This window comes from Juglans microcarpa x Juglans regia, chromosome 2D, assembly GCF_004785595.1.
Source record: "Juglans microcarpa x Juglans regia isolate MS1-56 chromosome 2D, Jm3101_v1.0, whole genome shotgun sequence".
Classification (NCBI taxonomy): Eukaryota; Viridiplantae; Streptophyta; class Magnoliopsida; order Fagales; family Juglandaceae; genus Juglans; species Juglans microcarpa x Juglans regia.
In genome coordinates, this window is record NC_054596.1 from 16199349 (window position 1) to 16442510 (window position 243162).

Consider the following 243162-nt stretch of genomic DNA (forward strand, 5'->3'; position numbering starts at 1 on the left):
AGCTGGTATGTGGTGAATAATCACAAAATTCATAACAGCATGAGCTAACAATGAGCCAATAATAGTGAAAATATAGTGATAACGACATAATGCAGCATGAATGATATAAGTATGTTTATTTTTTTGCTAATTCTAAATTAGTGGGGGACTTGAAAAAAATATTAATTTAATCGCAATCTCCAATATTATAGCTGTGATATTGATCAATATAGTGTACACATTGATGGCAGTTTGATTAATAAGAAAAAATACTAAAAAATATTTTGAAATAGGTTCCTAAAAGAACATGCATTTTGAATAAAAAGTTCTAGTAGGGCAGTTTGGTCACGTGCATGGTCAATAAGAACAAGAAATCTCGATTCATTTTTCATTTTTTTCAAAATTTAACCCTAACCCTGATATATATGGTCTTTCTAGTAAATTTCCCAACCCATTTCCCGCAGCTTCCAATATTATATACTTCCATGCATGTTAAATTTATTCTTGGTTCTCAGACAAATGTGCATCGAATTTCAAAACCTCCTTTCCATTCACTTTTGCTGAAGCTTCTTCTCCTCTCTCTCTCTCTCTCTCTCTTTCTTTCCTTCACTTTCCCTCTGTCTCTCTCTTCATTTTTTCTTTGTCAGTTTGTCTCCCTTCTTAGCCTTGGTGCTGGTTCATGGATTTTGAACCCTTGTGGGCTCTTGGGGGTGGTTAATTTTTCCAAATAATTGCATGGCAGTGCCTAAAACATCATCATCAATCCCTGAAATCCAAGCAAAATCTCAACCTTTTATTCTCTTCCTTGCAATTCTCTTCATTTTCTTTCTGCTCGTTAATTTATCCAACTCAGTGAATCCATCCATGACGGCGGCCTCCTCCTCCTCTTCGGTCCCTGTGAAGATCAGGCTTCTGCTGGAATATCCCTCATCAGCATCAGCTAAATCTACCACAAACGTGCACCCGAAGCAGACCAGAAACAGGCATACTTCCTCCCCAAGTTCTTCCACTACTAAAAGGGAGTTTGGAGCTGAAGCTCACGAGGTTCCCAGTGGTCCAAACCCCATATCAAACTAGGAAAAGTCTGAAGCATGCATCATCATCAGCCACATCTGTATGAAATGATGGATGGGATCGATCGATGGAGTATGTAACGGCAAATTTATAATTGTTTTCATCTTTATGGATGCTGTTGAAGTTCACATTTAATACTACTTGTCTTCAGTGACAGGGTTTGTTTCTTCTGTCGTCGTCTTCATATATAATTTTTAGTTGCCTTTTTTTATTTTTTCCTTTTATCTTATCTTTCGTCCTTTCTTTTTTGCTAGAAATGTATAGCAAGATACTCTATTTTATTATCATCATGTGTATGTTTCCTTCTATTTGTTCCATATGTTGATGAGGATTAATGTGTGATTAATATCGTTGGTATGGAAGTAATTAACATGAAACATATAAAAATATTATGTGTATTATTTGTTTGGATTGTATGATATTTTTTTTTTTTTTTGGCTTAATATATTGTGGATGTCAGAGAACTGGCCGGAAATCTAGAGACCAGGCTGAGTCCAAAAATTGCGTATGCAATTTGTTTGGAAAATTATATATTAAATGCTCTCGAATATGCATGAATAATATGATATTCAATTATATATCACAAAATGCTATATATATATTATTAAAATTGTTCATTGAAGTACTCATAAATAAAAAGTTGTCAGGTATGGAGCGTGTGGGTGAATAGTGGCTGATGCATATTTTAATACTCTAAGGCTACGTTTAGTTGCAAGACTCACATGAACTCAGCCTAATTTTAAATTGAGTCTAACATCAAAATACTTAACTCTAAAATTACTAAAATTATTTTAACTCAAAACCTCTTTACACGTGGGACCTACAACCTTTTTCAACTTAACATATCTTTATACGTGGGACTTAGAATCTTTTTTTAACTTCTTATAAAAAGTAATAAACTCATCTTAATATTCAACTGCATTTTAAATTCAGTTTAGATGGGTCCTACATAATTCCATCTACTACTCAACTCACTATTATTTATAAAAAATTAAACTCAGTTGATCTCAACCAACCATCCAAATACAGCCTAAAACAAGAAAATCCGGCCGTGTTATAATAATGTCAAAGAGAAGAAAAGAAGAAGAAGATAAATCTATTAAACGATTGAAAAGAAAGACGAAGAAGATCATCTGGCATGGGAGAGCTAGCTGCATGGGGTTCACTTCATTCCAATTTGAGTTTCAGAGCTCACGCAGGGAAAAGACGCAGATAAGAACGGAATCTGAGAGGCACAGTTAGGAGCAGACAGCAGCAGTTTTTACTCATCTCTGTGTGAGAGAGAGAGAGGACGCTTTGTTTTGTCTCAGAAATTATTTCGTGCCTTTGGACTTTGCTTTTGTCTTGTCAGACACACCATCCAATAAAGCTGAAACCAAGCAAAAGTCATGAGGGAGTACCCTCCCCTCCACCCTATGATTTCATAATAATAACAGTATCTTTTCCTGTTGTTTGAATAATCTATCTGTCTTTCTGCAACTAGCTACCAATCATATGTCATGCATATAATATAACGTCGGTGCTTTTAACGAAGGGAGAAAAAGAAAAAGGAAGAAAATATTGAAACCAAAGTGCATAGTATTCGATCGATCTTGACTTGTGTCAGGTCAGGTGATGCTGTACATATATAGTGCTAGGAGACAGCATGCATATATAAAATTGTATATGCCGATCGATGGCATGTCCATAAATGGAGCATATTGCCATGGTAAAATTACAGTGTAATTCCAATATTGGGTGGAAAACTTTCATACATTTAAACCGTGAAAATTGACCAATTCCCAAGTTCATTATTATTTTTTATTAGGCTAATTGCATGTAATATGGACAGCCTCCGTATAGTTTTTTCAGATAATGTTCTTGGGAAATTCTTGTAAACCTATTAAATATTAGGTGTTTTTGTTGTAATTACTCATTGAAAATTTTGAGTAAAAAAGAAAAAGTCTTTTATTTTAGAACTATTAATCTCCGAAAAGAAAACAACAAAGTTACTCATGCATGCACCCAAAACCCTAGCTCCCCATGCACGGTGCCTCTTTTTGTGCCGATACTTTCAACCATTGAAAGGGAGAGATGATGAGTGAAAGCAGATCAGAATTAGAAAAAGAGACATCATGTACTATATATGATATCCAAATCATTAAAGCGTTTCTTAAATAATAAATATTGCCAGCCAAACACGCAAAGACGTCAAACCAAAATAATTAAGGTGGAAAATAGTCGACAAAACACGAACTAACAGTACCCAAAAAAAAGGAAGGAAATTAGAAACTAAGAAACGATAGATATTTGAGGCATTATATTATATATATAGAGAGAGAGAGAGAGAGAGAGAGAGAGAGAGAAAGAGAGAGAGAGAGAGAGAGAGAGAGAGAGAGATTTAGGCTAATTTTGCTTTGATCATCGAAAATATATATATTGCTGGCCAATACCCTCATGAATTATTCAAAGAGACCTAAACCCCTATATATAAGGTTTAAAGAGAAAATATTTGCAAGACAGAAGGGATCCACTTATGAGGAACTTATATATATATATATATATATATATATATATATATGTATATATATATATATACCAAAACAGCGGAAACAAGGAAAGCTGAAGCTGACTGAAGAAGAAGAGAAGGAAGGGAATGGAAGAGACTGAATAAATTGCACAATAATTAAATTATGCAAGCATAAAATAAACAGGCGGTTAAACCGGCCATATGCATATATGAGTATGTAAAATTAATTGTAATAAACATATAAACTTTATTAAAATTAACAAGCTTAAAGTAATTACAGACGCAAGGTAGTGCAGATTTGCACTTACAGAAATTAGGGTAAATAAGGAGACTCAAGAATAGGGTAGAGAGGATCAGAAGTGTTTCTCTCGAGTTAGTTCTGGTTTGAGTTCTGCCTTAGCTCAGAATAAGGTTCTCCTTTCATAGCATAAGGAGTTCCTGTTTACAATTATTAAAGTAAGACAGTAAATCAATCTGTGAGTAAACAGTGAGAACTGTTTAGGCACGGGGCTCAGGGTATCATTATTGTGTCTTTCCAGCTGTCCTCGTGGGCGGCTGCTTTAGGCACAAAATGACAAAATACCATTCAGTCGTCTCTGTGTCTTCCAGCTGTCTCTGTGGGCGGCTGCTTTAAGCACAAGGTGACGAATATCTCAAAGAGGACTGTGGTCGGTCTTCTTTGAACTCAAGTAGTAGTCAATCGTCTTCCAGCTTTGGAATACCTTCTGAATCATGACCAAATATATTACTGTATGAAGCCTCTGAGGATGCTTCTGAATTCTCATCGTTTTCAGAATTATTACTCGTAGACTTAGACAGTTGTTGCTCCAATAATTTTATTAAATCTTTTTTACCAAGTCTGTTGAGGATATTATCTTTAGCAGACTTAGAAGATTTCTTTAAAGATGAGCTGGTGGCTTTTCCTCTTGATGAAGCAGTTGGTGAATTAGGGGCCCGAACTATCAGGGGGTATTCGGGGACTGGTGAACCAGTTTTGATTGCTGGAAATTCCTTCTTGTCTTGCAAATCAGGAGCAACTTGAGGGAAATCTTTAATCATCTAGTTGATCACTTTTTCAGTATATCCAAACCTATCCCACCATTTTGTGAAATAAGCTTGGTCAATTATATCAGCATTTTTCTCATAAGTCCATTTAAAAATCCACGGTAGTTTGTAGTTCTTGCAAAAATGGAGCTCATAAGGAAATATCTGTGAATGCCGGTTCAGTTTTGTACCAGCAACTTGTTGATAAAATGTAAAAGCTCTGGCGAGCTGCTCAGGAAGATTTTGTGGAATTAATTCGAATTGGTCCCACCATTGGAGAAACCAGTGGGGGAAAGTTCCTTTGAATCTTGTATCAAAATTGATGAATCATGAATGGCTCATATCAGGTACCTGAAAGAACATGAAACGTCTCCAGACAGTTATGTAATCAAAATAATTATAACTCAGTGCAGAGTCTGAGAGTCTTTTGGGAGTCCATGGGTTTGTTCCCCATTGGTCTTCTGTCATGACTCGGAGGATATAAGCACTGTGGTAAATTAATTTAGTGGAATCATTCTTATCATAAATGGGTTTTATGACAAGAGAGTTGGTGAGAATCAAGATACTGGAATAGTACTGGAGAGTTTTGGAGGAATCTTCAAGTATCCAGTGAAAATTATGGGGTAAATAGGAAGAGGCTATTTTGAACGGATCTGTTAAATTAGAACGGTTAGGTTCTATATGAAATAGATGAGTAAGAAATGGCTTCTTCAAATATTCAGATTTTCCTTTTGGGAGGAAAAACTGAGGAGTTATCAAAGTAGGACTTTTTGATGCAATTGCTTTCGCATATGGATCAAAAGGTGTAGAAACCGTAGACGCGAAGGTCGCCGATTGCACAATTTTACCAAGAGGTGTGAACCTATTGGCAATATCCAGTGCTGTTGAGGAGGCACTGGGCACAATGGAAGATCCAGACTCATTCTTGATGAGTTTTATACTGGGTATTGGAGGTGGGGGGTTCACTCTTTGTTTCTCTTTTCCTTTCTTCTTGCTTACGCTCATGGTTGGGTATCTGCAAGAACTCTCTGGTAAGAAAATCAGGGATAAAATTATCAATGCCTTTGATGTATTCAATATTAAAATCAAAAACACTTAAAATACCTTGTCATCGTGCAAAAATATGTTTTGATGCAATGTTTTCAACATCTTTTTCTAAAACAAACTTAGCACTCATGCAATCAATACGAAGTAAAAATTTCTTGTTTAACAAATCAGATTGAAATTTAGAAATACATAGTACTATAGATAAAATTTTTTGTTTAATAGTACTATATTTCTCTTGTGCAGGATTCCAGGTTCCAGAATGGAAACGAACAATTTGTTCAGAAAAATCTGGTGAAACAGATTGTTTCAGAATGCTACCATAACCAATGTTTGAGGCATCTGTTTCAACAATTTTAAATGAATTGGAAGTGGGGATACTAAGGCACAGAAGAGTCTTGACATGTGCTTTGATTTTCCTCACGATTTTAGTATAGATTTCTGTCCAAGGGGGAGGATTAGAAAGAAGTCGTTTGAACAAGGGACGACATTGTTTCCTCATATCCTTGTAGAAATCAGCAACATAATTAAGAGATCCTAAAAATCTCTGTAATTGATTTTTGTCAAGAATGACATCAGGGAATTTGTCGGCAAAATCAATGGCTCTTTGGATAGGCCTGATTTTCCTTTCAGAAATATCATAACCAAGGAATCTGATCTTGGTTTGAAATAGTTTGATCTTTTTCACAGAGACGACAAGATCATTGAGTCTAATGATGTCTAGAAACAAATTCAAGTGTTTCCAGTGTTCATCAATAGATTTCGAAAAAACAAGGACATCATCTATATAGACGATGGTAAAAGCAGAGAACGAGTTGAAAACGTCGTTCATGATATGTTGGAACTCACTAGGAGCATTTTTGAGACTGAATGGCATTACATTCCATTCGAAATGACCGAAGGGGGTTACAAAGGCTGTCTTGTACCGGTCTGACTCGGCTATCTGGATTTGCCAAAACTCAGATTTGATGTCAAATTTGGAAAAGACTATAACATCACTCAACCTATGAATTAAGTCATTTTTGTTGGGAATAGGGTACCTAATCCACTGCAAGACTTTATTCAAAGGTTTGTAATTAATGACTAGACGAGGGGTGCCTCTTTCTAGTCAGCATTTTTTCGGACATAAAAGGCTGGACAAGACCAAGGGGACTTGCTATCTCTAATTATGCCTTTTTTCAAAAGATCTGCAATTTCCTTTTTGCAGAATTCTAAAGTCTGACTAATCATCTGAATTAGTCTGGCTTTAGTGGGGATAGTGTTTTCATCCAAATTTTTTATATAGGGAAGAGAAACGATGTGTTTCTTCCTATGCCAAAAAGCATTTGGTAAATCAGAACAAACATAAAAAATAAGACGCTTGTTAAAATTATCAATTTTTGAAATTAAAATTGACGAAGATAATTGTTCAGAAATCTTTTTGTATCTGATTTCCTGCTGAAGGAAATTCAGATGTTTTTGTTTTACAAAATGTAAAGATTTCAAACTTTTATCTTGATCAATCTCTTGTCGAGATGCAAATTTGAATTTGACCTTTTGACTAAAAGGGTCGGTAGTAATACCATATTTTTCAGTCAAAAAAAGATATAAAGCAGAAATAAATGGAATGCCTAAAATCACTTTATCAGACATGTTTTTAATTAACACAGAAGGGATTTTAAAGCAAACATTATTTTGACAAACATGAGCGTTGTTAAGTTCATATGTGATCTTCATCTGAGATCCATTTACAGAAAATAATCTTTCAGATGATTTTTCAAAATATTTACTAGGAATGAGTCCTTCCTGAACGCAATTCAGGTCTGATCCGGAATTAATCATAGCAACAACAGAAAATTGAAAATCATGGGCAACCACGATGGTAACTCTTGAAAACCATTTTAGAGGAATGATATGATGGATTAAACAAATCTGGTTATCAGCAACTAACTCATGTTGGCTTGAACCATAATCATTTGTTTGCTCATTGTCAGAAGAAATATCCTGATCAAGTTGTTTATCGATTTTAAACACTAAAAATTCTTATTTTAGAATTTCATTTTTAGACTTAAGGTTGTTTACCTCAGATCTGAGTTGAACGATTTCTTTTTTAACAAGATTTATTTCGTGTTGTAAATCATTTGTAGAAATTTCCTTGGATTTTTTCTTTTGAAATCTTTCCAAGGTTTCTTGAAAACTAATCCTTTGCTTAGAAGACTCTGGTTCTTGATGAGCCATAGTCTTTCTTAATTTAAGAAGATATTCTTCCTTAAGCTCAGGATTTGTTATTTGAAAAATCAAGGTTAGCAATAGGTTTTCTTGTTCTTCAGATTTGGACAAGACATGGATTGTCTTACCATTTGTCTGGCAACAAGTATCATTACAATTGCTATATATATATATAATATATATATATATATATAACGTGAGATACGGATCGAGGTAAGCAAAAGTGAGTGGATATATGATCCGACAGTGAGGACCTCCATCGACTTTTGTAATCGTGGAGACATCTTAATATTTAATTTTATGGAGCATATATAGAGTCTCATTGGTAATATTTATTAATGTACGTGTAGCTTTTCGATCCTATCAATATTAGAACGTATATTGGAAATTAACAATATAAATAATAATATTTATTATAAGGAGAATGGAGAAGCTGTATAAGAAGATTAAGCCGCGTTTAGATGTTGAACTGAGTTGAATTGAATTGAGTTGAGTTGAGATGATAAAATATTATTAAAATATTATTTTTTAAATATTTTTATTATTTTAAGATTTAAAAAAATTAAATTATTTATTATATTTTATATTAAAATTTAAAAATATTATAATGATGAATTGATATAAATCGGTATAAGTTGAAAAATCAAACCAAATATAAGATAAGGGCTTGTAATTAAAAGTTAATGTATGTGGCCTATTAAAACCCTAGCATATATAGGCAAGGTACGTGGCTTGCTTTATTGCTTTGTACGTAATTTTCTTCTTAGGTGCGTGATTGGGGTCAAATCATGTCCCTACCTACCTAGCTAGCTATAAGTCCCATTTTTTTTTTTGAAAATTTTTATCATTTTTACTAGTTAGAGAGAAAACTCATACTATTTTATATAATTTGTATTAAAAATAATATTTATAGTTGTGAGTATATAAATATCATATAATTATTTAAAAAAAATAAATATGAGATTTATATAAATTTTTTTTTAATAATAGATCATAATTTTTTTTAAAATAATTATACAATATTTACGTACTCTACAACTATATATAATATGTATTATTTTATAAATCGAATTAATATCTTAATCAACTAACTAATTAACTGCCGTGCCTTTCATGATATGCCAAACTCGTAAGGGCAAGCTTCTACCTTTTCTTTTTTTACAAATTGCCAAAAACAGAAGAATGAAATAAAAAAAAAAAAAAAACGAAAAATTGAAGGAATGGGGAATTAGAAAGGTGGCAGATATGCATTAAGCATGGAGAAAGTGAACGAATCAGAAAATACGTATCTTTCCGTACGTACATTTTCTCAATATATACTTATTCTTTTGTTATTTAGATTGCGTTTGGATGTTGAATTGAAATGATAAAATATTGTTAAAATATTATTTTTTAATATTATTATTATTTTAAAATTTTAAAAAATTAAATTTTTTATTATCTTTATTATTAAAATTTAAAAAATTATAATAATGAGTTGAGATGAATTAAAATAAATTTAAGATCTAAAATCACCTTAGTAATCAAATGAAACTGCTCTGTTTGGGCTGGGCTGCCATGCTCACCGTGGGGTTGAGCTCCCATGTTTTAACCTATACCTTTTTAAAAGTGAGTTTGTGAAAGTGTCATGAAAGTGTTATTATTCATGCCCATGTACACAAACGCATGGGTCCCAAACTTAGCAAACACTCTCATCTGACTCAGGTCCAATCATCAAAAACTCCAACACTGATCTACCAAAATCCACTCAGGTTCCAAAAGGAAAACAGAGACCATAACGAGGGTTCGTTTTGTTTAATTTAATTTTATTGGGCATTGTTCGTGGACCATTCAACCCTCTACTACGAGCGGCCATCCAATGATGTTTATTTCTGCTTTAAAAAATAATTCTTTTAAAAAAAATAAAATAAAAGCTCTTTTATTGCGTTTGATTTGAGAAACATAGAGAGACAGAACAGGAAGCAGGGATTTTTACATACTGGGGGAAAAAAAATGAGTAGTGGGGTTTCGGCTTCAGCTTCAGCTTCCCAACCCACGTTTTCTTCTTCATCGTCTATACCACAAACTACCCATCATTACTATGCCTCCAATTCACTCTTTCCTCGTGCTCTATCTTCCTCAAATCTCAAGACCAGAGGTCTCAGATTTTCTGTAGCGAAAGAATCTCATAGAATCAGAATATGTTGCAATAGCAGCACCCGACCCGGGGGTTCTGGCTCTGGTACAATATCCTTTGCTTCTTCAATTTTTTTTTTTGGAAAAAATTAACGGTAAAAAATAAAAATGGCTATTAGTAGGTTGCTTTGGTGTGGTGAAATAAGTTAAAAGTAGTGAGTTGTTAAACCATCTGGAGGGGTTTCTTACGAAACTGTTAAGGGAGTTGTTTCTGTGATTGAGGATATGAGACAACTTGATATTTCATGTGTGTTCGATAATTATATGGTAATTGCTCTTTGATTTCAAGGATGGGATACATTACTCTGTATTCCAATTCCTAAACTTTAAGAGGTTGGTTCATTACTGCTTTCCATCTTAGATTTATTCCTTTTTCTGTATTTATCATCTGCTCACTTTGTTGTGTAATACAATGTTTTGAATACCGTACCGGTCAAGGCACTGGAACGAAATATTTCAGTACCGGTACCGTTTCGGGATAGCGTTTCGGGATAACGTTTCGGGATAGTCGATCTATAAATAAATTATATATATAAATATATATAAAAATTATATTCTAAAATAATAGTCTATATATAAATAAATTTTTATACAAATACATATATATATAAATTATAAATAGTCTAGTCTGAATTAAGGGTTAAAAAATAAGTTTGTAGTTTGAAAAAATGAAAAAAAAAAAAAAAAAACACAGGCCGAAATATCGGCCGGTACCGCGAGAGTGAGTGAATTCCAGCGGGAAGAATATTTTATTGCCAAAAAATAATTTGGCCACGGATTTGGGTTGGCTAGATTTGACCAGCTAAAATCATGGTGGTTGAAATTACTGTACACTTGCCTAGTTTGATGTAGATGTCTTTTAAGTAAACTAGCTAAAGTTTGGCCAAAATTTGACTATGCCTAATTCACTACTAGTGCTTTGTTAGCTTTGAGTAACCCGAAAGCTTAGCTTCGTATGGAGTTTGTAAATCTTGTACTTTGTGAATGATGAACTTTTAAATTTATAGACAAGCAGAGGCGGAGGGAAAGAAATTTGTAGAATTAATAAGCTGGGATGTCATTCAAGGAAGTGGATCTACAGGAGGGGGGAGGGGGAAGGATAGTAGTATAAACCTTGCAACTTCACCCATGTGGCCAGCTGTTTTGTTTTCATGAATCATGATGCAAGAAGGTTTTTTGCTTTTAGCTACCCTGGATTTAATGCCTCAGCAAATACGTTGGTGATGTTTTTGGCTTTAGATGAGTCACTTCCCTGGAAGAGAGGATGTGATAAATACGGAAACTTAAATTAATTGGAAGAATTTTTCTTTGCTCAAAAATGATTTGACTGTTTATATAACATTTCTAGTGCACGGTAATTTTTTTCTTCTGTTCTCTTGCAAACAAGTGAGTTACTGAATCCTGCAGGTGATAGTGACAGCAGGAGTGTTTTGGATGCATTTTTCTTGGGAAAAGCTCTAGCAGAAGCCCTAAATGAACGAATTGAGTCTACAGTGGGAGAGATTTTGGGTGCAATTAGTCGTCTGCAAGCCGAGCAACAAAAGCAAGTGCAGGATTTCCAGGTAGTGTGCAATTCAAGTTATGCCATAGATTCATTGCTTATTTTAAGCTACATTCTATCTTCTTTTATGTTGTTTGCTTTATAACCCTTAGGGGTTGGCTCAAGTGGTAAAGGTCTTGGGCTTGGGGGTATGCTCCCCCTTGGTCTAAGGTTCAAATCCCCTTGGTTGCAAACAATCTCTAAGGTCTATTGGACTGGGGGATTTTCCCCTTAAATTACCCGAGGTGCATTTGCGGGAAACTCCTTGCTGAGGGCCTGTGCACTCCCCGAGATTAGTTGGGACGATGTTCCTGGACACCCGGTGCCAATAAAAAAAAAAATATATATTAGTTTGCTTTATTATAGTTCAAATCTCTTGGGAAATCACATATAGCTTGTTTTCTATTGTGGACAAGTAAAAGTATGTAGTAATTAAAAAGCCGTTGTATATTTCGGAGAAGAAAGCTAACACTTTACCAGGTATTATTATTCTATTGGAAAAAGAAGGAAAAATAATTACACCTATCCCTTGGACGAACTTGAATAGCAAGGTGACCATAATAGTGGTTTTTGGCAAGGAACCGTATCTATAGCTTGGAAACAGCATGTAGAAGTGATGAAAGAATCCATTTTTAACCATCATGATGAAATTAGTTGTTATTGACATTCTTGTGCTACAGAAATGGATTTTGATTTCTGTGTTTTATGGGGGCTCTATTTTAAATCTATTAATCTGATATTATAACTCGCCAAGATGAGAAACTTTTTCCCCTCTTAGATTGATTGAGACTCAAAATGATCTTGGGGTTTAGAATTGCGAATTTGATTGCATTTATCAATCCCCTGCAGAAAGTCCGTCACAAATGTAGAACAACCAACCTTGATAAATTTGTCACTCGAGTTTCTGTTAGGAATGTTGTAATCAGTCGACTTTGTATGCCAGTCCACTTCAAACTAAAACCATTTATTTTTGAAGTTATGTAATTGGATTCTGAATGAGCAACAATAGCTATACGTGTGAAAAATACCTTAATCACTGCTCAAGAACTCCATTTTACCATATGCCTATCATTTATTTGAAAAATCCTCAGGGTTAAAGAAATCTTTGTTGGTCAATGAGAATCGTGAAGATCAACCATTTATTTGAAACAACTTCTTAAGGGCACTTTTTTTATTAGTTTTGAATAAGAAGCATAGCACCTATCCCTCAATGTTTGAAATGGCCTATTTATTCGTTTATTATTGGCAGGACGAGGTGTTGGAAAGAGCCAAAAGAGCCAAGGAGAAAGCAGCAAGGGAGGCCATGGAGGCACAAGGCCTCATTACATCGAAGTCTACTACAATAGATATAGCCCCAGCCACAGATTCAATTAGTCCAGTTACTTCACCACCGGGTCTGAATACCCCGACAGCCGAGTCGGATCCTGGTGCTTCTGATGAGGTAGAACCTGCTTTAGGGGTGTCGAATGATGATGATGTTTTATGAGTGCGTCTAATGAGTGCGTCTCTAGCTGGAATATGGTATAATGAATTTTTCCTTCTGATTTAGGCCATCTTGTTAATAAACTTGTCACCTGTCCAATGCACGGGAATAGTTAAATTTATCAAATAAAAAATATTATGTGTAACTAAATTAGTTATATACGATGTATTATTTATTATACAAAAAATAGAACTTAAAAAAATAAATTTTAGTACATTAATCTTCAAAATTCATTCAGTTCCTTGATCTTCTCTTTCTTTAATTTCTTTTGGTTCTATGTTAGTGATGTAAAACTTTGAAAACCTCACTAAAATGTAGGTTTTAGTACATTGATCTCCAAAATTTTATTGAGCATCTTCATCTTCTCTCTATAACTTCTTTGCATTCAATATCACTGATGTGAAACTCTAAAATCCTTGCTTGGGTCATCAAGAATCATAGCTTAGGGTGGCAGTTTTTACATTCTAAATCTCTATGGGCAGAGTATTTTAGGGCCAAATATAACAATGGTAAACATCCTTCTCTCATTAAGCAATCAAAACAAGATTCAAGTCTTTGGAAATCTATAATATCCCTCTTTCCTAAGGTGTTGGATGATACTAAATAATTAGTTAGAGAAGTTAATGCCTCCTTTTGGTTTGATGATTGGAGGGGCACGGGCTGGCTTGCAAATGAAGTGGAAGATACTACAATTCCAAATTTGAGACTATGTGAAGTGGTGAAGGATGATGAATGGGATTTACAGAAGCTGCAATTTCTGTTAGGAGCAGGCAAAGCAAATGAAATAGCTTCTCAAAAGTTAACTTTGAAACAAGGGAAGGGATATTCCGATTTGGGCAGCTTCAAAATCTGGGGTATTCTCTGTTAAATCAGCCTGGCAGCTGATGAGAGGGCATGTCCCAGGTGTAGAGTGGTGTAAATGGGTATGGACCTATGGTATAAACACTTGCCCATCAAAGTTTCTGTATTTACGTGGAAAGGCATTAATAAGGCCCTTCCTTTCGATCTAAGACTGCAACAAGTTCTAGATTCATTTAGCCTCAAGATGTGACTGCTGTTCCAAACCACAAGCTGAATCTCTGGATCATGTTCTCAGCTTAGGAGAGATGTCATGTCGAGTTTGGAATTTTTTTGGTGTTAACCTTAGTTTTGAGACTCTACCAGGACATACTTGGTGGACTCGTGGTTCCATAAAGCTAAGCAGACTTCCCAACTGGGCATACTCACTGGAATCTTACCCTCCATTATAAGCTGGCAACTATGGGTGCGTAGGTGCCAGGCCAGGATGGAGGAGGAGTGGTGAGAAATGAGCATGGGAATATAGAGCATTGTCTGTGGTATTTGAGAGAGTTATGTGAACAGTTTGAAGAACTAAAAAGTAGAAGAGAGGTCAATCAAGTTGCCGATAGCTTGGCAAAATCAGGATCTCAATGAGAGTTTCGTATTTTTTATAATTTGAATGAGTTACCACAAATGGTGAGGGGTGTTTTGGCAGAAGACAAAGCTGGTATGCCTTAAATGAGGTCATATTCATTTTTGTAATAAGGCTTGGTACAACGGTGCAATAGTGGAAGTTTGTAACCACGGTTTTCCTATACTTATATTAAAAAAAAAAAAAAAAAAAAAAAACTTCTAAAATTTAACAATTTATATGACTCCATTGAGTGCAAAACTCTAAACTTTTTGGTTGAGAAGATTTACCTAATCACATAGATTATTTAATTTATACTAATAAAGCATTTGTATCTATGTATTTTAATTAGAAATGTGTGACAGATTAATTTAATTTCGGATAAAGATAATTTATACCTTTTTTTTTCTTTGTTTGGAGGAAAATGATATCTTTAATTATTCCTTGCTTGAGTCTTTGTGAGCTGGCTGGAATCTTATGCTGCAAAGGTAACAACTAATATTAAACCTAGGTTAAAGTTGACGTCGCCCCAAACTCTCACCTTATGCGCGATATCGTGAAAACAACAACAAATTAAATTGGACACTTCGTACGCAGATGCCAACTCATCAACAACGGCATCATAAAAATATTGAAAGAAAAAAAAAATAAATAAATAAATATATATATATTATATTTTTTACACATCGAATTAATGACACTGTTTAATCTTCCATTATTAAAAACTGATAAACATGAGTATCTTTAAATTTGATTCTGACAATTAATAAAAAAGGTAAATTATTCATATATTCATAGTGTTTAAGTCTTGTGTACTCATTTTAAGAAAAATGGCAAATATACGATTTATATGAAAAAATTCACTTTTAATAAGAGATTTTATATTTTTTTTTAATGAGAAATTTTATTTGCAGTCTTCACTTGGGGATTGTATGTGCAGACCCTTTATTAAATGAGAAAAAATATCATTTTAGGAAGGATATTTTTGTAATTTTAAAGATAAAATTGCCTAGACTTGTATTTCAATTCTCAAATAAAGACTATACGTAGTATTGCTGTTTTTCAAAATAAGTAGCGGGTCTTGCACATCCTAGACTATCTATCTAGTATTACTTATAAAAAAAGGTATGAAGCATATATGACATGATATAATTTTGATTATCAGATCATAATAAAAGGCTCACTATAATTTGTTGATAGTTTAATTTCTTTAAGAGTGTATCAGTGTTGATGGCTTCTTGGCAATATTTAAAATCGGTACATAGACGTTAGATTAGACATAAAGACATGATTTTAGTTGTTAAATGCGAGGGAATGGACAAAGTTCAGCCTCGACTAGGTACTACAATCTTGTCCTACCTGGCTGCCAATCTGGCACCAGTTTCAGAAATCATGTGCTAGTCGTCTTACGATTGGAAAGGCTGTAAAAACAAGAACATAAGTACATGCAGAACATGTTTTATGTTTTGAATTTCTTTTATTTTATATTTTAGAAAAAGAATATCATTATCTCATTCTATATGACATCGCACGACAATGTTAATGGCCCTTAATTTTTATTTTTAGAAAAAGTTAATCTAACCAGTAAAATGAGATAATGCTAAGATAGTGACTAATTTGGATATCGAGAATATTTGAGGTATTTTCATAATTATTTATTATTATTTATTTATTATTTATTATTATTTAATATTTTATTATTATTTTTTTACTATTATTTACAGAATACTTAAAAATATTTTACTACCTAAAGGCAACCTAATTATAAGTTCTTAACATTCTCTTTTAAACAAGGTACGTGTCCTTTTAATTTATAATTTTTGTGGAAACTACAATATTTAATACTCTGAATTATAGACATTTTTCCAACCTACCTATCTTTGAAAAATAATTGTTGCTGGAAATTCCATGATCCTCGAAATGCAATATGATTGGTAGAATATCACTGTCACGCTCGTTACATTCTCGTGTAAATCTAAGCTTCACGTGAACATCCATTGGATGATTGACTTGTCAACCTTACAATGTTTTCTGAAAAATTAAATAAAAAAACCAACACACACCTAATACAATATATTTTTATAATAATTCAGCAAAAAGGCTGGAAAAAAAATAAGAAAAAAGCTACTTTCATTCAGGACGCGTACACCCCACGTACCAATTCTACCTCAGCTTTAATTAAAGAGTGCGTTTAATTAAACGGTGTGTTTTCAAATGTAAAAATCTTTCAGAAATCGAGTTCCATCCAGTTCACCAGTATTTTAGAAATCGAACTCCACCTGAGAAAATCTTCACCAGTTCATCTCATCTTCAGGATTGAACTCGCATCAAAACACCCGAGACAATCTATCAAAGTTCCTGCAGAATATTTTTTTCTTCCCACAACAATGTATCAGCTACTCAAGATTCACTCGAAACCCAACACAAATTTAGACTCTCAAAACTCAGTAACTCGAAAAAAAAAGGGGGACTAAAACCCAAATGAGATTTCTCTTAGAATTGTCAAAACCCAGTGATAAAAACTAGCCAGGACTCGTGGGTGATGAATGAATGAGCTTTATATAGATTCTAGAAGTAGAAAAAGAATAAGTAATAGGAAAGAGGAAGAGAAAGTTAGACTTGTTCTTCGGGTTGAGGAATAAGGTAGGCAAAGATGGGAGAGTTTTCAAAGAAGGAAACCAAAAGAATCCTTCACCTCAGAGTCAAAGACTTGACTTTTTTTGGAATGAGATGAATGGAAGCCAAGGGGAAAAAGAAAGAAAAAGAGGGAAAGCACACGACGGCGATGAAACGCGACGGTGGATGAGGAAAAAGCAAAATGGTCGCTTTCCTCGCGCCGTTACGTGTCTTCTCGGCACTTTCCCTCATGACGAGTTCGACGGCACGAAGACGAGATGGTTGATGCAAAATAGGGATGAGTTTGGCAAGGAATGAAGATGATTTCTTAAGATTTCTGAGATGAAAACATAGATGAGTTTGGCGCATAATAAATTTATGAAATCGTGTTTTTTTTAATTATTAAAATAATAATATAAAAGTGACCGCAACAGGTACCCAATGCCGAGTACCTGTAGCAGAATTGAAAAAATAAATGGATGGTACCCACGTTATACTGGCCCCCCAAAGCTTTTTGAATTTTACAAATATGGAAAATGACCCTCTCAAAAAATTTATAATCTTCATATCTCTCTAAATTTTTTTAAAATTTTAATATACCTAGAAATATCTCTCTCTAATTTTTTTTTTAGTTTTAAAATTTTGTTTAATTTCTATATATTATCTATTTTTAAAGATCTGGTCTCTTAAAAATTAAAATTAAAACTAAATTTATGAGAAATAATAAACTTATTAATATGAATCCCAAAATTTTTTGTTATACAATATCGAGCTTCTTAGCATGGAATCCAAAGTGAAAATACAAGAAAAATTATCTAAGGTTAATTATCTATATGAAAAATAGTTTGTAGTTATGTTTTTATGATTTTTCAATCTCTTTTTAATTTACATAAGAGAAATGATGTTTCAAGTCCTAGGATGTGTAAGCCTCGATCACTCCTTTTGAAAAAAGTAGGTAAATCTAAGATCCACATGAAAAAAATAATTTTTTAATAGTAGATCCTATTTTTTTCAAAAGAAGTGCGTAGAGCTTGCACACCCTAAGACTATATCTAGCATTACTCGTTACATAAATGTGTCACACAGTAAAAAAAGTTGGCTCTCCTTCACACAATTTCTGATTCTGTCACTGTGGTCAAGGATGGGCCCCTCAAAAGAGAGGAGTTTTTGGTTTACTCCAAATCATCTTGATTAAGATGTAATAACAAGAAGAGTAATGTTATATACAGTTGCGGAGTGCACAAACGCCACGCAATCGTTTTAAAAAAGAGCAAGATTTACTATTAAAAAATTAGTTTTTTTATGTGAGTTTCAATTTACTCGCTTTTTTTTAAAGAAATTGTATGGCACTTATGCATTCTATGACTGCAAATATCATTTTTGAGAATGCATTTTGTCTAGAAGTTGTTGGTGTAGGCATAGTGATAAAAAGCAGCTTATTCCTATATGGTTTGAGGAAAGAGAGGTCATGAACATGAGAATCATAACCATCATCCATGCCCACCAACATTGAAACGGGCAAAAATTTCCGAACTAGAAACATTGAAAATGGTCGGGTATTTTCTGTCGGATCGGAAAATTGGATCGGTCAGGGCCACAATTTTTTGTACAGCCCTGACCATCATCCCTAACCACCAACTTAGTATCACCATTTCATAATTCATATTACTGTTAGTAAAATTAAGGTCAGGTTATGACTTAAATACGAGTGGAGCCCAAAATGGATCATATGCATAAAATCTCAATTGCATAGAAATTAGAATGCTATCATTTTTTCATAAAAAATGATAAACATATATCACTTTTCACGATACTTTACATAACAATATTTTAAAAGGAGAAACATTTTTATAAAAATATCATTATTTTACTATATGTATTATGAAATATATTATAAAATATATTGTATGAGTATCATTACTGGATACGCAATATTAGGCTCATTCATCCCTCTCTCCCATCTAATTGTCTTATATATCCAAGGCTACGTTGATACAGATTATTCAGAAATATTACAATCTCATATACTGCAGCATTTCATTGCTATGGTGAAAATGTTAGGCTAATAAGAACGTCTAATAATTTTTTTGCAGAGAACAAGGGAGCTGGATTATTGTGACAATCCCAACTTTTCATTCTCTCTCTCTCTCTCTCTCTATATATATATATATATATATATTTTACATTTCTAACTGTTTAATGCTTGAGCTTAAAAATTTTGAAATGATGGTAAGTTTTTCCTGCGTGGTAACACAATTGTTTTTAAGTATTTATAGATATTTTCAGATATTTCTTAAAAGGATTGCTACATACATAAAGGAATTATACAAAAACAATCATACAAACTGACGTGGTTTCATTTGATTCGCTAGATTTACTTTATAATTAAAGTAATTTTATAATCTGACAAATTATATCAAGCAATATTAGTCTGTTGGATTGCTTTTGTGGCTAAAGATATTCTCAGATATTTCTTAAACATCACTTAAATATAAAACACTTTCAATTTTAATTTTTTAATTTTTTCATCTAATTATTAAGAAAAACGCTTGTTGCAAGCACATGGTGCAAACAACGTACAAACGTGACTGACGTGGAGACACTTGATGAGAGAGAGACCGAGCTTATGAGAGAGATGAGAGAGAGTTGAGGAGAGAGAGATCGAGCTGCTGGAGCTGATGAAAGGGAGAGACCGAGTTTATGAGAGAGAGAGCTGATGAGAGAGAAAGAAATCATTTTAAATCTGACGTGACATGGACGACTGCACACTGGTTGTATCTACCGACTGTATATAGAAGAACTGAATCATTAATACTTTCTCAAACTCTCAAACAAAACACAAAAAATAATACTATTTTTTCAAATTTTCAAATAAAAATAATATTAAAAATTTATATTCAAATAATTTTTTTAACTTTATAATATTTTTATTCAACTTTTATATCTATCATTTCTCAAAATCTAATAAAATATCTTAATTCATACTATTTCACTATTATTTATATATATATATGTAATTAACCATAATTATAATACGGGGGAAAAAAAAATACACGAGTAGCATTTTAAGCTTGCTTATTCATAAAGCAACGAAGTGTTACGTCCAAATACTTTCAATAGAAAAGGAAAGGATTTCCCCATTTATAATTAAATTAAATTAATGATCATTTTTTAGAATAAAAACACAAAGAAGTCGATAAAGACTGTTACTGTTGATAGTGTATATATCAACGAGAAAGTGCGTGGCATTTCAGTAATTTCACCTCCAATTACAGGATTGGCTAAACTAATTTGAAAAGAAACAAAACCACGCTACCATCTCTATTCTCTGCCTTCAGGAAAAAGCAAAAACCATCTCTCTCTCTCTCGATCGATTTCGACAATAAAACCATTGATTCTTCTACTCTACCTCGCTCTCCCTCTCTCTCTTTCTCTTTTCTTTCCTAGGATTAGGGTTGAGGTTATCGATTCCATGGGGCAGCAATCGTTGATCTACAGCTTCGTCGCGCGAGGGACGGTGATCCTAGCCGAATACACGGAATTCAGCGGCAACTTCACCAGCATAGCCTCCCAGTGCCTCCAGAAACTCCCCGCTTCCAACAACAGGTTCACCTACAACTGCGACGGACACACTTTCAATTACCTCGTCGACAACGGCTTCAGTATTTCCCCTCTCTTATCCCTCATTTCGATTCCTTTCCCTCCGATCTCCTACGCATTCATCTCCTTGTTTCATTTCTCTGTGGTTTCCTCTATGTGCAGACATATATATATATATAGTTTTTTTTTTTATTTAGAATTCTTTCGTGATCTCTGCGTTTCATTTGTGTGACAGACGTGGAATCTGTTTATGCTAGCTTCTGTTTTAGAGTAAGTGCGGCTGTCATTATCGTAAAATGGGGAATTTAACACTTACTCTTGGTGCTGTTTCGTTGCCGCTAGAGCTTATCAATTTTAAACTGGCCATTTCGATATCTCCAAAATGAAACTGTTCATTCGGAGTTTCTGAATGGACAAGTTTTCAGCATTAAGGCTACCAGAACAATTAGGAGAACAACTTCCCCTGTAGATCGACTTTTAAAGTACTTTTTTTAAATAGGTATTCTTTTCCTTTCAATTCATTTCTACTAAAATCGTTTAGAAAACCTGGGGTATCCTATCATGTGAACTTCTTGAATCTCAAACATTGCCATACCGGTATTTTTCACTTTTAAGATGTTATAAATATCGAGGCGGTGTACTTGGGCTATGCTTACCTTTATCATTAAACTCTTTGTTTACCAATTAAAAGATAAATAAATAGAAGAGGTGGTAAATGCTGATTTGGTGAAAATCGTAAATGCTCATAGAACGGAATCCAATCCTTCTATCTTGAAAATAATGGTTGATGCTTTATGAATTCTAAGCGTTAGGAAGATAGTAATAATTCTAAAGGATATTGATCCTTCAAAACAAATTTGGAGACTAGAACAATAAAACGGTTTCTACTTAAGTGATGCACATACACAAGTAATAAAGTCGTGCTATTGGTGTCATTATTCTTTAGAATCCAGTGACCTTTATTGGTCAATGGACAATTTGAGAGTAGGAATATAGTGGGTTGAAGTCAAATTCAGTGCTCCTTTGCATTATAATCTTTGTTTGAGACATGAAGTTTATGACAAAAAACCCATATAAATCAATATCCTCATAAATCCAGTGCATAAAAATTCCTGAGTTTGCACCTGAGTTTGGTTGCAAATTAGATGCGTGTTATAATAACATTCTATGTTTGGTACCTTTTAAGGAGGTAAATAGACAGAGTCCTCCTGCCCTATTTCTGTCCTTGATTGTGAACCTTTTAATTGTTAGTGATGCTATTCATGCGAAGACATCCCCCCCACCTCTCTCTCCATCTCTCCATACGTTCATATTATATTTGTTTTTGCTTCTTAGTGAATGCTGGTGACTTGGTAAATTCTGAATTCATCTGAATGAGGAAGTGAAATAAAAATTAATACTTGGCTGGGGAGTGTTTCTTTAATATGTACTACTATATAGTTTCTAAATGTTATGTATATATATAAATATATGTATGTATATTAATATACATATGTTTCAAGGGTTTGTAAGTTTGTTACTTTCAGAACATGTAGGTTAGCATAACTTTAAAATCATGTATCCTCACCCACCCACCCACCAGGAGAGGGAAAGAGAAATATCTGCCTTGCAGGCATGTTTGCAAGAAGGGTTCGTAGTTTCACACAACCCCACCCCCCCCCCCCCCCCCAAATCTTTTCTTACAAGTCTTCTTTTGCTTTCAATTGGCTAAATACTTGTGCCAGCTAAGAAAAATCTCAGATTTACAAAAAAAAAAAAAAAAAAAAAGAAACAAAGAAAGAAAGAAAAGTATATGTAACAATTGAAAAAGAGAAGACAGAAGAGACTTGATACTTGAATCTTAAGGAATCAGCTATGTAGTAATATCTCATTCTGTAATGTTTTCCTTTGAGGTAATGTTTTGGTGTTCAAAATAATTATTTCCCTTTTATCTCACTTCTGGACTTTAATTGTAGCCACAATAATTTTATTGGAGCTAACCTCATCTTTTGAATATTGCAGCTTACTGTGTGGTTGCAGTTGAGGCTGTTGGGAGACAAATTCCAATTGCCTTCCTCGAGCGAATCAAGGAGGATTTTACCCAAAGATATGGTGGGGGAAAGGCTGCAACTGCAGTTGCCAGTAGCCTCAACAAGGAGTTTGGGTAATCAAGTCTTCTTGTTCTCCATTCCTTTTTTCCCTTTAAATTATATCACATATGTACTGTAAAATAGGATGTTCACTTTAGATGTCATAAATTACTTTAATGCCTAATGATATAGGCCCAAATTGAAGGAGCAGATGCAGTATTGTGTAGATCACCCGGAGGAGATCAGCAAGCTGGCCAAAGTGAAAGCTCAGGTCTCAGAAGTTAAAGGAGTTATGATGGAAAATATTGAGAAGGTAAGGCAGGGTTGCTTTCTCTTCCTTTTGCCAGTTGCAAAGGTTATATGGTCTATGTCATTTTATTAACCAAGTTTCTTTATAGGTTCTTGATCGTGGAGAAAAGATCGAGCTTCTGGTGGATAAAACAGAGAACCTTCGTTCTCAGGTCAGCAACTGTGTATCATCATTTCTTCTCCCCCTTTTTTCTTGTTTTTAACCACCCTATCTTGGAATGATGGTAGTATGTGAAAAGATATACTGGAAACGACTTATCAAGAGGCTTAATTTCTAGTTTACAACGGTTCACGAACATATAATTAATGGAAAGAGCAATCCAAGTTAAGATGTCTTTGATAATGGGTATTGATCTTCTTTTGTTTTAATCTGTATATCAATGCCTTATCTATAACTGCAACAATCATTCCTGTAGTTTTGCGTTGTTAACTTTCTGTTCAGTCTCTGTATCTAAACATAAATACTTCCTTTTTTCCCACAACTTTTTTTTTTTTTTTTTTGGCTTGGGAGACAGAAACTCTCCAAAAGGGGACTTTAATTTCTGTAACGTCAGGATCTATTAATATTGAATTGACTTGATTTTTCTCCCATTTACTTCAGTTGTAATATGATTGTTGATCTATGTGGTTTTTGCAGGCACAGGATTTCAGGCAGCAAGGAACCAAGATGAGGAGAAAGATGTGGTTGCAGAACATGAAGATAAAGCTGATAGTTCTTGGTATCCTGATTGCCTTGATTCTAATCATTGTTCTCGCCGTCTGTGGTGGTTTCAATTGTGGTCACAAGTGAATTGGTGCTCTACGATTTGATTAATGCTGGTTTACCTATGGTTTTGTTTTTGGTTACATGGTCCACCTTCTGCTGTATGTTGTACGATGATGCCTGTATAGTTTGTATCCCCGAGTTTTTTTCAAGCAAGTCTGTCGCATGTCGTGTGTTAAGCTTGTTGCAGGTCATTCATGTGTTACATTACATATCTGGTTGAGGAGTATCATTTTTTAGTATTGAGGTTGAAGCAATGAAATGGAGTCAACCACTGCGTTGCATTTGATGATTGTTTCAAATGGCACTTGGAGCTTATGATCTTTGCATATATATACTGAGACTATTTATTCTCATATTTCCTTTAAAAAGAGGATAAACATTACCAAGCTCTAAAGTTGTTGATAACTCTCTTTTCCACTTCAAACATTATTTTCACATATTTTTCTGAACACCAGTCGAAAATATGAGTGATCTCTACTTTTGCTTAGCAAGTTGAATTTTAGCTTTATTCTTGGTCTACATCTGATAACATGAAGCGCACCCAATTAATACACATCATAGCTTATACGGCATAATGCTCAAATATGCAAGTGGTACGGCTGGGCTGTATTTATGATGTTGGTACCCTAGTTCTTTAAGAGTAATGATATACGTATAACTCTTTTTACGACCATGTTGTAAAATGAGAGTATTCAGGTAAAACGATGTTACTTTTATGAGTTATGTTACACAAATGCTTATAATTCAAAACATAGTTATATAAAAAGGTTGTAAAAAGAGTTGTCTCTCATTTTCCATATTTGCATAAACAACCCCTATAAAGCATGAATCAACTTTTAGAACAAGTATTCATGCCTTACATAAATTAGATCACAATATTCCCAAGTCCTTCTGTCAAAGCAACAATTAGTTTGATATGCCTTTGCCTGCAAACACCTAAATTGGGTTTCAAACTAATTAAACACACTTAGAAACCATAAAACAATAGCATGCATTCTTCTCCTTTTCTCTCTTACATATCTTTGCATAACACCGGATCTGCATATTTGAATGTTGGAACTTCTTTTTATTTTATTAGTAGAACAGCCCAAATAAACCCAAACCAAATTAAGCAGCTTGGTTTAGCAAACAACTCCTCTATTTAGACTAACATACAGATCGAGCCTTAATACTTTCTTTTGGCCCATTACTTACAACTTAACCTTATTCTATTCTACCCCCAAAGTACTATACTTTCTTCTCTCACACCCCCGGCCCCACCTTATATGAACAAAACAACCCCCCCCCTAAAAAAATAACCAAAGGAAATATTTTAACAAGCCAATTGATCTCTAAATGAAGAAATCTCTTCAAAGATGGGTAGTCTCTTTGATCTAAATGGGCCCCATTCATTCATCAACTGCTCAAGCCCCTTGACAAAATCATCATCAAGGCCCACTATTTTCTCTGATGAATCCAGTGAAGACTGCCTGGATTTTAGCTCTATTATCAATTCCTCGCCACGTTTCCTTGACTTGCAATCTGCAGAACCCGGAAGTCCACCTTGTAATACATCTTGAATCACAGCATATGCTTCATCATATCGAGCCTGTTTGATCAGGCATAGGCTCAGATTCAAGGCTTTGTTTGCATCTGGATCGATCATCTGGGCTTTCTGGTACACTACCTCTGCCATCATAAAATTCGATTTCTGCATGTAGGCCCAACCCAAATTTCCCTGTGAACACTAACTGGTTAATGATGGCCCAAACTAAAGTGATTAGATTTTTTTTTTTTAAATTAGTAAAATACCATCTCATATTCTATTGCGTTGACGTGCATGAGATTAGCCATCAAATTTTGAGATTGTTATTTGAAAAAAATAAGAACTAATCAAATGGTTGATAGACAATGCCAATGCCATGAGCAAAATGAGAGTGCAATATATAGTACATAAAATGATCAGAGTGGCTAGAGCCTGATGGCATGTGATCCAGTTCTCCAAATAGAAAACCTGGTTCGAAACCTCCCATCCGAGTCATAAAAAAAATGATCAGAGTGTATTATCTCATGTTCTGTTGCATTAATGTAACATTATCCATCAAATTTTAAATTTGTTATATAGAAAAATAAGAACTAATTTAATGATTGATGGACAATGACATTAGTATAATGCGAGGGAAGTAGAATACGAGAGTGTAATATATAACATTAACTTTAAAAAAAATCACCTCAGATATAAATACATAAGATTTGACTGAAATTTTGGTGAGAGTATTAAATAGGCATGGCTATGAAATTCTGTATGAAGATGTCGAGCACATGAACCATATACTACTACTTGATGTCTCTAACCTTATTGTCTCTTATTGGATCATGTCTTTCAGTACCATTATGTTGGAAGCTATACTACTGCACAAATGGTTTAGTCCGAAAATTAACAATTTTCTTTATATTATTATTTCATGATGTCGATCTAATTATCGAGATGCTCATACAGAACTAGCAGCCTGAGAAAATGAAAGTGATCAGGCCGTCAATGAAGGTATGATCTTGAAATTAACAAGAAATTAATAGACCCATACCAATAATCTTGAAGTTTCTTGTTTAACGGAAACTTGGAATTTCTTGCCATGAGAGCGTGCAGTCTTCGTTGGTCTTCCATTGAAGGCCTCTCCTTGATAGATCAATCTTAGCTTCCGCTTTAGCAGATCGATCTGCTCCTCTATTTTCCCACATTTCTGCATTAATCAGTGGAAACCGATGATCACTGATCATTCTAATAAAATAATTAGGGATAGCATCATATATATATATATATATATATATATATATATATATATATAGATAGATACCTTGTATAGGTCGATGAGAACGTTATCAAGGGATTCCTGGGCCTGTTTGGAGCAACGGCCTCTGAAAGACTTGATGGCTTCAACCGCTTCTTCAGTTCTGTCAAGTTGCTTCATCACCACTGCCATGTCCTTTAGGGCACTGTCGACTCTATCTCCTGCATTTATCGCTTTCCAAAACAATACTATGGCTGCTTCTGGATCTTTTTCAACCAGCTGCAAATTACGCATGCCAATTGATGTAACTAAAATAACCAATTAAATTAATTAATTAATTAATGTTGTTTTTATTAAGTGTATGACACAAACCATGACCAGAAGACATAAATTTCTCTTTTCAAATTAAAACTTGGTGAAGTTCTAGGTTTAGCATACATATTATCGATTAAGGGACACTTGTAGATAAAAACACTCATCCACCCTATAAAAGGAGAAACTTAATGTGAGTTATGATCAATTGATCCAGCTCTTGCCAAAACCTCCATGCTCCTGCAATTCGCCAAGTGGGAATGGGCTTCATCAATGCTTGCTTCAACCTAGCCCTCTACAAAGTACTACTCACTCTCTCTCACCGCTTTCTAGTCCTCTAGGGAGGCTTGTTAGGAATGATAAGAGGAAAAAAAAAAAAGTAGAATCAAACACACGACACAAGATTTACGTAGTTCATTAATGTGCCTACGTCCACGAAGTTGCAGAGAATTTTATTTCAGATGATAACCAAAAACAGTACGGCGACAGTACAAGGGTATAATACAATATACGAGTAAACCCTAATCAATGAATCAGGTCAATCAAGAGCTAAAAGCAGGCCCAAGCCTCATTGAAAATCCACCAAAAAGCCGCAATGGATCATTGTCGAATTGGGTCATAAACCGAGCCGCTACAAACAAAACCAGGCTCTACACAAAAAGGCCAACAAGACTCGGCAGTAGAAGACTCACAACATTCCATTTCTTGAATTGTTACGACAACCGCCTTAATGGCGACCCTTTCTTTGCTCTTTGGCAAATAAAACATGAGATAACTTGTTGGCACAATTCCTACTTCTTCTTTTTACCTTATAGTTGATGATTCAGGGTGTTTGTTGGGGTTTCTATCCCCACTGTTCATATCATGGCTAATCATTTAAATAAAATAGTTATCTAGCCCAAGAAAAGTGTCACCTAATGCAAATTTACCTACATAACATGCCAATAATATGAATGAAAGGAGATGCTATATTAACTTCTTGAAGTTCGCTTATTTGACCAATCATAAGCATAAAATGATGTGAAAGAAGTAAGTGTATACAAATGCAGGAGCCGGATTCATAACCAATTAGTTGTTTGTAGTCCAACAAACCATATCACATGAAAGGAACATCAACATAGACAAGCTACAATTTCTTTTTTTGAGAGGACAAGCTAGAATTTCTAAGAACTATAAGTATTGCTTAAAGGCATTTACCGGTGTGTGGCACTCAAGTTAGACACCCCACCATTGCCACAAACTAGACCGATGGGCTCCGACAACTCCTCTAAGGGCATTCCGGCTTCGGTCCCCCTCTAACGATCGGGATTTCTCAGGATCCTTTTGGTTTTGTCGATGCAGGCGGTTTTGCTCAGGTAAGATAGTTGTAGATCTCCGCCACCGCCACAAACAAGATCGACGGGCTTCGGCGACTCCTCTAAGGGCACTCTAGCATCGGTCCTCCCTCTAGCAACCAAGATTTTCTCGAGAAACCACTCATTTGGTTTCGTCAGCATAGATCTAGTGTAGTCTAGCAACAAACCTACATCAGATATGCATTTTATTCCCGTATAACATTTTTTTCTCCTTGAGATGACGAAGTGAGATGATCCTGGGTGATGATCCTGTGATTTCGGATTAGAGAATGACGACGTGTGACACTAAATCTTCTCATATGGAAGGTGAGAGGTGGTTGAAGGTGCAATCAAGAACTTTTATTTTTACAAAAGAGGGAGGAAATAACTTTCGCATCTTTGAACGTAGTAAAAGGATGGCTAAGTTCATGTGTCTATGTGGGACGACAACTTCATGGGTTGCTAAGGGGATAGAGGATTGTTTAGAACTCCTCTATCATGATGGAATCTTTAGGGAGCTAAGGATGGGCAAATGAGTACTCATCATTCAACATCATATTAACGCTGCAAGGGCCAATTTTTTGCAACTCTCAGAATTCCGAAATGGAATGAGTAAAGGTTTGTTGGTGATCCTTGAAGGAGCAAGTGACATTGAATGGAAAGGTTTTTTGCATTCCATTTGAAGTGTCACTAGGTCCAAAACCTCTATTCTGAAGCATGCAAACAGATGAGAGTTTGTTGATGGAAAGACAGTGAGAAGGCCTCGGTCAAAGGTGCCTCGTACGCCTCGGTGTTGAGGTCACCAACATGTATTCCGGTCGAGAATAGCTCCGTAAAGGAAGGAAAGGGTAAGGCACTTGTAGGAGACAGACTGTCAGGTGACACTGGGAGAAGTGGAGGGAAAGCATGCTCCTCATGTGTTGCATGGTGGAATAGGTGCCTCTGTCGGGTGTTTGAGGGTGGGAGAAGTGAAGGGGGTCTTGTGGGCTGTCAGAACTCAATTGACGGGAGTTATAGAGAATGTGAGAGATCTTATGATTAACGTAGATGAGGGCTGGATCTGGTCACAGGTTTGGGTAGTGGGTCAAAAACTGACGAAGGGGGGCGGGGGGTAGATCCTACGAGTTTGAAGATCTCAAGTTCTTCAGCAAAGGGCATTGACGTCGTCACAAATAGGGTTGTCGGACGTCGGCATCACTGTTCACGCCGATGTCACTCAGGACATCAGCAACTTGCCGTCTGATTGCCCTCAGTCACTAGGGGCAAATGGGGTTGGTACCTTTTTCCAGGGTTCACTTTTAGTTGAAGATGAGGGTCCTTCTAAGGTTTTGAGTACTTTGGAAGAAGTAAACGAGTCTCTTTCAGAAGATGAAAATGGGGTAACAGAAGGTAGTGCTTTCCTTACCTATTTTATGCCTCCTAAGGGAGCAGTAGGGTCTGACAAACTAGCACAGAAAGGGTAGTCGGGGGGTGGAGCACCTACAAGCATTGTTCTCATTGATGGAACTACAACACCTATGCTAGAGGTGAAGGAACCGTTAATGGTGACAACAACAATATAGTTGTTGAGAAGGTTTGGGATTTGAATGCAGAATATGGTGGGGAGAATATTATGGATTTGTTATTGGTGCCTTGTGATGATGAATGTTTAGGGTTGGGAGTGCAATTGGCGATTGTGTCTGGGGATAATGTTGTTCCCTTAATTTCTTTTCCTTTGATAAACAATATAGCGGGTTCACCATCGGATTGGGTTCTGCATAAGATTAATAAGATTCAACATTGTGTGAAAATTTCATATGAAGGATGTGAAGACCAATTTAAAGCACTACTCACTACGATTGAGGTGGGCCACTCACTTGAAACCAAATCAAGATTTAAGAAAAGCAGGGAGTTCAAGCGTCTTTCTTAGGCAATTAACTACGATGCTAAGGGAGGTGATTTAAGTCGAGGGAAGACTAAAGGACCCTATTATGAAGTTGTCCTTGTAGAGGGAGTTTCGGGTGGAGTATTAGTCCTATGGAAAACAAGGGGTTGAGGTTGGGTAGGTGTGTTCTATTCCCATTTGGACTTGGTGTATTTTGGATAGATTTCTAATTTTTGCAGGCTTATTGGCCGTTAGGGGCTCTCTAGTATGGATTAAGTGCTTTTTTGTATATGTCCAGTGTACTTGATTATTCTTATTGTTATTACTATATATAATATTTTTACTTAAAAAAAAAAAAGTATTGCTTCTATAAGAAAGAATACAATAATTTTATTCCCTTGCAACTTCTGGTGTCTAGTTTAATGGATCTAAAAGGTTATTTTTTCTGTTAGTGTAAAAAGTTTGAGAGTACAATTGTCATGAAAAATACGATCACCTAAAAGACAAAGTTGTTAAGTTGTCAATTAAAAAACAGTATTCTAAGAAGCTTAAAACCGAAAGAAGTTCATCAATTTTGTGTTCTACAGTAGAACAATGAACATTAAAGAAAATGAAAACAATGGATCTGATTCTCATGTTAGAAATCTGAGGATTATTTAACACGAAGATGAAAAACAATAAGCTGATGATGTCGACAATTCTACTCTGTTTGCAAAATTGTGTGCAATCTGTAATATATATGCACTTGCCATGCCGAGCAATGAGATCTTTCTATATGTTCTGGAAAAGTTTGGGAAAGGTCGGCAACTGTTCATGAAGCCAATTTTTGCTTTATTACTTGTATAATGAAGTTAACACGAAAGAGAGAAACAACGTGCAATCGACCAAATGAGCCATCAGAAATAATTCCAATTCCAACAATGAGTGCAGTTTTAAGATTTCTCTTCAAGTAAACTTAAAATACAAAGCAAATCTCAAAGAAAGAGCCAAAAAAAAAAAAAAAAACATGGGTTTCGATGGAAGACAGAAATGAAGTTGGGATCTTAGAAGTACATACCTGAGCATGTTTAGCTTTAACATAAGGACTATCGCCACAAGGAACCTTGTGTATAATATGATACAAGTCTTTCTCTTTTTTCCCTTTGGAGCTCATCTTCTTCGAGCATCCTTCCATTTTTCTGTGCTATTATCTCTGTTTTCCTTTCTCAGACACGAATTATAAAAGAGAGAGAAATGAAAGCTGGTCTTACTCCCTAGAGAGAGAGAGAGAGAGAGAGAGTGGGGAAGCCAACATGTAGATGAAATAATAGTGTAGAGGGAACGAAAATGAACCTGGACCAGTTTTGAGCCAAAGTTCCAAACCTTTACAAGGTTGTGTACCGAACTAACAGCCAATGAACTGCTCTCAGATCCGTCTGTGAGAACACGTGTCTTCCAATCATTCAATCTTCTCATAATGACGTTGAAGCTCTAGTTTCCTTCGTGTATATCTTTCCTCTTTACGTCACCACTCGCCACGCACCAATCACTTATTTGGGCTTTCTATATTTAGTCAAACTTGGATCTTGAATGATCAGTTTCTGTGATCTCATTGAAGAAATTATGTGCGAGTTTTCTAGCATTTTACACACTTCTAAAGCTTGCCTTGCCTAGCCTTGACCGGCCTTCTGATCATCAAAATACCGGCCGGCCATTTCATATTAATTTGGTGAAAGAACATCCATTATAAATACGAATGTAAAACTATTTATTTTCTTAATTTGTATAATTGGTTTGAATTCAATAATATTAATTAATGTTGAATTTAAAATTTCCGTATATATACACATTAATCGGCATCCAATAATTTATAGCAAGACGACAATTAATTAATTAATTAAAGATATGTAGAAAAATCTAAAATTAAAGTACCTGAAACAAGTTGGTCTTGTTCTTGACAGCATCTTTCTAGTATTTAATTAGGCCTTTTCTTTTTCTTTTTTTTCTTTGTTTGATAGTGATTAGGAATTCTTAAAGATTGAGCAATTACGTACGTAAGTACTTTGAATTAATGTGTTGATCACCATGAGAAGCATGCATGCAGCTTGCATGGATCGAGTATGAGAATTGTATGTGTCAAAGTCTAATAAGTTTCCGAAACGGATCATCATGCCATGCATGCATGTCGGCTATTTTGATGATCAACCTCCGCCGTCGATAGAACTGCAGCTTGATCTTGTCGATGATAATTAATATTGTCAGTAATAATAACGAGACAACATGAGCAATCGTAATTAATAATAATAATAAGAATATTAATACAACGACTTAATGTGAAAAATCATCTATCAAAGCTCAGGATAATATCCAAAGTATTTATATATAATATTTATAAGATGCATTCATCAAGATGCGTGTTGTGTTTTTAAAAATAAAAGCATATATTATTAATTCTTGAAAGTATTTAATTAGTTTCATACCACAATTAATTAATATATATATGTTCATTTTTTCATAAAATACGAGCATTATTGATACATGCATGATTGCATAAATAACTAGCTAGGTAGGAAAAAGTTGTCATTTGAAAATCAGAAAAGTGTGGCTTGGTCTTTGTGCCCCCCGTCTCTTTCTGCCTTCTGGAGGCCGGAGCAGAAATGAATCTGGACATCTTTTGTTTTAGCCAGAAGAACCTAGACATCTTTCATGGCCTTCGAGACATGCAGGCAAGACATGTGCAAATTAACCTCCTATACTTCCAAAAGTTTGATTCTCTCTCTCTCTCTCTCCACCTATTCTTAGGACTGTAAATGAACAAGTCTGTTAGATAACCCACTCAGTACTCGCTCGGTTAAACTCGAATCGAACTCGACTCGTGAAAAAAAAAAACTCATTTGTAAAAGTAGATACCCGCTCGAATTGTAAATGTCACATATCCGATAAAACTCGATTCGACTCGGCTAAGACTCGTTAAGGCTCACTCGTTTATACTCGAGTCGACTCGTTAGCTCAACTCGATTAAAATTCATTCATATATTGATAAATATATATATACACATATATACACACACACATATATACATGGTAGTAACTAATAATATAGGCATACCACTTTTATAATTAAATATATAATATGTAATCTAATTACTTATGTCTATAAAGTAAATATACTTCATAAGTATATTTTATAATTTGTATAATAATTAGTAGATAAAATTTAATAATTTCATATAATAGTATGTAGAAACCATATATGAAATAAATATATGCTATCATATTAAGTGTATGTATTAATAATATATGTATGCATATAATATATTGTTATTTTGGATAAATATCAACTAGTTAGATATTAATTATTTATAAATTTTTTAAAATTTTATCGAGCTCGAACTCGACTCGAACTCGTTTATGGGACGAGCTCAAGCTTGAGTTGAGCGTTTAGCTTATCAAGACAAGCATCGAGAACAAGCTCGAGCGAAGAATAAAAAAAAATTTCGAGCTCAGTAAACTAAAGACCGGCTCGGCTCGATTACAGCCATACCTATTATATATATTACCTGCCGATTCTATTAACTTTTGGAATGATCTGCCTATTTTCATTTTCTCTATTTTTTTAACTTTATCATGATTATTGCTAATTTTCATGGATTGATATGGACAATTTTGACAATTTTTCGCATTTTTAAGTACAAAATGTGCTAATTATAAAGATAAATAGTTTATATTAAAAAATGTAAACATTGTGGTTTTAATTTTTTTGTATATATGGACCCAAAATACACATTAGTCGTAATGATTTTGGGTTCTATGTATATTTGGCCCATTTTACAGCAGCCCGAACCAAATTAGACCTAATGGACTGATAGCTAACAGTTTGATATGATCTATAGGGGTAATCGGTTTGGCCTCGGTCTGAAAAACGGGTGGATCGAAATTTTTTATCCAATCTAAATACCCGTGATTGGATTGGATCGATTACACTCCTAGATATGATAATATTAAGCTTGTGTTTGGGTACGCCAACTGTTTTTGCACTTTTCATACAAATGATTTTGTTTCCTCTTTAATATGGTTTCTCTTGAGAGACTTTCTTTTAAAAAAAAAAAAACTACAAATTTTGAAGAATTTGCTAGAGATCTTTAAAAGGAAAAAATTTATATCCACCATCTTTTTAGTTATTATCCCTTCACTTTTTTATTTGGCATCAAATGATTGTACGAATGATAAATAATTTTATAATCATTTAATACAATATTTAAAAGGATGATGAAAACATGAACGTTTGAATAACACTAATAAAATGAAAGGGGTTCTCTAAAAGATAACATTTTTAATTAATGATTGATAATTAGCTAAAATGTTGTTTATTAAATGTGAAGGAGAGAAAGGAATAGATCAGGATCAAGCCCCGATCATCTTGACTCTAAAAAATATGAAAATGTATTTGCATAGTCTATAGCCACAGCACATTTTGCGGTAAAAAAAAAAAATTATATTGTGAGGTGTTCTGTGGCTGTAGGCTGATGCCTAAAAATGTTCAAAAAATATTACTTTGTTTATAAATAGAATCTAATTAATATTTATGATTCTATGGAACAATTTCCAAAAAAAAAAAAAAAACTTAATTATTATGATACTAAATTAAAAGATATTCATTAATCTGTATTTTTCTTTACATAGTAAGTCATCAATAATCATTGACATGACGTTATTTATTTATTGACTAGATAAGAAATAGCTAGCGACGAAGTAAGTAACTAAACTATGCTAAAATAATCAACGTCTCCAACCATAAACATCCAACCTCTTTAATTAATTAATGTACACTCCACTCCAAGCACATTCCAAAGTTGTTTATTCAAATAATATTGAGACTTCATCCACCCATTATATAATATATATATATATATATATATGATCTTAGGTTGTCCCAATTAATTTGAGCTGATCTAGGCCAGTGTGGTAATATATAATTTCATCATAATTTCTTGTGAAAAATAAGATGATTTAGATTTTTGTGTTTTAAAATAATTAGAGTGACAAGAAAATATAGATTCTATTTTGCATTTTAATTTCTTTAATTTATGATGATCTTTGATTGGTTTTCAACAAAAATGATGGTGTTTGTTGTTAATTTGTAAAATTTAAAATTTATCTTTTAAATAAAATAAAATGATGTCACGTGAATAGTATGTAATGTAAAAGTGTTAGATAGAATTATTTTTCTCTCATTTGTAAGATAATTATTATTATTTATAATATCATGTATCAATGTACGCCGTCATAAATGCAAGTTTTGGAGAGTTTTTATTTCATACAGGCCTTTAGCAATTTTTTGTTGGCGTAGCCATTGTCCTCTTTACAGAGTGGTCGAACTATAAAATTCCTTAATAGATGAAAATAAATAATGAAAAATGCTAAGTAGATTAAGAGGAGTGACCGGCAAGTGTTACCGATAAAGCATTCTTGTGATTTTTTTAAATACTAAAAAAAAAAAAAAATGAGATGTTCGATAATATTTATCTGTCACTACTCTCGAACGCTGTAGCAGCACCCATATATAATCCTTGTAGATTTATCTTAATCCTAAGCCTCATTCAACTTTTTACAACACATAAAGGTAGAGGTTGATCGCAAACCAATCCTACTAAAGGGTAGAAAGAGTCCAATATTTCGTCCTATTGAGTCAAGAATTAATTGTACTTTTATTGATTTCGATTAATGTTAGTGATTGTCATGTAAGGAGATTTTCTCCCCTCAAACCTAACGGGCCTGTGAATAACAACTAAGAGAATTAAAATCAAAGGCTTAGCCCAGAATGAACAAGGTTTCCAACCCGGCCCATGGGTAGGGTCATCTGGACGCAACCTGCAGGAGGGACTGTGTTACAGGAGATGAGACTCATCGATTTGAAAACCCATCGAGTTGTGTCCAGCTCTCGAGTGCTCGTCTGCGTAGTGAGCATAATATGCAGGAAACCCTCGATCTTCTGACAGGAAGGATATCGACAGACCACCAAGGATACTGTCTGGGAGAAGGAAATCGAAAAACCACACTGCATTAATAACACGACTACCCTAGCTACACACCACATTAATGACACCGTCGTATAGCCATGTTGTATTAAAGGACTTTGACACAGAGAACAGTTAAAGGATGCGAACTCTATGGGGCAAACACGATCTGTCCTCCCAGACTTATAGTATAAATAACAAGTCTCAAGTACGAGAAAACTCTCTCTGATCCCTAGACTCTTTTACTCATTTACAAACTTTCAAGAGAATTTACTAACTTTTACATCAGAGACTCCCCGACCCCAAGACCATCATTTCCTAGTTGCCTTTTCTCATATATTTTGCAGGCCCATTTTAAAAGATTTGAGTTGTTAGAGCCTGACTTAAAGGTATGTGAAACACGACGTTAATAGTCCCAATCTAGTTGATGTCTAGCTGTTGAAGTGGTAGTCATTTGTGAGTTTTAGTTCAAGTAGAAATTGTGTTCTCATTTACTTAAAAAGTTGAGATGTAAGCAGGGGTGTAAATCGGTCCATTTTGATTCGGGAGATGATGCATCATTTTCTTGGACCGTATTGGACCGATCACCCCTAGTGGACTAGACCAAACCGTTAGTTATCGGTTATTTTGTTTCATTTTTTTTGCAAATAAATTAATAAAAAAATTATTTAAATTACTAAAATTAAAATTATGTGAATTATTAATGTGAATTATGTAACTAACTCATTAAAAAACTATTTAACTATAATTATATTTATGATGTTAATAGTTACTACTTACTAACCTAGACTTTAGTATGCATAATTATTAATAATGTCCTACATTAAAAACTAAAACTCTCACATTTTATATATAGTTAATGAATATCAAATAATTTCATTGTATATAGATTATTCATGTTTGCTTGCAACTTAGGTATTTAAAAAAATTACTTAATTACTTTAATTAAGTATAAATAGTAGAATATGTATGAATGTATTATGTATCTTCATATATTATCATACGATTTATGAGACATTATTAATGGATATCATATATTATTTAACATTTCATATTGTTAATGATAATAGATTAGATGAAAATTACATAATTAACTTATACAACTTCTATATAAAATAATATAATATATATAAAAAATATTTTTAAAATATATATACTAATTTGGTTCGGTCCAAAAGTCATATACCCCGAGACCAGACCAAAACCCATTCGGTCCACCATCTGTGAGACTGAAACCGACCACTCATAGTTTTGGTCTGGTCCAGACCGAATCAGTCAGTTTTTTTGAACTGGAATGAGACTTTTTCACCCCTAGATGTAAGTATAAATATTATCTTACTAAATGAATAAAGGCATCTCAGAGAATTATTTGCCCTCAACGTAAGTCTCGTTAGAATTTTGAGATAGCTCTAAATATCACAACCTATATTTTTTATGGTTTTACTTTTTATGATTATTATCTTATTAAATTGATGGATTTTATGATTATTTCGATGGTTTCTCGAGGAGAGACAACTGAAGCCGCGATCAAAGGTGAGTTGAAAATTAATTAACATTAATAATAATTTTAAAAAATTCTATTCCCCACATACCATACCATACTTTTATTTTCTTTTCCTACTCTTACTAATGTATGATATATGGATGATGAGTATAGGAATTCAATTAGTTTAAGAAAAGTAAAACCAAAAAATATTTATAAAAAAAATATGATGTATGATATATAGAGATGATGAATCACAAAACTCAATAATTTTATCTGGTGTACACCACATCATGTCCAAAGGTACTCCCTCTTTTTCATCACTTAATAAAGTAGACACAAGTGGCCTAGTTTTATTGGGCTTTAGCGGACTTCATGGCACAAAGAGTACAAGGAGACCAATGGAGAAGAAAATAAATAAAGACATGGAATAAATACAAAAGGGTATTGGCAACCACATGAATTATGGCAATCATAAACCAACCATATTGATCTTCCGCTGTACGCAAAATATGAACAGAACAACCTTGCCCCTATCCATATAGTGAAAACACAGACACTGCACAATAATGCTGGACATTGTGAACCACATTTCACGCTATTAGAACTGTAACCATTATAGATTGAACCCATAGGCCAAGGCAAACATTCAGCTAAAGCAAGGAGAACAGTTCTTTTTATGCCTGGTTCCCACCACCCCGTCCACGGCCACCCATCAGTCCCCGGCCTCGCCCACCATATCCTCTGCCCCCTCCACCTCTACCTTTTTCATACCCAGTACCTATAGGAAAATCAAGGTGCATGAAATGATTAGCCATCATTTTAATTTGTATAAGCATGTAACTTATCATGATCTGATACCACAAAAAAAAAAAAGACCTGCAACAAAATAAAAAAGTGGCACATCCATGGATATATACTTGGCAGAAATTAATCTCACCAATAAGTTCATAACTGCACAAATCGATCGATATACAAGGTGCGGTAAGAAGTTATGCTTGCACATTTAAATAAAGATACGTACTGTGATAACCCCAACCTCGGACTCGCCCACCACCTCGGCCCCGGTTTGAATATCCACCATTATCTATTAATAAGAGTGCAGGTGAAAAAAGGTCACACTTCCAATAAAAAAAACAACAATATATAATCCATCCGCTTCCATAAAATAATCCAATATTCTAAATGTATACCTTGATAATTTCCATATCCACCTTGATAGTGTCCGTATCCACCTTGATAGTTTCCGTATCCACCCCTGCCCCAATTCCGTCCTCTCCCTCTCCCACGAACCTGTCCTCGGCCATATGAATCTAGAAATCAAGAGCAAGAAACATGTTATGTTTTACATCAGGAGAGATATTAAAACAAAAGGAGTCCTCACCCACAAGGGAGAAAAAATTAAAAGAAAAAGAAAAGGTTATCTCAAGAAGTAATGCAAAATATTCACTTGATGCTTGCATCACCTTCATTAACAGCATTGTATGTGGCACGTGCTTGTTTAGCTGGCTGTTGCTGCTGATAAGTAGATTGTGGCTTCGGTTGTTCAGCATAATGTGGAGCTTGGTACCTGTGGACAAAATTTAAGACATCCTCATGACACTTGATAAAAGCCAAGTTGAAAAACAAGATGAGAAATATTATACATAATATGCCTTTGAGGCAGCATGGGCTTCTGAAAAATCACATCAGGAAGTATAGGATAAAATACTAATGGTTGGTCCATGAAAAAATACATTGAGCAGAGACCCAAAGATTTATATAAACTTACCCGGGAGAATTTTTGTTTAGCTCTCTAGGAGATAAGGTGATTGCAATCATTGAGACATGGCGAGTCATCTCCACACTGCATCAGTTATTAATGCTCAGTCATTTTATATAGGTAATAAAAGAAGTTTATCGAGAGTGTGGAAACCTTAAGTACACAATTTCAGCTGACCAAAACATAGATAACACACTGTAAAGTATTAATGCTCAGTTATAGAGTACTAAGATAGAAACTACTAACCCCCCACACCCCCCCCCCCCCCCCCCAAAAAAAAAAAAAGAGAGAATTATTAATCATAAGCATGCAAATTCAAGAACGGTGAATATAAAATAAGACGACTTAAAAACTTACGGTACGAGACCCTCTTCAATGGGTTCCCATATGTCAGTTATGCTTTCTGAGCTAATGGCAATTTCTTGATGCAACCTGGGATTCTCTTCTGTTTCAGGTCATGAATAGCTAATTAGTGAGAGAGAGAGAGAGAGAGAGAGAGGTCATAGAAAGATCTTGCTAATTACACCAACCTTTAAAATCTCTGCAATGGCTACTGTCTTGCTGATTGCCTGTCCCATTGCTTTCAAAACAATCTCTCTAACACGTTTTTCCTAATTACAAAATCTCACAAATTTAATAAATACACAAGATTTTTAAGAAAAGAATAACGCACTAAGAAACCTCCACATAGATAAGGCTTAGAAAGTGTTACTTTCAAGTTGCCGAAATATAATGAACTTTTTTTTTATTACTAAAAAATATGATGACCTTAGAAGGAACAGAAGACAAAAGCTTCAACAAATAATTGATAGATCGCATCCTGTCTGTATAAACTGAAACCAACTCTTTTGCAGTGTGTATCATCTCTGTTTCTCAATCTTGCAGTTTTCAAAAGCCAGGACAAAACCATGGTTTTTGTGGGTAAAATACAGCAAATTATCAACCATCGTGACAGGTCTCATTAAGATTGGACTTCTGTTACTAGCAGTTGGAAAGTTTTTCAGTGATGGCACTGGATAAAAACTCTGCTGTAAAAGGAGAAAGGCTCTTTATTAAGTCATTCCTCCATTCCAATTCAGAGAGAGGAACTCATCAAGAGCGCATGATTATCTCAGGAAAACAGGATGGCTCTAGTAAGGTTGGCATTGCATTTAAAGGTAGAAATCCAAAGTACACATTGAGCCACTTTAAATCATATACAGCACCAGTGATTCTCGTCTAACTAAACAGAAATATCACCCTCAATGATAGAACAGACAACAATATAATCAATCCAAAAGAACAAAGATCCAAATATATAGTCAAGAGATGTTAAATATCAACAAAAGATGTATGTTAGTGTCACCTAACTTGCACAAACCATTTAATGACAGTCGACTAGGCTACAAAGTAATCTGGTATGTACTAAAATCATTTAAATCAGACTCACGCAAAAAACAAACATTCCACAATTTGATATGTATTATCAACCACAGAAACCAAATAGAGCCAGTCAAATATATAAATACACAGAAACTAAATAGGCCACCGTACCATATCTCTCACCAAACCATTAAAATTTCAGTAAAAAACCATCAAGTACGGAAACAAATATCACACCATTCCAGGAACCCCCATTCCCACAATACAATAAAAAGGACTCTGATAGTCTATCTAACAGAAAGAAACACAATCTCATACATTATCAGCAACCGCAACAGCCAATGTATAGAGGGTAGCCACATAAAACCACAACTCCAGAAATTAAACGAATAGTACAACAAAATCCTACATAGAAACAAAAAACCTCCGAAAATCAGCAAAAATCCAATCCAGAAAACGAAAAGTGAAAAATGGTACCTACCTGGAGAAGAGTGGTGGCATAGCTGATGTAGTTCCTGATGGCACCTTGGGTGGTGATTCGGATCTCATTCTCGTTTATCGGCGACTCGAGCTTGGGCTTTTGGACCCTCTGATACCTATCCATGACAGATTTCTGGACTTGCAGATTTCAAGAAGAGAAATCCTTAAAAGCCCTAAAACCCTAGAGCAGAGAGAGGTAGAGTAAAAGCTTGGGGGTTTTGCTTTTTAAATTTATCAAATCAAAACCACAGCGACAGAGATAGGTTTGTAGTAAAGCTGTGAGGGTCACTTATTTTTAGTTGTTTAGGCTTTTTCATTTCACTCCCTACGTCCCGTTTGGGTAACAGTAACTTTGGCCTGGCCAACGCGCTTTTCTAAAAGACGTGAAGTACACCAACGGTGGAAGATTCAAAAGATTGGGAAAATTTTTTTCTTTTCCGTAAATTTAATTTATAAGATTTAAATTTTAAAATTAATCAATCAAATCAAAGTATATCACGTAATTATTTTATAACTGCGGCCAGTTTGAGATATAATTTTTCGATGTAACAAAATCTTAAATCCTTACATTTTTAGAGAGAGTAATTACATTACAATTGCAATGGTAACTATAGTTATACAGAGGCCAATACAATAAAACAAAAGCACCAGTCCGAATTAGAGGTATAAATTCAAATTGAAAAACTGGAAAATTAAACCGGATCGGTTTTACTGGTTTTGAACCGGTCCGGTCCGGAACCGGTTTTTAAAATGTAAAAACCGGCCAGTTCCGATCCGGTTCCAGTTCTGGTTCCAATTTTAAGATTTTTCAGACCGGACCGGACCGGTTGATAAAAAATATATATAAAAAGTAATATTTGTATTATTGTATATATAAGTTTTATATATTATGTATAATTATAAATTTTTATATATAATATATATAATTATATATACTCATATATGAAATAATTTCTTATTATAATTTATAAATTATTACATAAAATGTTAATACTAAATCACTAAAAATTTATAACTAATACTAATAGTCTAATATAGACTAATGACTATAGTTATACTTATAATTAATACTATAAGTTTTTACTAAAAGTTTATAACTAATACTAATATTAAATATATAGTTTATAACTAATACTAATATATAATTTATAACTATATCAATAGTCTAATATTAAAACTATTATATAGTCTAATATATTAATAAAAGTATAAAACATATTTTTTTAAATTATTTTTTTTTATAAACAAATTTTTAATGACAAATTATGAAACTTACATTTAAAAAAAATTAAAAAATCGAACCGGATCGGAAACCAGTAAAACCGGAAGTATCAATTTAGGAGGGTAACTGGTGCGTAATCAAGTTTGAAAAATACAAAATCAATACATACCGATTCGGTTTTAGATTTTGTCTGAAACCGGACCGGACCGGTTACACCCCTAGTCCGAACATCTGCTTCGGTCCGATTTCCGTCTCTGCAAACGATGAGTATATATCTATTAGGAATGCTGAATGAATGAGAACAAAATGCAGGTGGTAGGCAGATAAAATGACCCAGCTCCAGCTACATTACATATTTGTTTTGACCAAGACATCATCTATCCCTCATCGACGTATTTGAATCTTGCAAATCCATTATCTGAATTGAATGTGAGAAAAGTGACAAACTAAAAGTTAGAAAGAACTCAAAATCCAACAGTGATAGAACTTCAATGCATATAAAATGTTGAAAGTAGTAATGATGGATATCAATGGTAACACAGGAGCCAATACGATCCTGTAAGTATGAGAAAAAGAAGCCAAGAAGGAATTTAAGGATGCATTCATACTAAACAAGTAAAATGAGGAATTGATCACTCAGGCATAGCATGCATGCACCTCACCGATCACTTAATTCCTCTCCAACCCGAAGCATATTACGCAGCGAGACGGTGGAACAGAAGCTAATGACCTTGTGAAACTTATTAACAGGTGAAGGCAATGGAGGCACTCTCCTCCACTTACACTTGCCAGACTGATCACTACTAATCTCACAAACACAAGCTGGGCATCTCTTATGGTTCTCTTCGTTAAAAACATAGACAAGATCACCCAACCCAACGCATTTCAAGCTCGCAAATTTATCATCCTCATCACTATCAAACAAGCTGTAAAGCAAATCCTGAGGCATGATCGCAATCTCGCTAAACTCCATGGTGTTCTCGTCAATCCTCCACAGATTAAACGACGACCCAAGTGGCGAATTACATATTCCGGCTAGAACAAGCCGGTCCCGGCACGAGAGCAAGAAGGAGAAGTTAACCCCAGGAGGACGTAGCGTCTGGACGTCGCTCCAGATATGTTTTTCCAAATCGAAGGACGAAACGAAACAAGAATAGATACCAAGCACGTAGAACTTGCCTCCGAACAAGGCCGAGGACAGGGATGAGGAGGAGTTACCCGAGCTGAAATTGGCGGGCAAAGGGGGACAAATCTCCCAGGAATCCAGATGGGGATCGTATATCTCAACGGCCAAACGGTCCTCGATGTCAACGAGGTTGCCGATGAACCTGACACCCCCGACAACAATGAATGTGGGTTTGTCGGAATTAGCGTGGAAGACGCCGAGGAGGGGGTTGTCGCGGGAGTAGTTGGGAGGGGAGGTGGTGAAGATGTCGGAGAAGCGGTGGAGGATGGGGGAGAAGGAGAAGGGGGCAGTGGTGAAGAGAAAGCCTTGGGAGCCGATTAAGGAGGAGGAGGTGGGAGAAAGGAAAGGGAAGGAGGAAGAGGAAGGGAGGCGGAACCAGAGGTTGGAAAGAGGGTCGAAGGCGAAGGACTGGTGGTTCTTAGAGGAGGTGTTGTGGAGGCCGTAGAGGAAGAACCATGGCTGGCTTAAGGCATGGGGACGTGCGGAGGGAGAGGAGAAGGCAGGGGAGGAGATGATGGAATGCCAGAGCTTGCAGACGGAGGCTGCTCTGAGAAGCGTCGGGATTGGGAGGAAGGAGAGGATATGCTCAGTGAGGTCGAAGCCCAGAATGCTAAATTCGGTCATTTTCGGGAGGCGAATAGAGTTTGAAGAGGAGGGGAGGAGGAGTAGGTGCATATATATGCATGAATAGAATATATAATGCGTGGATAGGTTTGGCTGACCCCTGCGTCGCATTCGCAGGTCCCTACTTGCATCGGTTTTCTCGGCCATAGCAGAATGCTATTTATTGAACTAGTCAACGTCTCCTCGTAATTCTTCTTCTTTTGATTGGTCCCGGTGCTTTCAAGGTGGTTTAACTAGCCATGCCAACAACATTCAACCACTCTCCATCGATTTTCAGCATGTTGCCAATATCAATCTCTCAAGCTCACAGCTGTTGAGACTCATTTTATATGCTTTTTTTTTCCTTATCTAAAGACGGCTAAATTTCAGGTAAGAATTCTGAAGGTTCATCTCCAAAAATTGATCGTGTTTACACGAGTGTTAAGCGTGATCACAACTGATTCTATCAGAGGCAGCCGACCTCCTAACAATATGGTAGAATAATGCTTATTATAGAAAGAGGGAAAGCCTGTTTAAGAGATGTGCAGACGAAATCTGAATGCAAAACATTCTTTCAATTCTGAACTCCAGTCCAAAACAGAAAGCCTGCTCATTTAGTCCACTTAACAAATATACCATAACTCATAATAAAGTTTTGGAGGGAAGCGTTCACTTGAGGCAAGTTGGTTAGCCATTCATTGGGGGATGTTCTTCTACTTTGTGATATGGATATCGAACATGCGTACTAGGATAGGTAATTGCCTACATGACACAAAGGTAACCTCATTAGTTGAATATAGATCCCTTATAATCCCCTACTCGAGTGTAGGACAAGAGTCTGTGAACCTCGCAACTCCTGAACTTAGACGAGTGACCGCCTGTCCGGGGGTTTCCTGCACCCATGCTTGCAGGAGATCTAATCTATTGCGGAGTGGGTTGCAATAAGTGCGATAGCCGACTGGGTTGTGAAGTATACGCTAAGGGTAGCGTGAGAACTGAGAAGCACATGTCATTGGTGAAAGCTTCTGGACGCCTTGGGCTTATGTCATGGCCCATGCTTGCATGACACTTGTCTTGGGTCTCCCGGCCTGTTCGCTTCATTTGGAGCATTTCTTTCTTTTTACCCATGCATGTTTCGGTCAAGAATACGGAGGAGTCGTGCGATTGGAAATTGAAAGAAGAAAAACCTTCTCTCATAAGCCATGTTTTCCAACCAAAACAAAAAGATCTGCCTTATGAGGGACAGAGTTTGTCATGGTCAGCGTTTGTCATGGTATAATGGTAGGTTAGGGGGAGATGGATTTGGGCGAGGTTGGCTCGTGTGTTGGTGAATATAGAATTTTTAAATTTATTTGTTGATGTTCGGGTGGTATATTTGCTAAGAACATCTTCGGATCACTCTCCGACGATGGTTTCTTTAGTTCGTGAGAGGAGGTTTGTGGCTAGGCCTTTTCGTTTTCAGTGCATGTAGGGCTTTCATGATAATTTTCTGGCATTGGTGAAAGAGGTATGGAGTGGGAGAGTGGAAGGTTGTCCAATGGTGCACATGAGTAAGAAATTGAAATTGTTGAAAGGAGTTTTGAGGAAGTGGAATTTAGAAGTCTTCGGGAGAGTTGATGTGGAAATTCGAAAACTTGAAGATCGAATTTTTGGGTTGGAGCAATCAGTTAGTGCGGAGTATAGTCAGTACAATGAAAATGAATTATTTCAATATAAACAAATGCATTTGCAGTGGTTGCATCGTGAGGAAATTTTGAGTTGCCAAAAACCTAAAGTGAAATGGCTTACGGAGGGCGATTCTAACACAACATTTTTTCATGCGATGATGAGAGTAAAGAAGAAAAATAAGCTGGTGGATCGCATGAGGTTGGAAAATGGACAGATATTACAGTCTGCAGAGGAGATTCATCAGGGTGCTGTGGACTTTTTCAAGAGCTATTAATGGTGACCAACATGCAGTTTGAAGAGGCTTCGTTTTCTTTACAAATGTTGTCGGTTTCTATACAGGAGAACGAGGACTTATGTGCAGGACCATTGATGGAGGAGGTTAAAGCAGCTCTTTGGTCCATTCCGGCGGATAGTAGCCCGAGGCAGGATGGCTTCTCTGCAAGTTTCTTTATACTTGAATGGGATATTGTTAAGTAGGATATTCAGGAGATGACTCAAGAATTTTTTGAGGGGAAGCCTTTTACGACTTTTTTTGGTGTGACAAATTTAGTGCTCATCCCCAAGGTAGATGAACCTGTGGGGTTTGGGCAATTTTGGCCAATTAGTTTATGTTCGATGGTCTATAAAACATAACGAAGGTTATGGTATTTCAATTGGTGCTTCTCCATTGATTTATTTCTCTTGAACAATTCGCATTCATTGGAGACAGAAGTATTTTTGATAATATGGCTCTTGCACATGAGTTGGTTTAGGGAATTAATTGAAAGGTAGGGGGAGGAAATGTTATGCTGAAAATTGATATGACCAAAGTTTATGATCGAGTGAATTGACGATTTTTATTAGAGGTTGTGATAAGATTGGGTTTTTTCGAAAAAATGGAGAAAATTTTGATTTTTAATTGTATTTCTTCTCCATTCTATTCAGTGATGTTGAGTGGTTGTGCCAGGGTTTTTTTTAAGTCTTCTCGGGGACTTCGGCAATGTGATCATTTATCACCTTATTTGTTTATTTTACCAGATGAAGTGTTGTCACAGATACTGCATAAGGAGTTTCAGTTGGGAAGGATCAAGCCATTTAATCCTAGTGAAGGAATCATGATTAGTCACTTGTTGTACGCGGATAATCTCTTATTTTTGTTAATGGTGGCAAGGCATCTTTTCAGAAGTTGATGGACGTGCTGCACAAATATGAACATATGTCTGGTCAATTGGTTAGCCCTGATAAATCTTCCTTGTTTTTCTCTAATCATATCTCGGTTGAACGAAAACAGGTTTTAAAACAATTGTCTGGCTTTGACAAAGGTGTTTGGCCGTGTACATACTTGGGGATTCCATTACTTGTGGGGCGAATGAGATTACGGATGTTTGATCCGTTGTTGGAAAAAATTCAAAAAACAATTAGTGGGTTGGAAAAGCAAATTGCTTTCTTTTTGAGGTAAAATTATTCTGATCATGTATGTTTTGAACATTATGCCCATTCATATGCTTTTAGTGTTGAATTTGCCAACAAGGCTTATGTCAACGATTAAAAGAGTTTATCAAATTTTTTATGGGATTCTTCTATGGAAAATAAAAAGAGGAAGTGGATCTCTTAGAGGAGTATTTGTTTACCGGTGGAGGAAGGTAGACTTGGAATAAGGGATCTTGTGGTGGTTCAAAATTCTTTGCTTATGAAGTTCGCCTGTAAATTAATTATGGGAGGTTCGCTGTGGTCAGATTTTTTCTCCACCAAATATGTGGGGGATTCACACATTTCATTGATTATGTCCTTGGGGAAAGGAACTCGGTTTTGGAAAGGAGTCATGCGGTTAATGCCAACTGTGTTATGTAATTCGAGTTGGAAGATCCGGAATAAGAAGGAAAATTTTTGGTATAACAACTGGTTGAGAGATGGGCCATTGGCAGGGATTATTTGGTGGTTGGGGATGGGAAATTGAAGTTGCGTAATGTGCTGGATGAAAACGGGTAGAAGTTGATGTTATTGAGATCTCTTGTTGAAGAATCTGTGGTGGAAAAGATATTGCAGGCATGCGTTAGATTAAGGGAAGGGGAAGATATGTGTGTTTGGGTGCATTCCGCAAATGAGAAATTCACAACGAAGTCGGCCTGGAATTTAATTCAAAAATAGGGGATTGTTTGTCCATGAAGGAGGTGGCTGTGGCAGGATTACGTGTCGGCAAAGATGTCTTTCATGTTTTGGAGAGCTAGAAGGAAAGCATTGCCTGTGGATGCTGTGATCCAATATCTTGGAATTCTAATTGTTTCAAAATGTTGTTGTTGTGTTGAACCCCAAGTTGAGACATTAAATCATGTTCTTTGGGAAAGTGAGGGTTTGACTAGAACCTGGTGTTATTTTGCTGCTATTTGTGAGGTGCAAGTGCCAAGAATTCGAAACTAGGAAGGAGGGATGAATTTTTGGTGGGGTCGTGTGACTAGTTCCTCTCAGGTTGGTTGGATTCAAGGGGCATTCCAATTATTATTTATTGGGCTCTTTGGAGATTTCAACATACAGTTCAGATGGAAAATATACATTATAATTGGAGGAGTATTATTCGGGTTGTGAAAGTTACATTGATAGAGATTACTAGCAGGTGGTGGCACTTCAGAAAATGGAAGTTAAAAGACTTACGAGTGATGTAGGAATTAAATTGCCCCGTTGTACCAATTCGTGCAAAAGTGCCGAGAATGATAAAGTGGAAGGCGCCAAATGTGGGAAGGTTAAAGCTAAATGTAGATGGTGGGTCTTGTGGCAATCCGGGGATGTCGGGTGGTGGAGGTGTTATTCGGGATTCACAGGGAAGAGTCTTGGCAAGATTTGCTCATTTTTATGGCCAAGCGACGAACACAATTGCGGAGTGCCATGCTTTACTTGATGGGTTACAGTTGTGTCGTTCGCTTGGATTGAGAGATTTTTTGGTGGAGTTCAATTCTAGTGTAGTGGTTGGATGACTGAATTCGAGTATTAGTAAATATTGATTTTTATGGGATTTCTGGGAGGAAGTAAAGATGCTTGTTTGTTTGCTTAAGGTTCAGTTTCGACATATTTTTAGAAAAGTTAATATGGTTACGGATTTTCTGGCTAAAGAATGGACGAAATGAATGATTATAGATTTGATGGGAGAAGATTGTGTGCAAGGAAAACTACGGGGTGTAGTTCGCTTGGATAAATTGGGGATTCCTTATATTCGAACTTGATGTAACATTTAATTTTTTGACCACATTGTATTCATGGTTGTTCCTCCGCCTTAGCGAGGGTTTTTATAATAAGAGGGATAGACCTCGTCCTTTGTTTAAAATAATAATAATAATAATAATAAAATCGGTTAAAGATTATAATGTCTAATCATTAGTAAGATGGATGGCAGACAGTCTCTAATCACAATAAGCAGCTCACCCTGTAGGCCATCTTCAATACAGTGCAGGTACACATCAGAGAATTACATTGATGTAGAATAAATTCCTATGAAATTTAGGAGAAATTAGAATGAACGAAGAATAACCTATCGATAGGTGTAATACAATGCCTAAGCAGTTTTGATTGGATTTAACCTTGGAAGTTCATCTATCTCTCTTTCTTCAAAGCTCTAGCACCACGACTGCCAATTGAAATAAACAAAGATAAGCAGTTTTCCTTCCTTTTTTTGTTCTTAAAAGAAGAAGAAAAGAGGAAATGAGTCTTACATTCAGAGTCTGTGGTGATCCAGTTTCCTTTTCTAGAATTGATATGATCTTTGTCTTGAATCAGGGTTAGTTTTGAAGAGGATGCCATAGACATCGTTGAGTAGGCAGAAGAAGTGGTAGAGCAGCTTTCCACATCCCAACAAAAACTGATCTTTGGAGAGTCATTGCTAAGTTGGTCATCATCTTTCACAACTTTCGGGGTTCCACGGTTTCGGAAGTGAAGAACCTGAAAGATGTTGACATTGTTTAGCTTTTAGTCTAGGCTTGTGACCATCCATTCCAGGAGCTAAGATTTTTTTTTTTTTGTTTTTAACCCCTAAAACGGTGTACAAGTTCAGAGATTTTATACAAATGATGTGCATAAGAAGTAATATATGTGATTTTCACATTATTCAGTTTTCAAATGAAAATACCTTGACGTTTTTAAAGTCCATATGCTTATTAAAGTCATTATAATGATTCATGATTAAAGAAATTTCCTAAATTTCTCCAAGGAATTGATTTTTGGATGTGACAAAGTGAGACCAAATCTAAAAAGTGAGCAAAGAAAAGGGCTTGTCTTGAATCATGAGGTTAGCTAACTAACCTTTCGAACAATGAATTTTCCTCCCTTCTCTGATTTTGGAACAGTAGCCCATCTCAATAGCTCTTTTATTCTTGACATGGTGTTGGCTTTGTCCCCTTTAAGCATGTCTTTCTTTTCCGCCGAGCAACATTGGTCATTTGTGTTAGTGGAGGTTGACAATGTGGTCTCACTTATAATTGGTAGAACTTTGTTTCCAACATGAGATGCAGAATCCACCTTGTGACTGATTCCTAGTCCTCGATCAACATCTTTCTTCATTTTCATCGAGTGGATCCGACACTGCCTTCTGTTAAAACTTCCAAGTATGTTTTTTCTCAAATTGAGGGTGTTATGGAAGCAATCTTTTGAAATGTTTCTTCTATATAAAATCTTAAATGGCTTGAAAATCTTGCTTGCAAATCTTCCACGCAATCGAAAATGCTTAAACGGTAGTATATGTTTCGATTTAGCTTCACGATCTGTCAGAAAAAAAAAAGTAAATTAGTAATTTGAAGCGTGCTTGATTAGTGTAAAGTATGTAAAGGATCCGAAAGTTTTAGCTCACCATTAATCGTTTCCTTCTCATTGGAAGGAATAGAAGTGCTCTGCCTTTCTAGTTTACATGTTACCTTAAAGAGCCATTGGAGAATCTGCTACAAATCACAAAGAGGGACATTAGCTTTGCGGCGTGGATGCTACACTTCAGACTATTTGGTCAAGAAAGAGCTAAGTTTACCTGCATGTCTATGTCTGATTCTTAGAAGCCTCCTTTATATAGTATTTGTGTATGTGAGTGTGGGGGAGGTTGGGGGGAGAGAAAGAGATGAGTATCTTGGTCAAAATGACAGCCCTAAGAGATCAATCTATGTTGTTTGCTTGCTACAGATTCCTTTCTACTTTATGAGGCCTTTTTGGAGATGAAGACAAAGGGAATGGACGAGAGAATCCAAGGGATGGTGAGACAAGCGGGCAGTGAGTGGACAAGGGTTGGCATGTGATTATTTGTAATATGGGGTGGTTCAGTGTTATATAAGATGACCATGTGGTGTTAGTGTTAAGGAAAAAAATCTGGTTTAAGAGAGACCCAAAATGTGCTTACTGCTTAGCCTTTGTGGCATGTTTCTTTTCCATACACTTGTATGTCCATTGTTCATTGATCTGGTTGGTCCCCATGTTATGGGTCACTATTTGAATAGGACTTAACAACCCAAGAATTACTCGAGTGTTCTATTACTTCTAGAGAATTCAAGGACTTAGGATTTAGAATGGAGCACATTTATTGAAAACTTTTGAAGCTGTAATAAGCCAAGTTACTAAAATCCTAAGCCTAGCTAGCTTTGTTTATTAGCTCTATTCAAAAGAGTCAGTCCCCTCTTAAGGAGAACTAAGTATAAATTAACATTTAATTTTCGTTATAATTCTGTTAAAGTAAAAGTCTCTTAATGTTATTAGCCACCAAGCTTGTTTCCTATTCTAGGTCAGTCAGGCAAACTCCATCTTCATCCAAAAAATAATGCTTCATTTTAATGATATTGAAGTAGAAGTTCTGTCTCTTTATCTACATATATCTATCAAAATGGTACGAATATTAATTGTAAATTAAGGTTGGGCATGTGGGGAAGGAGATATTTTAGAGCATAGAAAGACTTGTTGACCTCACATGGGGCCGAGAAAGAGACATGTTATTAAAATCATAATTCCTTGAACACTAAAAAGGAGTTTTATGAACAAAGATACCTACTTTTGTTGTGCATTATTTATGTGTGTAAGCTTATCTCTCATTTCCTCCTCTTATAGGATCTGATGAAAATATTGAAAACCAAGCAAACTGACGTGTTACTATGCCATCCATTTCTTGTTTTTTGGAGGGAGAATGTGTGTTGTGTGTCTTTGCTGTCCCCATAAAGGAATATTTCCCTTTAATGTTTATTATTTGGAGTTGGGGAATATGTCTATCTAATAAGACCAATGTTAAGGATTTAGTGGCACTAATCTTTTGGCCATTTTATTTACTCACTTTTTTTTTTTTCGTCCTGTTGTTGTAATCTAGTTTGGATCTCTTGCATGGTAGGATGGAAATCCACGTGTCATCTCTCTCTCTCTCTCTCTCTCTCTCTCTCTCTTAAAATACTATATCAAATACACAATATAAAATATGAACAGAATATTAAACAACAGTAAATATAAAAGCAAATTTTTTTTTTCTGTTGTTGTAATCTGGTTTGGATCTCTTGCATGGTACGATGGAAATCCACGTGTCATCTCTCTCTCAATATTATATCAAATACACAATATAAAATGTGAACATAATATTAAATAACAGTAAATATAAAGAACAAAAATAAGAGAGATACAAACTCAGGATTTTAACGAGGTTCAGCCTCACTGCTTACGTCCTCGCCTTAAGCTACCCCTTGAGGATTTCTAAATTCACTATTCAACCTCTTTTAGGTAGATATAGAAACCTATTACACTTTTGAGCAAAATGGCCTCAAATAATTTGTGTAAAACAACTTCTACACTTACAATCACCTTACAAGTAATGATTCAGTTATTCCCTATATAAAACTCCTATTACACTCACAAGGGTTACACACATCATTTTATTGTTTATACAAGAGCTGATAGGATATGTTATCAAAGCACACTCAATGGATAACAATACAATGCAAACTATATATCTCCCAAATTGAACCAGTATTGGGGCTCAATGTTAGAAAATAGTGATTGAGAACTTTCGATGAATGAATATTGTAAGACTTGTAGTTGTTATGTAATTTTGAAGATATCAAATGAGCATTTATAAACATATGAGACTTCCTTTTCAAATCAAAAAATATTCAAATGTAAAAAATGAGCATAATTCATTTTCAAAATTTTCAAACAAAATCTTCTATTTTTTATATATGTCAAAAAGAGTATCAATCACTTTTTAAACAAAAATTTCTACATTTTGCATACATAAAAAAGAGCATCATTCACTTTTCAAAACTTTCAACATATCATGCATATGTAAGAAGACAATCAATCATCTTACAAATTTTCAAATCTCAAATTTTGAAACATATAATGCATATGTGAAAAATACAATTTCATTTTTGATGAGTATATAAAAAAATCTTGAACCTTAAACCTTTTTCGAATTTCGAAAAAAATATACAAAAGTATTCTTAGAACTTTATTTGTAAGCCTGTTCATTTTTTTGCTCATGTTTGATTTGTTAATATCTTTGGTCTTCAAGACTCTACTGTGTGGACAACTTGACCTTTGAGAATGTGTGCTAGTATTTCAAGCAATAGATATAAGATAAATTTAACTCCAAGCATATATACATCAAGCTTAATCATTCAAGGGACATTAAATTAAATCAAGTATTAACAAATATCCTGATATCAAAAGCATAAATAATGTTAATTGTCTATTCTAAACTTCTCTCTTTTTGACATCATTAAAAATGATCACAATAAGTAGTGCACAAATGAAGGAGGCTTTTGTAGAAACTATAGAGAGCTGAATAATCGAAGTTGCTCTGGTCCAGGTAAGTGTTGCAGAGCTATGAGGTTAGCTCTGTCGACTAAATGCAACAAGAGTTTCAAATCCACTTGATATTTTTGACAAATGATATTTTGTAAAGATTATTTAAAGCTCTAGATGTTTATGTATCAATGAACGGAGGGTGCGATGACTTGAAGTCTACTGGGATGAGATGAGATATGTTCGGTTTTATGTTTGCATACATAAACACACTGGTTTATACAAAACACACTATTCTCACTTATGTTTCATCTGAGTGCCCAAATAGGGCCTTAATCTCGCTGGCTTAGTAAAATAACTTTTGATTAAATGAGTCTAATATATCTTGTAATGTTGACCAAGTAAGATACGAGAGATATGATTTTTTTCTTGTTCTCATGTTTGTCTTTAAGAAGCAGTCTCCAGCTTATCCAAGTTGCATTTAATCTTCTTCTTTGCATATCTATAATCATTCAACATTCTTATTCTGCACGTTTTATCTTTTAGCAATCACCCAACAAACTTCTTCCAACAACCATTTTGATCAATATATGAGGTTTTCTACACCTCAATTGACAATTTTCTCATCATCTACCATAAGTATTATGGTGCAGTAGGAAAGAGATTTGACTAATAAGTCAGATGACAATACCATTTATGAATTGGTGACTCTTGGTACTCGGTACTCATTATCCATTGTTGTAGTTTCTCGACAATTGCAATCTAGAATAGGTAAAGTTGAAAAACTTAATAAAAGATTTCTCTACTCTTAACGGATTGTTCAGCAGTCTAGTATAAAGATAGGGGCCTTAAAACAAAAAACAAAAAAAGGAGTTGAAGTCCTTACTGGGTTTTTCCTTTCGATTGTCTAATTCTTTAGATAAGGATATCATGATGACATTTGAAGAACAAGAGCGCTTAAAAAATAGGCTATGAACCTCAAGTTTTTGTAAGAAATTTTGAGATAATAAAAAATATTTAACAAATATTCATAACATGCATCATTCTTAATTCTCTTCTAATTATGCATAATCTATCTTCTAGCAGAGGCATTGTGTAAATATCCTCTAATTGGTTATCTGTGCTTGTGAAATCTAGTATAATATAACCATTTTGCACATGATCTCATAGAAAATGATATCTAATATGTAACTCAAATCCATAAAAATTTTCCAAAAATCTCTGTAAATAAATATTAAAGAAAATAATGCATCATGAAAAGTTCATAACCAAAGCATCCGATCCAAAAAAGGTCAAACTAAAATAGATTCAAGTAGATGATTAAGCAGAAAAAAATGAAATTCAACCAAAATTTGAGGGTGGGTATTTACAAAATAATTGAGATTTTCAGTCAACGAAATTGATGGGACTTTGTAAGGGACTTCTCGTCAGACAGATTGGGAGATTGAGAACTGAAATTTGCGCAAATAGCTCTATTATTTTATAGCCTCACGATAGAAGAGAACACAATGCAGTTTGTGTTGAAAAGACGGATGGACCCTCAAAGAAGTCCTTACAAGCCTTGAAGGGAAGATGAGAGGGTGGCTATGTGGCAGATTGATTTTTTAATTACACGTGTATGAATCAAGTGGGTTTGGGACTCTCTTCGTTAAATCTTTCACAAAAATTTAAATGAGAATTGTCAACATGGTTGGATCCACAAAAATAAATGGGCCTAGGTGGGGGCAATTGGAAATATATCATAGTGCTACAATATCATATTCATATAATTGGTCTTGCTCGCCTAGTTTTTTTAAGTCAATATAACATATGTCCTACGCATAAAATTACGTATAAATAAGGAATAATTGGCAGGTAATCAACAAATCTAGAATACGCAAATATATATATATATACGAATATATATATATATATACGAAAATATATGATTATTAATCATAATTCAAATATATATATATACACACATATAAAAGATCTAATATAGCTTTGGATCATGGTTGAGTAGCATGCTCCTCACCTACTTTATTAATCCAAACAACATTAGATGGTTAACGATGAGTGGTGGTCATTGACGATAGAGATTTTTACATACAAATTATGGTTGGTTCTATTTCAAGCTACAAATCCAATAATTTTTCAATCAAAATCTATTGTACCACAAAAACAAATGAAGAAACTGATATATATTAATCTTCACAACATTACAGTACATCCTCATTGAGTATATATACATGTTACATATGAACTAGCATTTAAGGTATGCCCATGATTAAAGGGATTACAATGGAAAGTATTCAAATATTCAATTCTCAAGAGAATCAATTATGTGATTGCAATGGATGACAGTATAAGATTGATATCCTTTGGATTGGTCTGAATTTCTTTATATGCAAGCATTCTAGTTGTGAGGCTACTCTCTAGTTGTGTATGATATTCATGACAAGATGGAATGGCATCAATCAAGCCTACATTCACGCCAGAATCTGATGTTGATATACCTCTAACATCCCCTGCAAGCTAATGGGTGAGGTGGTCATCCTGAGCTTGTCACATAGCAACAAGAATTGAGCTGAAGTAAGTCCTTTAATGAAGATGTTAGCCACTTAGTTAATGGTGGAGATGTACCGAGTGGTAATGTCTCGATTGACGATTTTTTCTCTTATGAAATGGTAGTCAACCTCTATGTTCTTAGTTCGAGCATGAAAAACTGGGTTTGTGGCCAATGATAGAGCTCTTAAAATTTCACACCGCAACGTAGGAGTCGTGGTGATGGGAATTCGAAGTTCTTGGAGGAGCATTATGATCTAGTACAACTCAACGATGGTGAGGGCAAGGGAGCGATATTCAACTTTTGTACTAGACTTGGAAACTACTGATTGTTTCTCTCTAATTAAGTAAGGCCCAATATAGATGGCATAGCCAGTGGTGGATCTTCTATCATCAGGGTTTTCAGTCCAATCTAAGTCATTGTAGGGATTGAGAGCAAGTGAACCTTGAGTAAACAAAAGACCATGGTTGAGTGAGCCTTTGAGGTAGTGCAATACTCTTTTTGATGTTGTCCAGTGGATAGTTGTGGGGTTGTGCATAAATTGACACAATTGGTTTACAGAGAAACTAATGTCTGGTCTTGTCAATGTGAGATATTGCAAGGCACCAACAAATTGCCTATACTCAATAGCATTTTCGAGGGGGCTCCATTGTGTTGGGAGAGTTAAGCTCCTGCTGGAATGGGTGTTTTTGATGGCTTAGCTTCTTTCATCTTGAACAGGGACTGAGCATGAATGCCAAGTAAAAGTTGATGGGACTAAGATCTTTCATAGCGAAGCTACTCTTGAGGCAAGTAATCAAGTTAGTCATGGTAAAGATATTGTTCCCTGTGAGGATGATATCATCTACATAGATCAAAACAAACATATGAACATTAGAGTGATGAAAAATAAAAAGGGAGTAATCCACTTTGGACTCATGGAAGCCAAGAGCAAGGAATGTCGTAGCAAGCTTATTGAACCAGGCCCGATGAGCCTATTTAAGGCCATAAATGGATTTTTTAACCTTGCAAACATGGTTGGGATAATGTGTGTCAACAAAATCAGGTGGTTGTTCAATGTAGACCTTCTCTTCAAAAATGCCATGAAGGAAAGCATTAGAAACATCAAGTTATCTCAAATGCCATTTGAAATGTACAACAATGGTCAATATGGTTATGATGGTGGAAGCTTTGACTACTAGATTGAATGTTTCAGTGTAGTATATTCCATCTTTTTGTTCATACCCCTTGGCCACAAGTCTTGCTTTAAATTTGTCAAGGGACCCCTCAGCTTTTTGCTTGATTTTGAACACCCACTTGTTGTGGATTACATTCTTGTGAGAGGGTCTCAGGCACAAAGTCCAAGCGTGGTTGGTTTGGAGAGCCTCAAACTCTTCTTTCATGGCTTGAGTCCATTAGGGAGGGAGATTTGATGACCTATGAGAAAAGGGAGGGTGTAGCTGGAAGAGTTGTGTCAGAGGCCATGGAGTGCAAGGCCATTGGAGGATGTTTAGTGGTTGAGTAAAGCTTGTAGTCTAAAATTTTTTTGGGTCAACTAGAGCCATTCATGGACCTAGTGGTCATTGGATGTCTAGTGGCTACTGCAAGGTCAGGAAAAGATGTAGTAGAGGTAGTTGGTTCCTTTGCTATGGTGGCTATTAAAGGTGGTTCTGGGTTGGAAGTAGAAGAGAAATTGTCTTGGGGTGTAGGAGAGTTAGGTGCAGTAGGTGAAAGGCTAATGGTGAGTGAAGCATCAAGGCCGTTGTTGAAGTGTGGTGTAAAGGTGAGCTGACAGCAAGTGTTTGTGAAGTACTAACCTGTAGAGGAGGCAGATCTCTTGCAGAGGACACTAGTAGATATGAATTACAATCATGAGTAGGGAATAAATGCTCATCAAATGCTACAATTAGATTGATGATAATTTTCCAGACATTGGATCAAGGCACCTATAACCTCGATAGTTGGAACAATAACCTAAGAAGATACATTTCTTGGGCCTGTACATGAGTTTATGAGTGTTGTGAGGTTTAAGAAAAGGGCAACAGATACAACCAAAGACTTTTAGTGAGGACTAGTCAAGAGCCTTGTGAAGTAGTTTGAAGTAAGGATATTCATTACTCAATACTAGACTAGGAAGACGATTTATGAGATACACAGAGGTGTTACAAACATCAACCCAGTAGGTGTTTGGAAGTTTAGATTGTGCTAGGAGAGCAAGTCTCATTTCAATAATATGTCTGTGTTTTCTCTCAGTAAGCCCATTTTGTTGAGCAGTGTGTGGGCAAGAAATACAATGAGTTATACCATTGGAAGCAAGGAAGCTTTTGAATTGAGTGAAGGTGAATTCACCTCCACCATCTGATTGAAAAGTTTTGATTTTCTTGGACAACATGTTTTCAGCTAGGCACTTGAATTTGATAAAACACTCGAATGTTTCAGATTTAGTTCTAAGAGGATAAATCCAAGTGAATCTTGAGAAATTCTCAATGAACACTACATATGATTTGAAACCAGTAGTAGCAATAACAAGAGAAATCCATAAATCAGAATGTATTATTTCCAATAGCTCCATGATTACATTATTAAAAGCTGGAAATGAGAGAGTTTTGGCCTTAGCCAATTGACAAGCCTCACAAATTGTTACATGCTTAGAAGACTCAATAATAGGAAGGTGTGCATATTTTTCAGTTTCTCTCTCTTGGAGGTGCTGGATGCCCTAACTTACAATGCCAAACATTGGCATTGGCTGATACTCCAAGAAAAGCAGTAGATTTTCTGGCTTGGAATGAAAAATAGAGTAAAGTCCATCTCTACTTTGTCCTAGGATAAGAATCTGTCCTTTAAGGTTGTCATTCACAAAAAAAAAAAAAAAAAAAGTGTCAGTTAGCTTAAACCATCAACTGTTATCAGCACAAGACTTTGGAGTGAAGAAAATGATTAAGTTTGAAAGGTTTGTGAGAGTGAAATAAGGTTAAAGAACTAGTGTTTAGAATTGATAAACCTGAACCATTTTCCACAACTACTTCTTCATCACCCTTGAATGGCTCTTGAAAGGTGAGATTCTCCAATGTAGCAGTGACATGGTTATTGGCTCCACTGTCAGCAAATCAGGGTTGTTCATCAATGTGATAACCCGGAACATGATTAGATTACATCCGTGTTTAGTTTTGTTGCCTTAGTATTATTTTAGGACCATGAGAATATGTCTAGTTGGATTTAGGCCTTGGATTTGTAGATAGCAACCCAAGCCCAAGAGAAGGCCAACTAAGCCCATATATATTTCGGCCACCATGAGAAACCCAAGCCTGAAAACCCTAGAAACATTTGCCCCACGACCAAAAGTCCTTACCACAAGTGCCATGTGTCATGCATCATAGCACCATGTACCTGGACGTGATAGTGGGGAGAGAGAAACATGTTTGGGAAGCCAAGGGAAGGCATGCACGCCAACCCTAGCTTGGATGCCACATGTTATACATGCAAGATACCTTCTAGATGAAAGGAAGAGGAAATGACCTAGAGAAGGCCAAGAGACTTTCGACGAACTCACCCACACGCCCACACCGTTCCACTTGGCATGAGTTTGAAGTTCCAAGATGGATTTGCACAGGGAAGTGGCGCCTAGGGAAGACCAATGGGATTTCCAAGAAGGCTTTGCATGAGGAAGCCCAAGGGACAAAAAGGAGGGTTCTGTTTCCACCCCACACACCCATCCAAGAGATTTTCTTCAAATATTGCCACTTGTCAAGCATGTAAGGATTTTCTAGAAGGAATATGAAGGGACAACTATACGAAATGACCAACCTACCCTTACTTTTTCGGCCACTACATCCAAAGGCACCCTTACACACGCCACTTGTCACCTTAGGGTTACTAAAGAGATTCTTGGAAAAGTGAAAAGTCACCTAGGGAAGGGGCACTAGAAGATGAAGGAACACATGTGAATTGGGAAAGGAGATGGACGGCTAGGGCAAAGCACACGCCTATGCCAAATGTCACACATGCAAAGCTTTACTTTTGCAAAATGAGACATAAAGATTTAATTACCATTTTATCTTAAGATGCATTGTATCTAGACAAAAAATGAAGGGGCATAGAAAACAAAACATTCAACTAGGTCAAGGGCCACACTCCCAAGTAATCTTTCTACCTTCCCAAGACAATCCAAGGATATGGAAGAGAAAGAGACATTCGGCTAGAGGGGAGAAAAGAGATTACACTTGTCCTTCATGTATTGGACCACAAGCAACCAATGAGAGCTTGAGAGGAATTCTATAAAAGGGGAAGAGAGACACATGCCCAAGGGTTTTTCTTCCCTTGCCATTTTCTCAATCCTCCATACTACTTCACACCAACACTTGAAGATTTCTCACATTTCTCTGACTTTCCTTCCATCCAAATAAGAGAGGCTACTTTTGTCTACATTCAAGAGAGGACCATGACACTAGCAAGAAGGAGGCTACGGTGAGGATCTCTTACTTTCTATTTTTCTTCACATCACTCACACTTAACTCAAGGAGATGACGAATTTCTAAAGAGTTCTAGATTTTCGAAAAGCAGACTTTAGTTCAAGGTTGTTTCATCTTAAAATAACCTAGGGTTTTCGAGAAAAGAAAGGGAGCCGAGACCTCGAGGACTTAGAACCTTCACACATTCGGCCATCCACATGAACCACATGCACATGTTCAAGATCTAACCAAGAGCCACGGATTTTGAAGGGTCTTCATGTCTAGAAACCTTATAACCAAATGGTCTTGGAACTTCCATGAACAAGAGACAACCCGAAACCACACATACTCATGCACATAGATTCGGATTTTTAAAACCCTTGTTCTAACGATTCGCACATCCCATTTATAGCTTGCTATTTGTTTTACGGAAAGATTTTTATAAGTATACACTCAACCTAGTTTGGCTAACATACGTATATATTTGTGTAAATATTTCATTGTTATTCTCATATTTGAATGTTAATTTGTCTTTGCTTGGTTCAATATATTGCTTCGATTTGTATAAGATCATGAAAGAATGTTATATGTTTCGGAATTATGTTGAAAATGCCATGAATCACATGTTTATGTTTCGGTTTTGCTTGAAGTTTTGGCTATGGTGATGTTGTATGTTTCGGATTTATTTGATGTTGCCATGATTTCATGTTCGATTCATCCATACCATGACTATGTCTATTATGCTTCAAGTATGGAACATGATTAAGTGAAAATTCTCTATCTTACATGCCTTTGAAGTTTCAGCCAAGACATATTTGCTCATGTTCATGAAATTATTTTGATGTTTCACATGTGCTATCATGCCATGAATTGCATACATTATGCTTAATGAGTTTCATGCACGACATCTCACGTGTCACATGTCTAGTATGACAAGGAACACATCTTAAGTCTCATGTCACATGCATTTGTGTAAATGATCTTTTTAAAAAGAACAAGAAGTGTCTAAAATGTTTTATCATGATCCCAAATGTTAGGACGGGAGAATTTCCTGATGTAACTCCTCTGTCCACTCTGGAGTACTTAAGAATAGAGTGGTAACTCCTAAGTCAACAAAGGACTATCGGCGTGTCTCAAATGGATCTTTTTGAAAATGATGCCAAAGCGAGGTAATACCTAATGCTAGTGGGTGCCATAACTAAGATAAATAACTCGATGAAGTATTGTCGTGTTATCATGATATGAATATGAATAAGACATATTCACCATGGTGTACGGACTGTTAGTGGTGTGGTAACTAGCAGGAACATGCAGTGCATAGAGGAGACGTGATGTGTCCACATGTGTTATAAGAATGAGGCAATGAGCCTACATGATACGGATCATGTGATATGATATGATACATTTTGAATCACGTGATTAACAAGATATGAAATGATGACAAAAGAATGTTTTTCTGAAAAGTCAAAGAATCTATTTCATGTCTTTTAAAAAATGTCAAGTGCATAAGTCAATTTTTGGTCACGTCATATGTCAAGTACATGTTTATGCATGCATTCCATGGTTTGCTACTTGTATGCTTATGTTAATCATTGTATGTTATGTGCTTACTTGTTCAAAATCTCATTGTGATAATTTTCAAAATCTCATTGTGATAATTTTCACTACCATTCTTCACCCGAAATGGTAGAAGTTGTGATAGGTTTAGATGACAAAATGCAAGAGGACCAAGGTACCCCCGACCAGCAAGGAGGTGTCCAAGACTAACGAGAGCTCGTCTAATCCTTCTCTTTTGGATAGGATAAAGAATGTCGACCGGCTCATTTATGAGACCTTGCAGCTCATAAAGGAGACTAAGAGGCTGAAGAATAAGGACAAGGATCACCTCCTGGAGAAGAGGAAGAAGCCAGACTAAGATGGGCTTTTGAAAAGAAAAAAGGGGACCATGGGAACTTAGAATGTTTATGGAAGAGACGTGACTGAAGGTTTAAACTTTTGTGGAAACAGTTATTTTGTTGGTCCCGTGTTTTGGAAAAAATGAACATATCCATATTTTGGGTACTCTTTGAAATGAAATCTTTTGATGATGACAATGTTTGGGTTATGCATAGTTTTATGGTACCATGTGCTAAGACAATTGCTTAAGGCGTTGCCTAGTTTCACACGAACCATATATACATTTTGATGCATTACTTATTGTATACTGTTAGTATATTTAGGAGCATTGTATATTATCTATCATGTATGAGGGGTGTGTAGCCATGTGTTATATGTCCTGACGTTTCAGTCACCATCCAATTCCAAATGGGGACTAGGGGGCCACAATCAGAGTCAACAACAATTGAGTTGGTTCTTGCATCCATTCCTACCAACTGAGAGGGAGGAGGCCTTCCTTGATAAGATAAGTTCATCCTTTAGTAGTAGTCTAAGGCTTGGTGACCTATTTTTCAATAGATTTGGCAAGGTGCTTTGTGAAGGTTGGACTAATCTGATTCACCTTTGGAAGAGTTCCTATGTCCTTCTAATTTCTTAGATTGATAGTTATTCATTTACTGTCCAAGGTTCTTTCCTCTATAATTGAAGGACTTAGACTTTTGAGGATAAAGTGCAAAGTTGTCTGACTTAGAGGGTTGTTGTTGGTGTTGGTTTCAAAGGAGAATCTCATGGCTCAATAGCTCAGCCTCGAAGTCTTCAAAGGACATCACAGAGTCTCGGGTAGCGAAATGGAAAGAGGTGATGAAAGTTGTGTAAGTTGGGTTGGGACCTCCCAAGATGTAGGAGATAAGGTCATCATCATCCACTGCCTCTCCTGCTATTGTGAGTTGGTCAGCAGAGATCTTGACTTGACCAAGATATTGACTACATGTTTGAGATCCTTGACTCAAGGACTGAAGTTGTCGCTTCAAGTAGGCCAATCTAGACCTGTATTGTGAGGAAAATTGAGTTGCCAAAGAAGTCCACACTTGCCTAGAGGTATGTAAACCATAGAGAGATGGCAAAATATTGTTGGACAAGGTGGTGTTGAACCAGCTGAAAAGGTATTGATCATTCTTCTAGCACAGTAAGAGATTGAGATTTATCTTTGTAGACAAGTTCTCTGAATCATCACGGAGGAATTTTGGTGGGCATGGCTCAATGCCATCAACTATGCCCATAAGATTATGGTTGTGCAACACAAGCAAAAACTGTGATACCCAGTTGAGATAGTTATTACTATCTAGCTTGATGGAAATAAAATGAGTAATGCTAGGCAGGTGCAAAGAGGAGGAAGAGGAAGACGAGTGAGTAGAGGAAGACATAGCAGTAGTTTGGATCAAAGGATCAAATAGGTATTAACTCCTGAGGGGATCTAATACCATGCAAAAATAAAGGAAGAAATTGATGTAAATTAATCTTCACAACATTACAGTACAACCTCATTAAGTATATATACATGTTACATATGAACTAGCATTTAAGGTATGCCCATGATTAAAGGGATTACAATGGAAAGTATTCAAATATTCAATCATCAAGATAATCAATTATGTGATTGTAGTGGATGAAAATATAAGAATGATATCCTTTGGATTGGTCTGACTTTATTAATATGCACACACTCCAGTCGTGAGGCTGCTCTCCAGCTGTGTATGATATTCATGACCAGATGTAGTGGCATCAATCAAGCCTATATTCACGCTAGAATTTGATGCTAAATGTACCTCTAATAGGTCCCAAGTTAGAAAGGTATATTGAGGAATATACAGTAATTTGGTATAAGAAATTAACAAAATTAAGGTACTTTTCAACCCTCGAGTGTGGTCTTGAAAAAGCTTGAGTTCGATAAACCTTGAAAATAACTAATAAGTTTGCTCAAGGCTTCAAGATCTTTAGTTAGGTTCAAGATTTCAAAGTCTTTCAACAATATTCAAGTAAGTCTTGACTCGAGCCAATGCTAAGGGAAATATCAAATTTTATTTTTTCAAGATAAAAAAAAGTATGATCCCTTGGGTGAATGTCACCCGAAGACCAAACGAGACTATTGTTTCTTTGGTAGAATGAGCAAACTTAATAAAAAATGGCCTACATGTTGAAAAATTAACAATATACCTATAATTATTTTATAATTTATTTAATAATTAACCAATGTAATTGTGTCACTTCATTCCATCTAAAACTTGGTGGTCTCATGAACTCAATGATCAAAGTAGAAATAAACGGAGGGAGGATGGTCTATTTGATCGATGATCAGATATTGATAAAAGATTACCACAAATATAAGGAGCCGAGATCAAATCATGGAAAATCAAGAGGGCTTGGGTACAAACTTACAAAGTGAAGGGGCCAAGCAATGTTAATTAGCTTTGATAACTTTGAACTGAAACACTTGAGGACATTGACTTTTGAAGAGAGCCGCACATCAAGGACTTGGAAGCCTTGGAGGCGATAGGTTGCAAAATTTGTGCGTAAATATTGGAAAACTCGAAGGATAGTTTGGTCAAGTAAAAGTTTCTTCCTACATATCCTAGAGTAAACCTTAATCGCTTCCTGAAGCGCTTGTTTCAAACGCTCAATGGCCGCTAACAATCCTTCGCAGCTGCTCCCGTCAGGTCTCTCTCTCTCTCTCTCTCTCTCTCTCTTTCTCTCTCCCAAGAAAGCCGAACAGAAAATTGATACTTTTCCTTTTTTGGGTTCTGTGATGGAAAACATGCAGAACTAATTGATAGGTGCATTGGGTCGAAGATATGGGTGATAATGAAGGGGGACAAGGAGCTCGTGGGTACTCTCAGGGGCTTCGACGTCTACGTCAATATGGTCCTCGAAGACGTCACAGAGTAGTATGTTCCTCACTCATTGCATGTGTATTGTATTAGGGTTTTAGTTTTATTTACTGATTTATGATAATGGGATTGTGAATATTGGTCTTATATGCTCATGTGTGTCAATTGGGTTTTCTTCATAAGATTGCGGGGAAGGAAAGCAAAGGGATTCTGGAGTTGAAAGTTAGGACTTTTATTATTGTCGGTATGGCTTTAGGCTCTTATTGTTGGTTTCGGCTTTATGCTGTTGGAAACTTCTGTTTAAGCAAGCCGGTAGTTGTATAGTGCTCCAGCTTCTGATGGTATATTCATTTGTCGGCTATCGTCAATGTGTTGCTCGAGAGTTGCGGAAAAAAAGGTCGAGGTGTGTGTTGTTTTGGGCTTTGTAAATATGAAGGGACCGCGTGACATGGACAAATTTTTGGTGCGTTTGTGTTATTGCTGAAGATGCTAGTGAAATGATCTCTTTTACATAAACCATAGAGAAGTAGGGCTTTATCCCCAGTCGTGGTAAGTCTGTTGATTCAACTAGGCTGGAGAAAGCATACATCTGCTTGGTTTTAAATTCATCTCGATCATCTTAACCTTTTTAGACGTTCTATTTTGCAAAATATCCCTTTCCACATTCTTGCATGGGCATTGTCGTTAGAATATAATGGAGGCATTCAAACCCCTGGCTCCGTGGTTCGTAGCCACACGTGCTAATCTTCTGAGCTACAGGTCTCAACTCCCGCCCCATCTCCACTGCATTTTTCCAGGGAGTACTCTGAAAAAGAACCTTTCCTCTCACTAGTTGACTTCAATTTGGGAGATCTTGCTCTGGAATGCAAGATGTTTTTTTGTTAAACTTAAATGCTGAACAGGCTGTGCCATGGTGTAATCTTGAAGATATTTTATTTTGCTACGGTTTACAATGGAAGTTTTTTTTTTTTTTTCCTAATTAGATAATCCCTTCAATCCCTATGGAAGGCAGTGATGAAGCTGCATTCAATTTTTTGTTCTTTTATTAGATGTCTATCACCCTGTCGATACTTATAGTTGGAGATACAACTTGGTTGGAGTTGAAGTTGTTTTGGTTTTGTTCTCTTAGACTGTATGGTCCGTTGAGTTATTCCACTGAGTTATGGGAATTTAGTAGTTCCGCCCTCATTTGTTCATTCTTTAGTTGTCATCTTGAAATTTGTGAACTTTGAATTTGCCAGTTTACATAGGACACGGGCCTTCTAATTTTCTAAAGGTAAGAGAGGTGATTAGTAGCTATCCAGTTCTCTATCCATTTCTCATCAGAGTTGCAGACAAAATTAAGGTCTTTTTTTTTTATTAGTACCAAGTGTCCGAGAATAGTGTTCGACTAATCCTGGGGGTGCACAAGGCCTTGGCAAGGAGTTTTCCGCAAGTGTACCTCGGGTAATTCAAGGTGAAAATCCCCCAGTCTGATGGCTCCAAGAGATTGTTGGCACTCAAGGGGATTTGAATCTTAGATTTGGAGAGGAGCATACCCCCGAGCCCAAGGCCTTTACAACTTGAGCCAACCCCTATGGGTTAGGCAAAGTTTAGGTCTCTGTTATATCCTCTATGTAAATCGCCCGACATACAATCTGTTATTTGTATGGGCAAGTGCTCATTTCCATTATAGAGGATTTCAAATCTTGTGGGAAAAAGGATGGAAAGAACACTTGATTTAAAATAAAAACACAAAACTTCATATTGGATCTCATATATTTATTTCAGAATTGTGTTAGGCTGATTCGTTGTCTAGTGATATTTTTTTTTTGGCAAATCTTTATTTGGAAGGCATTTGTTTTTCCCAATTGCTTGAGCATTTTTTCTTCTTACTTTTCTTCTTCTGGTTCTCTTTCCCATTTTTAAGCTCACTTGTATTGTTGCTTGTACAAAAGATAAAGACTTAAAAAGTTCTTCCAAAGTATCCTAACTTAGTTGTGATACCTACATACATAAATGTATGCATACATGTGAAAAGCTGGCAAATCAAATGTTACTTAATTGTTATAACTACATGCATACATGATGCCTTTGTGTGTATTCAATGTGGTCTTGTATGTGGTAACATATCTCCCAAATGGAAAATTTGAGCCTGGGCCCTACTGCAGATGCCCTCCTTTTCCGAGTTTTTGAAGGATCATGTCCTAGATGGCTTTGTAAAAATTATCAGCTTTTTTTTTTTCGGTGTGAACAATGTGCTTAGCTTTGGTGGTATTTTTTTTCCCAGTTTGAGATTCAAAATTGCGGTTTTCATTTCATTTAGCGAACAATGATGGAGGTTTGATTAATTAAACTAATAGATTAAATGGTAATTCTCACAGAAACCCCCCCCCCTTCTCTCGGCCACCCGTTATGTGTGCGCACTATGTGCCTGCTTGTTCACAATAACTATCCAGCTACTTTTTTGTATCATTAGAAATCTTAACAGTTAAAGGATTTCTGCATTATTCCTGATTTTATTTGCTTTTCTGCTTCTATGTTTGTAACAGTGAGATCACTGCTGAAGGGAGACGGATAACAAAGCTTGATCAGATTTTACTAAATGGAAACAACATTGCCATTGTAAGTGCAACGATGTCTCTCTTTTTTTTTTCATTTTTGACCATAAACTAGTCAAAAGTCATGGGCCATTTCTTCGAGTTTTTGAATTTTGTTTTTCAAGTTTCAATAATATATTCCTTCCACCTTTGATATAAAATACCTGTACTTAGCTTCAACTACCAGTTTTAGAAGTCCCAAAGCATTTAAATATTAAATACTAAATACTAAACCCTCTCATTTGAACTACTTTCTGCAAGACTGTTAACTGCTTTTTGCTTCTTGTAACCTATGCTAATGGAGCGTTATCACAAAAAGAAATATGTTTTAGATATTTATCTAAATTACCGATAAAAAAAAAAAGATATCTATCTAAATCACCGTTCTTACACGTTTGTGCCAAATGCAGCTCGTACCTGGTGGTTCGCCTGATCCAGAATGAGAGTGCCGTTAACATTTACTTGGTTCTTGATTTTTCTCCCTTTTACTGTGATTGGTGGGTCAGATTACTCCTCTGTTTTAACGAGGACTCTAACCACCAAGCTGCTCCTTTCTCCACCACTTTGTTCTCTAGTAGTGATGGTTGTAGTATAGCGCATGATGGGCTTTTCCAATGATATATCATGGAGTATGATGGATTGTTTTTAGCAGTTATCCAGACTCTTATGCATTTTTTCAGGTGCCATGAACCCTACTGTTTCTTCCATTATCTTAATCTTTGCTTTGAAATGAAGTGTGGATTTTTACCTATGCGTACTTTTAAAGTAGAAGCTCAAATCTGCAGTTTCGAGGAGTTTTCTCCACAATACTTGGCCAAGGGAGATTTTCTTCGCACATTCAATGTGTTCTAAAGTACATCTTTTGAAGCACTTGGAACACTTTCAAGACACTTCTACTATAAATAGTAGATAATAACACTTACTAGATACTAATTATTAACAATTTTGTCTCAATCAATCTCGTGCGTTCATTTAAATAGCACGATACATCCGATGGTTTAATTGGATGTAAACTAAATTCGATATGCAAAGGGTTTCAACTTTCCTAGTCCAATCAGGGATCATAAGCTTATGGTGGCAATGATATACTGACGCCGTACAGAATTTAAATTAATTCTGGTGATTAGTTTCAGCAGATGATCAATACAGAGAAGATAATAGATTCGCCCAAAAAATACAAGGAAAACGACTTTGATTTTCAATTGAAAATTATCAAGATTTAAGAATGTCAAAATCAACCCACAAGTCGGATTATAATAGTTGTAATTTGAAAATATCATGTTTTTACCAAAAATAGCTAAATCTAAATAAACACACCAAAAATAAATACTAAAGTAAATAAAGAAATAATTTGCAAAAAATTGACCAAAATCAAGTTCAAAATCACTTTCTAAATGAAAAATGAAATATTACTATAAAAGAAAAAAAAATATCTAAAAATAGAGATTCGAAAGAGAAAATAGCTGATTTTAGCCTTGAAAATGATGCACATCGAGCGTAACTGGTGTCCATAACATGTGAGTCAAAAAGAACTTTTCGAATTGGGATCATATGTGCGACTTCAATACCCATAGCCAAAGCTATGACTAAAATACTGACACGTGCTCAAAACTACCTCAAATCAAGAAATGACTATTGTTTCGTATTGTACTTGCACTGATCTTTCTTCTTAAGGTAGTTTAGCACCATCAACATACAATCTGACATCTCAGTATCATCTCACTCGGACCCTTCCCATCATATACCTTTCATCACATGGATGATGATGTACTATATGGATGATGATGTACATATTTCAAAAAAATGAATAATGATATTGTTAAGGCAATTCTTAGTAGTATCTTAGTAGTACCTGCAATGTTTCCAATAGCAACATTGTAACACGCTCAGATTAACTGGGAAATCACATTGTGAAAAGCTCTCTTCAAGGGAGTGCCTCAAGGACCGGAAAGAAAATAGAGAATTTTATTACTTTTTACAGATCGTTACAATGTTCTCTTGGGAGTATACATAGTGTCAGACTCTCTATGGCCTTAGGCCTGGGCCGAAAACAACCAAGAATCACTAAACTGACACTAAATGGCCATGGACCAGTTTACAAAAATACTTCATGTCTGCGCCTTTCAATAATGCTCCAGCCCATTAGTACTTAACTACTAAGTAACATAAGTGGCCCATCACATAATATCTAAGGAACTCATACACTTAAGCTAACTAGTTAAGCAATGAACATAAACTCACGTAATTGAAGTCTTCTCTCAGCTTGATTCTCTGTCTTCTCGAAGATACTTCTTCGCAAACCCTAGTTCCTTAATTGGTTATAGAGCCTTCCTTTTCAAAACACCTTGCCTGCAAGGTGATGAAAATATTCCTTTAACCATGAATAAGTCTCCCAAGTCGCATTGTCTACTCCTTGCCCTTGCCATCAAATCAACAGTTCTACCCTACCTTGTTCATGCGACGCCCCAACATCTCCTTCCGCTCAAGACGTAGGGTCCATTGGTCATCCACGGGCGACAAGGTGGGGATTGCGGTATGGTTAGCCCCTAACTTTTTCTTTAGTTGAGACACATGAAAGGTGGGTTGTATCCAAGACTCCTGAGGTACATCCAGCCAATATGCCACCATCCCTAGGGGGGTGGAGTTTAAGGCTGTGTCGGTGGGTCACTGAAGTCTGTCGGTAAGGTTGAAGTCACATGTACACCCACTCCCCTACTTCAAATTCCTATCTTTTCTTTTTAAATCAATATACTTTTCATTCGATCTTGAGCTTTATGCAGGTTATGGCGAAACAGTTGAAAATCTTGATCTCTAGATCTCAAGTTAGCCTCTACTGCCTCCACTCTTGTTGTGTCTGGAATATAGTCAATAAGTCATGGGGGAGGGTATCCATATAGGGCCTCGAAAGGGGTTAATTTGGTCGACATCTAAGGGTGGCATTATTCCACCACTCAGTTAAAGGAACCCATAGGGACCAGTCGTTTGGTTTGTCTCTTGTAAAACACCTCAGGTAGTTCTCTAGGCTTTGTTAACTTTCTTAGTATGTCCATCGGTTTGAGGGTGATAGACTATGCTTAGTGACATTTGGACTCCTAGTAGGGTGAATAATTCTAGCCAAAAATGGCTTGTGAAGGTTATGTCCCTATCATATACAATGGATAAGGGAAGTCCATGTAATTTGAAGATGTTTATGAGGAATAACTTAGCCACAATCTTGGTTGTGTAGGGATGTTTCAGGGAGTGAAGTGACTGTATTTGGTGATTCTATCAACAACTACCCATAGGCTGTTAAACTTAGGGGAACTAGGCGCAGTCCATCCACAAAGTCCATGTACATGGGTTTTAGTAGGCAGGGGTTGTTGTAAACCAATTGGGTTGGTACTATCCACCTTTACCCTCTAACACCAAAGTTTTAAATACTGTTTCGTACCGGTCAATACAACTGAAATTTACCTTGCCAGAACAGTACCCAACTCGGTGGAGGTGGGTGTTTTGTACCGGTCAAATACTGATCATTTCAGTCAATATCAATCAATACCGGTCAACACTGGCCGGTTTTCGAATTTTACCCGGTATAGAAAATCTAAACAACATCATCAAGATAACTAAGATAATGGACCGTGGAGGTGGGCATCGACTTGCGGCGGAGGAGCAACACTAGCAGATGGGTCTCATCCCTGCGAGTTTGCGACAGCATGAAGGACCGGCGTGGTGTCACAGTGTCCTGTTGGCAGCATAGATCTGAAGAACAAAAGCAGATCTGAAAATGGGGGCTGGGAGAAGAGAGCCGGGGGGGGGGGTGGACGCTAAGTTGCGTTTGAGAAATGGGACTCTTAAGCCATTATATATCAAGATCAAGATTTTGGAAAATGGACAAAGTTAGAAAAAATGGAGAAAAAGTAGATCTGAAAATGGAGAAAGTTGAAACTGAGAACTGAAGAAGACTTTCTTAGAAAACTGAGAGAGAGTTGGCAGAGAAGATTTAAGAATCCATTGTAATACTGAAAAAGCCCTTTGGGCTTTGGAGTTGAAAAACACCTCTGAGTTCACTCTTAATTACAAAATCGCCATTCACTTTTAATAAGCATTCCAGATCCATTTTTGTTGTAAATATTTATGCAATGTTTATTTTTTTATTTTTTGTAAATATTTATGCAGGATTGTAAATATATTGATCAGGATATGTTTGAAACACTTCGATAATTTGCCTGAATAATAATTTTTAAGACTTATATTGTTGTTATTTTGGAACATAATTTATATATATATAATTTATTCATATATAGACTATCCTGAAACGGTACTTGTTTCGAAATATTTCGTTCTAGTACCTCGATCAAAACAGTCGCCGAAATAATATTCAAAACTTTGTCTAACACACATCATACCCATGTATGAACCATTTCACATCTTTTTTTATCCCATGCTAGTAAAAACTTGTTCTCATCCTATGTATGGTCTTGTCGTAGCCAGAGTGCCCACTCCAAGGGCTGCTATGGGTTAACTTCAATAGTCTCTTCTTAAATTTCTCATGTTAAGGGATGTACAATATGTTCCTATATATAAGAGCATTCCCTTCTTCTCATCATAATCTAAGTTTAAGTTACCCTTTCTGAAAAGGGAAATGAGGTCTTGCAACTACTGGTTTAAGGCATGGGTTACTTTTAAATCATCCATCCAGTCCACAAAGGGGAAGGATATTAACATTAGAGTTTTATCCTCTCCCATCTCCTTCTTGGATAGGGTGTCAGCAACCTTATTTCAATCCCCCCTTTATACTTCACTATGAAATCATAACCCAATAGTTTAGAAACGCACATTTGCTACATTTGATCAATTAAATGTTTAAGACTTTGTTGGCCAGTTTTAACCACAAAAGTCTGTCCTAAGAGGTAAGGTCTCTACTTGAGGATTGCTGAAATAAGAGCAAACATCTCTTTTTCATATGTGGACAACATCAATTACCTCCCTTTTAAATATTGGCTAAAAAAAGTTAAAGGTTTTCGTTGTTGTGTTAACATTGCTCATACGGCAGTTTCCGAAGCATCACATTCAATGGTGAAAGATTTAGAAAAGTATGGCATCCTCAGCATAGGAGGTTGTGTAACAGCTTCCTTAAGCTTGTAAAAAGCAACTTTGGCTTCTTCACTCCAGTGGAAGCCATTCTTCTTCAACATCCTAATTAAAGGTACTGCAATCCCACCACAGCCTTTGATAAATCTGTGGTAGTAACCAGTCAAACTCAAAAAAACCCCTCAATGCTTTTAGGGATTTTGGTAAAGGTCATTCCCCCATTGCTTGTAGTTTATCTGGGTCAGTTCTCACCCCTTAAGGAGAAATGAAATGGCCGAGATAAGCAACTTCACTGCACCTAGAGTGACACTTAGAAAGTGTAGCATATAGCTGATGATGCCTTAGAGTCTCCAAAGCCACTTGTAGGTGCTTCACATGCTCCTCTTCCATCTTGTTGTATACTAAAATATCGTCAAAAAATACTAGTATAAACTTCTTTAGGTAGGGTTTGAATATCTCATTCATTAGATTTTGGAAGATTGAAGGTGCATTTGTCAATCCAAAGGGCATCACTAGGAATTCGTAGTGCCTTTCATGGGTCATAAAGGCATTTTTATGTATATCTGTAGGCTTGAACCGAAGCTAATGATACCCTGACCTTAAGTCCATAATAGAGAAAATAATGGCCTCATGTAGTTCATCCCCACCACTGGTATTGAAAATTTATCCTTACTTATGACATTATTAAGCCCTCTAATCCATACACAACATCCAAATGCCATTAGCTTTTCTAACCAAGAGGACTAGAGATGAGTAAGGCTAACCTAATGCAACAATGTGGCAGGGTATTATGAAAGGCAAAGAACTAATTTACCTTGTAAATCCAACTAGCTAGGTCTTCATCTTGGAAGGTGGGAAACTCCAAGCGCACTGTCCTAGCTTGCACTTCCCCTATGTTCTGCTAACTGACAGCTCCATCCGTTATTGGTGCGCCTGTAGAGGACTCCCATTGAGAGCAGTTCTAATTCTTTTTGTGTAACGCCACTCTTAAAGCTACTAGTTGTTGTACTATAGAGTCATTTTGCCTCTTCAACATTTCAGTTTCTAGATTTTGATATTGCGAATTTATGTATTTCTCTATGATATTCAACTCATCTTTAGTTGATTTAAACGAGTGCCTTCTGCCACATTAAGTGTTTCCTTAGCACAGATATCAATGCCTATCTGATACTAATTTTGTGACATACCCAGATTAACAAGAAAATCACAGTGTACAAAGCTCTCTTCGAGGAGAGGACCTCCAAGTGAAAAAGGGCATGAAAGGAAATTGAGAATTCTATTACTTTTTGCATATCATTATAATGTTACCTTGGTAATATACGTACTGTCAAACTCTCGTAACTGAATTCCCTTTCTATGGATCTTGGGCCTGGGCCGAAATAAACTAAGAAAAACTAAACTGACAAAATGACCATGGGCTAGTTTACAAAAATAAAAGAAAGGATAACTGACTCTTTACTTCATGTATGGGCCTTTCAGTAACGCTCCAGCCCATCAACACTTAACTACTAAGTAACATAAGTGGCAGACCACATAATATCTAAGGAACTCAATACACTTGAGCTAACTAATCAAGCAATGAACATAGACCCACGTAATTGAAGTCTTCTCTTAGCTTGGTTCTCTGTCTTTTCGAAGCTACCTCTTCTTCTCAAACCCTAGCTCCTTGGTTGGCAACACATGAGAATAAAGAAACATCTTGGGTGATTTCAACGGGGATGCCTTAGATGGTTAAGTTAGCGAAAGAAGCTAGAGTAGCTAGAGTCTTATAATCAGTCTAATAATCTTGTAGTATGTACCTAGGATGTATTTATGGGGTTCAAGGTGCCCCCACATAGTGAAGTCTTCCTCACAAATACAATACTAGAGATGATGGTGTCCTGTCGGTGATAGTATCTCTATATAAAACCTTAATAGTCGGCGTCGGCATAAACTTTTCATGAGATAAATCTCGTCTGGTAGGGCTCACTGCCAACTACGGCAACTCCTTGTATTATCTTATAATCTCTAAACTATGTGTTTTATAAGGTTCTATTTGGATGTTGAATTGAGTTGAGATGAGTTAAGTTTTTGATAAATAGTTGTGAGTTGAGATGGCGAAGTAAGTTTTGTAAGACCCACTTAAAATGAGTTTAGATGTATTTATAAAAAATTAAAAAAAATTACAAGTCCCGCGTTTAAAGAAGTATTGAGTTAAAAAAAATTATATATCTTATATATAAAAAGATTTTAAATTGAAATAAATTTAATAATTTAAAAATTCGACGTGTTTCAATCCTTAATAACTTTTATATATTATCATATATTTAACAAACATCTTCGCATTGTTTAAATGATTATAAAATGATTCATTCAAATTATATAATATTACTTTAAAAAAAATGGTCATTGATAAAGTACAATTTTTTTTCACCAATAGTTTTCTGGAGGTTTTATGCCGAAGGAAGAAAGAGAGAGAGGGGCGCAGAGAACGATGAGTTACCTAATGACGACGCTGACGAAAAAGCGAGAGGTGGACACAATCATCAGAGACACCATCGACAAGGTCCTCGTCCTCCGTTTCGGCCGCGCTTCCGACCCTGTCTGTCTCCATCTCGACGACCTCGTGCGTACCCCCTTTCCCTCTCTCTATATTTGATCTCTTCCCCGATATATATTATTCAAGTATTAAGCCAATGATTTCCTTTTTTTTTTTTTTTTCTTTTCTTCTTGACTATGCAGCTTCGTAAATCCTCTCGGGAGGTCTCTAAGTTTGCGACGGTAGCACTCGTAGATATCGATTCCGAGGAAATTCAAGTTTATGTCAACTATTTTGACATTTCTTTTATACCGTCCACGATTTTCTTCTTCAATGCTCACCACATGAAGATGGATTCTGGGTAACTTTCTGCTTTCTTCAAAGAAATTTATTCCAAGAATGATAATTTGTTCGAGGACTTTTTTTTTTGCTGAATCTCTGATATGTTGAAAAACTTTACCTTCTATTATATATATATATAACTTCTTTTGGTTTGCAGTACTGCAGATCATACTAAATGGGTAGGTGCATTTCACAAGAAGCAAGATTTCATTGATGTTGTGGAGGTAAGGGACTCGTTCCTCTCAAACTAATGAATTCGAGGCCATCTATTACATTGTCGGTCTTGCGATTGGGAAATTATTGAATCTCATTATTACTCTTGTGTGCTACCAGTCTTTTTCACTCTGAGCAATTATAAGCTTACTCCAGTCTCTATTAGCTCATGCAAAAATTTAATACATCAGAGGATTTATACTGCGATGGAGGTTGAGCACTTGATACCATGGTCATAGCTTCGGTATCTTAGGTGCTCAATCAATGTGTGGAAGAATTTGTCGCTAAATTTGAAAGAGTCAAGGGAAAAACAACTTTTAAAAAAAAGAACAGATTTTTTTTTTTTATTAGAGGTGGTATATGGGAGAAAATCGTTTTGCATGAATTGATGATGCAATTGCATCATCAGCAGTTAATCTCTCATGTGGCATTTGTATGTGGCCTAGAACATAATTGAGTCGCTTTATATGTGCTGTTATGTTCACTTTAACCTCTTTGCAAAAAACTTGATTGTGTAAGCTAAGAAATCTCCTTGGTTCTATGCTGTATAATATATAAATTACATTTTTTTGGAACGTTACTTATCAAACACAATTCTGGGGACATTGCCTGTAAGTGACTCTACAAAGGACAGATGCAAATCATTTATAAAAACAAACTCTAGTTTTTTCCCTGGATGAAGTTGAAGAACAAAAGGGATCTTTTTAATGGTCTAAAAGGACTATATGAAATAAAGAATAGAGGTCGCTTACTAGTGAGGGATTATTGAAGAAGAAAAATACTACAGTTTAGGTGAGGAAGATTATTTTGATGAAAGATAAGGGTTGGAGGCAGAATTCGAGAGCTTTCTAGTTAAGGGAGGGGAACAAAAATACGGCTTAACTCCAATAAAAAGCACAATAGGATGATTTGTCTTGTTATGAAATATGTTCATCAGCATTTTAATTATCATCATTTCATTATCTGATTTGGCATCAGGTGATTAACAAGTAAGTAAAAAAATAACAATGGCACGACTAGGTAGGGTGATGGCTGGGGCATAATCGTAATTGTACTGAACTTGAACTTGGCAGCTTTTCCTTTTAGGAGTATAATGGTTGTTGAATTTGACTCAATGAGGTGATTCGACAGGTAAATTGAAAAGAGAGATCATAAAATAGGTCAAAATCAAGAAAGGGGATTGTTCTATTATAATTTCCTTAAAAAAAAAATGAAAATTTCTTCCTTGTCCAAAGGATAATACATTTATAGCATTCGTCTTGTATATATGATAGGGTTCCTAGATATGTGTATTGCACAAGCATGCATAATAATATTTTGACATTCTTGCAGGCAATATATAGAGGGGCCATGAAAGGCAAGCTGATAGTGAGTTGCCCTCTGCCTTCAGAGCGAATACCAAAGTATCAATTGTTGTACAAGGATGTGTAGAAGGTGGATTAGCCTCAGTAAAGTCTCAGCTAAGCATTTTTATTATCCTACATGATACACCGAGCTCTTTTGTAAGGGCAGTTCCACATTAATTTGTTGGAATATGAATATTTTTACTTAGTGAGGAGGTTCTTTTGTGGGGGAGCCTTGAGTGATATTCTGCTAGCCTTTGAGATCCATAATGATTCACCCATGTAAATTAGAAATGTATTCTGAGTGGAACTTCAAAAATATTCACAAGGAAGGAGATAAAGATAATTTCAGAATCTTATTTTCATAATTTATTTTATTTATTACCGTCTCTAGATAAGACATTATGTATATCTTGCGAAATAAATATAGTGAAAATAGAAAGTAACATGCATTGTACATTGAAACAAGGCATGGCCTGATATGTAATACAAAGATACACAAAGTGCATCTATTGGGGCATCTTTCGACTATAGATTGTCAATTTTAGCTGCTCTAGCATTGCATAGCTCATCCACGCAATCACCTCTTTCAAAAACAGCTGCAGCCCCCATGCCTGAGCCTGCAGTGAGAACACACAAGAGGGTCAGAGATACATTTATTTTCCACAAAATTATTGTTTTGCCCCGCCAGTTATTATATATACGTGCAGTTTTTAACACAAAATGGGTCTTGTTTAATCACTGCAAAAGGCAACAATTATTAAATCAAGTGCTCAAACAAACCTCGGTCCAGCAATGTGGCTATAAATTCTATGGTACTTACTATGCCAACAAAGTTTTCGCATCCAAAGGAAAGCAGCCCTAGCCTAAGAAAAGGACTAGGGTCCACCATGCGATAAGGCTTTTGCTGGTTTTCTATCGGAGGTTATTGGTTTAGCTCTTGTACACTTAAAAATCTGTTCTAAATCTGTTCTTTGAACTCAACTACATAAGTTGTGGCATTTGTTGATTAGTCCAAGTTAATGGTGTTTGGACAAGCTTTTCTATCTCTCTGAACAGTTTCAGTCGCTACACATATACTAAAGCCCTACACGGTGGGCTTAACTAAGGAATTGCAATTTGCAATATCAGCCTTAGGAAGATTTGCAAATAGCCATTTGGACAAAATCTCAACAGCTTGTGTGCACAGAGAGAGAGAGAGAGAGAGACCTATGCACATGGAGATCACACCAAAGCGACAGTCCCTGCCACGACGCTTCATCTCATGTAATAGAGTACCAACACAGCGGGCACCTGACACAGCAGATAGGGTAGTTTTAGTGATATGTTAAACCGTAATGCAGCTTCCAAAAATTGAGAACGCATCACAACATTTCTCAGCGAGTTCTGCTACGTACAGTCACTTTTGTGTACTCTTTACATACTTTAATGATATAATTAGCTAAAACAGTTTTATATTAAAAAAAAAAAGTGATGCAGCCAATCACATTAGTAGAGTACGCAAAAGTGACTGTACATAGATTTTTTGTTTCTCATGGATGTGAATACATGCACACTTATTAGTTATTAAAAAAAGAATAAAAGATATATACAAACAATTGCATGTATGTTAGCTTGAGTTCTAGTTGCAAGTGGCAAGAAATCTGGGCATATATAGTGATTCTCAAATTAGAAATTGTCAATATTTAGTATTTACGATACTGCTAGTACCTGTAGCACCCAAAGGATGCCCTAGAGCAATCGCACCTCCATTGACGTTGACCTTCTCAGGATCAAGCCCCAATTTCTTTGAGCAATATACATACTGGGATGCAAATGCCTAAACAAGACAGAAATTCCTTAAGCTTAGAAGAATAAAACTCCACGAATGCTATAAACTTGCAAGCATCATAAAACCCCAGTACCTCATTTATTTCAAACAAATCCACATCATCAAGCTCAAGACCAGCAGACTTCACTGCAACTGGAATTGCAGCAGCTGGACCTACGCCCATGACAGCAGGATCCACACCAACAGCAGCAAAACTCCTGGAAGAGAAACAGAACATAGCATCCTTTAGTCTGTAAAGGAAACGTCAATTGATTCTTTCTCGATCAGAGCATTAAATTTATTTTCATAATGAACTGAGCTCTTTGGCTTCCAGTTTTCATAATCATATCATTATCAATTTCAATTAAAAAATTAAATTTTGTTGCAAGTCTTGTTGGGTCTGATGCTAGATCATTGTCAATCAGGGAAAGAAAGCTCTTTGTAGAGCAAGGAATGAGTCAATAAAGCACAAACAAGTCAACATCCTCTGGAAGAAATTAAGTGGAAATTAGGTCATGCAAGGAAGGCTTAAATTTTTTGAGTCGGGACAAAATGTTGCCACAATATAACTTCAAAGCTTTTATGAGCATTCAGAAGACATAACATTAATTCAAGAATTAAACTACAAAGTAACAGCTTAAGAAATTTTAACTTCCAGGCTTCAACCCTAGGAACAGCATATTATCAAACGCAGAATAGGTTCATTCTCCCAAAGTCTGTGATTCTGGGCTAAGATTAATAAGCACTTTCTAGTTCCTAACTAGGTGTATTCTCTTTGTATATTTCCTGTGTACTTAATGTCTATTTCAATATCAATAAAATATCTTCTTTATTATAGAAAAAAGAAAAAAAAAAAAGATTAATGCAAGCACTGCTTTTTGCCTTGAGCAAGTAGGAATGGGGTTAAACATAAGGGAGCAAAAGAATTTGGGAGGGGCAATGCCTACTATTATCATCTTACCAAGAGAAACATAAAAAATTAGAAACTATTGCTAATTTGCTAATGGATAAAATAACTTGATCTAGCCAGATTCTTTAGCATGTCATCATGAGTCCACAAGTCAACTAGAAGTGTTTCCTCACAACTCTCCCACTCTTCTATTTCTTTTTTTTTTTATTGGCACCGGGTGTCCGGGAACAGCATCCCATTTTGTTTTAATTGTTACAAGAACAAAGAGAGAGAAATAAAAAGCACACTGCACACACAATGAAGTGAAAATTGATTTCTAGTTTGAGAATGAAAACTAATTCATGCGATTACCTAAAACTAACCTAATCCCCAATTCATGGTTTATTATCAATTCCAAATTAAATAGGTGTGTATCAAAGCTCTATCATTTATTCACTTTAGATTATTACATTCCGAGGAAATTTTGTACCTGAAAACGCCAAGAATAGGAAGTCCCTTCTGCATTGCTGTGCTTCTCCTCATAAGGAGGACTGCTCCAGCACCATCACTCACCTGGCTAGCATTTCCTAAAAACATATTTGAATAAAAATATAAATTCTCAATGCATGAAATTAAATAAGGATTCTGACTAGAAAAAGTATACAAGAAGAGAATTAAAAGGTACCGGCAGTTGTGGTCCCATCCTTTTTGAATGCAGGCTTCAGCTTTGCCAAGTCTGTTGTGTTTGTGTTTGGTCGGATTCCATCATCCACAGAAATTGTAACAGGCTTCTCCCCTCCAGTTTTTGGATCAACAACCTTTGTAGACGGATAATGGGTTATAAACACAGACGGATAATGGGTTATGAACATTTGAAAACAGAATTACCCATGAGGATGTATGTTTTGCCTTTACCTTGGTATAAACAGGGATAATTTCATCTTTGAATTTACCAGATGCAGATGCAGCCGCGGCACGCCTATGAGATTCAACCTATTGACACAAATAAACGAAATTACTACTACTCAGTGCATAGTCTTGTTCTTGCCCTGTCTATCAACCTTGATAGAATTTAGGAACTCACAGCTGCATAGTCTTGCTCTTGCCGAGTCACTCCATATCGCTGTGCAACATTTTCTGAAGTTATACCCATAGGAAGAAGACAATCTCGGGCTTGTGCAAAGATGTCTACCTGTGAAGAAAACACATGAATTTAAAGAAACCATTTATTGGGTCAAATATATTTTCGAAAATAAAGCCAGAATATACTTTTGGGTTAGCTTTGTGAATCCTGTCAATCTGATCCATTGTCATGGACTCCAATCCGGCCCCAATCCCTGTTTTGAGAACCAAAAAAAGTTAGGGCCAACGATGAAGGTTGCACTATGATAGAAAAACTCGAGTCACTCTTAAGTCTTACCTATGTCATAAAATCCTGCTTTAATAGAAGCAGCTACATCAGCAACTGCCTGGAGGCCAGATGAGCATTGCCTGTTGACAGTTCTGATGGGCACCGTTTCTGGATAAAACAGGTTAAGGTCATAAATCCATATTTGCAAAATAAGCAAAATGTGACCTAAATCAGGGCCTTTGGACTTCAAATGTAAAAGAAATCATCCCCTTATATAGTTCCATATATGAGAACTACTTGTATCGGTAATTCAGAAACCGGTCTCACGCTATATAATTTTCAGTAAGACATTTTAATTTTGGTGATGTCTCCATAACAAATGGCCAAGTTGTGTGCTCCAATTTCATGACACTGGAGTGTGAACAAGTACATATCCATATGGTGTCACAATATTTACATAAAAGTAACAAAAGGGGAAACTAAAGAGAAAACTTACCTGGAAAACCAGCATAGAATGCTGCCATCCTGCACTCAGTTGCTCTTTGTGAGCCAGGTGCCAAAACTGTGCCGACAACTATATCTCCCACTTCACTTGGGTTCAACTTTGTGTTCTCTATCAATGCCTAGATAACATGTTGAGGTTTAAATATGCGTTCCTTCTAAATAACAAAAAACTCTCAGTGTGACATTAACCCTAATTTAAACAACGCATTATGACCATTGCCCAAGCAAAATGTTCTTCAGTCCTTGTCAAAACCTTAAACAACCTAATTTCCAGGGCATTTTAGTCAAAGGCATCTAACCTTTAAAACAGGGGCAAGTAGATCATCAGGAAGGGTATCCTTGAAACCTCCACGCCTTGCTTTGCAAATGGCAGTGCGGTATGCCCTATTTAACGACATTATGCAACAAAAAAAAGGGAGGGACATAGGTAAACAATAAATTATAAATTATAAAATGATATCCAAATTTACCCATCGAAGTAACTTACGCCACAATCACGACATCATCTCCAAAAGCAGCTGTTCGATGATATGCAGCACTGTCCCCAGCCGCACAAATTGAAGCCTTAAAGAAAAGAAAAATCAAAGGAAGAGGGGATAAAGAGTGCTAAATTGTTGATTGGCATTTGGCCATTATATCCATAGCTAGAAAAAAACTAAAGGACCTGGTATTTGGCAACCCAGTGAGTACAAAAAAATACAATAAATTGTAAATTGTTTCCACATTCAATGACAATATTGCATGTCACTAATTACATAATCAGATATACATAAATTCTTAAATGGAAAGAATAAGATGCATGTATCTATGTATGTTCATTGTCAGATCATTAATAAAAAGTTGATAACAGCATACAATTAAATAAGCAGTACAAACAAATTGACCAAAATACATACAGAAACATTAGAAACAAAGCCAAACACAAAAAATTCCAAAGAATCAGTTTAAAAATAAATAAATCTACCAGAAGGTGAATCTGGGAACTTGCAGCGGGATAGATCTCCCCCACTGTGCAGCAGGGGGGAGATTTCACCTTGCGCAAGGCCGCTGCGTGGGCCACGGTGGTGGGGGAGATCCCTCATGTGGCATGAGCCTTGAAGAAGATCTACCTCAACCGTGGAATGCAGAGGAGAATATCCCACTGTCACTTGAATTTTTTAAAAAAATTTCCTCCATTACAATAGTTGCCCACACTTCTAAACTGATGCTTCTGGAACGAAAAACCTTGATCACACTAGTATTTGCTGATCCATTAAAGGAATATAAACTTGCTTGTTTTAGAGTTAGAGCTGCTTTTGACATATATGCATTGGAAGATAGTTATTACGTTTTACTTATAAAATAAAATAAAAATAAAAATAAAAAGAGATAGTTATTACGTTTCCAAACAAGAGAATCCAAGCATATTGGGAAAGCAAAGAATTTTAAGAACAACTATTTTTTCAGTTTTTTCCGTTTTTAAAGATAAGAGACTTCTTTTAGCCTTATACTCTATTTTAGTTTCTCTACCATCTATTCCTTTTACAAGGATGTCACTTGTAATAAGCATCCATGTTTCTTGTGGAATGGCATTCCATTGACAACTACACTGTAGCTCCCATATCTATTAGCCCACTTTAAGCTATAATAATCAATTCCACTTTACAAATGTGGTACTTTCCATCACCCTTGGAGTATCTCTTACTTCTTAAAGAAGAATTTCAAAGGTTGATGGGCAATGCTACCTCATCATGGTGGGATAAGAGTGAGATAATGGTGTAGTATGCAGAATTTCCCATAATGTATATATCCAAGAAACTTAAAAATTTTCAAAGACAGACATATATCGTTTGTTTCCTTGATTAGGAGAAAAAAGATCATTTCTTCATTTTCTGTTTGTAGATGATAGATTTGTGCTGTTTTCACTACATTTTTCTTCTCTTTAAGATATCTAGTTCAGATCAATATGAGAATTTGTACTGTTTTCATGGTCATTGATTATTGGTCAGTAATACTTCCTTCTTCGAACTCTCATTGTGGTGTCCTAGAAATATGAAAAAATATTGATATTTTTTTTCCTTTTTTTTTTTCTCAGGATGAGGAAAATTGGTAGTTCATCTTAGAATTCCTTTTTTCTTTATTTATGAGTATTCTAAGGCAGCTAAGGATCGATTTTAAACACCAAAAGTGATGATTGGAGGATCTTAGGTGGCATAATTAGTCTGAAATTGTTGGAAGTAGCATGGATAAGATAGAACAGAATAATCACTAATGTATTAGTTTTTGTACAAGATATTATACCAGAGAATATACAGATGCATTATATATATATATATATATATATATATAAAGTCTTGAGTCTTCTTTTCAAGTAGTATTAGTGCACGTATAAATAGTATCAGTGAAACTGCTTGTTCTTGGTACAGAAATTTAGACAAAAAAAAAAAAATTATGTCGAGTCTTAGAGTCAATAGAAACAACAGTAGACAACATATATTATAATATTAGGCTATTAAGTTTCAAGATCTTAAAAGGGAAACAAAAGAAGAACCAGCAAAATTAGTTCATAACATTGAGAATATTGAACTAAATTGTATAGATGGAATAAATAGTCCCTGTGACCAGGGGCGGAACCAAAAATTGAATATAGAGGGGCAAAACTATAAAAACATTTTTTAGGGGAAATTTATTCAAGAGAAATACTTTAGCCATGATTATACAAAAATAATCTCACAGAGTGACAACACTTCATGTGGATCGTAAAGTTATTTTTATTGTATAATAGATCCCAGATTATTTTTGTGGCTTAGGAGTCCAGAGTAGATGAAGAAAACATATAAAGTATATTTTTCATTTTTTCAATTTTGGAGCGCCATAGTCCCCCAAGCTTATGCTTGATTCCGCCCCAGAGAACACATACTAAACGACCCTTGGCATCTGACTACATCAGTCTCTCCTACCAATACAAATTCAATAGCAATTGACATCAGCAAACCAAGAAATAGAAGTGTTTCGAAGAAATAAACTTACAGAGAGAGCAGCAGATTCAGGGGTTTGAAGAAGATGAGAAGAAAAAGAAGTGGGTTGTAGATGTTGAAGCAGAACTCTCTGTCTGTTGAGCGCTTTCTCCATTTTTCTCTCACCCTCTAAAACGTCTGGTTCTCTTGAATCCTAGTATGTCGAGGAAAGAAGCAGATGAAAGTGTATATATATTTCTTCCAATGGAGAGAGAAGTTCGGTTGTTGACTGAAGTAATCACACTAGACAAAGACCAATAGATCGATCCGATCCGAGGACATAAGAAAGGCGTCTTCTTGGCACTGTGAAACAAAAGCACGAAAGGTATAGAGATGAAGTGACCCAATTACACGTGTGAAACACATTGCTGTTTTCTCGGAAAGTTCGACAAAGAACGTCACACGCACGTTTTCCACGACGAATCAACAAAGAATTTTCCGGACAGCTGCTTGATAATTGCTAACTGGTCGGAGAGATGAAAACCGAACACTGATAAAAATAAAATTAATATTATATTTATGAACGACTCGTTTGATAAACAAATTGAGCCAAACACGAGTTTGACCAAACTCATCACAAGTGGATTGTCGAGTAGTCTTGCTTACTTACAACCCTATGTACTGGTGTAGTGATCTCTTGACAGTTGACAATAAAAAAAATGTTTACAAGTTTAAAGCTATATTGAAATTTATAAATTATTTTATTATTATTCATATATCATCTTAGATATTCTTAATATCTAAACATAACTTTAATCATTTAATTTCTCATCAACCCAAGATGATGATTGATGGTTTCAAACATTTAAATACATAAAAGGATATGCTTTTGACATTGACACCCGTACAGAATATTTAAATATGCACGCACAAATGGTTGTTGATGGTGTGAAAAATGCTTTCCGAGTCTTTTTGACTCTGACTAGCTACTTGACAAAAACATGGCCAGTAGCATTGATATTCAAATGGTGGACCCAATATTTCCGAGTCTTTTTTTCAATTCAATGTTCACTCCACGGAAATTTGATGGTCGGCTATGTTTGCTGTGATAGACTATATTACTATTTATAAATTATTTTTTATTTTATTTTATTATTCATTATTTTGTTACTATTTTATTAATATATATATATATAAGCAATTGTAGACCATGCATGCCATATTCAGATTGACGAGAATGAAATGAGGTGAGACATATAACATGATACTTCAACTTCCAATCAGTCTTAACAAATAGAGAAATACTTTAGTTACAAATAAATTATATAAAAGTAATCTTACAAATTAACGTGTCTTAATATAATTTGTTAGATTGTAAAATTATTTTTATTATAAAATAGATAACGGATCAAATAAAACCACGTCAGTTTGAATGATTGCTTTTATGTAATATTTTAATAGCTATAGCTGCTCTCTAATAAATATACATGCTAGCCAATCATTTTTTTTTTCTTTCCGTTGTTGTTGAAGACAATAAAATGACATGGCCCTAGCAGTTCCATAATTCCAGAGAACTAATATAGGATTTTGTCTACAATATTTCTTAACCTATTATAGGCCTACCAACCAACCATTGCTTATTTATTATTTATTTTTGCTAAACAACCCACCTAAGACCTTTGTTATTTAGAGTAAGAAGGAACATTCTTATTATTTTATTTGTTGTCAATACATTATGTAATTTGTATAATTGGACAAAATTTCTTAGAACCTTAAAAAGTAAGAAACCAAAAAAGAAAAGAAAGCAAACTCTTTTTCAAAACCAAAAAGATGTGGTTGATGTATAGGAAATCTCTTCAAAGATATTCTATAAAAATAACTATTCCATTCCATTGATCTATTCCGTGAACCCTAAAGTTTTCATTTTATCCCCAAAAAACAAAAATTGCTACATGAATAGAATACATAATGCTTCAATTTAATCACCAGTCCTCTCCAAATTACTACACTTCTTCTCATGTATTTTTTAAACGAGGAAAAATCTACTCAATTTACAATTTATTATTATCTTTAAAATAACATGGACAGCTGAGTTTAGGCCTACCACACAACAGGAATAATAAAAAATTAAATTAAAAAAAAAAAAAAAAGTGAAAACTGTGATCCCCATTTCTGTGCCACTGTTTATCAAGGTTGTCCCGCGCATATGCTGCGGGCTGTAGGCTAATGTATAGAAATGCTCTTAGGGGGAATATGAAGTATCATCTACTGAAAAAGAAATAATTCAAGAAGTGTAGAGAAAGGTTTCTGGTGGGTATCAAAATGAATCCACTAGGGATGAGAACAAGAAAAAGCTCCTGAGAAAACTTGTAAATTAGTCTTGCAGTTGTACTCCACTTACTACTTTGGTAAGTAAGGTTGCACCAAGTTTATCAGCATCAAGTTAAGTATGAAATAGAGGATCAGATAAAAGGAACATAACATTTAGGACTCAACTGTTTTACATCACAAAGCACGACTCCATGCCTTTAGTGTGCATATATACAAATGCCTTTAGTGTGCATATATACAAATGAACTCAGGATTTTGGAGAAAAAAGGGGTGAGAGTAAACTAAGCAGAGAACAGTATAATGCTCTCTTTATCATTTACTATCCGTAGTGTTTTGTTGCGAAAGAATAAAAGAATGAAGATGACTTTATCAACAAACCGAGAAGAACCAATAGATCACTGAATTGTACTCATGCTCATCCTCGATGCTTTGATCTTCTCTTATCCCAAGGGCTTATCTTGTGGCTACTAGACAATCATGGTACCGAGGAACAGAGTAGGTACATAACATATATGCTATTATTGATCATGATGAAATGTTGGCCTTTTTGCGCCTGGTCACCGGATTATTAGATCCCTTTGAATGAAGTGCATTAGACATAGATCGCAATCGGTTGGTTATGTTGGTAAATGATGGCCGGGTTTCAGGATCTGGGACCAACACTCTTCCATCAGCTTCCTCCACTCAGGATAACATCGTTCAGGAATAGGAGGCCGCAGAGTATTCTTCACAATTCCCCCTAAACTCATAACACACCAAATCATAGAATGATAATTAAAGAATGAGAGATGATGAGAATTCTTTAATAATGATTGCATGAGGAAAGAATACAAGGAAGTGGGAAGCTGGTTTTGTTTTACTTTTTCTTGAGGAATACAGGGAAATAATATTATTATTTACATTTTTTAGTTTTTCATGATTTGGATAATATTATGGGTATCCTATGCTATAAAGATTTTTACAACATTGGTTTCTCAATATTTTAGGATTAATAGTCTATGTCCATGGAGTCTCTCCTAGTTGGGGTTAGATTAGTTGGCAATATACATTGGCGTTAACTCTTTAAAGCATATAAAAGAAAATAACAAACTTTATGAGAATTTTGCAACTACTATCCTTTTTCAGGGAGCGATGCTGAGGAAGCCCAGATTTTAGGTAACTAACTAGGTGTGATGCCTAAATTTATCTTTTCCTTCCTTTTTTTCTGTAATCTCAAGCAACTTGTACCCAGACCTTAATTGTCACCCTTTAGAACCCTAAAATCAATTAAAAAAAAAAAAACACACACACACACACACACACAAATATATGGACATCCGAGTAAAAATATCAGAGCTCAACCCATAAAGCCAAGTATGGTAACGTTCCGGTTTAGAGTTCACAGGCTCAGCTCAGATCTGAGTTTTTTCCTTCTCTCACTTGTTTTGAGCTCCAGATCATACCAAATTATTAGTCCACATTTGAATCTTAATCCAACCAATTTTTTAGCCTTTTTTTTTGTTACCACCACTCCCTATCCCAGCCAACCCTAATCCCCCCCTCAATACCGGCTGCTAAATAAAATCCCGCAGTCTCTAATTTCTGGTTGCAGCCTCTTAGAAAAGCTTCAAGATTCAAACATTGTTAACATATTTTAAAAACAAACCCTATATATCTTACCATCCTTCAGGGACTCGAGCTATAATATTCTCCCACAGGAACTACCTTCATTAATTGTAAACAAAGATCATTGGGCTGCTCTCTCTAATACCCCATATGATAAGAATAAGAGTATGTGGTGTATGAGATCCTACATTGTTTGGGAATGAGAAGTTCTTGCTCTTTATAAGGTTCTCAGACAATGTAAGATCTCATACATCACCCGCTCTTATCCTTATCATATGGAGTATCACAATCTACCCCCTTAAATTCTTGACGTCCTCGTTGGACCAGTCCATTGTAAATGACATGGCTCAAGTTCCACATTTCTGGTTGAGATAGACTCTGATACTATTTGTAACGCCTAATAGAAGACCCAAACCATGGCCTATACTCCAAAAAGGGTTAGTTAATGATACAATTGGAGCCTCATTGAAACCATTTAAACAACAAAAACTTCTCATTTCTAAGCAATGTGTGATCTCATGTACCACCCACCCTTATTCTTATCATATGGAGTATCACACTCTCCGTGTCAATTTGGTACCTGAGGTTTCTTGCAGTACATCATTGTGCTAGACCACACAACTAAACAGCATATTTAAACCTCACTCCACTGTTGGCCTAACACCAAAAAACCAGCCACTACCACCACAATACATCAGCCTCAACTTTGAGTTCAACTCTTGAAACATTCAAAAACATTGGCTATATTTATATTGAAAGTAAATAAAAAGAATTTCCTTTCCTTCTTAATCTGATTCTGTTATGACCCTAAAAGTAATTTAACCAAATTAATATCTAATAGTCTTAGGACTTTTGGATTAATGGTTGGGTCTTTAACAATTGGTATCAGAGCAGAGATCACGTCAAGTGTTTAAGTCACGGAGGGGCCGACCGATATGCTAGACTAAAATGCCTTAGTATTATATATGAGCATGGTATTAGGTCATTAAATATTGATAGATGAGTGAAGCCGCTAAAAAGGAAAGGACTACCACCGAGTCCGTGTCAATAGAGTGGACTGCCATAGACGTCGGATTCGGAAGTGTGGTGGACTGTTATGATCCTGAAGGTTAAAGGTTTTACCAAATTAATATCCAACAGTCCTAGGGCTTTTGGATCAATGGTTGGGTCTTTAACAGATTTCCAAAATGCCAAATCCAAACATGGTCCTCTATTCTCTTACATCTCTACATTTCTATATTAAACAAAATACCCTTTCAACAAATGTGGAGGACTAAACTCATTCCTTTTCCCTCACTTTACCATCCACCCCTCCACCCCTGTTAATAAACATAAAGCCTATAGATCAGGATAACCAAGGCTGCAGCTTCCTAGGGATCTTGCTATCTTTAACTACTTAGCATGCTCTCTCTCCTCCCCCCCAAGCCCCAAATCCCACTTCCCCCTCCACCAATCCCCTATTCATTCTGCTTCAATTTTAACTTCTAAATTGCTAAACATGTCCTACTTTTTGCATCTCAATCTTCATTAAAATTATGAACTTTTTATTGGCGCACCTTTTCAATGATATCTTCTAGTGCAACCTCCTTCCTTCTCCCTCATCATCATTTCAAGTTGGATACTGTAAAGACATGCATCAGTTTGGATGCATGTTGAATTGTAAACGAGTTTTTAATTCCATTTTTTACTCTAGCAGTTTATTGAGCATTGCATTGTCCATTTATTTGTAACTAGTTACACCAACTGAAGTGATTCCCAAATCAAAAGAAATGGATTTGTTCCCTTTTTCTATAATCATGTCAGAGATTTTGCTAAAGACTGACTCCATGCTACTGGTTCAAAAAAATTAAAAAGAATTATTTCGTTGCTCTTTGAAACACCATAAATGCGAAGTTCCATTTCACAATCAGCACTTATTATTTGGGCTATAACATAAACTTACCAATAATTGCACCACAATGCAAATTTTCGTAAGGTTCCTCCCCAGTCAGGATCTCCCACATTGAGATGCCAAATGAGAAAACATCAACCTGTCAAAAGCAATACCATATGGTTAACTGCTTTACTGAGTGGTTTTTTTTCTTAGTTAAGGCTGACCACAAAATGATTTATTTTCTCCTTCACTCCATTACTACATATAATATGGTCCCACAACCTTCTCAGAGACCCGGCTGCTGCTACCATTCAACAATTCTGGTGCCATCCATGGAAGGGTTCCTCGCACGCCACCAGACACGAGAGTATTGCGTTTAATTCTTGATAGTCCAAAATCTGCAACCTACAAAAACAAAAACCTGAAAGTATGATCAAACAGAAAAAAATACAAGCACTAAATCTGACAACACAACTTAAATTAGGCAGAATATGCCCAAAAAATCCCACTTCCAAGTATCATTAAACTATGGCTTCTAGCAGGAGGTTTCCAGCACAATTCAATTCATCCCAATTATCTCACCATAAAACCTCTTCTAGGGAAATATCCCTAGAAACCTAGAAGCCTAATGTGATATGAAGAGTGTTTATCCTATTTTACCTTGCAGATAGGTCGTTGTGGATCCCTCAGGTTGACAAGCAAATTTTCACATTTCAAGTCAAAATGGACAATACTTTTTGAATGCAAATACTCCATACCAAAAGCTGCATCCATGGCAATTATAAGCTTCTTACGCCAATCAAGTGATCTGCACAAAGAATCCAAATATACAAGCAAATGGATAAACAACCATTGGAAGCAAATATACAGAAAATCACTGGAGGATAATTACCTATCCTTCTTAAGTAGGACATGCCTAAGTGAGCCATTCACCATACACTCAGTTACAGTTGCCAAGGTTCCTCCAGTTCCATCAGGTACGACACCATAAAATGCGACCACATTTGGATGGTGAAGATTTGAGAGAATCTGAGCCTCTCTCCAGAAGTCTCTGGTCTAATACAATGGTTAGTGCACAATTTAAAATTCTAGCCAAATAGGCATAAGAATATGACATTCCAACGTAAAATTTCAAAAATAAAATTTTCTTCTTCTTCATTGGTTTTTTTAAGCAATACACTGATGAATGTGCATATATAATGAATGCATACCAAAGACCCAAGTAACTGTGTTCATATGTAGAAAACTACACATATTCCAAAATCAGAGTCATTAATTATATGGTTTTCTTTTTTTCCTGGGCATTGATTTCTTCCTGCATAGCATCTCTCCAGCAATAATGATTTCAAAATTCCACATCACTAAGAAAAAATGATCCTTTTAACTTTTCTACACATTATCATTATTTGGGGGAGAACATTAAGAAGAAATGTATGTAGGTACCTACCAACCGTTCTTGTTCTGACGATCTCCCTGAAAAGCAAGCCTTTTTTATTCTCTTTATGGCAACATCCGTTCCTCTCCATTTTCCATGAAACACAGTCCCGTATGTACCAGATCCTAATTCCCACAGTTCTTCAAGATCAGCATTCTTTATAATCTGAATATTGAGACAAAAAAAAAATCAGTTGAAAGTAGAAATTATACTAATGAAACATAAAGGATACAAGAATGCAGAAAGCTCCCCATATATGCACAGATGACACAGCATTTCAGAACTACATATATGACCACCAACTAATAGAAGACTGTCAGCTCAGGAGGAAGAAGACACTTTCATAACTAAGATACCCCATCTTTTGGGGTATAGCCTGGTCAGAGAGGCGATTAAAAGGGGTCATCAGTAGAAGCAAAAGTTCTTATAGAGGTTTCCTTCTTCCAGAAAAGTCAAATATCCTGGATACGGCTCATGCCTTACTAAACTTTCGCCTAATAAACTACCAAAAAACTCTATTGCTAAAAGAGATAAGATATTTTCAATAAATTGCAAACATTTTAATGAATAGAATTCTCTATCTTAACGTAGAAGACCTAAAGGTCTCTCAAAACAAGTAAAATATCCCCCACTGCCTCGATAAGATAAAAGTGACAAAGCCTTAATAATCAGTAAATAAGATGATAAACTATGGCTTTCCAATAAAAATATGTTACCAAAAAAATTCATATTAAACTAGATATGAATTAAGACAGGAGCGTAAACCTGCAAGCCATATATGCTGGCTTCCATTTCAGCTATGAGTGCCTCATTAATTGAATCAGTCTTGTCTTTATCATCAGCCACGGCATCCTATAAAGAAAAGACAGGAAAAAACTCAAACTTCCAAGTATATATGCAATTTGCGGAACCACAAACTCAATCAAGTTCCAGCAATCTTACCTCATACTCAAACTCTAGAATGATGCTGCCCTCCTCTGTTTCTGTAGGAGATTCAATATCAATAACATTGCTACTGGTTTCATCCAATATGCATGGGGCAGCTGCTGATGAAGACTGTACGCAAGCATGAGTAGTCTCATGCACATCTTCCACAATAGCTGACTCCAGCAGATCGTCATCTTGACTTCTCCTCAGAGGTTTTGTTTCCGCCAATGAGCAATCTTTAACGTCTGACTTCTCACTAATAGGTCTTGCAAAGTTCTCAACCTTCTGATCAAGTTTATTAACAAAGTTATCATCTACAAGAGAGAACTCTCTCCAGATCAAATCTTCTTCAGTTGGGTTCTGAATAATTTTATGGTCATTGTTATTCAAGTTTGATCTCAAACCACATTTATCATGAACTGCAGATGGGCACAAATCCACAGAGCTCCTTAGCATGGGCCCTTGGAGACCCAAATCTTTTCCACTTGCAGCAGGTTGTAGCAGTGGAGATTCAAGGGAATTAAGGCTACTGGATGACCCAGACATAAGATCAGTCCAAGAATTTTCATTGGGAGACTGTTGTCTGACGCCTGGATTTAAGCTTGCAGCTTCAGAAATCCCAATCTCTGAAGTTCTTATTCCCTTTTCACCGCTCACTCTTGTAGACAAGGCACAATCCTCATCATGGGCAGTTCCTTGGCTCACAAGAAGGAGATCAGAAGGGGTTTTTCCCTGTGGGTAATTTTGGGGGTGCTCCATCCGGTTATCTACAAAAGGCTTGAAATTAATGGCTGAGGATGCTGGAAGCACATGGCCTGAGGCTTGTAACTCTTGTGTAGAAGTACCAACACCAAACGTATGTTGGTTGGAGTCTAAATTGGGTGATATTTTCTTACGTTCCAATCTGGTAGCAGGAGATCTGTCCTCATGAAGCTTTCTACCTTGACATGGAAAATAACTTTTTTCATCAAACCTTTCCATAGTTTCCAAAGTAGAAAAATTTTCTTGCAAGTGCTTTGGTATGCTGAAACCAGAATCAGTTAAGTCTTTTTCAGCTGTTCGGCATTTCTGATTGCTGCCAACAATACCCTCATGAATAGGTTCATTCCTGCCCAATCTTTTTAAACATGTGGAAGAATTCAGCAAATCCAGTCTACTCTGAGATCCAGTTGAGTCAACATCCACTAGCTTACATTGCACGTGAGGATAGAAGCTATCGATATTCTCATGTTGTTGCGATGGTTTTTCTCGTGAGCAGTTTGAATTTAGCAGTGGAGTCACTTGAGCCTTTGAAAAGTTCAAGGGGGACAACGGGCTCATTCCTTCTAGAGAACAGAAAGCAGAGCTCCCTCCATATTCGTGCAGCTTTGAATCAGAAAATGCATGTGGCATCCGACGATGAGAATCAGCACAGTCACTGGATCTTGAAACCAAACCCAACGGATCTTCTGGTTGAGAGATGGGCTTTTCAGAATGGAAAGTCCTTTCCTTGGGCATTGGTCTCTCACATGAGAATCCGTCAAAGTCACTATCATTTTTATCAAGATCTGGAATCACAAATTGTTCAATGGTGTTGCGGTTATGAACATGTTCTCCACCTTGGTCTGTCTGGTTGACATCAAGTTGTTTACAAGGAGGAAGATGATTCGTTAAAGGTACTGCCCCTTGCATATGGTGTTTGTAACCAGCACTGCCACTGCTTGGGCTCTCATGTGGTAGTGGAGCACTGACAAATGGAATGCTGCTCTCATTACTAACTTGGCATGAGTTATCGCCATGTAATTGCATTGAATCTCCTCCATGAAGCAGGACTGAAGAAAAAGGAGGAGGATTATCCGGAGACCTGCTCGTATTCTGGAATTGATTAAGAGACTGAGCAGAATGCAAATCTTTAAAACCGCCCTTCATCTCTAATTGAACTGGGGCACTAGGAGATTTTCGGAGAAAAGTGGGATTGCGGTCCAAATCAGCTCCAAGCTGACTTGCTTCATTTGCCTGTCCACCGGTGTTCCTCCTAGAAATAGGATTTAGGATCCCATTCACAGCAACAACATATGGGTAATCAGGACTGCTCTGTTCTATAGTCTTACCCTCATTGGAAGATTTTTCCTCAGACTCGCCCAAAGGTATCAAAAAAAGACGGAGTCTTTGAGAACCCTCATGCCTTTCAAGCCCGTTATATTCTTCTATCATGTTTTGAAGATCCTCATCGGAAGACACGGATATCAGGGCATCAAGATCCTCACCAGGAAGCTGATACTTGATTGTGTGAGGATGTTTACAAATACCTAAAGTTTTCTTCCCAAGCTCTTCCCGTGTGATATTCTTTGGGATGGAAATAATGCGTGTCTCACCGCCAACATATCTGAGTTTCCCATCGCTGGGCCGGTGAAAAATTCTCCCACCAAAACTGCAGAGAAACGTCATTTTCCTATATTGAGAACCATCTGATGCTCCTGACCCAGGAAAGTTGTTGGATTGAGGGGAGCTAGATTTACAAATTGGAGGAGCCATTGTGCCCAAACCAATCCCATCACGATTCAATTCACCAAAAGCCTTCCTTGACCCATGTCCACTATCACCATCTTCCTTGTGGTATTTGATTGATTTGTCAACATAAGCCCCATTCTCAAGTTCCTTGTCAGGCCCTCTTGCAGAGGCATACTCAGAGAGGTCAGAAGCACATTCAGAACCCATTCTCGTCAACCCAAGAATACCATTGTGATCCTCGTTGACCAGATGGCCATTCTCAATGTAATTGAATACAACCTTCTTTTCACGTTTTTGAGTCGTGTCGGCTACAGGTGGAACTCTTCTAGCAGCAACACGGTCCTGAAGAAACTCCATTGAAAACTCTTCACCTGTCCTCAAAGAGAAATTGTTTTTTACATTGTTTCCTAGATTCGGAATTACCAAGGTTGGTTGTTGCTGGATCCCTTTACCTGATGCGTCAGGAGTCTTTCCGGTCATCGCATCAAGCAACTGCTGAGACTTATTTAGATGCAAAGGAACAGTTTCTTGTCTACTTGAGATATTAATTCCTTCTCCAAACCACAAATTAAGGATAGTCTCTCCAGCAGTCCTCAGTATTGGTTAAACCTCCTCACAATTTCAACTCTTTAACATTTTCCTTCCCCTGATCATCATATTCTTCACCTTAATTTTATTTTTGAATTAAGAAACCAATTGCGCCAACAAAACTGTTGAAACTACATGGAGCGGTACTGTTACTGAAAGAATTTCTTATGCTTATTGCTAGTCCTTATGCTCAATAAAAATAAGAGCGCCAAATCACGACCCGCTTAGCACCAAAGATCCAAAATGGAAAAAATCCTGATACACCAATCATTTGAAATCTAACTTAATATCATGCCCGATCTTCCATCAACAAGTACGAGCTAAATGCATCAAAATTGACATATAAAACGACGTATCAATGACTATTGCTAGATGGGGTTGTTCCAAAACTCAAGACGGATTCAAATGAGCGCAGAATTAAAAATAAAACGAAGAGGTACCTGATTCTTGGCATGCTCTGCATCTCTCTGTTTCCATCTGTTTCTGGAGCTACCAGAGCTTGCACTCGCAGCTGGGGGAGAAAGCTATTTCCTTGTGATTAAAACGGTTAAAACGGTGTAAGATCGAATGGGGAATTGGGAATGCGAACAATTTGGTTTTGAGGAAGGCGAGGGGAAGGAAAAGAAATAGAAGCGTGGGTTACGGCAGCGGGGTGGATTCTATACAAACTTCTCTCTCGGGCGTCGGGGAGCGACATTGGCGAGAATTAAGCGGCATCGAGACACGAGGAGCGGAGAAAAGAATGCCTGTTTCAACTGTATATAACTATAAAAGTAGTTTTATTGCCCTTTCTCTCTCTCCTACGTGGACTCCCCCGTTCAAGTTTCAAACATAAATTTAACCTTAAATATCCGCATAACCTATAAATATACATAATTTGTTTTCCATAATTGGAATGCCAGAAGACATTATTCCCACTTGCCATTCTAACCTCTACTGCTTTTCTGTTATTTTCTAACAGAAACATAATAATCCACGATGGATGGTTCTTTCCAGTCTCCTAACATGCTTCATGGAAATGCAGTTAAGATTGTTGAAGAGTATTACAATGCAAGATTAAAGCCAATAGGGTCAATCACTCATAATCCTTTGTTTAGAATCCTTTGTTTGCTACTTGATGGGAAAAACCACCATTACATTGTGTGAAAGTTAATTGAGATGTGGTAGTAAGAACTCCTCTTAATAATATTAGTGTTGGTGTGGTGATAAGGGATGTCGATGGTTCTATTTTGGCAAGTTTAATGCAACCAAAATTTTATTGCACAGATCATGTGTTGGTGGAAGCAAGAGGTTTACTCTCTGCTTTGTTATTTTGTCAAGAGTTAGGACTTGATTCTATCATCTTTGAAAGAAATTCTTGTCAAGTTGTTCATGCAGTTCATAGGTTTGATTCTTCTGCTGGAAGTCTGCAGTGCATTACCTCATATATCCTTAAGCTTGTGCGTACTGCTCAATAGAAAATTCAGCATGTTAAGAGGAACTTAAATAGTGTTGCTCATCGACTTGCTCAAGTTGCAGTGACTTTAGAACATGAGTTACTAGATATTGATTGTATTGTTGAATGTATTGAACCTCTTGTATTGACTGAATGCCATATTTCAGTTCAATAAAATTAACTACTATGTTGATTTTTTTTTTTTTAAAAAAACATTTACACGAGGGGGAAAGAAATTTGAGTGAATAAATGAGAATTCATGTCTCTTAAAATTATTATCGATTTTATGGCTAGCCCTATTTGGATAGTGAAAGTATTTCATCTCATCTCATTTTATCAATACAACTTTATCAAATTCTCACACAAAATATAATAAAAAAAAAATTCAATTTTTTCAAATTTCAAAATAATAATAATATTAAAAAATAATATTATAACAATATTTTATTCAACTTGCATCTAAAATTATCTTATCTCATCTCACTATCCAAAAAGCATATTAAATTGAAAATGAGATAAATATATTAATTGATCTTATAGTATTTATATAATAAAGTAGGGGCGCCCTTAGTGGGCATGTCCTTACTACTTCCCATATTGGGATGCCAGGCATAACACATGGCATTACTCCAGGTGTAATGCTTGGAGTTATGGGTAAGTGGTGAAGGTTGGCCTTAAAAGGCCAACCAACTGTTACCATGCGAAGTCCTCATTTTTTTTAGAAAGACACAATTTTTTAGTGTTTATAAGTATTCTCTCAAAATTTTGGTTCTCTATGAAAAAGCTCTTAGGTTGTGGGCATCTTGAGTGTGTCTCTAGATTTATCTACGTAATACATGAAAAAATTTATGAGCCTAACTCATCTCATAAAACCTGTTGTCCAATAGAGAATTGTTCATTCCTTATAAACATGCCCAAGACCTTGTTCACAAGCATTGTGAGATTATTCCCCAATGCCTTCCCTCACATGCAAGTCAATATTTTTTGGTCTTTGTTACGGAGTAAGTAGTGTATGCCTCATTCGTCCTGTAGCAGGCTTTGATACCATGAAAAAATTCATGGATTTAACTCATCTCATAAAATCGATTTTTTAATAGAGAATTGATCATTCCTTATAAACATGCTCAAGACCTTGTCTATAGGTAAGATGAAATTATTCCTCAACAGCACCCTCACACATTGGGCATAGACGAACTCAGATTAAACAAAGATTTAAATGTTGGATTCACTCATAGAACAACTATACAGATTGATCTTGAGGTATTTCTTCTATTGCGAATGTTTTCATGAAATCTAACATTGGTATTAGAGCATTGATCAGTTGTTCCCAGTGATGTGTATATATATATATACTTGTTTTTTGTTCATGTAATATGCATATTTTTTTTCTTGCACTGAGTCTCTGTTTAAATAGACAAGTTTGAGACTCTGTTTGATATTCCATTATCTATTACAGGATGTGCAATATATCTTTGTTTACATTAACTTTGCAACATTGAAATATATATCTTACAATTTGAGTCTCGATTTTTGCATTGTTGGTTTGCATCTATTAATATGAGATATTGTATTGTATATTTCAGATCATCTGTTTGTTATATTGAGAGAAAGGCATATAAATAGACCCACCATGGCCATGCACACGATGGTGCACGCACTGCAAGTTCTACCCACACAATTGTAACTGTGCTCATCGCGAGTTCAGCTTGCATCGTGAGTGTAGCACATCGTAGTGGTGTTGCGAGCACTGCAGTGTTGTTGTAGGTGTTGGTGCACCATGATGATGCTGCACGTCGTGATACTGTGCACACCAGTGGTGCTGAGCATGCTAGTGAGTGCTCCTCCAACCCGAAGCAACGCCTAGATGTGACGACTTACAATGGCGATGACAGGATGCTGCTGTGTTTCATACTGTTCACATGAACAGTACCCTAATTCTAAGGAAGAAGACTTCGGTCTTATGTTCAAAACGGGCTTGGGCTTATTTTTTAGGCCCAACCCGATTTTTTTAAAACCTATTTTTGTTAATTAAAAAAAGGTGGTATGGGCTTATTTCTCGGCCCAACCCGAGAAGTCTTTTTTAATGGGCTTGATTTTTTGGGCCAACCCGAGAGGTTTTTGAACTATTGTATATAGCCCAATAAGCAAGGATTATTCTCTAATCCAACCCATGATGTGTGGTTGTGTTAAAATATGAAAAACAAGTGCCAGTAATGAGTTTTGAACCTATAACCTAGTGGGAACCAAGGGGTTGGTGCACCACTGGGCTGTTGCTTTCCTTGAAAATGGTTGAGGCACTTATTTTATTTTATTTACTAATTGAGCTGGAAAAAAAAAATTTTGGCATAATTATTTCATATATATGATTTATAAAATTATTTTATCACTGAATTTGTTAAGCTATTTATCTGTTTTGGCCTACAAATATATTTTTTTGAAAGTGATAAATAGTGAGAGTATGGTTGAAATTAAATTGGATTTTAGTCTCCCATACAATTCAAATTTGCATGAAAATCAAGTTGAAAGTTAATAATTAGGTATTGTAGCGTAAGAGATGATTAGGAAGTCTGACAAATTCTCGATCTTGCGATATGTCTAAATAATTTTTTTCTTTAACTTAGATTGACACGGAAATTTTTTTGAAGGCGTGTGTTATATCTAACTTGTGCTTTTCTTATAGTGAAATGACATCCAAAGGTAGTGTTGTCGATTTGAATAAAGAAGAGAAAATGGATGAGGAGAATTATGATATTTAGTATCACAAGATCCAATATGTCTTAAGTGATAAATAGTGGGAGTATGGTTGAAATTAAATTGGGTTTTAGTCTCCCATACAATTTAAATTTGCATGAAAATTAGATTGAAAGTTAATAATTAGGTATTGTAGCGCAAAAGATGATTAGGAAGCCTGACAAATTCTAGATCTTACGACATGTCTAAATGATTTTTTTTTCTTTAACTTAGATTGACACGGAATTTTTTTTTAAGGCGTGTGTTATATCTAATTTGTGCTTTTCTTGTAGTGAAATGGCATCCAGAGGTAGTGTTGTCGATTTGAATAAAGGGGAGAAACTGGATGGGGAGAATTATGATATTTGGCATCACAAAATCTAATATGTCTTGAATGAGTAAGAAGTCTTGGAGACCTTAACTCATTCCCTAACTAAGCCTGAGAATAGGAACTCAGAACAACACCGAAAGGGTGGCGAGGGATTTGAGAATTGGCCCAAGAAGGATTGATGTGTAAGCTTTACTATGTTAAGCAACATGCATAATGACCTTATTGATGAGTTCGAGGAGTATAACACTACTCAAAGTATGTGGCAAGTACTAAAAGTGAAGTTCAAGGGAACTTCTACCACGAGATTGCACAGATTGACTATGAGGTTTGACTCCTGCAAAATGTGCTTTAAACACACGATAAAGTAGTATCTTAGAGCGATGTCATCCATGATTCGTGAACTCAAAGTGATCGAAAATAATCTGACTGATGAGCAATAAGTCTAGACTGTGATACACTTACTACCTTGGGAAATAATGAGCCAGAATTTAATGCACAGTAAGAACATTAAATCGACTATACTGAAACTGGAACTTGAGGCCGAACACCTAGAGGCTACAAAGCCCAAATATTCATCACATGGCTGAATCTGACTTGCGTAAGGCATTTAGGTTTAAGCGCAAGAACAACAAGATTGGATTAGCTACTAGACGTGTGCAAAAAGAGTAAGAAACTTTCAAGTGTAGTAAGAGAGGCAAGAGCTGGAAGAATAAGTCTAAACTGGACTGCTTCAACTGTGGAAAGAAATATCACTTCGCTCTTGACTGTACTGAGTTGAAGAAGGTATAATCTGACTATTATCTTTATGTTTATGTAACAAGTCATGTGATAGTTGCTCACTCCATAAATCTGACTCTGTCTCTTGCTACCCTTTTATATTTGTGTACAAATTTTTTTAATAAGCCATGGTGCCATGTAAAGCGACGCTTGTTCCAACCTTTATGATTTGGCACATTCCTTGCTAAGGGTGAAAACCGACGTCGTCAGTGAGGTTTCGGTCTAAAACTGATGATGCACCAACGACATTTTGAGATGTTCCGAATCGGCCTATTAAGGGAGAGAAAATCAACAACCTCGGTGTCAGCATGAGTCGGTGTGGTTCTTCAATTTGTAGTCAATGTTGTTGTGAATGAGGAGGGGAGCAACAGGCTGTGCTGTCGGTAGTGCCGATTCTAAAAGAAGAAGCGTAGGGAAGAAGAAAAAAATGGAGATTTATTAATTTCAGATTGAAATGGCGACGTTCCACATAATTTTTTTTTAAAGTTAGAACTAAAAAGACATTGTTTCACTCACTTAAGTACAACAACGTCGTTTTATATACGTTTAATATAATATATATATATATATATATAATCAACAGGTTTGGCGGTTTGATATTGGTTCAAATCGGAACCGAACCGGCTGATGTTGGTTTTGAGTTGTTTCTACCGCCGACCGACCTGTTTTACATCGGTTTCTACCAATTTAGTATTCTAGCGGCCGGTTCACATCGGAAACGGTTGATTTCCTTGATTTTTGTACAACCTTATTCCTTGCAGCTCCAACCTTTTCTAGATTGACACCTTTATGATTTGGTTGTGGCACCATCACTTGCAGATCAGTACTACAATTCCGCGCCATCACTTGCAGATCAGTACTACAATTCCTACCAACCATTATGGTCGGACCAAAAACACTTTTATAATAATAAATAATTTTATTTGAAAGTCTTTTCACTACAAACCATCTATGTAGCATAATTTGATTTAAAGAATAAATTTTAAATTTTAAATGTTACACACCATACACCATCCATGTGTAAAGGTCTTATAACAATACGTGCGGAATATGATATTGCAATAGAATATATACATACATATATATATATATATATATATATGGATATATAACACAAACCCAATCCGTTGGATGACAGATATATATTTTTTGTGTTCTATTACAAGGGATGCATCCTATATTTAACGAGTCCAATTCAAATAATAATCAAGTTTAGACCTTATGTTAGTTATATATCACACATACACACACATATATAGGTGTAAATATAACAGGTTGGGCAATGGTTGCCTTGCACTCAATTTGGCTATTGAATTTGCCTAGATTGTAGGAAAACAAGCAAAAAATCCACCTACTAAAAAATCACTTTATATCACAAGCGTTTTCTTAATCTTTTCCTCCCATTCTTCTCCTTCTATCTCTCTCTCTCTCTCTCTCTCTCTCTCTCTCTCTCTCTCTCTCTTTTTGTTGATTTAACAAATCACTAGAGCCTAAATTAAAATTACTTATTTATATTGCACCTAGAAGGAGCGAATAAGTGTATATCACAATCATCAACCAAGCCTTTGGCTTTTAGAAAGAGAAAGTCTTCATTCTCTTTAGAAAACTCAATCCTTCTGAGTGTTTCTACTGGAGAAGAGGGTGGAGTTATGTCTTTCACCCTCCTATTCGTTCCCTTTCCGAAATCGCTTAGTGTATATGCTTTTATGGTAGTGTTTTTTTTCCTTCTTCCTTCCACCGATTCGGTTTTGGTTTGATTTTATGCAACCCTACTATCGCCAATTTACTGGAATGACAGGGAACCGCGGCAAAAATATCAACGCGTGACCTGCACATGCGACTTGCTTCTACGCGTGGCACTCCAGAACCAGTTTTGGAGGGTTATATAGATGCAGATATGGTTGGTGACCTTGATGGTAGAAAATCAACTTCAAGGTACTTGGTTACTTTTGCAGGAGGAGCTGTATCATGGCAGTCAAAACTGTAGAAGTGTGTTAATTTATCTACTACTGAGGCTGAGCATATTGCAGCAACTGAAGCAGGGAAAGTTAATTTATCTACTACTGAGGCTGAGCATATTGCAGCAACTGAAGCAGGGAAAGAAATGCTTTGGATAAAACGGTTTCTACAAGATTTATGTTTGAAGTAAGATGAGTATGTGGTTCATTGTGATAGTCAAAGTACACTAGAATAAAGCAAGAACGCCAAATATCATTCACGTACAAAGCACATTGATGTGAGATACTATTGGCTACTCCAAGTAGTTGTGGAACAAGCATTACTATTGAAAAAGATTCACATTGAGAAGAACCCAACTGATATGATGACAAAGGTTGTTACTAGGGAGAAGGTGGAACTTTATGCCGGATCAGCCAGCATGGACTCTAACTGAGATGTTAGATTATAATCTCCTCTTATAATGGGCTGGAGGGGGAGATTGTTGAGTGGGTCCAGCCCACATGTGGTAGCCCAGGCTTTAGTTAAATCCATTAGGGCTTTAACTTGCAATTATAAAAAGGAAGTGGAAGGAGTTTACGATAGAGTGAATGGAAAAACAACAAAACAAAAGAAAAAGATAGATAGGGGTACTTTACGGCGCAACAAGTGAAAAGAAAAAAGGCAAAAAGTTTTTTTTTATCTGTTGGGTGTAGATCTCACACATGTATTTCTTTACACAGTAAGAATTGAGAATTTATCTAAATGGTGGTTTTTCGTTGGGTACTCCAGAGAGCTTTAGTATTCAAAGTGCGGATCTCACAGGCATTATAAAACTGGTGGTTTGGGATGAGATTATTGTTTTCTTAGAGATTGATCATTGTTGTATCTCTCAATTTGTTGAGAACTCAAGTTTTGGGCATAAACTTGAGTATTGTAAACTCTATATTATTATAGTGGAATTGATCGGAGTTGCCCCATGATTTTTTCCCTCTACACTGGAGGGTTTTTCCACTTAAAAAATCTACTGTATTTTGTTTTGATTGTTTGCTTGTTTAATCATTTTAGTTATCTACTTGGATAATAGATTTAATTTTGTAAGTAGTTATATTGCCCAACATCATGGAGTGTAAAACTTCATAAGCAACCATAATGTTGTCAACTGTAAGCCTTCCTAGTATGAATGCATTTTGTATAGGAGATATGATAACATATAGCACTCTCTTAAGTCTATTGGGTAGAACTTTAGACATTATTTGTACAACATATTATAAAGGCTAATAGGTCTAAAGCCACTACCTAACTGTGGGGATTTTTTTTTTCTTTAGAATAAGTGCTATAAAAGGGTAATTACTAGAGGGGTTCAATACATTACCATTTAAGCAAGATAAAGCTACTTGACAAACCTCATCTCCTACAATCCTTCAATAGTTTTGATAGAAGCAAACACCAAACCCATTAAGGCCAGATGACTTCAAGGGGGCCATTTGTTTGAGAGTTGTTTCTACTTCAAATCTAGTGAAACTCTGTGTAAGTTCTTCATTCATAATAGCAATTACTCTAAGATCTACATTCTTTAAACAGGTAGCAATGTCATCAGGTGTAGGCTTTGATGAAGTAAACAGATTCTCAAAATAATGCTTAAAAACTTTCCCAATGTCCTCTAGATTTTTCCTTAATCTATTTTGCGAATTACTATTCACATATTTGTTTTATAAAAAATTTCTTCCTTCTTTGGTTGGCACAAGGTTTGAAAAATTTTGTATTTCTATCTCCATGTTGGTACCAATTCTTTTTTGCCATTTGTCCAATGTTTTAAATTTTGTACCGTACCGGCTGGTACGGCTGAAATTTTTCGTTTCGGCCGTCCGGCCGGTACAAGTACTATATATGTTCTGTACCGGTCAAAATACCGGCCATACTGGTCGTACCGGCCTGAATTTCGGCCTGTACCGACCGATATTTCGGCCTGTGTTTTTTTTTTTTTTTTTTTTTTTCGTTTTTTCAAACTACAAGCTTATTTTTTAACCCCCAATTCATATTAGACTATTTATAATTTTTATATATATGTATTTATATATAATTTATTTATATATAGACTATTATTTTAGAATATAATTTATATATATATATATTTATATATATAATTTATTTATATATCGAATATCACGAAATGTTATCCCGAAACGCTATTCCAAAACGGTACCGGTATCGAAATATTTCGTTCCAGTGCCTTGACCGGTACGGCGTCCAGTACGGTATTCAAAACATTACATTTGTCTCCATTTTAAATCCTCTTGGTCTGACAATACTCCCAAATCCTTCTGCAGCCTACATATTTCCTTTATATAATGGCTTCTTTCTTCTTCTTGCAACTTTTGTAATGACTATGTCTTTTCTTGAATTGCCTTGCCCCTATCTCGTGATATTTGTTTGCACCATTTTATCAAAGCTACTTTGCAAGAATTCATCAACTACCGCACTTTTGAAATAAGATTTCTTCTAGCAACTCTTTTTCCATTCCTTCTCTATTAGTTTCTCACACTCTTTATCAAAGGTTATTTTCTTCCATTTGACCCATTTACACTAAAATTGCGGAAGGAAAGCATTATTGGCCTATGGATAAGAATTGAGGAAGGCAACTGCTCGTTTATATAGGGTCTAGAGGTTGCAACCCTCCTCGCAAATATGTGTATATAGGGTACACACACAAATTACATATATATGTATATATATATATATATATATATATATATATATTCTCCCTGTATATGGGGTTAGCTGGCTGGGTTTTTGACTTGTATTCTATTTTAGCAAACATAATTAGCACTAGACGTGGGAAGTATATATATGGGCTGTGCTTATGTTTTAAGCTTTGCTAATACGATGGAATAAATAGGTGCTCAAAAAAATAATGGAAGGAAAGGGTACCGTCGTACTGGTAAATTGGGACACAGCACATTACATTACAGACATAAATGTACTAAGTTATTATATAGTTTTTTGTTAATAGTTCCATGTATTTTCCAAGCATACCATGAGTTAGATCAGATGTCTTCAATAGGTAATTTGATCTATATTTCCTCGATCTTGATACATTGCAATTCTGAATCAATGTTATAACAATTAGGAAAGGAAGTCAGTTTTTTTTTTCTTTTAGAAGAAGGACAGTAACTTCAATTTTATTAATATCTCTCTCTTATGACGGAAGGATAAATTTTATAGTCGGTGTAAGAGCTTTGAAGGTTACATAAATCTCAAAACCAAAGCTCTTGTAAAAACCTTTCATTCTAAGGGAAAAAAAAAAAAAAAAAACTGCTACTTACATTAACTGATCCAAAATAAATAAAGCAAATATCCAAGTGAACTATTTCCATCTAAAATTTAGTAAACCAGATTTATCAATAACAAAAATTTCATACAAATTTCTACTTAATTGTAAAATAAAAGAAAAAGACAAAGTAATACCTAAAACTCTAAAATAAGCTAATCCATCTGCCATACCATTATATTTTGATCTATATATATATATATGTTGCACATCAAAACTTATAAACTTGTTAAAGTCAAGTATATCCTCCCAAATATTCACATACCTGCAGCGGCTTTTTCCTATTTCTGTACCAATTAACTACCAGCAATGCATTAAACTTAACAATGACATCATAAAAATGAAGCTGGTAATATAAAGAAAGACCAACTTTAATTGCGAAAATCTATGCAAAAAAACTTGTACAAACACCCGAATGAATGGAGAATCTATATATAAACTGCCCACAATGATCTCGAATAATACCATCACAGCCAGCAAGCCCAGGATTGCCCTTTGAGGTCTCATCAATATTAAGTTTCATTCCACTAGTAAAATGATTAACTAGTGAATTAAGCTAAACTTTTTCAGTTTAGTTTTTATCAATAGAATTCTTAAGAAATTTAAAATAGAAACATCATCCAACCTTTTTATGCCCTTTGATGGTTTAGTCATCAGACTTAATTCATGCAACCATTTCATAATTTTCTAAATAATGTAAGAAGTAGGCTTGATTATACCTTAATATTTGTGTGAGTTTCGGGCTAGCCACAATTCTCAAAGTATTAAACAGGAAACTAATTGAGCAATTATATGAATCTGATTTGTCCCATGGAAAATTGAGCATCAAGTTAATAATTTATCTCTCCACCCCAAAGTTGGTAGATCTAAGACGCCAAAAATCTGTGAGAAGTGATGTCATATAGATATAGGAAGATCACAATCATTTAAAACATGTAAATCAGACTCTACAACCTCATAGCCACAACTACACTTAGAAGTCAAGCTTATGCCACATTTTTTAAACATTTATGTCCAAAACTGTCTCATTATTCCACAATTTCCTTCCATACAAAAACAGATTTTTCAGTGGAAGATTCTTACTCCAAATATATTTAGCAGCAGAAAATCGAGAATGTGTTCCATGATGTCTCAGTAGTGAATTTACCATCATTTGTATGCTTCCAATATCTATCATCATCACCACTTATTAGCTTTATTTGAAAACTAAAACATGATGCATCAATACAGGGTTTTGAAGAATTTCAAGCTTATCTCTCTGCCAACCAGCAACAAAACATAAATAATTTAATCTCGTATTTGGTAAAGTGATAGGAAAATCCAAGGATGTAATGGACCCATTACTCATCCAGTTATCATGCTAAAAATTGATATTGCCACTTCTAATATTCCAATGACTTTCAGATTGTATGAACGATAGATATACACATATAGATATTTAAATATGAGAATGTCATGGCCTTTCTGAAATTGATTATAACGGTACAACATTAGAAAAATACTTTTATCTTATATAAACTGTCAAAGAGAGGTTGAACTTATCAAATTCCAAGCAAGTTTGCATTGTATAGCTTTTACAACATCATATAAATTTTTTATGCCCGTACCACCATCTTCAACAGGTCTACTTATCTTTCTCCAAGAAACTTCTTTTTCTTTTTCTTTCTTAATGCCCTTGGCTTTCTCCCCAAAAGAATGATGCAAAATGATATTATTCAATCCCAATATCGCTTCCAAAATACTGTTAGGTTTTGGGTTTAAGAAAAAGATATAGTAGGCAAAAGACAATACAAAAGGACTTAAAAAATAAAAAAAAAATATTTAACAAGGAAAAGTAAAAGCATAAGTAATTAAAACAAAAAACTACAGTGCATTAGACTATCCTTTTTCTTTTGTTAAGATGTATACGAGGCGATGTTAGAGCATTCTTATTGAATTAATTAAAAGTTAAATTTAATGAATATTAGAATAAAATATGTTCACATTAGATTAGTCAAATTCTAAATATTTAAAATTTAACTATAGTATTTTTTAAAAGTTTTTTTAAATTTAAAAGTTACTGTATATACATCAAATATATATTTTATTAATTATTTCTCTCTTATTTTCTTTTTATCATATATTTTATTACAATTAATATATTAATTTAAGTTAGTGATATATTTAACAAACTTGCAACTTGGAAGTGGTAATTTACTAATTTTTCTCTCCTTTTTTTTTTTTTTTTTTTTCTTAACACTTCGGTGTGAAGTAGTAAGAAGTTTGCCGATGTTGCCATATATGATGGGAAAAAAGTACACGACGCTTTTCATGCTTTGAGTAACTTTGATCTTTAATTAAAGTGATTACATTTTTTTTTTTTATGTAAAATTAAAGTTTTGGCCCTCCCCTTATAGTAAAATAACCTTCGTTTCATTTTAGTCTAGGAAAAACCATGTAGGCACTATTTGAATATAGAAATGATTTTATCTCATCTTATTTTATTTTATTGTTATAATTTTTTTAAATTTTTATAAAAAAATAATAAATAATTTAATTTTTATAAATTTTAAAATAATAATAATATTAAAAAATAATATTTTATTTAATTTTTAATTTTAATTTTTATTTAAAATTATCTAATTTTATCTTACTATCTGAATCAACTTTTAATTTCCAATAATAAATTCTCGCTTCTCTTTCCAGCGTCCCCTCCCTTCTCTGCGTCGAGCTCAAGCTTTACACCATAAAAGTCGAGCCAACGATAAAGTGAGGAGAAAGAAGAGATAGACAGAGAAAATGAGAGAGAAACTGAGAAGGACTCTACTGCACCCAACAGAGGATTCTCAATCCTCACCGAAAGGCAAAAGCTTTTTATTTTTTGCTTTTTTTCAATCATTTTTTTAAACACTTTAAATATTTTTAAAAAAATAAAAAAAAATACAAATTCATATAAAAATATTTTCTTAATCGTTAAGTAAAAAAATTAAAAAATAAATAAGAGGTATTTCGATAGAAACTTTCTGTCCAAATAGTATTTTTCAACTGAGAATGCATATCTATTTTTTTTTCTTTAAAAAAAATTAAAACTTAGAATGGAAGGTGTAATCAAAATGACCAAAGACACAAGGCATGCTAGATGTGACATTAAAGTTTCCCTATAACATAAGCATTGATCATGCGTATAATTTGTTAGTTTGAAGCAGCATGGCGGAAGCTGCTCGATCGTCAGGCTGTCACAACAAATTTCATCATTTGATTCCATTCTCCTCCTTATTGACCATTGTAAATACAAAATGGCAGTCACCTTTTTCAATCTTTAATAGAAATGCCAGCATTTCATGGTTGGACGCATTGAAAGTATACTATATAAGCGAGTTAGGTAACAAACACTTCAACTAATCCAATTCCACGTGCAAGATCCATTCACAAAGGAAGAAACCTAAATTCTTTAATAATTCAAATTCAATGCGCACCACCTACACATATTTTGATGAACTATATAATTCAAGAAAACTGAATTATTTGTCTAATTTAAACAAATAATTCAATTCCCAATAAATATTTAGATTTCATTTGGATAGTGAGATGAGACGAGCTGAGATGATTTTAGATGAAAGTTAAAAAACATATTGTTAGAATATTATTTTTTAATATTACTATTATTTTAGAATTTGAAAAAGTGAATTGTTTATTATATTTTATGTAAAAATTTAAAAAAATTGTAATGATAGGATGAGATGAGATGAAACCGTTTTTGTATCCAAACGGAACTTGATGTTATCTCTGTATATATCCTTTGAATAATCCAACGCAAATAAAATTATATTAATTTAGGTGGGTAAGGGGTAAGGCCTTGGCTTCAATAATTATTTTGGGTATACTCTTACTTTGTTATTAGGGATTAATTTTGAGAGAAGCATTAGGCCATCAATTTGTCTCTCTTGTGGGGGCTCAATAATCATTATGGACATTAAAAAAGCCAATAAAGATTTTAAAATTTTTGAGTTAGGCAAAATAGATATGTTAAGTTGTTAACATCCCTTACATCACTCATAAAAAATGAAAACTAATATAAGTATTTATGACTTCAACATCGTTTACGACGCTGTTAATTCATTTCATGATATGAAAAAAATCAATTTTATTATAAATTTTCGTGGTATATGTTTTGTATAATCATTTTTAAAAAATAAAATAGATTAAGATATTTAAATAAACTAAGGTTTGTATGAAATTTACATACTCCTATTCATAAAGATATATTGAGCAGTGCACTATTAGACCATTTAAAACTTACCGCTAAGATGGTTTTCTTAATGTGACACCAACACATAATGCCACGTGACTTATTAAAAATGAAAAAACAGAAAAAACCTATATTCAAACACAAAAAAGGAGTCTTAAGAATATAAAAAAAAAAAAAATGAAATTTTTTTTAATTTTCTCATTTGTGTTTATGTTTTAATTTTTTGATAAAACATATAGTATCGTCACATTAAAAATACTATCTAAACAATACATTTAAAATGGCCAAATAGCATTACTCGAGATATATTATTATATTTTTAACTCAACTTAAAGAATAGAATATTTAATCACGATGCTTAATAAAATGAGTAGCAATGCTCTGTATTTTATGATATGAAAAACGACTACCCGACCGGCTTTCACAGTTGGATCGTTTTGTAGTTTACGAATTCTTCTCATTTCTCACGTGAACGGTCGCGTATGTGTCTCGTACTCAAACCCCAACTCCTGTTACGGGGCACAGACATCGCTCTTGTCACTCCTCTCGAACGTGCTCTCTCTGTCTCTCCAGTCTCTCCCTTGATCGATATCTCCCCCTCAGAGAATAAAAGATTATTTCTCTGAATAATCGTCGACTTTTTTCTTTTTCTTTTTCTTTTTTTTTTTGACTATACATAGCGTTGTCCAAACACGCTCTCTAGTAGTAGTTCGTGTCGAGGCTGGATACTTCTGCGGATCGGGATCAGGACCTGCAGGTCCGGGTCGCGCGGGCAAGCTCTCCGGATTCGATGGCGCACTCTCCGGAGAAACGTCGGAGTGATACCGAGACTTCCCTTGAGGTTTCTGTTGAGATCGAGCGTGATATTGCTGGGGGAAGTGGTAGTGATAGCGAAGAAGTGGAGAGCAAAGAGGTCGGCAATGTTGGTTACTTGAACAACGGTGGCAGTAGCTCTCCAGGTCTGTGAAAATTTCTGTTCATTTGATCCTGTGTTTGGACTCCTGGAGGCCGGGAAAATGATGTGAGGTTGCGTTTGTTTGGACTTACGAGGAAAATAGGAAAACCTATTCAGATGAAAATATTTTTTGAGAAGGATTACTGATTTTTCCACGTTTGGTTTACCCCTTGAAAAAAAAAATTATTTGGTTGTTTGATTGCATTGAAAATAATTTATAACTTCATATACTTCTAATTTTGATTCGTGATAATAATATACTGTAGAATAATAGAAAATAAATCTAATAATTTCCAATATATTTTATTCATAATAATGAAGTATTTTTTATTCCTAGTAAATGTATAATGAAGGAATGAAGAGAGCGCATGCGAGGGAAAGAAATCGTCAAATCTAATAATCTTTTACAATAATAAAACTCTTTTAGCAAAAGTTTCTTTAATTTTATTTGAACAAAAAACGATGCCTATTTATTGCCTGGGTGAAGAAAATTTCATAAAGCAAGGATTGGAAAATGATTGACTACCCTGAAGAATGTTAAAGTCATTTTTTATCTCATGCGCATGATTTTCCCTTTAATCCACTAGCCATTTTCCGTTAACCGCTCTTCCCCGTCCTTCCTAAACAAATCAATAGATAAAAATGTTTTTCCAGAAAATATTTTCAGCTGAAACAAATACAGGAGTGAAAGTTATGTTCCAATTTTGATTCCAAAGTCTTTTTTTTTTTTTTTTTTTACCTATCAAATTTGGTATGGGTATGCTTAGTTTAGAAGCCAAAGACGTGCAGAAAAGAAAGAAAGAAATGACTAGAGTTAGAATGCGAGCTTGTTAAATTGTTCTTTATAAAGTATTTATATTTCTTTTCAATAAAATATCTTTGTACTTATAAAAAAATGTATTTATATTTCTTATTTTTTAAGTGTAATTTCTTAGTTAATTTACTTTCTGAAAACTCTAGGGCTTGCATTGATTTGTAGTTTGTACCGAGGTATAGAACTGTATTAATGTGAACTTCTATTGGGGAATCTTGAATTTGGTTTCTAATGGTGTTTATATGTTATTTTTTAAGTTCTTTTTTGGCTGTTGTTTCAACTGGCAATCGCCCTTTTTGGGATTATTTTAGAGAAGGTCTAGGAACTGAAAAGGGAAGTGGTAGATTATGCATTTGTCTTTTAAGTCTTCATGTTAAATGTGACTTTGCTAGCGTGCTATGTAAATAAGTGTGGAGATATTGGAAATTAGTATTATATGGGGAATTTTCGGTCAAGAATGGGTTGGCACTTATTTTCTGTAGGGGCCAAATTATCGTGTGCTTGACCCTGTTTGATGGATGCTAGTTGTGGAAGGCAATTCTAAAATCTTCTACTGCTTCCTCAGATGGGAAATCTTTTTTTTTTTTTTTTTTTTGAGCAGTAAAAATATATTAATATCAATAGGCGTAACCAAGTTCATTGGGTGTATACAAGAGTGAACACCTAGTCCATAATAGAGAGCTCCTAATGAACATCACCCAAGAGGGAGAAAGAAATTAGAAATCTACCCACTATACACCAAGCCCTATTGGGACAAAACACGCCTCCCCAAAGCAAAACAAGTCACTATAACTACCCCAACCCCTTGTTTCCCACACAACTAATACTCCACCCGAATGATCCTACGAGGACGGAGGAAGGCTTTATGCCCTCCCTCTAGTCCTCCCTCGAGTTGTACTACCTCCTTTTGCATCGTAGTTGATTGCCAAATAAGACGCTTTAACTCCTTGCTCTTCTTAAATGTTGATTTTGTTTCAAGCGAGTGACCCGCCTCAATTGCAGTGAGTAGTGTTGTGAATTGGTCGTCAAATCCTCCACATGTAATCCCCACATACTGTTATATCTCATTAACCTTTGCAAAACCCAATCCGATGATGATCTAGCTAAATTGTTTATCGGAGGAAGAGATAACAAAGGGACAACATCTTCCCCAAAAATAGCTCCCAACTGTACACCAGGCCCTAAACATTCATTGTCGCAAGGCACTAACGACAAACCCATATTCCCCCCCCCCCTCTCCCCCCACCATCTCCTGCATTCAAATCCCGTACCTCCTTAACAGCTCCATTGGTTCTCTCCAATGGTGAGGTCATGGCCACCATTGGAGGTTTTGGGTTGGCAGCAATTCCTCAGATGGGAACTCTTAGTGGATGACCTGCAGGTATGTTAATGCTGGAGTAGGGCTACTTTACAGTTTTGAATGGACGCCTGGCTTTTACTGCCACCCTTCAAGATGTCTATCTGTATAATATAATATTATAGATGAGGTAGAGTGCTGGATGTTTCCAAGAGGCAAATGTACGGTTGTCTGCAGATAGGGTATATATTCTGAAACACAAAATTGATGGCTCTATTGAGAGGGCCCTCAATCCTTCTAACGTCCTAACGAGCAAGACAATGAATGTGCTAACTTGCAATGGCTTTCTAAGCAAGTTTATGCTCTAAGGCCAAAGCGCGTTGCTTACCAAAAGCCAAGCACATTGTTTTGGCACTTTTTTTAACTGAACTTAAAGTTTGCCTTTTGCGCTTCTGTATTTGGTTTTTGAAAAGTATATAAATCTAGTTTTAACTATTACTGTTTGTTTGTACTAATAATTTAGATGAGAAAGATGATGGGACTATGATTAATGATGAGGTTGATTATATGGTTTAGGATTGCATTATATTGCTTTTGTTAGCATGGAAGTCAATACCTACAATTCTTGTGCTGTTTTGGTCATTTCCTTTCATGTTTATATTTTGATACAACTACTTAATCTTGATTTTGGCTTTCAAATATCATGGCTGTATAAATTTTGTAAAGCGTAGGATAATTGTATAAAATGCAATTTTTAAATTTTATGTAATTAGGTGATCACTTGATTATCATGTTGAATAATGCTATCATAAATTAAATTTGTAGGCTAAATATCTTACAATCTTGTATTTTTTTTAAAACAATTTTATTGCTTTTTATGATTTTTTTTTTTATTGTACATCTTTTTAAGATACGTTTTTCTTCAATTAGGCGCGTGCATGCGCCTAGGCTCCAGGTGGCGTTTGTACTTAATTGCGCCTAATGCTTTTACCCCTGATCAAATGCTGATCAAATGCTGATCAAATGCTGTAGGGGCAGATTGTAACTCCCCAAGGAAGGCCCAAGCCCCATCTGGGCCTATATACATTTGGAGCCCCCTTGGAATACTATAAAAAGCAAGAACTTCTCTCTCCTAAGCAATGTAGGATCTTATGCACCACTTATACTCACTTACTCAGTATGGGGCATCACATAGACTTCTACATTCAGTTATGTCACAATGACCGCCAAAGCAATCGTCTAGTTGTTGGTTGAAATCTAGACAACAGACTTTTCCTACTCATCCCAAGACATAAACCTCAGAAGGATTTTGGCTTCATGATTAGTAAGATTATCTTGTTCGAATGCAGTTGAAGAGAGTAAGCAGCCCCCTATTTGTAAGCATAAAGGAGAGCAAATGCTTGGAGAGCTTCTCTTGAATTATGACTGATGTGGTGTTTGTGGAGGTAAATGATGGGAATGATCCCGACACTATGGAATTGATCCCGACAATTGGTTAGGTGTATCTTCTGTGTATTTCCTACGTACGCCGCTAACACCTCATTTTTTGATTTATTAAAAATTCTTACTTATAAGAAACAAGGAAAAATATATCCCACAGTTAGATTAATTGTACCACTGCTGTGTAACCTTAAAGATCACTTTATCATTCTAGAAGGAATAGCTCCTTGAACAGTAATATAAAAACATTTAGGCCCCGTTTGGATACAAGAAGTGCTTCATCTCGTCTCATCATTACAATTTTTCCAAATTCACACAAAAATATAATAAACAATTCAACTTTTTCAAATTTCAAAACAATAATAATATTAAAAAATAATATTCTAATAATATTTTATTCAACTTTTAACTTTCATCTCAACTCACTATCCAAACTGCACCTTAGCCTCTTTTTGATTAGACCTTTCTGCGTTTTGCCTTTTGATTTCTAGAAAGCAACCCTATGTATCATAATAATAATTCCTGAAAGCACCCTTTTATATAAAGTGAAATTAACTGAAGCAAAAATTTGTATACTTCCTGTGTACTTGGGCTTCGCCTATTACATTGCGTTTAATAAAATTTTTTAACTTATAAAAAAAAAAAATCTGAAGCAAAAATTTGTTTGGTGACTCTGTCAAATAACATTTGAAAGCTGCTCATGTACTACCATTCAAGATGCACATGTACCATCCATATGAAAGCAAGATCTTTAGAAGTAACATTTCAGGTACTACCAAAAGTGCTTAAGATTTGCCTACTTTAGAGCATGAAACCATAAAGAAATATGGTTTAGCAGGTATGTTACTTAGCACATATTGCTTGAAACAAAGCTGCCATAGAAACTTGCTTCTGCATGCGCCTGATCTTTTCTTGTACATGTATTCGCTGGATTACCTTGGACATTTTCAGCCTTTCTCATTCTCTAATGTAGCTTGTACATAGTTGAAATCATTTAAAAAGTTTTCTTGCTTAATTTATACAATCTTTGAGGGCTCTACTTATACAATCATTTAAGACTGAATTGATTTGGGCATATCCAATCTTTGAGGGCTTTATTTCTCTGTTTCAAAGTTGTCTTAGGTTTGAGAGTTAATCTCTCAAAGTCTGAATTGGTACCGGTGGGGACTTTCCCTGAAGTGGTGACTCTAGCCTCTCGCTTGGGATGTAAGGCATCTTCTCTACCCCTGAAGTATCTTGGCTTACCCCTGGGCGCTTCCTTTAAATTAGAGCGGATTTGGAATGTTGTGATTGAGAAGGTGGAGTGCAAATTGGCATCTTGGAAGATGTTGTATTTGTCTAAAGGTGGTAGGCTCACTTTGATTAAAAATACTCTTTCTAACCTACCCACCTATTTTTTGTCTGTAATGTTCCCAATGGAAGACCCAAACCACATGATATATACTGCAAAATGACTAATCAACGATACAATTGGAGCTCCATTGGAATCTTATAAAGAGTAAGAACTTCTCTTTCCCAAGCAATGTGGGATTCCATACACCACCTACCCTTATCCTTATCATATGAGATATCATAATCTAGCTCTCTTAAATTCCCAACGTCCTCGTTGGGTCTGTCTATTGTAGGTGGCACGACTCAAGTCCCACATTTTTGGTTGGGATAGGCTCTAATACCATTTGTAACGTCCCAATGGAAGACTCAAACCACACGACCTATACTCCAAAAGGATTAGTCAATGATACAATTGGAGCCCCAATGGAGCCTTATAAAGAGCAAGAACTTCTCCTTCCCAAGGAATGTTGGATCCCATACACCACCTACTCTTATCCTTATCATATGAGATATCACACTGTCCTTGCTCCCGCTCCAAGCAAAGGTTGCCAACCGTATTGAGAAGCTACAACGCGATTTCTTGTGGAGTGGATTGGGGGACGAGTTTAAATTTCATTTGGTCAATTGTTTTACTCCAATTTCTAGGGATGGACTGGGGATTCGTAACTTGATGAAGTTCAACCAAGCCCTATTGGGTAAATGGTTGTGGCAATACCAACACGAAAGGAGGGCCCTGGTGGAAGTCTGTTATAGATGCACAAGTTGGGAGCGTGGGGTGGATGGTGCTCGAATGAGATACGTGGTCCATATGGGGTGGGTTTGTGAAAATACATTAGAAAGGGTTGGGACAGGGAGACCTTCCAAAGACATGCACATATTGTAGTGGGTGATGACTCGTGTCAGATTTTGGTATGACAAATGGTGTGATGAACGAAGCCTCTAAGGCACTTTCCTTGACATATTTAGGCCCCGTTTGGATACAGAAACGGTTTCATCTCATCTTATCTCATCATTACAATTTTTTCAAATTCCCACACAAAATATAATAAACAATTCAACTTTTTGAAATCCCGAAACAATAATAATATTAAAAAATAATATTTTAACAATATTTTATTTAACTTTTAACTTTCATCTAAAACCATCTCATCTCATCTCACTATCCAAACGGAGTCGTAAGCTCGCACGAGCAAATGATGCAATGATAGCGGACCTCTTGGCCTTTTCTAGTGGCTCTCCTCAGTGGAATGTTGATTTCATTAGGGCAGCCCAAGACTGAGAGTTGGAGGCTATCACAGAGTTCTATGCGGTACTGTATTCCGCAAGTATGACTGAGGGTACCATAGATAAGATGATCTAGAGCCCTTCCAAGAAAGGTAAATTCACTATCAGATCATTTCACAAAGTTTTAACGAGCCCAGGCATGCCCACATTCCCATGGAAGAGTATTGGCAGATGAAAACTCCTTCAAAAACATCTTTTTTTGTTTGGACAACATCCCTAGACAAAATTCTTACACAAATAATTTAAGGAAACGTCGGGTAATGGTGTTGGACTGGTGTTGCATGTATAAGAAGAATGGTGAATCAGTAGATCATCTATTTCTACATTGCGAGGTGGCCAGGACTATGTGGGATGATTTTTCTTTTGCAAGAATTGGATTATCATGGGTCATGCCTCTTAGATTGGTGGATTTTCTAGCAAGCTGGAGAGGCTTCCGTGGTAATTCACAAGTTGCAGCAATCTGGAAAATGGGTCCTATATGTATGGAGGAGTTGGATGTTTTCTTCTTTAAAACATTGTTCGTATGGGTGGGGGCTATTGTTTGTAACAGACTAAATGTCCATGACTTTTTACTATCAGTTGTAAACTCTAGTTTGGTACTTCTCATGTATACTCTTATGTACTTGGGTTTTGCTCTTTTTTTAATGAATAAAACTTCTTGATTACCGATAAAACAAAAACTTATATGATGCAAATAGTTGGGATGGCCAATATGTTGAGAATATTACATGAATGAATATTTAAGCAGATGCTAAAGGAGTTGACCTATAACACTGTGAACAGAATATCTATTTTAGAAAATCAGAATCAAGTAGAAACACCGAGGAAATTTATTTTGTTCATTTGACACGTTCTATTTGTTCGACCTATATGAAAAATATAGAAGGATATAAAGCAAAGTCTGTTTTTCAACATTGAAAGGAAAAAAAAAAAATCTCAGTGCATTTTTGTTCTTTATACACAAATGACCTTGGGCTAGTTGGTCTTCTGTTTGTAGCAATTGTTTGCCAGTGAAACATGAGCTTCTTTGTTGATCTGGTCATTTTTCTGTATATTGCCCATAGAATCTACCTGCTTGCTTCTACCCTGCATCTTGTATCAGGTGGCAAATTGACTTGGTGTAATGGGGATAAGCCTCTAGGTTCAAAACTAGAGCAACAGAGAGAGAGGATCTATTTAGTATTTTTGCTTATTTCTTGTGCATATATGGGTATATATTAATGATCTATCCAGGTTTTCTTTCAGGGGTTGCAAGCAAGAATGTCTCTGAAGTAAACACATTGCCGGCTGGGGTATCACACATTGACAAATTGGAATCTAAGGGTCAGGGTCAGATTAAGTTGGAAAGATCAAAAACTGAGAGGCAAAGACATAACAACATACGTGCTGAAGAGGCAGCACAAATTTTTGATGCCAAAGTACCTGTCCAGCAGAAGGTGAACTTCTTATTATGTTGCTTGATTTATGGTTTCCAGCATAGCATTACCTAGGTCTTTATTAAATTTCCAAACTGTGCAGCTAAAACTGTTGAAAAGAATGGCTACTGTAAAAGATGATGGAACTGTGGAATTTGAAGTTCCCGCAGATGTTGAGCCACAAGTGCTTGCTGCTGGATCTATTGATGCTTGCAATGAGGCTGTGGATGATGAGACTTTAGATGCAACAGACCTTCCGTACATACCGCCATTGCAAATAGTAATGCTTATTGTTGGCACTCGCGGGGATGTTCAGCCATTTGTTGCAATTGGCAAACGTTTGCAGGTTTACAAACTTATTTTCCTATTCTAAGTTATGTGTGGGTAGTACTTCAAGCTTTTGACTTTAATGTTTACTTTTTACACAATTATGTTTCATCTACTAGAGTGGTGCAGAATACTTATAAAAAAAAAAAAAAAAAAGTGGTGGAGAATATAAGCTGCAAATGCAAGTCAGGTTCAATCTTTGTGATTTTCTTTAGGCTATACAAGTCGTAGCTTATGTGCATGTCTTTTTAGGCAATAACTGAAAAGATGCATACCAAAGGTGAGATTTAACCCAACTCATGTGTCTTCTCTCACCCTTTTTTGTCCTTTATAAAGGATATGTCATAGGATTCTAGCTTGTAACTATAGTATACTAAATATTTCTTCTGACAAGCAAAGAAAAAAAAAACAAAAGGTACACATTTGTTTTGCTGGGTTTGAAGCTTTTTTAAATGTGTGAGCACCGTATGATAATGTTTTCATTATAGTGTATTGGCCAATTTGCACATTACCCAACTATTCACCGATGTTGCACATTAAACGATAGTAAATGAGTTTTAGTTTGAGGTCATCGTTAAGTGCAATAGAGCTCATGGGTCAGCATTTTTCTTTATTCCTTCTAATCATTATCACGATAGAAAGGATGAGGCTCAAGCAGGCTAGTTATAATGATGGATACAATTGCCTCCTTCAAGGAAGGCAATTACTAGGTCCATGAAGAATGAGCAACAAGAAACAAAATGAAAAGAAGAAGAAGAAGAATCAAGAAAAGGGGTAACTGAGAGCTACAGATATGAAGACTTCTTTCACTTGTCTTCAACTGGGACATGCAATTAAGTGCTAATAGGATTTATTTTTCTTGGAATTAGGTAATCTTTTCCGTAAAAAGATAATACATTTTTTGGGAGAATAAGAAATTTGGTGGGGTTTGGATTGGATGTCTTGTGTGGACATGGACAGTAGACACATGATACAATGAAACGAGGACAGACAGAGACTAACTTACATGGAAGGTATATGTTACAGTGATGGTGATGTAACGCCTCAAGGGAGGCCCAAGCTACATCTGAGCCTATACTCTAAAATAACTAGTCAATCATACAATTAGAGCTCAATTGGAACCATTATAAAGAGCAAGAGCTTCTCCTTCTCAAGCAATGCCGGATCCCATATACCGCCTATCCTTATCATCCAGAATGGGGGTATCACAATCTCCCCCCTTTAAATTCCCGACATTCTCTTCGGGCATGTTCGTCGTAGGTGGCATGACTTAAGTCCCACATTTTTTGTTGTGATATATTTTGATACCATTTGTAACGCCCCAAGGGAGGCCCAAGCCACATCTGGGCCTATACTCCAAGATGACATGTCAATGATACAGTTGGAACTCCATTGGAACCATTATAAAGAGCAAGAACTTTTCGTTCCTAAGTAATGTGTGATTTCATACACCACCTATCTTTATCATTTATAATGGGGTATCACAGGTGATGATACTTAAAAATGTAAGAATCATTTAGTTGACTAGTTTAGTAGTCAATTTCTGATCTTGTTATTAAAAAACCTAAATTGGACGTAAAGGGGTAAAATATAGCAACTCGCATTGTGATGCAATTGCTAATTATCAAGTCCACTTATGCAATAGAGTAATGATGAAACTAGAAAAACTAAAAGTGATCCAGAGTACCTAATCCCTAAATATCTCCCTATTACTCTAAAAATGTGAGTTTGAAATTAATTGTACTAGAGTACATCTTTTGTATTGTGTGGGATCTATGATATGATTTTCATCTAGAGTCTATTCTATTGAACTTCTTTTGTCAATTGATATTCTAGCCCAACCTTTAACAACCATCCAAACTTAATATGTAAGTGCCATTCAGTGGTGTCCCTAGTGCTAATATACATTGGCAAATGAATCTTGAACTCTCCACTTTCTTAAAGATGTATCTTGGGGCTAACATCATCCAATTAGAGGTTCTTTTACCTACAGGTTGCTAGACCACCATATGATGGATGGAAAAAGTGATGACATTTCACTTATCAAAGATATGGAGAAACAATTCGATGTTTGGATTTATATTTGTGCATACTTGTCTATATTTTTGTATTTATATTTACATAAATGTTAGCCATTCAAGATATTACTGAGGGTAATTCGAGTCCATTTACAAGAGTATTTTGCATGCAGGACTATGGCCATCGTGTTAGACTGGCAACTCATTCAAATTTCAAAGATTTTGTCTTGACTGCTGGGTTGGAGTTTTACCCTCTAGGCGGAGATCCAAAAGTTCTTGCTGGTTGTATGTACCAAAGCGCCATTTATTTTGGAATTATCTGGGTGATCTCGGTTGATCTAATGATGACTATGCTGTCTTGTCAAATTAGTTTCTTATCTCTGATTGACAAGCACTGGTTTGAAATTGCTTACACTGAGTGTGGATGCATAAATGGTTTTTATGGTGATTTATTGGTGTAGTTGAGGCATGCTCTTATGGTGCTTTCAAGTTTGTCATAGCTAAAATGAAAAAAGTTCACCGTACCATCGCTCCTTTTTAAATAAGAAACATGTTTGGTTTTTTAGATTGCTTTTTATGCTCATTAGGAATATGTCACCATGAATAATCTGAGTATATAAACTAATAAAACATAAACAACAGAAATGAATTAGCAAAGTTCAGAGGCTATGCTGTGTGCCAAAATAAGCAGTGCTGTTGCTTTTCATGAAATATGTTATATGGTTTTCTCAGCCATGGAATATTGAGACTTTCGTGTCTTTCACTTGTTCTGGTTGTGAATGGGTACTTGATCCTATCCTCTGCCAAATAGTTTGGTACATGAATGTCTGTATGTTTTTACCTAGTTACTTGTCTCTGGTCTTTTTTTACCCCCATCTCTCTCTCTCTCTCTCTCTCTCTCTCTCTATTCTCCCCCCTTATTTCCTTGTTTTGAATCTGTTTTAATTCTTTTTATGGAGTTTTTCACACATTAGTTTTGCATGCTAAAGTAATAATTAGTTTTGATAAATAGTAATCACTTCAACAAAATTAAAAGAGGGCAAAGCCGAAGCACATGGGGTGTATGGTCCATCAATAAACTACAGAAAAGAAAGTGGAAAGTTAAATTTCAGATGAAAGAAAATGAAAGTCAGATTCAAACTTTTTTTTTTTGATAAGTGAAAGTCAGATTCAAACTTAGGTCCTGAAGTCGAATCTTTGGCTAAAAATTATAATGATTTGCTTAATATTTTCAGGTTTATACAATCTACTCTTAAGATATTCACTATGAGCTCTCCCTTATAAAAAAAAAGGTTCTATGTTACCTATAAAAAAGATCCATTATGAGCTCTCTCTCCTCCCCCCCCCCCCCCCCCCCCCCCCCCCCCCCCCCCCCTCTCTCTCCAAACACATGTTATCTAAAGGAGCTGCTCTCACATGGGTACCTATGGAGGAGCAGAGCCATAGGCATATGAATGCATGCATACTGGAGAGATTCTTTGATTGTTACTTCTGCTTGTGGTATTTTTATTGTGGGTGGAGGCTGGTTTTATCATTATTGTCGTTGTTATTATTTATTATCATTATCCTGGATAATAATTACTGATGTTAGGATTATCATTATCATCATTATTTATGATTCATTTATTATCATTTATTCTTTACCCTTGGAAGTTGAAAGAATTTTTTTACTCAACTGATTCCGGATTTCATTTCTTAAACAGATATGGTTAAAAATAAAGGGTTCTTGCCATCGGGGCCTTCTGAGATTCCTGTTCAACGAAATCAAATGAAGGAAATTATTTATTCTTTACTTCCAGCTTGTAAAGACCCTGATATGGATTGTGGTATCCCCTTTAAAGCGGATGCAATTATTGCCAACCCCCCAGCATATGGTTAGATCTTGTCACTGTTGTATTTGTTGTACCTTTTCATGTATGATGAATATTCATTTCTTCCTTTGAGTAAGCATTATGAAATGTTATTTCGATAACTAATAATTTTTCTTTTTACTTACTCGAAGGAAGAAACTAATGCTTATCATACTTGTAAAGTAGAGAATGTTCTGGTAAATAGGGTGCAAACAAGATGTTTGCATAAGAATTACCATATAAAATTCTGTCTTCGCCTATTTCATTGTTATCAATAAAATTTTCATTTTACTTATATATAAAAAAAAGAAATTACCATATAAAATTCTGTTTTTGCATTTAGTTCAGAAGCAATTCTACGTAGTTCTTAATCAGTTTTTGATATTGATTAATTGGTTGCTTAGAAGTAAAAGGTAAATAAATTTGGCAAGAAAGTGAGTAAATCATTATGATCGTTTATTGCTTAATTGGTTGTCGAGGTTGTATCTCTTTGGAAGTCAAGGAGTTGCAAGTATTTCCTTAGCTTCTTGGTGATGGGGATGCTTTTCAGAATGAACTTGGTGGGAAGGGCTTAGTAAGTTGGTAACTAGTTAAATGAAAGAAGATTCACTTAGTGGATACATGCTTTTAGTGTATCATAAATTATTGAGCCATCCCCATTCATTAATTTTAGCCATAACACATTTTAGATTGCGCTTTCATATTTCTTTTCATGGTAGTGAGAAATACTACTATGGTATTACAAGCAAAATACTCTATGGTGACAATTATTTGTTGAAAAAATTGCGGATTTCAATGACAATTTTTGTGGATGAAGTTATAGATTTGAAAGACCTTTTGAAGACAATTTTCCTCAGAGTGCAAGTTGGTTGGAAAGATCTTTTGAAGAAACTGAGAACTATCAGGTGATTGGTGGAATGGCGAAAGATAAAGATCTGGGTCCGAATGGTTTTTCTATGGGATTCTTCCAAGCTTGTTGGGATATTGTGAAAGAGGATGTGATGTGGGTTTTTCTTGAGTTCTATTCTTTTAAGAAGTTTGAGAAATGCCTTAATGTGACTTTTATCGCTCTCATCCTGAAGAAACATGGGGCTACGGAAGTTAAGGATTTTCGTCTTAGTCTTGTGAGTGGGATTTATAATATTAATTCGAAAGTTCTAGCTAATCGTTTGAGCACAGTTGTGGATCAAATTATTTCTAAGCCTCAAAACACCTTTTAGGAAAGACAAATTCTTGATTCTGTTCTCATAGTCAATGAATGCTTAGATAGTGGATTGAGGGAGGGAGTTCCAGGTATATGATCATGTAAATTGAGAATTCCTTTTTTATAAGCTGGGATGTGTGGCTTCATCGATAGGTGGATTTTGTGGATTTGGCATTGTGTAACTACCACTCGTTTCTCAGTGCTAGTAAATGGCAGTCCTATTGGATTTTTTAACAGTTCTCGTGGCCCGAGGCAAGGGGATCCGTTATCTCCCTCTCTTTGTTATTGTTATGGAGGCACTTGGTCGGATGGTGGAGGCTGCCGTTGGGGGAGGCTTTTTATCCGTATTCTTGGTGGGAAATGTTATTAATGGTTCCACCATAATTTTCCACCTCTTTTTTGCAGATGATACCCTCCTATCTTGTGAGGCAGATCGTGGCCAGATTCAAGCTTTAAGGGCACCTTTGTTATGCTTTGAAGCTGTGTCGGGTCTCAAGGTTAACCTTGGTAAGTTTGAGATGGTTACGATGGGTGTGGTGTGTTGTATTAATAGTTTGGCGAGTTATTTGGATTGCAAAGTGGCTTCCTTGCCTATGAAATATTTGGATCTTCCATTGGGGGCTACTTTTAAGGCTAACGTCATTTGGGATGGGGTTGTTGAGAAAGTTGAGACAATGCTGGCGGGGTGGAAACAGATGTATTTATCGAAAGGGGTAGACTCACTTTAATTAAGAGTACTCTTTCCAACCTCCCCATTTATTTTTTATCCTTATTCCCTTTGCCAACAAGGGTGGCTAATAGAATTGAGAAATTATTTCGAGCTTTCTTGTGAGGTGGTGTGGGGGAGGAAGAGCTGTGCTATATACAATCCTCTAAGGAGGACTGTATTGCAAACCCATATATGAAAGGACCAAATTGTCCTATTTTTAGGCTTGAATTGACTACATTACTCCCTTTCTTCTACAACCTAAACCAAAACATTGAAACTGGGTCCTTCTCGCTGCAGAAAGGTTTTTTTCTCTCTGCCTTGACAGAGAGCTCTGTCTTCCTAAGTGGTTAGTGGAGCTTGTAAGAATGTCTGATAGTGATCTCTCTACTCTGTGGGAGGGACTTAAACTTATAGACAACAAAGATGACACCATAATTTTGTCAAACAAAACACTAGAGGCAGCAGCTCAAAAAGGCAAAAACATTGAAACTGGAATATGGTTTTGGCCTCTACGCGCGCCCCAACAGATTTCCATTGTTTTCCTCAAGGTTTCTACAACCTCCTTGGCCACCATTGATGCAGAGCACAGCTCCATTGTTCCATTGTTCCATTGTTTTTCTCAAGTTTTTTTTTTTTTTTTTGGTTTATTCCCGTTTCATATTATTTTGATCACTTTTCTTCATTTTAATTTATGTCTTTGGAGCCTGATAGTGGGTTTGAAACGTGTAGTTTGGTTTTTGCAAAACAATAGTGGGTTTGAAATGTGGAGTTTGGGTGATTAATTTAAACAATAGTGGGGCTCGGTTGCTTGAACTGGAACCGTGGGGTGAGGGGGACTGCATTGGTTAATTTCAACTGGGTATGGGGCGATTTCATCTGGGCGCAAGGGGGGTTTCGACTTCACTGGGCGACGACGATGGTGTAAAGGGGTGGCGATTTCATCTGGGCGAATCATTGGTTTGTTCCTTCACTGGGCGAGTTCCTCGTCACTTTTCTTTCGAAAATTCGAATTCATTACGTTTAAGGAGGACTGGTTTGTTCCCTGTAATGAAACGCAGTGTTTCATTTGATAATGAAATGCAGTGTTTCATTAAGCTTGCAATGCAGTCCCTGAAAGGGGACTACAATAAGAATAATTCGGGGGAGGAAACTAAATTTCATCTTGTTAATTGGAATAAAGTTTGTTCTTCAATTTCTAATGGAGGCTTGGGGCTTCGCAATCTGAGGACATTCAATAAAACCCTTTTGGGGAAATGGTTATGGAGGTACCACTTGGAGGGAGACTCGCTTTGGAAAGAGGTTATTGATCTTAGATATGGAAGTGCTTGGGGGGGTTGGTGTTCTAATGAAGTGAGGGGGGGTGGGGTGTATGGTGTGGGCTTATGGAAATTCATTAGGAGGGGTTGGAAGAGTTTGGCCACTCATATTTGTTTTGTGGCTGGGGAGGGCTCTAGAATTAGATTTTGGCATGACGTTTGTTGTGGAGATCGTGCTCTATAGGGCTTTCCCAGCTCTTTATCGCATGGCCGTGAATCAAGTTGCTTTTGTGTCGGATTTGTTGGCATTTTCCCATGGCTCTCACTAGTGTTCTATTTAATAGGGACGTTCATGATTGGGAAATGGATATTGTTTCTGAATTTTTCAGTCTTATATATTCTACAGGATGGCAACGGTTCATGGGGATAGGTTGCAGTGGAGGCCAAACAGGAGCAAACGGTTTATATTGAGATCTTATTACAAGATGTTGGCATCACATGGTAATGTTCCTTTCTTGTGGAAGAGCATTTAGAGTTCCCATGTGCCCTCTAAAGTAGCTTTCTTTGTATGAACCGCCTCTCTTGGGAATTCTTGACCACATATAATTTAAGGAAGCTAGGTCTCATAGTTATGGGTTGGTGCTATTTGTGCAAGAAAGATGGGGAATCAATGAATCATTTATTACTGCATTGTGAGATGACAAGAGTGTTGCGGGATGAGGTCTTTAGAAGAATTGGGGTGGCTTGGGTTATGCCTTTAAGGATGGTGGATTTATTAGCCTGCTGGAAGAATATTCAAGGCTGCCCCCAAGTGGCTGCAGTTTGGAGGATGATTTTTTTGTGCATTATGTGGTGTATCTGGATGGAAAGGAATAATCAGTGCTTTGAAGATAGGGAGCGCATGATGGAGGAACTTCGGAACTTCTTTGTACACACCTTATTGTTTTGGTTTTCAGCCATTGTGCTTAATGGAACTAGTGTTCTTGATTTTTTGTTTTTAATTTCTAGGGTGGGCTCCGACTGCGACAGAGTTGGAATGACAACCTCTGATCGGAGTAGAAAATGGGCTTTTTCAGGCCTAGTTGCCCTACTCAGGCCCAATTGCCCTACTGAGAAAATGGGCTCCGATTGGCCCAATATCAACCCCTGTTTAATAATGTAAAAAAATAATTAAAAAAATTTAAAATACTTGAAAAATAAGTTAAAAAACTAAAATTTAAATACAATAACTGAATCAAACTATAAATTGCTGACCATAAATTTAAATTTAAAACTACAAATTGCAATAAATTTAAATTTACAGCACCAAAATATTGAATAATATCATAATTTTCATTCAAATATGAAATAGCTTGACAGTCCATGCATTTGAGTTGATGACTCGATAATGATTTCCAATTTTTCTACATGAAGTTTTAACTTTTATTGATCAGATGCACTATCTTTTCTTTAGTTATTTAACTATAGACTTTTTTTTTTTTTATAAGTAATAATATTATATATATATCAATAGGAGCAACCAAGTACACTGGATGTATACAAGAAAACACCTAGTCCATAGAAGAGAGCCCCTAATGACCCAAAAAGCCCATGAAACCTACCCAAAATACACCAAGCCCGAATTGGAATGTAACACATCTCCCCAACCCCAACCCCTTGTTTTCATAAAACTAATCCTCTACCCGAACATCCCACTATGAGAACGTCTTCACAATACCCTTCCTTTAGTCTTCCCTCGGCTTGAGCTACCTCCCTTAGCATCGTAGTTGATTGCCCATGAAAGACGCTTTAACTTCCTGCTTTTCTTAAAATTTGATTTGGTTTCAAGTGCGTGGCTCTCCTCAATTGCAGTGAGTAGTGCTTTAAATTGGTTTTCATATTCTCCATGTTCTCCATATGAAAGCCCCAGGATTTAACTATAGACTTCTAAACCATCAGCAAAGTGATATTATGAGCTCACCTCCACCTCTAACTCTGACGAGTTTTGCATGATGGTAATCATCCCACAATGCGTCGGTCTCAGACTCTCAGTCATCCACAATTAGTCTGGAGTTCACAGCTAGATTTACAACATCATATAAATTATAACTTAAATAATGAAAACATTAAAATTATGTAAATAATCATTTAAAATCATAAAGTTACCTGATTCAAGCCTATAGTTCTCGGCATCAACAGTATCTACTCCAATGGGCGTTGTACTTAACCAGTTCTGTGTGCAAACGAAGGCCTCGACGGTGGTCATGGACAATGAACTCCAATTAGCATCCAAGACACGACCTCCGGTGTTCAACGCCGACTTAGAAGCAACCGTAGTGATAGGAATAACTAGTACATCCCTAGCTATTCGGGAAACAACAAATTTATTCAACATCCTCTTTCTCATCATCTCCCATCATCCCATGATGTGACATTAGATGATTGAATATTATTTATTATATTTTACTTGTGAACCAATCATCTAATTTTCAATCATCTAATGCCACATCATGGGATGATGAGAAAGAGGATGATGAGTAGCATTACTCTTCGGGAAAGGATTGGAAACTTTGCCAGAATTTACCTTCCACCAAGTTAATATCTGTAATGTATCACTAGGTACCTCGACATCTTCCATAAAGTAACACTCAACCTTAGATTTATACTGCATAATATTCCTCGATGCATAGTTTTGATGATACTGTCGTCGTCGCAATAAATTTGAACTTTCTGCATGTGTCATCCCAAGTAGATGTCGAGCCGGTTGGACGAGAGGAGCTACCACATTCGGTTGAAGACTAATCACTACTGTTGTAATGACTATATAAATCATCAATATCACATTTAAGCGATCTAATAAACTTTCAGCGTCCTCATCACCCATCCTCAGTCCTTTACAATCGCCAACTTATATCGGGGGTCAAGGATCGGCCTCAACATTCATCAACTTCTCCTCATTAAGCATATCAATGTATTTTAGATCTATTGGAACTCGACTATTTGCACAGGAGGTAGCTGCTCAAGATGGGGGTCTACGGCCTGAAGTACCAGTTGGTGACACCAATGGTTATGCGTCATCCTCTTGTGGAGAATCGTGATGAGAATGAGATGGTTTAGCATCCATAATTTGAGTAAATAATCTGAAACAATTAACAAAACCGTCATTTAAATGTTATGATAATTATCTACAAATTGGAAATACATTGAAAAGGAAAAAATATGTGTCTAGTCGTGTTTGTGATTTTAAAAATAAATAAAACACAAAAAAATGAACGTTCGCTCGAGTGAACAATCTGTGTGATGTTTGCTCGAGCCACACTCGAGTGAATGCTAGATTGAACAATCTTTGTGATGTCGCTCGAGCCACACTCGAGCGAATGTCACCTGGAACAAAAAACCCGATTTTTACCTAAATCTCTCAATTCTTAAATTTAACAACCTAAAAACCGAAATCATTGAAATGAAAACAACAAAGAAGTTTAAATGAACAACAAATCATACACATTTCACAAAGGGAGTTACAAATCACATTTTACATTTTACAATTACTCGGAGGAACAACAAATCTATTGGAGGAGGAAGTTACAAATCATTCTTACAATTACTCCGGTGATGGCAGACGGCGGGCGAGGTGAATTGAGTTGTGCGAAAGTGACTCACTAGGGACTGTTGTGTGAAAGTGAGTGGGGAAGAAGGGGGTCTTGCGGGTTGGTTCACGAAACAACGTCGTTTCCTTACCTGATTAAGACAAAACGTCACCTTATCCTGCGATCTTGAAGAGGAACGACATCGTTTTGATCATGTGTATTTTTTTTAAAAAAGTCGAAGTTTGGAGTTCAGAGCCCCCATGGGCTCCGACTCCAAACTCCAACTACTGGAGTCGGAGTAACTTCGACTCTGACCCCGAATTCTGCAAACTTTGACTCAGGCGGAGTCTCTTCGGAACTCGGACGGAGTTCGGAGCTTGGAAAATTTGCCCACCCTTATTTATTTCCGATTCCTAGAATGTATTTAGTTGTTCTTTTGTATAATTCCTGTGTACACGGGCTTCGCCTACTTCATTTGTATCAATAAAACTTTCATTTTACTTGTAAAAAAAAAAAAAAAAAAATTAGGTTGAATTTTGGATGAATTGCTCTAGAAGACACAGAACTTCCCAACTTTTTAAGTTCTGACTTCTAAACTTTTACTTTCAGAATAGTTTGAATTTGAAGCCAAGTTTGTTTACCCAACCATCATCCTGACTGATTTTTGGTTGCATTTCAAAATGTTTTTAACTGAAATTTGCAAACTTTGAAACATAATAGTAAATTCTTGATTGCGCTGAAGGTAAGCTAAACTAAAGCTTTTGTATATTCTGTCATCACTTGGGAATTGATTGTGGTAGCACCTGATCATAATTCTGATGCACTTTATTGAACTTGAGATTTTGTTTCCCTGTTTCCTATTCTCCTAGTAACCATCACAATACTTCTTTAGGGCATATCCATGTGGCAGAGGCACTAAAAGTACCGATTCATATATTTTTCACGATGCCATGGACGTAAGTCTTGTCTTGGTAATGGAATCTTGTCAAGTGTTCTCTAGTTTCAAGTACATTTTTTTTTTATAAGTAATAAGTTATTTTATTGATATAAAGGTATAGTTTCAAGTACATTTACATGTATAGTTCTATTCACGCTTTGTAATATTGCTTATGGAGAATTTTGAACTGCATTGCGTATGTTTTCCTTTTCTAATACCAGGCCAACCAGTGAATTTCCACATCCTTTATCCCGTGTGAAGCAGCAATCTGGATATAGGGTGAGTCTATTGTTTTCCCTCTTTCTTTTTTTCCTGCCTAATTTATACTGTAGCTTCTCGGCCTCTTCCAGCTTTGGTAATTTCTAGTTAACTTTTTGGCTCTGTGCAGTCTATTGATCTCTTTCTTTCTGTTGTTTTTCTTTCCTGTCTAATTTGTTTGGTAGCTTCTATGCCTCTTCCGGCTCTGGTAATTTCTAGTTAACTTTTGGCACCATGCTTTAATTTTTTTTTTCAGCTGTCGTATCAAATTGTTGACTCCTTGATTTGGCTCGGGATTCGCGACTTGATCAATGATGTTAGGAAGAAAAAGCTGAAGCTTCGTCCTGTAACATATTTAAGTGGTTCACAAGGCTCTGATTCTGATATCCCACATGGATATATTTGGAGTCCTCACCTAGTTCCTAAACCAAAAGGTGGTTCCTTTTTATTTCAATCATATATTTGGAGTCCTAACTTAGGTCCAGGATTTTCTTGATCTCTCGTGTTTCTCTACTTTGGTGTGTTTGTCAGTTTGATGTATACTCCCTGTTTACGCTAATATTACCTTTGTTTCTTTTTTAATTATCATTCATAAAACTTATCCCATCGAAGAAATTTATATGGAATCCATCTGTTACCATGTCAGGTACTGCACACAATTTTTTATTAGTTGAGCCCATGAAGATTGTAGCACCATGCGGTTTTCGATCAGTTTTTTTAAGTGCATATTTTCCCATATCTCTGTCTGAATGTTAACTTGTCAATTGCAGCTATAAGAATCAGAGGTTTTGATGTTTTATGAATTGATTTGATATAAAAAGGAGTTGGGTTTGGGCAGAGTTGCCTGGGGCTGAGAGGATGCCTCTCCTTTAGTCTGCACTCTTGTGCGATTTGCATATACTATTCTAGTGTTCTCCTCTAGTATTGGTCCATTTGATTAGTTTTTCCTGGAATGTAAGTGGATCATGGTATCTCTAGAAGACAGCTAATTCCTTGGAAATGCATGTTCTTACACTTTTTTTTTTTTTTTTTTTTTTTTTTTTTTTTTTTTTTTTCTGGAAAAAAGGTTGTTCTTACTCAAGCAACCTCTCACTTTCGTTTTTATATCATTTTTCCTATTCCTTTTGATTTTATTGTTATCTTATTCCTTGTTTAAGTGAGACAGCACTTTGCTTGAAACAACATATTGTGCATCATTGTTCCAAAATGGGCATCATCCTTGCAAAATTGGCAGTCATTAGTTTTGACTGTGAATTTATGATGTTCTTTTACCTTTTGGCTTGCAGATTGGGGGCCTAAGGTTGATGTGGTTGGATTTTGTTTCCTTGATCTCGCATCAAACTATGAACCTCCTGAACCACTCGTAAAATGGCTTGAAGCTGGTGAAAAGCCTGTTTACATTGGATTTGGCAGCCTTGTGAGTTTTCCTTCTTATTTCTTGCATTATATATACTTACCCTATAGTGTTTCCTATATATCGAAGCTTAAGATTTTATCAACAGTTTAGAGGTGAGCCTTTCGAAATTCTCAATCCATGTTAGGATTTATAACAAATCAACTGAGTCATTGAATGACTGACTTGTTAAAAACACTGTTAATTTGTTGAGAACCACATTGAAAACAAGGATATTGTTAACTATATTTGAAGGACCCCATGTACCTGGGCTTTGCCTAGTTTTCATCAATAAAATTCTTACTTACTGATTAAAAAATTATCTTTTAAGGACACTAATTCCTAATGATGGTTTTCCATCTCCAATCTAAAACTTGTCATTTCCCTTCAAAATTATGGTTTTGGGAAAAATGAAGAGACTAGGAGAAAAGATATTGAAAAATCAAGCATAATGGGTTTTAAAGAATGTATGTGTATATATATATATATTATATGTTTAAGTTTGCTTTGAGAATTTATTTTTTTCAAGATTTGGCATTAAAAAAAAAATCTTAGCTAAATCTTAAAACGCATATAGTTTATGATCATGTCAGTTGGAATTTTCTGTTTTATCTTCTAGGGAAATGTGGTTTTGGGGGGAAGTGGTGTAGTTAGATCAGACATTGTGTTTCAACTGCGTGTTTCTCAATTTTAGTGAATGGATCTCCTGAGGGGTTTTTTAATAGTTCCCGTGGTTTGAGACAGGGGACCCGTTGTCTCCCTTTCTTTGTCATTGTGATGGATGCTCTTAGTCTTATGTTGGGGGCTGCGGTTGGCAGTGGTTTGTTGTCAGGTTTCAAGGTGGGAGGGCCTCAAGACAGCTTGGCTACGATTTCTCATCTTTTGTTTACAGATGATACTTTGCTATTTTGTGATGTGAATCCAAGTCATGTGCAAACTCTGCGAGCGCTTCTACTTTGTTTTGAGGTTGTGCCAGGCTTTAAGGTAAATCTTGGTAAGTGCGAGATGGTACCTTTGGGACAAGTGAGAACTATGAGTAGGTTGGCAAGTGTTCTAGATTGCCAGGTTTCCTCTTTGCCGATTAGATACCTTGGGCTCCCTTTGGGGGCTACATTCAAGGCGAGTACAGTTTGGGATGGGGTGTTGGAAAAGGTAGAGAGAAGGTTGGCGGAATGGAAAAGGTTGTATTTGTCAAGAGGAGGAAAATCACCCTTATCAAAAGTACTTTGTCTAACCTTCCTACATATTTTCTATCTTTATTTCCCATTCCAATTGGTGTGGCAAATCGGTTGGAGAAGTTATTTCAAGACTTTTTGTGGGGAGGTATAGGGGAGGAAGCTAAGTTTCATTTGGTTAGTTAGGATAAGATTTGCACTTCTTTGTCGTGTGATGGGTTGGGATTTCGGAAGTTGAATTTCTTTAATAAAGCACTACTTGGGAAGTGGTTGTGGAGGTATCATTAGGATTGTGATTCATTATGGAGAACTGTGATCGATTCTAAATATGGGAGTGCCTGGGTGGGGAGTTCTAATGAGGTAAGAGGTACTTATGGTGTAGGGGTGTGGAAAATATTAGGATTGGTGGGGATGTTTTTGTAAAAGATATCATATTTGTAGTTGGGGATGGCTCCAGAATTCGTTTTTGGCATGATTTGTGGTGTGGTGGTAGGGCTCTTTGTGCTGTTTTTCCAGATCTCTTTAGTATTTCTCAAAATCCAGATGCTTCTGTGGCTGACATTTTGGATTTTGTTCTAGTGGCTCATCCCATTGGAATGTTCTATTTTCTAGAGCTGTGAATGATTGGGAAATGAGGGCAGTTTCTGAATTGTTTGGTTTATTGTATGCTACTCAGCTTGGGCGGGATGTGAGGGATAAGATGGTCTGGATGCACAGTGGTAACAAGAAGTTTTCAGTTCGTTCTTGGTATAAGTCACTGTCTAGGCTGAATGGGGTTCACTCTTTTCCTTGGAAGAGTAAGGTGCCTTCAAAGGTGTGTTCTTTGGCCTGGTCTGCTTCTTTAGGAAGGATTCTGACGTTGGATAATCTCAGGAAGCGTGGATTAATTGTTTTGGATTGGTTTTTCTTATGCAAGAAATCTGGCGAATCGGTGGATCATTTATTATTACATTGTGAAGTGACTGGGCTGTTATGGTATGAAGTGTTCAATAGGCGTGGAATGGCTTGGTTGATGCCTAGGAGGGTGGTGGATCTTTTTGCTTGCTAGAGAGGTTTAAGGGGTAATGTGCAAATTGCTGCTGTTTGGAATATGATCCCTTTATGCCTGTGTTGTGTATTTGGGTTGAGAGGAGTGGCCGATGCTTTGAAGATGAGGAACGCTTGGTGGATGAACTTGACATTTTTTCTTTAATACCTTATTTCAGTGGGCTTCGGCTATTGTGTTTAATGGAACTAGTGTGCATGATTTTCTTGTTTCTTTTTCTAGTTCCTGACTTGTAATTAGGTTCAGTTTTTGTATACTTCCTGTGTACTTGACTTTTCTTTGTTGCTTGTCTCAATAAAATTTTCTTTTTCATCCAAAAAAGAAAATTATAAAGAGGAGAATATTAGTAATGGATTGGTATTGTGTGCGCAAGAGCGGGGAAATAGTTAGGCATTTATTGTTGCATTGCTAAGTAGCAATATCGAATTTAACTTTATGGATTCATTGCTCCTAGCCTTCTTTTGATTCGGAAAAGAGTGATTTCAGCAAGACCTGAAGAAGGAATGACCAACCCATTCCATCTATCATATCCATCAAGTCGATCTGATTCATTCTTATCTATAGATAACGCAAGAGAAGTTCGAGACAAAGGAATAAAAAATAGTCTCTATGACCTTGATTCATCACCTTTTAAATACAAACGATATCTATTCGAACCCCGATCGATCAGCTTTTTCTATATCTTCTATACGATAGGCTAGTCCATGTTAACTGGCGGAGCAGGGTGGTTCCAAACCTCTTGCCACGAGCCACCCGGGTGAGCTATCAAGCTTTGCTCCTTGATCGTCTGAATCTGAGCCTTTATCTTGTGACGTCTCGTCAGAACTAGGGCTGCAATCCATAGAAAGATTTGACACAGCTCACTAAATTATGTGGTTAATGAAATTTGTAAATCGGTGGTTTGGGTGGGCTTCTGGACTCCTCTAGGTGCACTAGGACTGGGTTTGGCTTTCTTGGATTTTTTTTCTTGGAACGGCCGATTGGAAGTGAGACTATTGGATCTCGGCCTCATCAATACTGGTTGAGATGATCCCTAGGTAACACATAAAGAAAGTAGATCGATATGATCTATCTATGGTCAAGATGAAGAAAATTATAATATCATAGCTGCGATTGAGAGTTCTTATTCCTATTCAAGAATGTATTGCTCTGCTCATCTTTCTTTCTTATGGCTCGTTACCGCACCCCTTTGGCTTCTTCCATTCAAAGCTACTGATAAGTAGCTAGAAGAGTTTGGGTCCAGTTTTCAACCTTTTTGGCACTGTTTGGATGATGCCCAAAATTGTAATGGTATTACTGGCTGTTTGGAGTTAGAATGTGCCCCAGTTAGCCCAAAGTTCTCATTTCTGTTGAAGATTGTGAGAAGCCAGTGAAGGAGCTTATTTATGTTGAAAACAGTGTCTGAATGTCTGCTCATAGTAGCTCTAACTTACCTAATTTGTGTTTTCCTTCTCTCTAATAGGGTGCTTTCTCTTTTATATTCCCATCCCCGAGTACTTGAGTTGTGCCTCATTGTGCCTTTGTTGAGATCAAATTACTCATAGAAAAAGATTAAAATCTTCATGCATGCTCTTTTTCTCCAAAGTAAAGAGACAAAAGTAAGCTCGTATTATTAACATTCTTTCTTTTAGAAAATGAAAATACCATGAATCAATGGCTAACAATGGAAAAATGAAAGTTTTACTGCTGGCAACGTCAGTTCCTGTCATCAACAATAAAAGGCAACAATTGAGCATTGTTACTGAGTGGACAGCTTCACTGGTAGACAACTGATTCAAATTGAAAAGCCAGAAGTTAATGATCTTGGTAATAGATTAACTTGCTTAGTCTTGATTTTTCAATTTCAACAATAATCACTGAGCAAATTGTTTTCAACTGATAATTTTGTTAAGAGAAGACAAAAATTAATGGTGTCAATTTCAATTAGAAGAATTAATATTCTTTTTCTTTTTCTCTTGTATGTTTGAGTTTTGCAGAAGGGGATTGTTTTGGTGAGGAATTGGTGTTGTATCATGTATGTGTTGGATTGGGGAAACGATTGATCATCTATTATTTGCAATGCAATGTGGCTAGGCACTCTTTAGAATTCTATCTTTATATGCAATAATTTTATTTCATGATGGTCTTAAAAGCACCCAGCAAAATTTAAATGTTTTATAATGTTCCTGGCTTCTGACTTTGATTTCTTACTGAATTGTGTTTTATTTATCCTTTTTTTATTGTCAGCCGGTTCAAGAGCCAGAAAAAATGACACAAACTATTGTGAAAGCATTGGAAATGACTGGACAGAGGGGCATCATCAACAAAGGCTGGGGTGGCCTTGGGAACTGTAAGTTTTAGTTTCCAGTTAAAGCCTTGCATGCTCGTCTTATCATGAACTCTATTACCATCTGATCACCAGTATGCCAGTTTATTTAGCTGAATTTTGTTTCCCCCCAGTGGCAGAACCAAAGGACTCCATATACTTATTGGACAACATTCCTCACGACTGGCTATTCTTGCAATGCAAGGCTGTGGTGAGAGTTAAAAGTTTAGTTTTATCGTTTCAAATCTGTAGTTTACAGAATCATCCTAGATATGACAATGAACCAAACCCACCTGGCCCTGACCAGATTTACAATGCCAACTTTTGTCTTGTGCCATGGTCTGGCTTGATTCGCTTGAAAGCTGTTGGCCTTGTCCTTCCATGTGCTTGTACCTTTCAGAAGTCTTCTATTATTTAACAGGCATCTTTTATCCCTTTTTTTCCATTCTTTTCAGGTGCATCATGGTGGTGCTGGAACGACAGCTGCGGGTCTCAGAGCTGCGGTAATAGTTTCATAGCTTACTGTATTTATGGTGCTTCTGTTCCATGTACTTGGCTTTTGGTTTATTGTGATTCATGTTGTTTTTCCAATATAGTGCCCAACAACTGTTGTACCTTTCTTTGGTGACCAACCCTTCTGGGGAGAGCGAGTACATGCAAGAGGAGTGGGTCCTGCACCCATTCCAGTTGATGAGTTTACACTTCCCAAGTTGGTTGATGCAATAAAGTTTATGCTAGATCCAAAGGTAATTCTGAATATCCTGAAGGTAGATGATATTATCCATGTTACCTAGGACTCAGACATCCTGGGTTTAATTTTGCATTTGGAGTTCTCCAGATTACTTGATACATAGTTCTGGTGGGTGGGATAGTGTTTCTAGGGTTTACTCCCCAAGGGTGGGTCCAAAAGGCTACCTTGGTGAGTTTTCAGGTCACCAAAAATATAAATGCGCAAACTGACTAGTTTAAAAGAAAAATTTGATTCACTTTGTAGAATCTGTTTTCGCTTGTCACGCTAAATGCTAGTGTGTTATTCCTGTCTTTCTCTTCTACCTTCAGTGTGATTGATGGGGATGACTTGATAATACCTGCATACATTTAGTGTCTTTAGAGTACTTCCTCGAGGAGGCTCTAAATTAGATATCCGTGTACCACAATTTGTTGGAGTAAGAATTTCCAACACAACATCATTTCAAACTTGGGAGCTGAAAACTGAATTTAACGTTTTATGATGAACCTATTTTACACCATGCGTAGAGAAGCAAAATTGGGTTTGTTGTGACAAAAAATAGCTAAATAATTCAATTTTTTGTGCCTGCCTTCAGGTAAACTTCAGCTACTCTACTTCTCAGAAGGAAAAAAAAAAAAAAAAAATCACATATTCTGGATTCACCAAGTTCGAATTACCTCATGATGAACTTATCTGAGACTCATTTCAGGTGAAACAGCATGCAGTGGAGCTTGCAAAGGCCATGGAAAGCGAGGATGGTGTGGCTGGAGCAGTGAAAGCCTTCTTTAAGCATCTTCCTCGCAAAAAGCCAGGACTAGAGCCAGAACCAGTGCCATCGAGTCTTTTCTCTATAAGTAGATGTTTTGGTTGTTCGTGAAATTGGTGATAAAATGTCCTCAAAAGTCAAAACGCGAGTTCTCTCCCAAAAAACGGATTTCGAGGAAAAAGAAAGGAAAAAAATGAAAAGCAAATTACTTGGGTATTCTTTTCATAGAATCCGATTCCTACTTCTTCCAGTGTTGTGATTATATGTTTTTATTTCAGCCATTATATATCCATTTCAAGAAATGCTTTCTTCTTCCCTGTCTTGTTTTTGTTACTCCAAAAATAAAATGTTAAATGATTATGTAAGCATTTATTTCGTGGATCTGCTTGCTAGTTTCTTTTTGATACATACATACCTTGGACGTGAAATCGTGTCTGTGAATGGTCTGCTTTAGTGGGTTCCGTTAGGTTGGCATTTACCACAGGTGGTCAAATTGTATGCTGGTATGCCAAGTCCAAAAGCATAAATCCATGCACATAAACATCAGATCATGTGGGAGAGAGCAGAGCCAAACAAATCACAGACTCCTGGAATCATTGTACTGTCTTACTCGCACAGCAGTGGTATTATGAAACTTTACCAGGTACGTGATCCCTGTTCCGTGATTTTATCAAGCATTCCCTCAAATTAACGTTTTGGTATTCATTTTTGTATAGCTTGTCCTTCACTACTGTTAAATCTAATAATCCTTGTGGCTATGCCTAATTTATCTATTAAAAAAAATAGGATTAATAATTTGTTTGGAAAATGGTCATTAACACGCTCACTTTAGAAACTGACCTATTTGAAAGGGTGATTGGTTTATGAGGTAGTGAAAGATAGGAATGAAAAAATAAGGCTCCACGGGTTTCCCAGCTAGTTGAAATGTGATAAAAGGACAATTGGTAATGGCTTTCCATGATTTTCAATTTTCATGCTTAAGGTGGATTTGTAAGAAAACTTAAATGCTACTACTACATTCATGGTCCTTATCCTATCAAAAGGGAAAAATTCTACTTATCATCTCCTACACAACACACCAACATGTGATTTGTCATTTTTACTCTTCTATTTAAACACGCATATATTGATGTGTAAATATGTGTTTAAATAAAATGACAAAAATGACAAATTACATATTGTGATGTGAAGATGATAAGTAGCAATTCTCATCAAAATGATACCTTGGGACTTCTAACTTGCGTCCAAGACAAGGGATGGGTGGAAGGTTACAAATTGCAATGGATTGGCGTGTGGAGGAAATGCAGCAGGAGAGACATTTGCTGCAGGGAGAGAGGGAACTTAGCATTGAAGTCGCCCAATTTTTTCCCAATTATCCATTAATTCCAAGATCACAGATCTGATCACGTAAGCTTAGCTATTCTAACAGTACTCTCACTTCTCTATTTTCTTCTGATCCATACTCCACTACGAATAAGCAACTTCACGAGGGTTTCTTAAATTTGAAAACAACCCATGCTATATATTTATACGACATTAGATCTACTTTATAATAAAAATAAATTTTTAATCTAACGTATTATATTAAATCAAATTAAATCACATCAATAATTCTGTCAAATATAGTAGTTACTACCTACTGCTTCTCGTTGTCACAGCATCAGGAACTTTTTAGAATGAAAGTCTCGTCCCAAAAAAAAGAGCAACTTTCTGGCATTGTTCGTGTAAGATAGAAAATTTACTATTAAAACCTGCATCACAAAAAAATAAAAACATTAATATTTGGCAAAACAAATGACAGATCAGAATTAATAATCACTATTACGTTGATCTGATGTCAGTTCCAATAACCGGTGGCTGCTTATATGGAGCATGCATGAAGTTGTCTTAATGGTTCCTAATTATCTCAAATTGGACTACTTTTTTATTTTGATGATGATCAGCTAGTTAGACCAATATATAAAGGTATCAATATCATCAGTTGGTGATCTCATAGATAGGTCTAACCAAGTTTGATCTATTTGTCAGAGTGACCCAACATAAAGTAGACGACAAAAAAGATTCACTTTCTCAGCTGATCATGGATTTCCAAACCCCGGCATAGAAAAAAGTGTTTGTGCTCCTTCCACCTTCATTACTTTCTCTCTCACCAAACACTTCCAATACTACTATTTAGTTATGGGCAATAATTTTGACTTTCAACTTCTTGATCTTGTTGAAATGGACGCACACTTATTCAGGAGCTTTGGTTTATATTAATTAATTAAGGATCACAAAGTCGAGTGTCTAGCTTATAATTAAGGATGTATGTTAAAATTATTATGTACGCTCAAAATATATTTAAACAACGTGATATTCAGATCATATCATAATTAGATTTCCTAATGATCAGTTTGTCTCTACTTCTTGTTACATATATATATATATATATATATATATATATATATATATCTTGTATGTCGAATTCTATAAATTATATGTTGATACAAGGTCTTTAATTTTGGAAGAAATTAATTAATTAATGAAACTCATTTGTTTTTTGTAATATTGTATGGTGGAATAGATTAATGGATGCCACTTGTGTATATATTTTCAAATTTATGGTGATCCGAGCTAGCTGAAGAAAGATATAGAAGAAAAAAATATATTTAAAACTGAGATTAGATTGGTAACAAATTAAAATCCTAATTAAGAAGCTCCTCAGGATAATCTAGTAGTATGAAAGAGTAAATTAGGAAGAAAAGATGACAATCAATTATGATAAATGGTATTTACAGTCTTAATTAGGGTGTGTACATAAGCATTGCACATTTCTTTTAAGAAAGTGGATAAATCTAGGACTTACATTAAAAAAAAAAATCATTTTTTTAATATTTGACCCCATTTTTTAAGAAAAATTCTATTTGTAGTCCTGAGTGGGGGACTGCGTGTGCTGTTTTATTAATGAATGGGGTAAAAGGAAAAAAAATTATAATTTTAAAAATGATATTATTATAATTTTAAATTTTTTTTAAATATAATTGTATGGGTTTGCATGAGTAGTTCCTATTTAGAGACTGTATGTAGACTAACTCTTTTTTTAAAGAGGATGTATCAAACATACATACTAAGACTGTGTGCATGTTTGGAATTACAGTGGAAAATATAGCTTATAGCGTTAGGGCTTATAACTTATAGTTTAAGTAATAAGTTATACTATTAAAAAATTATTTACTGTTTAATTAGTAACCATATGTTTCAAATACTTTCAAACATATTACATTTGTTTGGAAACAAGTTGAAAAAATACTTATATTTTCACCTATTGATAGCCTTTTTAAAATTTGAGATTCATTTCGGATTATCCGAAAAAGTGCGTTTGTGATACTTTTCCTCCATTGTACTTTTTAGTTTATTTGAAATTAAAAAGTACTTTGATATCTAATATTCAAACAATCTATTTTTTTTTTCAATAAAGAGTTTTAAAGATATTTAGTCACTTTTTAAGACTCGTAATGCAATTCCAAATAACTGTATGTAACATTACTTATCAATTAACACGCAGATCGAGCTAAACACAGACCAATTGGCCTAAGCAACAAAATTTGCAAGTTTGAATGAAAATTAAATTTCGCAGGTTATCGATCGGTCCGTGTTTCAACGTAATTAGCCCCACTCATAATTGGAAAGGGAAATGATTTACACATAACATTTTTTACAATATTTTATACAACTATGTTTTAAATGAGGGCTATTTTTATAAAATATCTTATAAAATAACATTATTTTACAAAAATATCCTTATTTTATAATATTGTTATGCAATGTACTATATAATGTATTGTGTGTATATCATTACTTAGCACAACGCAATGAGTAAGACAAAGCAAATATATAAACATGTGCAGAAATATATATAACGTTATATACCGTCATAGTTGTCTAAGCATCGTGCATTTCTTTTAAAAATAAGTGTGATTTATTATTAAAAAATTAATTATTTTATATAAATTTCATATTTATTCATTTTATTCCAAAATAGGATAGAGCGCTCGCACATTTTATAATTGTAAACATAATTTCATATATATACACACGTTGGGAATTGAAATTATCGAAGATCGAGTGATGATCATGAGTACCTGGCCGTAGAGTCTGGGAAAAAAAAAAAAAAAAAAAAAAAATTATCATGCGTATTGCTAGCTCTCGTACTTATCCTGATCCAACCAATATTATACGTATTGCTCAGATTATAATGAAGTTAATTAGATTGTCCCACTTAACTAACAACTTCAGCAAATTTTCAGGTAGTTCTGTTCAGCATATTTAAGTCCAAGACACCAACATTTAACAACCACTCGATCGATGATCAGCTGTGATCTTTGATCCAAGTCATGCCACCGATCTCCATATCTTACTATATATTTAGGTCCTTGATTCAAATTCCTTATCATTCTCTCTCGTTTGTCTAGCAAAAACAAACCAACTAATTAGTGAGTACAAACATACAAGATAAGTAGATCAGACCATTGTCAAACTGAAAATTTCGTTAAAACAATTGAATTATTTTATTGATAAGATTTGATTTGAAATATTTAAATTTTAAAATTTATTTTTAAATCAAATTATATAATGTAAACATTTTATTATATGTATTTTACATACCGACTTCTTCATAATATATAAAAACTTTATAAACAATTTTGGTTAAATTGGTCTGGTTTTTGGTGAGAAAACCTAAATTTGCTAAGCTAAGAGGACCATATAGTGAATTATAATAAGTTTGGACATGATGTTAGCACATTACTTCTTTAATTTCCAATATATGATGTAGTCCAATACCTTCGTGCATTCCATCTTTACCTTAATTAGCCGACAAAAACCCTTTTCCTATATATATACATATACATATATAAAATACATTTCGACTCATATTTTAGACTTTAGAATTCATGATTTTCACTTCTAATATGAGAAGATCCAAGCAAAGCATGCATGCATATTGCATGGCTTTTGTTATTTAATTATCAGTAATTGATTAAGCAGCTGACATGATATGATATTAAATACCATATTGTATTTATTAAGTATGCACTTGAGAAGTTATTAGAGCCGAATATTTATTAGACCATGGTTTATTAGATATTGAATTGAGTATACACATGGACTACTTCTTCCGCTATAAATACCTGGCTCCCCCCTCAACTCTTTTCTTGACTGCCTTCTTTCTTCATTCCTCCCAGCCGAGAGCAACAATGGCGGTATCTCTGAGATGGTTTTCTGTTGGCTCATTGCTGCTGGTTCTAACGCTGCTTTTTATAAGCGTCATGGCCTCCAAAGAAAATGATCAACTTGTACAGTCAAGGTTAGTTAATTTACTTGAAATTTTTATCTTTTCTTTCCTCCATGCGATGTGTCAGGATTCTTGAATACGCTTTGTCACAAGCACAAAGTTTCCTGGAAAATGTGTTCGCGTTTTGGACGTCGTCTTCTAGTGTTATCCTTCTATTTCAGATAACAGTACTAGCGGTTCTGACATGAATTTCTACTTCCTGCGATTTGGCGGTGACAGGTTTGCAGAGGCAGAGGAGTTGCAGAGCTCCAAAAATGCGTCGATGGCGGACAGGTCAGTCAAGTAGTACTCGATCCGTACCGAGAATTTCAGCTTCGATTTTACCACTAATCCTGACGGTCCACGAGGCAAACAACTGTACGAAGGCCGCTAGATATATTCAAATACTGGATATTTAATATAAAAACCGAAAAATCTGGATCGTTCGGATCAGATCTGAAAATAATTCGCGTCGTTAATTACGTTCTATTAGTCGATTGGTTTTTATATTTAGATTGAAACTTAAAAATTATAATGATAATATATTAATATCTCAACAAAAGAAAAAAAAAAAAAATTGTATCGTTAATTGGACACCATACACGTACGGTGTACGTAGAACGTACCATTCAACAAACAAAACGATCATGACATGGTGCGGTGTTCTGCTCTCACCAATGTCAATTGTCAAGTCGGACTCAGCTCTGTTGAAGGAAAACGGCGTCGTCCTACTTTGCTATCTCATATTGCTTTGACATATTAGTATTGAGTTTTACTACTCATCATTTCCGAGCACCACACATTATATTTTTTTTAATTCCTTTTTGGTTTTATTATTTCTAAACGAATTGAATTCTTCTACTCAAAATCTATACACCACACATTTGATAAGAAAAAATTAAAAATTAAAAAATTATATATGATGTGTAGTATGAAGATGATGAATAAAATTTTTCATTAGTATATTACCATGCTGAGACAGCTCATGTTGCTATCTCAAGTCAGATTCAGCTCCGTTGAAGGAAAACAGTTTAGGCTCTATTTGAATATTACGTTATCTCATATGATCCGTGAATAGTTTGTGAATAGTAGTGAAGTAATATGAGAATATATGTGAACAATTGTGTTTAACAAATTAATCTCACGTTACTAAGACATATTACTATGTTCCAATTTCAGGTCAGAGGATGCATGGAATGAGCACGCTGTCCATGATCCAGAGGAGGTAGCTTCTATGGTTGATCTGTAAGTCTCTCTATCTTTTTATTTCCCAATCTTCATTGTCGTGTATTTCGTGCTATTTCTTGACAGAGTATATAGCTAAAGGAAAAATAAATAAATAAACGGCCGAAGAGTAGATAATTACTGGCGCTATATCGTCTTATTTGGTCGGTGGTCCATGATCATCATATGCCAATATGCTGTTCGTACGGCATCGTCTTTTCTTCTAAAATATATGGTACTCATAATTCTGTGTGCCCCCCCCCCCAAAAAAAAACTCTATAATCTTCGTTGCCAGCTTTACCCACGTGCCCATGTCCTGGTATCCGCTTGTCATGCTCTTAAAGCATTGGTATTGGTTTAGCCAAACTATAGAGATACACTGGTATTTCTCAAAGTACATAACCTTTTTTTACCTTGACCAATGATCCAGCAGCTTTGTGAACTTTTCCATATATCTCAATAGCTTTTGTAAAAGCCATTCCTTGACTGTACGTTCATGGAAACTCAGGCCCCTTATCTATACGTTTACAATTATAGCAAAAAATAGCAAAAAGATGCCTTTCACAACATATAACATGGTATGGTGGCAAAAGAAAGCCAATGTTGTCACCTCCTTTGATTGGAGATACTGGACTTTGCTACTTCGGTCTTTCCGAGCCACACCTTCACCTTGTCAATGCACCAACCGGCTGCAATCTTTTTCTTGTTTTGGCCGTTTTTTTTTTTTTTTTGGTAAAAAAACAAGGATTTGCTAATTTACACGATGAAGTCTTGTAATCATATGCACCAAATTGCATGGTTTTGAAGTGGGAATCCAATGCTTTTATGTAATCAGTGCAATGCTTTGAACTCTTGTCATCCATTTCGTACATATGATTTATTTGTCCTTACCTCGGAGTGAAAGCAGTAAAGGAAATCACCCCCGTCTCTCTGCTTCTAACCCTTAATATTTGCTCCAGCCTGTCAAGAGTCGTATGAGATCAGCTCACCATAAATTGCAGATCTTGTCTCAGTTTTTCTCTTTTTGGGTAATGAAACAGATCGATTTGGTTTCATACCGCAACCCTTCTCAGAACTTCTTTTGTCCCTTCATCCAACAGTTGCTTTAATTAGCATGTTAATCGATGAGATCCACATGACCTCATTGAATGTGTCATTTTTGTTGAAGTCGGTCACGGACACTACGACATTATGAGCACATGGACTACTCAGAACAGGGCACAATATTATAACAATATTGTTTTCTCACATATTTGTGATTCTGTTCTTCACATGTCTCTCGGTGATGATTTCAACATTAAAACTTTCAGAACAATAGCTCCATCAGTAATAATAGATTAATGATAACAAGCATTATAATAATTATGCGTTTTAAAATTTTCAGGAGCATTAGCAATAGCACTCATAGGAGGAACTTGGGATATTTTTCATGTGGAACAGGGAACCCGATCGACGACTGTTGGCGCTGTGACAGGCGCTGGTACCACCGCCGAAAGAACCTAGCCAACTGTGCCATTGGGTTTGGAAGGAATGCGGTTGGCGGCCGTGACGGCAGATACTACGTTGTTAGTGACCCCAGTGATGACGACCCTGTTAACCCTAAACCGGGTACGCTCCGCCACGCAGTCATTCAGGATAGGCCTTTGTGGATTGTGTTTAAGCGGGACATGGTGATCACACTCAAGCAGGAGCTTATTATGAACAGCTTTAAGACCATTGATGGCCGGGGTGCTAATGTCCACATTGCTTATGGGGCTTGCATTACGATCCAATTCATTACAAATGTCATCATCCATGGCCTGCACATCCACGATTGCAAGCCGACAGGCAACGCCATGGTGCGGAGCTCGCCAAGCCATTTTGGGTGGAGGACAATGGCTGATGGGGATGCCATTTCTATTTACGGTTCGAGCCATATTTGGGTTGACCACAACTCACTCTCTAATTGTGCTGATGGCCTTATCGATGCTGTAATGGGCTCCACTGCCATTACCATTTCTAACAACCACTTCACCCACCACAATGAGGTCCTATATGTCACCCCATTTCCTCGTTTTGCATTTAATGATTTTGGTTAAAGTTAAGTAATTGGGAGACTCATTTTCTATTCTTTGGTTTGTTTTTACATGTTAATGAAAAACAGGTTATGCTATTGGGTCACAGTGACTCCTATACAAGAGATAAGCAGATGCAGGTGACCATTGCCTACAACCATTTTGGTAAGGGACTAATCCAGAGAATGCCAAGGTAACATACACATGATCGTTGTTAGTCCTCAATTTCTTCTCCTGGATGCTTTCTGGTTGATATTAAATGTGTCTAAATTTTTAACTCAGTTTTTTGGGTGTCAATCAAAATCGTACAGGTGTAGGCATGGACATTTCCATGTGGTAAACAATGACTACACACATTGGGAAATGTATGCCATTGGTGGAAGTGCTAATCCTACCATTAACAGTCAGGGCAATAGATATCTTGCACCTGCCAACGCTTTTGCCAAGGAGGTACCTAAAAAAAGGAGAGCAGAATTTGTAACATTAATGATGACGGTGATAATTTATCATTGACAATAATGATTGGGCAGGTGACAAAGAGGATGTGCGAAGAAATTGGTACATGGAAGCGCTGGAACTGGAGATCAGAAGGAGATCTTCTGCTTAATGGAGCCTACTTCATTCCATCAGGAGCTAGAGCTACAGCCAGCTATGCCAGAGCCTCAAGTTTGGGGGCCAAGTCCTCTTCCGTGGTTGGTGCCATCACTTCTGGTGCTGGTGTCCTTACTTGCCGCAGGGGTTACCAGTGTTGACTCCCAATCTCATCAACAGAATAGAGAATGGAGGAGAGAGAGAGAGAATAATTACCCATTTTTTCTTCCTTTTATCATTGTCATAGCACCTAGTCAGTCATTGAGCGTGCAGCTATTTCACACATTGCTTCTTTGAACTTGTCCCAATCAAATATTTGAAAGGTGTAAATTTCACATGTAACAAGTTTTCGCCACGTAAATATCCATTATTCCACTCGGCAGAGTGGCTTATCTCAATTGCCAGGCTGCTAAAGGTACCCAAGCACTTCCTTCTTCGTTTTCTATGTCTCACTCAAGTCTCTTCAAGCGTTCCCATTGAGTTGGTCAAGTTAAGGACTAATGGGTGGGGCCTTTCTCTCCTTCACGAAATGTCAGTTCCAGTATGGCTTCAATACCCGAAGATGGGAAAAATAAGACCAAATAGAGAAAGAAGATCAAAACAAAAACTGAACGGCGAAAGCTCTGTAATAAAAATAAATATTGTGATTGAGCCATCTGCACCTTTTATCATATTCCGTTGTAATTAAATAGATGTTCTTTTCTTATTGTTAGAAAATATAATAAAATAGAAAAGAAGATGGAGAAGAGAGAAAGAGGGTCGAATATTCATCTATAAATAAGAACGTATGTTATGTATTCAATAAGTGATATTATAATACATATTCATTATGAATATATTCTATCATAAATATTTTAATATTCTCATACTTTTCATCTATGTAGTCATTCAAATCCTAGTCCTAGTGCTATGCTCTTTTCCTACAGAGATCATTAATAGTATACACTACTTTTTATTATAAAGTTAATCTATCACTCCACATTCAATTTATTTTTATAAAGTAACACTTCTCAAAATGAAATAATTGAACATGTTCAAAGAAAAGTACTTGACCTTTTGAGTGTGATGAAGATTACGGGAGTGATATGTCCATATTTTGATTTGACAGTATGTCCTTTACAACAAAGATAGTTGGTTATCAATGTATATTTTTGCAGATATAGGCCAGGATGTAAAGGTTGTAAATGTACACTGGGCTTAGTTTTGATTTTTGACAAATTTCAGAGCATTGTATAAAGAATTGTACTCTAGTTTTTTAACCCATTCCAATCAATACTGATTTGAACGGTGGAGAGTTTTGTCACTATCTTGCTTGTTTGAAAATAGATCTCGTTCATTTTAAAATACTCATGAAAAATGCTACTTGCAACCGCCTTGGAGAACCCCCGCAGCATCGTGTCCAACGTGGCAAAGCAACGACATTGTTTGCACTCTTGTTAAAACCTCTAGAAAAGTAGCCTCGGGACAAGCCTCGATATTGCCCTTGGAAGGCAAGGACAGCACCATGGCTAGCCTACACGCATGCCTTGGCCGGTGCCGTGACACGCACAGGACGCCCAGCATGCAGGCCAGTGAGGTTAGTGCCCGCCACAGCCCAGCACGCGGCCTAGCATGCGCACTTCCATGGGCATGCCTAGGCACAAGCTCCCGCGCGCGCCTGATCCTGCGCACTCCCCAGCATGCAGCCCACGCTGCACAGCAGCAAGGTCAGTGGCATGCCCTCACAAGCATACCATCCAGCGCACGGCTCCAGCCCGTGCCTTGCAGGCTAGGCCAGTGGCATGCCCACCAGGCATGCCATCCAGCGCATGGCTCCAGCCCATGGCTCCAGCCCATGCCTTGCAGCCATGCAGCACGCACACATGGCTCACCATCAGCAGGCCTTGCATGGCACCAGATCATGCCCATCAGCAGGCCCGTGCATGGCATCATGCCATGCCCATCAGCAAGCCATGTTGTGCCACCTAGCTATGGATCAACTCGAAGACCACCATGCACCATTCTAGCCCACCATGGGCCATGCATGCCAGGGCTAGACTTGGTCCATGACTCTTATTTGTTATTTGGATCATACATTTCGGTGCTTAGCACTTGGGATCTTTGGGGTGCAATTCGTGAATCCCTAATTAGAAAATCACACTTTGCAATTCGTGAATAAGTGTGATTTAAGTTATCAATCTTATGAGTATTATTCATTCACTCTCTTGTCTTCCATTTTCTCTCCATTGATATTATTATTTTTATGTGCATTGTTCTTGATTTGTTCTTGAATTATTCTTGAGAATACATTATGTTCTTCGGATTGTTCATTGCCAAACCCATCAATTGCCTCATTTGATCCCTCCAAACACTTAGTGTCGCCCACTATAGTGTTTGCTTTAGTCCTCATTCCATAAATAGCTTGCCGCCAATCCTATAAAACCCTAGCCAAATCTCCACTTCCATACACGACATTCCCATATTTACCACTCTTCCATCCTTGTTTACCCCAGCTGAAACATATTCCCATTTGAATTCAAGTCCAATTTTCGGCAATCACTTGCCTTAATTGGACTAACCCTAGCCGCCCAACATCTAACCCTAATTCATCATCCTTCATCCAACCCTAAACCTAAACCCCAAGTGGCGCCAACCCTAGTTCCCTCCATTGTCGTGCGCCTCCATCACCCTTTGCAACCCTCACACGCCATCTTATTTCCCACCAATCCACACGACAGGTCAAGCCTAATCACCTAATCTCACTCTACCAAAGTTGCCATCTTTGTGACCTTTGTTCGAGAACCAAGCAAGAGAGGAATGGGCACTCAGTCATCACAGGGAGATCCTAGGCAAGGAGATCATAGTGTTTAGAGACTTGACCGAGGTCCCTAACAGCTCTGTCTTCGTTCTCGTTTCGCCCCCATCCCCACGAATGCTACTCTTCACTCTGTCTTTGTTTTTTCGTCTTCTACATCCACACGAAGCCCCATCGTCCTCCATGAAGTCACCGCCCCACGAACTCAAAGCCCGCCGCAGCCCAATCTTCATCTTCTCCACAGTCAGTAGTCGTGTTCTCCACGAACCCACGGACCCACAGAACCCACATGAACACCCGAAGTCACTGTTCGTCTTCTCCACCACTTCCTTGTTCCTGTGTCCCCAGTATTTTATTTCTCAGTTTTTTTTAGTCTTTTTTTTTTTTTGTTGGGTGGAATCTTTTGTAATTGTGAATCAAGAGTTTAATGTCTATTAATATTTATGTAGTGTAAATTTTCTACCCTACCTTCCGAAGAAATGCTCCCTTCGTCTTCCCACAGAAGAAAACCAATGACCTTAGTTCAAGATTAAGAATCAGAAATTGAAGAAACCCAGGAAATGAAGAAAACCCATTAACAAAAAAAAAAAAAAAACCCAGGAAATGAAGAAACCCCTAAAAAAAAAAATGGGGATCTGCACTTACAAGATGATTTACGATGTGGAAAAATGATGCTTAGGAGAAGATGCCAGAAGGCATGCTAGCAGGATGAAGAGGATCAATGGCAGCCATGGATGAGGAGGTGATGTACGCTTTGGATGAGGCCAAAGGTTTCTTTGGATGTACGCTTTGGAGAGTTTTTTTTTATTGTTTTGGTGAATTTTGGACTCAAACAAAGACTTTCAATTGGTTTCAGACTTTCAGTCGACCTTTCAATTTTTTTTAATATTTGACAGATGCTGACATCACGATTACACAACGGTTCCGCATACCGGTTGCACGTAGCAATGTTGAATTCTCATTTCATCTCCTTCATAAACATAATTTAAATACAAAATTTTTAAACTAATCATTACAATTTTTTCAAACTTTTAGACAAAAAATAAAAAATAATTCAACTTTTTCAAATTTCCAAACAGAAATAATATTATAAAACTATATTCTAATAATATTTTAACTTTATAATATCTTTTATTCAATTTTTTTTCTCCTTTCTCAAAATCTAAAAAATACTCGACCTAAACTATTTCGCTATTATTCACAAATTATCTTACTATTATTCATAAAATTTTCATATCATTTCATTCTCCAAGCGAGACCTAGAGTGCGCCAAATTGGAGAGGCATATATTCAAGTTTCAACAATAATGGGGTTATGAAGGAAGATAAACTCTAACCTCTCTCTTGAAAACTCACAAAAATAAAAAAATAAAAAAACCGAAACACCTCCCCTCTCCCCGCTCCCTTCTCCTCCTCTCAGCCCAGTACTTTTTCTGTTGTTTTCTTGGTTTTTTCAAGCCAAATAAGGAAGGAGTGCCGATTGGAGACCTTCCGGTGGTCGAAGGACACCATGCGCCCCACAGGGAGATTTAGAGGCTGCCGATCTATCAGTCTACCGAACGTGGCGTCCAAAGGAGCGGCGCGTCTCCTACACACGCTGATTGAAGTCCGTGCGTGGCCGCCACGTGCCTCCGTGCAGTTTTTCTTCTGGTACCATGCGCGGCGCAGCTGGATCCACCACCTCAGGCACCTCCACGATCATCTACCCCGTTTCTTCCTCGATTGGCGCGTGTCCTGCACACGCTCCTGCAGCCTCTTTGTGCAGTGTTTTTCTCTATTTTTGTAGTGTTTTCTTAGTGTTTGTATTTTTGTTTATCTGTTTGTGTTAATTAATAAAAGAAATTGGCTATTGGACTTGGTGTCCATAGCAATAGAGTCCTATTCCTCCTTTTGGAGGAGTCGAAGAGATACTAATCCTCCTATTTGGGAGGATGAATGTTGATAGTACTTCTCTTCTTTTGAAAGAGTGGTCGTTTAGTTTTGTTTTTACATAGCGTTCTTTTCTATTATGAGAGAGTTTATAGAAGTTAAGACAATGTGCATTATAAAAAAATTTGTGTGTGGGGTATCCTAGAGCACATGTGTAGTTGAGCTTGTACTCTAAATTTTTTCTTGTATTGATAAGTTATAGTTATAATTTCGATTTTATTAAATGAAATGAAGTGTATTTCTATTTAAAAACAAAAACAAAACAATAAGGGGTTATATAAGACTATAAGTTCAGAATTGGGCTTCAAGTAGGTTCCTCAAGGCCATAAATACGCCACTACCGCCATGGGCTACGATTGTTTTTGGAGGGTTGGGAGCCTTTTTTCACTCCTTGAATTCATTAGAACAGTGCTACGTATTCATGCAACAATATTATATGTAGTGAGTATCAATATCATTTTATCATGTTTTTTTTTTTTTTTTCAATTTGAATTCCAAATTTTAAATTTTTATAATTTTCAATAATTGACACTATATAATTATGTAAATAAAAGAGTAATACTAGAGAGAAGCCATTGTAGCAGCGAACAATTTGCATTCACTGCATGGCTGCTTCTAGTTGATTATTCCCAACAGTCATTTGAGGAGATGTGTGGTCTAGATGATGACACATCATGTATGCAAAATAGATGTTCTTAATAATAATTTTTATCTATATTTATTTATTTTTTAATATTTGAAACAGAATTACACTAGAGGTAAAAGTGAGCCGTCACTTTTTATGGCGGAGTAGCAGCACCATTTTCTTCTTTATTATTAGGTACTTTTTAAAAATACGGATGGAGTGATCCTCTATTCTTTTAAATAATGTCGTATTATTAAAATTGCTTACATAACTAACATTATTTTTCTGATAAGGTGTCTAATTCGCTGCTCAAAACAATCACTCAGCTTCTAGAATAAATGTTAGATTTATACAAATTTTTTTTTATAAAAATACGTTAAATCTATTTTATAATAATAAATATTTTGTAATCTAACATATTAAATCAAGATATATTAATTTATAATTTTTTATAAGTAATATAAAAATTAAAATAAATATATATTTCTTCCTAAGTTTAAGTAAAATATATATATTGACCAAATATTTACTTTCTAACACATCTAGCATATCATAACACAATCTTTTCAGAGGTTTGTAAAGAAAATTCATCAAGTGTTAAAAGGCACTTCTTTGAATAAGCTCTCTGATGTTTGGAGTACTACTATAATTTTTTTTTTTTTTTTTTTTTTAATGTTTAATGCCAAATTTAACTGGTTTCTATAGGAGTTGCAGGCACACATAACTGGGGTATATCAAACCTTTGTTACATTCCAAGATAACTGTTTTAAGTGATGCATTGTCTCATAAATTACACATTACCAATTCCTAGAAATATAACCTCCTTCAGAAAACATTAGCACCATTACACTACAGTTACCATCTTAACAAGGATCAGATAGACAATAAAATGAAACTTGTATATATAGATGAGCATATAGAAAAGGCAGGCTCAAAATGGTGTAGCAATTCCACTCCTCGTTTCTGTAGGGCTGTATAAAGCAGACCTGTTCCTAGGTCGATTCTCCTCCAACTGCTTCACGACTTCATCCATTGTAGGTCTAACTGAAGCCACTGGAGCACAGCAACCCATTGCAAGCTTCAATGCATGAACCAAACCCTCTTCCATTGGACTCCTGATTCCCTTTAAGACTTCCACATCAAAAACCTCCATTGTTGTCTCCTCCAAAACTGCCACTTTCACCATTGAAGGTAAATCAACAAATTCCCCGCTTCTTCCATTTTTTCCAGGTTTCTTTCCTATCAAAATTTCCAATAAAAATATCCCATATGCATAGACATCTGTCCTAGAATTGCATTTCTTCATTCTTTGAAGCTCTGGTGCTTTGTAACCGTCAGTTTTTGCAAGTGCCACCATTTCATCAGCTATGGCTGGGACCATTAGCTTGTCGAGCCCAAACTCAGTGAGCCTTGCAACAAAAAACTCGTCTACAAGAACATTTTTGGACCTCACATTTCCATGAGTAATGGGTACCTCAAGACCTGTATGAAGATATGATAGTCCTCTGGCTATACCCAATGCAATCTTGTGCCTTCGAGCCCAGTTCAGCACTGGCTTTCCTGCTCTAGTTTCTGTAGCCAACCATAACAGATAAAATGACAGTTTGGTGAACTATCATGAGGGCTCAAAATTTGCAAAGAAAATGATAGAGAAGCACCCAGGTAAACTATGCACCAACTTAGATGGCTTCTTAAATCAGTCTCACTTATTCTCTTTTAATTTTGATTGTATGTCTAAACAAGTAATGGAGAGCTTTTAAGTTCGGGTGTTTGTGCTTGTATATTTAGACAATCATGCACAAGTGTTGCTCTTGTATACGTTATGTGTACTTGGGTATGCCTATTCTCATTAATAAAATTCTTCTTTACTGATCAAAAATAAAAAGTTTGGGTGTTTATGAGGACTGGAACTTGCAACTCATTTCTCCATTGCACATAAGTTGTGGCTTGCTGCATCTTGCAAACTCATATTTGAAACTTACATATCACCGTGACAGTAGGCTCTCATGAGTTTTGACAGTGACTAGGCATAAGTAATGAGAAAGGACACAGTGGATCAAAAGGTATTGCTTCACCCTCCAGGTCTACATTAATCTCATGACCGAGCCTGAGGGCAGCTCCTGTCCTGAAAATTCAGTTTTCAGGAATGTTATGAGAATGGAAGTTCTGGTCCACTTCCATTATTTAGGTAGGGTTTTTACTAGTTTGTGAGGCATGGGTTGAGAAAGGTCTATCAATCCCTACTTGAGGCTGAAGACAACTCGTAGGAAGGTTCTTGCCTCCTTGGAGTTTTAGCACCCAAGATTTTATTCTTTGGTTATCATGTAGCATAACAGGTATCCCTATGGTCGGTTTAAAAGTAAAAATCTTCTTCTTTTTTTTTTTAATAAGAAATTTCAGAAAATTCATTTTGTAATGTTTTCCAATGCCAGTGGAACTTTTCAATACATAACTCTATGCTCTTCTTCATCCTAATCTTTGCCATCCCTAGTTGCACTTGGCGATATGGCACATCCAAGTGGATGCCACTTCAGTGGTTGATATAAGAAGTTTCTTGAAATGTGACACATCATTATGTGCATTGGGGATGACTAGGTTCAGAATAAATAGTATTGTTCCATAGCCAGATAGCCAAGGACTGTTAATGATGTAACTTCTTGGGTGCTCGTGTTATCTTCTCAAACCCGACTTGGGGGGTAAGATATGAACAATGATGGGAATTAAGTTTTCATCAAACGAGGATTCACTCTTTGATAGGGTTTATTTACTAAATCAATACAGTGATGTTAACTTTTCTACTTCACAGTGATGACGAGCTACAGTTATTCCATATCTGAATGAGATACAGGATGAATAACAAGCAGAGGAAAGCACAGAAGAAAAAAAGTACATACCGTGTAAAAGATCATGGAGGGTTCTGTGAGGAAGATAGTCATAAATGAGGAGTTTTTCCCCTCGCTTCCCGTGATAGAAAGCTCTCAATGGAATCAAATTCTCATGGCGAATCTTTCCCAGTTGCTTTATCACCGGTAAACATGAACTCCTATCTTTGCAACTACCTTCCCTCAACAATCTCAAAGCAATGGTCCCTCCATCGGAAAGCTTTGCCTTATAAACGGTTCCATAGCTCGTCTTCTCCAGAACTTGCCCGGTTGCATTCAACACATCCTCTAACGTCAAATGCTCTCCACCTTGAAACAAAATAAGCTTGCCTTCACCACCACCACCACCAACACCAACACCAACGCCTACATCACCATCACCATCACCATCTTCAATGTCTTCTCCTTCCTCAAATTCATCTCCACTCTCTCCCCTACTCTTCCGCTTCTTATTTTGCACATACCCAATCAACAGTGAAGCCAAAACCACTGCTCCAGTCATCAAACCAATCACAATGCCGGCAATTGCGCCCGGGCTCAATCCAGAACTTCCACCACAACTTTTCAAAGGTAATCCACAAAGCCCCGGATTATTTCCCTCAAACACCTCCACACCATATTTTGATTCTCCAAAAGCGGGCAAGGCCCCACTAAAATTATTGTGGGAAAGATTCAATTTCTCAAGGTTTAGTCCAGATAAACTCTGTGGAATTGAACCAGAAAATATATTATTCCCAAGATCAAGCTCTTTAAGCCCAAGGAACCTGGTTATGAATTCGGGAAAATTCCCAGTAAGATTGTTGTTACCCAAATCCAAGACCTGTAAATTCTTGCACGTAGAGTTCGGTAATGCAGGTTCAGGGACTGACCCAGACAGTGAATTACCATGAAGCCTAAGAGAAACAAGTCCATCACACAAGTTCCAGAGAGACGGTGCTAAAGCCCCACTCAACAAGTTGTTACCCAAATCAATTTCAGAGAGTGAAGAGCTATAGCCAAGCTCAAGAGGGATTGTTCCACTCAGTGAGTTGAAGTTAAGGAAGAGACTTTGAAGCATGGAAAACTCACCCAGCTCTCTGGGCAGTGAACCGGTGAGATTAGCAGAGGGAAGCTGAAAGGAGAGAAGGTGCAGAGATGGGTCTTTGAAGAGAGAGAGGTTGTTCCATTGTGGGGAATAGATGTGAGTACAGAGCAAAAGAGAGCCATTGGAGAATACCCATTTGAGCCCTCTCCATTGGCACAAAGGTAGAGAAGAATTCCATGAAGATAGCAAAAGGTTCTCAGTGTTACCTTGCAATGAAGCTCTGATCTTTCCCAAGAGAAGCTCAACATCTGGAGAAGCGGAAGACAAAGAAGCAGACTCAGCGTGTGTTGAGCCTGCGGTGAAGAAGACAAGCAGGAAGAAGAAGAAAATGTATGGACTCAAAAGGTTCAGAAGCGCCATCGATGAAGCTGGAGAGAGAGAGAGAGAGCAGAGGTGGTGAGCGTCGTGGTGGTGTATACCTCAAAAGAGGTTCTCTTTTTCTTGGGAAAGCTGACAGAGTGTTGACTGTGAGTAATCTGATACTCTAATAATGTTTACGGTCATGATTTTGAGAATGCAGCTCATACTATATTGCAAGTGTGAGCATCCTCCTCGTTGGTCCTACACCGTTTGATGTTACAAAAACAGTAACCAAGGACTTTAACGATGATTCCCACAGTGGCAAATTAGGGAAGAGGTTGCACCTAAACCCTCACAGACAGGTTGCCATCATAAATAACTTATTGCTCTTGCTTTTATACTATTTTTTCCTGCACGCTCACCTTCGAAATTGCAGTTTTGCATTCTTTGAGGAAGAAACGCTTGCACTGCAGAACGACACCGAGACGTGTCTTTTCAAGACAAGGATTGAGGGATTATCACAGGTGCATTTGACACTTGGTCCTCCAATGTTTTTATTACCATACACGTGTTGTTGATCTTTGACCCCTGACGTCTGATCAGACACCTGTGATAGCGGATGATGGGTGTGTGCTTGTCTTGATGCACCGTGATATATATTATTTGTGGGTCTTGGTGGGGACCTTGTGCTTCTGGGTCAGAGTATAAAGAAAGAGTGCAAACCTAAAGAAGAAGAAGAAAAGATATGAATCTGTGAATGTATGTTCCACAGCCAGTAAGCTCTCTCTCAGACGTGAAGGAGAGGGTCATTGAGTGTGAGAATGGAGGTGGATAAAGTAAGGACTTTAAAGTTTAAAGGTGTTGTTCACGTGGAGTGAGATCCAGCTATCTATCCGGTGGGTCTCACTTTAGGGTTAGCAAATATCCTTTTCAACAAAGTTCAGCAATTATTATTTTTGTTTCATTATTTTCTCATTTAAATGATTTGGTTCTCTCTCTTTTTTTTTTTTTTTTTTTTTTGTGGTTCAATCAAAGTAGAGCATAGGAGAGACCCAAGTTGCAAAATCTAGCACTTAAGATTTGTTTGGATTGTTGCTAATTTGATATCAGCTTTTAAGAGACTTGTCAAAAGGAAAAAGACAGAGACTTTTAAGAGAGACTTGCCTGTACTCTAAGCGAAATCAATGTACAAAAAATTGACCGTTACAACTAATGATATTCATACAATTTTTTTTTTTACTATTTATTCTATAATTAATTAGTATAAAAATGTCATTTTTTTAAAAAAGATTGAAGACCGCCATTTGGATTAAGAAATGATCTGACATTATAAACAATTTAACATTTTTAAATATCAAAATAATAATAATATTTAAATAATATTTTATTCAACTCATTTTAAACCATTTTATCTCATTCTATCATATCTTTCAATCCAAATAGGCCGTAATATGATAATGTATCTTCATTAAAAATATCAAAATTATTATTTAAATTTTAAATTTAATATATAAAAAGAACAGTAAAAAATATTATGAGTGTATTATGACTCAAAAAGTTGTGGAGTTTGGATCCGGAGAATAAAAGTGGTTGGTATTTGAGGAAGTGAGACCCGATTAGAGCCCAGCACATAACATGTTGCTTGGCAGTTCACTGTGCAGACTCACGCCAGCATATGCAATCATTTCTTTCCTTAATCCTCTAACAAGATTCTCCTCACTCCTCCTTTTTATCATGATCTTTGACCTTTCTGTGCTCTGTTCTTGGTTTAAATGTTTCAAAGTGGAAAGAGAGAATTTTTTCTCACCCAACTCATATAATTTAGATTACTGCTAAATTTATAAATAAATTATATAAAAATAATTTTATAAATTAACGTTTTATCTGATTAGTTAAATTTATTTTATGATAAAAATAATTTTATAATCAAACAAATTATATTAAATCACGTCAATTTGTAGAATTACTTTTATGTAATCTCTTTGTAACAAAAATATTTTTTTTTTAATTTATAGATTACACTATAATAATAGAAGAGGCAAATAGGATTTTAGTTCATTTCTAATTAAAAGATTAATGAAAAAATATGTAAAAATAGGTAATACAACGTAATTTCAATCTATAAAGTTTGAGGATACAATATATTTGTATTAATCATTTGGATATAAAATACCAAACAAAAAATGCATTGTTTTCCTAAATAACAAAAATTCAGCTGAGTACCTTTTTTTTTTTTTTCTCTATGCATGGGAAGGACTATATAAACAGGGGGTTTTGCACTTGATATTCTCATTGTTTCAACCAAATTTATTTACCCTTCAAGGCGCAGCAGAACTGCAGTTTATCCTCAAAAGATAGTCGAATATACAGCCAACACCAAAAATCTTTCTAACCAGATGCCACTGCACTGCCTACGGTTTTTCAGCAACTATTTCATGGTATTGCATGGCATGCCTGCCATCCAATGTTTTGGAGTGAGCAAAAAGCAAACACCATAAGATCCCTGAACACTCTGTCAATGCTTTCATATATATATATATATATATATATATATATATATATATATAGATGCCACATATGGACCTGGAAAGCCGCTTTCCTTGAGAGAGTAGATCATTCCATTGTCTGTAGATGTCCTGGCATCCACTCAACACCCTTTTCTAGTGTCATTTGGGGTAACAGCTTTCTAGCATTTTAGGAGGACAATCAAAAGAGAGATTATGTTAAGAGTCTCATTTATGCATAGAGAGGACACTCGGATTTACCAACATTTCTTTCACCAGAAGCATATTGGCATTGAACTTTGTTCAGCATGGTAGAAACATGCTGATTACTTTATTGGTTTTGTCCCCAACAACATTATTTCTAAATGATGTATTTACCAAACTATTATTTAGATCATCACTCCAGAATTGTGGACAACAACTTGGTCAAAGGAAGTTACTTCATGTCTTATATCTATATGGTCTCAAACCACATTTACTGTAGAAGAAGGTTCCGTTTGGATACAGAAATACTTTCAATCCATCTCATCTCATCATTATAACTTTTTCAAATTTCTATATAAAATATAATAAACAATTCAAAATTTTCAAATCCTAAAACAATAATAATATTAAAAAATAATATTTAATATTTTAACAATATTTTATTCAACTCATCTAAAACCATCTCATCTCACAATCCAAGCAATCCCTTAAGATCAGTAGCCTTGAAGCACCGCTGCTAAAACCAATTAACCAACCTTATTGGTGGTAGTTAACATAATCGTGCGGTGTAACATTGGTGGGAAAATGGTGCAATTTGTAACAAATTACACATTCCAACTACCAGAACTGACAAATAACACCTGTCTGATTTTTACCAAAAAAGAAAACAATATCTTTAAGAAGATATCATTGTGCATTGTAAGATATCAAACTCTTGTATAACTGTGATACATCCACCAAATGAATACAAACAGGGCTCAGCATTGAAGAAATAGGATATTTAAATGCATTTGTATGACTTTGTTTTTCCTAAAATTTTGATTCATTCATATTTACAACTGCACCAGAGGCTGCCAATTATGCACCTATAATTGAAAAATTACCAATAATCCCCACATGAACAAGACCCATCCTCAAAATGGTGAAAGCGCTTCCGGTCACGCACAATAATCTTGCGTTTATAAATTTTTGAGATTAGTTTCATTGACGAGTGACAGTCTTCACAGACACGTAGGTTCTTAACTATCCGAAGTGGCGAATGAGGGCTTGTACTGATTAAGCCAAAGGCAACTGCAATCTTCTCGCTGTGATAGTGTAAGGCACCTTCTTTCTCTTCTTCATCCATGTTGAGCAAGACTTGTGCAGTGTTTGGTCTATAGCCTATCAACTTCAATTGGTTAGAAATTTCCTCCAACATGGCAAGTATTTCTTTGGCTCTATGATGGGAGTCATCTTCTACCAGAAACTCATGAATTTCTCCATCAAGCTCAATCCAACTGCACCCAGGGTCTTTCTGTATGTCCATCTTCTTCATTGTCAACCTCACCTCTGCAACTGACTCCCAATTTCCTGAAGAGGCATAAATATTTGAGAGAGCCACGTAGGATCCACTATCATTAGGAGCCATATCCATCAGCTTTTCTGCTACTCGTTTTCCCATCTCCATGTTTCCATACATCTTACATGCACCAAGCAAGGCCTTCCATATCACATCATCAGGCTTAATTGGTATGTTTAATATAAGCTTTTCAGCTTCTTCTAAAAGTCCAGCACGACCGAATAGATCAACCATACACCCGTAATGATCAATTCTAGCTTCTAAACCAACTACCTTAACCATGTGGTTGAAAAAGTACTTTCCCTCGTCCACCAAGCCAGCATGGCTACATGCACTCAGCACCCCAATATAAGTAACATCACTAGGTGTAACTCCAGCTCTGTCCATCCTTGAAAAATAATCAATCGCATCATTTGCTTTCCCATGCATTGCAAGCCCCCCGATCACTGCACTCCAAGTGATTGCGTTCTTTTTCGGCAACCTCTCAAAAACTTGAAGCGCCTCCTCAATGCTCCCACACTTTGAATACATATCAACCAAAGCAGAACCAAGCACATCATCAATGTCAATCTCTTTCTTCTCTGCATACAAGTGAACCCATTTCCCCAGTTCAAGTGCTCCAAGACGTGAAATCGCCGGCAGAACACTAACCAATGTCACATAATTTGGGTATACATCTTCCATCTGCATCTCACGAAACATCTCTATTGCCTCCTTAAAAAACCCATTCTGCGCATAGCCGGATATCATCACATTCCAAGACACCACACTTCTTTGAGGCATTCTATCAAACAACTCCCTAACAGCACCAAACATCCCAAGTCTCACATACCCATCAACCATAACATTCCACAAAACTACCATACCCTCATCCCTTCTCTTATTCGTCATAACTGCATCCCCTTTACCAAATTCAATCACATTCCTATGGAACAATACATGGGCATCCTCGATAATCCCACACATTACATACAACCTAACAAGATTGCTAACCACAAACTCATCACTATCCAATCCATACTTCACAACCAGCCCATGAACTTGCTTCCCTTCTCTAATCCTCGCCGTTCGAGCACAGACTTTCAACACAGAAGGAAACGTAAACTGATTGGGTTGCACAAAACCATCACAAACCATTCGACAGAACAAAAAAAAGGCCCCAATAGATTGTCATCATCATTGCTCTCAGAAAGACCTCTGATTATGGTGTTCCACGAAAAGCAATTGGGTTGGCGCATCTGGTCGAAAACCTTCCGTGCGTATTCGACATTGCGGTCATTTGAAAGCGCACAGAATCTGAGGACTTCAGCTGCGGCCAGAGGGTCGTGGATTTGGGCGGTCTTGATCATGTGGGCATGGACTTGCTTTAGGTCTCTGATGGTTTTGCAGAGTGTGATCTGTGGGAACAATGAGGATGGGTGAAGAGGAGAAATTGTGGGCTTGCAGATTGTGGAATTCATGGGGGTGAGGCTGAGACTCTGCGATTTAGAAGAAAAGAGACTGAACTTTGTGGATTGGATTTTCTGTTGAAGTCGAAGACGTGGGAGCTGAGATAACTACTATTACAACTGTGACTACCATTTCAATCGTCTAACGCCACGTCAACTTGTCATCTCCAAAGTTTTAATCTTCTATTTTATGTGTATATATATATATATATATATAAAAGAAAAAATATTGGCATAGCCCACTGTTTAGGATCATCCAAAACACATTATAGTAAAATGATCCAAAACACTCGCAACAAAACCCGCTTCCCTCTTATTCAAAATTCATTTTTACTTCCTCTCCTCACCACCCGTGTTGCCCAAGACCTCCCGCCCCTCGCCCATCCTCAAACATTGATTGTCGAGGTGCCGTCAATTGACGAGATGGCAGTAGCCAGTCGATAGTCTGGTGGTGCAGATTTGGCCGTGAGGGAGAGAAGACCCGTGAGGGAGAGGGCATGTGAGGGAGAGAGAAACGGTCGGCAATCAGTGTGGGCTAGGGAAGGAGGGTATGGCCGAGGGGTGGACATCTAGCGTGCTCGTGGGCGGCAACACGTTGTTGTAGGTGGCGGAGTGTGAGTCGCGACTGTGTGCGTGGGGTTGGGCTATGGGCATGCGTGCGGAGGAGTTACGAGCCTCGGGCTAGGGGAGAAGGACAGGCTCAGTGGTGGTGGTCGGTGGTTACAGTGGGAGGCCGACACCACATATTAGAATATCTTCCTTATTTTAATTTTTAATTATTATTTTTTTACAAAAAATACTACTCATCATCCTAAACCGCACATCTTACATATTTTAACCTTTTTTGCTTTCTATAAATAACTTTCAAAAGAAAAGTGCATGGGATGATGGGAGGAACCCAAGTGAATAATGAGTCAACGACTCCAGATCCGGGAGAGAGAGGACTAGCTTTTTATGTGACCATGTTATGTGCTTCAATGCACAATCCTAGGAATGACATAGCAGCCTGCTGGTCAAGTTAGATACATCATTCCCAAAAGCAAACGGGCAAGGGATAAAGGATACCTGTAACGGATAACATATCGATATGTGCATGGCACTCTACACACTAGACGCATGGAAAGTTTGGTGTAATTTCCCCATACAGCCACTTGAACGCAAAAAGAAGCTAAAACATGGCGTCGTGTTAAAGGGAAGGCTTCCTCCAAGATTAGATAATGGAGTAGAGGCAGGGCTCAACCAGAAGGAGAACTTGAAAACACTGCAAGTTCTATAAAGCAATACAGAACTCTAGAAGATTGGGCCAATGTAAAGGACCATCTTATTTACAACATAATATACAAAACAAAATGAAATACTTTACTTTGTTTTTCTTCTCAGTGCATAACCACAACTTTCATGCAAAAATCATAGCCTGTGTAAATTGAATCATTGAGAGTCAGCTTAAAAGTCTCATTGGTGTTACTTGTACTTTTCCATTATTCTTCTCGCTTCTTCTAGGGTAGTGTCATCTGTAGAGGTGGTGCCTCCACCCCCTCTTGGCCCGTCATCTCTATTGAAGGCAATGAATATAAAATATACAAGTCCCATGGTGGCCTGCAATCATATGGTGCTTTATTCCTTGCGTTTAAAATAAAATACTGAAAAAAACTTTAGAAACACATAATGTAATCACTTTAAACTTTGAAAAATGCACCCCACCCCTTTTCCCCTTTCTTTTCCTTCCGTCACAAAAAAAAGTGAACCATTGAGCACAGAGAAATAGACAGCATACCAGCACAAAGAAAGCTGTAGACAAGAAAGACGAGAGTACAAACAACGTAGCGGCAAGTGCAGCTACTGTGACAGAAATCCTTGCAATTGGTCTTGGTACAGAATCCTAGAACCAAAAAAATGTTGAAAAAATATGAGAACAAAGTGCTGCCACAATGAAGAATAACAGTAGGTCTAGATCATACACAAAAACAGCCAATAAGTTTGATAGGGTAGACTTGGAAAGGAAACAATATAAACTTACAGGCACCAGATTGGTTCCTGCCTCGATTCCATCCTTCCCAACCTTCCACACTGTTTGAAGAGCTATTTCACAGAACCAAAATGGAAGTTAGTACAATCAAAACATAAACTCAACAATCGATATTTTGTTTACTTCAAGTGCAGGATATCGTCAACTCATGAACAGAAAGCTAGCCCAATTGTCGACTCTGATTTAGAGTGACCCACAAGAAATTCAATGCTGGCATCGAATCCTTTTAGTATAACCGAATACATCACATTAGATCTGAATAAATCAATGAAACATACAGTAAACAAACCAAGCCCAAGATCATAAGATGGGCTTTTTGGACGAAAGCATATTATATCAAGCTCAAAGTTACTTTAAAACTGGCTCTTACCAAGATGTCATCCTTTCATGGTGTCATGCTAAAGCCCCATGATTCATGAAAGAAGAAGGGCCATCCAAGAAACTAGGCTGATATCATGAGAGAAATATTATTCAAAATAGAGTCTTTAAGTCCTTTGAATTCTATATTCTCCTCATGTGGATGGATAGGGCTAAACCTAATTAAGGGCTATGATTTTGGTTTTAGGGTTTAACCTCTTACAAGTAGAAGTTATGGCAGCTGTCCAAGGATATCTGACCTTTCACTATCAACACAAATTCCCTCTAGCTTCTATATTCTTCTGAAAACTGCACCATTTCTATACTCATCAGGATGAAACCTAGTGGTCAAAGAGCAATCTTTGGATGAGCTGCTGACTCAAAAGTCTTGGGTTAAGTTCACATTTGCAATTGTAGATGGTGATTTGTGACCTTGATACATGATTTTGGCGGGTGGATTGGAGTATCCAGATTTTACTCCCCGGGGATGGATTTGAGGGGCCTTGCTCTTGTGAGGTTCCATGTCATCCAAAAAATAAAAAATTCTTACCATTTACTTGATTAAGCACCCAAAAAGAGGTTTTTCCTTTATTCTCCTTCAAGAAACCTCAATTCCAAATAAATCTAATTACAACACTATTTCATCATGCTCCCAACTATGTCAGAACATTAGAGGGGTGGGGAAATCTATGCAATTGGTTATAAAACTGAAAAAAGGTCGCCCTCCATAATTCCATGGATTCTAGAAAGTCCAGAAGCGAAGAGGGTAGGAAACAATTATAATAGATCCTTTACAAGAGAACCTAGAATGCTTAAGAAACTTGGAAGCAAAAACTCTGTCACAACATTCAGGTGGAACAAAATATTTTTTCATCGGTAATCTATTTGAGCAAGCAAGAAATCCTACATGGCAATCTGCTTGTTATAAACAAGAGAAATTCCATCAGTTGGGATATCTAATAGAATGACAATAAGAGCTTCAAATGCAGGGGAGTATAATCTCCTTATCTAATGTGAACGTACTTTTAATACTTGGTAGCATTTAAACTCTAGCATAAAGCTCTCCTGAGCACTATCTTATGTTATTCATATGAATGTTTTCAAAAGTACATAAGAAAAAGACCAAAACGATCCTGATTAAGAGCATAGTTTCAATAACAATGGTGTAACTCAAAATGAAAACTAAAAAACTAATGATAATTAGTCATTTAGTCAATATGTACAATTGAGGCTGTGCTTTAAGAGAGAGTTTGAATACAGCAATTGGCAAGAAGCTAAAAAAACCCAGAATGCTTGCAGAAAGAAGAAAGAAGACAACTCTGATTTCAGCAGTATGCTGTTCCTTGGGGAATGGTAGGTTTTATTCAGAAATTGCAAGATATCATACACCTCATTCAACCATTCAGGTTAAATTTCTCAAGGTAATCAAGTTGCCCCAAATTAGAACAATGCTTCAACAATTCTATTACAGGGGTTTCTAACATTACCGTGTATCTTCGAAAGGTTGTGTAAGATTATTTTGTGTATCATGAACATCCAAGGCGGTGTCATTATTAATTTTTATATTCAAAAAAGGAACTTAATGCAAAACCATTCATCTATAGGCAACCGGACTAGCAAGTCTCGTTTCAATTCAACCTTGCCTCAGAAGCTGGGTAAACATCTTATTTCAACGATTAAAACCTCATTTTAATAGCAAAAAACCATAAAATATAATGGCATTTTCTAGTTCCACACGTTTTTATTTTTCTCCACTCCAGTAAAGATAGGAATCTCAATAAACAATGCCACAATCAAATGATAATTTTCTTTTGATATTAAGTTGCGAAGTTCTCTTAATTTTATCCCAAATTATCCCTACAAACCAGTCCACTAGTAATTCTTTTCTATTCTTTATCAAAAAACAGACAATTACATTCATAATTAACCAAAATACCGCAAACAAAGATAGGATCATTACTCAGCCACGTTGGAGCAAATTCGAAAAACATTGTTAGCAAGCAAACACAGAGAACCCAGCGAAGCTAACCTTTCAAGAAATTAGACTGCGCAGCGAAGACAGCGAATGATGAGCGAGATTTCTGGGTTCTAAGATGGATGCTTGAGAGCAAAGATTGTTTCTTTGACTTCAAAAAATATTCGGAGGAAAGGAACTGAGACTGGGTGAGACGCAGGGCTTGATTTTTGTAACATTTTGGAGTGCGCGGTGAAATGAAGCACATACTATGGAAAATAGCTGAGGAAGCCATGTTTGCAGAACTTTACTTCATCAAACACGCTGCTACAATATACATAAGGTGATTTGGAATTCAGACACCGTATCCGTTTCTCTGAACCTCACAAAGCTTTGAGGCTTTGAGACGGTAGGGCCCATAGGAGGATACCCGACCCGGCCCGAATTTTGGAAAAGGGTTCTCTCAATTGGGTTAGAAATGACGTTTTTTTTTTGTTTTTGTTTTTTTTGTTTTCAGTCATATATAAGTTTACATGTCAGGTTTTGCATGATATTTTATTTAATTGACTTAACCTATGTCATATTAACTGATGTGATTAGAAATTATAAAATCTAGGAGGCAGAATGTCAAGTATGTTTCGTTAAGAAGTATTTTGAGAAATTTTTTAGAATTTTTCTTTGAAAGATTTTGAGATACATTTTTATTGGATTCGTGAAATTATACAGAGAAATTCAAGTAAAAGCTTTTCGAAATATGCTTTATATTAAAGTTTGTGAAACTGTGTAGATCAAATTGAAAAGTTGTTATAAATATAATTCTTTTAAAGTAGTATTTTTTTAGACTTGGTAAAATCGGTTTTTATTTTTGTGTTTCTTTTACATTGAAACATAAGAAAATGATCAAATGAAAAATTAGAGTGAAAGATATTTGAATTGAAGTAATTTTTTATTTTTACGAAAATTGGGAAACAAAACATGGCCGATCAATGATATTTTTGAATTAATTTTTAACTGTAAAACTAGGCGCTGAATTGATAGTTTAGATAAAGCAAGATAGGAGAAGGATCCAAATGACACTTCTGTCCCTCTCTCTCTCTCTAAAAAAAACCCTCCAAACCCAGATCTAGTTTTTTCGCCGAAGAGGAGGGGAGACCTCGGCCTCCTTCTCACTCACCTTCTCTTCTTTTTTCATATATCCACTTTGTCCATAAAGTTAGTTATCATTTGTTAGTTGTTTTGCTTCCTCTAAGATCGAGAAAGATAGATTTGCAGTTTTAGGCAATATTCGAGAGATACGCAAGGCACGAGAACGCTCCCAAGCCACAAATCTTTTGGAGAGAAGTGGTGGTTTCGCAAAAATCACTGCGAGTGGGCCTCATGCGCCGCTGACAACCGCGCATGGGCCTCACATGCCACTCTTTCAAACTATAATCCGTCCATTTTCACCTCTATCTTAATGCTTTCCTTATCGTTTTCCTTACTGCTTTTATCAGATTTTGTTAGGATACTCTTATATGTAAAGTGTTTAGTAAAATATTTGAACAACCACAAGATTTGTGCGATGACATATAACGCAAAGGAGTTCAGATTTTTTAACTAACTTTTTATTATAAGAGTTGCCCTATTTGACCACAGGATCGTGAAGACGAGGTAGAGGAATTTCTCAATAGCCACTTCAAGACAAAATGCAGTCATCACCATGGCCTATGATCATGGAACTACAATCCCCTCTCGGATTGTATAAAAACTGCCACTTTTTGCGGCTCCATCTTAGCAGGGATCTCAAATTGTATAAAAATCGTCACTTTGTGCTGCTTTGTCTTAGCAGGGTAGGGTAGGAAAAATTGATTTGTTTCCAAGGTCTATTTCTTTTTCTTTTTCCATAGTACGAAATTGGTTGAGCATGGGTCTTTGCTAGGGTCCCCCTAGCCCTTACTCATGTATTTTTCTATCCCTTAATTATAATTTATCGAGCTTACTTAGAAAAAATGAAAAAAGCAAGACAGTAAGATCATTGATTTTAGAATTGAAAAATCCGTCGGTCTGCACGGTTTAGGCACAAAATCGACACCAACCTACCAGACATTTTGAGTAGCCCAAACCAACAAAATTAATTGAAGGGAGGGTAGAGAACCGATCGGTTTGGTGTCGGCTGAGTTGCAGTCTCTTCATTAGTTTAGGTCATTGGTGATGGCCGACGATGATGATTTGGGAGCGAAAAATATTAAACTTTAATATTCAAACTTATTGAGACAATGACGGGTGACAGAGACGGCATGATGCGAGAAGTAGCTTGTGGGACCGCTGGTTTGGAGATTTGGGCTATTGGTGGAATGTATGGAGGGAAAGCTTACAATGAGAGAATTATTAAGGAGAGGGATATGGGGGATTCAAAATCCAGTCAAAGAATGGAGAAGCAGAAAGGGAGGGTGATTAGGGCTTCAACTCTAACCAAATGGTAGGGCATTTTACTTAATTTTTTTTTTTTTTGTTACTCTTCATCTTAAGAGCATCCTCATTTGATTCCCCATATGGGATATATCCCTATAATTTGGGGATAAATTTAGGGTTTTGGTGAAAAACCCCTCCCCATTGGATTCCCCATTTTGTGGTTTAACTTTACGGCTTCTACAGTCGTTCCCCATATATGGGGAACGACTGTAGATTCCCATAGCATTTCAGCTTCCCTTCCATCCCACGTCTTCTTCTCTCTCGGCGTTGACCCCTCCCTCGAAACACCAACGATCGCAACTCCTCTCCATCGGCAGATTTTGTAAGTTTTGATTTTAGTTTCTTAAAAATTTTGTGACTTTGATTCGCAACACCAAATCAAAGCAGCCCCTCTCTTTGATTTTTGAAAAAAATTTCTCACTTCATACCTCTCTCATTCTCTGTTTCTTTCTTCTCTTTTTTCTTCCTCCTGATGGAGATAAACCAATTTGGTGCTCTGCATCGGCGATCTCTTCGCTATTTGGCTGCCGAGAATATTTCTTTACTTTCAGATTGGTTCAATTTTGCTGAATTTTTTGTCACTCTCTTTTAGTCATTCTCATTTTGGGCTTTGTATAGATGAAAACCAGTTCTCATTTTGACCTTGCGTTGCCATTGATTTGTCTGTATTTTGGTTGGTTGTGTTGAGTGTTTGGCTACCGAGAAAATTTTGATGTTTCGTAGATTTTTTTTAATTACTATGTATAGATGTTTTTCTTTCACTTTCTATGAGATGTGACTTTCAGACTTATGTGGTTGTGAAATTTGTTTTGTGTTACGGTCGAAGCTGATATTTCCAATTTTGGTCTCATTTTTCTCTCCGTTGTTTGGTTGTTGTGAAAATTCAGTTTGATTTGTCTCTCATTTTCCTTCATGGACTGTAGTGCTCGTGATCTTTTTCTGAGTAGAACTTTCTTATTACACTCTGTGCTTCAAAAGTTATTGTTTGCTCTCGAGTTTGTTTGCTTAAATCCAGTTCGTTTGCTCAATTTTTTCTCTTCAACCGAGAACTTAATATTTTTTTATCAAAATCATGATTGTGGAGAATGGAAAAGAATAAGAAATTGGTTGAATTGACAAAAGTAAATCGGACATTTAAAAAGAAAAGATACATATTTACACTTAGGAACTTTGTTGGATAACAAATTACAAAATCAAAGATTTTTCCAGAAAAGGCAATGGACGTTCGGGTGGGGTTTTGCAGCCATTCGATGTGAATGGCTCCTTGCTTACCCATGCTGTCAATATTTCTACCATTCTGAGCCCTATTTATTTCTTTATTCTCAAAATTTTATGGGGAATCTAATGAGAATGCTCTTATTTAACATTATTGTGATTTGCATGCTGTTTGGTTGTTGTGGCGTGCGAATATGTGAATTGGTTAGTTTTGTGCAATTGCTTTTTGCTGTGCCATTCTTTTGTGTTATTTTGTGATAGAAAAGTAATGTGTAAATTAAACCCCCTTGGCTGTGATGATGGCAACACGTGGTGGGGATATAGGAAATTTATGGTCATTTCCTCAATGGCTAGGTAACCCGGACGACCAATAAGTAGTGGCAACCGGTTGTTTAGCCATGAGAGGGTGGCCAAATTTCGTAGATGTCACCATTCAGTTCTTGAGCCAACGATGCAAAAACCCCAAAAAGGAAGCGGATCAGTGCATTATGAAGATGGACGTTAGTGCCATGCTACAACGGTTATATTTTGAGGACCTGCAAAGGGAAATCATGGTGAGATGCAATGATCTTGCACATTTGGATTGATAAAAAATTAGAAATTTTTTCAGAGTTTATTTCTTTCTTTTCTGTTTCAAACAAAAATGTATGACAATATTATTGATACTAAGACAGTTTAATTTTTATTTTGATTGTCTAAACTTAAATGTCAAACAAGGAAATTGGCCATTACAATTTCAAGAACTATTACAGATGCACGCTCAAATATAACCACTACTAACATGAAGGAAATACGAAATTACCGTAATTAACTCAAATATTATCACTACTAAAATGGCTGGAAAAAAAAATCAGAGATTATGCGACATGTCTACTATTGGAAAAATAATAACTATTGATATTCAATTAGATCTGCTTGGAGCTGATGATGTACCGAGCTGTCTCTAATATGATGATGACGTTGGATGAAGTCCGTAAGCTCAGTTGTATGATTGCGCGACAGTTCCAAAACTTCATCATCAAGTTGATCATACTCAATGTCATGACCCTCACTATCATCACACTCATATTCAATGATCATATTATGTAGAATAACACATGCTTTTATTATATTTTTTCGTTCATTGACTTTGAACATTCGGGAAAGTCCACGAATGATTGCAAATCGTTGTTGAAGTACCCTGAATGCACGTTTGACATCTTTTCTTGCGGATTTTTGTGCTTTCACAAAATTTTTCTTCTTATTCCCTTGTGGTGATGGAATCGTCTTCACAAAAGTTTGTCACTTTGGATAAATAACATCCGCAAGGTAATATCCCATAGTGTACTCATTGCCATTGATTGTGTAATTGACTGGAGGAGCACGCTCTTGGGCAAATTCTATGAAAATAGAAGATCTCTCTAGCACATTAATGCCGTTGTGTGAACCAGACATACCAAAAAATACATATCATATCCAGAGATCATATGAAGCAGCTGCTTCTAAAATAATAGTTGGTTCACGAATGTGGCCGGATTACATACCTTTCCAGGCTACGGGACAATTTTTTCACTTCCAATGCATGCAGTCAATGCTTCCCAGCATTTTTGGGGATCCCTGTTGTTTATCAACCGCAAGCAATCGAGCAATATCATTGACATTTGGTGACCGCAAGTATGATTATGAAAAAATACTTACTATTGTCTCAGAGAATTTTTTAAGGCTCTCCATTACGGTGCTTTCACCAATACGTATGTATTCATCCATAAAATCTCCAGTAACCCCATATGCCAACATTCTAAGTGATGCGGTTATCTTTTGCATAGAAGATAAACCAAGTCTTTCGACACTATCTCTTCTTTGGATGAAGTACGGCTTGTAAAACTTTACCTCATTTAGAATACGGAGAAATAGAGGATGACTCATCTAAAATCTCCTTCGAAATAAATTCGAGGGATATACTGGATTTTCTGTAAAATAATCGCGAAATAGACATTTGTGCCCTTGAATATGATCACGCCGAATGAACTTAAGGCGTTGACGATTGCCACGATGTCTCGATGACTGTCCATTGGTCTCGTCATTAAGAACAATATCCAACTCATTTTCAGAGAATAAGTATGTGAGCAATTTGCGAAAGAAGGTACGAGTAATTTGATGAAGGGAGTGAGATATTAGGAGAGACTGTTGAATTTCGAATCTTTAGATCAAATGAGACTTGAGTTTGTGAGAATTTGAATACAAGCACAATGCGTATTTATAGAGAAAAAAGTTACCGTTACGTATAGGACAAAAAATGTTACCGTTTGAGAGAAGACAAAAAAAGTTACCGTTAGAGAAAAGACAAAAAATATTACCGTTGGAGGCAGGAGTTCAAAATATTACCGTTGGATGTAGGAGTTCAAAATGTTACCATTAGAAAATGCACATATTAAAAAAAATTACTATTTTTTATAATACGGATATCGGTTTGAAAAAATAATATTGTATTCGGTAGTCAAAATCGTATAAGTATTTAGTAGAATGTGATATTTGAAAAGAATATAATAAGACAAAAGAGTTGGTAGTTAAGATTGTAAATGGAAGCGAGAGAAAAAAATAATAAATAAATAATAGAGAAATATTATTTAATAGAATAGAGATAGGGATGGAGAATGAGATGAAGAAGATTTTTAAAAGATGAGTCAAATTTAGGGAAAAATTATAGGGAATGCACTTTTTAGTTAAATTATAGGAAAAATTATGGAGAATCCAATGAGGGTGCTTTAAACAACATCATTTAACTTACTTAAGTTAAACATTTAATTTACTTAAGTTAAACAGTATGTTAAATGGCGTCGATTTATATAAGCATATAAAAAGCTATAAACATATATAATCGGATTCACCAGTTTGAACCCTATGCAAACCGAGAATTGAATTGATTGGATGTTATGAACCTGCTAGGCAACTCTAATAAACATGGAACAATAAAATGGAAATAGATGAGAAGGAAACATATGATATAATCATATATTCATCATTGTGCTTTTAGATGATAATAGGTATTCGAGGTACCTTGCCTCTAGATGAAAACCTCAAGTTTCAACAGAAAATTCTAGAATAATCCTCCCCTCTCAGCTCATGTCCCTTTTTATATTTTCCTCAGCCTGTGACTAACAAACTCCACTCACAAACACTGACGTAACATTCCCAAATAATAGAAATTGAACATGAAAATAAACCTACTGCATATCAAATCAACTTATCAAAACGACCCGTTCCAATAAGAGCTCCATTAAACGGTGCGCTCTAGTTAACTTCATAGTGCTGCTGCTGCTACATTACTATTCCTTTATTCCTTGCACCCAAAATGACCTCGTTCGACCAATTTCTTATTTCAGTTCAGAACTAACTCCTCTCTTCTATCGAGCTAAGTTTCCTTTCTTCCTGCCACCCCAAGATCCTAATAATCTCCTCCCATTCAAGAACCTTGTCCTCAAGGTTAAGAACATTAGTGTAATTGGCCCTTGGTAGAACACATCATAAAACCAATCACCCCACTTGGGTATGTTAGCACCAGGGTCATGCATTGTTGACAGATCCTTAGATATCTTGCGACAGTTTGCCCAAAATGTCCTCAATCTTGTGCGTGTGAAGCCATATACATTCTGCTCGAGTACACACAACTTCCCAAGTGGTGTTGAAGAGTTATCCACGATTTTGTCATCTTTAGAATCTTTGGACCCAAGTTCATCTTGGTCTAACCTACATAACAATTGTTTAATTTTTCTAGTAAGATTGCGTTTGGATGTTAAACTGAGTTGAGATAATAAAATATTGTTAAAATATTATTTTTAATATTATTATTATTTTGAAATTTGAAAAAATTGAATTATTTATTATATTTTGTGTTAAAATTTAAAAAAATTATAATAATTAGTTGAATTTAATTTAATTTTCAAACGTACCCTAACTGCATCTCTCGTTCATTGACCTCAATCCCTTCATCTCTTTTTTTTTTACAGAAGACACTTTTATCGTAATTATCAATGCAAGCTACAGTGGGATCTAGAGCACTAGCACCTTCCACATTGTCTAGAATTGACTTAGGAGATGTATTCAATATGTTTGGATCCAAGTATGGCTTATGTGCCTCTCCTATACTTGAAAACCAGAGTGTACCCTGTCTTTTATAAAACAAAATGTAGGCCTCCTAAAATTCAATTAGGAGTTTCTTTTGGTTAGCCTGCTCTTCACTGTACTTCACTTTGAGACCTTCACCCAAAATGATTTTCATTTGTACGTAGTGATTGTAAAGCCGAGAGAGGTTGTGAGGCCTCTTTTTCTTCAGTTACTTGTTGACTGTTAGACTGTATTTAAATGTTAAACTGAGTTGAGTTGAATTGAAATGATAAAATATTATTAAAATATTATTTTTTAATATTATTATTATTTTAAAATTTAAAAAAGTTAAATTATTTATTATATTTTATATTAAAATTTAAAAAAAATTATAATGATGAATTGATATGGAATGAGCAACCAAACGTGTCTCTTCAGGAAATTCCTCAACTGACAATGACGAGCTCTCCCTGAGTAAATTTCTCGACAGTAGTCGACTTAAATTCCTGCTCTAAACTTCTTGAGGGGCTCTCACGAATTTCTATTTGAAACAACACATAAATGACAGAGTGACACCTTTTGAGTTCCAGTGTTCTCTCGTTGAGCCAAGAGAGGAAGAGGGAGCTCTGGATCGGCGTTGAGCAGAGACTGAGAGGGAGCTTCCATCCTGGAACTTCCAAAATGCTCAATCGTGGTATAAAGCCAGATCTGGCCTTCGAAGGTAAGGGTAAGGCTAGCAGCGGTTCGGCGAGTGGCGACGCTTTCTCTGTGGGTCTGTTGCTACACAGCCACCAGCGATTCCACCCCATACTGCTGCACCACGGCTAGGGTTTGGCCCTCTTCAAGTTGCCTTTCGACGACGACGAGGAGCTTCTAGTCGAAGGATGAATCTCCAGAGTAATGGTCTTCTTTGTTTGAGTTGTCATGGAGATCTCGTTTTTAAATTCTTCCCGTCCTTTAATAGAGAACTGAGCACCAATTACGTCTTCTCCCTTTTCATTTTCTTGGCCTAACTCACCAACCCATAACTTTCGTTCAAAATTCTTTAAGCAAACAGCAGAATGACCAGCATATGCTCCACTGACCCACTTCTCTATGGTCCCAAAACCACCCAATCGGCCACGAATTTTGGATATTACAACGAAATCACCACTCCCACGGCCACCATCACCTCTAAGTCCACCACATCCAACTCCAGATGTAGCATGTGGATCTTCAGTGAGGAGCGGGTTGGAGTAGAACTACGCCACTACGCCCTTGAGGATCTCATGATCGATTGATGGAAATATCTTCTCACCGTAGTTAAGCCCCAGTATGGCAGTATTCTGACAATGACATGTCACTAGCATAAGTATTTCGACGACGGTGACGAGGGGTTGAGCAAGACCGGGTGGAAGGGAGACAAGGCGAGCTACTTGGGCTTGTAGGAAGAGTATCTTCGCAGGGCTTAGGTCTTCTACTATCTCCCTGTGTGACTGGTTCAAGGTCTCCTCTGCCTTCAAAATGTCAGATGAGTTAAATAAGGAGAGGGTTTTCTTGTGCTGAGCTACGGGACCGATCTTCTTTGGGGTCTGAAATTTCTGCAGAAATATCAAAATGTTTCTGCGGGGGAGGGGGTAGATCGTACGGTGTGGACAAGAGGGGTGAGGGATTGCCGCGAGTTGAAGAGAATAGTGGAAATGGAAGAGGGTGGGTGATGGTCATGAGAAAACTATGACGATTTAGCTGAGGATTTACCTGGCAAGAGTTCACCATGGCCAAATAGACCCAAATTCTCCCAAGCCGACATATAAACAGAGACTGAGAGTTGCCTTTTGGCCAAGGGGGATGCCATACGAGTTGTGGCCAATTGTTTGGGATCCTTTCCATGGGGGAAATTTTCCCAGCAGAGGGTTGTTTCGCTTCTCTCCTGGAGATGACAGCCTCCATGGGCTTAAATGGTTGTTTGCTTTTCTTCAACGAAGGAAGAGGGAAATTCTTTCTAGCTTGTTCGTCTTCTTCTTGCAAGGCACTAAGCTGTTGTTCTCTAAGAAATTCTTCTAGAATTTCTCCACTATGATGAGAATCGGCGCCCTTAGAGGCAGGAGATAAACCCCTTGTTTCCTTTGAAGTTTTTGATTTTTCACCGCAAAAAATAAAACTCTCTTCTGTAACTTCTGATTCTTTCTTTCCTCTTGCCGGATCTGTAACCCCTTTCTTCCCTTCCTTTAATTCTACAAAACCCTTTTCTTTACCTTCTCTCGAAAAATCTGCTGATTTTTGTTTCATCAACATTTCAATCATACCATTCCGATGGAATATTTTGCTGCTTTGCCAACCAGTTAAGCAGCATATCCGTTAATTCGTTCAAACAGTGATGAAGCTCCTGAAGACTTTCCTCTTGAGAATTTAGAATTTCTTACTGCTCGAATATTGTGACTTCCATCATGGACCGTCGGATCTCATATACCACTTGTTATGAACTTGCTTGTTAACTCTAATAAAAATGGTACAATAAAATGGAAAGAGTAATGCTACAGATCAGCCCCTATTCACGGCTGATTCGTAGCACATCTTACGTGTCACGATTTAACTACTTTTTTTTTTTTTGAAAACTCGCTCACCCGTTCCTCCCCCTCTCCTTCTCGTTTCTCTCTTCTCAGCCGTGTCGCCGTCGCAACCCAGATATGCCGTCGCCATCGATTCGGCCTCCCACCGCAGCCACCGACCACCACCATCGAGCTTGTCCTCCTCCCCCAGCCCAAGGCCAATTGCTCCTCCACACGCACGCTTATAGCTCAACCCCACGCACCCACGTTGCGGCTCACATTCCGCCACCTATAGCCGCGTGTCGCTGCTCATGAGCACGCAGGACGTTCACCCCTCGGCCATACCCTCCTTCCCCAGCCCACACCGACTGCCAACACCGGCCGTTTCTCTCTACCTCATGGCCAAATCTGCACCGTCGGCCGCCATCTCGACAATCGACGACACGTCGGCAGTTGACATCGGAGGATGGGCGAGGGGCAGGAGGCCTTGGGCAAGGGGGGGAGGCCTTGGGACACGGGTTTGGGGAGAAAAAATAAAAATAAAAATTGAAATGAGAGGGAAGTGGGTTTTGTTGGGGGTGTTTTTGGTTATTTTACTATGGTGTGTTTTGGATGATCCAAACAGTGGGCTGATGGCAATACTTTTTCAAATGGAAATGGATGTGAAGGAAATAAATGATAGAATCATATATTCATCATTGTTCTTGAAGATGATAATGGGTATTTGAGGTACTTGCCTCCAGATGAAAACCACAAATTTCAACAGAAAATTCCAGAATAAACCTCCCCGCTCAACTCACATCCTTTTTTATATTTCTCTCAGCCTGTGACTAACGAACTTCACTCACAGACACTGACGTAACATTCCCAAATAACAGAAATTGAAAATGAAAATAAACCTACTACATATCAAATTTACTTATGAAAACGACTCTTTCCAATAAGAGCTCCATTAAACGGTGTGCTTCAGTTAGTTTCGTGCTGCTGCTGCTGCTACGTTTCTCTTCCTTTATTCCCTATGCCCAAAACGACTTCGTTCGATCAATTTCTTATTTCAGTTTAGAACAAACCCCTCTCCTCTGTCGAGCTCAAGTTTCCTTTCTTCTTACCACCCCAAGCTCCTAACATTGGACCACTGGTCGACCAAATCGATTTCCACCTCATTGGATGGCTAGTCGACCGATTCTCTCTTGATTTCAACATCTGGTAGCCGATTCTGGCTGATTCTAACCGGTTTTATTGATTTGGTCTAATACAATTTCGTTTGCTATAACACTTTGTACAAAGAAGTGGGTCTCGTAAACGTGCCAAATTACTCTGTGAAAAAAATAATTTTACCAAATAAATGGATTTCAAAAAATGATTTTCAAGAGCATATTTTAAAAAGATTTCTATATAAACATATTTATTTTGGACAACCATTTTGTATAAAGTCCAAGAAAAACCTATCTCTGAAATTTTCGAAATTTGAAAACAAAACAAAACGTGTTTAGATTCCATAGTGGGAGGTTCCCAAGGTCATGCATTGGGCAGCACCCTTCCTTTTGCTCAAATTGACTTGCGTAGAGACTTGCATGAAAAGTCATATGATCACATTTATTCCTTCGACGCATAGCTAAATAAACAATGCCAATTGGGGGGATGAAAGTAGGTTCATCCGCCACATGCTTAAGCCTTGAAATTAGGAATATCTTTACATTAATAATTACTTATGACAATCAATAGGACATTTCCCATATCATTTGTATTTGCTAAGCAAACATTATCACCCTAGATTTGGTAATTTATTGTGTAACATAAATTAGACATGACCAAATTAAATGTGCGCATTCTGTGATGTATTTGTTCAGAAGAAATTTAGGCTTCAATTTATTTAAGAAAAACATGAACCTAACTCAATTCATCTCAAATTAATTATTAATAAGATCCATTCTTTTTTCAATTTTTCATAAAAAAATTAAATATATCTCAGTCTATTTCATATATTTCAACCTAAAAACGTTAAACTCATCTCAATCTAAAAATATTAAACACATCTCAATGGGATCCATAAAATACTATTATTCACAACTCAACTCATCTCAATATCCAAATGCAGCTTTAAGTATTTTAGGGATAAAATTTATGAGGGAAATGTAGGAAGAAAAAAAAAAAATTAGCGGCAGAGAACTCTTATTATTAAGTGCAAAAATATGCTTTGCATTCTGCGATGAATTTGTCCCGAAGAGATCAAGATGATGCTTCTCTCTTGTTATCTGTGTCACATGAATTTTTATTTTGTTTTATATTATTTTTTTCTGTGCTGAATGAATTGCTTTCTCTTATATAATAATTCTCTCCATGGTTGCCTGTTTGGGAAGTGGGAAATTGCAAGTGAGAAGCATGACACCCCCAAAACCCCACTATAAAAGGAACAAAAAACAATAAATAAAATATATTAGGGAATCTCAAAATACTTTAGGACTAGGATTTATTAATTGCTCTCTGCAAAACTGGTATATTCCACAAAGCACAAGTTTCACTTCCATGTCTATTGTCTTGTGTCAAAAATATGAAGCCTAGAAAAGAAAGAAAAAACAACGATATTAAACTTCAAAGCATAGAAAATCCATTGCCCAAAAGTTCCATAGATGATAAGAAATGCTCCATGGGGAACAGCATTAAATTAAAATTTCAAACTTGCACACAGAGAAAAAGAAAGGAATTAAGGTAATGTGAATGAGCTTCAAATTTCAAAGGGTTGGCTCGGTTATCAAAACTGAAACAGCCCATATCACTTACTATGTCGAGGAAAACAATGCAAAAACACATGAAACTATCTGCTAATGCGTACTCTAGCACTGCCTATTCAATTCAGAGAGACATTAAAAATATATAAATTTATAGCAAAGAACAGAACCCCGAGGCGTAAGTGATGGTGGTGGTGTGGCTCCAAATCTTTCAATCTGTTTTCTCTTTCTTTATCTCTCCTTTTCTTGCTTGACTGCAAAGAAAGTATAGTACTATTATAGTAATGGCAGTACTGGTGACATAGTAGAGTGAGTTTGAGATAAGAATCAAGCAAAAAAGAGAGAGACCCAATGAAAAACCAAGACTGGTTGGGGTTTTGAGGCAATTGACAATGCCGATGCCGAGGCAGCACAGCGCCTACAACCACCATCCAATGCCGAGGCAATCCTTGATCACCACCCTCCTTCACAACCACAGCTATCATCTCCTTCTCTTCGTTCTTGTACTTTTGTCATCCTTTCCTTCTTCTACAGGAAACAGTGAAGTTGTTACACTATATTCATGGCTTCACAGTTCTCAGCTCACACGCACTTCAGCTTTCTCCAGCTGGAACCCTTCAGACCCTGACCCTTGTAACTGGTCTTACATAACTTGTTCTTCTGAAAACTTTGTCACTGAGATCAGTATACAGTCTATTGAGCTGGCTCTTCCCTTTCCTTCCAACCTCTCCTCCCTTCACTTCCTCCAAAAGCTCATCGTTTCCGGTGCTAACCTCACCGGAACGATCTCTCCTGATGTTGGATATTGCACTGCACTTACAGTGATTGATGTTAGTTCAAACAGTCTGGTTGGAAGTATTCCTTCCAGCATTGGGAGGCTCCAAAATCTCCAGGACTTGATTTTGAACTCCAACCAGCTCATTGGACAAATTCCTGCAGAGCTCGGTGATTGCTTCCGCCTCAAGAATCTTGTTGTATTTGATAATTACTTAAGTGGGAAATTACCGGTAGAACTAGGCAAACTGTCAAACTTGGAAGTTATTCGTGCCGGAGGGAACAAAGACATTGCAGGAAATATTCCAGATGAGCTCGGAGACTGCCAGAATTTGAAGGTTCTGGGTCTTGCTGATACTAAACTTTCTGGTTCAATACCTGCTTCATTGGGTAAACTAAGCATGCTCCAGACACTCTCAGTTTATACTACGATGCTCTCTGGTGAGATTCCCCCAGATATAGGCAACTGTTCGGAGCTTGTCAACTTATTCCTGTACGAAAATGATCTCTCAGGTTCACTTCCAGTAGAGTTGGGTAAGCTTCGGAAGCTGGAAAAGATGTTATTGTGGCAGAACAATTTTGATGGGACCATTCCTGAGGAAATCGGGAATTGCAAAAGCTTGAAAACTATTGACCTCTCATTGAATTCTTTCTCTGGAAGCATACCTCTTTCTTTTGGAAACCTCTCAAATCTTCAAGAGCTTATGCTTAGTAACAATAATATCTCCGGTTCAGTCCCATCAATGCTTTCAAATGCTTCAAGCCTCCTTCAGTTACAGCTTGATTCTAATCAGATATCAGGTCCGATTCCCGCTGAGCTTGGGATGTTGACAGAGCTAACAGTCTTCTTAGCCTGGGAGAACAAACTAGAAGGAAGCATTCCACCAGAATTGGCCGGTTGCAGGAGTTTGGAAGCCTTGGATTTGTCACACAATGCACTCACTGGTAGCTTACCTCCCGGACTATTTCATCTTCAAAATTTAACAAAGCTGCTATTGATTTCTAATGACATTTCGGGTTCCATCCCTCCTGAGATTGGTAACTGCCGTTCTCTTATCCGGCTTCGGCTAGCGAATAATAGAATCAGTGGGGAGATTCCAAAAGAAATTGGGTTCCTCAATAACCTTAGTTTCCTTGACCTGTCTGAAAATCGCATTGCTGGATCAGTGCCGGATGAGATCGGCAATTGTGCTGAACTGCAAATGCTGAACCTAAGTAATAACACCCTTGGAGGCACTTTGCCCAGTCCTTTATCTGCTCTGACCAATCTTCAGGTATTGGATGTTTCTGCAAATCAGTTTGTGGGTCAGATTCATGGGAGTTTTGGGAAACTCACTTCACTGAACAGACTCGTACTTAGTAGGAACTCCATCTCTGGATCAATCCCTTCCTCGCTTGGCCATTGTTCAAGTCTTCAGTTGCTTGATCTTAGCAGCAATGCACTTTCTGGCACAATCCCGGGTGAAATATTTGAAATTGAAGCTCTTGACATTGCTTTAAATCTGAGTTTTAATGCACTGTCTAGTGTCATCCCACCACAAATCTCAGCTCTCAACAAACTCTCCGTACTAGACCTGTCGCACAATAAGCTAGAAGGCGACTTGATGGCACTATCTGGGCTTGTAAATCTTGTTTCTCTGAACATTTCATACAATAATTTCACTGGTTATCTTCCAGACAGCAAGCTATTTAGACAGTTATCAGCAAAGGAGTTGGCAGGGAATCAAGGATTATGTTCCAAGGGTCACGATGCATGTTTCCTAAGCAACTCTACAACAATAGGTATGCCAAACAACAGTGGTTTCAAGAGGTCACAAAGAGTTAGATTAGCCATTGGGTTGCTAATTACCTTGACCGTGGCATTGGCAATTTTTGGGGCTGTCGCAGTTTTTCGAGCACGGAAAATGATCAGAGATGATAATGATTCTGAGATGGGAGGGGATTCATTGCGTTGGCAGTTCACTCCATTCCAAAAGTTGAACTTCTCAGTTGAACAGGTTTTGAAGTGTCTAGTTGAGTCCAATATAATCGGAAAGGGATGTTCAGGAATTGTTTATCGTGCAGAAATGGAAAATGGGGAAAATATTGCAGTAAAGAAGCTCTGGCCAACAACAATGGCTGCCGGATACAATTCCCAAAATGAAAGGTTAGGAATCAATAAAGGAATTCGTGATTCATTTTCAGCTGAAGTAGACACTCTTGGCTCCATCCGACACAAGAACATCGTAAGGTTCTTGGGTTGCTGTTGGAATCAAAACACAAGATTGCTAATGTATGATTACGTGGCCAATGGGAGCTTGGGAAGTATTCTTCATGAACGAAGCGGTAACTGCTTGGAATGGAACCTGAGATATCAGATTGTATTGGGGGCAGCTCAAGGTTTGGCTTATTTACACCATGACTGTGTTCCTCCTATTGTTCACAGGGACATTAAGGCCAACAACATCCTCATTGGTCTTGAATTTGAACCTTATATTGCTGATTTTGGGCTTGCCAAGCTTGTTGATGATGGAGATTTTGCACGGTCTTCCAACACCGTCGCAGGTTCCTACGGCTACATTGCTCCTGGTAAGTAAAATATCCTATTTTGATTTGAGATTTTCAAGTATTTATTTGTTAATATTTCCGAAATTAAATGGTAGAAAATAACCAATATGTTTAAAACCGTATTAAAACTAACCTGGATTTTTTGTTAACAAATTCATAGATGTTAGGAATAAAAGATCATTCATACATAGCAATGAAATTAGTCTCCATTTGAGAAATTTCACAATGATAATTCCCATGTGACACTGTACTTTTCCTGCCCTTTTGGTTTGCAGAATACGGATACATGATGAAGATAACAGAGAAGAGTGATGTATATAGCTATGGTGTTGTGGTTTTGGAAGTGTTAACCGGGAAACAACCAATTGATCCGACTATACCAGATGGGCTTCACATTGTAGATTGGGTAAGGCAGAAGAGATCATCAGGGGGAGTTGAAGTGCTGGATCCAAGCTTAAGTACTGCTCGGCCAGAATCTGAAATTGAGGAAATGTTGCAGACCCTAGGTGTGGCTTTGCTCTGTGTAAATCCTTCCCCGGAAGACAGGCCATCCATGAAAGATGTAGCAGCAATGCTCAATGAGATAAGGCAGGAGCGAGAGGATCAGTGCTTGAAAGTCGATATGCTTAATCTTCAGAGGTCTTTTGCAAATGATGGGAAAGAAACCTGTAATCACAGTGGAGGTCAATCAGCAGGGATGGAACACTCATACCTCCAAAGCAACAACACAAGCTTTTCTGCATCCTCATTGCTATACTCTTCTTCCTCTAATGCTAAAAAAACTTTCAAATAGTTGGTAGAAGGTCAGTCTTGCTAAGCAGTAAAGAGTTCCTTAATTAAACTATGTTTCTAGACCCTGCATGCGGTTGAGTTTCACCAATCTGGTTTCTTTATGTTAGAAAGACATGTTTCAATAAACAGAATCAGCAAAATTTCAACTTTGGGTCATATATATGTGATTCGTATTGCAACTGACAAGGGACATGTGCAACTAGTCAAGTCTGGTTGACCTTTTAGATCATACATTGGGGTAGAGTACTAATTATGTACTAGCAATAAATTCTAAGGCTACGTTTGGGTAGTGAGAATACCTGAGAAGTGTTGAGAATATTTGTGAATAGTAGTGAAAAAGTAATGAAAAAGTAATAATAAAATATTAAAAAGTAGGTGAAAAGTAATGAATAGTAAAAAAGTAGGTAAAAAGTAATAATAAAGTAAAGAATAGTAGTGAGAGTACCTCAAGTACTCTCACTTGCCAAACACAGCCTAAGTCTAGTTTGGGTGGAAACTTTGTTCAATATTTTATAGGTAGGGTAACAATCAAATATTAACTTTTTTTAAAAAAAAGAGGACGATACCCAATTTTATCTAGGGTTGAGCACTGACTAAGTTGGAGTCGGTGTCCAAGAAATCCAACTCCGACTTTGTCGAAGTTCGAATCTAAACTTTGAGTTACATAGATTTCAATCCGAATCTGACTCCGACTTCGAATTATCGGATCGAAGTCGGATTTGAGCTTCTTCTTTTTATGGGCTTTATATTTAGCTCAGCTTTAAACAAGTCTTTACATATAATAGATCATTTTTGTGGGCTTTCAAGTTTCAAGTTTACTAAAAACATTACAAAAAAAAAAAAAAGAATCATATTTTAGATATGAAAAAACTAGAAATATAACTAAAATATTTCATATGCTATGCAAACTTGAAAAATAAAAATTTAAAGAAATTAAAAATATACAGTAGGCACTTTAGGCTATTCTTGATATACTATCACTCATAACTTCATATTAGAGTCTCATACTCCCAAATTAACTAAAAAAGATAAAATGATTGTTTAACTATCTAGCCAAGGCCCAAGCTAACACCCAAGGCCTCAAATAACAACTAACAAGTAAGAACATTATCATCAGAATAGGCAAAGGGATGCCATTAAGCAAGAGGTAGCATGCCTGAGCTAATACAAGGCAAGAACAGATGAAGTTGACAAAGGCAAAGGTAAAATTTGGCTACAATCACATGTTTTACCTTTTGTCTATTCCATTCAAGAGAGATTCTATATTGGATTATCCATTTATTATCCAAAATAATAAAAAAATATTATTAATAATAATATTCTTTTTTCTAATTTCTTTTAATATCTTACAATTATACTGACTATATGTTAATTAATAATTAAATTATTGTTTGCCAACTTTTTTTTGCCAATCTAATCATCCAACAATCATATCTATAATTTTTGAATCTAGCAAAAACATTTTGCCAACCATTTTTCTACCCAATAATCACATCTACAATTCTTAAAACTAACAAAAACATTTTGCCAACCCTTCTTCTCCTGCTAACCTTTATTCTTGTAGCTAACAACCTCGAATTAAACCCTATAAATAGATCAACCTCTAACTACTTCCCACTCATCTTCTTCCAATTCTTCAAATTACCTTCCCTCAGTTTGTATATGACGATTATTCTGATCATGAATTCAATATGATTAAAGCAATGGCAGTAGAAGAAGAATGAAGGGCCACCAAAGGAGCATCTACTTCACGTTGTCGTAATTCTCAACTTCATACTTCATCAGACGTGATCCATTGGAAGGTTATCAACGCCTTTGGAATGATTACTTTGCTAAGCCACCAATATATCCGCCCAATGCTTTAGGAGGAAGTTCCGAATTGGTTGTGATCTATTTTTATGCATCCATTATGCAACTGAAGCTCATGGTGATTATTTTGTCCAAAAAATAGACGCCAATGGAAGGCTCGGATTTTCTTCCTCTTAAAAGATGACTGTAACAATTAGGATGCTTGCATATGGGGTAATGACAAATCTTATGGACGAGTATGTCAGAATCGGAGAAAGAACCGCATGGGTGAGTATGAAAAAATTTGTTAAGGTGATTGTGTCTATTTTTTCTGATGAGTACTTGAGGTCTCCAAACAGCAGTGATATAGCAAGGTTACTAGATGTCGGACAAAGGCATGGGTTTCCCTGAATGTTAGGTAGCATTGGTTGCATGCACTGGAAATGTAAAAAATGTCATAGTGCTTGGAAATGTATATACTCTGGCCATGTAAATGAACAAACTATTATTTTAGAGGATGTTGCGTCTTATGATCTTTGGATATGGTATGGTTTTTTTCTTTTTTTTTTGTTTGCTTGGGTCTCATAACGACATCAATGTACTCGATCGATCTTCTATTTTTGCTGCTTTGGCCGAAGGTCATGCTCCTCCGTGCAACTACTCAATCAATGGTCATGAATATACAATGTAATATTATCTTGCTAATGATATATATCCTTCTTGGGCAACATTAGTGAAAACTATTCCTACTCCATAAGGAAAAAAGAAAAAACATTTTGCTGTCACCTAGGAGTTTGCAAGGAAATATGTGGAGCGTGCATTTGGAGTACTCCAATATAGATTTGCAATTGTGTGTGGACCTGCTAGGTATTTCAGCTGTGAAATTTTAAAGGACATTATGTACGCATGCATTATCTTTTATAATATTATAGTTGAAGATGAGTGTCATCTATATCTCGGTGCAGACCAATTCGTTTACAAACAAATGGATGATAATGTCTATGAACCAATTTCACGTGATAATATACCTGAATTTATGGAGTTCTCTACACAACAACATTGTATTAGGGATAGAGGCACTTATTCTCAACTCCAAGCTGACCTGATCAAGCATTTATGGAGTACGCATGGCTGCTCATAATTTATTAGCCGAGTATGCTTTGAAAATGCTAGTATTCTGATTATGTGGTTATTTGTGGTTAGTTGTACTACTTCCAAAATGCTAGTATTCCATTAATTTCACATGATTGCTAGTATTCCGTTAATTTCACCAGGTGCACTTTCATGACTTGCAAGCAGTATATATTGTAGTTGTTTATTCTTAAACTATGTAAAATGCTAGAAATGTCCATGTCACCAGAAATTAAAAAGAGATGTGCTAGTGCAGGATTTTGAGAAACCAAATACATAAGATCTACAAGAAGAGACCTATCAACACTATTCTTTCCACTTGCACCCAAGTATATAATGATATCCATAAAACTTTAAAATTGAACTGAAACTTATGATCAAACGACAGTATATCATCTACTCATCTACTAAACAATGAACATGACTATAGAGAAAAGAGAAAGGAAAAATGGAGTTCATTTAGAGAGAGAAAAAAATCGGAGAACATCATGCCCTCATTCAGATCTTATTTTTTTATAAGTACTAACAAAAGTTGCTCAAAATTCTCAAGGAACTTCACTTCTAATTAGGGCAACAACAAAATAAAATTCTCACAATATATGTATCATTTCATTATTTATTAATGAAATTTATCAAAATCCATTACAAAATCACTTGAGCAACCAACAAGTCCATTACAGCAATAGATGCTGCCTCATTAAATTTGTAAACCACTAGCAACTCATAGATGCTGCCTCATTATATTTATAAGTCCATTACAATAGACCAAGTCAAAACACCAACAAGTCCACCAGTAAGTCAGAAAATATGAAACCCATCAGGTCCACCAGACACTAGCAACCAGAAACTCTACCAACCACCAACAAGTCCATTACAATAGAAAACTAGAGGATCCACAAGCAAGTAAAAAAATATGTCATCACACAGTCAAACATCATTACAAAATCACCCACCAAAAAATCTACCAGCAAGTTTACCACCAATCAAAATAAATCATAAGCAAGCATAGAACTATGTATGAGATAGAGACATATTTCTTTGCTCCTCAATGATTTTCATTTGAAGATTATGGAAATACTCTCCTTGCACAGCATTCATGGAATCAATATCCAATTTTATAATTTCTATATTAATTTTTCTCTTCTTAAGAAGTTTTAAGTCAAATCTATCCATGTCAACCTTGATAATTGCTTCTCTTCTCCCCATTATCGTTGTCTTCCTATCATCACTAATGTGCCTTAAGGCCTCATTAGACTCACAACATTGTGATTCCTTACCTTTTCTTTATTTCTCTCTTTCTTTTTTAGCCTTCTTGCCCGGAGGTCTCTCGCCATCGACGTGCACATTTTCTCGAATAATTTCTTCCCCTAATCGTATTGAGTTTGGAATAATACCTGAACATGACACATTTTCTTTTCTTGTTATGGGTTCCATGTGTGCTTGCTATTTTGATTGGTGCCTCAAAAGATTCCAATAATGTGCCATGTTGAAGTTGGTCTTTGCACCTCTCGGTACAAAATTCTCCTTTTCAATCTACAAAATAGTTAAAGTGGTACGTAGTTCATTGGAAGGATTTAATAATTAGAACAATAATAACTAATACAAAAAAAAAAAAATATATACCTTATTTTACTCGGTTGCATTGCTGGGATGCATTCCTTCAACTTGGGCTATTGAACCACAAAATTTATTTGTGCATATTTTTAATGCTTGATCATCGATTGGTCAAAGAGAGTACAGACCGTTTTGGATAGTTAGGTTTTTTATAAGTATTGTAGTAATCCTCTCACTACTATTCTTTACTTTATTATTATTTTTCATCTGCTTTTACAACTATTCCTTACTTTTCATATACTTTTTATTATTATTCAATATTCTATTATTACTTTTTCATTATTTTTCATCTATTATTACTTTTTCATTACTTTTTACTACATGTGTTCTTGTTTCCCGTTGGGGTTGTATCGCTTAAATCTTAACATTATCATGTGCACTATTCATAGGGGGTTATTAATATCATCCTCACCACTTTGTAAGAGTGTGGTAAAGAAGGAATCTTCATCAATTAGTGTGTTCATCCTTCAACAAAATATTGAAGAACAAAATGTTACTAAACAACAAAAATAGGCAGCAACATTACAACATAAAATATATATGCTGCCTTATTATCAATTCTCCACAATTGTAAGCCACCAGCAAGTCAAAATAAGCCCATAGTCCCATTGTTTATACCATTGTATTACTCATAGTTCCATTGCCATACAGATGAAACATGCCAAAACCATTTGTTTGTATGTTTCAGTAAGCATACTTCCAAAGCCAAAAGTAATATTAATGGCAACTAACCTACATATTCACTGCAAATACCGCCATATAAATATTTTGTTATAGCCAAATGTAATATTAATTCCAACTAGCCTACATATTCACTACAAATATGGCCCTATCAATATTCTATGATAGCAGAAAGCAATATTAATGCCAACCAACATATATTAATGCCAATACTAGTTGGAGGGTTATGCTTCAAACAAAAAATTATTCAAAAGCAGAGGACAAAGTTGAAGCATAACCCTTTTGCTCCTACATGTTTGTAAAAACTAGAAGACCTATAACTCACTCTTGCTCTCTTAAATTTCAAAATGGCAAGTCTAAAATGAATCCATTAAAAAAATATATAAAAGCCTTAAAATCATCCCTAAAATCGAGAGAGCAGAACTTCAGAAAATAGTAAATAAAAACCATAAAATCATCCTTGAAAATCAACCCTAGATTAAGCAAAACTTCAGCAAAATGAATTTCATCCTGAAATCATAGTCATAATAATGATAACAAAACATAGAGAGAGAGAGAGCTTCATTTACCCTAGATTCGACATTGAAGAGCAACGGACGTAACAAATAGCTACGTCAATGGAGGAAGTGCAGCGTGTGAATGTGGGAGACTGAAAGCCTGAAAATGAATATCACATTTTTCAGTGAAGAGAGAGAGAAATTGGAAATAAAGACTCAACCAGAGAGAGAGATTGAATTAAGAAATTCTTGAGAACGAGTAGATCTATGGTTGGAAGCCAACAATGGGAGAAGATCTTATCGATTTCTGTAAATACAAACGATTTTTTGTCAAGGGAGAATTCAAGTGACCTTGAGAGAGAGAGAGAGAGATAGAGAGAGAGGGAGGAGAGAGAAATAATTCAATTAAATATTCATTATATGGTGAACAGTAACCATCCAAATATGTAGATTTACTGTAGCTTATAAGCACAAAAAAAAAAAAAAAAAAGAAAAAGAAAAAAAATCATTTGCTTCTTCCAATGTAGACAATTTGTTAGGTTGTTAGCTAAATCTTGGTTTGTGAAATTATCCGAGTACCCTTGTAATGCAGCAGGAATATTTACCAATTCACTCAATAAATTGGTTAGTCGTCAAACATGCAATTAATTTATTAATTAAGCAATAATATAAAATAAACGAAGTGCGTAACACCAAGATTGGTATCAAAGGAAAACCCTACGGGGCAGCCAAATCCAGAAAAGTCAATTTTATTATTTGAAAATCAATTACAAGTAAATTTCAATTACAAAACCTTTGTCAATTGTCACTCTTATTTGACTAGAAAAATAACTCAATTGTTTTCTACCGCAGTAGCATCCAGAACCTCTAACAATCTTCAAACATTGACTTTTCTCCTAGAACTCTATTGGCTGAACTCGACCAATCAATTCTTCAACATGGAGCATGCACGCACTCAAAAAGAGAGATAAAACACTAGAAAATTCTCAAGAAGATTTTCTCACACTTAAGTACCATTTTGTGAGAGAAACAGTATGAAAATTCTCCAACGAATTTTCTCACCAAAATATGCACTGTAAAGTGCTCTAGAAAATATCTAGGTCTGAATCCCTACAGATCCTAACCAATAGGATCTCTTAAATAAATAATCTGAAAATTACTTCCAATTGCAGTAGAATTCTGTTGATGGATAGAATCTGTCGCTAAGACGTCTCTTGACGGATTTATGACATGTCGCGATAACTCTTCTCTGCAGTAACTGATTTTTGTTCAGCTTCTGTTCTGGATAACTTCTTGATAGTTCGAAATTCTTTCTGCTTGATATCTTCTTTTTGAATCTTCTATCCAAATCACTTGATATCTCCTATCTTTTCGAACATTCAATCTTGATCAAAAGTCTATTGAACTTTTATCTATTCAACCACTTATCTTAGAATTCAAATATTCATATATAAACATAAAAACAAACCATTATCTATTAATCTATTTATCTTTGAATTTAAATATCCATAGATAAAGATAAAGATAAATTACATTTATCCAATAATTTAAATAGGTCATAGTCATCAAATCCTAGCCAACAAACTTTTACATCAACAATCTCTCCCTTTGGTGGATTGGTGACAAAACCAACTTGATCAATGTAATATAAAACCTGTCCACAACACAAATAGTAGACCAAGAGACCGAGTAGAGATTCCAGGAAAAAATAATGACATAGAACAATGGCTAAGATTAAATTTCACAAGATTTAAAATCTAAGCATGTTCTAGTCTTGGAGTTGAATTATATCCATATTTTAGTTCTCCCCCTCAATATTAAACTTTATTAATCAGAACAATAAAAATTCATTCAACTCCCTCTCAACAATACACTTACTCAAACTCCCCATAAAACTCACAATACGAATTTCATAATACCCGAAGTAAATCAATCTTCCAATATATCTCCCACTTTTTGTCACTAATCTGACAAGACTCATAACTCTCATATGTCTCAACTTTTCATGAATTGAATGCATCTGATGTATGAGCATGAATGCAAGTATAATCATGACAAAATGAATGAAGTAGTTTGGTTGAGACATAAATACAAAATATATTTTATATTTTCACCATTTTATTTATTTTATATAAACCAAAATAAATAAATAAATAAAATTTAACAAAATCTTTATTTTTATATATAAGCAATGAGACAAGTAATATGTCTAGATGCATCTTAGTTCAAACATAGCGTTACTCACAAAAAAACCTTCAATAGAGTACACCTTCTTATTTGCAACAATCACTATAGATGTTCACACCTCATAAGATCATCAATGTCAAAGTTCATGTGAGTGTGTGAGTGAACAAACTTATATAGAAAATAAACTCTTCATTTTTTTTCTCTTCAATATATTTTTGATAAATTTATTCATGAGTATTTTCTTCTTATAGATGCTCCCAAGAGATTGTCACTCACCTCAAAAGTTAAACTCTATGCTAGGGCCTAGATACGTGAGTATCTCCTCAAAACACTAGTTTGCACAACCCATTTTTTTATGTCCATTTTTGTTATTCATCTTTTTCCACAATGATTTGAGCCACGATTCTTTCTATAAAGACTTAAGGGATAGATTCGTGTATGATGTTTGTCTTTTTCTGCAATGATGTAATACCGACTTTTTCTATATGGATCAACTATTTGTGTTTGGCAAGGGAAAATCTCTCTATTATTGTACTTGGTTCAACTAGTATTAGTCAATTTAAGGCATGGACTCCCTCTATGGTAAGCATCTCAATAATAAATATGGAACTTAATTATAATGTGCATACATATAAGTTTCTCATAGTACTTTGTAAATGAACTTTGTCAAGATGACCCATAGGGTTAGTATGCACAAAGTGGACTGCACAAAGTAGAGAGATGCATAAGTTCAGAAATTTATTTTGTGAGAACACATGTGCTCAAACCTTTGACATATCAAGTATGCACTTCCCAAAAACAAAATAAAAACAAACCAGAAAAATAATGTATTTTACACTAAAAAACAAAAACATAAAACAAAAACTAAACAAAAGTGCATGTCTTAGGCTAATGATATGCAAGAAATACAAGAACATGCATGTAGTCTTATCGCTTAATGTCACACACATGTTTATCTAAAGACTTTACGAAAACCCTCATACGAACTTTCCAATAAGCATAATTTTTCTCATCAAGGTGTGATGGGACATATAATGATGATGACATGATCTACAGGCACATGGATCACACTCGAATGAGTGAACCACGCTCTGATGCCAATTGAAATTACTCAAGTACCCCCGTAACGCAGTGGAAATATCTACCAATTCACTCAACAAATTGGTTAGTCGTCAAGCATGCAATTAATTTATTAATTAAGCAATAATATAAAATAAACGAAGTCCGTAACACTAAGATTGGTATCGAAGGGAAACCCTTTAAAGAACTCTTTAAAGGTAAAACCCTACGGGGTAGCCAAACCCATAAAAGTCAATTTTATTATTTGAAAATTAATTACAAGTAAAGTTCAATTATAAAATTTTTGTCAATTGACACTCGTCAATTTTATTATTTGAAAATTAATTACAAGTAAAGTTCAATTATAAAATTTTTGTCAATTGACACTCGTTAATTTTATTATTTGAAAATTAATTACAAGTAAAGTTCAATTATAAAATTTTTGTCAATTGACACTCTTACTTGACCAGACAAATGACTCATTTGTCTTCTACCGCAATAGCAGCCAAAACCTCTGACGATCGTCAAACATTGCCTTTTCTTCTGGAACTCCAGTGGCTGAAATTCGACCAATCAATTCTCCAACATGGAGTATGCACGCACTCAAAAAGAGAGATAAAACACTAGAAAATTCTCATGAAAATTTTCTCACACTCAAGTTCCACTTTATGAGAGAAATAGTATGAAAATTCTCCAAAAAATTTTCTCACCAAAATATGCACTGTAAAGTGCTCTAGAAAATATCTAGATCTGAATCCCTATAGATCCTAACCAATAGGATCTCTTAAATAAACAATCTGAAAATCACTTCCAATTGCAATAGGATTTTGCTGACAGATAGAGTCTGTCACTAAGACGTCTCCTGACGGATTACTGACATGTTGCGATAACTCTTCTCTGCAGTAACTGATTTTTGTTAAGCTTTTGTTCTGGATAATTTCTTGATAGTTCAATATTCTTTCTGCTTGATATATTCTTTTTGAATCTTCTATCCAAATCACTTGATATCTCCTATCTTTTCGAACTTTCAATCTTGATCAAAAGTTTATTGAATCTTTATCTATTCAACCACTTATCTTAGAATTTAAATATTTATAGATAAAGATAAAGACAAACATTTATGTCTTAATCTATTTATCTTTGAATTTAAATATTCATAGATAAAGATAAAGATAAATTACATTCATGCAATAATTCAAATAGGTCTAATCCTAGCCAACAAACTTTTACATCAACAGTTTGCATTTGCATTTGGGAGCTACACCAATGCTAATGCTTTAAGAGCAACCATGCATGAGCCATCATGGTCCAATGATATTGTCCATCATCCAGTTGTTCACTGCTGAATAATTTAAAAATAGGAAACACAACCAGCCACCCAAATACATGCCAAATATTATATTAGAATTTAGTTACATACTACCATATTAGAATCTAGACAATAAATTAATAGTCTTACAATATATTACCATAATATATGTAATATTTATGATGGTGACATGATAGTGATACTGTGATGTGTAGTGTGTACATGATATAATTGATTATTAGTCTATTAATATTATTCTAATCAGGACCTGTGGCTTTTATATATCTTTATCCATAAGTTAAAGGTTATTGATAAGATTAGGACTGTGCAAAAATTTGAAAATTCGATTTTGATTCCGCACCATCGGAGTCAGAGTTTTATTTTTCACTTAAAGTCGAGGTTGGAGTCGGATTTGATATCTGACTGAGTCTCCTCCGACTTTGACTCTAAATCCGACTATAATAAAAATATATATTATTTATATACTGAGTATATATACTAGCTTATATAAAATGTCTAGAATTTATATTATTAAATTCAAGAATATTAATAGACTAATACTCAATGTGATAATTAAGAACTATGTAACACCTCAATTTTATTAATTATCCTCTATTGTGGCAGATCAGGAATACCGTATATATATATATATGTATATAAAGCTGATCAAAATTACATGTACTCTGGATATAAAGGAGATCTTGTTTTATTAAGTACTTTGATTATGGCCGGTGTTTATGTGGTATTTAACTATTTATGGTAACATAAAAATTGGGGGGCCGGCAGACCTACCTGTAAAGTCTTATACTATATGGTCAAATAAATCTTATGAAATTTCTTATGCTTCTTATAATTAACGTGCATGACATTTGACCATTTGAGTCACTTTAAAATATAAATATTAGCTTGCATGCACATGCATGCATACAAGTGCATCTTTCGTGGGAAAAGATCTATTTCCCACCAATTCTTGTCGTGAGAGGCTCATGGAATAAAACGGGTGGGGAAAGATACTTTTTCCACCAAATTGAGATTTCACGGGTAAAACCTCACTTTTTTCCACCACATGAACGGTGGATAAAGCATTCTAACTTCGTGCCAAATAAGTTCACTAACATCAACTCGTGGTCAGTAATAACGTGATTACCCATGGCAGAGGTCGTGGAAAATGTCCTATATCCATAACCAAACTTCGTGGCAAAAGTCATGTATTATATGTTTTACCCACCAATTTATTCATGGGAAAAAATTACTCTGGATGGTGACTTTTGGTGGAAATAGGGTATTCCCACCACAATCAATTGGTGGGAAAAGATCACTTCCTATGAACTAATCGCGTTGTAAATGGTTTTTTCCGGTTAAGCTCATTTCGTAGCAAAAACGATCATTACAATATCCCACGGGTACTATTTTATGGCAAAAGAGGGTGTCTCATTACAATAGTCGGTGGGAATATCATTTTTTACTCAGTTTTGTGCTATACCTTCCATGAACGTCATACGCCGAAAAAGTTCATTACCCAGGAATAATAGTCGTGGGAAATATAATTGCTTCAGGTACAAGTGTTTTCCCACCAAATCAACTCCTCGTAAATAGGTTTTGATGATCTGCCACTATGAAAAAAAACAGTTTCCTACCAATCAATCCCACAAACAATCCAACCAAACCACCAAAGTTGGTAACATATATCATACATAATTAATATTATACTTTACAATTCTGTCTATTGGGTTAACCAGTCAATTAAGGCCATCTAAATACAATGAATAGAGCAAATATAACCAAAGTACAGCCCAACAACATGGATGATATGCAGCCTTGGGATTAAAGGACATCACTGCAGTAAACCTCTCATGTGATAGTAATGCTGATTCACCCGCGACAATCTTCATTCTTGAAAACATCATTAATATTCCCCTCTTGTCCACAAAGCATGGTGTCCTAAAATCCACCCGAACCAAATTGTCATCCATGCTTAACTGTATTAGCCAATAGAAAATATTTATTTAGGCAAAGGTAGTAGCTAGAACATTACAATAGCCATTACCAAAGGTAAATTACAGGAAAATAGTGCACAATTATATTAAAGAACTGGCCAAATTAAAGCTGAAGTCTTTCTTTTGAATCCCCCTTCATTTCATACACCAATTCCTAAGTCTGGCCATTCATGTTGGGTATTGATGGGAAATGTTTCTGATGAGAACTATGTCCATCATATATTAATACTTATATGGCCAAGGAAGTGAGATGGGCTGGGAAGCTTACTAATGATATCAAGAGTTGAATCACAAATAATGAGGCTTAATTATCCATATAAGTTTTGTTGTAACATGATAATTGTTGTAACATGTCATATACAGATTTACTTATTTTCATAGTGCATTAATCACAAATAATGAGGCTTCCCAAAAAGAATATCCTAGGGTCATGCATGGAAAATGCCAAATGTCCTAGGAGTTGAATCTCAAATTAATTTCGAGCAAGTTGGTAGATATATATGCTTTTTTTGATAAGTAATAAGTTATTGTATTCATATAAAGCATGAAAGTATATATATATATATATATCTACCAACTGTTATGCTATTTTAAATACTTAGTGACGTATACATGATGATTTATTCTGCTATAGCAGAATACTTGGTCCTGCCCGTCACTACATATTTCTTGTCAATTAGTTATGGTTCTCATGGCTGACAAGTCATCATGCATGGACCAAATTAGGAAAAATAGATCATCATGCATGGATAATCTGGGTGACTTAATGCAGGTAATTAAAGCATGCATGGAATTGTCTAAGAGCTTGGTGCCCCCACAAACCCCCTAGTTTTCATCAACCAAACCACCCAATGGATTACAAATTATTTTCAGTTCAGTATTTGTAAATGTCAATAACAACCAATCATGAATTTTTTAACACCTACCATCATCAACATAATAACCACAAGGTCTCTTTGGGATGATAGAATAAAGTTATTAAACTATATCTTTTTTACATGGCCATTAGTCTCATGTTTCTGATGCTCAACTATCAATATATATACACATCTATATATAATGAAAACCATACTACTGACCATGTCCGAGATGTATATTTGAATTACAACCTCAATGTAACATGTGAACATTATATCTAGCTGAGAGAGAGACCAAAATAGAGTTATATTCTGACCAGAGTGCATATCCAACTAGTTTGAAGTTGGTCTAAGCTACTTGAGAATCATAGTCTTATAATAAGATGGGAATAACAATAACCAACCTCCATTCTGCACCTTAACACCTTCAGGTATGTGCCAACCAAGGATGTAGTATGACAAGTCATCCACCATGTACACAAGCATGATTAACTTGAATCAAAAATAGGAAATGGGCTGAAAAATTACTACTTACTGCTATCAAATCCTTCCAATGCAAATGTTGCCAGCAACCTTCACTTACTGTATCTCCACCAATTTTTGTTCTATCCTTCCATGGAATTTTCCCCATAGTTATACTTGAGACAACTTAAACCTGCATACAGTGAAATCAAATATCTAATTAGCCTAAAAGTGGTCTGGTTTATTATATACACAGTCCACAAAACGTTACTAGGAGAATTATATGCACAAATTATAGCCAGGAATTACCCATTCATTACCACAAGTCTCTCTGAAGCAGCAAGACATGAAAAATTATGTGACTTCCATATCATGTTCCCATTACAACACGCTAGAAAAAAAGGCATGACCAGAACTCCTGTTAATTTGCCTGCACTGGTTCTAACATACCCAACCTAACAAATACTTATAATAGAAAAATATTTGCATTTCTACAAACCCCAACGGACATTGGACTGTTTTCATTCACAAAAAACATCCACAAAAGAAGTCCACAAAAAATATATACTGGACTTGGGACGCCTATGCATCCTGCTGAGTCTCTCTATGAGACTCAGTATTTTGCTCCAACTCCGATACCCGAAAGTTCATTTCTTTCTCGTATTCAGAAAAATTCCTCCTCAAAGCCACAATATCTGCCATCATCTGGTCTAGTTTGGCCTGGTACATTTCCGCATCACTCTTATTCAGTTCATTTTCCTCCGCTAGACGCATATAAGCTTTGTTCTTCTTCATTGAAGGAGAGGGGTCAGGAATGACCATGTGCCCCATCCCCTATGCGTACCCTGATTTGAACCCTAACACGTCTTTGACAATGTCAGCCGCCGCTTCTTCATAGTCCTCCTCGGGATCTTTTTCATTCAATCTCTCCACCATGATATTCTGAAAATAATATGAAAGAAAATCAAATATCCTGTTAATTTTGATCTACTTTATAATCTAACACAAGTTATTTCAAACACAAGAATTTCCCACATAATTGTGTTCAGTTGTGACATTCAAGAATTTCTCCTTTCGTGCTGACCAATGTGCTTGTTTATAGAAATCGACCATATTTGGTGTTGTCTCCCGCTGCCACACATCATTAACCATATATGTTAATATTCAAGTCTCTTCATATATATAATACTCACTAAATACATCATAAATTTAAAAAACATTTTCTTCCAAAATCCTTACAAAGGATTTCCTCCCGCCAGTATGATTCACCTTTAGTTTTTGCCTATTTGACATGTTCCTTCGTGACTTCTCCTGCATTTTTTACCCAAAAAATGTATAAACATTTTTCACATTTGTTGCTGTAATTTAACCCAACAGCATTATATATATATATATATATATATATCTATATATATATATCTATACATACACACACACATATATATATATATATATATATATATGTCACGGCTAACACAAACCCTAAAAAAAGGTTACAATCATGGATAGCCATACTTGAAGCTGAAAGTTAAGGCATATATACCTTGAATGTCTTGCTTACCTACCTCTCAAAAAGCAACTCCCAAACAGGTTTCTCCACCATGGGTGTCCCACCACGCATGGCCTCCTCAATATCGCGAAGATACATAGAGCAAAATGTCAGACACTCGAGATGAACATATGCCTCAGCAATTGAGCCTTTTGGACGGGCTCTGTTGCGAACGTACCGCTTGAACTTCCCTAGATACCTTTCAAAAGGGTACATCCATCTATATTGCACGGGTCCTGCTAGCAATGCCTGCTCTGACAAATGAATAGCTAGGTGCACCATGATATCAAAAAATGCGGGAGGGAATATAATTTCCAGTTTACAAAGGATAATAGGAATATTAGCTTGAAGCTGATGCAACACTGATAAGGGCAAAGTTCGTGAATATAATTCTTTGAAGAACGAGCTTAAGTCTATTAAGGCTTGACGCACATTAGGCTGTAAGAACCCACCAATAACAACCGGCAACAGTGCTTGCATAAAGATATGACAATCATGACTCTTCATTCCTTTGATTTTTCCATCACGAACACTAACACACCTTGCAATGTTTGAGGCAAAACCATCCGGGAATTTAACTTCTGACAACCATGCACAAAATTTTCTTCGCTCATTTAAATTTAACATGTAGCAACCAAGACTCATAGAAATACAATCGCCATCATGTTGTATATGCAATTCTTTTCTTAGTCCAAGATTAGCCAAATCCCTACGTGCATTGGCGGAGTCCTTGGTTTTCCCATCAATATTGAGCAAAGTTCCCAACACGTTATCACATATGTTTTTCTCAATATGCATAACGTCCAAATTATGTCTCAACCCTAAGTCTAACCAGTACGGAAGCTCAAAAAATATAGACTTTTTTGTCCAATTTAGTTGATCTGGAGTTCGTTTCCTCTTCAAAGAAGATTTACCAAACTGGACATGTGACACCCCACATAATTGTTCTAGCAATTCCTCTCCCTCGATCCTTAATGGTTGGAGTCGATGCTCTTCGTACCCATTAAAAGAATTCTTTTTCCGTCTCCAAATGTGATTTGGTGGCAACCATCGTCGATGACCCATATAGCAATGTTTGCGCCCATGTACCAGCCATTGTGAATTTGTGTCAAATGTACATGAAGGGCATGCCATCTTGCCCTCTGTGCTCCACTCGGAAAGATTGGCATATGTGAGGAAGTCATTGATAGTCCAAAGTAGCGCTGCATGCAACCTAAACATTTGCCCACTATACGCATCATAGATATGAATACTCACTTCCCATAACTCCTTCAACTCATCGACAAGAGGACGTAAGAACACATCAATATCATTTCCTGGTGACTTAGGGCTAGGGATTAACAAAGACAACATGGTGTATGGATCTTTCATGCATGACCAAGGGGGCAGGTTGTAAGGAACAAGTAGTACCGGCCATATGCTATACGGTTTGCTCAAGTTCTTGAATGGGTTAAACCCATCACTCGCCAAAGCAAGTCTAACATTGCGAGGATCTTGGGAAAATCTCTCATGTTTGTGATCAAAGTCTTTCCATACACTAGAATCTGCTGGATGTCGCATGCATGTCGGATCGTCAACCCGAGCTTCTACATGCCATCTCATGGCTTGGGCTGTCTTCTTTAACATAAATAGCCTTTGCAAGCGCAGTTTCAGGGGGAAATATCGGAGAACTCTTTGTGGTATCCTTCGTTGTTTACTTGTGCATACAGTCCACCTGGATGCGTTACATTTAGGGCACTCATTTAACGATGCATTTTCCTTCCAAAACAAGGCACAATCATTTGGCCACACATGTATCTTTTTGTAACTAAAGCCCAAGCCACGCTGCAAGCGGCGAGTATCATTATATGAGTCAGGGAATAGAGCATTGGGAAATGCAGCTTGCAAGAGCTTTATCACCATGTCAAATGACTTGGCGGTCCAACCACCAATGCTCTTGATATGAAGCAACTTGAAGATGAATGATAGCTTTGAGAACTTATCACATGAAGGATAAAGTGGACGTCGTGCATCGGCTACCAACTCCTCAAAATTAAGGTTTGTTGGAGTATACAAGGTGGATGGTTGATCATGTGGGTTTGCATTTCCTTCATATCTAGCTGAATTATCCATAAATGAGCCATGATGAATGTCATCTAACATCTCGTCGACATCATCAATGTAGTCACTGTAAGCAGATGCATCGTCTGTTTCTTCGTCAGAAAATGTAGCATCTAGGAAAGGATCATCTTCCCATGGAATATCCATTCCGTATAAGTAGGATCAATCCCTATGATGAATAAATGATCTTTGACTATATGAATAGAGTAGAAAGATCTATTCCTGCATCTCCTACATGGACACCTAATGTGATCAGATCCGGGTGTGTTGGCTTGCGCCATTGCCAGGAATTGTCTAACACCTTCAGCGTACTCATTGGATTGCAATCTATCTTCGATACGCATCCAAGCCTTATCCATCTTATGCAGGTGACCAACTAGTAGAAAAGAGATTGTTAGGTCCAAGAAGACTTAGTGCAATGACTAGGCAAGACTAAAAGTGTAAATATTAGTCTCCATACTTGGAGACAAGCTTTGGAATTCATGAATATTAGAATAAGGGACATGAAATAGTTGAATTTGCATTTCAGAAAATGCTCATTGTTTCTGATGAGCATTAAACAAGGGAAACGTGCCACTGCGACATAGCTTAAAAGGTTTTTATAGTTGTGGGGTAACAAGATTCCATGTTATTTACATTTCACATGAACTAGCTTAGAGTTTTTAATCTTAAGCACTTATTTTGCCTGCTTGGGGGTTCACTACAACAAAGAACAATAAAATTGCATGGAAAACTTTACACATGACTAATTATTTTTCATTTTTACCTATTAACACAACAGCCAGTAGTAAGTATCAGTATATTTAGCTACCATTTTGTTCTTAAAATCTAAATTGAGACCACAAATGTTGATTGCTAGGTCTGACGTATGTATATGGAAAAAGGTTATGTCAAAGGGCAAGCTGGGATTTTCTTAATTATCTATTGAGGAGATATGGCTTTGGAGTTTAATGGTGCTCATGGATAAAACATTATGTATCAACTTCAGAATTTTCTATTTTGGCGGGAAAAGAACAGGCTGGTTTCCTTTGTAGTTCTCGTGGTTTGAGGCAAGGTGATCCCATTTCCCCCATTAGTCTCATGAAGTTATGATTATGGACGCCATGAGTAGAATGATTGAGAAGGCTGTGGAGGGAAATTTTTGTCCAGTTTTGTGGTGGGTGAATGAGACAAGGTAATAGTTACAAGATTTGTAATGTATTATTGGATGATGATTCCTTTGGTAGAATTTTAGTTTGCCCAATTATGATAATTTATGTTCGTTGAGGGTACTATTGCTGTAGTTTGAAGCTGCTTCAGCGTTAAGAGTTAATTTATCGAAGTCTTAAATTGATGGATGTGGAAGTAGTTTTGCTAAATTTATCAGTTTTGGCTTAATTACTGGGGTGCAGAATCTCTTCACTACCTTTAAGGTATCTTGCATTAATAATGTAATTAATAAACCTTGGTTTAACTATTTTTTTATAGGAACTTTTAATTGGCCACACTTCAATTTGTGAAGCCTATATATGTAGTAAAACTTAGTACTTCCAACATTATTTTTTTGTTTATATATTATTTGACATGGCAAATAACTCCTGTTAATAATCTAACGGGTGTTTCCTTAATTAATTCGCTAGCTCACTACATACACCAAAATATGTGAGATTTACCCAACTTTCCAAAAGGAGGCATTAATATTGGTGATTTATAAGATGTTGACATGTAAATAGAACAACCGATATCACTGCAGGTTACCAAGCCAAGCACAAAAAATGTAGGGGAAAAGTGCATGGGGAGAGATGAATAGTCGTGATGAAAGATATCATCATCATGTTCATGTGCTTCAAAATAATTTATACTTGAGTTGAACAATGTCCACATGACTTTGTGGGTTGTTCTCCATTCAAACTCGATGTAGCAATTACGGAGATCATGTGTTGCTTTAGTACTACATGATACAAGTACATATATAGATCAGAGATTGAAATAGTTACACCAACCATGCTAAATGATCTATTTTCATTAGCTGACCAAGTTAATAACGTGGTCCATGGATCTTATGATGTAGCCAAATCTGTTTGTGAAAAACGATCATTAGTACAGGCCATTATCTCCTCTGTAAAAAATAGAGCCTCCGTTAAACCCCCACACCTCCCTTGATCCATTCTTGGGCCCTTTCTGTGCAGCTATATGTGTTTGGGATTCATAGCTCCCACTTTCTATTAAGTATTATTTATAAAATAATACTGGTATTAATTACTAATTAGGAAAATAATCGGAGTATTCGTTTAGTTACATCTATTTTTGTCGCACCAAAGCGATACAAGTTTTAATCATGGAAAGGCATATATGGGTCTCCTATACTAGTTTTAGAAAGTATATATCAAGTTAAAATGTAGCTAGAACCAAGACATTTTTCCTAAGCATGCTAATGTATTTGGCAAAGAGCCATCATATACCAAAACTCTCGACGTGTGACATCAAACTTCTCTGTGTTCCCTTCTGTCTAGAAAAGAAGAAAAAATTGGAAGAAAAAAATAAAAGTGAGAAAAAACAATTATCGATGAGTTTCACCCTAAATATCGTACTCCAATTATTGTCCCGACTCATTCAACCTTTCTCAAGCCGTCCACCTAGACAAGTCTTAATTGAAGGTTTGACGTTAATTTTAGCTGAATTGTTTACTTTTAATATCTTTGAAATAAATTGACAAAGTAACACAATGTTATTTAAAATGTTGATGTGCATTTTAACATGTGCCATTGAAGGTTATTGTTCTTGATGTGAGAAGTGAATATGGCATTTTATATATGTTAAAGTAATGCTACTGAAAATATCATACGTGCGTTGAGGGCACTATTGAAGTGTTTTGAAGCTACTTCGGGGTTAAGATTTAATTTATCGAAGTCTGAAATTCATGTCTGTGGGTGCAGTTTTAATAAATTTATCAGTTTTGGCTAACTTACTGGGGTGGTAGAATCTCATGGCTGCCTTTGAGGTATCTTGCATTTCCCTTTGGGGGATTGTTTTAAAGCTGTAGACATATGGGATGGGGTGATAGAAAAAATTGAAAGGAGGTTAGCTGGTTGGAAGAGTATCTACTAGTCTATGGGGGAAGATTAACTCTTATAAAAAGTACTTTGTCTAACCTGCCTACCTATTTCCTTTCTATTTTTCCTCCTCCAACAAGGGTTTCAAAGAGAGTTGGGAGTTTATTTACCAACTTTTTAAGGGGTGCAAATGTTAGGAAAAAGAGTTTCATTTGGTTAGTGGGAAGAAGGTTTGTCAACAATTGGAAAGTGGTGGTTTGGGGATTTCCTATAAGGATTGAATGAACACTTATTTTTCAAATGGATGTTAATGCTTTAACCACTGGATGTTAATTAAGGCATTGCCGGTCTAACATTTACGTATTCAAAGTTGGTGCTAGAAAGAGAGGATTGTGGATTATTGCTGGAAATAAACTGGTCTGATGATCGTATTGCCAGGTAATAAGCTTCTCCTGATCATCTATCTCACATGCCAGGTTTCATTCAAATTGAATCATGCTCGTATCCTAGATCTTGTTTACATTTCCCAGTTGTGCGACAGGTGGGCTCTAAAAATAGCCACCCATAAGAAATAAAAAAATAATGTCACTGTTATGAATCTTCCGCGAAGATAACTAGGTAAGCTAACTGGTCCCTAAGACACATTAAGGCTCATCTGGTTGGTGGTCCAAGCATAAAGATAAACCCCCCTAGCAATCTAACATGGAGTATACTAAAATTGAAAACCATGCATTATGATACCAATCCGTCCACCAATTTGGTAGGATACATGTGAAGTTGTCTATAATTGCTGTATTGTACCCTACGATTCTATTGGAGAAAAAGTATGAGAGTTGTGCTGTAAAGCTTGGAAGGGATGTGGGCAAATGCAGCAAAATGGTTTAGGGTTAGGTACAAGTAAAATGGTTTAAGGATCTGTCTTTAGGAGAAACGTGTAGAAATAGAGCAGCCCAAAACTAACAATAATATGAGACTCAGTCCTTCCCTAGTATATTTTGTTTCAATCAGAAAAAAAGGCAGGGTTTCATTGTGATAAAAAATATGGAAATATGTTTTACACAACCATGCATATCATCGTATTCATAGACCGAAATTACACAACCATATGATGGCAAATTACACAATATGTTACACAATCACCACCACAGATTCACATTACACAGATTCACAAATTACAGAGAATACACATGACACAATAGAATCAACACAAATTTCACAGATTAACATTACACAGATTCACAAATTACACAATCATATCATTGAGGATTACACAGAGAGAAGAGGAAGGGAGAAGAGAGAGAGAGGCTCACCGTGTGGAACTGGAGTGCGTCTACTGGACTCTGGCAGGCGGAGGTGATTGGGGATCGCGATGGGTGGGGGGACTGGGTGAGGTCGCGATGGGTGGGGGGGCTGGCTCTAGGTGACTGGGTGAGGTCTCGGGGCGGGGGGGGGGGGGGGGGGGGGAGAGGGTCGAGTCATAGTGGCAGCGAGAGACAGGCCGTGAGGTTGCGGCTCGGAATCGTAGGGAGAGAGAGAGAGAGACGAGAGCAGCACGGGTTGGGGGGAATGGGGGAAGAAAGGGAAAGGGGAAAAACACGGGGCAATTAATATTATTATCTTTTGCGGTGACTTTTAATCGCCGCAATATTAGGAAATATTGCCGCAAGAACCAAATTACCCAGACAAGTTTATTTGCGGCGACACAATTGTCGCCGCAAAAAGTCAATAACTTCGTCGTAACAACATTATAACCCACGAATGGATAAAATATCTGACCAAACTATTTGCGGCGACCAAAATTCGCACAATAAACCATGTTTCGCTAGAAAATCCTCTTTTCCCCACAAAGTTTTACTTGCCGACTAAATTTTGTGAGAAAAGGCTTGTTTTATTTTCCACGAATGGTTTTCGTGTGATTCGGTGATTATTTGCCACCGCCGTCTGTCTTGGAAAAAGAATTCATGGCAAAAGGCCATATTTAGTATGATCACATGTACACATGTACGTGTGATCATACTAAATGTACACGTGTTGAATAATATATATGCATATGTGTGTGTGTGTATGTATATATGTATATATATATATATATATATAGTAACATGACTCATGCATGCATGGCAACGACAAGCTAGCTGATAGTTTCCTTAAATATTGATCCGTTTCTATTATTAATTAACTCATTTTTGTATGAGATCAATAGAGTTTGCTTCGAGCCAAGAGCCTGATGGCATATGGCTCGGTTCTCTAAATGAAAAATCTGAGTTCAAAAGCTCCCACCCTCTTGTATATAAAAAAAAATTAAAAAAAAAAGAGTTTGCTCCGAAATTAGAGGGGAGAAAATGGACATTTGATGTAATAAATTTAAGGTTAATTAATGCAAAATGAATAATAATATTAGGTTTTGGGTCGTTTGCAAATTTCTTTCTACGTTTGAAAATTAGAGCATATAATATATATGCGCGCAAGAGGCAAGAAGTGGCTTGGGGGACTATGGGTTTTGTACGTACTGTTCCTCTCAATCCACCCCGTTAAGAAGGAAGTGGCCGAGGATCAATCAAACTTCTATAATATTTTTAATTTTATTTTCTGTTTTTTAATCAATTTTTTATTTTTTATTTTAAAGGACCGATATATATACACGTGTCATGTTGGCATTTGTAACTTCGTAACAAATAGTTAGGACACGTGGATATATAGTTTTCCTTATTTATTATTTTTTTTTTTACTAAAGTTGGGTGTGAGAGTTATTTTGATAATATAATCCAAAGAAAGTGAAATGATTAGTTTTAGATTATTTTAAAAAAGAATAAACTCAGGGATTGATTGAGTACTTAACCTGGCTTCGTTTGGATCCATAACTCTTCTCAATTCATCTCAACTCAACATTACAACTTTTTCAAATTCTAATATAAAATATAATAAATAATTCAACTTTTTCAAATTTAAAAATAATAATAACATTAAAAAATAATATTCTAACAATATTTTATCATCTCAACTTAACTCAACTCAACTCACTTCAACAATATCCAAATGCAACCTAAATCTTATTTTATAGAACATGATCCACAGCCTATTATTTAATACTTTTGATAAGGTTGTCTTTGATATATATCTATATATTAATATTGGCAAAAGAGGGGTGGAATTAGGCCTGCACATTGGCCTGCCCAATCACTTTTTGGCCCGAGCCGACTTGACCCGAAACCGTGACCAGGAAAAATAACCCGACCCAACTCGAACCGGATTGGAAAAAAATTATCATTTTTTTTAACTACCTGCCTCTACTCACATTTTTTTTTTCTTACCTTCCTTTCTTCCTATCCTTTTTTTTTATCATTTTGAAAGGTTTTGTGTAGAAACTATTTTTTCTTTTTGTTGTATAAAGGAGTACACATCTAACATCAATCCAAAAAAGTGACTGACTCAGCCTCACAAAACTTCATAATTTAACACAAATGGATCCCAAATGACTGAATGAAAAACATCCATAACATAAAAAATTCATTCATTATTGTTAGAAATATTAGGACCCATCAAAGGAACCCCACATGGCTTTTCAGTGTTAACAAATATTCCTCAAATATGAGTCTTTAACAACAAATGTAGAATGTGCAGGCCATAAATAAGCCTTGAGTCACTCCTCATCAACATATATAAATCTTGATTTGAGATCAAACTTTGAAAAAAAAATTATTAAATGATATAAAAATAAATATTATGAAAATTTTAATAAATATGTAAGTAAGAAATATGTTCATTACCCGATTCTGCTAAGAAATATGTTCATTACCCGATTCTGCCTCAAAACTTTCAACATTGTCTAATGAGGCATGAAGACCAATAGGTATTGGATATTTTAACCAATTCTAAGTAGAAACAAGTGTCTCAACTGTTCTTGGAGATAATGAACAACGAAATGAGTCAAGCACACGACCCCCTACACTGAAGGCTGACTCAGAAGAAACAGTAGAAATAGGAATATAGGAAGGACCATCACATCCCGTGCAACTCTCACCAAAATAGGATACTTTATTTCATTGATCTTCCACCAATCAAAAATATCAAAATTTGGAACTCGTGCCTCACAACCATGTTCCAAGTATTGATCAATCTCTAATTTGTTCCTCAAATTACATTCAATAATTCTTACTCATACTGAACCCAAAAACTTTGTTGAGAATCAGAATCAATTATACAAGGATCAACTCAGGAAGGAGGCTCAAAATATGAAACTCCACTTGAATTCTCATACATAATATTATAATCGCCATATATGTCAATCATCAATTGTTTCACTTTTGTAATCATTTTTTCAACTAAATTACCACCATATATTTATTTGAACCAGAAATGCAAAAGATTAAATTTGCATCTTGGATCAAGAACAACAGCAATGAATATCATCAATTTAGTATTTTCAATTGATCCCTAATATTTGTCGTACTTACTCTTTATGCTCGTAGCCATACCTCTCAATACCAGATTATGACTTTGACTCATTTTTTATAAATGCAATTGGATGCCACAAAACTCTTAAAAATATGCATTAGATGTGACATACAAAGAGCCAGGAAGCTTCACAGTAACATCATAAAAAATATTACAAAATTTAACCATTATTTCCCTCACCTAATCACTAGAGCTTGGGGGCTCAAGTTCACACTACAACAATAAAGTGAAATATAACTATCATCATTCTCTAATCGCAAAAATGGCTTTTGAAATATTTTTGCAACTTAGCATCAGATAAGTGGAGTTCCATCTGGTTGGAACATCAAGTCACACCAATTTTGAACAACTGATTCTCTCCTTCTCTGTACACTTTTTGATTTTTCCATTCTTACAGGAAATGATCTAACATACTTAACTGCATTGCGCACCCTTGTAATTGAATCATCACAATCTTTTAGCCCATCATTCACAATAAGGTTCATAATATGTGTGCAACACTTTATGTGAATATACTTCCCCTTCAACAAATGACCTTCCACAATCTTATAGACATGACTCTACATGCTTTCCAATAGTGTCCCTCTTGTGATTATGAATCAAACAAAAATTTATAATTTTTGTGTAATTTTCATTCACAGTTAATAAAGTGTGCAGTAAGACACATATAATTGAAGTTCTGGTTGGACGTCCAAGTGTCAGTAGTTAAACTAACCCGTCCAACTACCTTAAATACTTTCCTCAACTTCTCCTTTTTTTTTTAAATAGTTTAATAAAATTTCACCTTCCTAAATCCTTGTGCTTCCACCACCCTAAACAGAACCTCATCACGAATTATCATCTCTGCAATTGCCATTCATATATTTTCTGGATCAAACTTATGTGTAGTTTGTTGATCCATGGGTCTAATTCGATTAGGACTTTTCCTACAAACACCAACATAATGCAACATACTTGATGTACCGTGTTTTTTGGGGTGACAAGCGTAAGTCTTGTGGCAGTAATTACACCCCACTTTTGAGTCACTTAATGAACATCCATCTATTTTTGTGAAGTATTCCCACTCTGTTAGGGGTCCTTACTTGCCTTCCTTTTGGGAGTGAGAATGGTGTTACTACCACTAGACAAGTTAATATTTAAAACTAAAGGAGTAGTAATCTCATCGTCTCTTAAATTTGTAGGAGTGTCACTTTTGAAGGAATCCATAGTTTGAATTGATATATAATAAAAGTATGAGAAAATAAGAACACCATATTGTTTTGAAGAATGAAAATTCAAATTTTTCTAAATGCTAAAGAGAAATAGATGAAAAGACATAAAACAAACAGTAATGCAAAGTGGGTTGTAAATAAATGATTTGTTGCTCTATTCACCACGCTTAAATATCAATTATTATTTTTCAATTATTAAGTTTTATTAATACTCATTTCATATGTTGAAGTCCAGAGATAATTACTTTAATTAGATCGATTCCAAAAGTAGTTGCTGATTTTACATGCAGGCTATAGAGGTGAGTTCTTCAAATCCTTGTTAGCTCGATTCCCTCTGTTGTACTCTGAATTATACATATTTAATAGGAACTAAGACAGAAACTACTGGTTTATACTTAGCCTTGCGTTGGGAGATTCGGTACTGTTGGGAGGTTTTCAAACACCCCAAAACATCTACCCAACTCCCTTCCTCTTCCCCCAATGAGAAACCAGATCCCTCCTTTCCTCTATTTACTTTTCCTTTTTTTTTTTTTTTCTTGTCCCCCAAAAGTACTTCATAAGCTAATTGCAGCCTGGATTACAATCATGTAGTGCCAAAACTTCAATTAAATAGCTAACAGGGGAGGGGGAAAAAAACTAACCAATCCAAATGCCTTCTCTTCGCATCTGGACAGCTATTGTGACCTACGAAGCATTGCCTTCTCTTCGCTCTGGACAGGAGTGCTAGTGGACATGGGGAGGGAGCAGGCGTTTGTAATGGAAAGAAAGTACTCGGTTGCTTGGAGGCACGAGAGAGAGAGAGAGAGAGAGAGAGAGAGAGAGAGAGAGAGAGAGCCCAGAGATGTAGGTTTTGCTAGAGCTAAAACTTGAAAGTGAGAGAGAGAGAGCTGCGGTTTCGGCCGAAAGCCAGAGATATCCAACCTGGTGAACCTGCATTTAATCTCAACCCAAACTTATCAGGTGAGTTTGGTTGAATATATCGGATGAGCCGGGTCTATCACATTTTTTGCACAGGCCTATGTGGAATTTCTAACAAAAACACCCAATACACTTGGCATAGAAATGTAAAAAAGGATAACAAAAAATGGGGGAAATTCAGACAAATGAATTAATTTTTTATACTAGTTTTCTAATTGTCTGATTAGGTACCAAGAAAATGATCACTAGCTACGAGAACAGTAGTAGTATTGATTCAATGACTCAAAAATGATGGACCACTTTGATTTGTCTAACATGACTTAGAAGATGTTGCGCTAGCTAGCTGCTATAGATCATTGTTTTGAGGTTAAACAAGAGATTGACCTTCTTTGTCACATATAAGAGTATGTCAACTAAAGATTTAAATTTCGTACCGTACCGGCCGGTACGGCCGAAATTTTTCGTTTCGGCCGTCCGGCCGGTACAGGTACTATACCTGTTCCGTACCGGCCAAAATACCGGCCGTACCGGCCGGTACCGGTCATACCGGCTTCAATTTCGGCCTGTACCGGCCTATATTTCGGCCGGTACCGGCCGATATTTCGGCCTGTGTTTTTTTTTTTTTTGTTTTTTCAAACTACAAACTTATTTTTTAACCCTCAATTCAGACTAGACTATTTATAATTTATATATATATGTATTTGTATATAATTTATTTATATATAGACTATTATTTTAGAATATAATTTTTATATATATTTATATATATAATTTATTTATAGATCGACTATCCCGAAACGCTATCCCGAAACGGTACCGGTACCGAAATATTTCGTTCCAGTGCCTTGACCGGTACGCTGTCCGGTACGATATTCAAAACATTGATGTCAACTCTAGGCTATGTGGAAAGCTATAAGATAGGTATATGTACATGCATGATGTACAATGGTACAAAGGGTCGGGTCAATCAGAAGTTTTGCTTATGTCAAAGAAGCATGCATGCATCTATATATATTAATTGATGTATGGCCAATGGTAGACGTGTGAGTGTTAAAATCTTGAAGATTTTGAGGCCAAATTAATAAAATTGATGAGTTGTGGCTTGAACAATTTTAATGAAAATCTTGAGTGGTCTCCCGTTCAAGGTCAAAATTAATTAATTTTGAGAAACCATGATTCCTATCCGGGCAGAACAGTTATATATATTATAATAAACAAATATTATTTGTTGTTTATTTTTAAGATAAATGGAAAAACAAGTGGTTTGCTTGGAAATCCAACTTCACTTAACTTTTTCCTTTTTTTTTTTTTTTTGTGAACTTTTTATTTTATGTGATCTAAATAAAGATCAAATAATAATAAGTAATATTAGAGACAAGCCTCAAATGCACAAGTCCTGTGCAAATTTTTTGTAAAAAAAGAGTTCTACTAAGAAAATTGAGTTTGTCATAGTAATTTTCATGGTGGGGTCCATTTTTTTTTTTTTTTTTTTATAAAAGGTCCATTGTACATTTTGAGCTTCTATATATCCTTATTAAATAATATTAATTGAAAAAAACTAAATGTACTTAAGAAAAACTTACAAAAACTTACTTCTTCATATGTTAGTTATTGATATGTTGAAAATCATGAAATTTGAATTTCAAAAGAAAACTAACAAAATGATTCTTGTAAGTAAAATTGTAAGTAAAAATAAAAGTATATGTAGCACTACTCATATTAATTAGCTAGTCATGCATGGTCAAAAGTCCGTTAATAAACTGTTCAAGCGCCTCATGATCATCATCAACGTTCAACATTTGTCCCTTAGGGGTTGTTTGGATGTTGAGATGGCTTCATCTCATCTCAACATCAAAACACTACTCAAACATACACTTTTCAATTTCAAATTTTCAACTTTTTCATCTAATAACTTGATCAAACTTCTAAACAAAACACAAAAAAATTTAATTTTTTCAAATTCTAAAACAAAATTAATTATATTAAAAAATTATATTCTAACAATATTTAACTTTATAATATTTTTATTCAACTTTTTCTCTCTTATTTCTCAAAACCCCATAAAACATCATAACTCAAATAATTTCACTTCTATTCACAAATTTCTCCTCTCATCTTATTCCCAAAACATCCCTTTAATTTTAAAAAATAAAAAGATCATTAATAAATAACATTTATATCTAACTTTTGTTGTATCTCTTTGTGGCTAAATTAGCATTTCTCCATTAATAATAGTTAATTCGAAACAAATATCAATATCTCAAAAGATCTTACTCTCTTAATTTGGAGGTAATAACTTGCCCCATTTTCATATCCAATCGGGGAACCTAAATAAACAACGTGAAACCACATTATTAATTAATGTCCATTACTTATCATTCCTGATGAAACACTAATTGGCGGACCGAATAGCCCCTCTGAGCGTTCAAAGTGGGAGGCAAAGTAATGTTTTCCCTTATAAATAACACCTAATTTTAAGCATTACATGATGATCAGTACGTAATATTAATTGGAGATGATACACCTAATTAAAACCGAGTATAATTAAGCTAAGCCTAACTTCCAATTTATAATCACACGATGACTAGAAATTTCCTGATCAACTTCCGTACGCATTCATGAGTCCCCAGGCCAATCTCCTTAATTAATTAATACTCTCACTCGGCCGGCAGTTTGTGATAATTTGCATCTATATATATATAACTCTATGGGCGCTCGATCCTGACTGATCAGAAAATTATTAACCAATGACCGAGCTTCAGATCCAGAAGTACTGCATGCATGCATGGCCATCCATTTGTCCATTCGTCTTTTTTGCACGAAAGAGAAGTGTCATGCGCTGCTTTGCTCCTCCTTTCTTCTCTCTCACTTTACTGTTTTTTGCGTGCGGTGGGTGAAGATGATATTGCACCCTCAGCACCAGCTGGAGTAGTAGTGGTGGTTGAAGTACTTGCATGCTGGTTTTTCTGCGATTTTCCAGGCCTTTTGCTCTCGGATTTCGGCCCTGGTTGCCGCACCTTCACTCCTCGTATCATCTGCGAGGTTTAATAATATATTCACAATATAATTTGAGAATCATAAGGAAAAGCTTAGAAACAACTAGTCAAAAATAAAATAAAAAGAAGCAAAAATTAATTAAAAGTAGAACTAGATAGCAGGAAGAGAGACTGAGAGGGTGCATATATGTATATATATACATATTTGCCACACTTGACGTCTGAGTATATGACTATGAAGTCTCCTTCTTGGAGTCCATTGGCCCTCACAAAATCTCCTGAAATAATAATATTGATGACCAAAATAATTACTAAAAACAAATAAAAACTTAAATGAAACCGATCATAAGCTTTAGACGGCCATGCACAATGCAATTACCCACCTGTGTTTTCAAGAAGATACATCCTGCTTTTATTGTTTGGCCAGTACCTGCAACTCCATGAGAAGGAACGAAGATCACGACGTGATTATTTCGATTGTATTAAAATGAAGATGAAATAAACGGGAAGGGAAATTAATAGTATTGATTAGTTAAAGCTTGGGATACCTATAGCGCATGTTCCATACACGGGAGGTCCCTATGTCTTCCATGGCAATAGAAATGCCATCTCTTGCCTCCAATTCTGGAAGATGGGTCTCTGCTTCTTTCTGATTAAATTCCAAGTTATTCAAAAGAAATTTTATTGGCCCTTAAATTAAAGCGTACATATCAGCAAAGATACGCAAGAAAAAAAAAATCTCTATTTAATGGAACGGTCTCATATCAAAGAAAGAAATTAATAATGAAGACTACCTTAGGCAAAACAATTCTTCCAAGGTTACCCACATCACTCTGCTTAAGCACCTTTTGGAGAAGAAACCTCAAGTTCTTCTCAGGTTTCCACCCCTATTCAACCAATTCCACACAACGCATGCATCATTAATTATTCGAAGCACTAAAATATCAAACACCTATTTCAATCGCTTCCCAATATTCATTCCGCATTACAGGATTTAACATTAACTCTGGGTGTGAAAATCAAAACCAAGACAAAGAGCCTACCTGTCTTCTATCCGATGCAACTCTCCCCGGGAAATTCTGTCCATGCATGGCCATCCGATCAGCCGGAATTCCCAGTGCCATCTCCGCTGGCGTCACCGGCGAGCCAGAAGCAACCCTACCTGTAGTAGAGGGCCAGTATACCCAGTTTCCCGGATTGGCCTGAGCTGCTACGGCTGTGGTACTGCAATTGTCACCGCCAAGTCTTGCATGCTGATCTGCATTCTGGCTTTGGTGCTGATTTTGCTGGTTATGATGATTGTGATTATGCCTATGGTGTGATAAAAACCGCCTTTGCCTCGCCATCCTCTTCTTCCTTGCCTCTTTAGTAGCTGAGGAACCTAACCTCAACAGCCTCTCACCGTGACCATTAAAATACTGTTGGTAGGGGTGTTGATTTCCATACCCTGCAAAAGGTTGTGGAGCCTGGTGAAGATTATTTTCTGGGAAGGCGTTGTAATGAGACGCCAGAGAAAACTGCGATGCAGACCATGAATGTGAGGAGCCCAGCATGTGATACTCTGTCGGAGGTGGGTAAGGACTGTGGCTATTGAGATTGGAAGCTCCATGTGTGTAAGGATCACCCATATACCCAACCATTGGAGGGTAAGCCGCCGGAGGCGCCAGCACGGCAGTCGGCTCGGCAACACAAGGTGGTTGAGGGATCCATGTCGATGACTGTGTAGCAAAACAAGGGTTTGATTCAGGTGTCACGGACTCAGAATTAAGATTAGCGTTAGGGTTAGGGTTTTGGAAAGGGTCTTGGTATTGTTCAGGAAAATGGGTGGGTGCTTCTTTGTTGCGCCTTTTCTGAAGATGGTTCATCTGAACCCATTCCAGTACAAGTTTCAACAACTGCTTCATGGCCTCCTTTCCTCCACCCAAGCGCCTTGCAGCACTCTCGATAGTGGCCTTCTTGATCCTCACACTCCTTAGGTCTTCCGCAGAGACGGTCTCTTTGTTTGTTCTAAGCCACTCCAAAAACACCGCCGCCATGTCATCTGGATCCTTCTCTTCATGGCCGGTCTCTTTGTCGTTGTTACTCCGTAACATCAGCTGGTCATGTTCTCGATGCGCATGTTGCTGCATTGCATGTTCTTCTTGAGACATTTGTTCCTGTTGAAAATCCTCCAGGGGGTTTTCGCTCTGAAAGATACATGATGGATCGAAGAAATCGTTGCTTTCAATTAGATCCATGTACCCCAAAGTCTCCATCACATCCATACAGTCCACATCTTCAAGGCCGTGGTCAGGCGGCTGAGGGATCTCCATGGAGGCGGTGGAAGACAAGGCTCCAGGCGGCGCATCCACTGCATCATGCAGGCCGTTGTGATGATGATTCTTCTTCTCCACATCTTCCTCTGCATCTGATTTCAGAAGCGCCCAAGAAGCTGCGGAAGAAGACGAAGAGGCCGAAGACGATGACGAGGAGCACGTGATAGCCTTGACTGGTGCTGGAATGGATGATGATGATGAAGATGATGACATGCAAGGGAAATCAGGGAGAGGAGGGAAGTCAGTGTAAAAGAGTGAAATATCATGGACATCATCTGCAAGCAGATGATCTTGTTCATTTGAAAGCCAGATCTGTCTCTCATCAACACTCAATGCCTCTTCTTCCTTCATGGCATCAAACCCGGTAGGGTTACCATAATTCCTAACCCCTGCTTGGAGATCTTCACTTTGCAGTTCCTCACCCTTCATCTTTCTATTCCCAGAAACGATAAAATCAGCCAAACAAGAACAAAAAAAAATTTGAAACCAGAAACCCTTTTTTGTGTTTGTTGCCCTGATCAGATAGAGTTTAGAGAGAGAAAGTATGAATGAAGAGGAAAATGGAAGAAAGGGAAGGATGTTTTCTGTGTACGGAGAAGTGCAAGAGAGAGATTTTATTGTATCTGATTAAGGAAGCAAGAGAGAGAAGGGCCCGCTTTTCCCATGATCAGATCCTCAAACAGAGTACAACATAAAGCATCTGGGTCTATCTCCACACAACAAAGATAACATAAACAATATTAATTATATCCAATTATAGCAACAAGGAAAGCGACTTCTCTTCTCTAACCCACAACTTCGTTGTTTTTTAATTGCATAGTTTATGAGAGACATGAGTGATCAAAGAGTTGTATACGATACCGATCAATAAAACTAGATCACATGAAAGAAACAAAATTAAATAAAGATATTTACTTTTTACATATATAGAATTATCAAGAGAAACGCAGGGACGACTAGGCTTCAAATCTGGCAAACCAATCAACGCAGCGGCTTTCGGGACACCCCCACATGCCTAAACATTTCCAAAACTCGAACCTCACCCATGCGTGTTCTGGTTTCTTCTGGGAAGTTTCCCTTGTTTTGCAGATAAGTTCAAAAAACGTTTTTGTTTTTCTTTTTAAGGGAGTTAATTTCTCTTTACGCAATAACTTCATGAGTGTCTGTTTTTGAGAGAGAGAGAGAGAGAGAGAGAGAGAGGGAGATTAAAGAAAGAAGTTCTAGAGAGAGAGAGAGAGATTAAAGAAAACAAAAAAGGAAAAGAAAGAAGAAAACAAAACCTCGTGCCACTAGTTTCTCAGCCTCACTCCGGGTTCTGTGCCACCCGCCATACGTTCCCACCCGAGTGGTGCGACCAACGGCGCATTAACCTTTGGTCCTTTATGAGCAACATGATGACAGAGAGTAACAGAGTTAATGGCGCATCTTAAAATTAAAAATTACAGGAAAACTTTGTACGATTGATTAGGTTTTTCAAGCGGTACTAGTAGTCATGTAACCCGGCCCATCATCCATGTGAACAACCCAACTTCTAAAATCACAATAAATTTAGATATTTAAACATATTTACCCTAACAATAACATCAATTACGCGCACACATATATATGCATGTCAAAATATAAATTCATGAGCAATAATATTGGTATTATATTCAAATAATTCCGAATTTATCAATTTTACATATTATAATTATAAGGTGATAAATGTTTCAAAGTCGTACTAAAAGACTCGTTTCTTAGTATTCAAATATCTAAATTTTTAATACTAAGAGTCTATAGCTTAATGGCATAGAATCCGATTATTTAAAAACTTGAATTCAAAAACTCCACTCCTTTATAAAAAATAAAAAAAAATCTAAATTTCTAGACAAAAAAGAAATAAATTTAACTTTATTTTTAATGTGCAGCCACGGTTTTGTTTATCTCATACAGAGAGGGAGAGAGAAATACTAGTTTTATGTGGGAGAAAAAATGGAGGGAGTTGGGGGTTTGTATTGGTGTCAGTACGTAAGGTAGTTTGTATGGATTCGGGGGCGAAGCGGCGGAGTGCGTAGTTTTGTGCTACGTGTCCCTTTCCATGCACTTCTTCCCTCACTGACGTAACCTATTTTAACCCTATCCACCAATAACCGTGCTCTCTCCCGTTTCAATCCGTCTATCTCCACGCTGCAGAGCCGATACTTTCACATGCATTCATGTATATTTTAATCTCACGGACATGTCAAGTCTTGCCACGTCTTTAACCTGATGACCTGCTTTTTTCTTTGATCGTGTGGCTCATCCTCTACCCCGCTCGGGGCTTCTACACTTCCGTACATTACAGCCAACCTTCGGGATTTTTGTCGTTTGATTTTTTTTTTCTCTCTCTCTCTCCAGACGTTGGGCTCCCTCGCACGTGGGTCCAGCCACACACCACATAATTTTCATCTCTAAAAATTATATGTTAAGTCATGAAAATTTATTCCATGCAGTGTTCTTACCAAATATGAAATATCCCGATTTCATATGTTTATCTGTTTTTTTTTTTTTTTTAAATAACAAATTTCATTCAACCAACACTATGGCCTTCAGCCATTACAAAGTTGAGTGTAGGAACTGACACAACATTAATAGGGTTTGCATCGATACCAAAATGTACAAGGCCAGAAACTGAAACTAAATCCGAATTTACAACATTAACATCAGACTGAACAAAAGCGGTTCCATCTTCACACAAACTTGATTTTTGTTTGTTAACCATAACCTGATCACTTATAACTTGGTTGATGCAATCAATATCCATGATTTCATAGTTTTGATAAAGTGCATTTTGTGCTAGCTGGTGTGCCACCTTATTAGCATTCCTTTTGACATGTGAAATTTTCCAGTTAATACCTGTCAAAATCGAGTGCACATCTTCCACAAGGCATCGTAGTAGACCATTATTCTGAATGTTCTGATTTACTGCATCAAGAACCTGCAGTGAATCTCCTTCAAAGACTACTCTCTGCAAACTAAGCTCCTTACACCACTTGGTTGCTGAAATTAAGCCTCTTGCTTCTGCTAAATCAGCTTGTGGGCAAAATTGAAGTGGTTGCATGCAGGAAGCCAGCATGTCCCCATCAGCATCTCTAATAGCAATCCCAACTCCAATCCGAGAACCCCTCTCTTTGACTGCAACATCCCAATTGATTTTGATCCAATCCATCTCTAGAGGTTTCCAATAAACACAATCTGGTTGAGCTTCTCTACTGTTGTTTCTAGAGTCGAGTTGCTTTTCATGAAGTCGATGAAACTCATTAAACTCCTGTGTTGCTCTCTTTATCAGTATAGAAGGGGCTAAGAAACTGTCTTCAAAAATCATCTTATTTCTTCTTATCCACAACATTCTGGCTATTTCTGCAAATAGAGATATTTCAGAATTACCCAATCTGTGTAGCATGTTCATAAAAATTTCTCCAAACTCCTGATGAGTGAATGCAGCCTTCTGAAATTTTTTGCTTCCCAACATCCACACATCCTGTGCAGATGGACAATTCCACAGGACTAGAGATGGAGTTTCTTCCACCTGCTGGCAGATAGGACATAGAGGATCATTTACCACTTTTCTCTTACACAGATTTTTCTTTGTGGGTAGAGCATCATTACAAGCACGCCAAATAAAGACTTTGATAGCATTTTTGGTATTCATTTTCCATATTTCCTTCCATAGTTCTTTGTGTAGCCTTTGTGTTGAGGATTCCCCCTTTTTCTGATCTTGCCACTGCTTGCACAAATGATAAGCACTCTTGACAGTAAAGCAACCATTTCTTGTATACTTCCAAACAATCTTGTCCCTAGAGATGCTGGTCTGTGCTACAGGTATTTTAACAATCTGTTGCACATCTTCTTCCCAGAAAATATCCTTAATCATCTGCATATTCCACCACCTTGTATTATGATCAATAAGTTCAGCCACCTTAGCATTTGATGATAGAGTGTTCACAGGAGACATAATTGTACCAGATTCATTAGTAGGAATCCACTGATCTTGCCATATCTTAACATTTTCTCCATTGGCAATTCTCCAAATCATTCCTTGTTTGACAATATTGATCGATGAGCTAATGCTTTTCCAAGTATAGGATGGTCTAAAACCAGCTGTTGCCTGTAAGATAGAGCTATGTGGGAAGTAAACAGCCTTGAGAATTCTAGTTGCTAAAGTTTTCAGATTATTGAAAATTCTCCATACCTGTTTGGCCAGTAAAGCTGAATTGAAGGCCACCAAATCTCTGAAGCCGAGTCCCCCACCTGCTTTATTCTTGCTCAAACAATCCCAACCTTTCCAATGAATCTTTGAACCACTATCCTGAGTGCCCCACCAGAAGTTGGAAATCAATGAGTTCAATTTATTACATAAAGTTTTTGGAAGAAGAAACACATTCATGCTATAAGTGGGTATAGCTTGTATCACTGCCTTGATTAGAATGTCTTTGCCAGCTTGTGAGAGAAACTTCATCTTCCAATTTTCCATTCTTTTACTCACTTTCTCTATTATGCCTTGAAAAGCTACTGATTTTGAGCTTCCAATAATTGATGGCAACCCCAAATATTTCTCCATGTTTGATGAGGCTCTCAAACCAGCCACTTGCAGAATATAATTCTTTGTTGCTTGCTTTGTGTTGCTGCTGAAATATAAGGAAGTCTTGCTTCTATTGAGCCTTTGTCCTGAGACCTGCTCATATTGATAAAAAATCTGATTCAAATTAACCCACTCTTGGATATTAGCTCGACAGAAAAGCATACTATCATCAGCAAAAAACAAGTGGGTCATCTTGATATGTCCTCTGGCCATGGGAACCCCAGTGATCTGTCCTTTCTGTTCAGCTTCCATTAACTGATTTGTTTGCACTTCAGCACAAATGATAAGCAAGAAAGGAGACAAAGGGCAGCCTTGCCTAAGACCCCTAGTGGGTTTAAAACAATCTTGAGGGACACCATTTACTAACACTGAAAAAGAAGATGAAGAAATACACCTCAAAATAAGTTCAGTCCATCTAATATCAAACCCCATTTTTAACATAGCTTCTTTTAGAAATTTACACTCAATTCTGCCATAAGCTTTACTCATGTGAAGTTTCAAAGCCATGTAGCCCTTATGTCCTTTCATCTTAGTTCTCATGGAATGTAAAATCTCATAGGCAGCCAAGATATTGTCAGATATAAGTCTACCTGGTACAAAGGCACACTGGTTTTGAGAGATTATGGCTGGAAGTATCTGTTTGAGTCTGTTGGCAAGTAATTTAGTAATGATTTTATAAAGAACATTACAAAGACTAATCGGTCTGTAGTCAGTAATGAGTTTTGGGTTACTGCATTTAGGAATCATCACTAAATAGGTAAAATTGATATCATCCATGCCTTTATTAGAATTTAGAAAATCAAGGATAGCCTCATTGACCTTTTCCCCAACCACAGACCAATATTTTTGATAAAAACAAGCCCCATAACCATTCATCTAGTAACTAACCTTTCTTTTAACTGGTCTCATCAAATCTTCCATGTTTAAAGGATTGGAAGTAGTAAAAAGTCCTTTGAAAAACTGTGACGCCCCGACTCCCACGTACAAAAATACGGGAATCGTGACGTCATGATGATGATAACACAGTCACGCATCCCAACGAAATGTGCTCAAATGTAGTGCAACATGCAAATGTGCACAATAAAAATTGCAGCGGATAATATAAACAAGTCAACTAAGTACTAGAATTTTTAATACAAACTAACATAAGTAAAATGCTTAAAAGATTTATACAGTCATCCCAAATAAAATAATAAAGTCTCAAACTATAAACGAGCGATCCCAATCACTTCTTGGGCGGAGCCGAATCCTCAGGCTCACCCTCATCCTCCTCTGTATCAAAATCTGTGTTACCATAGAACGGTACCGCAGGTAAGTATAAATCAAATAACCACGAGATAAACACATATTAGTGCAACTAACATGCATGCATATGATTAAATATGCGTCAGATCCAAAAATATCATTTTTTTCGAAAATGGATATTTTTCAACACACGCCAAAATCCCATTCTGGCCCAAAAATAATAATCTGTCATTTTTCCAGAAAAATGACCCAAATCAATAAAACATCATTTTCCCAGAAAATGAATCACATAAAAAATCCTTTTATTCAACACACGTTATTTTCACGGAAAACAGCCCATTAATCCATTAACCAATGCACCATGATCTCCCTTAGGGATCATATGCACGTCCTGGCTACGTAGCGATGTCCAGTTTCGCGCTCAGCGCGTTCGTGGCCAAGCATCCTCTAACCCCCGCCAACAGAAGGGCCACGGAGTCGGCACGAGACCATCTCGTCCGATCCCGTTGTCGCCCGGCGACAACCTAGGGGGCGTCACTCAGTATATTCCGCTCCCGAGTGACTAGAGAAGCTCCACCGAGATAATGCCCCATCTCGGCTTAGGGTTGTGATACACATGCACCCAAAAATCCTTTAACACATGAAAACCCAGTTTTCAATAAACATATGAACATGAATGCAATTACACGAAAATCCAGTTTCATTTACAAATATGATCATGCGTGCAAATATGCCATGTACATGAAACGACGCCTTAACCAACAATCATCAACTCACAACACCAACCAAACACACAAACAACTCCGTCCTCCAATCCATCCAACCTCTGTACTCCTCGGACTCAGTCTGGCATAACCAACCAGATCACAATAAAAAGAGCTAGTACAAAAATATATTTAAATCACGATAGTTCTTTGGAAAATACTTACAGGGCTATATTATAATTTTCGAAGGATCACGAAGCTGCAAGAAGTGGTGGCTCAGCAACGTAATAGTGTAAAATACACTGTGGCGTGGGATCTCAAAAACTCACTTTTGAATGGAGACAAACCAAGACTCGAAATTGATAGGGTAGGGCTTAAGAATGTCGGTGAAGCTAGTGGTGGTGGAGGTTTGCCGTGGGCGGCGGCGTAGGAGGCGGTTTAAGGCCAAAATATCTAAAATAAAAATGGAGTTGGATGTACTTCATCGGTGACAGATTGGGGCTAAGGATGGGTGCATTGAGTTGTTAGGAGGTCGAGGATGAAGTGGTGAAGAAATGGTGGCCGGAGGTGGCACGATGACGGCGCTGGAACTCAAAGGGTGCCGCGGCTTTAAGGAGCTCGTGGAGGCTAACGGTTGCGCGAGGGAGGCTAAAAATGGAGGGCGTGGTCGCCGGAGGGAATGGGAGCTGAAGGACTGGGCGGTGGCGGTGGGCTGGGAGAAGGCGACGCGGACGCGTGGTGAGAGGGGAGAAGCCGCGCGAGAGAGGAGCAGAAGGAAAAGAAAAGAAAGAAAAGAAGAAAAAAAAGAAAAAGAAAAGAAAAAGTGAAAAAGAAAAATGGAGGGAAAGAAATGAGATCCAATCCTCACATCTTAGGTTACAAAAATGATCCAACGAAAAAGATTTGAAAACAGCATCTCAATTAAAATAATTTAAACGTAATGATAGAATGAAAATAAAATATTTAAATCCCACAATAAATTAATTTAAAATAAAGAACAATTTAAATGCATAATAATAATTAATATTAAGAAACATATCAAATTTTATTTTCACAAATTTAAAAAATCATAAAAATAAACCCACTAAAAATCCGACAATTTTAAAACAAGAGAATAAATTTTTGAATTAATAAAAATAATCTTTCAATAAAAATACATTAAAATACGGGGTGTTACAAAAACTGTGTAAAAGCCTCTCCAATTTGCTTGGAATCTGAAATAGTCCTCCCAGTCTCATCAATAATATTAGATATCCTGTTTCTCTTTTTTTTTTTTTTTTTTCTAAGTTGCACACATATGATAGAATCTAGTATTTCTATCTCCTTTCTGCAACCAAATTTCTTTTGCCCTTTGTTTCCATTTTACATGCTCCCTTTCCAGCTGTTGATCAATGTCTTTCTGTAAATCCCTAAGGTACTGCACAGATGTTGTTGTAATAGATTGTTGCAGAGCCTGAAGAGATTTCCTTTTCTGCTTGATACTTGCTCTAGACTCATACTCTTTTTTATAGCTCCACTTTTTCAACACCTGCAAGCAACCGGCCAGCTTTGTGTTTATCTTTAAGAAGCCATCTTTATTTCTACCATGAATCTGCCAAGCATTACTAATGACATCCTCACAATCAGAGAAAAGAGACCAACAATCTTCATATCTAGAGATTTGAAAAGGTTGCCCATTCCAATCATTTTGTTTCCCAACAGTCATCAAAATAGGACAATGATCTGAAGAGTATGATGCTAAAACTTGTACCTCTCCTCCACCAAAAGCTTCACACCACTCAGAATTGACAGTGGCTCTATCAAGCCTTTCCTTTGTGAAATTACGATTTTCTCGCAAATTTGACCATGTATATTTACCTTGAATACAACCCAAATCCTTCAACTGGCACTCTTATAAAACACATCTGAAATCATCCATCTATTTTTTACCCCTTCTAACTCCTTCATAGTTTTCACTATGATATAAGATTTCATTAAAATCACCAATACATAACCACCTTCTAGGCTGGAGGAGATTCAAATGTCTTAAAATTCCCCACCCTTCATGTCTCTTATCAGTTTCAGGATTACCATAAAAACAAGTCAGCATCCATTCAGCATCTGGTTGCACAACCCACATATTAATGTGTCTCTGTGAGTAGGAGCTAATATTAATTTGAACATCATCTGCCCATAACAACATCATACCTCCACTTATTCCCACACTATCAACTGAAAATAAATATTTGAAACCCAATTTCATTTTCAAACCATCTAAATTCTTCTTGTGCAATTTTGTTTCCTTGAGAAACAAAATGCTAGGCTTGTGGACCTTAACCAACAAGTTAAGGTCTCTAATTGTCTAAGGGTTGCCAAGCCCTCGACAATTCCAACTTAGGAGCCTTATTTCTCCCGGTAGGGCTGACAAATAGCCTTCGACGATAATTCAAGATCAAATAGTAAAGCTTGCTTCTTACCCCTACTATCTTGTTGATTTTCTTTGATCATCAAACCAGATTCTTCATCATTTTTCCTTTTCCTAGTAACATAATTGGCAGATTGAATCAATTCAGTGCTTTGCTATCCCCTTGCTCTCATTTTCCATCTATTAATACAAACCTCAGGTACTTTCTCTGTTTCACACACCTTTGGTTGATTCTACACCATTTCTGACTGATCAAGCTGAGTAGTTATCACCATTGGCGATGAAAGTTGACCTGCTGATTGTTCCAATAGTTCCTTTGAATTGTCAAAAATTATTTCTTTTGATGCTGCCTCCCTGTTAATCACAGATAGATCATTAACTTGAAGATGGCCAACATTACTACCTTCATTAACCTCTTCTATTGTATTTTGATTCAATAGTTCTTTACTTGATTCACCTGTCAGCAGTTGAGTTTCTTTTTGTGCCTGTTGTTCCACCTTATTACTAGATCCTTGCTTTATTGCAGAAGAAAATAAAGGACCCAAAGTGCTACCATAACTGGAAACTACAGCTAAGCTTGAAGCACGTAGCCATGATCCATATTGTTGCATGTTGTAATCTTTGTTTTCTTCCTTCTGTTTATACATCCCCACTCAACCTTGTGCTCCATGCTTAATAGCCCCACATTTAAAACAAAATCTAGGTAGCCTTTCATATTTAAATTGAATAAAGCTTTTCTGGCCATGCAACTCCATAATCTTCCCTCTGATTAAAGGCTTTTTTATGTCCACCTCAACCTTCACTTTAATCCACTTACCCCAACAATTCTCATCATAATCAGCCTCCACCTCAATAACTCTACCAATAGTGGATCCAATCCTACCTCCAATATCTTTATTCATACAACCGAGAGGTAAGTTATGCAATTGGACCCACAAAGAAGTTGAGTTAAAGTTCAGATCAGCAGGTGGTGTCACTCCATCAAATTTTTTTATGCAAACCAGGTTAGTGTCAAACAACCAGGGTTGGCCTCCCCAAATTTTGTTCATGTCTTCCTCAGTTTGGAATTCAAACACATAAAGATTATCACCAACTTCAATAATTTTAGTTCCAGCACAAGATTTCCACACTTTTAGCATCGTGTTCATAAACGCATCCTTATTAATTTTCTTATCCGCAATTACTTTTCCTACCAGACATAATCTCCCTTTCTTCAAATTATTCTCGATGTCTTGGTCAATTATTACAATTTCATACCTTTCCTCTTCAGTTAAGGAAAACTTGCTCCATAGTTTTGAAAGTTCTTCTTCCATTGAAAACCAGAACAGAGCTTGAAGTAAACAAAGCTTGAGACTGAGTTGACAGAATTAAAAAATAGAGACTAAGAACTTGCCCTAGGCTACAAACCCTTCCACCGAAAGTGAAGGACCGACTTCCTCCTCATATGTTTATCTGTTTTTGCTTCTTGAGGTTTTAATTTTTATTATTTTTGTTACTGACTTTGATAGTTTTGTCAATCGAACCTCTTGATCGGTTAGAATTGTATTGATCAATTTTATATATATCAATTGTGTTGTACAATATGGCCTATATATGAGAGGCCAAAAATTATACAAGAGCATTACTAGACCAATTTGGACTTGGTAAAGATATACACTAACAGTCCCCCTCAAACTCAAGGTGTATGAGAAACCACCTTGAGCTTGTCAACCAAATAATGAAACCGAGCCGTAGGATGAGACTTTGTAAAGATGTCAGCAATCTTAAGAGGAGACAAAGAGTAGCTGAAGAGAACCCTGTAGTAAATGATGACGAACGTGATGACAATCAATCTCGATGTACTTGGTCCGCTCATGGAAAACATCATTTTGAGCAATCTAGATGGCATTGCGATTGTCACAGTAAAGAGAAGTGGCAGAGGTGAGGGGTACACATAAATCCTATAGTAACCATCAGAGCCAAATGAGTTCACCAGTGGTGTCTGCCTGGTCACGATACTCAGCCTTGGTACTGGATCAAGAGAGAACACTCTGTTTCTTGATACACTAAGAGATCAATGAGGAACTGAGAAGAAAGCAGTCACTAGTGGTGGAACGAAGATTAGTGGGATCACCTACCCAGTTAGCATCAGAGTATGCTCGAAAAACTAGTGGAGACTAATCAGAGAAATGCAGACCATGGAAGAAGATATCGAAGAATGTGTATGACAGCAGCATAGTGGGCTGTTCGAGGGTAGACATGAACTGGGCCACCTGATGCACAACATAAGAAATTTCTGGACGAGTGACTTTAGGGTAAACCAGGCTGCTTGTGATACCCCATATGATATGATAATGGTAGGTGGTGTATGGGATCCCACATTGCTTGAGAAAGAGAAGTTCTTGCTCTTTATAAGATTCTAATGGAGCTCCAATTGCATCATTGACTAGTCCTTTTGGAGTATAGGTCATGTGGTTTGGGCCTTTCATTACTTGCAAACGAGGCCTACGTTGATTTGTCTTCTTCCTATTTTTGGTAAAATATGTACGAACGTGATTTATATCGCTTCAAAATGCATGCTAGGGCTTCAAGATTTGTTTTCTTTCGCTTCTTTATATTCATGTGATATGTTCTTCTTCATATTATATATATATATATATATATATATATATATATACATACATACTAGGGAACGACTCCTGATGCGTTAGCCGCAAGGTACACCTGACATAATGGTTTAAATAAAAAAAGATGAAAAAGTCAGCAATTTATTTGTCTGGGAAAAGAAAATATAAGATTAAAGAAAAACAAAAAATCAATATTAAAAAAAATCTAAACTTCAGCAAAGTATGAACATTGGTCTGCATCCATATTGGATTATTATTTACTCTCTATATATATTATAATAAAATATTATTAATTTTTTATTTTAAAAAAATTGAAACAAAAAGAAAGGAAAATTAGTACACTATCAAAATAAAAATGACATAAAAAAAAAGAGAGGTCAATTGATGTGCGCCGCAAGACTATTAAGGGTCTTTTGATAAAACATGATCCTTCATTAAATTGTACAATGGAGTTACACGTCAAATAATCAAGAGCCTTAAGGACCTTTTGGTAAAACATGATTTTTCATTAAATTCTACAATGGAGCTACACATCAAATGGTCAAAGGTTTTAAGCCCTTTTGGTAAAACAGGACTTACTAGACTTAACGAAAAAACAAGAAAAGTTAACGGAAAAATAAGAAAAGTTATTATTCACAGTTAGATAGTCACTTATTATAATAAAGTAGATATATACAAAAGTTATATTATTACATTTTCATTGCACTGATTCCACTAATTAATAGTGGGATTTTAGGAATGAAAGATGTTCGATCAATACTAAAAATAATTTTATAAAAAAACTACAAAGTTATAGGACTTTATATTAGTCGAGCTGAGTTACATGCTAGTTGCATAGAATCCAAGTTAAAAAAAAAAAAAAAAATCACACACACACACATACACAACTAATTTAATAAAAAATTGCGTCGAATTCGAATAATAACTTGTTGAGTAGTCTTGTTTATTTATTGTCATGCATTTTTTAAGTTTAATATCATTACAAAAATATGTATGTCTGTGATCAGTACTAGAGATGTAAATTAATCAAGTTGGAGTAAGTAGTAGGTGATATTCTTTGCTCATTTATTTTGAGTCGTCATTCTATTTGGAAGTCAACATAGAGCTAGGACATACCATCCATACATTTCAAAATAACAAAATTTGATGTATAAAATTTAAGATTTTAAATTTATCTTTTAAATCAAATCATATCGCATTAGTGACATGATAAATATAAGTGTTTTTTCTGCGAAGAGTTACAAATAAAATATTTCTTTAATTTTTATTAAAATACAAGTCAAGCTTAAACTTGTTAACGAATTGTATTTTATATTTACAAACAATTTATTATTCAAACAACTTATAGATTGTTCACGAACTACTTAATTATAACATAAATAATCTTATAACCTTATTTACAAATTCTAAGAGAAGGTTTTTTAAATATATTTGTATATATAGTTTAATACATATATTTGTATTTACATATACGTATTGATTGTATTCTTGAGGATTAACATGCAAAGTATTAAAACCATAATTATCTCTTATCTTTTGAAATAATTAAGTTATTACCATTATAAAGATAAAAATAACAAATATGAAATTATTTAACTTTATACGAACTTATACGAGTCAACTCAAGTTTTATATAAATTATATTGTTTAATAATTTATCATAATATTTTTGTTCACAAATAATTTGTTTAATAAATAAATCAAACTAGACCTCAATTCGACCGAGAGGATTTCGAGTGACTTAACAAGTAGTCTCATTTATTTTCAACTATACTTGTGAGGCTTTTACCACATTAGAAGTTTAATCGATCGTGTTAGTGTATATCTTTACAAAGTCCCACATTGGTTTCGTAATGCTCTTGTATAGTCTTTGGCTTCTTATATGTAGGCCACCTTGTACAACATAATTAATATACACATAATTGATCAATATAATTCTAACATGGTATCAGAGTCACTACTCTGATCCTTTTAATATACGGGGTTTTCATCCATCAAAACATTCTTCCGCTGCCCTTGTCTTCTATAGCTGAGCCATTCAAGTGTTGCTCATTGTCATCAAATAGTTGCAATTGCTGTGAGGACTACAACAAAATTTCATAATCATCATGCTTGGAGCTATGGTTTGATCGCGTGGCATATTGTTGGGAATATCTTGTTGAGACCGACTCAACACTGGCTAAATCAGTCACATCGAAGCTCGAACGCGCCACACACTATCTGCAGCTCCACTTCCACGTGCCTCACGTCGCTGCTGTTAGCCCTAGTCTTGTCAACAGCCACGTCATCTTGCCACGTTAGCCTCTAGGTTCCATGTCAACAGTCGTCCACATCAGCACTGTTAACCGTTGACTTTTTCTATCCAAGCGTTTTCTACATATTTTCATGTGTTGATCTCATTTTTGCAGTCTACTTTTGCATATACAATCTCATCATGGCTCAAAAAATGAGATTCTTCGTCCTATTCATGTTATATTAGATGATAGAAACTATTTGGTGTGGTCTCAGTCTTTTTGCAGCTTTCTTAAAGGTCGTGAAATTTGGTTCTATTGCTCGAGTGATTGGACAAAGCCAGTACAAAAAATAGATAAATGCGCAGAACAATTTCTACAATGCATTCTCAAATGGGATAGCCATAATCACCAGATCATTACTTGGATGCAAAACACATTCATTCTGACTATCTTCAATCTACTTGGTAGCTATGATGATGCTCTATCTGCTTCAACCATATTAGCCAGGCATTATGCTACTCCTCATGGGTCCAAAGAGTATCAGCTTATGGTCGAGTTATATAAACTCAAACAGGAGCTTAGCCAATCTATCAATGACTTCTTTGATCGTCTTTGTCAAATTTGGAATCAGATTGATCTCTCTAACCCACTCTGGAAGGATCCCACTGATGCTGACATGTATGCCATTTGTCGTGATTAACATCGTCTCTATCAATTTCTCATGGCCCTATAGGATGCATTTGAGCCAATCCATGATCAACTACTTAGTCCTACTCCGACTCCTTCCTTAGACATTGCTTTCAATGAGTTGATTCGTGAGGAAACTCGTCTACAGACGTTACAGACTCAGAACAAGCTCAATAACTTGGTTACCACTCCATCAGTTGCCTCCTCTAACCAAGCTTAGTAGTCTAGTTCTGGAAAGCATGGTCCTAGCAGCCGCTACTCTAATAAGTTATTTTGTCATTATTGTAAACATCATGGCCATGTCATCGAGACATGTTACAATCGTAACAAGAAAGGAACTCCTACTATTGCTGTTGCTAATTCAGACACTCTTTAGGTCTCTAAATCCTTTAGAGATGTGCTTTAGTCTTTTAGATCCACCGTCACTGTTGGTGATGGATTTTTTCAGCAAATTTGTGTCGTTGAAAATAACAAATAGATCTTTTCAACAGTTTTTTCAGCAATTAATCATCAATGAAAATAGCTTTTTTGGCCATGTTCAACAATCTTGTGTCGCTGGAAATAACAATGAAATTATGTACTTGTTTTCCTGTGATTATTTATCTATCCGAAATTCCTTTTTACAGTGATTTTTATTGTCGAAATTGGTTATTTCTAACAATTTTGTCTCGCCAGAAAATAACAATGAAATTATGTAGCAGGCACATCATGCGATCTTGGTCGTCGGAAATGTTTTTTTCCTTACATTTTGTGTCTTTGGAAATAACAATGCAATTTTTGAGCAGTTTGTTTCACGATTGTTTATCGCCAAAAATGGTTTTTTTCGTCGATTTTGTGTCATCGGAAATAACAATGCAATTTTTGAGCAGTTTGTTTCACGATTTTTTATCGCCAAAAATGGTTTTTTTCGTCGATTTTGTGTCATCGGAAATAATAATGAAATTATGTTAAGCTTTTGGCAGCGAGCTAGCTTTTTATCGCAAAAAATTGTAAAATTTAATGAGATATGAGATGCAATAATGGCCAGTACAATAAGTCTGCATTTGGTTCCAAAACTCAGCTGAGCTCAGCTGAGTTCAATCTAACTTTAAGCTGTATCTAACATCCAAACATTTAACTATCAAATTACTAAACTCAACCCAACTCAAAACCTTCTTACACATGAGACTACAACCTTTTTCAACTTAAAACATCTTTATACGTGGGACCTACAACCTTTTTCAATTTTCTATAAAAAGTACTAAAGTCATCTTAATATCCAAATATACTTTAAACTCTATTTAGATGGGCCCCACATAACTCATTCCACTACTTAACCCGCTACTATTCATAAATAACTCAACTCAGCTGAACTCAGCTCAATATCCAAACTTAACTTAAATCTAACTTAACACATCATCCATTCATTAAATGCTCACCAAGATACAACCTAGTTTGTTGTAAGTACACAAAACCAATCAATATTGTCACAATGCCATTACACAACTATGCTGATTGTGTTCTCATCCATCTTGAATTGGGATTGTCAATTTTTATCTAACTAGTGCTTGTCAATTGAACCTTCTTGATCTTTATTTAAAATCACTATGATTTATAGTTTCACCCGCACACTCTTTATATTCTTAAAGTCCTATGGATTTCGTAACGGTAACAATACAAATATAAGTTATATAACCCAAACAACCTTATACTGGTAAACATGAATATTATAGCCAAATATGGGTTAGGGCACACAAATCATATATCTTAGTTATGCTACAAAAACTGGACACATATGCTTTCTAAAATATCTATGTTGTTCAGGACCCACATTATATATATGCCAAATACTTCTCCATAGATCAATGGGAACATGTGGTTTATCATATAGTGAATACTGAATACTAACCACTACGTACATAGCAAAACATGCAAGATGTCAAAACTTGTATTTCACAATCTATGACTAAAGGACATGCAGAATACTTGAAACAAAAATAGCTATATTATTAGGAAATATCACAGGAACGATGGCACAAACTGTATGCCAAATGGAATGTAACAATCCAGTCCAATATTTTAAGGTTGGAATAAAGATAATCTTATTAAGCCTAAATTCATTACAAGAAATAAGGCTTTTTACGGTAATTTTATGTCTGTTGGAAATAAAATCACCGCATAAAGCCTTTAATTGCGGCGATTTTTCCATCGTCGCAATCTTTTTACATAAAAATTTGAAACTGGTCTTTTACAGTGATTTTTTTAACTTTTTGCAATGAACATATTCAACACAAATATTAATTTGGTCTTTTGCAATGATTTTTTACTTTTTGCTATGAAAAAAGTCGCAGGCATATTAATAAACTTGTTATGATGATGTTTTAATTACTGCAATTGCAAAAGTGGCCTTTTGCAGTGATTTTTTACCTTTAAAAATCTCCACAAATAATAATTAGGCTTTGTAGCAATTTTAAAAGCATTGCAAAAAAACAATTTTTATTTCCGGCGAATTCCAAGTCGCCGCTTAATCTCCAATGCGTAGTGGGAAATCACAAAGCAGATTAATGTATAATTCACTTTTGCGGCGATTTTTGTACTTTTTGTGGCGATTTTTGTCGTCGTAACAAATTGTTTTTAACTGTAGCGGCATTAAATTACCGTCGATTAGAAAAAATCGCCGCAAGAGATACTATTTACGGCGAAAATTATCGCCGTAATAACATATGCTAATAAAATTTAAATTGCCCGCCCTACGTTTTCCTCTCATTTCTTTCCCTCCAGCCCTCATTTCTTTCCCTTCCTCCCCCATCTCTCTCCCCAATCCGTCTTCTCCCTCAATCCTCCACCGCTCACAACCGTCGCCAATGGCCCCACCATGCCACCGCCTCCTCACCTCGACGGCCACCCCCTCCTTCTCCACTCAATTTGATTCACGAGCAAGCAAGGTAGTCTCTACGATGCTGTTTCTGTGTCGTTTCCTTGTTCTTCTACTGTATCTACTTATAGGGTTTTAAGCCTCTACGATTTGTTGGTGATTTTGTCATGTTTTTTAAATTCGATTTTCCGCCTTCATATTTGGATACATTTCTATGAACTTTCATGCAAATTAAGTTTCTTGGACTGAGAGACAGCATGTTGGGTAGTTAGGGTTTGGGGTTTTGTGGGTTATGCCGCTATAAGCTTATTAATCAAACATACAAATTTTTTGGCCAGTATTTTGAGGAGCTTTGGGATCCGAAAGATTTTTTTTTTAATGAAAATAAATTTCTTGAATTGATATGCAGCTTGAATGAAGATTAGGATTTAGGCTTGCGTGGGTTTTATTCCAAATGCTCTAATCAATTTAAAAGCTTTAAAGTAGTTAGATTTAGTTTTTTGTGTTTTATGATAATGAAGCCAATTTAGCTTGGATAAAGATCTGCGGGTTCTGTTTGTGGTTACATATGGTACCAACCTTTAGGAGTATTTCCAAATTTGAGCTATTATTTCTATTTGATTAATATGTAGGTGTTTGCTGATGTTGTTCTTAGGACGACATAGAATTTCCTGGCACTCTGTACAAGTATGATAGAATTTCTCAATTTTGATTATGATTTAAGCCTTCAGTCCATAGTTATGTATGTCATGTATGAAGTTGAACACTTCTTAAACTAAGTGGTTGCTATTATCATGTTATGAATAATTGGCTCAGATTATATTTCAAGTGGCTAGGTTCATTGGATTTGGAAGACTTATAATTGAATAATCTTAGGTCATGTTATTATGTTGTTCTACTGTAGGAGAGGAGGGCATTGGAAAGTCTAATGGGAAACCTTTGCACTTCAAGGGATCACATTTTCATCGAATAATTAAAGGATTCATGGACCAAGTATGTTATACCTTTTATTAGCATGCACAAAATCAAATTGAAATTATCCCATATGCTTTGGTTTGATTATGTAATAACAGAATAAAACATTGTCCTGAAAAATAACTCTGCTTTAGTCATGTAAACTTGTTGCATTAATTTGAAACTGCATGTATCAATTACCATATATTAGTAGATTTATATTCAATGAAACTGCATATGTCAATTACCAGTGGCAAAGTAGTGAACTTTTTAGCTTTACACTGCAGCATTTACAGTTCACCACTTGAGGCTACTTCATTTTTATTGTCTTTAGGCCAATGAATTTGAAGGAAGTTGATTATCCATACTTCTGATGGTTAAGTTTCACTTTTTATCTCTAATTTTTTTATCTTATATTTACTCTTTACCTGGTTTTATTTTTTGTTGAACTTTTGTTTTTCTTTTGGCTATATATTCTTGAACTGTACAAAGTTAACTTGTTTATTATGGCAATGCCTTCCACTTTCCTTTTTAGCTAATGTGTTCCCTCCCTCATCCCCTCTTTCTCAGCTTCCTCTCAGTGCAGTTACAAAACTTATTCTTGAACAAGTTGTGGTTTACTCTCATTTTTCTTTCTATATTTTGCGTTGAATACTCATCCTATAAAATTTGTGGTTGTTTCATTAACAGGCTTGGTATTTGATTCCATTTTAATAGTATTTACCTTTGCTTTATGTTTTATTTTTGGGTTGTTTGTGCATGCAGAGGATTATAGCAGGTTAAGACCAACGTTACCAAGGTGCAGATTTATTTGTCTTAGCTTTCTCATTAATTAGTAGGGCAAGTTATGAAAACGTTCTTAAGAAGGTACTGACTTTAATGGTATCCCTTTCTCACTTTATCTTGTATTACTTAATTTTTTGCTCTTTTCCCTTTACTTTTCTTGTTGCCATTTTAGATCATGTTTGGAAAAAGTAGGCCGCTAACTTAAAGCCTGCAGAGTGTTCTGAACTATTATTGCTTTCCATTTTGGCCCACTTATGAATGTAAATAAACCAACATAGGAGGTCATGCTTTCTACTTTAATGAGAAGTCCAAATTTGACCAAGAAAATAATTCCTTGTCAATAGGAACTTCTGAGAAGCTGCTAATAAAATGGTGCATCTGAACTTTGTATTACTTTGACAACTGAGGACAAGTACTTGTTGGTTGATGAGGCAAACTTTTAATGTGAATTCGAGGTTGGGAGAACTGGTTCTAATCTTTGTGTTTTGTTCATGTGTTGTACAATTCCATCACCAATTTTAATTGCTTCTATTTATTAGTTCTCAGAGGCTTGAGGTTAGCAGAGTGGAGTTGCTTCTCTAGGTTGGGACATTTTGTGTGGCAGTTGGGGCTCTAGTAGCTAGTATGCCTTTGACTTGCAATAAAACTAATATTATGCTTACATTAATCACATTGTTGTACAAGTTGCTTACCAGTAAGGAGATTGTTTTAGTAACTATATACAGTAAGTATTACACTCTTCTTTGCATATAGCTGTTGCATCATCTAACCACCTAGGAACTTGCCTTGCCTTGCTAAATCCCTTTGTAGCATAATTGGTATGAGCTAGGATTAGGACATTTGAAATCACACTTATATATTTTTGGAGATCAATATAATTTAGATGTGTATAATATTTTTATTTATTCTATTTTGTGCATTTTTTTTTAATTTTCTGAAACATCATTTCCAGCGAGTTAAGTTCGCTGAAAATAATGTTTTTATTCATATAAGCTAATTTAGGGCGACTAAATATCGCCGCAAATATTCTTTTGTAGCGACAACTACTCGCTGGGAAAATATAATTGCAACGATCATGAAAAGTTGCTGGAAAAATATCGAGGCTTTCCAACGATTTTTCAACTTTTTGCGACGATATATATCGCCGCAATTAAGTTTTCTCAACGATTTAACATTAAACAAGAAGGCTTTTTTCAGTGATTTTTTGAATAATTGCAGTGCATTAAAATCGCCTGGAAAAGTAACTATTTGCGACAATTTTTGCAGTTCGCTCGTTTAACTTATAACTGAGCAGACAATTGCGATGAATATGGGGCGTAGTAAAAATCGTCGAGAAAGACTATTTGCAGCAGATTTTGGGGTTATTTGTGGTATTTTTGGCACCGGGAAAGGCCCTGTTTCTTGTAGATATTAGACCATATATTATTTATTTAATTTAAAATTTAAAATATCATAAAAAAAGTATATTTTTTATTTTAACATATACAATTATGAATTTTATCAAATCCTATTAATAACATGTGTAATTTTAATTGAGTTATTATTATTGTTATTAATTTTAATTATTAATTATCATATATAGCCAAACCAAGTTGAAACGTGAAACCGTTGCAGACTCGCAACAAACCACTCAATTTAGTTTAGCCACACGCACGTGCATCTTCCTGATCTTCAACCACTAGAGTTTTCTTTTCTAGAAGCAACATATATATATATATATATATGTAAGATAAATTCACGCATGTCTGTTGCTGTCTTCTTCACGGTTTCTTCCTTACCTCATACGTTCGACAACCACCACCATCACGTTAGCAAAGCATCCACTCTGCCACCATGAAGTCACTTCCTCTCCCCTTCACTATCATGGTACACCTCACTGGATCCTTTATTCTACACACACAAAACACCTATGTTTTAACAACCCAAAAACAGAGCAGTGTACGTTAGCCTTGCCATGCACGTAAATCTATGCCATTACCATGCACGGAAGTAACCACGTTAGCCTTGCCATGCACGTAAATCTCTACCACTACCACCCATGAAAGCTACCAACCGATGCCAAACCAGTGGAAACCTAGAAACCACCTCACCGGAATACACCTAGAGTATGCCAACGCCGTGGACAACCACCGTAAGCCAACGGCCAGCACGTCTCTTCCACCCTGTGCCAACTTGCATGCCGAAAACCACTGTAGGATAGCCTAAACTCGTGAACTCAAGGTAACCACCACCCTTCTCGACGGAATCCCCAAGGATAGACACAGAAACCGCCAGAAGGTTCACTTCCATCACCTCACCTCGCATGGTTCCGGTAAGCCCATGCCCAATCTCCCTCCACTTTATCTTCTATGTTTCTTTCTCCCTCTAACGGCATAGGGCCCCATCACCACTCACAGAAGCTTCTGCCACTGTCGACCTCAGCCCAGCCACCGTTCTGCCACTCGCTGCCTTTCTCTCGGTGAGCCCTAGACCCTCTATCGCATGACGTCTTTTCTCCCTTGGTGATTCTCGAACTCCTCTTCTGTTGGTTTCCCTTCAAGTTGAATAGTTTGCTTGTATTTTTTTAAAAGTGAATCTAGTACTCTGTTGTAAAGCCTGCTATGCATAGAAACTTTTTTTTTTTTTATCAAATGATGTTACCGTTGTGCCCTTTACCGGTGGGTTTTCCACAAATCACATGTAAGTTTAAAGTATTAGAGGATTATCATTGGTTTCAACAAAGCCATCTCTAAAATTTAGCTAAAAATATATGTTTTTTATAAATTCAAAACTGTTCAAGTCATAACCCCACATTGGATTAGTTAAAATAATGATATAATATTATTTTTTAATAACAATATTTATAACTTTTTTTTTCATATTTTACAGCTACAGTAACTATCTGTTAATTAATAATTTATTTTTTACTTAAATTATTATTTCCTAACTATTTTTTTTGCTCAACCTAATTTACAAAACTAACTTATTCTTGAAAACTGATTGTGAACCTGATATGTGAACCTAATATGCAAGACTGCGTATAATATAGAAGCAAATCTTAATATATCGAAGCAGTTATGAACAGTTGGGTCTGATATTTTTTAATAAAATATCACTTTGTACATCTTCAAATATGAAGAAAGTCTTAGAAATAATGTAGCTCATATTTGAAGCCACTAGTATTTGACTACTTCAATGTAGATGATTTCATCTCTATTTCTTCAAATTTTAAAGATAAACTGGCATTTGACTAAGCCAATGCCAATGCCCAAAAATGCCATCAAGCACTTTTTTCATATGATTTCCATAAAGCATCTAGAAGAATTATTTAATTATTTTATTAGAGGTAAGCTTTGACAGAATATATACGGAGTTGGATTGGGCTTGACTTTTAAATTTGGACTAGTTTTCTTAAATCGGGTTGGGCTTGGTTTTATTTTATTACAGAAACTATTATGTTATTTTTAAGTTGGTTTGGGCCTAATATTTTAAGTTGGGCTTATTTTACTTCAGGTCAGTCTATAAATTTTATTTTTTCTAAAAGTGAAATTAAGGATTTAAATTATATTATTTAGTATTAATTTTTCACAATTTGTATTTCAATAGTAAATAGTAAATGTTTAATCTTTTATTTTAACTACTTTAAGTTCAATATCTACTGAATGAAATAAATTCTCTATTGTTTACTATAATGGATTTTGATATAATTATGCTATGAAAGTTGTAATTATAAATGAAGAAATATTTTAAGAATATTTAAATAATATTAGTATTTATTAGATTTCTTGTAATATTAAATAATTATGTTAAGTATAAGAAAGTAAACATATTTTAAGAATTTAGATTTCACAACTTGTTTTAATGGATTTATATAAAGTTTAAATGCTTTACTAAATTACAATTTGAAGTGAAATTATGTTATTAGTATTTAAATAATCTAAGATATCAACATTCATTGATTGTCGTGTTAAACAGAATACTTATTGGATTTTTTTCTGTAGTATGAATTCAACTAAGTGCGATATTAGGACACGTTTCCTAGACATGGTGACATTTAATATTTCGTATAAGCAAGTGCGATTTTATGGGTGGACAGGCAAGCCACAGACCTAAGCGTGGTCCATCATAGTATGCTAAAATACTATTAACGGTTCTCCTTGTGGTCACAAGATGTAGGACAGGTGCACAACCTCACACACAAAATTAAGTATGTTGGCCAGTATCATAAGTATGATAAGTCACATAATTTAAGATGAGTCATGCATAACATGAGCATACATATAAATGAGAATGAATTTAAATTCTCAACATGAAATGTTTGATGAAAAATCCTATGTTTATTACGTTTACGTCGTGATCGATTACTTATTGAGTCTTTGACTTGATTACCCCCAAAAAATAATGTGGTAGTTGTAGCACAACTTTTGGGTGTTGATTCCACAGAGAGACAAATTAAAAGAATAGTAGAAGAAACAAAAAAATTAAAGAAAAAAATTAAATGATTAATGGAGGACAAAGATTAGTTTTAAATACAAATCAAAGTGAAGCAAAGTGACTAACGGAAAAAATACTCAAATTTGACAAACAGTAAAGTATCGAGAATCCCTTGCACAAATCTGGTATTTCAATTATTCTTAATTCATTGAATAACTCAATTGGGAACGCAATTTCCAAAATTTTCAATCGGAAGGTATAGATTTATAAATCAAGATTAAACCAAATGTAACCCTTTGAAAATCATTCACCACTTTTAAAATACGTAAATTACTATTACTATCAGGAAGCGATATTGTAGCAAAGAATTAAATCAATATAGATAAATAATTGATCCAAACATAATCAAAGAGTTAATCCATTAAATAGAAAAAGCATGACTGAATCCATAAACATAATAAATTTTATGATTATTTAGAGAAGAAAACACCAACAATGAATTGATAATGATAAAACAAAAGAGTTTTAGTAATTGAAAATCAAATACATAAATTGAAAATACCATCTAATGTGCAAGTCTATCCTTAATCCTACTTGAGAATTTAGTTACCCATAAATATAATGGACAACAAAAATCTCAAGAGAAAAATAAAGTAAACGGCGACCATGGAAATTAATTTCGTCTCCCCCTCTTCAGAACTGAGTCGTCTCCCCCTCTTTAGAACTCAGCCGTCTCCCCTTCAACAACTCTCAATTTCAAGCTAATGAAATGCCTATATAGGGTAGGAAAAAAATCCTAATGTATTTATATTCTCGCATATAAAATCACCTAAATTTAAGGACTCATATTGGCAGCTGCATACGCACTTCAGGAGTTCGAATTTAGAAATCCTTATTATATACAACTTTGTAGCTCTTTAAGATAGCTTTCCAACGCATCAAGAATCGTATCAATCTAATATTTGAGAGGAAAGTTATGATCAAAATACTCAAGTATGTACAGGCTGTCTTCTAGCGAATTTCGGACTGACTTTTTCTTTTGATCCGAATTACTCTCAAATCCCATCATTATCCTTATTTGAAGAGTCCTACACTCGTTGAAATTTCTTAAGTTGTTCTAACGTCTTGCTTACTTGAAAATATTTTGAATTTGACTGGATTTGGACTTGCTCTTTTACAGACTCTGAAATTAAACATAAAAATCTGCTCAGGAGTATCCCAAAATAAATAGAAACTCAATTCAAGAATACACATTAATTCCTATGATTTCTATTCACATTTTAACATTTTAGTCCAATAATAGAGTATTTAGAGTGCACTTTCGTACACTCATCACACCCCCCCAACTTGCTTATTGTTAGTTCCTAGCAATTTTCATGCCAAAATGACGAAATAGACCAAATAAAATCACACACAAAGGTCACAAAGTCACACTTTCCATATTGACATATCAAAGCAATCTTAGGAATTCAATAACCTTATCACAAGCAATTCACCTATAGCAATCCAGAGTGTGTGCGTGTGTTCCAAACTATATTCATCTAATCAGAAGCCCTGACACATGCAACATCAAAAACATCTCAAGCAAAGGCTCAACTCCATAACTCATTGGTATAAAAGTGTTTCGTGTGAGAATTCTCTCTATGGAGTTTACAATGGGTGTACACACACTCTCATGGGGAATTAGACAATTATGTATAAGCAACAAGCAAACATTAATCTTATGATAACAAATTAGACTTCCACAACTCTTTCCAAAAGCTTATGTCAACACAAAAGGTTGTAATGTGGCTTAGGTTTGAGGCTATATGAAAAAAAAAGATAAAAATTATTCAAAAATTTCCAAGTACATACAAAGGAATCTTATTAAACCTCTCAATAAACCACATTTCTCACTTGATGTACTCTTCAACCTTTCAAATCATCGAATAATGCCTCTTTTTCTTTTTCTTTTTTTCATATATTTTTTATAATTTGGTAAACAATTATATGTCACCATGGTATTTTGCTATTTCTACACAGCCTTAATATTTTGCCTTTGAAGCTCACTCACTTAAATACCTTGTAACTCATGTTCTTTCATTTTTTCTCTTTTTTTTTTTTTTTTTTTTTTTGTTATTCCTTGTAAAAAAAATAAGAATTCCACATTTAGTACACACTTGGAAGTAACAAGGGTAGGAAAAATCAGTATATAAATTATACTCCAATGTGGAGAGATATGGATAATGTAGATATATGAAGAAAAAGTTACATGTGTTTATTGGCTCAAAGTTGGATGCTAGAGATCTATGATGGAAATGTTAACTTGAAAGGCTCCAATGTTGATCCTAGGTTGACCTTCGTCATATTCCAAGTGCATCCACCATCTTACCATAAGCCATGTAATGATATTCTCAAAAGAAATGCCCAATTCAATAGATCAATGAATGCTTATAACAATTTACTGCATGTGTAGGCTCTCATTCCTCTCCAAAACACACATGAATACTTAAACAAAAGAGTTCTCTAGTTACATGTGTCAAACCACTATCTTACCACAAAGTTTGGATGCGTGCATTAGGGGCTATGTGAATGCTTCAGCAAAAAATGATTATGGTGGATTTGGTAAATTCACGAAGATGACTATGAATGAGAATGAGTACACATGTGAAAAGGATGCACGTGTGATGCAAACTTAAAAAAAAATTGACATATGAAAATATGCCATTAAGTTCCAATAAGCATTTTAAATACTGAATTTGCACCACCACCCCCAACTTAAATGAAACACTGTCCTCAATGTTTAAGAATCAAATTTGAATG

General features: G+C 36.1%; 18 protein-coding genes and 1 long non-coding RNA gene across 21 annotated transcripts; 8 read left to right on the forward strand and 11 right to left on the reverse strand.

Annotated features, from left to right (window-relative positions):
• The first annotated feature begins 425 nt into the window (after positions 1-425).
• Positions 426-1359, forward strand: LOC121250847 (CLAVATA3/ESR (CLE)-related protein 41). Its single transcript, XM_041150076.1, is given in 2 exon segments — positions 426-683; positions 686-1359. Coding segments are annotated over 2 exon segments (396 nt in total). The 5' UTR covers positions 426-658; the 3' UTR covers positions 1057-1359.
• Positions 1360-9772: 8413 nt separating this feature from the next.
• On the forward strand, positions 9773-13278 carry LOC121248563 (uncharacterized protein At4g13200, chloroplastic-like). The gene is made up of 3 exons (XM_041147058.1): positions 9773-10079; positions 11441-11595; positions 12823-13278. Exons 1-3 carry the CDS (start codon positions 9851-9853, stop codon positions 13057-13059), a joined length of 621 nt encoding a protein of 206 aa, XP_041002992.1. The 5' UTR covers positions 9773-9850; the 3' UTR covers positions 13060-13278.
• A 7119-nt stretch (positions 13279-20397) lies between these two features.
• On the forward strand, positions 20398-24111 carry LOC121248564 (vesicle-associated membrane protein 722-like). Its single transcript, XM_041147059.1, has 5 exons — positions 20398-20745; positions 22685-22826; positions 22945-23065; positions 23151-23213; positions 23699-24111. The coding sequence occupies exons 1-5, from the start codon at positions 20556-20558 to the stop codon at positions 23849-23851; spliced, it is 669 nt and encodes a 222-aa protein (XP_041002993.1). The 5' UTR covers positions 20398-20555; the 3' UTR covers positions 23852-24111.
• A 767-nt stretch (positions 24112-24878) lies between these two features.
• On the reverse strand, positions 24879-31399 carry LOC121248566 (protein SULFUR DEFICIENCY-INDUCED 1-like). The gene is made up of 4 exons (XM_041147060.1): positions 31163-31399; positions 26662-26874; positions 26392-26547; positions 24879-25544 (listed from the first exon to the last, which is right to left on the reverse strand). Exons 1-4 carry the CDS (start codon positions 31277-31279, stop codon positions 25140-25142), a joined length of 891 nt encoding a protein of 296 aa, XP_041002994.1. The 5' UTR covers positions 31280-31399; the 3' UTR covers positions 24879-25139.
• A 6443-nt stretch (positions 31400-37842) lies between these two features.
• LOC121248568 (abscisic acid and environmental stress-inducible protein-like) lies at positions 37843-41476 on the reverse strand. Its single transcript, XM_041147062.1, has 8 exons — positions 41190-41476; positions 39877-39957; positions 39704-39791; positions 39356-39430; positions 39051-39154; positions 38778-38897; positions 38609-38671; positions 37843-38365 (listed from the first exon to the last, which is right to left on the reverse strand). Exons 4-8 carry the CDS (start codon positions 39421-39423, stop codon positions 38262-38264), a joined length of 459 nt encoding a protein of 152 aa, XP_041002996.1. The 5' UTR covers positions 39424-39430; positions 39704-39791; positions 39877-39957; positions 41190-41476; the 3' UTR covers positions 37843-38261.
• Positions 41477-43028: 1552 nt separating this feature from the next.
• On the reverse strand, positions 43029-44422 carry LOC121248567 (F-box/kelch-repeat protein At3g24760-like). Its single transcript, XM_041147061.1, has one exon. It carries the CDS (start codon positions 44365-44367, stop codon positions 43069-43071), a length of 1299 nt encoding a protein of 432 aa, XP_041002995.1. The 5' UTR covers positions 44368-44422; the 3' UTR covers positions 43029-43068.
• A 5020-nt stretch (positions 44423-49442) lies between these two features.
• Positions 49443-50391, reverse strand: LOC121249300. Its single transcript, XM_041148009.1, has 3 exons — positions 50134-50391; positions 49548-49773; positions 49443-49462 (listed from the first exon to the last, which is right to left on the reverse strand). The coding sequence occupies exons 1-3, from the start codon at positions 50389-50391 to the stop codon at positions 49443-49445; spliced, it is 504 nt and encodes a 167-aa protein (XP_041003943.1).
• Positions 50392-65093: 14702 nt separating this feature from the next.
• Positions 65094-68651, forward strand: LOC121248571 (sm-like protein LSM5). Its single transcript, XM_041147065.1, has 4 exons — positions 65094-65150; positions 65255-65378; positions 67853-67925; positions 68311-68651. The coding sequence occupies exons 1-4, from the start codon at positions 65114-65116 to the stop codon at positions 68341-68343; spliced, it is 267 nt and encodes an 88-aa protein (XP_041002999.1). The 5' UTR covers positions 65094-65113; the 3' UTR covers positions 68344-68651.
• A 6766-nt stretch (positions 68652-75417) lies between these two features.
• LOC121248570 (thioredoxin-like protein 4B) lies at positions 75418-77545 on the forward strand. The gene is made up of 4 exons (XM_041147064.1): positions 75418-75578; positions 75695-75852; positions 75991-76057; positions 77379-77545. Exons 1-4 carry the CDS (start codon positions 75447-75449, stop codon positions 77475-77477), a joined length of 456 nt encoding a protein of 151 aa, XP_041002998.1. The 5' UTR covers positions 75418-75446; the 3' UTR covers positions 77478-77545.
• Positions 77546-77726: 181 nt separating this feature from the next.
• Positions 77727-85418, reverse strand: LOC121248569 (3-ketoacyl CoA thiolase 1, peroxisomal-like). Its single transcript, XM_041147063.1, has 14 exons — positions 84953-85418; positions 82431-82507; positions 82243-82327; positions 81936-82062; positions 81509-81607; positions 81358-81425; positions 81173-81280; positions 81004-81081; positions 80774-80906; positions 80579-80675; positions 79294-79417; positions 79100-79208; positions 78599-78682; positions 77727-78009 (listed from the first exon to the last, which is right to left on the reverse strand). The coding sequence occupies exons 1-14, from the start codon at positions 85052-85054 to the stop codon at positions 77918-77920; spliced, it is 1383 nt and encodes a 460-aa protein (XP_041002997.1). The 5' UTR covers positions 85055-85418; the 3' UTR covers positions 77727-77917.
• A 2012-nt stretch (positions 85419-87430) lies between these two features.
• LOC121248573 lies at positions 87431-96968 on the reverse strand. The gene is given in 10 exon segments (XM_041147066.1): positions 87431-87866; positions 87869-87949; positions 90758-90845; positions 90971-91093; positions 91349-91496; positions 91581-91744; positions 92136-92288; positions 92889-92975; positions 93066-96448; positions 96569-96968. Coding segments are annotated over 9 exon segments (3930 nt in total). The 5' UTR covers positions 96021-96448; positions 96569-96968; the 3' UTR covers positions 87431-87735.
• Positions 96969-111302: 14334 nt separating this feature from the next.
• LOC121248574 (sterol 3-beta-glucosyltransferase UGT80A2-like) lies at positions 111303-139354 on the forward strand. 2 transcript variants are annotated; one of them, XM_041147067.1, is made up of 14 exons: positions 111303-111854; positions 119251-119453; positions 119536-119778; positions 121951-122062; positions 123481-123651; positions 131255-131318; positions 131521-131578; positions 131814-131991; positions 132844-132974; positions 137397-137499; positions 137610-137686; positions 137931-137978; positions 138072-138221; positions 138915-139354. In XM_041147067.1, the coding sequence occupies exons 1-14, from the start codon at positions 111686-111688 to the stop codon at positions 139080-139082; spliced, it is 1875 nt and encodes a 624-aa protein (XP_041003001.1). In that variant the 5' UTR covers positions 111303-111685; the 3' UTR covers positions 139083-139354. The 2 variants fall into 2 exon arrangements, with proteins under 2 accessions (XP_041003001.1, XP_041003002.1); XM_041147068.1 differs by having other exon boundaries at positions 111304-111854; positions 119263-119453.
• On the reverse strand, positions 128225-129378 carry LOC121248575. The gene is made up of 2 exons (XR_005937480.1): positions 128714-129378; positions 128225-128257 (listed from the first exon to the last, which is right to left on the reverse strand). It is a non-coding gene; the product is annotated as an uncharacterized LOC121248575 (long non-coding RNA).
• Positions 139355-144096: 4742 nt separating the features above from the next.
• LOC121248576 (probable pectate lyase 20) lies at positions 144097-148881 on the forward strand. The gene is made up of 7 exons (XM_041147070.1): positions 144097-144315; positions 144523-144576; positions 145462-145527; positions 146891-147533; positions 147650-147753; positions 147872-148010; positions 148091-148881. Exons 1-7 carry the CDS (start codon positions 144113-144115, stop codon positions 148310-148312), a joined length of 1431 nt encoding a protein of 476 aa, XP_041003004.1. The 5' UTR covers positions 144097-144112; the 3' UTR covers positions 148313-148881.
• A 5342-nt stretch (positions 148882-154223) lies between these two features.
• LOC121248577 (putative kinase-like protein TMKL1) lies at positions 154224-158306 on the reverse strand. The gene is made up of 2 exons (XM_041147071.1): positions 156393-158306; positions 154224-155070 (listed from the first exon to the last, which is right to left on the reverse strand). The coding sequence occupies exons 1-2, from the start codon at positions 157822-157824 to the stop codon at positions 154430-154432; spliced, it is 2073 nt and encodes a 690-aa protein (XP_041003005.1). The 5' UTR covers positions 157825-158306; the 3' UTR covers positions 154224-154429.
• Positions 158307-161252: 2946 nt separating this feature from the next.
• Positions 161253-163405, reverse strand: LOC121248578 (pentatricopeptide repeat-containing protein At5g48910-like). The gene is given in 2 exon segments (XM_041147072.1): positions 161253-162969; positions 162972-163405. Coding segments are annotated over 2 exon segments (1917 nt in total). The 5' UTR covers positions 163272-163405; the 3' UTR covers positions 161253-161352.
• Positions 163406-164527: 1122 nt separating this feature from the next.
• Positions 164528-167974, reverse strand: LOC121248579. Of its 2 annotated transcripts, none has more exons than XM_041147074.1 (4): positions 167672-167973; positions 165277-165338; positions 165034-165138; positions 164528-164855 (listed from the first exon to the last, which is right to left on the reverse strand). In XM_041147074.1, the coding sequence occupies exons 1-4, from the start codon at positions 167889-167891 to the stop codon at positions 164721-164723; spliced, it is 522 nt and encodes a 173-aa protein (XP_041003008.1). In that variant the 5' UTR covers positions 167892-167973; the 3' UTR covers positions 164528-164720. The 2 variants fall into 2 exon arrangements, with proteins under 2 accessions (XP_041003008.1, XP_041003009.1); XM_041147075.1 differs by having other exon boundaries at positions 164743-164879; positions 167672-167974.
• A 12811-nt stretch (positions 167975-180785) lies between these two features.
• Positions 180786-184871, forward strand: LOC121248580 (LRR receptor-like serine/threonine-protein kinase RGI2). Its single transcript, XM_041147076.1, has 2 exons — positions 180786-183944; positions 184199-184871. Exons 1-2 carry the CDS (start codon positions 180995-180997, stop codon positions 184714-184716), a joined length of 3468 nt encoding a protein of 1155 aa, XP_041003010.1. The 5' UTR covers positions 180786-180994; the 3' UTR covers positions 184717-184871.
• A 29163-nt stretch (positions 184872-214034) lies between these two features.
• LOC121248581 (B3 domain-containing transcription factor ABI3) lies at positions 214035-217914 on the reverse strand. The gene is made up of 6 exons (XM_041147077.1): positions 215602-217914; positions 215353-215445; positions 215107-215207; positions 214942-214988; positions 214760-214836; positions 214035-214597 (listed from the first exon to the last, which is right to left on the reverse strand). Exons 1-6 carry the CDS (start codon positions 217300-217302, stop codon positions 214433-214435), a joined length of 2184 nt encoding a protein of 727 aa, XP_041003011.1. The 5' UTR covers positions 217303-217914; the 3' UTR covers positions 214035-214432.
• Positions 217915-243162: the final 25248 nt, after the last annotated feature.

What these genes read in the sequence shown, in the direction of transcription:
- LOC121249300 (XM_041148009.1), bottom strand. Translation starts at nt 50,391, where the DNA reads ATGAAGAAAGATGTTGATCGAGGACTAGGAATCAGTCACAAGGTGGAT. An exon ending in GAAAATTCATTGTTCGAAAG is followed by an intron (nt 49,774 to 50,133) that starts GTTAGTTAGCTA and finishes AACATCTTTCAG; the next exon opens with GTTCTTCACTTCCGAAACCG. An exon ending in GATCACCACAGACTCTGAAT is followed by an intron (nt 49,463 to 49,547) that starts GTAAGACTCATT and finishes TTCAATTGGCAG; the next exon opens with TCGTGGTGCTAGAGCTTTGA.
- LOC121248571 (XM_041147065.1), top strand. Translation starts at nt 65,114, where the DNA reads ATGGCCGCTAACAATCCTTCGCAGCTGCTCCCGTCAG. An exon ending in CTCGAAGACGTCACAGAGTA is followed by an intron (nt 65,379 to 67,852) that starts GTATGTTCCTCA and finishes TGTTTGTAACAG; the next exon opens with TGAGATCACTGCTGAAGGGA. An exon ending in ATGGAAACAACATTGCCATT is followed by an intron (nt 67,926 to 68,310) that starts GTAAGTGCAACG and finishes TGCCAAATGCAG; the next exon opens with CTCGTACCTGGTGGTTCGCC.
- LOC121248570 (XM_041147064.1), top strand. Translation starts at nt 75,447, where the DNA reads ATGAGTTACCTAATGACGACGCTGACGAAAAAGCGAGAGGTGGACACA. An exon ending in GTCTCCATCTCGACGACCTC is followed by an intron (nt 75,579 to 75,694) that starts GTGCGTACCCCC and finishes TTGACTATGCAG; the next exon opens with CTTCGTAAATCCTCTCGGGA. An exon ending in ATTTCATTGATGTTGTGGAG is followed by an intron (nt 76,058 to 77,378) that starts GTAAGGGACTCG and finishes ACATTCTTGCAG; the next exon opens with GCAATATATAGAGGGGCCAT.
- LOC121248580 (XM_041147076.1), top strand. Translation starts at nt 180,995, where the DNA reads ATGCCGATGCCGAGGCAGCACAGCGCCTACAACCACCATCCAATGCCG. An exon ending in CTACGGCTACATTGCTCCTG is followed by an intron (nt 183,945 to 184,198) that starts GTAAGTAAAATA and finishes TTTGGTTTGCAG; the next exon opens with AATACGGATACATGATGAAG.
- LOC121248567 (XM_041147061.1), bottom strand. Translation starts at nt 44,367, where the DNA reads ATGGCCGAGAAAACCGATGCAAGTAGGGACCTGCGAATGCGACGCAGG.
- LOC121248564 (XM_041147059.1), top strand. Translation starts at nt 20,556, where the DNA reads ATGGGGCAGCAATCGTTGATCTACAGCTTCGTCGCGCGAGGGACGGTG. An exon ending in AGCCTCAACAAGGAGTTTGG is followed by an intron (nt 22,827 to 22,944) that starts GTAATCAAGTCT and finishes CTAATGATATAG; the next exon opens with GCCCAAATTGAAGGAGCAGA. An exon ending in TGATGGAAAATATTGAGAAG is followed by an intron (nt 23,066 to 23,150) that starts GTAAGGCAGGGT and finishes GTTTCTTTATAG; the next exon opens with GTTCTTGATCGTGGAGAAAA.
- LOC121248576 (XM_041147070.1), top strand. Translation starts at nt 144,113, where the DNA reads ATGGACTACTTCTTCCGCTATAAATACCTGGCTCCCCCCTCAACTCTT. An exon ending in ACTTCACCCACCACAATGAG is followed by an intron (nt 147,534 to 147,649) that starts GTCCTATATGTC and finishes AATGAAAAACAG; the next exon opens with GTTATGCTATTGGGTCACAG. An exon ending in CCAACGCTTTTGCCAAGGAG is followed by an intron (nt 148,011 to 148,090) that starts GTACCTAAAAAA and finishes ATGATTGGGCAG; the next exon opens with GTGACAAAGAGGATGTGCGA.
- LOC121248566 (XM_041147060.1), bottom strand. Translation starts at nt 31,279, where the DNA reads ATGGAAGGATGCTCGAAGAAGATGAGCTCCAAAGGGAAAAAAGAGAAA. An exon ending in TTCTCATCGACCTATACAAG is followed by an intron (nt 26,548 to 26,661) that starts GTATCTATCTAT and finishes TGATTAATGCAG; the next exon opens with AAATGTGGGAAAATAGAGGA. An exon ending in AAGAAACTTCAAGATTATTG is followed by an intron (nt 25,545 to 26,391) that starts GTATGGGTCTAT and finishes TAGTGTTCACAG; the next exon opens with GGAAATTTGGGTTGGGCCTA.
- LOC121248569 (XM_041147063.1), bottom strand. Translation starts at nt 85,054, where the DNA reads ATGGAGAAAGCGCTCAACAGACAGAGAGTTCTGCTTCAACATCTACAA. An exon ending in CTGAATCTGCTGCTCTCTCT is followed by an intron (nt 82,508 to 84,952) that starts GTAAGTTTATTT and finishes CTTTTCTTTAAG; the next exon opens with GCTTCAATTTGTGCGGCTGG. An exon ending in ATTTGTTTGAAATAAATGAG is followed by an intron (nt 79,209 to 79,293) that starts GTACTGGGGTTT and finishes TGTCTTGTTTAG; the next exon opens with GCATTTGCATCCCAGTATGT.
- LOC121248568 (XM_041147062.1), bottom strand. Translation starts at nt 39,423, where the DNA reads ATGACTCGCCATGTCTCAATGATTGCAATCACCTTATCTCCTAGAGAG. An exon ending in CTAAACAAAAATTCTCCCGG is followed by an intron (nt 39,155 to 39,355) that starts GTAAGTTTATAT and finishes TTTTGTCCACAG; the next exon opens with GTACCAAGCTCCACATTATG. An exon ending in ATACAATGCTGTTAATGAAG is followed by an intron (nt 38,898 to 39,050) that starts GTGATGCAAGCA and finishes CTTGATTTCTAG; the next exon opens with ATTCATATGGCCGAGGACAG.
- LOC121248574 (XM_041147067.1), top strand. Translation starts at nt 111,686, where the DNA reads ATGGCGCACTCTCCGGAGAAACGTCGGAGTGATACCGAGACTTCCCTT. An exon ending in TCCAAAAGTTCTTGCTGGTT is followed by an intron (nt 122,063 to 123,480) that starts GTATGTACCAAA and finishes TTTCTTAAACAG; the next exon opens with ATATGGTTAAAAATAAAGGG. An exon ending in AGCAGCAATCTGGATATAGG is followed by an intron (nt 131,579 to 131,813) that starts GTGAGTCTATTG and finishes TTTTTTTTTCAG; the next exon opens with CTGTCGTATCAAATTGTTGA.
- LOC121248577 (XM_041147071.1), bottom strand. Translation starts at nt 157,824, where the DNA reads ATGGCGCTTCTGAACCTTTTGAGTCCATACATTTTCTTCTTCTTCCTG. An exon ending in CCTCCATGATCTTTTACACG is followed by an intron (nt 155,071 to 156,392) that starts GTATGTACTTTT and finishes GGTTGGCTACAG; the next exon opens with AAACTAGAGCAGGAAAGCCA.
- LOC121248581 (XM_041147077.1), bottom strand. Translation starts at nt 217,302, where the DNA reads ATGAAGGGTGAGGAACTGCAAAGTGAAGATCTCCAAGCAGGGGTTAGG. An exon ending in GAAGAATTGTTTTGCCTAAG is followed by an intron (nt 215,208 to 215,352) that starts GTAGTCTTCATT and finishes GAATTTAATCAG; the next exon opens with AAAGAAGCAGAGACCCATCT. An exon ending in GTATGGAACATGCGCTATAG is followed by an intron (nt 214,989 to 215,106) that starts GTATCCCAAGCT and finishes ATGGAGTTGCAG; the next exon opens with GTACTGGCCAAACAATAAAA.
- LOC121248579 (XM_041147074.1), bottom strand. Translation starts at nt 167,891, where the DNA reads ATGGCTTCCTCAGCTATTTTCCATAGTATGTGCTTCATTTCACCGCGC. An exon ending in GCAGTCTAATTTCTTGAAAG is followed by an intron (nt 165,339 to 167,671) that starts GTTAGCTTCGCT and finishes TCTGTGAAATAG; the next exon opens with CTCTTCAAACAGTGTGGAAG. An exon ending in CTACAGCTTTCTTTGTGCTG is followed by an intron (nt 164,856 to 165,033) that starts GTATGCTGTCTA and finishes ATATGATTGCAG; the next exon opens with GCCACCATGGGACTTGTATA.
- LOC121248563 (XM_041147058.1), top strand. Translation starts at nt 9,851, where the DNA reads ATGAGTAGTGGGGTTTCGGCTTCAGCTTCAGCTTCCCAACCCACGTTT. An exon ending in ACCCGGGGGTTCTGGCTCTG is followed by an intron (nt 10,080 to 11,440) that starts GTACAATATCCT and finishes TGAATCCTGCAG; the next exon opens with GTGATAGTGACAGCAGGAGT. An exon ending in AGCAAGTGCAGGATTTCCAG is followed by an intron (nt 11,596 to 12,822) that starts GTAGTGTGCAAT and finishes TATTATTGGCAG; the next exon opens with GACGAGGTGTTGGAAAGAGC.